The sequence below is a fragment of the Rhopalosiphum maidis genome, chromosome 2, assembly GCF_003676215.2.
Source record: "Rhopalosiphum maidis isolate BTI-1 chromosome 2, ASM367621v3, whole genome shotgun sequence".
NCBI lineage: Eukaryota > Metazoa > Arthropoda > Insecta > Hemiptera > Aphididae > Rhopalosiphum > Rhopalosiphum maidis.
Genome location: NC_040878.1, coordinates 6,695,379 through 6,936,525, shown reverse-complemented (window position 1 = coordinate 6,936,525; position 241,147 = coordinate 6,695,379). Strand labels below are relative to the sequence as shown.

The 241,147-nt window shown below is 27.7% G+C and overlaps 21 protein-coding genes across 33 annotated transcripts in view; 14 read left to right on the top strand and 7 right to left on the bottom strand.

The window, feature by feature from the left end:
* Positions 1-18,655: 18,655 nt before the first annotated feature.
* Positions 18,656-19,549, bottom strand: LOC113554398 (mitochondrial import receptor subunit TOM7 homolog). The gene is made up of 3 exons (XM_026958224.2): positions 19,332-19,549; positions 18,919-18,967; positions 18,656-18,821 (listed from the first exon to the last, which is right to left on the bottom strand). Exons 1-3 carry the CDS (start codon positions 19,432-19,434, stop codon positions 18,806-18,808), a joined length of 168 nt encoding a protein of 55 aa, XP_026814025.1. The 5' UTR covers positions 19,435-19,549; the 3' UTR covers positions 18,656-18,805.
* Positions 19,550-20,041: 492 nt separating this feature from the next.
* LOC113551916 (tuftelin-interacting protein 11) lies at positions 20,042-24,169 on the top strand. Its single transcript, XM_026954492.1, has 12 exons — positions 20,042-20,150; positions 20,695-20,914; positions 20,982-21,135; positions 21,208-21,301; positions 21,366-21,564; positions 21,726-21,915; positions 21,996-22,211; positions 22,275-22,525; positions 22,865-23,061; positions 23,140-23,361; positions 23,428-23,720; positions 23,818-24,169. The coding sequence occupies exons 1-12, from the start codon at positions 20,042-20,044 to the stop codon at positions 24,067-24,069; spliced, it is 2,397 nt and encodes a 798-aa protein (XP_026810293.1). The 3' UTR covers positions 24,070-24,169.
* Positions 24,170-25,116: 947 nt separating this feature from the next.
* LOC113552739 (clathrin light chain) lies at positions 25,117-29,008 on the top strand. Of its 5 annotated transcripts, XM_026955616.1 has the most exons (8): positions 25,126-25,368; positions 25,599-25,755; positions 25,883-25,945; positions 26,780-26,824; positions 27,808-27,906; positions 28,382-28,493; positions 28,581-28,592; positions 28,710-29,006. In XM_026955616.1, exons 2-8 carry the CDS (start codon positions 25,608-25,610, stop codon positions 28,897-28,899), a joined length of 669 nt encoding a protein of 222 aa, XP_026811417.1. In that variant the 5' UTR covers positions 25,126-25,368; positions 25,599-25,607; the 3' UTR covers positions 28,900-29,006. The 5 variants fall into 5 exon arrangements, with proteins under 5 accessions (XP_026811420.1, XP_026811419.1, XP_026811422.1 ...); XM_026955619.1 differs by lacking the exons at positions 25,883-25,945; positions 26,780-26,824 and adding an exon at positions 27,684-27,713 and having other exon boundaries at positions 25,117-25,368; positions 28,710-29,008; XM_026955618.1 differs by lacking the exon at positions 25,883-25,945 and having other exon boundaries at positions 25,119-25,368; positions 28,710-29,008.
* A 2,350-nt stretch (positions 29,009-31,358) lies between these two features.
* Positions 31,359-32,759, top strand: LOC113555261. The gene has a single exon (XM_026959666.1). The coding sequence runs from the start codon at positions 31,359-31,361 to the stop codon at positions 32,757-32,759; it is 1,401 nt and encodes a 466-aa protein (XP_026815467.1).
* Positions 32,760-34,971: 2,212 nt separating this feature from the next.
* On the bottom strand, positions 34,972-41,702 carry LOC113551289 (helicase POLQ-like). Of its 2 annotated transcripts, XM_026953450.1 has the most exons (15): positions 41,621-41,702; positions 41,207-41,339; positions 40,953-41,131; positions 40,592-40,883; positions 40,301-40,503; positions 40,093-40,241; positions 39,884-40,011; positions 39,709-39,821; positions 39,336-39,476; positions 38,647-39,102; positions 37,834-37,929; positions 36,774-36,947; positions 36,044-36,172; positions 35,826-35,960; positions 34,972-35,763 (listed from the first exon to the last, which is right to left on the bottom strand). In XM_026953450.1, the coding sequence occupies exons 2-15, from the start codon at positions 41,241-41,243 to the stop codon at positions 35,656-35,658; spliced, it is 2,340 nt and encodes a 779-aa protein (XP_026809251.1). In that variant the 5' UTR covers positions 41,244-41,339; positions 41,621-41,702; the 3' UTR covers positions 34,972-35,655. The 2 variants fall into 2 exon arrangements, with proteins under 2 accessions (XP_026809251.1, XP_026809250.1); XM_026953449.1 differs by lacking the exon at positions 41,621-41,702 and having other exon boundaries at positions 41,207-41,434.
* Positions 41,703-41,841: 139 nt separating this feature from the next.
* LOC113551290 (nuclear cap-binding protein subunit 2-like) lies at positions 41,842-42,582 on the top strand. Its single transcript, XM_026953451.1, has one exon. It carries the CDS (start codon positions 41,997-41,999, stop codon positions 42,474-42,476), a length of 480 nt encoding a protein of 159 aa, XP_026809252.1. The 5' UTR covers positions 41,842-41,996; the 3' UTR covers positions 42,477-42,582.
* A 1,330-nt stretch (positions 42,583-43,912) lies between these two features.
* LOC113552753 (nuclear pore complex protein Nup214) lies at positions 43,913-53,551 on the bottom strand. 2 transcript variants are annotated; one of them, XM_026955658.1, is made up of 19 exons: positions 53,296-53,551; positions 53,095-53,227; positions 52,125-52,333; positions 51,876-52,066; positions 51,598-51,809; positions 51,421-51,544; positions 51,157-51,338; positions 50,913-51,097; positions 49,978-50,045; positions 49,266-49,357; positions 48,941-49,167; positions 48,677-48,864; positions 48,462-48,614; positions 48,212-48,400; positions 45,588-48,134; positions 45,289-45,422; positions 45,124-45,210; positions 44,534-44,729; positions 43,913-44,344 (listed from the first exon to the last, which is right to left on the bottom strand). In XM_026955658.1, the coding sequence occupies exons 1-19, from the start codon at positions 53,332-53,334 to the stop codon at positions 44,317-44,319; spliced, it is 5,184 nt and encodes a 1,727-aa protein (XP_026811459.1). In that variant the 5' UTR covers positions 53,335-53,551; the 3' UTR covers positions 43,913-44,316. The 2 variants fall into 2 exon arrangements, with proteins under 2 accessions (XP_026811459.1, XP_026811457.1); XM_026955656.1 differs by having other exon boundaries at positions 43,914-44,344; positions 48,941-49,170.
* A 245-nt stretch (positions 53,552-53,796) lies between these two features.
* On the top strand, positions 53,797-55,977 carry LOC113553788 (dnaJ homolog subfamily C member 9-like). Its single transcript, XM_026957315.2, has 5 exons — positions 53,797-54,132; positions 54,237-54,389; positions 55,078-55,203; positions 55,273-55,484; positions 55,558-55,977. The coding sequence occupies exons 1-5, from the start codon at positions 54,039-54,041 to the stop codon at positions 55,744-55,746; spliced, it is 774 nt and encodes a 257-aa protein (XP_026813116.1). The 5' UTR covers positions 53,797-54,038; the 3' UTR covers positions 55,747-55,977.
* Positions 55,978-77,908: 21,931 nt separating this feature from the next.
* LOC113551806 (desert hedgehog protein) lies at positions 77,909-119,133 on the top strand. Its single transcript, XM_026954299.1, has 4 exons — positions 77,909-78,229; positions 80,617-81,013; positions 102,694-102,943; positions 117,268-119,133. The coding sequence occupies exons 2-4, from the start codon at positions 80,672-80,674 to the stop codon at positions 117,993-117,995; spliced, it is 1,320 nt and encodes a 439-aa protein (XP_026810100.1). The 5' UTR covers positions 77,909-78,229; positions 80,617-80,671; the 3' UTR covers positions 117,996-119,133.
* Positions 119,134-126,627: 7,494 nt separating this feature from the next.
* Positions 126,628-130,618, bottom strand: LOC113552002 (nedd8-activating enzyme E1 catalytic subunit). Its single transcript, XM_026954640.1, has 3 exons — positions 129,883-130,618; positions 127,302-127,479; positions 126,628-127,223 (listed from the first exon to the last, which is right to left on the bottom strand). Exons 1-3 carry the CDS (start codon positions 130,489-130,491, stop codon positions 126,685-126,687), a joined length of 1,326 nt encoding a protein of 441 aa, XP_026810441.1. The 5' UTR covers positions 130,492-130,618; the 3' UTR covers positions 126,628-126,684.
* On the top strand, positions 128,043-129,037 carry LOC113552003 (39S ribosomal protein L23, mitochondrial). Its single transcript, XM_026954641.1, has 4 exons — positions 128,043-128,202; positions 128,346-128,551; positions 128,629-128,708; positions 128,782-129,037. The coding sequence occupies exons 1-4, from the start codon at positions 128,189-128,191 to the stop codon at positions 128,944-128,946; spliced, it is 465 nt and encodes a 154-aa protein (XP_026810442.1). The 5' UTR covers positions 128,043-128,188; the 3' UTR covers positions 128,947-129,037.
* A 6,537-nt stretch (positions 130,619-137,155) lies between the features above and the next one.
* Positions 137,156-138,404, top strand: LOC113553196 (hydroxyacyl-coenzyme A dehydrogenase, mitochondrial-like). Its single transcript, XM_026956392.1, has one exon. The coding sequence runs from the start codon at positions 137,297-137,299 to the stop codon at positions 138,221-138,223; it is 927 nt and encodes a 308-aa protein (XP_026812193.1). The 5' UTR covers positions 137,156-137,296; the 3' UTR covers positions 138,224-138,404.
* Positions 138,405-142,345: 3,941 nt separating this feature from the next.
* On the bottom strand, positions 142,346-147,931 carry LOC113554151 (acidic leucine-rich nuclear phosphoprotein 32 family member A-like). The gene is made up of 7 exons (XM_026957866.1): positions 147,359-147,931; positions 144,578-144,721; positions 144,393-144,512; positions 144,192-144,307; positions 144,052-144,128; positions 143,676-143,990; positions 142,346-142,740 (listed from the first exon to the last, which is right to left on the bottom strand). The coding sequence occupies exons 1-7, from the start codon at positions 147,404-147,406 to the stop codon at positions 142,697-142,699; spliced, it is 864 nt and encodes a 287-aa protein (XP_026813667.1). The 5' UTR covers positions 147,407-147,931; the 3' UTR covers positions 142,346-142,696.
* Positions 147,932-148,224: 293 nt separating this feature from the next.
* Positions 148,225-149,754, top strand: LOC113554153. Of its 2 annotated transcripts, none has more exons than XM_026957867.1 (3): positions 148,225-148,365; positions 149,009-149,472; positions 149,556-149,753. In XM_026957867.1, the coding sequence occupies exons 2-3, from the start codon at positions 149,012-149,014 to the stop codon at positions 149,671-149,673; spliced, it is 579 nt and encodes a 192-aa protein (XP_026813668.1). In that variant the 5' UTR covers positions 148,225-148,365; positions 149,009-149,011; the 3' UTR covers positions 149,674-149,753. The 2 variants fall into 2 exon arrangements, with proteins under 2 accessions (XP_026813668.1, XP_026813669.1); XM_026957868.1 differs by lacking the exon at positions 148,225-148,365 and adding an exon at positions 148,398-148,603 and having other exon boundaries at positions 149,556-149,754.
* Positions 149,755-152,385: 2,631 nt separating this feature from the next.
* On the bottom strand, positions 152,386-154,455 carry LOC113553638 (TGF-beta-activated kinase 1 and MAP3K7-binding protein 1-like). 3 transcript variants are annotated; one of them, XM_026957074.1, is made up of 8 exons: positions 154,238-154,455; positions 153,927-154,170; positions 153,725-153,857; positions 153,406-153,649; positions 153,187-153,346; positions 153,021-153,120; positions 152,734-152,938; positions 152,386-152,676 (listed from the first exon to the last, which is right to left on the bottom strand). In XM_026957074.1, exons 1-8 carry the CDS (start codon positions 154,332-154,334, stop codon positions 152,507-152,509), a joined length of 1,353 nt encoding a protein of 450 aa, XP_026812875.1. In that variant the 5' UTR covers positions 154,335-154,455; the 3' UTR covers positions 152,386-152,506. The 3 variants fall into 3 exon arrangements, with proteins under 3 accessions (XP_026812875.1, XP_026812876.1, XP_026812878.1); XM_026957075.1 differs by having other exon boundaries at positions 153,725-153,851; XM_026957077.1 differs by having other exon boundaries at positions 153,927-154,180; positions 154,238-154,413.
* A 970-nt stretch (positions 154,456-155,425) lies between these two features.
* On the top strand, positions 155,426-157,997 carry LOC113555258 (girdin-like). Its single transcript, XM_026959663.1, has 8 exons — positions 155,426-155,557; positions 155,854-155,982; positions 156,248-156,398; positions 156,474-156,705; positions 156,773-156,962; positions 157,049-157,182; positions 157,240-157,619; positions 157,895-157,997. The coding sequence occupies exons 1-8, from the start codon at positions 155,446-155,448 to the stop codon at positions 157,995-157,997; spliced, it is 1,431 nt and encodes a 476-aa protein (XP_026815464.1). The 5' UTR covers positions 155,426-155,445.
* Positions 157,998-159,310: 1,313 nt separating this feature from the next.
* On the top strand, positions 159,311-168,200 carry LOC113551468 (serine/threonine-protein kinase PAK 2). Of its 3 annotated transcripts, none has more exons than XM_026953723.1 (11): positions 159,311-159,507; positions 159,645-159,752; positions 159,810-160,032; positions 162,644-162,655; positions 163,153-163,312; positions 163,383-163,839; positions 163,933-164,119; positions 165,498-165,675; positions 166,056-166,252; positions 166,325-166,462; positions 167,837-168,200. In XM_026953723.1, exons 2-11 carry the CDS (start codon positions 159,697-159,699, stop codon positions 167,918-167,920), a joined length of 1,692 nt encoding a protein of 563 aa, XP_026809524.1. In that variant the 5' UTR covers positions 159,311-159,507; positions 159,645-159,696; the 3' UTR covers positions 167,921-168,200. The 3 variants fall into 3 exon arrangements, with proteins under 3 accessions (XP_026809524.1, XP_026809522.1, XP_026809523.1); XM_026953721.1 differs by having other exon boundaries at positions 165,498-165,690; positions 167,837-168,187; XM_026953722.1 differs by lacking the exon at positions 162,644-162,655 and having other exon boundaries at positions 165,498-165,690; positions 167,837-168,182.
* Positions 168,201-173,496: 5,296 nt separating this feature from the next.
* Positions 173,497-193,705, top strand: LOC113551888 (collagen alpha-1(I) chain-like). The gene is made up of 55 exons (XM_026954441.1): positions 173,497-174,019; positions 175,237-176,037; positions 176,114-176,154; positions 176,425-176,506; positions 176,648-176,850; positions 176,942-177,031; positions 177,190-177,288; positions 177,605-177,650; positions 178,256-178,317; positions 179,282-179,345; positions 179,857-179,933; positions 180,152-180,190; positions 180,344-180,407; positions 180,606-180,659; positions 180,855-180,952; positions 181,085-181,139; positions 181,278-181,340; positions 181,484-181,537; positions 181,630-181,674; positions 181,863-181,907; positions 181,973-182,008; positions 182,087-182,181; positions 182,383-182,457; positions 183,379-183,424; positions 184,184-184,228; positions 184,523-184,593; positions 184,696-184,750; positions 186,856-186,918; positions 187,135-187,214; positions 187,313-187,366; positions 187,454-187,508; positions 187,589-187,624; positions 187,935-188,051; positions 188,164-188,235; positions 188,305-188,340; positions 188,418-188,507; positions 188,975-189,054; positions 189,153-189,189; positions 189,292-189,381; positions 189,532-189,610; positions 189,742-189,805; positions 190,206-190,250; positions 190,310-190,355; positions 190,485-190,556; positions 191,579-191,631; positions 191,710-191,799; positions 191,877-191,958; positions 192,153-192,215; positions 192,316-192,369; positions 192,440-192,502; positions 192,568-192,701; positions 192,753-192,942; positions 192,999-193,177; positions 193,233-193,454; positions 193,532-193,705. The coding sequence occupies exons 1-55, from the start codon at positions 173,695-173,697 to the stop codon at positions 193,676-193,678; spliced, it is 5,223 nt and encodes a 1,740-aa protein (XP_026810242.1). The 5' UTR covers positions 173,497-173,694; the 3' UTR covers positions 193,679-193,705.
* Positions 193,706-195,600: 1,895 nt separating this feature from the next.
* On the bottom strand, positions 195,601-202,192 carry LOC113551419 (disintegrin and metalloproteinase domain-containing protein 10). 2 transcript variants are annotated; one of them, XM_026953656.1, is made up of 16 exons: positions 201,940-202,192; positions 201,610-201,882; positions 199,864-200,064; positions 199,542-199,795; positions 199,329-199,475; positions 198,979-199,174; positions 198,676-198,860; positions 198,440-198,614; positions 198,205-198,382; positions 197,956-198,133; positions 197,651-197,884; positions 197,468-197,584; positions 197,111-197,275; positions 196,987-197,050; positions 196,816-196,897; positions 195,601-196,046 (listed from the first exon to the last, which is right to left on the bottom strand). In XM_026953656.1, the coding sequence occupies exons 1-15, from the start codon at positions 201,995-201,997 to the stop codon at positions 196,818-196,820; spliced, it is 2,505 nt and encodes an 834-aa protein (XP_026809457.1). In that variant the 5' UTR covers positions 201,998-202,192; the 3' UTR covers positions 195,601-196,046; positions 196,816-196,817. The 2 variants fall into 2 exon arrangements, with proteins under 2 accessions (XP_026809457.1, XP_026809455.1); XM_026953654.1 differs by having other exon boundaries at positions 195,602-196,046; positions 196,954-197,050.
* A 322-nt stretch (positions 202,193-202,514) lies between these two features.
* On the top strand, positions 202,515-206,154 carry LOC113551774 (eukaryotic translation initiation factor 2 subunit 2). Its single transcript, XM_026954249.1, has 7 exons — positions 202,515-202,668; positions 203,149-203,299; positions 203,723-203,865; positions 203,927-204,044; positions 204,615-204,822; positions 204,890-205,163; positions 205,965-206,154. Exons 1-7 carry the CDS (start codon positions 202,651-202,653, stop codon positions 206,007-206,009), a joined length of 957 nt encoding a protein of 318 aa, XP_026810050.1. The 5' UTR covers positions 202,515-202,650; the 3' UTR covers positions 206,010-206,154.
* A 28,841-nt stretch (positions 206,155-234,995) lies between these two features.
* The window catches only part of LOC113552969 (GILT-like protein 1), a 16,732-nt gene continuing 10,580 nt past the window's right edge, over positions 234,996-241,147 (top strand). Inside the window, exon 1 of the mRNA XM_026956035.1 lies at positions 234,996-235,468. Within this exon, the coding sequence (XP_026811836.1) occupies positions 235,229-235,468 (240 nt within the window). The 5' untranslated portion in view covers positions 234,996-235,228. The remainder of the gene's footprint in view (positions 235,469-241,147) is intronic.

Genomic DNA, 241,147 nt, shown 5'->3' with positions numbered 1-241,147 from the left:
CGGGCGGGCGGGCTGCCGGTCCGGTGTGCGGAGCGGGGGGAGGATGCGGCGGTCACTCGCGTGCGTTCTGAGCGTGTTCGCGCGCCGGACGGTAGCGAACGAGTGACGGGCCACGGGCGCCGACGACTGCCGTTACACTGTTGCGGAGCGTACACGCACTATCCGCACGGCGGTATTACGCGGCGGTGTACGTGTAAATACGGCGGCGGCGACGGCGGCGAGATAAACCTACGCGGCGCAGCGGTTTCGACGGTTCCGGGCTGCGCTCGTGGGCATCGCGCGTACCTGCCTGTTTACGTGCTGTGCCGGTGCGCGCGAGCGTGTACGCGCAGAGTTCAACGCCGTAGTGTGACGCGGCGCCGTGGCCACCGGGTTCGTGGCCATCGTGGTGGCGGCGATCCCCTACCGGCAAGGCGCGGGGGTGGAGGAGGGGGGGGGGGCCGAACGTGTGTCGACGGTGGTGTGGCGGCCACGACGCGCGCGCAATTATTATATCCGCGCGCGCCGCCGCCGCCACCGCCGCCGCACTGCCACGGCTGCGGCAGCAAACAAGTGGTTCGCGCGCAACAGTGTGCGCGACGCGCGATCGCCGCCACCCGTACCTTGCCCCGAGCCTTGAGGTGTGTTGTGTGTTTATGAGCGATATATAACTATATTATCGTGATTATTATTCTGCCGCCGTGTTTTGCGTCGCTCGGGGTCGCAAACAGCGGGTCAAATTATTATTACTATTATTATTATTATTATTATTATAATATATTTCATGATATATTGTCTCGCGATGGTATTATTAATATTATCGATACATCGCTTATCATTCGTACACCGCCGCTGTGGAACTTCCCCCGACGGAGTTCCGGTCGCCGCGTTCACAAACCGGAACTTTATTTTTTATTTTCTCAGGTCAGGTTTTTTTGTACTGCCGTCATATGTATGATGCTTGTGTGCGTTTCGAAACCAATTTCGTTGACGAAATAAAGATTAAAATGTTCATCAAATATTTAAACTTATTTTAAGCTTTATAAATAACCAACCAATAATGTTAACACCGTTTTATGACAGAGTACCTCTGCACTCGTATATTCAACTATTATAATTATTTGCAATATTTTTAGTACAAATAAGTTGAACTTGCAGAGTTAATAAAATATCAGCAACAATGTAAACGTAAAAATATAACGTTAATATCTCCTTCATTCTGAATAATTTTTCGTATACAATGATTTATTATTGGATTCAAATTTAACACATCTATTGACTATTACAAATTCACAACTTACAGTAACCGAAATACCTACTCAATAATAACACAATCGAAATAAATTAAATTTATTTTATTTTTTAATCAACATTTAACAAATTAACACAACTGGTTCTACTCATATATTTGGTATATTTTTTTTTCTTGGTTATTGCGAAAAATGTTCTAAAAATAATTTATTCAACATTTTTTGTTATAAAATTATAAAAACAATTATTTTAATGAACATTACATAAAATCATGTAGACGTACCATTAATGTATATTTTTTAAATTATACTTGTTTCGTTTCAATCAAGTTTGAAAAACAATAGTGATTATGTACGTGTTCATTGTTTTGGGTTGTACCTACTCCTATCGCTGTGTAATGCGTTAAACCCAAAAACAATTAATCATCACATTTTAAGAATTATTCCACGTGGAATATATACAGTGATGATGATGAATTAACAATATGGTCATATAACACGCAACCATGAACGGTAAAACCAACTCTCCAACTCTTTTATTCCAAGTCTTTCTAAAAGCCCTACCACTCGTCATACTTGCCAATATATTCCATATTTCTACTACTTATTATGTAGATAATGAACTTCTTCGTACTTGTATATTAATGATTCGTTTTGATCAATCATACCTTAGCTTATAAATTATTACACACGAATTATTCTTGTTATTAATTTTAAGTATAATTAACTTGGTCGCATATCCTATGAATTATATTATTTTTAGGGATCCTTCTTGTAAGTTTGTAATTTTTGTATCAATTAGTTATTTATAATAAATTAAACACTTAATAATATTATATAAAACAAATAATCACTGCCTTAAGTACCACTGAGTGAGCGCTCATCAAGTGATAAAAAATACCTATTGTATATTATTACATTTAAAAAAAATTTCTAAATACAATTTAGATTTAATTACAATAGTATACAAACAGTCAGAACAACTCTTCATAACTATCAAGTTATAGTAGCTCTACCTTATTTAATTATTTGAATAACTTATACATTGATGTTTTTTCACTACCTACTTATTACATTAAAAATACAATAATTAAAATTTAACATTAAAAATAGGAATACAAAGATTATTCTTTAAAAAAAATTGTAGCGTACCGTATAATCATTAATAACAACCCTAAACATAATAAAATATTTTTAATTACCTAAGACCTTTAGTATAATTAAATTTTTATGTATAGAAATATTTTAAGTTAAAAAAAACAACAAATAAAAAATGTCCAAGTGGATTAAAGTGGCAGTAATTTCGAAACGGGTCACAGGTGGTCACTCTTTCTAGGAAGAGTGACTTAACTAGAGAAAAATATTACAATCCCTCCACCCTTGAGCCTTGGCAAGATGAATACATATACTCGTATTATGAAGCATCTAAAATTGCTGTTACTAAAAGACTGTACTGATAGTGGCTAACCTTATTGTCAGCCAATAGCGCAATATGAACAATAAAAATAACTTGATACTACAAAATTAGTAAAAAAAAAATAAAAAACAAATAAATTGTATTATGATTATACTAGGTTATTTATTAATATTATTTAAAGTAAATTAATTATTAATTAAATTGAATACCTATAGTCTAATGTAGCGGTTCCCAACCTTTTTAGTTATACGGACAAACAATTGTTATTCTTTGAAGCCTACTAATAACTAATAGCACGCCTATATGCGTAAGTACTACGTATATAATAAAAATATATAATAATATTATTTTAAATATACGTTTAATATGTTTGTAATGTTAATATATGATCCACAAGCCCATGAATTTCGATCCCCTGGTCTAATGTTTCAGTGCAACCAGTTCAAACTTTTACTTTTACTCGTAACTATAAATATGGAATAAGTAACTTACAGTAATCTACTCATATATTAAAGTATATATTAAGTTATATTAAAGTATTAAGCTCTTAAATAATAAAATATTATAATTAATATGGTTTTTATTTAAAAAAATTAATTTAAAAAAATATATTCATAATTATCATTCAATTTTAAAATAATAAAATATGTTAGTAAAATATATTAGTATAAATACAGAAAAAAAAACAAATTGTAAAATGTGTTTACCTATTTTTATAAAAAGTTTAATGTGAGCTCTAAATTTAAGTATTACTTACACTTAGTAGTTTATTTTTTTATGAACATTACAAAATTTTTCCAAGTTATTTACACCTAGTAATAGAAAACTACACAAAGAATATTGAATTCAGCCTTACTAAAAATACTCTTAGAAGAATTTCTGAACAATCTACGATGAATGGCTTTGACTTGACTCTTTTATTTTTTAGTCTTTTCACAAAATAACAATTTTGTCTTATTTTTTTTTACCAACCAATATATTACATTAATTTCTATACAGGAAAAACCTTCAAAAATGTTGTAAAAGATACTTTGCAAAATAAAATTAAACATACATTTTTATGTACTTATAAAGTAATTATGAAGATTTGGTTAAAACCTATACTTGAATTCGGATAAAACAAAAAAATAAGCATTATAAACTTAGTGCATAGAAAAAGCACATGTATTTATTTACAGTTAAACAAACCCTTTTATTGTGTCAGAAAGAAAAATGAATTAAGGATTATGTTTTTATTATTTATATGACAGATAGCAGATATAACACTCTCTTTGATATTAAAAACTGTTTTATAATAATTAAATAAAGTTATAAATAACTTCATGTACCGTACATTATGAAAAATTACATTGTTTTGTTATTTTAATTTTATAACACTTATATTTTATTATTTATTTATTTTATCACATTTGCAATAGATAAATTCAAATGCATTTAAATGTAAGCTTCTTTTTAAAATTTAATTAACACTTTTTTAATTCCATTGATTAAAATCAACATTTTTAGTTTTAATTATCTATTTATTTATCAATAGGTACATTTTTTTCAGTTTGTTTAGAAATAACAATAAATGACAATTTATTTAAAAATGTATTATCAAAATACATTTAATTACTGGATTATTAAGTTTAATAAAAATTTAAAAAATGTATATCACAGGTTAGGTTAGGTAAGTTTAACCTTGGTTAAAATTGTAAGTTGTATTCAATTATAAATATACAGCAATATTTGTCATTATATGAATACAATTATATATTTTTTGTATTTAAAAACTTTTAAGATGTGTTAAATGTTAACTTAGTTATTTATTTCAGCAGAGTGCTACAGTGTATCTAAATTATTTATGAGTTCATCTTTGAAAATCCTCATGAATTTTACTAAGTGTATTATAAAAAACTCAGTGAGTGAGTGGGTTAAATCTAAAAAGGCATACCAAGTTGATGGGTTTTCTTTACCAATTCTGGTGTTAGTAGAAATTTTCTGCATAATGTTTTACGTTTGATAAATGTGCCTATTCTGGCGATTCTTTTATATAATATTATATAGTTTTAAGCGTACTATTCCAGATTTATTCTAAAAATTCTTTATAGAATAAATAAAAGGTGTTAGATATTTCAATATACTACATTAATACTTAAAATTACACAGTAACATAAAAGTTTAAGAAGTCTAACGACTTAAGAAATTACAAGAGTTATAATACTATGTAAAGCTTAGTACATATATAGGTTCAATGGTGTAAAGTACACGAATATTCTAATAAAAAAGAAACGAAATTTAAATTGTTTCTCCGCCAAAATTATAAAATAATAGTACTTACATTTTACAATTAAACATAAACAAAAGTTTAAAGTGACTATTAACACAAACTTAAATTTTCAAACTTTAAATATAAAAATGTTAAGACTGTTTTTCAATACATTTATTTCAAGGTTTTTTTTTTTAATGTATTGACAACATTTATAAAGACATGATTATAAATTAAATTATTAGTCATTTCAACAAGTTTATAAAATAATTTGAGTATGAAATGTAAACAAGAAATAGTGTTTACACGGTGTTTGAAGACTGAAATCGAATTTAAAATATAAAATATATTTCTCTCAAAATATTTAAACTATATATATAAAAAAGAAATTAAAAAAACACGATACTCTGGTTGCATGTTTCCGTGTTGAGTACTCGTTTTAGTTGTACCACTTCTTTTTCATCGGCGTAACATGGTGTTATATTGTAATATTAAATTTGAATACAATGTTGAATCCTCGAATTCAGAACAATTGTGAGTAAAGCTCGGTTAAACACATACGTTGCTGATATTTGTCAAACATTTACGATAACGTTCTTCAGTAGTTTCCTTCGTGCTAAGAAAAACTATTGAAATTTGTTTTAAATAATCTATTTAAAGTATGATCTAACACAGTGGTTCCCACCAGGGCAATCATTCTATGCCCCCCTTGTAAATTTACTAAAATCTCATTCCCCCTTCTCTTTAAATTAGAGTTTAGGTGATTTTTTTTTGTGAGTGGTACAAATGAATCATTCAAAATAACTATATATTATACAGTATACAACTACTTACTTTTATTATTTTCATAATTTTAAAAATGTATTATAAATCAACTTACCTATGAAGTAATAATATTAAGTATAAGAAAAAATTATTGAATATAAAAACATTGTTAAATAACATAATTATTTTCGTAATTCCATCATCACTATATTTCCCCACTCACGGGTTGGGAACCGCTGATCTAACACAATACTATTGTATAATTTGCATAATTCATAAAACTTTTGGATCACGCCTTTTACTTGAAGGCTGAAATAATAATTAAAAAAAATTATAATAAATATCTTAAAATATATTATTAATATATTTATTATTTACCGCATCAATACCATGATTCTTAATTTTGAAGCTAAGAATAAAAATTTAAAAGGCATTATTTCGATTTTTAAAAACACTTAATTAAAATCTAAAATATTAGAAATAGAATATCGCATACAATTTGACGTAACAAAAAAGTTCTGTAGCGTGATTTTATAACTCTGATTATACCTTGGTCGAGAGGTTGAAGTACAGCTGTGCAGTTAAGAAGAATTTCCCTCTTCTTCTTTTCCATTTCTCTATCAAAGTCTATCGACAATAAATTTAATGGCTTAATAATTTCGTAAAATTGTATGCTATTGTTACATTTAGATTAAATTAAGAAAGAAAAATACATATATTTTAACCTGTACAAATAGTTCGTTGTATTAGGATTTTTTAAAATCAATAATTTCGTTATATTGAGATTCAGAGATTCATTTAACATTGTTTTAATAGCTTTTCAGCGGGGGACTTCTATGACTTTTGTTATAACAAGGTTTTTTTGTTGTAACGAGAACTTACTGTATATTAGATCATGTACAGACAAACGATCATTATTCTTAATTGATTAATTTATCTGCTTGAAATCTAAAAATGACTCAATTAAAGCTAGATAACATTAAATGTGGAATAAAGATTCAACATCGTGGTATTTTTTTTTTTTTTTGAAGGACCGTCCAACTCAACAAATTTTCTTTAGCTTAAATCATAGTACATACTATAACGAAAAAAATGATACCATTAAAATTCGTTTAAGTCTATCCGTTTGCTAGTCACGGCGATTTTTAACATTGTGCGGGATGTCATGGATTTGTTCACCGTGGCGGCGGTCATATTTAATACAAGGTAATATTTATCCTTTTTTGAATTAACATAAAGTAATTGCTAATAAACTTTTTTTTTCAAATAACCTAATCAAATGTATTTAAGAGTACCTCATAATCTTTCTATTTATATAATTATTTCACATTTTGATTTAATATTAATAAAATAATAACAAGTGTATTATAAATTATAATACATCGTTGTCATAAGAGTACTGCTATGATTCATATAGCCTATGAACTTATATTTAATTTTATATCGATGATTATTTTTCATAACAATATAGTCTTATCGTCTTATTAAAGTATTATCTTAATGATTTTAATAATAATATCCTTTATATATACCTAGTACATTTGTAGTATAATTTCCCCTTTCTGTATTATTTTTTTCTATAAGATTAAACCAAAATGTGATAAAATTATACGAAATTTGTAATTTAATGGAAAGAATATGAGGTAATTTTAAATACATTAATTCGTTCGAAAAATAATAAGTTCATTAGCAGTTATTTTACGTTAAGTGAAAAACGGATAAATATTACAAATGTGACCGCCGCTGCGGCGAACGAATCTATGACATCCCGCACAAAGTTAAAAATCACCGTGACTAGTGAACGGATAATCACAAACAAATTTTAATTGTATCGTTATACTAATTAGAATGTATTCTATTTATTATGGTAATACAAAAATTATTGATTTTTTAATTTAATGATCCTTTAAATTAATAATTAATTAATTAACGTAATTAATTTGATATGATGTTAATTTATACAGCAGAAAACTGATGTATTTTAATCCACAAACTTAGTAAATTTTTTATAATAATATATACATTTTTATTGAACTTGTTAAATACACATTTTTAATTTTTATTTAATTAATAAGTACTTAATATACTTTTATTACATTATGATATACTTAAGACTTACCTATCTATACAAAAAAAAATAATACAATTGTATTTTTTACACTATTATTTCCTATTTTATGATCTAAAAATCTATTTTATTTTTATGAAATCTCAAAATCGTATCATTTTTTAAACGATAAAATTGTTAATTCGGAATACATTCACGGTTAAATTTCACTTAAATAAAGCAAAACTGTTTATTTTAAAATACTTGAATGTCATTATAACTATACTATAATTTCACGAAAAAAAAAATAACAAAGAATAGTCTAAACAAGAAAGAGTACTGGTTTATTTTTAAATCGCATTTGAAAATAAATTGATATGTTTAAAAAAAAAGTATGAAATATCGTTAACAATAAACTACAATAATAAGTAAAAATATTCTATAATATAAACAATTTTTTTATTGTTTTTTGTAAGGTGCAATATACAATCTACTGAATATAATATGAACATTTTTTTAACAAAAGCGTCGCCATCATTTCAGAAACTAAAAAGTGTCCAGTTCAGACGTTAGTATTCTAGATTCTTAGAAGTTACTATTCTTATAAATTTTTATATGCTAGAAAAAGTGTTAAAACATTTTTGTGTAAAATATAAATAAATAATAACACAAGTTATGGTTGAGCAAGTATAATATAATAGTATATTCATATGAAATAATCTGCAACTATTAACCACTAAGCAGTGTAAGGTTTTCCGTTTAGAAAGCAAATTATAGTAGTTTTAATAATATTATTATTAATAAATGTTTGTAATTTATTTATATTCGGTGGTCGGCGTAGTGAATAGGCAATTTAGGTACATCAACATGTAGTTGGCTTTTAAATCCAGCAGTATTTTAAATTAAAAATTTATAAGTACTGTTACGAATCTTGCAATAATTAATAATTATTCAAACATAAACAATGCATTCATTATAAATTCAATAAAATTAAAATTAATAAACCGTATCCCTTATGAATCACTTTAAAACGTTTATGGTTTTTTCGAAAAAATTATTTCTTTGTAAAAAAATATAAATTAAAATCAGGAATCACTTTAAAATCGATAAATTTAACAGACTTTTTATGATTTAAAATTTGAACTATAAACAAAATTATTTAATGTAAAAATATTAAGAACTGAATTTTATTACATATGTCTGAAATGATTATGGCCGACACAAAAATTTTACTAATAATTTATACTTACGAAACTAAAACTATTAATAACAGTAAATTGTACTCTACTATTATAGTTGATATATATATGCATTATTTTTGACAACTATATAAGAAAAACCATCGTAAGAAAATCAACTGAAACATATTATGTTTGAATTGATTGAATTCAATTTTTACACTTGAATTTTAAATATTTATTTTCTAATTGAGATATGTAGTATATATGTGCAATATTACAAAAAGGTATTTAGTATTGGCCATTAGGTCATGAAACTATTAGTGTAAATATTCTAAAATAAATATTTTCAAATAAAATATAATATCGTTTTATATTTATCTACGTATTTTAATTTACTAAATTTGTCTGATTTTAAAATATTCAATTTGTATACATTACATAAATTATTATTTTAAGAACCACTAGTATAATATTTGTATCTACATATGTTTTTCACTTTTTCATTATTAAATATTTTATCGTTTATGCTACATTGGTATGTTTGAAAAATTAACTTACTCAAAATGTATAAATAAACTTAATAGATTTGATTTATTACTTATTATTAGTAGGGCTCAGATTTGAAGACAAAAGCCTTTTTTTTACCCAATAATAATAGAAAAATAATTTTTATGTAAAAATGTGTTTCATTTAATTTCTAAGATAATAAATGAATATAGTTTTTTGCTTTTTTTGATTATAAACGCCTTTTTACTTTTTTTTCTATTTTTCAATTTATCTACTAGTTATACGTATTAATGATTCAAATCGATAAGAACTTATAAACAAGACGCATTTACAATCTTATATTTAAAATTTTTTCTAATGGATCTTATTTTCGGCGGTATTTATTGATATCGTTAAACACTTTATCGAGTATTTGGTATGGCAAGTTAATTTAATGTTTATGAATATACCCATACCATCTATCCATAGACTAAAATATGTACCTAATGTGTACATTTAAGATAGTTTGTCAGTTCGCATTCGTCGATTCTCGTTTTGTCGTTTTTCCACATTTATTTTATACAATTTTTTCAATATTTAAAAAGTTTAACAAAGTGACATTTTTAAGTTAAAAAACTACATACCAGATTTCAATAAAAAATACATGGTAAAAATATATTTTCAATCGATGGATTAATTTTATACTGTGAAATTTGTGACGTCAAAATATCAAGTGAAAAAAAAATTCATACACTGCAACACTTCGGAAGAGTTAAACATAAAAATGCATTAGCGAAAATTTTAAATAATAAAAAATGCAATCTTTTATTCATAAAAATACCATTAAATCAAATTTCAATTATGATCTATATAACGCTTTGGCGACGGAAAATATCCGTATGAATAAATTAAGCGACTGCGTTTTTAGATTTTTTTTTATAAAAATATTGCAACAAATATATTCCATACATGCAACGTTACGAAAAGTATGCTTCGATAAATGCTACGAAGAGGTTTTGTCGAAAATTCGTGATGTTGTAGTTGAACATAAAATATGGGTTTGTATTGACGAAACCACAGATTCAAGACGCCGCAATGTGGCTAACGTAATAGTTGGAATTCTCCAAGCAGATAGTGCTGGGAATTTGTATATTCTCCACACAGACTATATATAAATATATATGTAGGTACATATAGGTATAATAATAGCACAATTACACAGCTATTTGACAAAGCAATGTATATATTTCTGTGACCGAATAATGTAAAATACGACAATATTTTACTTTTATAATATCTAATGCGGCTCCTTTTATAAAGTAAATGGGTCGTTCAATTCAAACTTTGTACCTGAATGCTATACATTTACCTTTTTTGGCTCCTGAATGTCATGACGTCTGTGAAGAAGTACGAGCACATTGTAAAAATATAGACCAATTCATTTCTAAAATGAAAAATACATTTTTAAAATGTTCTAAGAGAACTGCAATTGTGAAATAAAAATATCCAGGGTTATCAAATCTACCAAGTCTGGTAGCTACGCGCTAGGATACATGGATAAATTCCGTAAAATATATTTTTGTGTTTACCTATAATATATTAAAATATAATGTTTATTGTTTATGTTTAATGTGTATTATTGTTTAAAAGTGTAAATATTGTGATTATAATGGCAAAATGGCTAAATTGATTTTAGATAAATTCAACAAAGTAATATTGAAAACAAAGGATGGGAAAACGTCAAAAAAATCAACGAAATATTAAATGGAGAAACAACAAACGATAACGATTTAAAAAGCAGTAATTTTAATTTAGATGATTATTTATGTATGAAATACACTAATAACTTCGATGAATATAAAAGATCATGTATAAAAATATTTTAAGCCCAAACCGTTAAAGTTTTATAGAAAAATTTATGTAAATAAATAGAAATTAATTTTTTTATATACAAACGAGTAAAATTTGATATAAATCTATTACATTTTTTAATTGCCTTTTATGTAAGTTAAATATTTTTTCACATTTCGAGTGCTTATTTTATTGTTTAACCTTCAAATCCGAATCCTACTTATTAGGTACTTTCCCATATTTCAATTGTACTTATTGACCGTCACCAATACCGTCATTACAAAACACACACTCTTAATAGTACAATATTAGTTTTAACAATGCAATAACACTAACATAAATAAAATTATAGGGACATTTTATTTTTAAACTATATTTATTATACCTATTACCTACATATATATTTATAAACGTATATGTAATAAATAATACTTATTATTTATAAAATATGACGTGACACTAAATGTCATACTATTTAAACATTTGTACTCATGCTTAAATTTTAATTTATGGTTTAGAAACAATAAAAATTATTTTATTATTAACCTAATGCCCAAAACACTTACTAAAAATAGTTAACTTTTTGAAATTTTTTTTTGTTAATATAAAGAACACAATTTGTATGAAAATACAAGGTTACTTTTGAAATTCATATGACAGTTTTTCTTTTACTAAAACAAATTACACGAAGCGACAAGAAATATATATTACACGCCATTCTTTGAATAAGTAACCTAAGTTTTAAAATGTACACGATACTTCTTCCTTTGTAATATCAAAATTACACGAAATTACTAGAAATGCGTATTTCCAATACTAATATAGTAAAAGTTTTCCAAATTAGAAGTGGGTTAAACTTAAAATATGACCTTGAACCAAAATTCTTGATCACATGTCGAACCAACAAAAACCGAACAATTTCAAACTTGAACCGAACATTTCTGTGATGTGGATGTCGAACTCGAACCAAACTTATACCAAACATTATGTTTAATACTGAATCAAACTTTTTAGTTTTATGTCAAACCAAAATAACCAATTTGATACTATTCAAATTTTTAATTAATATAACTTTTTGATTCATTAACTTAGTTTAGGTATAGGTATTATTGTTTTTAATTTTACAATTTATGTAATTATTAAATTATAAACACAATCATTTAAGTTATAGTTGCAGACCAAAGAACGTGTTGTTGGTGTCTCCGCTTACCACTAGGAAATTGCACACTAGATACCTAAAAGTCCACAACTGTTGGTGAAATATTTAAAAACAAATAATTTTATCACATAAAACTTTTGATTATTCAAATAATTATCAGTTGTATTCATTTTATGATACGATTAAAGATTCAAAATTCCCGTACCCAAGTTATATAAAATCCAGTATATTCTTAAAATAATGATCATTTTTCAAAAAATACAGAAAAAAGTGTAACGGTGCCTGCCCGCCTATTAACATCTCGTTTACTGAAGACATACCATAATTCTAAATAAAAATAAAACGGTGATAATAATAAACATTACATTCAACCAAAGACACATGCACGTTCTTAGTATTTTACCAATTTTCTAACTAATTGAAATAACATTCACAGACACACAACGGCTTAGTCCCGGATTTTCAACCACCCGTGTTACGTGTTTTGTAGATATAATAGATCTAATGCGTTGGACTGTTTTAAAAAAAACATATAAATCAATTAACTTTAAAACCATTAAATGAAACTAAATGGAAGAGTAGAATAAACGCAATTAGACCATTCAGATATCAAACTAGTGACTTACATGATTCGTTATACGAAATAAGTAAAAAAATATCAATATCTTTTGATCGAAATACTCAATTAGAAGCTGAAAAAATAAAAATTGTAATTTTATGTATTGTATTATAGTTTTACACTCAGTTTTAAATCAAATAAAGTTTTATTAATGAAAGTCATACTAAATTTTGATATATGTAGTACAGAAAATATTTTATCTAAAACGACTAATTCTTAAAAAAAATTTGAAATGATATAATTTTTTAATTTATATCATATAAATAAAAGTTTTAATACGTTTTTTAAAAATGCCAAAAATGGCGGAAATATAGTCACTGAATCGATATCAAATTTTTTTTCACACAACAAACTTCTATTTGCCTACGAAAAAAACTGTATTATTTTCTTATGAACAATCTGATTTTTGACTGGTTTTGGTTTCTACAACATTTTAGTAATAGATGTTTTATAATAAATTAATTGTATTAAATAAAAAAAAATTGTTGAGAAAAAAAACATCATGTTATGCATATAATATTAACATAAATTAATATATTTTTTAAGTATTTGAACAAGCAGTGTATGAGATGCAAAGCCCTCCACGCGGGTCTGTTTCATTTACATATGTAAAGCTCCTCCAAGTAAAAGACTGAAATTGCAATGTTTTTAATGAGAAATTGAGAAGTCATGAAATATCTTGAGTTTAAAAATGTACTCACTGACTTTGCACAAAAAAAATCTCACAAAATACATTTTAATTGATAATTTTGAATATCGTAACTATAAATACATATTTTTCAATGCATAATATAATTATTTAATGTTTTTTTGTTTTAATGAATGATTGTATACCTAATTAGTGTATAATACTGGTTAAAAATATGAATTATACTTTTTTCATTACATTTATTTTTATATTTTATAAACAAAACTAAAGTCGCTTAGATTGTTTTTTTTCAATAAAAACAAGGATTTATCGTCAAAAAATGAATATGCTTTAATTTATATACCTACCTCTTCTAGTCATCCTCAACAAATTATAATTATTAAATAAGATCAATAAATTAGATTTACCTAGGGCAACGAAAAATCCAAAGCTCAACCTTGTATCTAGGTAAAGTTCAGAGTAATATCTAATATCAATAAATATGAATCACATGTTCAGTGGAGCCCATTATCTTCTTGAAGAATAAATAAAAATAAAAATAATAATAATAATAATAAGTCATAGGCTCATTATAAGATACAGGACGACTATATTTTTCTTATAATCGACATACACTAAATAAAGTAAAAAATAATTTTTATATTTACACTTAAACTAAAAATAAAGCGGAATCAGAGAATTTTCACTTTTCAAATATAATTTAAAAATTATTAACATTAACTATTATAATTAATTTAATAACATTCAATTTTAATTATACTATAAATATATTGTTTATTTTTATTTTTTAGAACTTACGAGTAAAAAACGTATCATTTCACGATATTTTAATGAAATTTTTAATTTACTACAATTTTTTTTTTTTTTTGCAATGGCCCGAAGAGACCATTACATTCATAATACTCAGCTGAAATAAACATCCACTATACCCGGTCTAATTTCCCTATTCAGCTTATACCCATACAACAATATGATAGTAAATATTGCATATTAGAAATTAATTAAAATTAAGGCACCTTTACAAACTTATTATTATATATGTATAAAAACATACAAATTAGATAATATTACTATTACGTTTTAAATAAAAATACTTATTCATAATTTTTTACTTTTGTAGACAATTATATAATTATATGATAAATATTAAATTTTGCTCGAATAAATCATACATTTATGTTGATTTTTTTTTAGTTTTATGTTTACGCCGACAATCGGTATAATCAATTGCCAATTTATAATATTTGTTGTCCTTAAAATAATATACAAAAACCGAATAAACACGAACAATAATTCAATATTAACCATAACTGATTTGTAAATAGATGTCACTAATATTGAACAATAGCGCCAAGTAAAATATGTTTTGAGAAACAATAATAATATTGGTATTTAATTAATGGTCCAATGTGTTGTAGAAAAAAATAATAACCGGGAATTGTTTGTTCATCTCCCATTCTCCCCACAAACCCCGAGTATTATTATTATGTCAATATAGAATATTAAAAACTATATAACATGCCGAATGCACCCATGCATATTACAACCCGGGAGGTGGGGATGCTTCCTCGCCACCACTGGTCCATAAATGTGGCTTGGTTGTATTATATACTCGCATTATACGTAAAACATTAATCTTTTACCTACACAGTATGATTCTTTTATTAGTATAACCACTATTATTGTCTGTAAAAGTATTAACATTTTTGGAAATACTTTTTTTATATGCTTTGAACTTTGAAGTCATTATAAAACAAAATTTTTAAAAACACATTATTTTTACTATTTTTTATGTTATTTTTACTTTTTCAATAACAAATTAAATCTACACTTAAAATACTTATCATTTACAATTAATTTGCTGTTGTTTTAAAATTTACTTTTTAAACATTGACATTTTGAGATAAATTTTCTACTTTGAAGTATAACTTTAAACGCATATATATTAATATGCTGTTGTCATTCACAAAAGTAATAACTTTAGTTTTTTCTATAACGACAATAAATACAATTTTCTTCAAAAATGTTGATTTATAATGACTTTCAATTATGTAAAAAAAATAATTTACCAAAAATGCAATTATAATTATTCATAAAAAAAACTACAAAAATAAAACAATAATTTTTCCACGAACATAATATTATAATAATTATACTAAATAAATACTTTTAGCAAATAGATTTCAAAATACACTCAATTTTAAGTGTCTAAGACCCAAGTACAGACCGGCCATCATAATATTATATTTGTACCAATTGTATACTGCACATTATCCATTACACTTCTGCGCTGACGATGGTCGTGAAACTTCTCGTGAATTATATTCGGTCAATGCTTACGAACGATAATAATGACAACGCCTTCTACCGTCGTTATTTTGACAATCCAACTCGTGTGCAAAGAACTTACCACGACTACCGCTATTTTATTCACTAGACTGCGCATCGTTAAAGATTTTTATTTTTAAATTAATTTTTAGATTTCAATTCCTAACCAACAGACGCTGTTTGCCACCGTACAGTGATCTATTTGTCCCTATGTACTATTTTTATTTTATTTTATAAATATATGACAAACGGCTTTTTACATAGGAATAAACAAAAATAACAATGTATACATAATTAGTTATAACAATAAGGTAATACAAGGGTTAGGTACCTAATAAGAGTGACAGAAAAAACATGTTTTATTAAGGCCAAAGATCAATATTATTATTATTTGACGAACGCATGGCTCTGACTAAGGGATCGTTCATCAGAGAGTTGGACCTTGAAGTGGGTAGGAGGAATGGTTCTTGTGATCTGGTATGAACACTTATTGGTACACGTAAATTAATGCGCTCCAGGATTCGAGATGCGTCCACCTTCCCGTGAAGCAAGTTGAACAAAAATAGTTGATCAGCTATTTCTCATCTATTTTTAAGTGAACAGAGTTTTAATGTGTTCATGACTGGCGCATGATTGCGTCGGGGTGATCAATTTTTAGTAGGAATCCAGCAAGGCCAAAGAAGCGAGATTGGACTCTAGGGCAGTAAGGTCTAAGTCAGAGTATACTAGTGTGCTGTAATAGCATGGCGGCTCAGGTCATGTCGGTCAAGTGGTCGATGGACATTTGACAATATTAAGCCTATTTCTTACTACTATAAGTTTATCATTGTATAATTGATATTGAGCAATGTGTCACATAAGCCATGACCGCATAACTCACTTCCTGGTCAGAGTCTTACAAGTTACAAGAGAGGACCTATTTAAAACTCAACTTCAACCATCATTACTCCGTGGATTAGATTTGACTTAATTCAAAAATAGCCACTAAATACTATATAAGTTGTGAGGATAAAATAGCTAATAAGTGATTGGATGTGAGCACCTCCGAAGATTAAATACAAATAATATTATATATTGGTGCGCAACCAATTAATCAATATTTGACAGTATTAAGTTAAGAAAATAGTTAATGGATTACAAAATAAATATGATATACCTACCTACTATTGTAAAATTATTATTATATATTGTAAATGAAACACAATAATTAATAACAATTTATATACAATAATGTAAAACATTTTAAGTTATTAAATTAATGTGTCTTAAATTAGTCGGAGGTGAAAATACTTGGGACTTGAATACTTGATGACTAATAAATAGGTATACATCTAAATTTATAGTTTGTTTCGTATTCACTAATTCACATATAAATCACTAATCTTGCTTTTTTGTATAAAACAACTTGCGTTATTTGTTCACGTATTTTTTCACTTTTGGATATACCTAGGTTTTAAACAAAATTATTTCATCATTGTTGCAAATGTTGCTGTTGCATATCTAATAAATAGAAAACCAATTATTCTGACAGTAATACAGTATCATAAAATTCTATACAATTTATAAACACTTCCAATTTTTCAGAAAATTAGACCGCAACTTACTCATCGTCTTAAATATATCTTACATATCTCGAGTTCCAAAGAGTTATTAGATTTTCTGATTTTAATAAGACCCAAATTCAAATTTTTTTTCAGTATAACTAATAAATAATACCTATAAACTTTGCGTATATAAATATTAGCGCATTTATGCAAAATCAAAAATGTTTTTAAGTATTACATAATGCATCAATGCATCATAATATAATATATATATGGTGATTTTTCTGAAAAATCAGATATTGTTCTTCCAAACAATATTAATATTGTGTTTTCGATAAAATCAAAATATACTTTAAAGTATATTATAATAATCTTACCTTAACATTTTATAATAGGTCAATTCACTCTAATATCAAGTCTTGATTCAAAACTAACAACACACTATTGAAACTGATGAACAAAACTTTCCATGTCGTAGATATGTAAGACAGAGACAACTCTTAAATTAAAAAGCAAATACTTTTCTTAAAAACATGATATTTAGGTAAAAATATAATATTTATAAAAAATGTATTTAATTTAATTTTTCTTTAAATAAAATAAAATTAATTCTGACTTTTTCTGTTTTATGTTAAATTATCTATTTATTACAATAATCATTAAAGTATTTAAATTTACAGTAGACACAAATCTTGCTAAGAATCTAAAATGATACATTACCAATGTTATCCAATAGAAAATACTCAATGTTACATCATCACTGATGGATGTACAAATAAAAAAATTGTCACTGCTAGTTTATAAATCATTAATCAAAATACCAATAATATTATTAATCTATAGAACCTTCCTATTTTTAATAAAAATATTATACAACAATTCACCGTCAAGTAAAATTTGTTTTAAATAACTGTTGGGAACAATAAAATTTAAAAAAAAATAAGAGACATTTTCATTGTTTTATTTTAAATCAAATATGTCTTTTTTCACAGCAAAAGTCCTTTTTTATTATGTATACTATCTCAAAATCTATACCCTATTAATGAATAATATTGTAGTATGTAGACAATTAATTAAATAGGATAAAAATATTACAATTAATAAAACAAACACTTAATAAATAATACACTAATCACATTTTAACAAATTTATTTCAGAACATTAAGGTAAAGGCAGCATGACATTTAACTAGTTTATATAAAACACAAATAATGTATAAACCATTGTTCTTCTAAAATTATACATAAATGTGTCTTGACGGATTTGAAGAATTTTTTCTCAATTACTGCCACAGGAGGCTAAAAATTAATAATTTATTTAAACCATTAATGTAAGTTAACATAAAAACATGATATTTTTTGTATCAATAAAATAAAATACAAACTAAAATACTACCTTAAAAGTCCAAATGCTGGGCCACCAACCTCTGGTCCTTTTTTGAAACCTTTAAAAAATCAAAATAAGTAAACTTAATATTTATTTCAATAACATGTATTTACTTCTGCATTTCTACAATTTGTAAATGTAAGAGTAACAATAACAAACATATTGTATTAATGAAAACATAGTAATACATTAATATTTAAGAATGGCCATAAGTTATTCATCTATACATAAACTTAGTTTGTTACAGTTTTTTATGAAATTCATTATGTTTTTAACCTTTATATTAAATTCAATTTTTTTTCTATCAAACAATATAGCCATAAGGAAAAATATAAAATTTAATGAATCATCATAACAATTTACAATAATTGAATAGTTCATCATTTAATGATTTGTACTAATGTACTATAAAAACAACATACCCATATATATAACAAATGGAATAAAGGCGACATGGTAAGAAGTTTTGACAAACTCGGTGACTGACTCCATTCGAGATTTTATTCCTGGTTTTAATAATCCCATTTTCGTTTATTTTGAACTTTTTTTGGATTTTTGGACTTAAAAATGAATACGATGCTGTATATTGTATAAATGTGTAATTTGTAAAATTATAAGCATTAAGCACCAATGTAAATTGTAAAATGTTGATAGTAGATAAGAGATAAAAGTTAGGTTAAATTTGAGGTAATAGTTTAACCACAAATCGCGATTATAGATTATGATAAAATTATCTATAAAATATTATTTTAATATTATAAAATATAATAATTATTCAAATACTTATTATTATTATTATTATTATTATCTATGGTAATCCATAATTATTATTAATTATTAATATTTTTAAGAATATCTATAATATTTCAACTATGGTTAATGTGATAAAACTACAGACCATAGATTAAAATAATCTACCAACGCATGAATGATAAACAATTGATTATATACAAATTTAGTAATATTTACTATGAGAAAACGGCGAAAACAAGAAGTTTAAGACTAAATTCAAATTATTAAATATAAAATTATATTCAATATTGTAAATTAATACAACTCGAAATAGCAATAGTAATTGTTGTTTATTCAATTTAAGCTAAAAAGTAAGAAGTTATTCTAAAAATTTCTAAAAATGTCTGACGATGAAATGGAAAAATTTGAAATCACTGATTTTGATTTGGACAATGAATTTAATATGAACAGACCCCAAAGACGACTGACAAAAAATCAAGCTATTTACGGTATTATATTCAATTAATTATCTATATTAATAAGTTAAATAAATATATGGTGTATAGTGAAGTAATGGCTATAAATATTTCTTTAATACAATTTACATTTGTTGAATATATATTATTTCACTAACTATGTAATTCATTTTATACATAAATTACCATACAAGGTTGTGTACTATTTATCAATTAATCATTTTCATTGCAATCTAAATTTAGATTATAAAATCTTAAATTCTTACTAAAAAAAATATATATTTTTTTAATATTTTGTCCATGGTTAATTTTTTAGTTTACAAAATGAGTTTTATAGGTTTACTAATTTTTTATTAATTATGAATAAACATTTGTTCATTTCAGTAATGTTTAAGATAATATGCAATATATTATGTATACTTTTTACCTTGTTTCCAATATTATATCACTCACCAGATATAATATTTTTAAGAATAAAAAATTAAATTTTTCAATTATAGTAGCTTACATATTATATGGTTATCATATAAGTCCATGAAAATTATTTTTGTATTAATGTAATATATTTATAATTTAGGAATTTGGGCTGATGAAGAAGGTAATGATAGTGACGATGAACCTTCAGGTTTTGGGGGCCGTAGAAAAAAAGATAAGAAATATAAACAAAACTATACTGCTCCCGTTTCATTTGTGGCTGGAGGAGTACAGCAGGCTGGCAAAGAAAAAAAAGAAGTTAAAACTGAAGAAAAAAAAGGCAATGAAACATATAATTTGGAAGATAATATCTCTGCGTCTAGGTTTGAAAGATGAAACTTAAATTTAATTTCCTGTATATTTAATATTTGTATTAATATATTATTACAGTGATGAAGAAAAACCAACATTTAGTTTTGATATTGATCAAGAATTGGCAGGATTACGAAAGAAACGATCTCAAGTAAATTCAAGTCTAATAAACAAAGGATTAGGAGATTGGGAAAAACATACAAAAGGAATTGGTGCAAAATTATTGCTCGGAGTAATTTATAAATATTTTATTTATATATTATAAATTATAATTAATAAAAATGTAACTAATAATGTTTAATAGATGGGTTACCAACCAGGTCATGGTTTAGGAAAAAAACTTCAAGGTATTCTGGCTCCAATTGAAGCAAATTTAAGAAAAGGAAGAGGAGCGATTGGTAATAGATTATTATAAATTAATATATATGTAATTTATGTTAAAAATTATTCATCTTATTTTAGGTGCATATGGTCCTGAGTCTAAAACAAAACCAATGAAAGTAGATAGTGAAAAAACAGCAGATAAATCAAAAGATAATAAAGTTGTAGTTAGTGGTTGGAGAAAAGCTCTTAAAGCTGAAAAAACTCAATATATTTATAAAACAGCTGAAGAAGTGATTGAAGAAAGTAAACAACCAGGGCAAAGAAAACGAGAATTCAAGTATAATTACTATTATACACTATTTATCTTTTATTTGTTTATACTTATACCAAAAAAATGTTTATGATCAAGTCAATTTAATTATATTTATTGATTGATAATAAACCATAATACATCATAAATTATATAAAATTATTTTACAATTTATTTTTATTTTTCAGTGAACTAAGTAGAGTAAAAGTAATTGATATGACTGGTCCTGAACAGAGAATTTTATCTGGATATCATGCTATATCGGGTGTTAAAAAACCAACAGATCAGTGGGAAATACGAAAAGATAAAAAATACTCAAATTTTGATCTACCTGAGTTATTACACAATCTCAACTTATTAGTTGAAATAGCTGAACAAGTATACAAATACCTATACCTACTTATTTAATTTTGATATAAAATAAAAAAATAAAACATTTAGTTTTGGTTTTATTCCAGAACATAATTACTAACAATCAAGAACTTTGTAATTCAGAAGATCGACTTATTGTCATTGAACAAGAAACTAAAAGATTAGGAGAAAGTATTAATGAAAAAAATAAATCAATTGAATCTCTTGAAAAAATGATAATTGTCATGGAATCTTTAAATGATGCATTAAAAAAAAACATGTTAGATAGTAGTCAAGCTATAAAACGTTTAACAGAAATGAAAGTGAGTTAATTAGTAAAAATATTTTCTTTAACATGATGCTTAATTGAGTCTTAAACTGTTTAGGAAAATTACTACCCAGATTATCGGCTAAATGGTGGATCAGTTTTAGCTTTATCAATTTCTCAAATATTGATTAAAGAAATGCTATCTACGTGGGACCCATTACAAGATCCTACAATGCCTTTCGAAGAACTTAAAAAATGGAAAGAACTATTAACTTTAAATGAGCCATGTGCTGTTGGTTATCAATCAAGTGATGAATTTCAAACATTAATTTGGCAAGAATGGGTACCTCAAGTTCAAAAAGCTTGCGGGTGATTAGAATTTAGTTAGAAGAATAAAATATTTTTTTTTAATTTGTTTGTCGTTGTGTCAGGGTTCACATTATAACAGTCCTCCATACACGCTAGACAAACTTTATCTGGCCCACAGTCAAAGAATTTTTTTTTTTTAATTATTATTTTTCATGATAAATTTTAACAAACTTTTACATATTTTATGCTTTAATAATCCCCAAAAATGTTCAGCATTTTTAAAGTGGCCCTCTAAAAATTTTAATTGGTGATCTCTATGTTAAATCATAGCTAAAATTATCTTCTATGATTTATATTGTGTGGTATTTTCATCATTTTATTTATTCATTTTTTATTTAGACAATGGAAATGTCGAGATTATAACAGTATGTTGAAACTTGTTGAACAATCAGCTGAATTAATACCAACTGACATAATAACTAAAGTTCTTGAAAATATGATTTTACCTCAAATACAGTCTGAAGTGGAACAATGGGATCCATTGACTGATCTTGTACCAATCCATTTGTGGATTCACCCATGGTTGCCATATTTAAGTAAGTCAAGTTCAATATTAATTAATACTAGAATGATAATTTCAAATAAAATCATTATTTTATTGTTAATATAAATAGGTAAACATTTCGAAACAATTGTTTATCCTACACTAAGACAAAAATTAAGTGTAGCATTAAATGCCTGGCATCCATCTGACAGTTCTGCTAAGCTGATGCTCCAACCGTGGATAAATGTTTTTCAACAAGGCTACATGGAAGCTTTTCTAATAAAAAATATTGTTCCTAAATTACAAGCAGCTCTGCATGCTTTTGTTATCAACCCACATCATCAACAATTGGGTAACTTTTATATGTTTAAAAACTATTATTGATATATTAAAATCTAAAAAAAAAATGTTTGTTTAGACAATTGGAATTGGGTTAATGCATGGTCAGATGTATTACCATTGCCTACATTGGTAGAATTGTTAGACCAACACTTCTTTCCTAAGTGGCTTAAAACACTTACTATGTGGATCAATATGAACCCCAATCACGAACAAATAAGTAATTGGTATACGGGATGGAAATCTTTAATGCCTGCTGTTATTGTTGAACACCCAACCATTAAAGGGAGATTTCATTCAGCTTTGGATATAATGAGCCGAGCAGTTGGAGGACCTTCTATGCCACAACCACCTCCACCACCAACAATTCATGTAAATAATTTTTAATTATAAAATGGACAAATAATTGTTTTGTTATAATGATTATAATGTTAAAGATTTTTATACGTCTTACTTTATATATTTTTAGGGTGGTTTAGCTGAAGCTGTACGTACTGCATCACAAATGCCACATGGCTTTAAAGAATTAGTGCAAAAGCGTTGTGAGGAACGAGGTATTTTATGGATGCCTATTTCTGGTCGTTTTAGAGAAGCTAAACAAGTATATAGATGTGGAGCAAGGCTTCAAGCATTTATCGACCGTGGAGTTTTATTTGTTAGTCAAGATGGAACAAATTTTGCTCCAATGTCTGTACAATCCATGTTAGAATTATGTGAATAAAATGTTATTAATATTATTGTTTATTATAACAAATTATTGGAAATATTATGTATAATTAACGTTAAGTATAAAATATGAAATATAAGCACTATTTTTATAATTGGTTTTCAATTTTTATATATTTACTAATATCAATGAATATAAAATATATTTATTAGATTACTATAGTAAATATTGGCCTAAGTATTTTTAGGATTTACTTAAACTAGTCATAAATAAATTATTAATGATTTAAATATCCTGAAATTAACAACACTAGTTGTCTGAAATTGAACTGATTAAAACCAAACTTGGTTACATCATGAAATCTGTTTAAAACCAGCTTATTGCAATAAGCACCTGACTTTACTTGCAAATTCCAAAAATTAAATTTCGAATAACTGCATTATTAAAGAAAAAAGGGATGCTTAGTGAATCACCTTAATATAGCGTAATGTTTTTCAAAAAGTACATTTTGACAATTGTCAATTTCACTTATACATTACAAAAAATGTTTGCGCGTTAATATATTTAAATACTATTTGGAAGTAGGTATAGATTTAGGTATTTTGAATCCTATTTCCGCGGCCAAATTTAAGAAACCTTTAGCGCTAAGAGTGTTATCTAATTTTTCTTTCACAAATACGTTTGTTTCTAAATAATAGTTGTCCCAATAACTAAAACTCCCGATGTAATTTATTCCGAAAATACGTTTTCTTCCAATATCAAATGATATTATAACTCAATTAGAAATTGACCAAAATATAAACATTTACCAACGTTAGTTTCTGAAAAATAACAATATTGTCCCCATAAATCACTGTATAATAATTACAGCGCATCATAATTTATAATGATTTTATCCCAACAATTTGCCAACATTAAAACAATGTTTATTGAGACTTTTAAGAAGACATGAAAAAATATATTTTTCGAGATAAATGATATTGAGATTATTAATAATTAGGATAAAAAAAGTTTGGGTAATTTAGCATTTGGTAGTAATCCATATCATTTCATATTTTTTGGTAATATCAATTATCAGCTACTTGTCTAATCACTGTAATCGCTCTAATCGTGTAGATTTGTGCTGCACTCCTGCCCACTACCCAGTGCTCTTGGCTGACAGTGCCCCTGTGCCACCCGACACTCGCGTTCAATTTAATCAGTAGTATTTAGTACTCTGTAAGTTCCGTCCTTACGGTCGTTTAACCCGTTTTCAATTTTATTTTTCCTGTTGTTTGTTAAAAAAACTTCATACGAACCGACTTCAAACGGTCTTTCAAGGCTAATATTTCAATCGAAGGACAGTATCTAATCGTAAGTCTGCAACTATTTTTACACGTCATCGTCGAGTCGCAGGGGAATTCAATATCGAAATACGCCTTTATTGGCAATTTTATTTCGATTCATTTGTCGTCGTTATTCGTTATCTTATCTCTAAATATTATTACAGTTCAGTCTGTTCGGCCCTTATATCATTTTTGTATCGACCATTTATTGTTATAAGGCTATTACCTACCTAACTAATATTATTTTTTTTCGAACAGTTAAAAGTGATGGATAACTTTGGTGACAATTTCGATGACAGCGATGTCGATCCAGCCGCAGAGTTTTTAGCTCGCGAACAGACTCAATTGGCTGGTTTAGAAGACGATCTCAACACACCCAATGTACCGATCGGCGTCACCCAAACATTATCAAACGGTAATCACTAATAATCTCGACTAGCAGAATATAATAGTCATCACTTGCCTGCTTTGTGAAGCTTTTTATTCATATCTTAATTTTATACATATTTTTTCTGCATGCTATGAATTGTATGTACTATTAGGTTCAGGAAGCAGTTTTGAAATAATTGATAGTGCAGACAACCAGTTAACTAACTCTGTGAATGGTGAGTTGTCAGATTTAAAATTCATTCAAACAAAACATATCAAAGTTTAAACAAATATTGTCTTCAATATTATTTATTTAAACCATTCAATTATTGGCATTTCAAAGGTTGTAGTAGGTTTCTTTGTTTTTATGAAATTTAATTATAATATAAAAAAATAAAACACTTAAAACTAATTGTCTGCTTTAATGTGACTATTATCTCATAAAATTATATAACATATTTTAAGTCGTATTTAATCATTTAAAGGATTAATAACATAAAAACCTAAAAAAAAATATATTTATTATTTTGATTTAGATAATTGGTTTTTATTAATTTATTATTTAATAATACAAAATAATATCATTTTTGAATAGTAGTAAAACATAAATAGTTTAATATTAATACAGTATAATCTTGATAAAATGGAATCACTTAAGACCATGAAATTTTTTCGTATTACCAGGGGTATTTCTGTTTTACCGAGGTTTTACTGTAATTGGTTCTTAACTTCTTGCTATTCAAATCTTTGAATTTTTTGTTAATATTTAAAATAATAAGTATAGAACATATTTTACTTATTGGAACATTTCTTAATTAAATAAAAATAAAAAATTAGGAATATATACCTAATAGTAATTTATTTTTATTCATAAAATTGTTGACAAAACTAGGTAGCTTTAGGTTATTAGAATACCATGTTTCTAAATTATCATTTATTTTGATTTAATAAAACCCTAAAGTCTTATTTAAGTAGAAATCTAGTTACGCCAATTTCTGTAATGCTTTTCTTTCTATATTATTTGCAAGTGTTGTTTTATTATTGTTTTGTTTTTTTTTCCTTTGACCTAGAAAATGGATTAACAAATGGTTTTACTGCTACAAATAGTGATGATGGTAAGTAAAAATCTGCAAATGTACCATACACTTAATCTTTAGATAAAAATTTATTTTTGGTTTATTGCATTAAGTTAAGATTATTATTTTGAATATTTACAATTTGGTTTTAAGAAAGCCTATTATTTTAATGAATATATTTATATAATTTTGTAATTTAAAATAAAACATTACTGAGTAGCTTCAATCTTATTAAAAATAAATAAATCAAAAATTAATTGGAAACAATTTATGTTGAGAATATATTAGAGATTTATTTTATAAAACTGTTGCAATAGTAAATTTTTTTTAGTTAATATAAGTTAATTTAAAGTAGATAAATTCAAAGTCTTCTTATTTTTAATTATCAGTTTACTTTTTATTAACAAATAACAATTAATTCTTTTTTGAAATATAGTTATTACGGTTAAGCATGTTTAGTCAATTTTGGTACATAAATTCATATTTTTAATAACATTTTCTTGTGACTTTTTAGTTAATTTCTTAAAGACTTCTTATTATTTTTGATCATATATTTATTATCCAAAAACATTTTAATAGTTAAATTAAAAAAAGTTAACATGTAGATGATTGCTCTGCTATACATTATATATTGAGTATACTTTCTCACTGTAATGGATATAATAAATTTAAATTTAATGATATCCCTATCATCATGTACAAAAAAACGATTCTGAATGGAGACAATCTAAATGTTTTACTTGTGGCCCATCATAGTACAAATTAGATCACATTTTTTACTAGAAAAAGTGTCTTCACACAAAACCAAAAAAATACATCAATTTAAAATCAATAACATGCATCACTCCTATCAGAATCTAAAAAATAGTTTTTGTATATTTTGTACATGTCTGTGCAGTAAAAAAATTGGTTTCACCTAAAAAAATTTGTGAGTAAATTATTATTTTTAGGATATGATAATAAATATTAAAAATATAAAACACTTTAATAATTTGTATGACTTAACTACTTTTTTTTTTTAGATACATCATCACCGATTATTGCTCCAAAAATTGAAAGAGAAGAACCAGAAAAAATTAAGAAATGGCGAGAAGAACAAAAAACTCGATTAGAAGAAAAAGGTATTATAATGAGGATGTCTCGCTCGTGTGTGTTGTCTCCGTCTTACACATATACGACATAGTAAATTTTTGTTCACCAATTTTAATAGTGTGCTTTTAGTTTTAATATTCAAGTGAATTAACCTATTATCAAACTTTTAGCTAAGAACATTATCTGTGTTCTCTCGTCGGTTTTTTACGACATTTTAATTTTTAGGTGAGTTGTGAGTATGGAAAATATTAAATATTTGAAAATGCTCATACTTCACTTGAAAATTAAAATATCAAAAAAACCAACGAGAGAACACAGATAATATTCTTACCTAAAAGTTTGATGATATGTAAATTCACTCTAATAAATGGTAATGAAACTGGTGAACAAAAATGTACTATGTGTTATGTGTGTAAAACAGAGACAACACCACGCGAGTGCGATGTTCTTTTAAGAGTTCTGTGATTTTTTTACTTAATTTATTTTCTGAATATATATGATTAGATGCTGATGAAGAAAAAAAGAAAGAAGAATTACGATTGGTCGCTAAAAATGAATTGGAAGAATGGTACAAGATTCACAAGGAACAAATCGCAAAAACTAAAGATGTTAATAGGTAATATAAACAAATATTTTAAATACTATTATGTTTAAACTATATTTTATCATAAATATATTTTCCTTAAATGCTTCATCGGAATAGAGAATCTGCAATGTGAGTAATAAAATCAAGCCTAATAGATTGATGATGACTATTTTAAATTAGAAAATGTAATGACTATTTTTTTTTTTTATTGTTTATAATATCATTGGTTCTCTTATTTTTATCTAGAAATGCAGAGAAACAATTTGTTGCTGAATCGGATGAAATTGAGCCAGGCACTGAATGGGACCGCATCTCAAAACTGTGTGATTTTAACCCAAAATCCAGTCGTGCTAGTAAAGATGTAACACGTATGAGATCTATCATTCTTCAACTTAAACAGACTCCGTTGAAAAAATCTGTTTCACCCGCAAAATAATTTGTAATTATAATTTCCTTTCTGTCATTCCTATACAGTAAAATATTTATTCTATTGAGTTTTTTTATTTTATAACATTGCTACATAGTAAATATAATATTAAATTCAGAAATAATAGATATATAATAACTTTTGTTGCATGTTTATGCTCATTATATTGTATTATTTATTTGTTATTTATAAAGTATTAATCATAAAATTCAGTTACTTGTAATATATCATAACCTATTGCAATAAATATCAAATATTTATACATACTAGGTTTTCATTTATTAGTTATCTGGTTCTCTTATATTATTATAATTTGTAAATATGTGAAGTTCAATTTATTATAATATATTTGTGTAATTTATAATTAACTTATATATATATATATTTATAGGATATATACATTCTATTGATAATTTTTTTTTCTGTAATATGTGTATGAGTTGACAGGGTAGGTTGAGAGAAGTTAGCTATAAGAGAAGCTACCCTTCATTGAATTATGGAGATGATTAGAACTGTAAAAGAAGAAACACCTTAGTAGGCTGTAAGTCGTAAGTGTACTGTGCAGATGGTATTAGAATGCGTTAAGTTTGACTCTTCACTTAGTGTACTAAATGAATAATAGGTTAAGGCGATTTTTTTAAGTTTAAGAGACTATGGTTGGGTTAGTAAAAATGGTTAAAATAGTTTTGTTATATTAATTTCTAGTATAGATGTCTTAAGAGTAATTGGTTTGTTAGCTGAAAAATTGTTAAATAGAACCAAAGATATATTAATATGTTCCTTGAGAAATTTTAACAAAGGTTGGAGATAATGCTTCAGAAGATGAAATATCAGCTATTGCGGCAATATCTATTCCGTTTATCAAAAGGTTCATCAGGTGTCTGGCAGAGAAAAAGTTTAGGAAACGCTGCTATATTGTATTACAATTATATTCTGTGATTATACTATTGAATAAGTAGAAGGTACCTATAGTGGCTATAGTAGTATAACCTATATTTTTATGTTATCTACTACAGTATGAGCATATGCGCACATTCAGTCTTAAACTAGAGAGTGCTATAATGTTTTATCCTAAAGTGACCTCGTAGGTATCTTCGCCCCACACCCCCTAACAGTTATACATACCCACAGATAAGTATAATAACAGATATGTTATTATACATATCTGTGTACATACTAGACATACATTAATTTTTTTTCAATTAAAATTATAAATTACTAAATTAAAAAAATACCTAGTGAATCTGATTTTTAATAAACAATCTTTTTTGTCCAGTATATTGTAAACGACATTGAATACTTTTCTTTAAAATATAAAATCAATGAATAACAAATTTTTTGTTACATAAATGTATAACAAGGTTATTGCAACTTGAATAAATTTGTAAAGGTTCGGACATACTTCCGGATTACTTGCACACATGAGAACTTTTAACAAATAATTTTTTCACACTATCATCTATACTATTAAGCTGCTAAGACATCATAAGACATCAGTACATCACTATTAAAAGACCTTTTTTATAGACTGAATTGTGTGGGATTTATTTACTTAATATTTAATTAGAAAAAACCAAATTGTAAAATAAAATTATAAATTAAATATTGACAAGCTAATAGCTTAGGATATTAAAGTCTCATTTCCAAATTACGTTATAATTTATAAATAAGTAACATACTAACATCACAAACCCAAATCCGTATTTTGCAAATATGGATACATTTAGAATCGGGGGTTGCTCTGATTGGCCCAATTTGAATTCCCGCTATTTATTATCACAATTTTGTATTAATTATATATTTTTACCATAACACAAGTTTCACTTTTAAAATAATATTATATATAAAAAAAATTAACAAAGGTATGATTTATAATATTATAATGTAATTCGATTTATGTAATGTATTATATTAAATTATATTAAATTATAGTTATATTTATAATAAATAGCGGGAATTCAAATTGAACCAATCAGAGCAACCCCCCGGTTCTGAGTGTACCCATATCATTGATCAATACCCACATTTGCAGAGTACGGAACCAAGGTGGATATATATATTATATCCAACAAAATGCCTTTAAATCGCTTGGGGAAATTATCACATGGCGCGCTGTGATCACCCGGCACATTCCCGTTTTCGTGAGATGTTACGCTTACGCAAGTAGTGAGTACTCGATTGGTACTGTACTGCTGTAGTAGTAGTAGTAGTACTGTCTAGTGTGTAGTGTGTAGTGTGTAGTGTACTATAATATACTGTACTGTTTATGCTATTGTAGTGTGTAGCGTGCTAAGTATACTATACTGTCTATACTATTGTAGTGTACAGTCACTGTTTACGTTGCTCTGCGCTTTGTGTGTCTCATCATATAAATTGTTTGTGTTCGTATTACGTTATTGTGTGTGTGTGTGTGTTATTTTTAAATAATCAATAAACGTTGACTAGTTTGGTGATTTGCTTTTGCTAAGATGAATCGTTATTTGTATGACAGTGGAATGCCGTCGACAAGTACAGCTGGTCTTCCAGTTACGCCGGCTGAGAAGAAGGTAAAAACATCCGATAACACTCGAGAAACTAAAAAAATTATTCAAAATGTTTATAACTTTTTATCAAACTGCCGTTATGAACAAGTTAATTTTAACAAAACCAAAACTTTGACGGCAGAAGCATGTGGTGTATCACTAAAAACTGTACAAAATGTATTGAAAGAATACAAAAAAAATGGTAAAATTTTATCGCCACGAAAAAAATTTGTAGAAAAATCTTCGAAAAAACCAAAATCTTACATGGACGATTTTAATCAGGATATTGTTCGTCGTGCAATTTTAGAATTTTACGACAGATCTGATTATCCGACAGCTAAAAAAGTTCAGAAAAAATTAATCGAAAGAATTAATTATAATGGTTCGGTGAGGTCAGTTGAACGTCTTATTTATAATTTAGGCTTTCGATTTAGGAAATGCGAAGACGGGCGGAAGTTTTTAACCGAAAAGGGCAAAATAGTTGTAAACAGATTGGAATTTCTTAGAAAAATGAGAGACGTCAGAAGTAAAACTCCTAATAAACCAATTTTTTATTTGGATGAGACTTGGCTCAATCAGTACCACTCGCCGACAAATTATTCATGGCAATACAGTAATGTTGATGGAGGGTTAAAAATACCAACAGAGGAAGACGTTACACTTATTCTTCTTCATATCGGTTCGGCTAAAACAGGTTTTATACCACAATGTAAATTATTATTTAAAAGTACTAAAAGCGCTTCCTCGGGTGACTACACAGGAATGAACGATGAAATTTTCAGAGAATGGTTTATGAACATGATAAATTTATTAGACGAACCGAGTGTTATAGTAATGGATAACGCAAGTTACCATTCTATGGAATCACATAAAGCACCAACAATTAACTCAAAAAAACAAGTTATTCAAGACTGGTTGAATGATAAAAATATTTCATATTCATCATTAGAAGCCAAAGCGGAGCTTTTTGAAAAAGTTAGAATAAATAAAAAAAATAGACGAGTGTACCAACTAGACGTTGCGGCTCGCAATGCGGGTCATGAAGTGGTTCGTCTTCCTCCATATTATCATTATCAATACAACCCTATGGAGATGATTTTTGGCAGAATAAAGACCGAAATAGCATATATGAACAGAACTTTTGATATTACTGACGTAGAAAGATTAACCCATGAAGCTATTGACAATGTTACTGTGCAACATTGGAAGAGTTGTGTTGAACATGCGGAGAAAATGCAAAAAGAAGACTTAGAAAAAGAATTAATTAGAGAAAGTCAAATGGAATCTGTTATTTCAACAATAATGCCGGAAGATGATGATTATTCCGATGTTTCAGATAGTGAATGAAGACGAAGACAGTTATGATAAGTTTTTAACTCGGTTTTTAATTTGATTACACTAAATTACCTATCTAAATTTAACGTTGTATAATTAATAATTATTTACTTAAATAATTTTATATATACAGGGTGGTTATTTTATCATGAACCACTCATTATTTCGAAAAGTATTCATGTTTTTGAAAATATTTTTTTATATTGTTTCAAGTTGTTAAAAAAAATCATCGTTTTTTCTAAAAAATTATATTTTTTATCCTTAATTTTTTTTAAGTTTTTTCCTTTTTTGAATGACAACATAGTTTTAATTTTATATTTATATAAAAGACAAGCAGAGTAGTGGACAAACATTTTGCGGGATAACCCCGTACCACTCCACTCCGCTTGTCAAAACTTTAAATACGTATAACTCATTAACTACTCGCTCTAAATTCGATTTTTATGTATCAAAATACTCAAAAAATTATTTTGCTTTGAAATATAAAATTAAAACTATGTTGTCATTCAAAAAAGGAAAAAACTTAAAAAAAATTAATGATAAAAAATATTTAAAAATATAATTTTTTAGAAAAAACGATGATTTTTTTTAACAACTTGAAACAATATAAAAAAATATTTTCAAAAACATGAATACTTTTCGAAATAATGAGTGGTTCATGATAAAAGAATCACTGTACTTTAAAAAAAAAAAATTAATTAAAATTGTATGTAAAAATAATAAAATGTGTTATAACTTTCTGTGATTGTTGTTTGGTTAAATTAATAAAATTCAATTATCTATAGGCTTGTGATAAAATACATTTTTTAAAATGATAATAAAAAATAATAAATGTATTTATTTTCAAATATCCCGCCAACAGAGCTGTTCGTGTTTGAACATATTTATATATCTTTATATGGTTTGAACACTATCTCGTGTAACACAAGGTGGATACGGTGATGCATCATAGAGTACTCTATCTCTATGGGACACGGGTGAATATTACCTCTTGGTAGGTGGAGCCACCAACCGTATATTAATTTGTCCCCGATATGGCTAATTTTTGCATGGCTGGGTCCAGTTATCGATTTTTTTTTAAATCGTTAAGTTATCTTAAAAATAATAAAGTTAAATTTAGTTAAAATTTTCTCATATTTTTTTCGTTAACTCGTTAAGTTAAAAGTTAATTTTAAAAAAAAAGTAACTTCACTTAGTTTAAAGTCAACATTTTCTAATTTGCAAAAATAAAAATTCTTGACACAAAATATTGTTTATTAGATAGTTTTTCTTTATGCTCAAGAAAATTACCAGGGAAATTTAAAATCAAAATACCAACTAGCTATCAAATAAACCTTATTTTCTAAAATAAATCCTAAAATTTTTAATTATTTTTTAGACGAAAATTATTTAATTTAGATACTTTTGAATAAAATTAACTTGAAGTTAACACATTAATCTTAAAAAAGAAAGTAACTTATTAAGTAAAAATTAATTTGAAAAAAAAGTAACGAGTTAATTAACTTAATTAAAATTAACCTAACGTTTTAACTTAATTTTAACTTTTAATTTGTTAATGCCCAGCCTTGAATTTATGTGATTAGGAGACTATATTTTGTAGAATGAAATAAGATAATTGAACTGATAAATAATTAAAGAGACTAAATGGTTACAAGTTCTTAAATAAATCATTATATGACATTTTGAGACATTAAAATAAAGACTTACCTGTCCATAATACCATTATCATAGAAGTTAAATCTTCCTAAGATGAAGGGATTCATCTACATAAAAGGGGAACTAACAATATAATAAATAATAATAACCAAACAACAAATCACAAACAGAAGAGGCAAGGCTGGGCAAGTTATCAATTTTTTTTAACTAGTGAAGTTATTTTTAAGTAATAAAGTTAAATTAAGTTAAAAGTTACTCATTATTTTTTGTTAACTCGTTAGTCATTAAGTTTAAAGTAAACTTTTAAAAAAAAGTAACTTAACTCAGTTTAATGTTAATATTTTCTAATTTGCAAAAATAAATAATTCCAGGCACAAAATATTGTTTATTAGATAGTTTTTTTTTTATGCTCAAGAAAATTACTAGTGAAATTTAAAATAATACATCAAAGTACTAACTAGCAATCTAAAAATCTAATTTTCTAAAAAAAAATTTTTAATTATTCTTGCATTATTCATTGGACCAAAATTAACTTAATATAAATACTTTTGAATAAAATTAACTGGAAGTTAACACATTAATCTTAAAAAAAAAGTAACTTATTAAGTTAAAAGTTAATTTGAAAAAAAAGTAACGAGTTAATTAACTTCATTTTAACTTTTAATTTGTTAATGCCCATTCTTGAGAAGAGGTTATAAATAACACCATTTGGAATTTCAGAAGTAACATGGAAATAATCAGATTATGCATACTATTTTCTTCAATTTAGTTGTAAAAAAAACTAAAAAAACATGATGGTAGATGTTGGATGACTATTATAATGTACAAGTATATGATGTAAAAATCTAAATTTTGTATATAAAAATAAACTTCAAGCCCTAAGGCTTTAGTAATGTAACTAATAACTAGAACCTGGATTTCAATGCCCTAAAAAATAGATTTTACTGTAAAAATGAGTAATTAGTAATAACTATGGGTGCGATTTGGAATAGTTTATGTAATTCATGAATATAACTCATTTAAATAACTGAAAAAATAGTTTTTTAATTAATAGAAAGGTACATCTTGTAAGGTAAAAAATCATTAATAAATACTTTACTTACACAATAAATATGGAAATAATTTAAAAGAGATATTATCTCTTCGAATAAATAAATAATTGTTAAATCTGATAACTAAAAATAAACATACAAAAATAAGTTTTCTTTAAAATCCATTATCACTTGATCAAATTTATTAGCAACATTGTGGTTTAGAACCATAAAGAATTTTCTTTGCTTTTTGACATAGATTGGTTTAGATCTGCGCGCAAACTTTCAGCTAATTCTTCTAGTGATTCTGCTTCCGACAACAGCATAAGCTATGTAAGAAAAAATAGATATAGAAAAGTTGATAAAATAAAATTATAGATAAAAAATTCACTTTAGCAGAAGCAATCATCTCACGAGCTACTTTTAATGGTAAATGATTAATAACATTGCATAATTCTTTTTTATTTGCTTTAGCTACATCATTTAATGTTTTATAGCCTGCTTTATATAGTTGAGTCGCTCTACCCTGAAATAAAAATTTGTACGTTAGTTTGATTTAATAATAATAATTTATATAGTAATAAAAGAATTTAAAAACTATGTACTTACAAATCTCACAGATGGTAAACTCATTAAAGATTCAAGATCAGAAGAACTTCCTAATATTCCTATATTGAGTTTAGGAACAATATTTTGAAATAACATTGGGAAATGATCCAATTTTTTATCATTTAATGCCTAAAATTTAAAACTGATTTAACTTCAATCACATTAAATATTCTAATTATATTATTTTGGTATTTTAATTTAGTGGCCCCCAACCCTATTTTCAGCTTCTAGGATGAAATAACGAAAAAAGTATTAATAATAAAATCTATTCTACTTTTTCAAATGACAGATTATAATATCTGATGCAAATAAATTCTAAACACGATTTCAATATTGATTTTTATAATTTCATAAACATGTTATCAATATATTTTTTATTCTTAAATCTTAAATTTTAACTTTATTATATTTATTGTATTTTCTATAAATTGTATACTATTTATGAAAATGTCATTAAATTAGCTGATTACTATAATAGTAATTTATAATTGATTTATCATATTAAGTAAGTGTAACTAATTTGATAATATATGTTATTGAGCAAAAGCAGACTTAAATATAATTTAATTTAGTTTATATAATTATATTTGATTCTTATACAATTTAAATATTGATACAATAAAATAAACTACAAAAGGCCAGATTTTGAGAATGAGAGAGTAAAATCATATTTTGTTAAGCCTGAAAATAATGACTTGGGCACCACTGTTATGATTTAACGTAATTTTACCTCAGTAAATCTTAATATGGATGAAGCATGTGATGCAGTTCTTGATAAGAATGAATGTATTGTTCCCCTTGGTAAGTTATATGTTTTAGAGACTGTCCAGATAGATTCTTTATTCCACAAATCGTTCAAAATCAAACTCATGAGAAACTTATTCCAAATACTTTCAGATACATTCTATTAGTTTTAAATTGGAAAAAATTTAACATAATAAAAAATAATAATATATAACTACAGTAAAACTTCTGTTAACGGTCACCTCTATGTAACAGTCATTTTTTTTGGTCCTGTCATTAGTTATGGGAAAAATACATTAATACCTCTATATAGTGGGCACTCTAAATAACGATCAAATTATAAGATAAAATAAAATAAAATATGTACAAGTGTATGGTTTTTGCCCAAATTATTAATAGAAGTTTATACCTTATCAAACTAGAAAAAAACTATCAATATTTTCAACTTTAGTATACATACATATGTACATGTTCATAATATATACAACTTTTAAATTTTAAATTATATTATTTTATATTATAAGTAAATAACTCTAATCACAACACATTTTTTAGTACCTCCATATTATTGCGTATGTATTTAATTTTTTTTAAGCACTCTATATAACAGGGGTTACTAACTGTCAGATCACGAACACTTTTTATACGGATCCTTATTCGCAGAGTAGATTTTAAATTTTTTATAATATTAATAAATAAAAATTATAAGTGTGTCATACAAAATTTATATTATGACAAAAAAGTTAAATCAATCTGCATTGAACAAATCAACATAAATACTAATTTAAAAAAAATGTATTTATAACATGAGTAAATTATTAACTGTTAGGGATCGCGACCAGCATGGTAAATTTCAAAACAAACCTCCTTAAAAATTAGTTGGTGACCCCTGCTATATATCGTTCATCTGGAAGTATAGCACTTCTATTAACGTTCACCTCTAAATAGCAGTCCTTTCGGTAACCATTACATGGAAGTTTTACTGTAATATATTAACAGTTAAAATATTTACTAAAGAAATTTCTTAATAAAAAAAAAATTCTTACTTTAATTTTTCCATAACTATAAAATTGTGATATACATAATTCATTTAATCCTAATCGATTGGCTAATGCTTGTTGATCTCCTTGTAAATTTGTCATCTATGAAAAAATATAATTTAAAAAATCTGCATAATATATATATTGGCTGTCATATACAGTATGCAGTCTACTGGTGAATTTACGAGTATAATATGCAGTCTACCAGCGATTTACAAATAGATGTTAATCAATTGTGTCTAAATTGTTGTCAAAAATATAGAATATTGTATTGTTTTATGTTAATTTGTATAGCAATCACTCTAAGTACACATTATTCCATAACAACTTCCACTATATCTCTCAAAAGACAAAAATTCATAAGTAAAAGCTCTCCTTTTTTACCTTTTTTTGATAAAAGTACGTACAAATTCATATTACTTCCATATGAAGTCTAAGACCATACTTTTACAAAATTTCAAAGCATTTTTATTAAAAGTCGTAAAGTACAAGACTATAAAGATAAAGCATTAACCAAACAAAAATAGATTAAACCGTATCCATTAAAGATAGTCAAACCATCCTGCTGCAGCTAGACCACATAATATATGACAACCATTATATTCAAGTTAAGAAATAAGTGGCAGATATAATATATCTATGTCTATATCTATATGTATAACATATTATGTTCAAGAATATTTTTTTCTTTAAGTCTTAGGCATACAAATGATAGACTCAGTAAGGGTAATGGAAGACCAAACCTGACTGTTGTCCACCACTGAATATATTTCTTAACTTGAATAGAGTATATAATATATAATCTATTGATATACCTACAATATCTAAAACATTTTGACGGTCTATTGTGATACATTCTGTATAAGGAACAGCTAAGTATAATAAATGAAGTTTATTAGTCAATATTAATGCACTTGAGGCTTCCAATAACTCGGTATATAATTTTTGTGCTTCTAATATATCCAAGTTGGCAGCAACTGCCGCTTTAGCAATTGTGGTTAATTTTAATTTATCTTCAACTGACTTATCAAATGCATTTATTGATCTTAATTTATCTAAACATGATTCAATTAAATCTGATGCAACTGTACATTCAACATTACGTTTCTCGGCTTGTTGAACAAAAAGTGTACGCTTCATCAGGTCTACTAGCTGTTGTTGACTAGATGTACACCCGGTACTTATAGAGCTTAATATCATTGAAAAAACTACATTTTCTTCTGTGCCAAGACAGCTGTCAATATGTTCAATACCACTTTCTAATAACACTTTTATCTAAAAATCAAAATATTATACGATAAAAAAAATGTATTATAAATTATAATAAGTATTTATTTAAAATTGATATCCTTATTAATTATGTATACTAATACACTTTGATTTTATCATCAATATCATGAAAAATATGTACTGATATGCCATTGAATTTGTCAACTAGACTTATTATTAAAAAAAAATCACATAATAAAAATAATCTGTATATAAAAATATAATGTATTCATAATAACCTTTTCCTTGTCATTTTCTTGACATAATAGAACACTGTCACCACTTTCTGTCAAACCTGCTCTACCAGCACGTCCTACCATTTGTCTGTATGTGCTGCGTTTCATAAAATCTCGTCCAACATATGGTGATGTTATTATAACCTAATAAATTAAAATTGTAATTTAATAACGTTTACAGTATTGCATGTTGGATGGGCCATAGGAACTGGAATATACACCTATATCAAAAACAACTATTATTGAATCTAAAAATAAAATCTGGAAGCTACTAGCACAAATAGGATTTAGAAAAAAAAATGTACATATTACTGTAAACCTAACAGATTTTTCAGTTGTGGTCAAAAGTTCTAAAATATAAATTGTTTAATTTTACTCGTTGTGCTGGAAGATTCACACCAGCTGCTAATGTTGATGTACAACAAATACATTTGAGAATACCATCTAGAAAAGCTTCTTCTAACAGTTTCCTTTCAGCGTTTGTCAACCCTAAAAATGTATTATTTAAAGCATATTTTATGAATAATATTATAATGTAGTTAGGCCTTTACCTGAATTATGATATGCCACTCCAAAGAGGATACTTCTAGATAACAAAGGACATACTTTACCATCACCTTCTTCTTTGAGTGCTTTATACAGTTCTTCTTTTTCTTTAAGTTTAACTTGTGTTTCTTCGCTATTAGATTTATAAAATTGTACTACTTTAAACTAAGCAATTTTTCAATCATAAAAATATCTTACTGTGAATAATGCTTACCGTCCAATAGTTTTATAAATTATTTTGGCAATACTCTGACAACTGCTTTTGGTAGGACAAAAAATCAAACAGCTACCACTGGGTAATACTTCACGGACAAGAAGCCCAATACCACTGGGGTCTAATTGTTTCATATCAGCTGAATAAAGCTAATTAAAAGAAATTATTATTTTTAATCAAAAATATATTTTTAAGGCTTGAAACTTACGTCAAAATGTAATTTTCTATCAAGTTTAGTTTTTAAAGAACCATCAATATCTTTATTTATCACAAATATGTCTTCATTAAATTTTATAGTTTCAGTTAGTTTTACAGGTCTAAAATCTCTTGTATATACATAGGCATTTAAAAAGCTACCTATTTCTTGCATATTTCCAATTGTAGCTGACATTCCAATTATTTGAATATTATCTATAGTTAATGGCCAAAGTAAATAATTAAAATAGTAAATATTTAAAAAATAATAATAATACCATGTTATAGTTTATGTATTACTTACACTTAGACTGGTTATAGTCTAAAACTTTTGTAAGAGTTGCTTCTAACAAAGCTCCCCTTTTTTGTTCGCCAAGAAGATGCAGTTCATCAACTACAATCATTCCAACACTTCGTCCACCTAATTGACCATTATCAGCTAACATACAATCAACTAATCCAGCTCCTCTCTCCAGAGTGCACACATATAATGATGATTTACGTTTACGTTGTAATGGAGGATGTTTTCCTTTACCGCCAACATATTCTTCGACATTAAATTCCAAGTTAAGGCCAAATGGACATAAGGATTGCACCTTTTCATTAATATTAAAAATTGTATTTAAAAAAATTATTTTTAGATTTTATCATCATTTACAACATACCTTTTCTTGAACTAGTGCAACATATGGCAAAATAAATATAACATTACGTTCATGAACTATGAGTTCTTTAAGCATAAGAATTTCTGCTACAAGTGTTTTTCCACCACTCGTAGGCAATGCATAAACCAAATTTTTTCTTGTTTTTATCGCTTCTAAATTCAAACATTCAATTTGCCAATCTATATGTAAAATGTAATATTAAGACAAACAGACAACTATACGTCAAAAATGTTAATAAATAAAAATATTCAAACCATAAAGCTGTGTAATCCTTTTGTGCTTTTTGAACATATGTTTTACTTTGTACGGTAAACCAAAGAATTCACTATCATCGATATGAAGGCGTTTTTGAGAGTTTCCATCGAACGTCGTTTCTAATTGACGTTTCTGCGTTGAAACATCCGAAATTAAACTAATATTTTTCATTTTAAAATTGTAATTACATATTACTACTCTTTTATCGGATGTCGTTAATTATGATTATTGAATTTTATATGAAAACTATATCATTCTATATATAATAATAATATGAAGTGATCGGCGTAATACGTTTTATTTTTAATACAAAAATTGTTAACGAGTTAAGAACTCATCGGAGAAGACTGGTGCTCGAAGTCTGAAGCCACCGGGCACCAACTGAAAATATAATATTTAAAAATATACTTAACAGATAACAACGTGACAGTGATAACATAAGCCAATAAGCAAATGGTATGATTGCAAAAATCTGGATTTGGGTAGAGTTCGCTCAAACGTCATACTTTTAGAGCACCGTTCATATACCTATATAATATATACAATAGATTTATAAATCGGACTTAGCGTACAGCTCCAAGGAAATACCCGATACTATAATCTATGTTACTTCGCACTGGTTAGTGTTTACCACGAACTAAGATAGGTGTTTACTGATTAGTGATTACAGCTACAGCTTACCGTTCTTTCGGAAAACGCGTTTTGAATAAAGTCCAGTAAGCAAATTATTTATTTATTTGACGTTTGAAAAAAGTACTCGCCGATTTCTGAAAACAAACGTAATGCGCCATGGCTGATATAAGCTCGTACAGAGACCAACATTTTAAAGGCTCTAGAGGTGAGCTCGACAAATTATTGCGTTTGTCAACAACTATGTACGTTGGAAACTTGGCGTTTTATACGACGGAAGGACAGATATACGAACTGTTCTCCAAGTGTGGTGATATTAAGCGCATCGTCATGGGCTTGGACAAATTCAAGAAAACACCCTGTGGCTTCTGCTTCATTGAGTATTATACAAGGGAAGATGCAGAGAATTGTATGCGTTATGTCAACGGCACTCGATTGGACGACCGAATCATTCGTACAGACTGGGATGCTGGATTTGTGGAGGGCAGACAATATGGTCGTGGAAAAACAGGCGGTCAAGTTCGAGACGAGTATAGAACTGATTATGATATTGGCAGAGGTGGATATGGTAAGAACGCTCAACCCAAAGCAGACATGATAATATTCGGCAGAAACAAAGACGCTCTTCCAATGGATTAATGCACAATTTTAGTTAACCAAATTATATTTTTTCAGATATACAATTTTTTTTTTTTCATTGTGTAATTCCTACTGCTTGATTTTGTAAATAAATAAATATTTTATATGTTGTAGAAGTGTATTCAATTCTAACTCAAATGATCATTTTATGATCATATTTTATTACGTTGGAATGAGACATTTTTAAATTGCTACACACAAATATATAATAATCGATCAGATACTTTACATTGCTGTGAATATATTAATAAGAACAAAGAAAAGTCTACTATAATATCAGACTTTTGTATTTGTTTGCCATTTTGAAACTGCTTTTCAAAGTAAATATACTGATCACTTATCATATTATTGAATACTTACACTAGTTTGCTAGTTTTGTTTATTTTTTAATAATTTGTGGCAATTATTTTATAACTAGTAATGATGGATAATAATCTTATGTAAAATTATTGCTACAAATTAAATATTTAATAAATAAAACTATTTGTAAATTAACAAATTGCTTCTTATCAACTAGTAGTTTGAAAATGTTTTTTTTCCTGAACTAAGTCAGTTGTAAAAAAAAAAAATTCTGAACACCTACAAATTAATTATTTTGATATTTTGATACCAGTCGACAAAATTTTTGAGTGAATGATTAAAATAAATTGATGATAAATTTAGAATTATAGGTGAACTAAATTAAATAATATCATTAATAAAAATATATTAATTGTATTTTAAATACGAGAGTACTTTTTAGTATTTTAAATGTTTCCATGAAAGAAAAAATTAAAAATCTATATTATGTTACTAGCAACTAATGGCCAATGCTGATTGAAAATGAATACTACAGTGATAGCCTTTTGTGAAAATCTATTAATGGGAATTTATAGTACATTCAAATAAAAACTGTTATGAAGTAGAAAAAGTCTTGGAAATTATAATTTTATTTGTTATTATGTGTAGCATTTATGTACATGCAAGATTTAATAAATTAATTATTAAACAATAAATATATTTAGGATAGATATAAACACTTTTCAAATGTGATTAAATATATTATTATAATAATTGTTAAAAGTTAATGTAAAACTTTATACTTTGCTTAATCAAACTTGACACTACTCACAACAAAATTTTAACCCAAATTAATATATTGGCTAAACAAAACCCATATTCTGAGAAAGACCTGAAACCACAACCTTTATTTTCTTTGAAGCCTTCAAAATCCCGAAATCATAACCCAAATAAATTATTTGGGTGCAAAGCCTTGGTCCCAATTACTTGGGTTGATGTCAAACGCTCATTCTCATCTGTATTTAAAACATCACAGCTTCACTGAAGAAAAATTAGAAATACACATGTTTATGAATTTTAATAATAAATAAAATATATTAATTTTTAAATTTATAATACTTTTCTACAATATTTAATTATAAGTATCAGTATCAATATTAAAATTAGTGCTCCTAGTCTATTAGTTGCACTCAAATCTAAGCTACAACGCCTAAAAGACACCCATAGATAATATTAAATACATGTATTATGCAGAAACCTATTATCAATTGAAAAGACAGGCTCCAGTCGGTTAGGGTCACAGCTATAGACTATAGTATCTATAGCCGTGGTCAGGGTCCATCCTCTGGATCCACAATTGTTTAACATAATATAATACTAATAATACAACAACAATTTAATAATGTATTATATAAATAAACATGACATTTTATTTTTCAACAATTGTGTACGCAATAATTACAATTTTGGATATAATGAATTGTTGTAACATATACATTTTATTAGAATATATAAAATAATTGAATAGTTAGGATATTGAGTTGATGTTAGATTTTTGTTCTTAACGCCAAGAACTAAATGAAGTTCCCCTAAAAACAAATTAAACATACATTAAATTTATGTATTTTTTTTTTCGTAACGGATAAATTACTGTCTAAAATTTATTTTGGACCCTCCATGGTTGAAATATAATAAAAAATATCATTAAAAAAGTTAATATTATTTTATTAATTAAATGTGATCTTTTAAGGTATGAAGATAAGAAAAAAATTATTTACCCAAATGTAGCTCCTTGAGGTTTAAATGGACTTGTTTGTTGTTGTGGTTGACCAAATCCAGGAGTGGTTGGAGATGCAAAACCAGTGTTTTGGTTTTGTGCTATATTTCCAAAACTCGGTGAAGTGTTTTGAGTTGCAAGAGAAGCAAAGGCAGTTGATGGTTGTTGAGCAGCTGAACCAAATCCAAAATTTCCCGCTATAATAACAATCAATTACAAAAATGATGAAATGAAAGATCTTCAATAAACTAAAATAAACCAAATAAATAAATAAATAAATATTAATTGTTTTAAAAGAATCTTAACAAAACCATTTAATTTATTTTAATTTGTATTTTTAGTAGCTCGAAACTAAAAGTTAAACCATAACTAGTTTTTAGTTAAACTACAACTAAAAACTTTAAAGTTAATTTAATACTATTTAACATTAATTTTATACAATTGATACGAAGATTGAGTAAATGATCACTCACTTTATACATTTATACAAGATGATTATTTAAATAGTATTATCTTTAAAAGTACTAATAGTAAAAAAAATTTAATTGGTATTTTAGTACACTAAAATGCTACGAATTTAAGTTATAGTACCGTTTTGTCCAAATGTTGGAGCTGTTGATCCAAAAGTGGCTGCTCCTCCAAACACAGGTGTTTGATTAAAACCAGACGTGGTAGTTCCTAAAAATGAATTTAAAATAATAATTGAATAGGGCAATAAATTAATAAAATATTGAAAAATCAATATTATAAACATACCCATACTGCCAAACATTGGGGGGGATCCAAAACCTAAATTATTTGATTGACCAACCATAGCAGGACTACCAAATCCGGTACTAGCAGTAGCACCAAATCCTGAATTTGGTACTCCAAAGCCTGTATTGGGTGTACTAAAACATAAAATATTATAATGATAATGTGTTAACAGGTAATATTAACATTTAAAGCCAATTTGAGTATACAATATATAATAATGTATTGAACTGAATTTTAAGTAAAAATAAAAATCAGAATTTAATAAATGTATCAGTACTTCCTGCAACTAGTATATTTACCTAGACGGTGGTTGACCAAATACAGATTTTTGACCAGAAAACAATGATGGTGTACTTGAAGGAGTTTTGTTAACAGCAAAAGGATTAGCAGCTGGAGAAAAACTATTTGCTGGTTGAGATGGACTACATGCTGATTGGCCAAAAAGAGACATATTGCCAAATGCTGATCCAGGAGAACTAAATCCTAATGTAGGTTGACCAAATGATGATTGGTTAGCTGCAGCAGCTACTGATCCAAATAATCCACTAGATGCAGCTGTTGTTGAAGGAGACCCAAAAATAGAAGATGTTGTACTAGTTGTAACCGGTGCTCCAAAAACAGATGAAGTGTTTGAGGATGCTGAACCAAATATTGAACCAGATGATGTAGGAGCACCTGGATTACCAAATATTGATGAACTTGTTGTAGCAGGAGCAGCTGGATTACCAAATATTGAAGAACTTGTTGTAACAGGAGCAGCTGGATTACCAAAAATTGAAGAACTTGTTGTAGCAGGAGCAGTTGGATTACCAAATATTGAAGAACTTGTTGTAGCAGGAGCACCAAAAGTTGTTGTCTGAGCTGTGGATCCAAAACCACTTGTAGTATTTGTTGTTGTAACTGATCCAAACATAGAAGATACCGTAGTTGTAGATGGCGTACCAAATATAGATGGAGTGCTTTTAATTGAATTTCCAAAGATTGATGATGAGGTTGTAGTAGATGGGGTACCAAATATTGAAGGTGCCATACTTGTATTGGTTGGTGATCCAAATATTGAAGAAACATTAGTTGTGCTTGTAGTAGCACCAAAAATGGATGGGGCAACAGTTGTACTCGTAGGAGTACTAAAAATTGAAGGCGCACAAGTTGTATTTGTGGGTGTACTAAAAATTGATGGAGCACTTGTAGTTGTAGGTGTACTGAACATTGAAGAGGCATTAATTTGGTTTTTAGAAGTGCTGAAAATTGTTGTTTGGCTTGTTGTTGTTGTTGAATTTCCAAAAATACTTGTAGTGCTGGTTGATTTAACAGGTGCCCCAAAAATTGAAATGTTTGTTGTTGATGGAATTTCAAAAATCTGCGCATTGCTGGCAGTAACTGGAAATTTAGGAGACTCTTCATTTTCTGGAGTGATTGGTTCAGATATTATTGGAGTCGGACTTTCAGAGACTTGGGGAGTAGTTTCAGTAACACTGCTCTCTACAGTTGATACAGTAGAAAAATCAAGTGCAGTTTTGGCAATTCCAAAGTTAGACGATACTGTGGAGGACTCTACAGGCTCACTAACTACTATAGGATTTGTTTTGGGTGGTAGTGAAAAATTCAATGATGCAGTCACTGTGGTAGTTGGTACAGAAATAAAAGATTTAGTATCAGATTCTGTAGATTTTGAAATATTATCTTTAGATGTGGTAAAACTAAATGATGAAAATGATGGTGTATCTGGTTTTGAATTAAACTTGAATGCAGTTGTATCTTTTTCTGGAGCCGTTTCTTGGTTATTCTTAGTTTTGTTTTCAGCACTAAATCCAGAAAAAATACTCGAAGTTTCTGAAGGTTTTGATGCTTCAAAATTTAATGTAGATAATGGCATATCTTTTAGATTATCCATTTTATTTTTAATAGAATCAGCAAAATTAAAGGTAGAAGTGCCATTAGATTTTTGTACAGTTTTTTCTGATTTTGCTGTAGACACATTAGAAAAATTAAATGTTAGTGGTTTTTCTTTTGTTTCTGTCGTTCCAGAAATAATATCTAAAGTAGTTTTGGTAGAAACAATATTACTGGGATTACTGAAATTTAAAGGTGTAGCTGTTAATGATTTTAAACTAAAGTCTACAGGATCTTTATTAGAAACAGCAGTACAAGTCACATTATTAGAAAATAATGGAGCAGTATTAGCAGTGCTAAAAATAATTGGGTCTTTAGTGAAACCCTTAAAATCAAATTTATTTGATAAATCTTTTGATGCTACTGGTTTAGGAGTCGATGAATTATCCATTGGGTTCCAGACAGTATTTGTTTGCAAAGATTTAGATCCTAATGTAAATCCTGGAGTACAAGGAGCTACAGTTATTGGGGTTACTACATTTATTTGTTGTGTGGTTGGTATTAACAAAGGTTTTTGGAATTGTGTCAAACCAAGCTGTGATGTTGATTGTAAATTAATATCTGTAGTATTCCGTTCATTAGTATTAAAATTTTCACTCAATAAAGTAGACGGTTGTGGTACAGTAGACATAAAATTATCTTTTGTTACAAAAGGCACAAAATCAATTTTTTCGTGGATTTTTGATTTTGACGTTGGCTTTAAAGGAGTACTACACATTGGTCTGCTGAGATCTATATTTGCATATTGGGATCGAGTTATTTTTGTGCGCCTTGTTTTAAAATCTTTTAACCATTCTTGAAGTTTATTAACTTTAGAATCTGAAAGTGCTCTTTGATTTGCTGACAATACAGAGTATTTTTTAGCAACATTATATGAATTAATAGCAGACACACCATCTTTGTCTAAAGTAATTTTTAACAATTGTTCTGAAAGTTTTGATAAGCCAACATCACTATGGAATAAATGTATAAAATAAAAATATTATATTATGTTGAATTATGGAAAATATAAAAGTAAACATTCACTAACCGAGACTCATGTAATTTAGAAGTATTTTGCACAACATCAGGTGCTAACGACAATTTTTTAAATGTTCTATACTTCATTTCTTCTACTGTACTATACAAATAATTAATCCTTTCCTTTAGTTTATTTACTATATTTGTATTTACGACCAATGATTTATAAATAGTTTCCAAACAAGGTATTTTCAATTCCCTAAAATAACAAAATAACAAAATAATCTTGAATGTTGACGTTAATAAAAGCCAAAACTTACTTATTGTTTGGATTATAACTATCATATCTAGCTTTCAATTGATCATCAACATGTGTTAATTGGGTTTCAATGTAGTATAATGTACGTTCTATATTGTCAAACAGTGTTTTACTAAATGGCTCATCACTATCATTTCTCAATAGACATTTAAATCTTAACAGAAAATGATAAATATTAATTAAATTTAATAAGCAATAATTTTTTTTTTTCATTACTTTGGGTTTTTTAAAAAGAATAAACGGGACTTAGAGTCCTCCACCCAAGCAATAGAGTCTAACACTGCTTTTTGAAGAGCTTTACTTTCTGCCCACTGTGAGCGATTTGTTTCATTTAATTCTTTGAAAAATGAGTCTAATGATGTCCATTTTTTCATGAGTATTTCTTTATCTTTTTCATCGCCAATCTAAATATATGATTGAAAAAATGGATATAACACTTCAATAAATATAATATAATATTAAATATGAAATTATTCTCACCTTAAGTTTACTAGTATTTAATGATAATTTCAAGATATCTTCTAATTGTAATTGAAATATTTGTACATCTTCAAATACTTCTTTTAACATTACTTGACTTACAGTTTCATCTATTGATGTATTTTTATCAGGAAGATTTGTTTGACTTGGAATATTTTTTACAGGTGCAACAGTGTTAGTAGACACCTCAGGAATATTCGGTTTAACTACTGAAATTGTCGGTGTATCTACTAATATTAATAAATAAAATTGATAATTACAATTTATCATATATATATACTAATATACTATATAACCATGCTAGAAGGATAGTAAGAAAACTTACATATTTGTGGTTGTTCAACTTCAGAGGTAGCTGATGTTTCTAAATAGCTGGCGAGAACTGATTCATTATGATCTCCTTTAGCTTTTTCATCACTACAAAAAATGTGAAATTACAGGAGAAAAATTGAAATTGTATTAAAAATAATTCTATTAAAAAAATATTCATATAATGATACACAAGTTGAAGTAAAAAAATAAAAATAAAAAAAACTGTGATCCGTGAAGATGTTTGTTATATAATAGTAAGTTTTGAAAGTATATGTATCTCATCATTGATTAATGATTAGGTCAATATATTGAATGTATTAAAATTGGATTCAATGATAAATCATTGCATAAAAAAAAACTTATACTACTATTGGTAATATACAGCTATTTTTCTAATAAAATTTCATATATTATAGTTGTTATCACTAACATATCATTATAACAGTATGAATAAGTTCACAATATAAATCAGTGGTTAAACTTTTGTGAAACATAGGCCCTTGAAAGACTTTTAGAAATCGCAAACATTACCTTTCCAACATTCTTCCAAATACCTTATTTTTACAAATATCTTATATTATATGTCCAGGTGAGACACATCAAAAAAACCCCCCTAGACCATTGTTTAAGAATCGATAGTAGTATAACTTTTATACCCTTATAATTAAACTATTTTATAAAATAAATCTTTACATTAAAACTACATAATTTCATTATTTACTTACACAGTGCTTATTTCTTCTCCTTGTTCTACTATTTCAGTGACACTAGTTTGTTCAATTACTTGATTTATCTATACATAAAAAAAAAATTATAATAACAGATGAAACAAAAAATTAATTCCTAACATTTTAAGACTACTTATACCACTGCTAGAGTTCATATGATGAACATAGTGTAACAAATTAATACTTAATCCATATTTTGTTTTAATTGTGTTTTATTTATAAAACAATTTACATACTAAAAATAATAATAATAAAAAAACTTCTATCAATTATAAAATATTCCTATAAACCAAACCATAATAAATATAAAATTTTAGTACTCAAATATTTATGGGGCAATAAGAAAGATGAAAGAAAAAAGTGTAAGTTAATAACTTTCTTGATGAAAAATTGTAATTATGAAGGATAAGAATAGAATTAACTTTATTATTTGAACCAAGTGGAGAGATGTCAATGCTGTATTTGCTTTTTAAAATAAACAATTAATATAAACAAAAAAAATACGCATTCACCAAAAATCATTTTTTTATGATTTTAAAATTTTTGACATATTGAATGATTAATAAATTGGTTTAAGGCATTATTTAGACAAATTAATATTAAAACTTGAAATCCTAAATAAAATCATAAAAAATGATTTTATGTAAATGTTGTGTGTATACCAAAGAAAGAAAACAAACATATTCTCTTTCTTAGAGTAAACATGTCAAAATAATTATGCATAGATAACAAAGGACAAATATTTAATTAATTTACATTCTTAAACATATCCATCAATTGTTTAAGGGATGATTAAGATATCATTTAATTCAAGAATAAAAGTAATTATAACTATACTTAATAGCTAGTTTAAAAATAAATATTTTTTCAACTGTATATTTAAAAAAAAATGATAACTTATTAAATTATTTGATAATTATAATGTTACTTACTATTTTAGAATTTGTAGTAAATAGCTGAGATATTATATTATCCGAAATTTCTGTTGGTGATACACATATATTTTTGTAATCAGTTAACTGATTTTCAATATGATACATAAATAATATACCATCACTTGATAAAACACACAATACTGGCATTGGGTCAAGAAATATTTCTTCATTTGATTTAGATACTATAATAGTTATCATTTTAATAAAATCATTAAAAATAAAATAACAAAAATATAGTTACATTGTTTTATTTTCATTTGAGAAGAAAGATCTAATGACATTCCAATAGGATACATTTGTTTATCAAGTCTGTATGGTAACTCTGGTCTTGTTTCTAACATCCAACATTGCCATTGGTTTGTATTATTTATTCCCATTACACCAATTTCTGTACAATTTGAAGAAGCAACAAACAAAAGATTCCTAACAAACAAGCAAAAAAACAAATTAATAAATAATATTGAGTTATAAAACAACTACATTACACATTATATAATATACCAACCAATTTTGTTGAAAAATTGTATAATATTGATTTAATCTATACTGTTCAGAATTCATTACAACATATTGTTCAAAGTTAATAAATTCCGGTGGCGCATTTTTCGGAGTATTGAGAATGTAAAGATCTATGTAAAATAAATAAAGATTAAAATGTTTTTAACAAGATATATTAACTTACTTAGTTGATTATCTATGTTATCCACAAAATCATAGACAACTGCAAATTGAAAATTTGATATCCATTTTATTTTAATAGGTTTTACATTGCCCGTTACATCAGTTGGCGGTAAATACTGCTTCATAGCTTTGAGTTCAGGTTTATACTGTGTCAAAGACCCATTTGAACTACCTATTATTATTTGTTTTCCTTTAGGGCTCCAGCTCAAACATCTAAAAATTATATTTAGATAATTAAATGCATAAAACACACTTAATACCATCAGATAATTTACATACAGTGTACTTGATTGGGGTGGTAAACTGACAACACTATAAGTTCCACCATCTTTCAAGTCTATAATATGTAAAGATCCGTCAGACAAACAACAGGCCAAAGAATTTTTTACACCAGGATTCCATGACAAGTCTATCACATGCGATTCCTGAGTAGCTGTAAGCTCAATTAATACTAATGGAGATGGATAACTCTGAAATTAAGTATTGATTAAGATGATGATAAAAATAACAACTATTATTATATTTTACTTTTGAAATTAAATCCTCAACATTGTAAATAGTAATAGAGGTTTTTGAATTCAAAATCCCTGCAACTGCTATGTATTCTTCATCACAGCTAAGATCCAAAAAGTTTGGGGTATAATCTAATTCAATTTCACGTCTTAAAAAATCTGTTAATGTTTCTTTTTCAACACCAAAATCACCAACTAGATGACGTACATGTTTCATTGAAATCACTAAATAAAATTTAAACTTTCAATAAAGTAACAAATCAGAGTTAAAATTCAGAGTTGCATAACCTAAAATATTTATTGAAACAACAGAGTTAATGATCTCTTAAATATAATTGGTTCATTACATTTTAGTAACTAGTAACTATGCAACTAGTCATTAATATTAAGATTAAATGGATGCATTTTGACTATTGAAAAATGTAACCCAAATGAGCAATTATCAAAATTAACTATAATAGAAAAAGCTAGATGGTTTAATTTGTCAAATAAAAAGAAAAAAAAGAAATTGTTTATTAATAGTTATTATAACTTAATTCACTTATTAACAATTTTAAAATGTATTGAATAAAATAACATTAGTAAAATTCAATTCAAATTTGAATGCAAAAAAAGTTGGCAATACTTTATTAAAAATGTATAATTCCCATTTCATAATGAATACTAATAAGTTTTAAATTAGCTATTAAATACTATAATATTTCATAAATATCAATATTATTACAGTCAATTATTAGACTTGAGTAAAGATATTTTTATACCTAGTTTAAAAACTAAAATCCTAAAAAGTTGAATTTTAATATAAATTTACAGATTACAATCAAATATTATTTATAATTAATACTTAAATAATTATACTATAAATTTAACAATTAGGATTTCTATTAATAGATAAATCACAAGATTTAAACTTAAAACTTTGAAGTATTCAACCAAAATGTTAAATTAAATTAAAATTATTATAAAAAATAAAATATTTATCATACAACAAAGCTGATTGGGAGAAGCAACAATTGTTATCCCAAATCGGTTAGAACTGATGATCATGGCAGCATATTTGTCAAATTGATGTCCTTCATTGAAAACCCGAAGATTGCAAAATGCCGAACACTTAAAATCCTATAAAAAATTACAATAACATAAAAATATAAGAATTTTATTTTTACATTTAATTTTATTGTTCATACCAAAACATCAACACATGATCCTTTAACATGTGTACTCATTTTGATGTTGCTTTTATACTTAGACTAAACTAAAGAACAAATTGAAAATCAAGCGAATGTCATATCATACAGGTAATTAAATAATGGAAATATATCTAAACATCAGTTGGAGCATAGACAATAACTTAAAAATCACATTAGACACTGACACTAATCAATTAAAATTCGAAGTGCACACATATAAGTATTAAAAATTAAATCTTAACGACAACAACCATCAACATCACGGCCGGTTATTATCAATATTCAAGATATTTCAGAATATTTCCAATTTAGTACACTATGGTAACCAAACCCGGTAGTCGGTATACATATCTGCTTGGGGAAATAAAAAGCATCATTCGTCAAGCCGTCATCATGGAAGAGAGTAAGAGATCGTGAAACGCTTAAACACATGTTTCTTTAACTGTTTTACCCGCCATTTCAATCAATTTGATCATCATTATTTATCAAATCATCATCCACTATCCAGTTCCAGTATCTAACTTTATTGTTCAATATTCATTCTTCCACATTCATTATTCTTTGTGACTGTTCATTTTTGACTTAACGTTAAGTTAAGTTGAAACTACAAATCATTTGCTCCATCCTTACGTCGGTTAATTCGCTCATAATATTATCTTAGCAAATTTACTCGAGTTCAGTACAAGTAATAGATATCACTTGTAATTCTATTTTTTTTAAATTGTGTGCGCGATTTCAACATGACCACGTTATTGGAACTTTGCCGTAAATATTTCGGTACTGACAATCTATATGAAGTGTTGAATACAAGCAAGAATGCTACAGACAAAGAAGGTTAGATATTGAGCTCTTATGTTATTTGTGTTTACAAATTTACATTTAATCATACGAAAATTTTTTTATTTTACCTATTTATTAATTGTTGCGGTTTGATGAAGTTCGCAAAGCGTATTATGTGCTGTCGATGAAATACCATCCTGATAAAGTAACTGAGAAGGAAAAATCTGAAGCTACTGAAAAATTTAAAGTCATAAGTCGAATACATGCCTTATTAAATGATACTGATAAAAGGAAACTTTATGATGACACAGGTAAGTTTAGGATTGTAATATTAAAATTTTAAATTATTCTTAGTTTTATTTGTTTATTATTTATTAATTTTTAATTATAAGTTAAAATATTAGGTAGGTAGTATGTATTTACATTTTTCATTATCCTCATTATTATTGTAATACCTAAACTAATAAATAATTCAACTATAAGCATTCATAATTATAAATAATTTCCCAAACAAATAATGTTTTGCCTACTTAAATTGTAAGTAAGTGTTCTTCCCATCTTTCGAATATATAATATGAACTATTATATAGTTCTAACTTAATAGAAACATTAATTAGTTGATACTAAAGAATGGATTTATATATATGAAAAAGATCAAAATTATAGGGGAGTACAATAATATTACGACTGGAAAACTTAAATGTTGGGTAATTTTTAGTCAAATAATGTGTTTCATTAAATAATTATAATTCTTTTAAATGTAAAATATCTATTATGTCTCAAAATATTTTTGTATTAGATGACGACTGTTCCACATCAACTGTTGTAATAATTGGTGCATATTTAAAGCATATCATATTATATGAAGGCAACAATCTATATATTTACATAATTATGTCTGACAATAAATAAAACCTGGACTTTTTCTAAATAGTAGATGTAGAATGAAGTTATTCACGTTACAAAAATTTACATGAAAAATTTTATTTGTTTATTTAGGATGTGTTGGTGATGATATTGACCCCAACTCAGCTACAGAAGATTTCCCTTGGGAAACCTATTGGAGTTCAATATTCAGAAAAATTACTGATAATGAAATCAGAGATTATGAATTAAAGTATAAAGGTATAATATATTGAATTATAGGTATAATATGTTCGTTGTTTTTTTTAAATATTATTAAATTTATTTTAGGTTCTGATGATGAAAAGAGAGACCTTAAAAAAGGATATTTAGCAGGGAAAGGAGATATGGAATTTATCATAAACATGGTTCCATTTAGTTCTGTGTATGAAGAAGATCGTCTTCGAGAGATTTTAGTAAAAATAATTGAAGAAGAAGATTTACCAAAGTTTAAAGCATTTAGCGATGAACCTCCTTCAAAAAAAAGAAAAAGATTAGCAAAAGTAGATCAACTGGCTTACATATATATTTTAAAAAAAATTTTCTAATTTAAATATTATGTTTATTTAATTTTAGGCTAAAAGAGAAGAAGCTCAATGCGAAATAGATATGAAAAATGAGGAAAAAAACAATTCTAATGATTTAATGGTTGCAATTAAAAAGCGATCAGCTGAACGCGAAGAACAAATGAACAATTTCTTTGCTAGAATGGAAGCTAAATATTGTAAACCAAAAAAAACTAAAAAAAATGTCAAAAAAACATAATATTGTAAATTATTTTATAGTTTATTTTCTATGTAATCTTGTATATATATTTGCCCACAAAATATCTCATGATATTCTATATTGACTATATTAGACCTGTGAAGGAATTGTAAAAATTTAAAACACAATTTTTAAATAATATTATTGTAAATACTAATATAAACAAACTTTGAATGTTCCAAGATTGTAATATATTTTTAAATCATTATTTATCCATAGTATCACAACCAAATCACCAAAAAATATATATATAAGTTCTAATTTTTATATAAATATTGAAAATGATTCTTGTTTGTATCAAGTTAGAGAAAAATATTGAAAAAATACAAAGTTGTTTATTTTTTAAATTATTTTAATCTTGTGTATTCTTAATCATTAAATAAAAAAAGAAAAACATAACAATTTAATGTCATTCTGTATATCGACGTAAAAATTTAAATATTTAAAAGTATATGTTAGTAATTTTAAATTCTGAGGAGCAATAATGTAGGTAGGTATTGATTTTACAATTATATATATTTTTTTTTTTTGTCAGTGTATCACTTTAGTTGTTAATCTTGTTGTGTTATTGCTAACTTATAAACTACACTATATTGATATGATACATATTTATTTTAAATTAAATATTACAAGAGTAAATTTAGAAATGTGCAAATTTTAAGATCAAAGTAAAAAAAAAACAGTTAGCACTTTTTGGTATACACCTTTTTTTTTAGTTCTATTAATAAATGATATTGATACCCAAATGCTGTATGACCTTTTAAACAGCCGATGCACAAACGATGTATAACCCAAAAATCGAATGATACGCAACTGTTTACAAAAAAGGTCAAAATAAACAATAGTGTAGTGCAAACGACAACTGGCGTCTGATAAAGTGTTCGTTTCCCAAAAATGACAAATCTTAAAATTAGAAATTAAATTGTGGTTACTAGTTAGAAATTCATAAAAATAATTTTGTTTTAACCTAAGATTTTAAAATTTAATACAGTGAATTCCCGTTTCAACGAATGCCAATACAACAAAAATTCCGTTATAACGAAAGTCATAGAAGTCCCCTGCCAAAAATGGAAATATGATTTATAGTTAGAAAAAAATTGTTTTGATTAGGTTAGGTAGTTAATAGGTATTTCAATAAAAATGTAACATTTGAATATTTAAAGGGAAATTGTGGGTTTATTTTATATTATACAGGATATTGTATTCTAAATTTCTAAATATTGTTTTTGTTTCCATAATTTTTTCTATTACAATTATTTTTATTTTATGGTTAATCTAAGAACCAAAGTAAATTTTATGATAAAGTTTATGTTTTATTAAAATGTATGCTACCATTTATTATAAAAATATTGAAATTAGTCATTTAGAATAAAAATACTAAAACTTGAATAAATCAAATTATAATATGGGAGGGGTAAAACCATTCTGAACTTAACTTTTGTGGCCCATTCTCAAAAAAAGTTCTGGACACGCCACGTTACGTGCTAGATTATTATATAATATTATTATTAATTTTTAATTTATAAGTCGACATTGGTGTAGTGATGTACTATATACAGAAAATAATAATTTACGTAATTTTGTCGAAATTTTAACTTAAAATCCCTATAAAAATCTCAAGTATAAAATTGGTCTTGATACTTAATACTTAATTATGTGGTATAGGTATATAGCATATGGGCTCCGGCAGGCCCTAGAAGAGGATATCCCGAACGCGACGTCAAGGGCGGCGGACTCCGATCGGCCCACCAAGACCATGATGGGGTTGAACATATCACATAATAATATAATGTAATTTTTTCTGTAAGAGGTTTAGATGGGGGATTGTCCCATCAACCCCTATAATTCGATTATTATTTGTATCTTATTATTTAACTTGATGTCAAATAAACGATGGCGGCGTCGTGGAAGTAATGCGGAAGCGGTCCCTACGACGTCGTCGATTCAAACAGAATAATAATAAAAAAAAAAGATATATTATACTATAATATAACGTATATACGTAGTTATAACTATTTTTTTTTTTTTTTTTGTTAGATAAACCAACTCTAAATTGATATAATATGATTATAAATTATAATATTACCTATATATTGTCAATATTGATCATAACAAGAGATTTACTTAAATAATTAGCATATATTACATATATAGTTAAGTGAAGTAAATGGAATTATATTATGTGTTTTAAAATAATAATCAGCACCATAGATTATAAAATACTAATTACTATAATATAGTATTTATAATCAATGTCAGCACTTACTTAAATGTGTAAAAGCAGATAATATAATAAGCATTTAAGTAGTAATATAGTATTCTAGCAAATCCAAAGGCGTCTGATAATATATAGGTATTACAAAATACATATTACATTATCATTGGTATGAACTATGAATATAAATTTTAATATACAACTATGTATAATAGATAATTCTGTTTTTATATTATAATGCTATCAGCTATCATAATTCATAATATATTATCAATCATATAATATTAACCTTCTAGTAGGTTATTGCTGTGGCGGGGTGCATATATCGCACCGGCGCTTATATGCTATTACCATTGCTTATTATTTTATTGGTAAATGGTGATACGTATTGACGAATTGTGCCCAAATCCGGGACTTAATCAAAAAATTCAAATATTTCAATTCCAAAACAAAACCTTAAGCCTAATTAGTAATTACAACCGCTCCCTTCTATGTTTCGAATCAAAACAGCTAGTCCACGCTAACCTAAAACTAAATCAATTCATGAAACCGCCCTAGATCCTATAAATGATACTACAAAGAAGAGAGTCTTCCTGATCATCCAAACTTACTAGCAAAAAACCCAATGCCCGGAAATCTCCAAAGATAAAAAGAAAATAGTAATACTAACCTCTTAAACTAATCCAATCGTCAGAGTGTTGCCCCAGTGGGTGACTTCTTCACCCAAATAGTAAATTGTATATCTTTTATACCTAATTCTGTACCATCACTTATGCTTGTTGTATTGAAATTGTATAGATTGAACGAATCAAATAAAAATAAGAAAAAAGAGATGTTAAAAGAACCCATATAATAATAATTGACATAAATTTAATATCTAAATTTCAAAGAATATGTTGAAATTTTAAATTAACTACATAGGTATCATGTGAAAAATAATATAGATCAACATTCAACACTATATATAACACTATAATAAAATAACTTGAAATATTTGTTATACATTTAAGTCATTTAACTAATCTGAATTTTAAATATTGTTTGAGTTTAAATACAAGTAATCTTAGGTTAAAAGAATAATATTAATACACTCGTAACTGGTAACTAAATTGTACAACAAAATGATTACAATTTACACGATTGACGGGCACGGATGAATGATGGCTGAATATTGAATATTTACAGATGTTCAATTTATACCGATTGTCATTATAGTAATTTGTCAGTTTATCGCTGTATATCATTACGTACGTTCTTCGAAGTTCGAACTGCCGAATGCTATTATTATCACCAAGCACCAAATACCAATAATAGATATCGCAAACGTCGTCATTTCGGAGAAGATATAATTATTTAAATAGCCGTAACAAAAATTTAAATATATGGACATATATCTAGTATCTACGATTGAAATCATGAAATGTATGTGTAAGCGTATTCCGCGTTTAAATATTGTAATACTCGTAACAGTCAAAACAGCTAGTGAGCTAGTCAAAACCCGAGCGTCCCGAGCGAATAATATATCATAGCCTAACACTTGATCCGGAGGGGAGGTCTAGACTCTAGACCCCACTGCAAACGTGGATTCTCATACAGGGAACGGTACTTATGGACGTAAGTTCTTCCTACTATAGTATATGTAAAAACTAGATGTTAAAAAGGAAACATTTGCTTATATGTTAGCAAAAATCACGTTAATCTACGAACCGACTTTGATTAGGGTTTCACTGTTATTTAAAGGACCTATTAAGTAAAGGTTATACGTTATATTATAAACGTTATAGGTTATTTTTTATCCACCATACATTAATTCTTGAATGTTGATACATTACACATGCTTGTTTACATACGAATTTTTTCTTGAAAATACGAAATATGAATTTTTTTATTTCTAATTTCCGTTGATAACATGAAAAATAACAATAACTATACATATATATATATATAATATACATAATAATATAACCGGTAAGATTCCTTTAAAAAAATTAAATTTGGCTTGTTATTTATTATTGTTGATATATGCATATTTAATCTATAACATAAACAGTGCTTAACTTCCAAGCTAACAAGGCAAACTAGGCAGCTAGCTAGAGGTCCTTAACTTTTCGAAGCCCAAACCCCCGGCCAAGTACCAAAAAAAAGACACAAAATGGATCAACGTGAAGAAATACGATATTTATATATATTTATTCCTATTTCGTGTATAAAATATGATTTATTTATTTTAAGGCTTAGATAGAAATAGACTTTTAAGAATATTATTATGAGGTAGGTAAAGTAACTTGGAAATTAATATTTTGTTATCAGTGGCGGATTTAAGGGTGCCGAGGGGCCCGAAGGTCCCGAGCCCCGCTTAACAGTCATATTATGTATGTAAGGCCTAAAATCAAATCCCAAATATTGTGTTTACAAAATTATATCTGATATGAAGATAATAATATGATAAATTGTGCACTTCTTCCCCAAGGTTAGGTATTTTACATCAGCCACTGTATGTTACTCTTTATTGTTAAGGATGTATAAAGTGATAATGTGCATCGGAACCGTACTTTATACATTTTGAAAAGCAGTTTTTATTAATATATTTCTAAAGGACCCTTAAGTCCGACACTGAACATATATATAGATAATTATAATCTATACAATATATTCTATAGCCTATATGGCTATATAGATACTCTATATAGGTAATCCTATGGCCCTATAATAGGACTATATACCACTTGGTTACTTTTCTTTTTGTGAGAGTCGAAAGAAGTATATCAACGCGGACACGTGGTGCAGTATCACTTAAACTAAACATAAGATTGTATTTACAGGCGGCGTAATATGTCTGTAATGCGGTGTGTTAACTCATGTAAGAACGATCGGCTGCAAAGAAAAGAAAATTCGCACAATTATTATTCCTTTAAAATAACTTTTACCGCGGAATTCCACCACGGATAGGTATGATTACATTATATGTAATAAGAGTCCATAAAATCTTATAATAATTTCTACCGAACATATCGGACGAACAATGTGCCAAATCAAGCCTACAGATAATTCGGGTCAGCGTCAATAGAATTATTACTATAATACACGTTGTTATTATGTGGGTACATTCGATCAATTTAAAAGAAAAAAAAGTTAAATCGCCTACACAAACACGGGAGATCAATATATTATAAATCTTCCGCCGCGCGTATTATTCGCGTTTCATTGTATTCTAGATATCGGCGGTATTTAGCTCAGGGCGGTTGGTCTGGTCCACGGTTTGTCTCGGATCATTGATTGGTGGCGTTTTCCTATATATATATCCATATGGTATTATATATATATTTATATATTGATCTATACATAGTACGTACGTCACACAACCTAACATATAATATAGAAAGATAGGATATTACTACTACTACTACTAATAATAATAATAATAATAATATATGTGTCCGAGCCCTGCGGTTTCCCCTCAGCCTCCGAAGCCTACTGTAATAACAACAACAATCAACAATGTGCAGTGCGTATATAACAATCACAATGGCTCTGTGACTCGTGGTATTATATTCATCGTACCTATACATTATATTCGTACATGTATACACAGGTCAGTGCCCAATGCCCATACACATCGTATACCTATGTATTAAATATATTTATATATATATATATACGTTATTATGTGCGTGTGTCGTGTGTATACATGCATTGATGAGTTATTATTGAATATAGTGCGTAAAAGGGACACAACAACGCCGCTACGTGGAGGGTCTGACAGGTCATCGCGAGTGTTTTGCAAAAACGAAAGAAAAATCGTACACAAAACGTCAAAACGGGCGTAAACGTGTGTATTTTTATACCAGTTACATTGTTGTTTACAGCCAAAATTCCAAAAACGTATTGTGCACCCATATACAAACGGACTTGTCGGTTCGGCGGCGGAGCAGAAGCTGCAGCAGTATCCGCGGGCCGCGGCGCGAATCCGACATCCGCCACGGTTATTTGAATATTTCACACGTACTGTTATACGCTATTACACATCATATAGATTAAGATTTAGGACTCAATACGACTAGTTGACATCCGACGACTTACTTGTGGTTGAGTCTTTAAACCGGAGGTATTTAATATTTTTAGGCAGTGGGCTTCCTATTATATTTTTTAAATCTCTTAAAATATGTTCGCTGGTCTCAAATTATAAGGACAAAGGGGACATAACTTGAAAACCCTTGTTCTAGACCAAAGGTGATAGTGAATTCGATTGATATAGGTACATTATATAAATAGGGTGCTTCTAAATAGTGAACGTTTTTTTTAGAAACGGGAACATATTTTTATTCCTTAAATACGTGTCACTGTAATACAACAAATACTTTTATATTTTAATTTTTGATTTTGATAATTTTTTCGTTACCGAATAATGTAATATTGTGTTTTGAGTGAATAAAAGTTTACAACAACTTTCCAATCAATAAGTATTGGAACAAAAAGGTTATGATAATAACCGAAAATTTCAGCGCCGGAGAGTGGAGGGTATTTTATATTTATAGAGATTAGTGATTATGATATTTATAAAAAATAATAAAATTAAAAAGTACTTGATACATATTATATCGTAGTACCAAATAGTCAAACGGTTCCATGCGATACCAAGCGACTAAGTCTCCGAATAGTCCGAATCCTATAATAATAGTTGTCAGTTTAGACGGAAAAATTTCGTTAAATACTAAACCAGTGTAGAAAAGTAATAAACTCTGCCAAGGCGAACCATGACTAACATACTTTATATTATAAACCACGAAATTGGGAAGCTAATAACCGTGACAGTTTCTTTTGGTCAGCCTTAGGAAACTTCCATTATCAACATTCAGCATACAATGTTTGATTTATCCATATCTGTCAACCTACTGCACTCTGCAGTTAGATTCTCGATCAAACAATTATCGTGTCGGCGTATACAAGTGCGAATTACGAATACTCACTTTCCAACAAAATTTTTCTTGATCATTTTTGGTCTAATGAAATATAACAACCATTTCCCAAAAATTACGCCCCGGACAATGCGTTAAGATAAGATATATCAGTCATTTCATAAGTTAAAGGTTTTATCATTCATAGCTTCATATTATGTTCTTTTGTAGAAATAGACGGTGTAGTTATGGCATCTAGAGAGCTTTAACCTCTCTAGAAATTTCAAAAAAATTTAAAAATACTTAAAACGTTTTGCATGTGGACGTATAGCATGAGAGTAGTGAGACACGCGTAACCATCATGTATTAATGTTATAATTTTATGAAGGTATCTATAAATTGCAGTCAGCTATAATCATGTCGTCAACATAGAAAACATATAAAAACACAGAAGGATCCTAGTTAAGCTTCTCCTTAAGTCTCCTAAATAACAAATTATTAACTTTCCTCTCCGTAAGCAAAAGTACGTACTATACACATTCTACATTATCACCGCTTTGCAATGTTCTCCGCTTCTCCATAGATAGAATTTATACGAGGTGATTCTTTTATCATAAAACACTCATTATTTCAAAAAGTATTCATATTTTTGAAAATATTTTTTTACTTAGTTTCAAGTTGTTAAAAAAACAACGTTTTTATTGAAAAATTATATTTTAAATATTTTTATCCTTATATTTTTTAAGTTTTTTACTTTTTTGAATGAAAACATAGAATTTTAATTTCATATTCCAAAGCAGAATAATTTTCTGAGTATTTTGATACATAAAATTCGAATTTAGGGCGAGTAGCTTATTAATTATAAGTATTTGAAGTTTAGTTGCGTGAAGTGGATTGGTACGAGGTTACCCCGTAAAATGTTTGTCCACTACTCCGCTTGTCTAAACTTTAAATAAATATAACTCATGATCACTCGCCTTAAATTCGAATTTTTTGTACCAGAATACTCAAAAAATCATCATTAAATTTAGATTATTTCTGGTTTCAATTCATGCTTTTTAATGTGTGTATTTACAACAAATTTTATCGCATTTCACATTTTTTGCAATTATTATTATTGTAATATGAGTACGAGAAATATATTTTCGAAACATGAATACTCAAAACAAACCAAAATTACAATTTTTTTTCATAAATAATAAATACATCATACATCTTTTATATTTTTTTATTAATATATAATAATTTTTATAGTATGTATATATATTAAAATTTTAATTTTTTTATCAGAATTATTAAATTTATTCAATAATAGATATGTAATATGTAATATTATATGTATTAAAGTAAATTAAAATTAAAGCAAAATATTATTTAATAAAATTCATAAATATGTAATTCAATTTTTTTTTCCCACTTGGCCTATAAAATTCATTTGATTATAAGAGTCGCTTTGTGCTAGTCCCAAAATGAGTCTTATAAGCGGCGTCCACTGTATTATCTTCAATACGTGTTAACTAATAAATAACCAACTAATAATTACCAACTAAAAAGAAAACCTACTAAATACGCATTACTATAACTACATATGTACTTTAAAATCATTAATTTATAATACAATAAATATTTTATTATTTTAGTATAATAAACCTATTTTAATTAGAAAATATATTAATAACATTCTCAATACTGATATTTATATCTTTTTTCAATGTATAATATTGAAGAGTTATTTTATTTTTCAATTTGTCGCGACGGTCGCCCGGTACAGCGCCGATGATACTTTATATGTTGTAATAATTATTATATTAACTAAATTTCGGGAAAAAAAATTATTTTGCAAAGTTCCAAGATTTTGGAAATTTTTGTAAAATAAGTCCGACGTACGGCTGGGCACATGACTTTGAAAAATGTTTAATAATTTTGGGGGCTTTCTATTTTTGGGGGGGGGGGCTAAGCCCCTAAGCCTCCCATCGCCACCTATGCAGATGCGCATCATCGTTCTTGTCGTAAACTCGTAATAGTTCGCATTTAAACTTCGATACATTGAAATGTTAACTATATATTCCTGCAAGATCACCTCATTTTAATCTGATTTTGATTGATAGGTTTTAAAAAATAAAAATAAAATTAGATTTTGCTTTATAATTTTGAATCGGTATGTTTATACAAATATTTAAAAAAATTGATATTTTTCAATTATTTATAATAATTAAAATTTATTAACTTAAATAAATAGTGTTAATTTTTTTTATGTACCAATAGTTTTTAATTTTTTAATATTTTTATTGAAACATTATATTTTATTTTCGATAAAAATTAATATGCGACGAACTACATAGTTCAACAGTACTATTACCTGCTATATTATAATTAATAACATGTTTATAATATAAAAGCCCCACCCCCTTAATAAATACGTTAGATTTACGCATGGTTCAATGATATTCATGAATTTTAATATTTTAAATTATGTATTGGTTATTTGAATATTAAAAAAAAATAACTTAACAGAAGTTAATTAATTTTAGGTTTCTAACCTACTTTTAACTAAGTTAAAAAATAATAATAATCAATAGGTAACTATATAAACTTAAATATTTTTAAAATTGTTTCTTTCAACCCAACTTAATTCAACTCAATAAAAAAATATCATTAAATTGCCCAGACTTGCCTGTTATTAATCACCTAATACCAAGGCGGCAATACGGTTTGTCTATTAATGCGCTTATTCATACTATATACTACGTTAAACAAATACTATACGTCAGTGGCTTACGCAGGAGGGGGTGTCAGGGAGATATGACACTCTATATAAGTATCTGTTCAAATTATGAAACAAGGACTAGAAAAAAAGGGCCAATTCGTGCATATAATTATGATGTGACACTTCCCTAAAAAAAATCCTGCGTACGCCACTGCTATACGTCATACTTTATACATAATATATGTATCCTGCAGGTTATCGTTTTATATTGATGATAAATATTATTCAATAGTATGTAGTTGTACAGTAAGTTGACAACATAATGATTTTAAAGAATTTATTGTGTGATGTGGTTTTAGGGCACTACATTTTACACAATAAAAAGTTGAGAATATTCTTATATTGTCTATAATGTATATTAAAATATTATTGTTATATGTGTGATATGAGATCCTTGATTTATATGATCTTAATTTTAAGTATAAAAATATATAGTTAAGTACCTATTTATCGTTCAAAACCAAAAGTTACATACTAACTAAATTAAACATAATGATACATAATATACAATATTTATTATAGGTACCTAATACCTATAGCCTAATATGAAAATGTTAAATGTTATATTACTGTCGTTTTACATTTTTATTTATGACATTATAATATTATATATTTATATTATATCTGTATATAAATAGGCTGGGAAATTCAACTAAACATAAATTCAATTGAGTGTCTGTGGCATTTATTGTGATAAATAACTAATCGTAGTAATATCATCAGTTATTTATGAGTGTGGCAGATTTGAACATTAATTATTATACAGGTGTTTGTCCTGTTGAGCTATTTTGTTGAACCGAATCGCCTACATACATTTTGCAACTGCAGACAATATAAAAGCGAACACGACCCAGAGACAATATTATGACTCCACATAATAAATCATAGTAATAGCAATAAAAGTAATAATAATAAAAAGGGAAGACGACTCATCCGTGTATACCTACGTCTGAGACCAGTGCGCGCGCGCGGACACACACACACACACACACACACACACACACACACACTCAACGTAATGGGGAATACTGGTAATGTGATTTGTGAATGTTGTCAAACATACTCCGACGATCACCAAGTGGAAGGGAAAAAAATCATTTACAGACTCTGCGAGCGGTCCATTTATTATTGACCCTTTAAAATTATTATTTGCCATGTTGAACCTGCGGGTTTTTGAAATTGGGTTTGTTGTGTAAAGAAAGACGGTGTGGGATGGAGAAACAGATAAGTATCGCGGCATCCCCTTGTACACGCCGCGTGTTTCACAAAAAATAATAATAATAAAAAGAAATATAAGAATAATATTGTTTAAACGGTTTTCATCTCTTTCTTCGTTTTATTTTTTCTTACCGAAACCGCACACACGACGCCGCACCGCCTTTTTGGCTTCTTCTTTCACAAAAACTCTCCATATCCACATATCACCCCTCCCCCGTTACATAGCCAATGGGAAATTAAAGCCAAATACATACAACGTCTTCCAAAGTAGCTCTACTAACGCCATTAATTGTTGCATTTAAACGGCGCGATGAGAAAGGGCGAGTGATCGAGAGGAAGCCGCGTTCAATGAGATCAATGAGAGTCGGCGGCGGAATGTTATATCGCGGTATAACAATATGTTTATGACTGATGGGAAGGGGCGAAGGAAGGGCCGATCATTTTCACCACATCCGTAACGTATACGCATATTTTAGAATTCACATAATATGAATTTACGATATACGTATCATATTATTGTGACCATAACCCAAACTGAATTCTTAAACAAAATTTTTCATTTTAATAAAAATACGTAATATATACCGTTTATACCAATATATTACAACTTATTAATATATAGAACTTAATTTTTTATAGATTGTATTCTTTAAATTATTGTTTAACTAATTATAAATAATATTTGTGTAAAATTGTCAATACCACGTAATATAGTATTATAATAAATACAATGGTAAAATTCGAAACAAGAATTAATCAATAACCACTTAGGTAAGCGGCGCATAATTAATATATTTTAATGTAGGAACTAGGAAGTAGGTATATCTATGATCTATCAATAATGACAATCATTTTCAACCGTAAAACAAATAAATTAATGTAATCATTAAAATTGATTCGTGGTTTTTTCAAAGTATTCAATATTACAGTTTATTCTAGCATAAATACACTTATAAGTTACAAGTGTTATAGCCATACGTTACATGGAAATATTCAATTATTCAAGAAATAGTTATATATACTTATAAATAATATTATTATTAATACTGTAAAAATAATTTTAAAAATATATTTTAGATAGAATGTATAGTTCACCATTACGGCGATATATTATCACAAAAATGTACTCGGAAAACTTAACAGACAACAATTCAGACGAAGAAAATAATACAAGAGAAAAATTCCTAACTAAGATAAATGATGGCGAGGAAACTTACATAATAAGAACAAAATATTTTTGATGGAAAAACAAATGGCTCAACGCATTGAACTAATATAACTACGTAAATTATTTTTATTTTTTACCACACGGCCAAGAGTAATAATATTGACAATTTGAGAATCGTATTATATAAACAAAATAAAGATATCTGTTTACAAAAAATAAATATTCTTAGTTTGATATTATCATATTTCATTACAATATTTTAAAATTTGATTAAACTCTATTGGATATTCACACGGTTTCATATTTTTTTAAACTTAAACTTAACGTTTAAGTGTGTTGAGGGCTAAATCGTGTCAAAAAGGAAAAAACGTTATCGTGTTATTTTCATTTTATTATATACTGTTTTAAGTAAACAACATACAACACTTGACTAACAAATCACATTATCTTATATTCTATATAATTTCACGGCTTACGGACTTATGGCTTATTATTTTAATTGTTATTTTCCCTTTTTTGCTTGGTATATACACGTTCCACGATATCTAAACGAGTTGTAATTGCAAGTGCTGGAGTCGCGTATAGACCAAACAATTGACAAAGTAGCTATATTATGTTCCAGCAACCAGTTATAAGTTATAACTTATAACTGTTATAAGCTGTAGTTGACAGCTTATCGGACAACTGAACATAGTATTTATACGCAACACGTTATATTATATACTATAAACATTAATCATACCTAATATTAAATCTATAATGATAACAGTTTTACATATCAGTAAATTTATTCACAGCACTTCAAAACAGACACAAACAATAGAAATAATTATAAGCAAATTATATATAAGCTTTTGTCAAGATGCTAAAAATAAAATTTAGATACATATCACAGAATATCGCAGAATACCCATATATATATATATATATATATATATATATATTATAATATACATAAACATTTGTTGAAATATAAATTATGTTAATTATGTTAATACTATGTGAGCAGTTTTAAAATTGTTCAACTTAGACTTAAATTTAAAAAAATCAAAACAATGTTCCCGAGCATTTTTATGTTGTTCTAATATAAAAAAATTGTAATTGTCGTATATGCCTAAGTTTAGAAAATGTTGTTAGGAAAACTTTAAAAATAATAAAAAAAATGTTTTTAATTTAATTTATAAAGAGCCTATTTTATTTTAAAATCCTACCCTTGAATATTTTCCTGAAAAAAGACAGTGGATATAATAATAATGGAAGAGACTACATATAAGAAAAACAGAACTCGCATTTATGTTTTTTTATGATTAGTGTATACTTTTTAAGAAACTTAAATGTATGTATATTTTTATTTATATAGAATATATAGATAATACTTAATAATATTATATGATTATGTCATAAAATAAAAAATATATTAAGCTAGATGTCTTTCAAGTTTTCCAAGTTTTAATAATTTAAAAACTAATAATTGGATATACAGTTTGACACCATACGCGTAACATAGAGTAAAGTTAAGAATTTGAGGGGCTAAAGACGAACACATTTTTAATGAAGAACTTGGTTTTACTGGAATATACAAATTTTTTGAAGTCATTTATTGTTTTTGAAAGTTTATCACCTGCCTAATAAAGTTTTAAACTAATGATTAAATTTCTTTAAATTAACTACACTTTTTACTGACTGTTAATTAATAATAATGAAAGTATTTACAATTTAGATGGCAGACATATTCATTTTACAAAATATAAATTGTTAACTTTATAAAATTATTTGTAAATTTAACCAAACAAAATTATTTTTGATGACTGAAAAATTGACAGGTAAATATTATTGAATTATACAATATTTTCAACAAATAACAATTTGTTAGCTTTATATTGACAATAATTTTATGTTAAATTGTTATTTTTGTAAACTGTAATGAGATTTTTCATTCTGTGTGGTTTATTCCCTGATTTTAGTTTAGACTGTTCAGAGGCACTTGACACTGTGACAATAGAGGAAAAGTAACACATATATTGTCTATATAAAGTTGTATAACATGTAAACAAAGTATTTAATGAATAGCAATAATTATATGTTATGTAGTTGAACATAATATTTAAAAGTGATAACATTGATTTTCAAGTTGGAAGTTTTAGAAACCATGAGTCAATGTAATGAATTCAATTTCCGACGTCACTATAATACTTACAGCCTATTCATTGAAGAAATAATAAAAGTGTGATAAAAATGTTCATTTGACTTATGAATACCCTTTATTGCCAAGTGGGGTACTATAGGCCTATACATTTACCGTCGTAATTCTCATGTAAAACTCTGCAGGTTGTAAAGGTGTATAAAAAGAAAATAACTAAAAATACATAAAAATCAAAGACGGCGTTAGTCAACAAAAGATGAGTAGAGTAAAATCAATAATACTTGTTTGGAAATTGAAAAGAAAAGATGTTTTTCACCAGCTCACCACTGTTTACTTGTATATTTACAGGACCGCTGTCGGTTTGATTAAACAACGATGAAATACATGGTAGGTACCGACATTTTTACCTTGATCTCAAGAATGTTAAAGGCTACTTATATAAATTCCCAAGGACTGGAAGTCTGAAACTTAAAAAGACTCTTTATATAACACTTCTATTGGATACAATTTTACTGGACAACACTTTAATTTATTATAATTTAATACGTGCGTAGGTACATAAATAAACAGGTGTGTGTAATGTATATATAACTACGAAGAATTAATATATTATTATTTTTTTTTTTTTTTTTACTTGTAATCAAACAAATATTCTGTATTTTATTTTTGTTTTTCAATAAAAAAGTATTCTAACTCATGCATATATTAATTGGAAAACGTTTTAGTTGGGAGATGGGGTGCACATATTATACGAGTGGGTGGATTACATTAAATTATATAACTGGTTTTTATCACGCTTTATAAACTACTTACTTGATATATTTTTTTTACAAAATGTATTTAAATTTTATAATAATAAAAAAAAAAATTATAAATAGCTATAACAACTTAAAACGATGAAATTAAATGTATTTACAAAATACCTTATTCATTATATACTTAACTTAAAATACCAACTATCAGCTGCAAACTGCCATAGTCAACTTGTTTTCCGCTGAAAATGTACTAAGTACAGCTTATAAATATTTTGAATTTCGTCTTTTTTTTAATTATCTCTAGACTTAATATTTGAACTGCAGTAAGTAGTGTAAACACTAAAATCCATAAGTTTATAATCAAAATGTTTATAACAAAATAATCTATATTACTTTTAAAACTAAATAGTAAGTTAGTAAGTATAATCATTAATCACCAAATTCTGATTGTTCGTCGTTTTTAATATCTATGAATAAAAACTAAGTACTTATAAGATTGAATTAAATGTTTTTTTTAAAAAAAGGTGACCTGTAATAAATAGAAAAATACAATTTGGTTATTGTTGTTTATGAAATATTGACTTATCTACTAAAAAGAATATAACCTTTAATTTATTAATATTTTTTAGGTATAATATGTTATTTCTCGAAAACAAAAATTTTATAATTTAATTTATAACATAAAAATATTACGTAGGGCCTATATCATTGAGTAACCAATTGATAAAATGCTTTAATGTTTTCCATATAGAATTAAGGTTTTTAATTTTTCTTTTCGGTACATATACTGAATTTCACATTTTCACGTAAAACATTAGAACCTGAAAGCAAGAAGAAAAAAAGATTTTTTACCAACAGATTATTTAACAGTTGAGTAAATAGTAGATACATAATTTAGTTAATAACATGCTCAGTATAATATAATTTAGCTTTTAGTTGTAAACATGTATACGTATATTAAAAATCGTACACACTATATGCATATTTAGAAAAATGTATTTATCCAGTTTACATTTGATTAAAGTATACACTGATAACTAATGAAGAACATATAAATAATTTAAAGTTGGCCATTGGTTTTTACATGTTTATAAGCACCTACTCATTATGGTAGCATATTCAAAAGTTTAGACTTATCTGTATTCATTATAGAACACCTATAAGAATCGTACACGACTTAAACTTATCTATTAGTCGGTACCTTTTGATGTTATGAATAACATAAGCAAATTTTGCAATAACTTACATTTTGACTGTGGTATGTAAACAGTTCGGAACTCCAATATCAACATAGGGATGTAGTTATGGTTTATTTTTTCGTTTTTTTTTTTTTTTATCTTTTTCTTTTGAAATATATTTCTGTATACGATTCCGGACCGAAATTAGTTACGCAGTATGGAAGCCAAACATACACAAATTGTATTTTGTCCCACATTACACCTGCTGCATTCCTCAATGGTCTATTATATGTATACGTATTATTATGCATGCCGACTATCACAGTGATAATTGAATCTCAACATTATTGTGTAATAGAGGATATATATTATGTATAAATATATATACGCATGCATAATATATATACACTGTACAATCATATTTGGGCCGTCGAATCAAGCTGTACAACGGGTTCAACCGAAAGCAGCGCAAGCCCTTTATGATTTTGACATTATGGAAACCATATTAGATATTATGTTGATATATAGAACTTAATTTTTAAAAATAATCCTGAGTTCCTTGATCAATTTTTACAGACTCACAGGCTATACAGAATGAAATTTCATTATCATTATTATTATTTATTAAATCTTCGTATAAAGATAAATTATTTTTAATAATGTATATTACACGTTTAAACTCGTACTCATATGCGTTTTTATATTACAATGTACCTAAATATAATATTATACAGTATAAAAACTATTCTTATATTGTATATACATACGTTGAAATATCTAAAATGTTATATTATACATAACCGTAGAGTAATTTTTAATTCAATACTCAATTTATAATACTTTTTTTATATTTTTATTATTTTTTGAGTTCTTATCTATGTTACATTATATAAGTATTATTACTTATAATAATCACTAAATGTTTTAAAAAATAAAAACAATTTTTATATTTTATATCATTATGATTTCTAGGGTTCTTAATTTTTAATCGTCATCCTTATTTTAACTCCATACCTGTTGTATGCCTAAACATGATCTATTCAAAGGTTTAAATAATGAATGTTAAAACAAATATATTAAATTATATTTTAATATTTTATCTAAAACTTTATAAACATTTAAAGTTTAGAAAATAGGAATTGTTTATGATACAGGAAAATGTATAGGAATTCATATTATTAATTTCAAACTGGCAAACGATTAGTAGTATACGTATAGGTATATCGGCGGGAACTAATTTGTTATTTTTGAGTTAACCTGCGTACCTGATACCCTCGTACGTAGTATATACGTATATGGTATATATCAACGGAAGTTCTCGGTGAAGTGTAAAAATAATGCAACAACTACGATCTGAATCCCATAACTTATCCGTGTGGATAAAAACGTTATTTGTTTTCTTGTTCGTTTGTTTTAAATATATATATATATATATATATATATTAGTGTAGTTTTATTTTGAATGAGTGTATAAATTGTATAATATATTTGTGGAAGAGACCCTCTGCAGGCCGTTATTACGCAGTGGTGGCGGCAGAGTTGACGATGATGATCATGAAAATGACGGTGACGAAGATGATTATGATAATGATGATGATGCCGATTATGATTATGATGATGATGATTATGATGAGCAACTTTTGGACCACGCCCAGCTTCCAATGGGCAAGTGGTATGATACCGGGCGGCACACCTGTACCGCCCGGAGGAGGAAGGAGAGCGCGAGAGCGCGCTGTAAAAAAGACGACGGCTATATGCAGCTATACATAGCGACGACGACGACGACGACGACGAAGACCCAGACCCAGCTGCCGTCGACGGGTAATATATAAGAACATCAGTGAGAAACCGACGTTTCTTGTGCACGTTAGTACCTACCGTGTGTACGTGCGTGTATACAGTATAATATATACTACACACTATATAATATATTACACGTATATACATAATATTATGTATCTATGTGCATACAGGTAAAATGTAGAGGGGGTGCAGTAACCATAGACCTCATACTTAGTCATATTAAGGTAGTATATGTATAAGGTCTATGGTAGAAACATTATATAGCGAGCACCTGTGCGTGTACATCGGCGGTCACGGTATCCCACGGGTACGATCTCTGTTCTCACAGACATCACCGTGTGCGTACATCTCGTATAATATGTGTGTGTGTGTGTGTGTGTGTGTGTGTGTGTGTGTGTGTGTGTGTGTGTGTGTCTGCGAGCCTACAAATACCGCTATACCACTGCAGTGTGCAAGTGCTTGTACTATGTACTACTAGTGTTTACGTATGCCAGACACGTAGATACATCAACTGTAATATATTATTAGAACAACAAAATTTGTTAATATTTAATATTTCGGAGACAATCTCATCGGAGTTTTGTTATATTCTGATTATACGTGTCATTATAAAAGGCACAATAAATATTTGTTTATTTTAATACTTGATGTTTCAAAAAACTACGACGAAGTTTATCTATAAATATTATGCGTATTGCGTATATATCTATAAATTTCATTATAAATGTTCTAAGTTCTTATTACTTTAAAACCCACTTTTAATACTGCCTTGTTTGTCTTGCGTGGATATGTTTTCACTTCTGAAAATGATAGGTTAAACATATTTTTAATATGTATAATATATGCAGGACCTTGCAGGGAATAATAAGAGTTTATTTTATGTATTATGTATTTGAATCAAAGCACTCGAAGCAACAATTCTACAGCGTTTAATGTTATATATTTGTGTGGCAATGTTATTAGAAATTTGGTATTAATAATTTATACATAGCACCTATGGAGTGTGATTCGTTTACTGATTTTATTAAATGCCCATGCGCGAACGATAATACGATACAACTATACGAGTGATTAACGCTATGATAATAAATTAATGTGTAAGGGTAGACCTTTTTAAAATTGAATTGAAAAAATATTATATAGATAATAATATTTTATACAGGTATTATTTTGACAAAATATTTAATCATACTGCCTCTTTTAAGACTTTGTAGCCATCATAATATGGTGTAAATATGACTTATTAGGACTTTTATGAGTTATATTATATGGATAGTGCCTACATTTTTATATTATATTTTTATATATTACTGGTTTATTTTTATATTGCTCATTTAACACGCGAGGTGATGAGAAAATACTATAAATAATATTGTTTAACTGGACAAATCTTGAAATAGCAGTAAATTTAATATTGCGGAAGTTACCTGTCATCATAAATAACATACAACTTGTTTTGAATGGAATACAGTAAGATCGAAATTTTGCCATTTTTTATTATTATATTTTTTATTTTCATGTATAAAAAATACACCCTTTGTATATGCACATGTTTTGATGCAAAAATCCAGTATGGCTTCCAATATATTATAAACGCCTTCTTATTTGTTTCCATTATTTTTGCCTTTTATACATCCATTTATTATCCGTCATCTTTGTTTGAATTTCAATGTTTTTATAATACAATAGCTATTATTAAAATATAATAAAGGAAATAAAGCCTATGAATAAATTATACATTATATAATTTTAGATATCTATTGGTTTTAATGATGTGATAGTATTTTTATTTTTGCGTCTATACTCTATATCATATAACGTTTTGATATAAAGAATTTACTTCTGAAATTGGTGATTTTTAGTAGAATATTTTTGATTCTTGGTCAAAAGATCTTTTCTAATCAATTAAGTTATTTTGTTGTAATCTATGACATATTAATCCTGAAAACTTAAAACTTTTTACTGTTACTTAAGTATAAAATTCGTTTCTATTTGTAGGTACCCCTTGATATTATAAATTATTCATTGCACTCATTACTGCAATAGCCTACTCAATATAGCCTATTAGCTTAGGTTCATTCAAAGGTTTATTTCCGAGTTTTTTTTTTTTTGTAATTGACAATTAAAAATTGCAAGTTCATAAAATTAAACCCCTGAGTTCTCTGTAGTATGCACTTATCAAGAGTACTCGCTGCACCACTATATCCACATTTAAATTAATATACATTATATTTAGAAAAGCAAAAATTTTTTTTTATTTTTACATTTCCTTACGATTTTGTGTATTTTAATCTATAACGTTAATTCATAACTTCTTAAGTGAATTTTGGTTTTAATGCCAAAGTTAAAAGATTAAAATGATTTATCAATTCAGAGAATATGTTGCTATTAAAAAATATGCAAGTTGTATGTACATCGTGCATGCTTACAATAAAAAAGCTAAAGGCCAAACATAAGTCGTTGAGAAATTTGTAGTTCAGTTCTCCCTGTGTAGGGCCTTCCTATCTCGCAAGGAAACCTCATTTCAATTTTATGTCATTAGATAGAAATAATTTATGTTAGTAATAAATAAACATTAAACTGGTATACCTCTTATAAGTTAAACGTTTTTGAAGTTGTTTTAATCGTTCAGATAGTACTGTCATATTACTTATTAAATATTAATTTTATATTAATTATTTATAACGGTTTATGTATTATTATTTTAATAAATATAAAAAAAAAATAGGTACAGTTAATATATTATGATGATGTGCTGTTATACGTTGATAGTCATAATATCTGTTTAATAATTTAATATCAATGATCAATTTAAAATTAATTTTTTTTTAATAATTAATTTTACAATTTAGATGACAAACTATATGCTAATATATATATATATTTTATAACGATTTATTATTAGGTACATATATATCTATATATCATGAATTAACAATCATATAATTTTTAAGTATATTTCACAACCGTATTATACATATAATCCACTTTATGATATAACTTAATTAATATTAAAAATAATAATATTCATGACTTATCAATGATAAATTTCTATCTATAAGGTATTTAAATGCTTATATTTTTCGTTTTACATAAATAATGTTGAGCAACCAATATAACATTATTTTCTTGCTGTATACTTTGCTATGTGATAGTGTGATACGTTACATTTACCCTATTAATCCTCCTAACATACTTTGGCAGGTAGGTACCCGCAAATATACCTACAGTAGGTATCATATAGGTAATTCATATCTGTCAATATTGTAAGTAAGGATTATAGCATACTGAGTAGTGAGTATTAACAAGTATAATAGTTTTGCAAAGACGCCATAAGAGGAAACGTCAGAAATCAATTTCAAGCGACAAGAATAAAAAGAAGATAAAAGGGACAAACCCAGTTTTCTACATCTAAGATATACATAGGTTATATATAGGTATATTTTCTAGAATAATGTAACTGACGAAGCAGTGTTATTTTTTTTTACTGCATGGTTTTATTATACAATGAAATAAATCAAAAAGTTATTGTAAACATTTCTGTCTACAGATTTTTCGCGAAATATAAACTTATAATAGGTATTGTTATTTTTATTTAGGTACCTATACGAAAAAAGGCCATATATGTGTATCACATACAATATCATGCAGTTACCACACCTTTACCTTTATATTAAGATGACCAAAAAGGATTTTGACACAACAAAATTGGTGACTTGATCCGGAAGCGATCGGTGTCTCGAGAACAATTCACGGGATCACCATGCAAGGCGATCGACGAACGTTGCACCTTTGTCTATTGAAGTGCACAAAAGGCTCCGCAAGACCGCAAGAGCGCCAGTCGGATTTGTTGGACTATTCGGCGTACGTCGGCGGTCGGGTACCGGCGGCACACGCGACGCAGTCCTCGTGTACATGGAGGCGGCCACGAAATGGGCGGAGCTTCGTATACTGGGGTGGGAGAACAGTCGTGGCTCACACCCACAACAACATCACTGAGTCTGGTTCAAATTCGTTGACCTTGTTACCAGGATCGGTTCGGCGCGACTTCGGTGTACCGAATTCGAAGTTTTCCATCATTTTTATTCCGAGATCGGTTTTGAAAAGTACCATTTTGAAAAAAATGTCTTAACATTTTCAGTTTGATATCGTGCATTGAGTTTCGTTAATAGTTTTTATAAATTAAAAATTACTACCTCGTATTTTTTTCGTTATTTTGAATTGTGTAACGTGCGGTAACGGCTAGTTGCCAAACGCGCATTTATAGTGCGGCATACCACTAGGACTAATTTATTTTTTTCCAACTTGATTTACAAAATATCACTAATCGGCATTCACAAGGTAAGTCAATTATTAAAATATAATAGTATTATACACCAAAATGATAGAATAGATTAAATATCCTACGTAATTAATGAAAAAAAACTTCAAGTACAACCAAAAAAAGTATTCAAATTGTAAATTATTATTATTTCTCTAACAACTGTAAATAATTATTATTTTAAAAGTTAATCGAAAAAAGTATAACGAGTTTTTAATATTGAAAAAAATATAATTAATAAATTAGTCATAAACTAAATTACTTCGAATTAAAAGATATGTGATTCATAAAATATGTTATCATTTTTGTAATTAATTTGATAAAATTAATATACTCAACAGTAGTTTAATATACTATATTATAGTAGTGATTATAATATTATTTTTCATCATCAATTTCCATTAAACAAGATTAATTATTTTTTTTCGTATAATTATCAGTTTATAATATCATTCGTTAATTTTATGACAGATCACAGTAATTAATAATAATGATACAATAATAATAATCTTCTGATTTCTTAATGATCCAATTGATTCAGTGCTATTTTCAGTACAGCGGAATTCTTATGAATACTTAGATACTTAGCATAATGTCACTGTGTGTCTGTGTCTAGACATAAAAAAAAGATTTAAAATCACAAAATCATATATAATGTATATACCTAACCTAACAGATGCTTACTGCAAACGGTTCTATATAGGTACCTATTTGCAGGTCTGCATATCCGTAAAATAGATTATATAAAAAACCTTTCTCAGCGCTCAGCGGGAACAGTCTTTTTTATTGTGGATACAGTTCTTGGTAAAATCCCGTTACAGATTCTTTTATTTAATCTTTTACATATGATATTATGATATAGCCTAAATTATTTAGGTATTCTGGGTCGAAATGTTACTATTTATCTTATCTTATAGTTGGAATATTTAAATAGTAAAAACATGATCTATAACTGTTATTATTGGTAGGTTCATTAATATTATTTCATACATATGTTGGTTAGGTATACTATTTACCAGGTACATAAAGTAATATTGAATATAACATAAAATACTATAATATACACGTACAGCAATTAGTTATATATATTTATAGATATGTGTGTGTGTGTGTTTATTTGGCTATATCTGGTATAGGTTATAGATAATTCAAAGATTAGACACATTTTTTTTAAATAAAATAAAATAATGTTCAATTTTAATCATGGTATTATAAATAATAATGCACTATACAATTACTTAGGTACGGTTGTATAGACTAAAATAATTTATAGTACGAGTATGACGGTGATATCGATTTATTATTAAACAAAATAAACCTAAATATAAATAATATATCTTCATAATTTTTTCTCAAAGAAATAGTAAATTTCTGATCTGTTTGTAATTTTTAAACTGTAATAAGTACCATTAATGCAATAAATACCCTATAAATTCTTGTCTGTTTCAATAAAAAATTAGTATTTTGGTAAATTAAAAGTATTGTTATACATTTTTCATATTTTATTACATATAATTGCATCAATTTTAAAAACGACCACAAATCTGTTTCATTTTTCATTTTTTCGCCTTTTTAATTTTAACTTTATAAACCTATAGATTTATAGTAAACGTTTACTTTTAATATCTGTAACATCACATAATTTCCTTCAGAAATATTAAAAATATATATTGTAACACTATACATACTGCAATGATAGGCAAGTATAAAATATATTAAACAGGACAACAGATAATTCAATATTTTGATTACCATATTATATAATTATAAACTATTATTTTATATTACACTACAAAATTATTTTATACTTCCTTCAAGTATATACATATACAATGGTGCTAGAATATTTTTTAATAACTTCAAATTCAAAATATAAAATGCAGCACGATCAGTTATTTCTATATTACGCACTCGTATTAGCGCCATTCACCTTAGCCCAAATTAATATAGCAATAATTATAGAAGTATTTCTTGATATTATTTTTTTTCGTATGTGGACTATTTAGACATAATTGACGGAGATCGGAGTAGATCCTCCAAAAATCTTATCTAATATCTTATTGATGTTAGTATATTTCTCTTAGAAGATCCAGTTCTCTCACAATAGTTTAAATTATATTAAAAACTACAAACTTAAGATTAATCACATTGATAGGTGCACGGAAGTGATGCGTGGTTTAAAATTTACCTACATTTTTTTTTTTAATTTGATGATTTACTATTACTTATACAAATTTAATGATATGAAAACATCACCTGTAAGTTTTTGAATCCTCTCTGATTTCTCTATTTAAAAAAAAAAAATTTAAACTCAAGTAGTTGCAATAATAATACGGTGTTCATGTAATCATAAAAACCTTTCGTTGTTTGTTTATTGTTTACGCATGAATCTCTACATGACGTGTAGCAACCGATTGCTGTATGAGTAAAGGCCGCGGTAATGCGGTGTCTGGCAGCCGGATATGAGGAACGGCGGCGACGGCGGTGGCGTTGTTGCGGTGGCGTCCAGATACCGGTGGAGGTGTACGTTGACGTTGATTGTGTGCATGATGGTGGCTGTCAGCGTGGAGGGCTGCGGCCCGTTGCGCGGCCCGTCCAAGTTCCGGAACCCGCGAAAGATGAAGCCGCTGGTGTTTCAGCAACACGAGCCCAACGTCAGCGAGTACTCAATCACCGCCAGCGGACCACCAGAGGGTCGAGTCCAGCGCAACGACTCCAGGTTCATGGAGCTAGTACCCAACTACAACGCGGACATCGAGTTCAAAGACGACGAGGGCACAGGTGCCGATCGACTGATGACGCAGGTAAGGTTTACGCTTTATTATCACTTCGTTATTATACATTTTACACGTAATACGACGATTATTGTCATATATTATAATTTACACATACTTGGTAGTTACCGCTACCCTCATCCCCTTAACGATCTATTACTTCGTCCGCAAAGTTTTGTTTCAACGGTGATAAAATATACTCGTACAACGTTTAAAACTGTCGTGTATAGGTATAGGTTGGTAGGTCGATTCAATACGATATCGCCGTGATATTAATGATATTATGTGTACAGGTAAGTACTCCATAAAGTCCATTATATATATTCGACGTGTGCCGCGTGCGTGTTTTGTGTTCAAACACTTCCGGTCGACGCGGACTTAGTGTTATTTCACACTCATAAAATATAACACATAACATAATATATGACTGTACATAGGTAGGGTATACTGTATGTAGCATTCTTCATATGGTCATCTCTTCGGTCGCCCGTTAATCGATAGAATTCGTTTTCGTCCATCACTTCGGGCGTTTGTTTTCTTTATTTTTCACGACAATCCTATAATCCGCGCCGCGACCTTCTATAAATAATGTATATTTAGGTGACTCTATAGGTACGAGCCACCCGCCTGCGCCGAGCGTTAACTATTACCTTGACCCAAATTTGTCAGCTGGGATCGCACCCCCGTGTTCCCGGTGACAACTCGTCGCCTCATCGGGGGTTCTTCGCGTAATAATATTAGCCATTATGGGGTTCATCGATGCACACGTCTCGCTGTTCTCGGTAAGAGATTTACGCATGATATATTATTATATAATGTGTATGTAACGCGCTATTATCATAACGACGGAATGACACATTATCGGCCCCGGACGATAACGCCGTCGAGTGCACGACCATAAAGAAATAACACGAGTAACGAAATCCTTCGTTTATTCATATGCATATACATACACGTAAATATTTTACGATAAACTTAGAGAAATTCTATATGCCTAGATATTGAATAATACGCAATATAAGTATATAAAAGGTACACTATCGTATATCCGTATAATATTATTATAATGATAATATTCCTGTATAATATATATATATATATTATAAGCACTGTGTATATAATTTTAATACGTGCGGCGCAACGTGAATGTATATATCTATCGTTATACGTTGTTAGATTTTTTTTACTATCGGCAGAAAGTTAAGAATTAAATCTTTTCTACGCGAACTATTTGACCGCATAATGTCATTAATACGATTATTCATTTTCACTAAAACGTTTTCAGCGTCGCGTAAAGCGAAATATATCGTAACAAACACTCGCACACATTATGCGCTTCGAGACCTGCGCATTATTATTCACGCGTTGTTATGTCATTCGTATGCACAGATCGACTCCGCGCAGCATCAGCAGCAGTACGCAATAATACTACGCATTATATGCACCGAACGCGAGTGTTTTTTTTTTCTTTCTCGTCGTCATCGTCGACGACTATCGCGACGCCCGTCCGTCTAGCCGTCGTCTACTGCGCGCACCGCGTAGGTATTACTAAATACACGGCACGACGTAGTTATGCGCACATATAGTTTATACTGTAAATAATATCAATTCGGACGTTATAGAAAACGAATGCGTACAATGTGTGTGTGTGCCAGTCGCCGTCGTACACGCTAAAGCGTTGTAATGTTTTCAATTAATATCACATTTTTTTTTTTTTCCTATCGACACACGATTTTCGGCAGCTCTCGTCGGACGTGGGCGACCGGGAGAAAGGTATATTATAACGATATCGTCGTATAGATGTATAATTATTGTAATACGCGTGTAATTCGATCTTTGGAGATGTCGTCGACGAGGAGGTGGTGGTGGCGGTGGTGGTCGTATACCGGCCGGGGGGGGGGAGGGGAGGGCACGCCGGCCGCATTGTTTTCGAAACGATTTAGCAGAAGCACACGAACGCGGACGAATAAAATTACCGTAGGGTGATAACTATAATAACAGTATCGTAATATTATTATTTCATTACAATATAATATAATATGATATTATTTCATGAGCGTTGCGTACCGCGTACGGCGCGTTGTCAAACGCGTGACGGTCGTTACGAAAGCGAAAGATAAGCGCGCTATTGTTCGTTTAAATTTGGGTGAAAAAAAATATCGCGTAATTCGCAACGGACAGCAGAAAAACCGTCCCCTCGCCGCCCCTCGTCCGGATTTAATTGGATAATATTTTTTTCGTCGCGTACACCGCTCACAATAATAATAATAATAATAATGATAATAATGATAATATATATATATATACAATATAGGTACGTACACGATATCATTACGGTATACGTATTATTATATACGTATGTGGTATTCGTAAAATAATAATATTATAATATTATGTTTTACACACACGGGCGCGCGCGCGTACACATTATTATATACGTACGATAAAATATTCGGGCTCGTGCCCATGTTTGTGTCTAGTCAACAATGCGAACCGACAAGCCGATAACATTGTTATTACGCGTTGTTTGTTCATTTGTCTGTGCCTGCGTACACGTTATTCGCTCCGTCTCTGTCCGCCGCACGCTGCACGTCGGCGTCGCATCGCGTTATAATATTATATCGTATGCCCCGCCGCCGCCCGACGCCGGTGCGGGTACGTTTAAATATTATTATTGTTATATGAGCATATAGTATAATAATATTATAATAATATACCTACGCGACGCGTACACACGTAATATTAATATAATATGATATTTTCGTTGGTCGTCGCCCGGCCGCCGGCGCGTTCACGGCTGTCCGGTCTCGTTATTTCGCCATCGCGTATTTGGCGTTTATGCGTCACCAACGCGCCGCGCACCTGTGCCGCCCGGCTAGCGCGGCGGCGGCGGCGGCGGCAGCAGGGGACGCGGTCTAGACACGCGGGGATCCGCGTGTCATCTCTCCTGTCCGGTCGCCGTGCGTGTGTGTTATACGCATGTAACGTACACGCGTATAATATACCCACACACGCGTTACGCATGCACAAGTGCACACGGGGTTGCACGGTGCAGCAACCGCGGCGGCGATGCAGCGCAGATACGGATCTCCTGGCAATATAATATAATCGCGTCCGTGAATACAATACATAACACAATATCCATCTCGTTTCGTGCGTGCCACGGACATTTGGTATTTTTTTTTTTCGTTATTTTTCCACCCGATAATCAATAATAATAACATGTATACCTATACCATCACTAGCTGCAACTACCACTTATATTGAGTTGAGACTGAATAATTTGAAAAAACAAATAAACCGCAATCGTCGTGCTCAAATTTACCGCCGTTCCCGCGATCGTTTGACGCTAAAACGTTTCAGAAAGCTTATGAGTTTGTGACTCTTGCGGTATGTCTGTACGACATATATTTATAATATGTAGATATTCGCCAAGTACATGTACGTACTATGCGTTATTGCGTTTACGCGTTGCTGCTGCGTAGACGTGAAATGAAATTCAAACTCTATCATAATAAGACGAAATAGAGTGGTGTCGAGTTTCATTGAGAAAAAAATGTTTCGTTAATTTTTTTTTTTTTATTATATCTATATACACGTAATAAACACTATATATATATATATATATATATACCCATAGTATGCAATAACGACATACCATTCACACTGAATAGTTACATATAGGTATTAGGTACATATTAATTTTCATTGGTATCTATTATCTAATATAATATATACATTATTTGTGTATGTTCTGCTAAGATATCGAATATTGTCAAAATTTAAAAAGAAGCCGATGTTAACAATATAGGTATTTAAATAAATATAATATTGTATTTAAACATCGGTGAGTATATATTATATAGTCTATATGTATGTATAATATTGGTAAGCACTAAACATAGATAACTGCAGTTTATTACTAATTATACAGTAATGAGTAGTAATGACTATAACGACTAATATGAAATAGCGATAGTGAAAATTTAATTATTTATATTATAATAAATTGCTTAAAATATTTCATTTTTCATTTATAAGTATTATATATATATATATATATATATATATATATATATATATAAATGGGTAAATGGGTTATATAATTATGGGTATCATCGAGTTTTTAGAAAGGAAAGGATGTCTATAAAGATTAATGGATTAAATATATTTATAAAGGAAAAATAACGTAAAAAAAGAAAACATTCAATGAAAAATGGATATAAATGTATAGGTATAGGTACCTCGTTTGATTTCATATAGGACGCATTGTAATTGAGTCCACGGGAACAGAGTTTTATATCCTATATAGGTATGTATTAATAAAATGTATTATTTAATGAATTCGAATACCACATATAGCTCAATAGCTGACAAGAATCCATAAATAGCATTAAGTGATTGACTTGTTTCTCACGGTTCTTAAATTCAACAATATACCTACAATATTTTTTTCGGTACATGAATGTTTAACACTTTTTTACATTTTATGGCTACAACAGTCAACAACTATAAATTAATACACAATTCTTTTTAAAAAAAGTCTATGTATAACACAAATCGATGTATGTATTTCTTACAAACCAAAATTTTTATTTTTATTAAAAATATATAATAATATAAGTACCCACATTATTTTATGTATTTTAAAAAAACATTTTAAAGTTTAAACGCCATAATAATATGCATGTGTAGCCTGTTGAGGTATACATACAATAGTTATACTGTTATACGTTAAAAAAATATATAAATACATAAAGGTTTTAAAATTTAAAAAATTAAATACATCAGGTTTATTATTTATAGATAATATATATATATATATATATACTATTTTGAACATTAAGTTTCGATTTTTTTTTCTTTTATGTACATTTTTAATGAAGTAAAAATACGAGTATATATGGTCGTCGACTGAATAAAAAGACATAACACTCATAAAGAATACGTTTAAATCTAGGAAAATACCAAATTTGCATATTAATTAATATAGATATAGGACGATAATATAATACTATGAAATATTTATTATATGTAAGTATTACGTAATTCTGCAATAAATAGGTATAGCTGAATATCCTTATAAAATTATGAATAGTCTTGTATGATATAGGCATATAGCGTATCGTAAATTATTATAACGTATATGACTGTATATGCATTTATGTGTTAATGTTCAAAATTTTAAATTCGTTTCATATGACTCATAATTCATTTATATATATATGACCGAAATCTCTTCGGCCATTAATTTTAAGATATAAGAATTTTAACCTATGGACTCTTAATGGCATATAATGTAGTTTTGTTTCCAATAAAAAAAAATTGTAAATTGATACATATATATACGTTTTTATGATTTATTTTATATTTTCCCGTTTTCTAGGGAACACCCTATGTACATAGAAATCTAGCCCATCATGTTTTCCGGATTTTTCGTAAATAGCATAACCTGCATAACGCCAAGTAACGGGAAATCAAAGATACCTATATGGCTATATACTATATAGTATAGATATTAAATACCCGCACTATTATGTAAACGCAAAATTCTACCATGACATTTGACAATAAATATATAGCTTTTGCAATTTAATTAATGGTTGCTAAATATTATTATCATATGGGCAAGTAAAGATCGAAACTTTTGACACGCTTATGCCCTTCGTGATGTCATCGCCAAGCCGCCGTGCGCTTCTCAGTCGGTTCACAAACGCAGTCGCAGCACGCCTGCACGCGTACCCATACGCCTCGGTAGTCTGGACGCTCGTCCTCTCGACTGTCGCGGATACTTTCACCGGCCATATTGGACGGCGTCGGCGGCAACGGTCGTGGTTCGGATGGGCATATTATATAGTACGTGAACACGCGGGCGTGGGCGTGGGAACGACTGCACGATAAATCGTGGACGCGCACGCACGCACGAGGATCGATGATCGTCGTCGTCGTCTTAGTCGTCGTCGTCGTCGTCGTCGTCGTCGTCGGCGAAGTCGTAAAAATAAAAAAAAATAATATAATAAATAAATAAAAAACCACACCAGAGAACCGGTTGCCTCTTCTTTTTTCCCCCTTCCGAGATCGGTTGCTTTTTCTATTGCAACAGCTCCTCGTGTGTGTATATATATACACACACAGAAAGCGGGCCGTGTACGCGGTGCGTTTATTAGCGCGCCGCCGCCTTGAGACTCGTGTACCTTTTATTACATAGACCGATCGTACACCGCGAGTTTCCCTTCAGGGGGCATCGAACAGGGGCGGGGATGAAGTAAATCGATACCGCCATCTTGATGGTCACGAGTCAAACACCTCGTGCAGTCAAAATATTCAATCTACATATATATGGTCCACCACAGCTTTAAATACATACATAATATATACACATATAATATATATATATTATAATATACACATATTATAGAGTTATCTATATACATACGGTCAATAATAATATAATATGTCGGGAACACACATTTTTAATACACTCATCGCCATAATACTCGAAATCACAATACTTTATTAAGTGCGCCTCGTATTATCGAATACCCGCGTGAATTATTTAAGTATATAATGTATAATTATAATATATATATGTAAGCAAAGACTCATATTATGTATAAATACGTAAGTAGGTGTCCCTTGTGCGACTAATTTATATATCAATAATACAATATGTGTACAACTTAAGTATATTTTTCTCTGATTCGGGAAGCATAAATAGTCAGCCTTTAGGAATTTTTATTTTTAAACTGATACATCAATTGAAACGTGTACAAACTTATTCAAAATTTAACCATTTTGTATATGTACATAGTATTTATAATCGATATTAATATTATAGAAATGCGTGAAACGATATTATAAATATATTTAAATATTTATAAAAATATAATATACATATAAATGACATATAAGTCGTTATATGTACGGTTATGATGTGGGTATATAGTACCATAATATTACACATATTAATAAAATTAAAACTTAGATGCATTTTGCTAGCAAACTAAAATGTATTTATGATGATAATTCACATAATAATATTGATTTATATTTTGATATTTTCAATTGAATATAATTTTAATTTTTATAACTTATTTCACATAGGTAATTATATAATAATGAAGAATGACGAGGTTGGTTTTTGTTATAAGCGTATTAAGTATTGAGCGTGCTATACTACCACTTCAGACGTCAAGTCAATAGTCAATATCTATAAAAAAAAAAAGGCGTAGGGAATATTTTGAATGTTGGGTGAAGTGGGTGTTGAAAAGGTAAAATAATAAGCAATAATTCAAATAAAATTCTGTACATTTACCTATGTACATTTATGTACCGTTATGTATTGAACACAATTGAAGTATAGGTACCTACGTCCATAAATCGTGAAGACGTAGCACCCTGTCTTTTTGTATTGTCAGTTGGATATCGATAAAGAAAAACATATAGCTACTGAAAAGCTACTTTGTTACATTCATTGTCATACCTCTAATAGTATCTGCAGGAAATAGGTAAATAAACATTATATACACATATTGAAATCTAATTTTGTTTTCATTCAAAATGAAGGTCTTTTTTCATACTAAAACATTATTGAAATTGAAGTCCATTGTTAACAAAATATTTTAAAATATTGTATACATACCATTTATATTATTCTAAAGGACCAAACGTAGAATGAAATTTTCGTGGGGCAACTCAGGTGCAACGTCTCCCCCGCGGGTGCATCAATCGTGAAATCGAAATTCGATCCGTCACCCTGAGGGGGCTTAAGGAGAGGAGGAGCAAGTCAAAACGCTAACTGTGTACCCATTCGATTTATGTAATAGAAAATATAATATTATTGGAAAAAAAGGCGAAATAATAATATTTTTAAAACTTAGCGAACCGTATCAATTGGAATATGCCTTTGGTGCGCGCTTCTTTCGTTCCGGTACAACAGTGTGTGTCCGACCGGCCAGTGTAGGACAATGAAACGTTACATTGCCGTCCCACCCGCTGACCGACGCGATTCTTGCCAAAATGTTGTGACAATGCATTTTTAAGGTCAGCTCCGATTTCTTACGGAACATTAATAAAATTATACATGTCTTCTGCGACCTTCGAGCACATTATAAAAACGATACTACGACGGTTCTTAACTACCAAAATACGACTTCTCGTGTTCTTTATCCCCCTTTACATTCATACCTAACAAGAAGACGGGGTTGGAACACTCGGAACTGATATATTAGGCGTGTGATAGAATGAGTCCAAACATTGAGAATTATGAACGGTCTGGTTATACAATAGAACGTAAATAATATTTATTCTTCCATAGCGAAATTACTTCTGTATTATAAAAATTTTATTAGGGATGTTTTTGTAGAATTCACTTAAAAAGATTTAAAAATTAAACACTGATAAATTTTAATTTAATCACTTATACAAATTTAAATATTCCTAATATGACATGTATGTTTAAAAATATTTAATGTTAATATAATTATTATAAATTAAAAGTAAAACATGAATTTCTATTACATTAAAAATTAATTATTGAAAATAAAAGAATAAAATATTAATTTATTTCAAAACCCAAGAGAGCGATTTGATAAAATGTATCTACTATGCCAGTAATGTAAAAAATTATTTTGACAGAAAAATATCCCAATAGTCTTAATAAGTTGAGATTACTTTTTACTTACATAATATGATTAATATTAACCAACGGTTGGAAATACCACGTAGATTGGTTGGTATTATAATTATTAACTATTCATTTGTAAGATAATCAGATACAATTCTCTAAATACTGTATACTACATAATCATCATGTATGATGACAACATGTATATAGGCATAGTATTATAATATAGGCCTTTATATTTTAAAATATTGACACAAAACTTTTTTAAAACAAATGCTACTTTATACAATATTCTCGTCTATAACAGCTTACATATATTATAACGTCTTATTAATAAATTACTACCTATACGACTATAATATGACTTTATATATACAATATATATATATATACATATACATAAATACATTATTTATTATTTGATTAATGATTAGGTATAAACCGATTAATGTTTCATTGGCATAAATTTAGTAATTTTCAGTAAACGTGTGCTTACAGTGCACTTTTGATAGACGAATCATTTGCTTTTCTCTTAATTTTGTTTATAAATATAAATTAATCAATCTGTAAATAAACACTCAAAAAATCTTTTTTTTACGTCTTACTCTGCAGCACGTGTAGAAAAGATATAAACAATAATTGATATGTAAATCAATTTATGTTTTTATCAATAATTTACTTAAATAAATTGAATGTGATAATCGTTATGAATGATTTATGGTTAAGTATAAAATGTCTGTAGCTACCGCGTGGGCTCAATAATACGGGTCAACCATATCTATAACATTCGAGCCATTTGAGGGGCGCCCGTGCCAAATATTTCGAACAAGATTAATGACATTGAGTGTAGTTGAATAATAATAATAATGATAATGAAAAAATGTTTAAATCGTAAAGAAAAAACCGAAACAAAACGTTCTTAAGTATAACTATTGTTCTCCTAATGGACGGGTTATTATGGTAATGAGAAAGAGATCGTGGTCGCCGTGGTTGTGTTTTTTCTTTTTCTCTTTTCAACCTATTCTACGGTTGTGCTTGTTGTTCTCCCCTATCGACAGCATATTGGACGCACATTAGGGAGATGGCCATCTGAACAGTAAATAAATCAAAGCCGCGGTGAATGGGGCAGAGGCAGCGGCTGCAGCGGCAACAGCAACGGCAGCAGCATCGCGGCGGTGACTACGGCTGTGGACAAACATGCGCGAGTGGGCATTGCGGGGTAGTAGCAGCGGCGGGGGGTGGAGGAGAGGGCGGTAAAAAACCCACACAGGTCGACCATGTAACAACTTGTAAAAAACACACCAGCAGTTCATTTTGTCAGACTCGGAATTCTAATTGTCGTCGGACACACAGACAGCATAAGTTAAAACGCGCTATTAAATACGCATTCCGCCGGCTCTCTCGGGGGAGAGACCAGTTTACCGGTTACCATACACTGACAACATGACATTTAAACAGCCATAAAACACTTTTTATTAATTCCCCAACAGATCCGTCACAAGAGATCGTTGTTGTATGTTGTTGTTTTTTGGTTTTTTTCAATTCCTCCTCCTGCTCCTCGTCACCCTTACCCGTTCACCTAAACTTCATCATCCTTCCACCTTCTTCACCGTGCTCGCAGGCGCTCGCGCGCGTTCCATCGTGTGTAATGTCAACTGGATTCTCTATATTAGCTGTACACGCTCGTGTCAACACTATCAATTATATTATATTTATAAACATGCGTACGCTAGACGCCGCCGCCGCCGCCACCGCCGCCGGGAGTTTATTATTATATGTATACAACTGCAGTGATTCTTTTATAGTCTTCCGAGACCGCGAAGGTAATTAAAAATACACAGCCGTACGGCCGACCTGAGGATTTTAATTACATGTTACTCCGCGTTACCTTTTTTGTATATCATCATCAATAATTAAGTAAATCAAAACAGGTCTTTAAATACCAATACTTTTTTTATATTACTGTAATTTTGGAAAAACGTATATCATTTTTTATTTTTACTCGTCATATTTATTTATAAAATATATGCTTTACAGAATAGGGATTTCAGCATAGTAAAATACATGTTAAAGAAAGTAATCTATGTTTAATCTATAAAATATATGTATTATATCATTATATCAATAAACATTTGATAAAAAAAAATTTAAGTCAGCATTTTAAAATAATTAATAATTATTTGTTTGTACTTATGATGTACTAAACAATTTTTTTTATCAAAGAAATATTTCTAATTTACATGGCTTTAAGGAATAATAATCAATAAATATACGATAAATTAAATTAACACATACAACAACGAAAAAAGAACAATAATATCAAATATTTGAGGAGGAAGAGTGAAAGACCATCCAGTGATAGAACCTAATACAAATTACAAAGCAATAATAAGTGACATTTTAGGACATAGCATGATTGTAAATTGTAATCTTTAATAACTAAATTATTATTTTATCAATTAAAAGTAAACTATATTGCAATATATTAAATTGGATTTTATGTGATGATAGGGTATTTATATTATATTGACAAATGTTAACCGTATATTTTACAAATATTTTTATGGAAGGGTTACGCATATATATTTTAAATAGTAAAATGTGAAAAGTAAAAAGTAATAAAACTCATATTATTTAGTGATATACTAATATGAGTCGTTTTGTTGGTATTTTGAAGAGTTATATTTGCTTTTAAATTTTCACAGAAGTTTTCTCACATAAAAATAATTGCATACAAAATCTACAAATAAATTTTAATTTATTCAAGAAATTCAAAAATTTAAACAATCACAATTTTGATAGAGCTCCTTTCAGAATTTGTTCACCAATTAGATGATTTATTACGGCTTTGGAATTTAAAATTACGGCATACCTTAATGTGTTGAGATGAAAGCCCGGTCTTTGTATCCTGTCCAGCTTTTTTATAATGTAACATGTAATATTGTATATGACATTATGATAATATGATATACAATACTGTTTCATATTATTTGATTAAACAATAAATAACTATGTTTTTTTTTTATTATTTGATCTAGAACACTTCTGGATAAACGTGTTTTAACTACCTATATAATCTATATATTATTCGAAATTTGAGACGTTTTTACCCGTGTTGTAGTATATAAGACCACAAATTAAATATTATAATTTTTATGAATTATAGTGTTTTTGCAGAATACATTTTCTCACCTACTCAAATTTTTTCTTGGATTATACAAATTATACCCGAACTCGTATCAAAACATCACCTTTTGCATCAGCGAGCTAAATAGATGTTTGGTAGGTTTTTTCTCATTCTTGCTCCTCGTGTTTGTCTTAGAGTGACGTTAACTTGTTTTTCGTTGGTTTCTAATTACACATGAGTTTATGTTTATCGGATCCTAGGCTTATGTTAATCCCTACATCAGAATTTCATTAACGGATTTCTTCGCCACTATATAACCCAGTTTGACACGTCTCTTATTTACAATTTTTTTTTTATTAGATGCTCGTGTCCTCATCTCTTACTAATAGTTAAAATGTGTATACATGGTGATCGTAAAACAAACCCCTTTCTTGTGACGTAACTCATCCGTAGGCAAAAACGTAAATATGTCAAAAAAAATACTTTTCTCCAATTGAATGTCACATTGTTTTGTTAGACGTGAATAAACAAATAAAAACTAGGAATGAATAACCAATATTTATATGTAGCTATATGAATACTATTAATACTAATTTCATATTTTTAACTCTTAAAGTCATCAAACAACATTTTGATTCGTCTTATGTTTATTTGTTCATTTTCTACAAATATTTGCTTTTTACCTCAGAACGGTCCCCACGTGCTTGGTTCATGATTTCGTGACGATAACATGGTATCATTGGATTTAGTTAAGCGCCGGCGCCAGCGTCAACGGATTTGTCTGTCGGCTCATTCTTATTTTTTGCTCCTCGCAGTGCAGGTTTTCACACCTTTTTATTTGTTGGCCGTGAAAATCAATCCAAAGTCACGTACCGAGAACAATGCACGGTGTAAAACGGTGTAAACGATTCGGCCAAGAGAAACGATTTATAATGATTATCATTGTATTTTTGACATACGGACGAATAAGCCGATCAATATCGCTTAACATCGAACGAGATGAAATATACGTATCAATTTTCTATTATATAATTTAATAACTATAGTAATAATACTACAATTATTACAGTTGTTGACAATTATTTTATAAGTATCTATTGCAGTACCTACCTACTGTAGGTCAAAACGTTTACTTTTCTACGCAATATGATTTTATTTTTATTAGGAACAATTCTTATATTGCGGCATTGGTTCTGCATCCACCTACAATTATTTGTTTACGTACGAATGCGCGCGTGTTAATTCGTTTTTAAACATATTATATTATACCACAGTAACGCACGCGCGCGTATGTGTGTGAATATGATAACAATGCCGAAGAGGCAAAACGTGCCCAGACTGTGGGCAATAAAAAAATAAAAAAAAATAAATATGAAGGAAAAAGAGAGAAGAATGAGAGCTTGCCGACGACCTGTACGGGTCAAAGGCTGTCAAATTGCTCGAACGCGTACCATGAAACCGCTCATAACAATTAATTGCATTGTTTGGACTGCTGCACTATACTATTATATGTGTACAATATAATATTATACATACACACTGATACACACAATCGTATTATATACACACCACCACGTATCGACGTATGTATATATTATACCTCTTACCTCTATAATATTATGCATACGTATTATATGTAGTAATGTAGTATATAATATTATGTTTAATGCGTCCGTGTCTCTGTTCGACCGTCCCGCCACCGCCGTTGTCGGCGTTTGACACCCGAAACTGAACCGGAGCGGTCAACCAGAACGGTTATGGGTCCGGTAGTATTCTTGTACGTAATGGTAACATATATAATATATTAATATGTATATAAATATGATCGTTAAACACTATAAAATATACACCTGTAAACACGATTTAATGCTCTATAACGTTACACCACATTCGATAAAATATTAAAATAATTTTGGCTATTTTTTTCTAACATTTATGTAAAATGTAATACATAATATTGTATGGAGCTTAGATATGCAAATTTCACCATAAAAATTTACATTAACTAAATTTTTTTTTCGTATTACAAAGAGATATATCTATTATATTTTTCCCTTTGTTATCTTAAAATTTAAAACCATTATTTTGTACGTTTATAAAACAATTTGTGTGTATGAGTGATTTAAAGTGTGATGAAAGTTTTATTGAATAAAATAATGTCGATATATTAAATTACATCTATAGATGATAAAAGTATAATAGTGCACATTATCGTCTCTATTCTTGTATAATTTTATATGAGACGATTTTCGTTAAAATATTTATTATTATGAAAATGTAACTGCTTGTTTTTAGTCAGTGTAGACACAAACAAATAAGTGTCATTCTTATCAATATGATAAATTAATATTTAAAAAATCAAATTAAATAAATCATAATTAATTTAATCTCTTTATACAAGGAACCTATACAACCAATACATAATATTATTGTACAGCCAATTGGTTCCATATCTTAACTAATTTCTGTTTTTCAAAGACCGGTTTATTTAATATTGGTCGTTGTTACGTTTTTTATCACGTTCAAAAAATCAAACTTCACCTAGTCCGGGGCAAACGGACTTCGTTTGATTAACAATGCGGGCAACTAAGGAGAAGTCGTTCGGCAACTGGTTTGAGTTCATTGTTCTCAACTATGGTCATTGGCGAACGATCGATTTGTAAATGCAGAATTCAGTTGAACGATTACCATCGAGATTATCTATTGAAAGAGAAAAATAATCTCTTTTAAATATTACACCATATTTTTATTTCTTCTATAGTATAATTGGTCACTGAATACTGATGTTTAAAGTAAATATTTAACCATTAAAGTTATTTTAAAACGTTATAAAATCTATGATATATTATTTTGCTGGAATAAGTAAATTTCAAAATATTTGGCTTAATAATTTTAATTGGTTCTATCATAATGATTTTTGAAATGACGTAAAACCGGATTAAATTGAAACCACTATCAATACTTGAAATGTACATAATATTTACCACAAATCATTGATGACATTTATAATGGAAATAAATATAAACATTAACCATTTGTACACATTTTGATGATATTTTACCTAAAATTAAACTATCTATTTGTGAATTCTCACTTAGTCATCTTATATTAAACTGACAACCTGTTTGGGCGCATCTGCAATAAAAATATTATTTAATTGTTTCGGTAAAATATATTGACGTAGATACATAAAAAGATTATTACAAATTAAAATTCATAAACCAATAGTATTTGCTACGAAAATATTAAAAATGTTATTAAAAAAAATAGTTTCTGTGGATATATAATGTTTAACTCACTTATCTCTTCTAAGTTATTAGTTTCTTAATATTTTATATTTAGTTTCTTATTATTTATAGTAAGTATATACTATATTTGGTTTTCTTTAAATTAAAAATTATACTGCTATATTATTTCAAATAAACTGAAGCCAATATTATTATATATACGAGCCCCTCCAATTTAGTTGTCCTCAACAAATCAATTGTTATTCGATTTTTCAATAAATCACTTCAAGGTAATAGTATCATTAAAATTATTTCTATACTATAAAATGATTTTTAAGTGAACTTATTATATAACTGCTGTAAATAATAATTATTAATGTAAAACGTATAAGTGCTGCTTTTTTTTATACTTATAAAAACAAAAAAAAAGTATTTAATTATTTACCAAAATCTATTATCGTTTAAACATATTTTGTCATACCAAGAAAAATCGTTTTATTTGTTATTAAAAAACACGTAGAAATAACATTCCTTGACATAAATTATTTGTTTCAACTACAAAAATAATGTTTAGTGCGTAACGATGATATAATAAATAATAACATTGTATAATTTAAAGTATAGAATTTATGGTTAATGTGAATCATTAAATGTGAAATTAAACGTTAATCGATAAATCGTGGAAATTAAACGATATATTTTTTTATCACTTCGGAGAACTCGTACTCGAGAAGTTTTATTTTTTATGGGCCTTTATGACACGTCTTTGTGAACATCACCTATTACATGAATATTTTGTGTCGACTACCGCCCCCAATAATATGTAGTACACACAACAATATATTATACACGTAACACGTATATGATGCGGAGGACATATTATGTTATATGATGGTTATAATATATTATAGCTTATCCCTCATTGCCCTTGGGTGCTTAAACGTTTTGTTTTTTCATACTAAACTGTATATTTTATCAAAACAGTATAATAATAATGTATAGGATACTTACAGTTCTGTAATAATATTATAGTATATAGCGGGTACTGTGATGTATTAAACCATAACGATTAATGTAATATGCACCATTACGATAATATTATATACAGACTTGTGGTGTAAACGCTCGTGTATATAATGCACATTGCACACATCGTCGTATATCGTTATAACTTATAATAATATAATATATAAACTACATCAGGTTTCGCTGAACGGGCTGACGGATTGTTGTTGTACCCATGTCCCATACCTAATAATAATAATAATAATATAATATCCACCTCGGTATACCGGAGACGCGGAATTCGCCACGAAATGACCCACCGCGTTGTTACCGAAAGGGCATAAAGTAGCCGACTTCACACGCACTCTCTCTCTTGTACACTGCACACACACACACACATCCATAGACACACACGTACACACGCTTTAAGGTTACGGCGCGCACACGGGGTGCGTGTATAATGTATTATATTATGGACGCGGTGTCGTTTATGTGTACACGGGAGGCGTACGCTGCGCGGTCTTCATGGGACCGAATCTGACCGTAACAGCCAGTGGTATACACCTATTACTGACCTATACACGTAAAATATTATATTATACGAACAGTCGTATTATTATTATTATTATTATGCGTACACCGGTGCACCTAAATATAATATTAACTAAATACGATTGCAGTGGGGTCTTATCGATTCCGCCGAGCTTTTTTATTTATTAATTCCGCCGGCTATCAATTCGCTACTGACTGCATTTTTTTTAATCAATAGTATAGCCAGCATTACTCATATACCTACACTAACCTATATTATACACCTATACTAAGATACATCCAGTTTATCATAATTTACTTGTATACGGACTTCGGCGGCGGGTGTATAAAATATAATATAATATAATGTCATGACAAACGCCGCGCACCGGATAGATAACGTTCATCGATAACGCGACGATAACGACGTATCTAATTAATACTGCGGCGGCGGTGGTGCAGTATACCATCAGCAGCAGCAGTGCGCTGGTATGCGGAGGCTACGGCCCAGGTCGGAGGGCGAGTGGACGGCGGGGGTGGAGGCGCGTTGTCGTCGTCGTCGTCGTCGCGGTCGTACGGTTGTGTCTGCTGCTATCGGGTGCGTATCGTCGATGAAATCCGAGACGGCGGTCGGAGGCCAACCGGGTCCCGTTCGACACTCTTGCGCGGCGCACATTACACGCGCGCGCGCGCGCGAGCGCGAGACGACGGCGACGGCGGACACCCGGGAGGTGCCTGTATAATATTATCTCCTGTATGTATAATAGTAATAATAATATTATTCGATTATGACCCCCCTCGGGATCGTGTAAACGATAGGAACAAGGTATATATTTTTTTTATTATTATTTTATTTCTGGTTTTTTTTTCCGCATTTCACCCTGTATAATATGTTGTGTGTATAGTTTTTTGTTTTTTTTTTTTTTAGGAAATTGATTTTGACGGCACCACGCGCATACAACACTATAGATACCGCTATTATATTGTGTAGTTTACGACCGCGCGCCACACACTATAATATTTATTATATACACGGACAATTGAGTCTCCCGTTTCGCGCCACACGGTACTTTTTTTCGACCGTTTTTTTATTCTGTTTTTTGTTTTTTGCTCAACACTAGTAGACAGAGATCCCATCTCTGTTCGTTTTTTATGTACATAAATCCTAAATTCTGTGTAAGTACGCGTGAATTAAAAGGTCGACTGGGCATACTTGCTGGGTATATATTACCTATGTACCGTATTAATATGTATGTTTTGTTAAAGAAATATGCTGAGGTAAGGTAAAAAAAAGATACAAAAACGAGTTTCTTGGTGAAATCGATAGTGAATTTTGTTCGATGAATTCTAGAAGGAGAAAACGACCTTATTTTTTTTTTTACAGTACACATATTATGTGGCATGTCGGTACATTGTATACACTTCCTATATATATATACAATATATTATAACGAGATTTTTGACAAATTTTTATGATGTTCAAATAATGAATTCACTACCTACCTACTTGTTGTAATATGTGTGCTTTTTTTATTAGTTGGGTATGTAAAAAGAAAAAGACGCGTATTTTATATTCATAATAATTTAAAATTAATTTAATAGCTCAACGCGAGTTACACATATATTTCATTCTTAATGTTTACTGCGAAGTCACGACGACAAAAAATATTGCACCTCACCTCATATGTTTATACATAATTTATAAATTAATCATTCACAATAAATGTATTAATATTTTATCATTTAGCGTGTACATAAATTAAATTTAAAATGTGTGTAGGCTGCATTATTTGAAATACATATTTATAGGTTTAACTTTTTGATATAAAGTATATAGAAGTGTATAATATAGTATTATATAGTAGGCAGGTCAGGTAGAGTACATGTTTTATCTGCTGTATGCGTCGGACGAGAAGGAGGCCTAAAAAGTAGCAAAAAAATAGATTTAAAAGATACGTATTTTCAACTTGATCGTTGAAATTAGCGGTGTTCTTCCCGCAACACAACATATATAATACATATACTTATAACACATCAGCCACACACGGTCTTATACGGACAAAGGGATGTGCTAAATCATTGGTTTATTTTACGTCAAAATAATAATTTGACAAAAATACGTTTCTACAATAATAATAATATAATAACAACAACATAAAAGAAACCACCCTAGTAGAAAGTGTGTTTGCCGACACCGGCATCACCACCTGCCCGGCATCCAGGGACAAGGTGTAAAGTCAAAAGACTAACAAGCCCGACACGTTTACATCACTGCGGCTGCAGTGTGCAATAACACACACACACAAGTATATACCTACGCTGCAGCACACTGCAGCACGCAGCGGCGGCACACGGCGGATGGCGGTGCTGCAGCGCGAGTCGGCGACGGCGAACGATTCATTGTGTATAGCCACCGCTTTACACACGTCGAGTTTATACATAATATTATAATATAATACATATTATATAGACACGCTGCGCGCGTTTGTGTGCGACGATATACAGTGCGTTATTTGTATGAGCGGCCGCGAGCGCGCGGCGCGTTATTCAGAATGCCCATTATATCAAATTGCTTGTCAAAATAAACCGCGTGAGGCGCCTGCCGCCGTCCCCACAAAGGACACGCCAGCACCGGCCCCCCCGCCCGGGTGGCCCGCTCGGCAACCGCTCTTTTGGGGTCGTCCCGATGGTCGTCGTCGTCATCCGACGGATACGATATATGCGCCGCATCGTATAATAGTGTACATAATATTAAATATATTATTATTATATTATATTATGTATGATGTGTGTACGCGCTCATCGGGCAGATCATAATCTCGTGCCTACATATAATGTACAGTGTATATTATATATACCTACTCGTCCGCCGCCGCCGCTGCTCACCCCGCGGTGCGTACGTTCATTATTATTATTATTTAAGACAATGCCTTTCGGAATGCAGGCCGCACCGAACAAAATGGCCGCTTGTCGGGTCGGCAATTGGGTATATTAAGCGTGGGCGGGGAGGTGGAGGGGCCGGGCAGAGGGAAATACCAACGTGCACCGTAACGCATTCACCAAGTCAACTCAGCTGCGGCGGCGACGGCAAATTCGGTTTTTCCCCTTCCCCGACGTTTCCGCCGCGGCCGTCGTTGTATATTATTTTCATTCTCGTTTTCTTCACACACACACACACATATAATATTATATTATATTAATATAATAATATAATTGTATATACATATATAGGTACCTATAAAGTCTAATGCAATATATATCGCCGCGTGTACCTATATATAATAATAATAATACATAATACACAATGTTATTTATACACGCAGCCCCGTTCATTGCGCGCGCGCCCAACGTATACGCCGCGGCGGCGAGGCGGACACGACATTCTTGGTTTTCTCTGCCGCTTTTGACCTCGCCGCCGCCGCCGCGCCGCAGTACCAACACCACATACACGTTTCGCCCGCGGTGATCACCTGGCCCCGCCCAACGGTGCCACCTCGGCACCCCCGTGCAGCGCCGGTGTCTCATCTTTTGTTTTCCGCGCGTCTGTGCCGCGCGTGTTGGTTCCACCGCGCCGCCGGCTCGAGAGCTATATACGTCGTTATAGGTGCAAGCGCGCGCGTCTGCGAGAACCGCTGACGGAAAACGCGCTAGGGCGAAAGTCCGACGATGGCGTTTATGGCCACGGCGCGACGTTGTTGGACCTCGCGACGTCGAACCGTAGAAAGGTATATCAGGATCCTTCGACACCATATCGATTTCGGGTTTTCCAATAGGTTAGGTTATAACTTGCAGAGTGGTAGTCACTATATATCGGCACACTTAGTAATTATTTTTACATTCTAACATTCGCCCTCCGTATAGCTGTATCAATAGCTATACTTCTACGGTACGATTGTAAATTATAATGTCTGTGCACTCGGAAACAACGAAAATTAATACGAAAATCATTTTCATACATTTATCATTAAAAGATGTATCTATCTATACCTAATACCTATGTTAAATTTTGCAATAGGTATATAGATTTTACAAGTCTTTGTGATTCGCAATAATTTAAATCGAAAAACATATCGATATATATGATACAATATATACACCTATCATAATGTTATAGTTAATCGTTATCAGACGACATAAATCGATTAAAAAAATAACAATAATAAGCAAATTTAACGTAAACAAAATCATTGTTTAAGTGTTGTTGAAAAAAATATACTGATTCATGACTTGTACGTTTTTCGAATTTAGATCTGTTGTTAGTGTACCATAAATCTTGTCTATGTGGTACATTTCGGTGTAGGAAAAAAAAATATTAGTTTGTATAATGAAATTATAACGCGCGTATTTATAAACAATCCAATATAATAATATACACGTGGCAATTTCTCGGTAAACAGTTACGACTTACGAGCAAATAACGAGTGCAATTTTTCATGCGGCGCGAGGCTCGCTGGTGCTGGCGGGCTAATTTGTCGTTGGTTATCTTAAATTACGATTCCTAGAAGATCCGGCGGACGTGTATATAAGTTATATCGATGGCCTGGCGCGCGCGCCTTAATAACAGGCATAACCAGAATGCGATAGTCGTCCAATAACTAACTCGCGCGCATAATTCCATTTAACTGGTTGCTGGAAAGTAGCGACGAGTCGCCGCCGTCGTCGTCATTAACAACGAAAAAAACTATGGTCGTTGGTCATTGGCGATTGTTACGCCGCGGTGTGAAAATGGTGTATAATATATTATATTCTGTATAATATTATATACAGGTATATAATGTACACGGTACTTAGTCAAAAAACCTGCCTCTAGTCTCTACCTTGCATTCTTGTGGGAAATTTTACGACGACACGCGGCGCTGCATTTTCGGTTGTAACATATTATTATAATGCGGCCGTTATTGTTTTACTCATATTTATCGCGTTAACTTCTATATTTGAATATAGGTATATTTTGATTAAAGTCTAATTGACACTGAGACACATTTCGGAGAATTATGCATAGATACTCATCATATTATATTATGTGTACTTGTATAGTATAGGTAACTGCAGTCTGCACATTGCACATTGAGTTATTTATTATTAGTATATCATCTAACTTTTTAGAGATATATATTATAATATATTGTAGTATAATATGTAATGCACTATTTATCTTAGTATGTCATTCTTACAATCTTTTTTTTGTTTTCAGAGGTGTAAAGAGAAGCTGAACACCTTAGCCATCAGCGTTATGAACTTATGGCCGAACGTTCGACTGCGGGTGATTGACGGATGGGTGGACCGGGCCGGTAGCAGCCTGCACAACGAAGGGCGGGCGGTAGACATCACCACGTCAGACAGGGATAAGTCCAAGTATGGCATGTTAGCCCGACTGGCCGTAGAAGCAGGATTCGATTGGGTCAATTACAATCGTCGGTACATTCATTGCTCTTGTAAATCAGGTGAGTCCAGGATCACAATATACTTGAAATACTTATTAATGCCCCTATAGTATTTAGTATTTACGTTTTTAATTGGTTAATGTACTGTTGAAAACTGTATGTATATACTATGTCCCAGCAATATTATAGGTAATACGATATGTATATTAAATATTAATAGGTATATGTCAGGACTTCAGGTATACGTGTAGTACGTATTCGAAATGTAATCGCTATACAATAATTATTTTATATACTGACTTGCTATATGTATAATTTTTGAATTTCTAATTGATTCAACTGCTATTGCCTATATTAGATATTTAAAATGCGTTTATAGGTACGTATAAAAAAAACGCGCAAATGTGAACGCCTTAACCGTCCGTTTAATTAATAATAGCCAACAGGTATAACGTTTATCGGTTGAAAATATAGTTACCTAATATATTATAATAATTGCAACCTATAGTAACATATATATATATATAGGTTATCGTTTCGTATTAACTATACTGTAATATTTTATATTAAAATTATAAATTTAGTAATTATATAGACATATAGTATAATAAGTATACCATAGGTCCATAGAATAACAATAATATGTACATTTCATTCGTTTCAACACTTCTGACTTCATATCTCTACATTATAATGAACATACTTTAATTGATCATAATATTCAAATTTCAAAAGTTAACTTATATAGTGATAGCGATTGTCATAAATAATAAAGATAAAACATACGTATTATAAAATGTAATATGAGCCATGAGGCATGGGGGTTGTCCTGTTTTCCGAATTACGAGTTGTTTTTTACAAAGATTTATTATAAATTATATAAAAAAGTTATTATTGTCTATAATTTGCATGTACCTATATTTATTTTATATATTTTTTAAATAATTTAGCAATTTTGATTTTACACATTGATATAAGTATAAAATTAAAATTAAACGTTTTATACGAGTGGTCTATTGAACATTCCGTCATTCAGAAGAATACAATCATTCGTACTGGGGAAAAAAACACTCCAACATTATAATAAGATACTGTATTATATGTCTGTGATGAGAAAAACATAATGTACATATTTGAAATAATTTTTTTTTCCGCTCACTCGAACAGTCCATATAAATATTATTTACAAATAGATACATGCATATGGAGAGGTATCTCCGACGACTATATGTAGTCATTTAGCCGGGTAGTTTGTTTAGCCGAATTTCTAAACGAGCGTGTGAGAAAACCTAACGTCGTGTCGTAAACGCGGAACACGTATAATAATATATATGATGTATTGTATAGTATATACATAAGTACATATTATTATATATAATATCGGTATGCGTATACGAGTGCGCGCGCGCCGGGTGACCGTGTGAACGACACAACTGCCGCGATGATGACGGCGGTGCAGCATATAATAATAATAATAATACCTATATAAAATCCGTACAAACAAAAAATAAACCGGCCGCCGCGTCCGTCTGCGGCAAAGGGACTTTCCGGTAAAATCGTCTCGTTTAGGAGGTTCGAAAAGAGATAGAAAAATGTTTGCGCCGAGCAAACAGTAAATAAAACGTTTTGAGAACGACGACCGACGACGAGTATTTACGTATATATAATAATATATTAATACACATATACATATTATGTATACACAAGCGTTCGTGTTAAAATATTCGGAAATTATTGTTTCCGACCGTATACGATGTAATATACAACGTATATATAATACATACTCGTATATATCGTCATCGTCTATACCTATTATACCTGTATAGACATAATAATAATAATAATAATAATAATAATACCCATGTACGTATAATATATATTCACTCGTCTTGGTGGACGATCGGTCAACAAGTCTCGCCGTCCGTCCGTGTCCGTCTCTCATCACGCGTTGCATTATTTTCCGTTGGTCCGACAAAAGGGCCGCGTATCGTTTTCACGCCGCGGCGGCGCGGACGGGTCTCATTAATTATCGCTTGCCGCGCTTACGCCTCTGCTATCCATCATGCACATTGCACACGCACACTTGTCTCCGGCGGCGGCGTGACGGTGACGAGACGACGAAAAAGAGGACGTCCGGTATTCCGGTTCCCTATATTCTATTATTATTATTATTATTATTATACATAATAAGCTCGATGTCTACGAAATCGCCAGAAAAAAAATATATCAAGTAAACCTTTTGAAATTCATACTATACTACAATACAAGTAAATTATTTTAACATAATATTATAATGTATAGATGTAGCCCGAATTGAAAGAAAATTTTGAAGAAGACAGTATAATATTAAATAATATGTATACTATACAGTATACTGTACATACATTATGATGCTTGTAGGTTTTGTAAATTCAAATTTAAAAATGTGTATTCTTATAATATTTTAAAAACATTTTAAATGAGCTTTTAAATATTGGGGGAGATCAAACACGTCTATACTCCTTTTCCTAAAACCGCTGACTTGGATAGTGAAAATTATCAACGTTTGCATTTTGTGTATAGTATATAGTATATTATTATATATTACAAAATATATAATTGTTTATTTCGAGAAATGCATGTGATCGCGTTATTTTTCAATGTATGTATAATGTATATAGTTAAATACGTCGAAATTTAGTAAATCATAACATCTGATTTGTTATTGGCACCGTTGTTTTAAAACGATATCGCATTTCTTAATTACAAGGTCGTGTATAATAATGATGATGTCTGATAACGTGCGTACAAAAACTTATTTGCATATATATTTACAACACGATTTAAAAAATGGTTTATAGTTATAAAAACAATTAGTATACCTTTCTATACAAAACGAGTACTATATAAACGTATTACGATACATGGACGCATAGTACGTATATATATAATGTACCTATACGACTATTATAATATTATTTCCGTGTAACTGTGCAAGAACAGCAATGTGTCGGTAATAAATGTTATCGCAAATCGCATAAAGCGGTCCCCGCACACGATTTAATTATTTTTAAATTAAAAAAATTAGTAATTGAATAACAAAGTGCCGATAATTACAATAAACGGCGTGGTTTCGCGAACCCAATTATATAAACAAGAAGCTAGTTTATTGTCGCCTATTGCGTTTTACGTCATTGGCCTAACGGATCTGCTATAATTTAATTGAATATTTATTAAATTTAACCTCACAATAGAATTATTAATAAAAAACAATCCAATGTAAATTCGTCAAGTCGTATTCAGATTATATAGGTAAAATAATTAAAATTAACACATGACATTTCTTTTAGGAAATCCCACAAATTCTTAATCACATGTTTTAAATAAAACATTCTTTCAATTATTTTTATTAAAATACACTCAAATAGACATTGCTAAATCACCAAATTAAGAATAAATATTTATTTTTTATAATTAAGTATACATTCATTTAACAAAAATACAAAAAAATGATTACTAATATTTGAAGATTTTAAAATGGGTATGAGCGTATGGTAGACAGGTAGCATCACAACAATTCATTATTAAATAAATCATTCTGTATACATAATACATATTATTTCGTAGTTATTGTACAAGCGTATACTACTAATTTTTTAATTTTTGTGTTTGTATAAAAAATACACGCATAGACGCATATGAGAGAGTACATACATTCACTAGGTACGTGACACTAGTATTATACGTGTATATAGGTATGAAAGTATAGTAGGTACAGGAACCTACACTTAAATATACAATTATTTATATAATTATATATCTATTATCGTTTTACATGACAACAATGACATAATAGTAGCCACCCTTAATTTATAATGACAAACATGAAAAATGTTCGTCGAAAGGAGAAACCACCGAATTAATGTGATTGATGTCATGTTAAACAATAGAACTCGTACCGTGTGTTCGTGTCAATCCCATACATAAATGAACGTACAGTTAGCAGTCTACACATTTATAACAGTCCACACGTCATAATATATGTATTAAAAAAAAACCATAAGTCAGTAGTCACAACAAACTAGTTATTAAAATTAATTTTGTGACTAACATTAAATGTATAAATTATTGATATATTATACCCACTATAGAGATATTGCAAAAGATTTTTCTAGGAGATAATTTATATTCTAAGCGCTAAGGCTTAGGCTCTAAGCTGTGGTATACAGATTAAAAAGTAAAAACAAGTTTCCGTATTATTTATAACAAATTTATAGTTTAAACAAAAAAAAAAAATAAAATAACTAGGGAAATCGCCTTGCCGTATGTACATTTTGAATAATGTACTTCGGCATTGAGTACTTTGTAAGGAACTCTTCTGCAGTGATAGATATTATGTAAAATTAAACACTAAGATCATAATAAATATTTAAATCATAGCATACAAAAACGATTCTAATCGGAGACTGTATTTAAAGATATTTTTAATTTATTTATATTAATCTCTAGTATGGATTAAACTAATTTTTAATTATATTAACTATTTTTTTTAACTTATAAGCTATAAGTTAATAGGTACCATTAAATAATGTGAATTGATTGATGATAAAGTTACTTAAAGTTAATTTTTAAATTATTGGAAATATTATTATAGAAAATAATTTAATATACTTCATGATAGCAAAAAGTTTTTATTTTCTACAAAGTACATATTTTTATTACAATAAATTACTGAACTCGTTATTATCAGTTTAAACATCATATTAGTTGAAAATATTAACTACAATATTTATAAAAAGAACTATGCTTGTGTATTTTCATGAATCACTTACAAGGAACTTTGTATTACATACATTTTTAAAGTTTTTGACAAAAATAAATATATTTTATCATATTTAATTTTATCAACTAAAGTAAAAAAAAATTAAAACAATACGGTATCGTCAAATTCCTATTATAGCTTAGAATTAATTTAAATATTTTAAAAACTATATTACGTAACTAACCCATGTAAAATAAAAATTCAGTAATATTGGTATGTTTCAAGTTTTTACAATTAATTTAATTGAATTATTACAAAATAATAAAAATAGTTAGAGAATTTATTTGAGAAATAGTTATTTTACGTTTAAATGACTAATTTCGTAAAAATTTGAATTTCAAACTCTAATAAAACATTAGTAGCTTAACAATCGATTTTTTTTAATTCTAGTAAGAATGACTCGTAAGGAATCTTGTATTACATTTTAAAGCCTTAGATTAAAATTAAAAATTATACTAGTTTTTATGTATTACATTAAAAATCAATTTGTTTGATAATTATTCAATTTTAGTTTGATTTGTACAATATAAAATGTATACAATTATACATAATATAATATAAAGTTGTAACAATTATAACTTGCAAGACAATGTTTAATGTCATAATATATATATTTTATAATGTAGCTATAGATAATGGACTATCGTAAACTCAACATTTAATAATAATAGTATAGATATGCCTATATTTCAACATATTCAGTCATGATTAAAATATTTTAATGTGTGCAAAAAATGATACAAAGATAAAAAACATGGCTAATTTTAATTACATTTTATCAATAATAATTAATAACTAGTAATAACTATTAATTATAACCATTATTTAGAAATAATGTATAAGATATATAATATATAGGCATTAGAATTTGCTATAATTTATTATTATTTTTTATTTATTCGTTTAGAAGATAATTTAATTTCAATTATAATCTAATAATATTGTCATCATAATCTTCTTACGTAAAGATTTATTTTTATTATAATTTCTACTATAATCTTATTATAGACTATAGTATATAATATTATGTATATTACTCATAATATATTAAGTAGTAAATGATTTAATATCTATACCGTATACACATAATTATTCACAAACGAAGCATTCAACCGAAATCGTTAAATATAGTTTAATTTTTAATGCCATAATGTATTTACCATAAAATCAGTTAAATTGGTAGGTAGTCAAAACCAGTACCAAAACAGTCATAACTAGATCACAGGATTTTTCAATGCCCTTAAAACATTTCATAAATATGTATAAATTTAAATACTAAAAATAAATCTAATGTAGGTATATAATATAAGATATACTATGACGTATCTTTATCACGTTATACGCCCATTTATTGACCTTATTGCTTTTTATACCTATAAATATAACATGTATTTATAAAATATTTGTTATTCTTTTTACTAACAAGCATAAAAAAATATTCTAAAAACTAATTTAACAGAATTAATACGTTTATGTAAAACAATTTTCAAGCTTATTAAAGCTTGGAAATTGTATTAACCATTTCCCCTAAAAAACACAACATCCACGGCAAGCACACGATATTATAATTTTTAAATAGACACGTGCAAATTAACACAGTTCGAAGTGCTCGGACATGATTGCAATGCATTGAAAAATTTAATTTAAAATAATTATGTTGAATAATGAACATGCTATTAGAAAAACTATAAATAATAGATATACTATGTTATAATCGTATAATTCGTGTTATCATGGTGACAGCGCCAGACTATTTTTAGTAAAGGAGGGCAATATTTTTTTAATAGTAATTGAGGAGGGAGGTACGATGTATTTATATTATCGTTATCCTTCCACTTAATACACATATTTTACATACTACATATTTTCTCATTCAACAAAACATAAAAAATATAATTTATAGTAGATTAATAAAAAAAATAGGTAATTACCTTCTAATTACCTTGATTATATAACACGATTTAACATAATAATAAACAATATAATAAGTTATTTTATACTTAACAAATATGTATTATATTATTATGTATAATGTATATAATGTAATAATAACAAATTAAATTATCAATATTTTAATTTAGTTTAAATTTTTCAATATATAGGGCAAAGATATATGGGACAAAAAAATATAATGCCTATAAAAAACACCTCCTGGCTTGGCTGTCCCTGTGTGTAATGTATTAGTACTATATAAACTTATGTAAATATGTAAAGAAACACATATATTATAATGAGCAGATAAAACAATATAATCATACCAATTACGAATTTATTAAAGCACACATATTTATCCGTGGATATAGAGTAGTAGAACACATTTACAAACTTTGTATGATCCACGATAAAATAAAATCATATAATTATATTAAAAAATATTAAAATCGAAAAATACCTATATATATGTTATTTAAGGTTATTTTTTGAATAAATATAGATGTTCCATCTTTTGGCTTTTTTGATTTCATTTTATATTTTCCAAATAAATTATTATTGCATTATATAATGCTAATTAATATCATAGGCTGACGGATATTTTCAAAACGAATACATTTCCCTTTTTAAAATCTTAGCGATGACTGCTGTAGGTATTATACAGAGCGAAGGACAATAAAATAATATTATTTGTTACGCAATTTGAATGCTATAATTCATCGACAAACAAAACATTAATGTATTTTCAGTTTTCACAGTCCTGTATACATACATAATATAGAATGATAATATTTATGTCTTAGGATTAAATCGATGGTAATGAGATGAAAAAAATAAAAATAATAATAATAAAAACAGAAGAAATCGGGTTGTGGGTTAATCCGAGAATTACCTTAAGTACCTATACGGCTATAATATGTCATTCGTGTATAATATGATATAATATTGTCACACGCGTTGTATACCTACATATTAATATATTATAATAATATGTTATATTATATAAATTAAAAGTCACCGGACGAGTCTGCGCGAAATCGATATGCTCCGAGCACGTTTTCTCACACGCCTGCGACCCGCCAGCCACGCTGTGTCGTACACCAGTAGATACCTGTTGCCGAACAGCCGGCGCAGAGTCGACGACTACGAGCGACGCGCGTAGACGTTTTCTGCGTTCAAGGTACGCACACCCGAGTCGCGTCGTCGCGCAGGTTTTGCATTTCGAAATACATATCAATACGTTATTGGGTATTCTCGAACTCAAAATAAAAAAATATTTCTGATATTGTAATTCATCAAATTATATCTCAAGCTTATTCAAATTATTCAATGAAAAACAAAATATAAATAAAAATAATTAACTAAATTTAATTTTTGCTAATCCGTCAATACTCATAAAGTCATAATTTATCCATTAGTACGTATGTAGGTATTTCTTTGTTTTAGTATCAAACATCCAATAGCGTTAGCATTAATCCATATAAGTATTGTTAGACCATTATTGAACAATCTATTATCGTTTTAAATCTATAGCATAAATCAAAAATCAAATTTAAATAGTAAATAAATAAATTGATTAAAATACAATATTCGGTTTGTTTGTTTTAAAAAAATAGTGAAAATTATTTGTATTTTAACTATATGAAAATAAACCAATCATGTATAGATATTTAGGTTAAAATTAAAACAAAAATCATTTCAAATTATAGTTTTTAAATTGTTTAGTAATTTTAAATTATAATACGATAAATGTATACCATTTGGTATTTACCATAGTACGCCATTATTTATAATATATATAACTTATTATCACAATATTACACAAGTAATTTATAGTGAAAAAATGTGTTATACATTATGTATACGGTCTATGGGGGTGGGGGGACGAACTACTCCGCCAACACTCTTGCTGCTATAAGACTATATAACTATATACATTTTATATATAATATATTCTGTAAAAAGTATCCCTCCCGTGTGTGTGCGTGTGTTCATCTGTTTCGGCCACAACTATGCGGATCGATGTCCGGCTTTCGTTTGTGTGTCACGCCAAGATCCGATTACACGCACAACACATACACGACCACAAGACCATCTCTCTGCGGGGCCGTCTGGTATGACACGATCAGTGATGTACATTCAATTTCTTATGGGGGGAGGGGATTAAATTATAAATTAAAATAATATTTTGATGCCGGTATGCCGCTACAAAATGAGACACACACACACAAACATACCCACAATTCTCAACATAAAGAAAATTGACAAACAACGATAATTAATATTTAATATTTACACAAAAATAAGTTTCTACGCCAATAAAAAACGTCTATTTGTATACTTCTTCACATGAAAAATTTTATGTTTTATGTTACGATTCCATCATAATTGATAAATACTAAATTTTAAAAATAGGTACGTTGAAATTTTCATAACTTATATATTTTTCATTTTAACCGTTTCTGCAAAATTGAATTTTTTTTTCGTACTTGGGGAGGGATTTATCCTGAGCCCCCTCCATATGTACGCCACTGGACATAGTGACTGTGGTGTATAGGTCTCTATATTATGCGTATGGGGGGGAGACACAAAAACAAAATCACTTTTTCCCAAAACCTTCTATCCCCCTCTCACCGGCCATCACTTATTATTTTACTAGAGAACAAACAATTTAAACGTGTATATATGACTCGTATACGAGTGTATATAATATTATGTACCTAAATATAAAATAATAATAATATACGTGTATACTAATATATATATACACGCTGCGCGCGTGTGTACTTACTCGGGCTATTATATAAATACACGCGGGGTATACGCGCGCGGACGGCGACGTTAGTAGAGAGAAGCGTACTATATGTTTATGTAAACACGACTCGTGCGGTGAGTGTAAAGCAAACTTCGAACAAACTCGTACAAGGGATGATGATGCATAATTTGTTGTTCTTTTTTATCCTTTATTTTTTTCCAAACATCAAATAATAGGCGATCGTGACCTGTCCAAAACTAGAATCCCACAACTCGTTAAACCGACCGTATACACCGGTGTATATATAGTATACATATACATGTATATGTGAGTGTGTGTACCTACTACCTATACATATACACATATAAAATATGTATTTATATATATGCAGTGCATACGATTAACCTTTTCGTTTTATTCCGTGTTTACCCATATAGCAAGCGCGTAGTATACTGCATGCACGCGCGCGCATTGGTGGATAAGTATAACTGCAGCTACATATATATATATATATATATACATACGTAGGTTCTCGCGTAATAATAATAATAAGAACATAGAGGTATATGCACTATTACCGAACATACGATATATATATAACACACATATATACATAAACCGTCATCGCGGTGTACCTGTGCAGTCCTGTGTATATACAATATACATATACTTTTGAATGTATTATTATTCGCCGGCCTCCGCGTACGTTATTATAACTACGATATAGGCAACTACCTACCTATCTACCTTTAGCTAATACCTGCCTACAGTCTGACTGCCTACCTCGCTTGTATATATATATATACACAAATACACAATGCCATCGCATTTTATATACATAATACTTATATATATAATATACCTATATTCCAACATGCGTACATAATAATAGCGTTTTGAATGGACATCAATATTGTGTATATTATATATACCTTCGCGCATTGTATATTTGTAAGCTTATTTTATAATATACAGCATCATATATGGTGCTTATTTATATACCAATACGCGCCTCCCTGCCGTTTGTCGTCACGTATATTATTACCCTTTATATATATTATAATAATATAATAACAATCTGATGCATCCTTTCGCGGATTTCCACAGCCGCGTATACCGTGTGCATGATTACACACACACACACACACACACTTATACAGTCACTTGTACACATGTCCACGCATGCTTTTACCCAATATAATATTCCAGTCCAGAATTCCGCACTGCTGCAGTACGCGTTTCCATTATGTTATGTATAATATTGTTATTATATTTATTATTATTATTATTATTATATTATGATGTTTCACGTGTTTCGATCGCCGTACAAAAGATAAATATTTACACGATTTTCAATTTTACAGAGAAAAAAAAATAATAGGTATGTAGGTACTAAATATTATAATCTCGACAAGAATTCCAAAAGAAATATTTAAATTGGATTTTCTCTTCGCATAATGACTATTGCTACAACACTTATATATTAGGTACAATGTAGGTAGGTATATATTTCTAGGTAGGTAAGGTAATATACACTAATATAGGTACTATATATACAAGCGTTTCGGCCGACAAGCTGTGTGGTTAATTTATTGTTTCATCTGTTAAGTATTCTCCGACAAACTGAAAAAAAAAAACAAATAAAAATTATTACTTATTTTGTAAATACTCATTATAATCATTCATATTCGTTTATCAGCTCCATAGTTGCTTTTACTAATGATATGTATTATTCCAGATAACTAAAACAACTGTTTATGCTTTATTAGATATACAACACGTTATATTCTTAGTTTTACAGTAATATTGAAACAGCTATTACAATAATGCCTAAATGTTCATGAGTTCTTTTCATATAATATTATGTGTTATGTCATAATATGTGCATTCAATATATTTTTGTAGGTGTCTTGTGTCTGAAGGAAAATCAGCATTAAGTACAATAAAAAAAAAAAAAAAAACATAATTATCTCTAACAAGTTGCAAACCGTATAATTACACCTTTATAGAACACGACGCGTATAATACATCATAAATTCATAAGAAAAATAAAATATGATTGTTGGTTCACAGAATTTAAGATTTTGAAAAAATGAATTACTGTTGCTCAGTTTCAACACTGAAAATTGAAAACGTTTAATGCGTATTAGTTATGGGGTAGGGGTACTCATCACTAATACTACAGAATAAGTATTAAACTGTAATATTACAAAGTTATCACACTAGTCACAATATAGGCAACTAGCCATGTAATTAATAACTAATTGTTTTTATTTATGAAAAACAATTATATAATATAATTACTAGTTTTTACCTATACCATAGCCCATAGATACATTATAATATAATAACAGCTGTATAGTTTCTGTAATAATAAATAATAATAATAATAATATACGTGCCTATGCCCTATGTATTATATAAATACAATATTTGAACATTTATACATTTGTATTTAAACTCGCAACCCTCTCATTCCATGATATATATTATATTATATTTAAATATACTTCCAGAAAACTCGTGATCTATAGACATTAAACACAAGAAATTGTCAATATTTTCAATCAATCATAATAACGTTACCACGGATGTACATATACATATAATATACATTATGTACAATTTACATACAATTTATAAACTTTTAACAAAAGCTATCTTAACTATCAATACATGCACTGATTAAAGGGGCAAGTCTTATCACAATAATATAATATTCTGAATATTAAGGCCTCGTAACTCGTAAGGTAACGATTGGTGTTCAAATCTGGAATTCAATACATAATTACAATTTACATTCAACTATTCAAGAACGTCTAATGCATTACGTAGTACCTAGTACCTATACTACTTATTTATATAATAACACATGATGGACAGTGGGCACAACTTTTTAATGTGATGTGTCTCGTCGTCTTCAACAGTTGAGGTTTTAAGGAATACATCATATATTATACAGATCCCATACAGGCATTATAATGGTGATATAGGACGTTTAAAATTTCGCCTTCGTATACGTCTAATATATGGTGTATGTCGATTATCGGTATATCTCACGAGTACACAACTGCACGCTATGAAGCATGTAATATACATTATCTAATAACAACGTATCGGTTTCAAAGACCTTTATATATGTACCTATTGCTTATTAAATTGGGGAGCGGTGGATACAATATATTATGTACACCGAGGGGTTCAGAAGGTCAACTGACCCAAATAAGTTCGTATTTTATATTCGAATACTCATGGCCTGTTTGTAATTTGTACTGATAGAGAATCCTTTGAATTACTTGATCGAATAAAATTTAAAAAAATGATACTATACATTCGTTGAACGAACGAACGTACATCCCTGCAGTTTATTCGGCTTGTAAATACAAATCGTGCAAAAACATTAACGGATAGACGGAGAGTAGTGCGGAAACGTTGAAATGCGTTGTTTTTGTTTTACTAACAATGCGCGTAAATATATCATATATCAATATATGAAAGCATAGGTATTGTAATGTTTACGTATAATATTATACATGAGTATATATAATAATGTATCGTTTTATTAATATGATTTGAACGGGCGTCGGTCGGCGGAGAGAAAAAAAAAACTCGTAAAATATAAGACTTAAATGCCTCCTCTCAACAGCGTCGTATCATCAAGCGCGCGCGCGACCAGTTGCTGCAAGTGTGTACCTATACGTTCATTACGTTCTATCTTCTAAATCCGTCGCTCTCGTCGCGTCGCGCAAGTGTCCGTTTTATGTTTATTGCCTCGACCCCCAAGGCACCCGTGAACTATCCGTCGTAGCATACTATAATATTCTAATAACACGCATTTAACGTCGTATAAACTCGATGTCCCTCTTCAAACCACTACTCCGAACGCCGTATTTACGGCCACGGCGACAATCCGGTTTTTCGGAAACTCAGGAGTGAATATCGTTATACTATATTATCACTATTATTACTACTATAATACTACTACTATTATTATTATTATTATTATTAATATTATTAGTATCGGTATACTTCTTCACCCGCAGCGGCAGGTCCCGAGGGCGATTAGATCACAGATGTTGGTGTGTGATGGCCATACGTTGTGGAAGGTGAACGTGGTCGTGGTCGTCACGTATACATATAATACATATTATACATACCTACACGGAGGTATATTTATATATACACCTAAATGTTAAATGTATAATATAATAGTGAGTGCACGCCGCACGGACGGAAAAGAATTATTGCCCTTTTTATCTCATTAACTAATTTATCGTGGTCGCACGACGGCTGCAGTGAGAAACGGAGATGTTTAAAAAAAAAAACAAACAGAGCACCATTACTACCACTCCAAATCATTAATTTTTTTTTTTTTATTATTATTATTAGTGTTTTTTAATGGCGTTTAAAAACCAGACAAATCAGTGGCTACGATCTCTTCTCGTTCCCGCGAGCGCGCGTGTGTGTGTACAGCGATTAATATACACCGGACGGGCAAACAATATATTATATATCATATATAAGCGCAGTTATTTTTCACTCGTTTGAATCGCTAATTTACCGCGCGATTACCGCCAAGCTCAAACAGATCACGTGTTACACACACAGCTAAACCCGATAACGCTCTTTTTGTACGTAATCGTCGTAACATTTTAGGCTGATAATTATTTACACGTTAGTTCTCGCGATTTACGAGGTTTTGACGACGGCGTACTCACCTATTCGCCTACAATGCACAACTACATGCGTGAACTGACATCTCTTACCTATATAATATGATATACATAGTCTATTATACCTATACTTATACCCAAGAATACCCAAACCTAACCCCTACAATACAATGTACTATATATAGTAATCGATAACATAATAATTATTCTGTGCGTTTTGCAGAGACGAAAATCAACACGAGGACGATGGGCTGTTTCCCTGGCGACAGCGTCGTGACGACGGGCGCGGGCGTGAAGAAACGGATGAAGGACCTCCGGGTCGGCGAGTCGGTGCTGGCGCTGTCCGACGACGGAAAGCTCCGACCTAGCGAGGTCCTGTTGTTCCTGGACCGGAGCGAGACGGCCCGGACCGAGTACGTGACGCTGGTGACGGACGCGGGCAAGTCGATAACGGCGACGCCCACGCACCTGGTGCTCCGGTGGGAGAAACCGGAACGGTCACAGATCCGGCACGCGCATCCGGTGTACGCGAAAAGCGTGCGCGTCAACGACACGCTGCTGACGGTGATCGACGGCAACGGCGGCAAGATGCGATTGCGCACGGAGCGCGTGGTCGCCGTCAGCCGCACCGAGAAGGTCGGACTTTACGCGCCGCTCACGGTGGACGGCACCGTGGTCGTGGACGACGTCGTGGCGTCGTGTTACGCCGTCATCGACAGCCAGTGGCTGGCGCACCTGGCGTTCCTGCCCGTCCGCGCGGTGGCCGCGGCCCGGGCGTCGCTGTACGGCCTCGTCTGGCGGCTGGGCCATCCGCTGCACGACGCGCCGTCGCAGCCGCCGTCACGGGCGGTCGACGCGGTACAACCCGCCGACGGCATACACTGGTACCCGCGGATGCTGTACGCCATATCCGACTACGCAATACCCGCCAGTTGGATGGACACGCACTGATCGATCGTCCTCGCACTTCACATAACAATAATACATTATATAATATGTTTTTTTAGCTGTTGTGATTATCATTTTTATTATTAATATTTATTTTATACATATTATTATTGATGTATATATATATATGTAATATTCTACTACGTTAGACGTTGTCGTACCATACCCGCGGTGTGGAGGTGGGATTTAGGTCTTTTTTCCGTTTTCGCGTCCATTGTCGTTGCGTCGTGTACTTAACAACGGTCAGTCGCGACGTTCCGAGGCCCGCGACACGATTTTATTAATATATGTTGTGTATAACCCTAAAAGTGCCTTCAACTGAATTGTATGCCAAAAATTATTGAACTTTTATATTTTTTTTCGCCTTTGTACATGTTACTGTGTGTGTGTGTGTGTATATATGTATATAGTTTATCGTAGGTATTTTAAAATTATTTATTAACGGTGTAGTGTTTCTCACACGTAGGTAATCGCGGGAAACACGCGCACAATTTAGCACAATGTCATATTATTATGCGGACATCATAGAGATCGTATATAGTACTTATATATTGTTTAAGTATATTCGTATTGCTATTATCACTAGCTGTGCGCTGTGCGCCGTCCAGTACAGTTTGTTCAAACGCGCCTATATGTACTGACGGGTTCGAACATATAATATTGTAACGGAACATGTTTGAGAAAGTTCCCAACCCATCAAAACTTCTTTGAACGTGCGTTATGTATAACTTGTAAAACGGCGTAGACTTTAATTCCTCAATAATGTTATTTAGCGACATACGTACCTATGTTTATAAGACGTGTCTGGAATGTAATCGAATATCACACACCGGGTTTTTAGTCCTTTTTTTTATTTTGTTCTAGTGATTTTTTTTTTTTTATCGAATCCAATTGGAAACTATGATAAAAATGTAATTTCTACAAATAAACAGTACTAGTTAATAATTATATTTATTGTAAAATTGTTTTATTTTTACCTTTTGTACGTGGCATTCACTATATATTGTCGTATAAACGGACGCATTGTTATTTATATTACACATTGTATGTATACGTGTAAATTGTTTTGTATTATATGAATATTTATTTTTATAGCTCCTTCAAAATCGTAGGTTCGTTTACAAAATATTATAATTTTTAATGTGAAAAATATGTGCCTCTATATGGCTATATAGACAAATAAAATTATATGAAATTGACGATTTGTACTTTTATATTATCCTACAACAAATTCACCATTGTCATTCCATTCCATCAATAAAAAAATCATCTTCGAATTTTTTCCATATACTGTACAATAATATTATTATTTTTATTATAGTACCAAAGAATATAAAATATAACAATAGTATAGTCGTCAGGTCTGGATTAATATAACCGTAGGCCTCAGGTAAAGCCGTAATGGGGGGGAGGATACAGGCACAGGGGTCTGGACTCCCCCGAGAATAATTTTTTAAAAATGGAAACATTTTAGTGGTATAAATAAAGTTTATTGACTAAATTTAAAAAATATGTTGGACCACCGAATTTTTTTTCAGTTACAGCCTTGACAATAGGTACAGTGCCTATAGTACCTAAGCGCTAGTATGACTCTGACTGCTCTGAGTATAGCATACTAACCTACAAAGTAAGTTCGTTAATATCAGTATATTTCCAGCAGTATTTAGAAAAAACGAAACCATTGACGCGTTTTAGTACTGTAGCCTTGATTTTTTTTCGAGGGGCGCTTATTTTTGATGGCCAATAATAACAACAAATTAATTTTGCACTGTATTTCTGAATTCATATAATTATAAATATTATAAAATCAAAATCAAGTAAGTGTGATAAGAGCGCCGTTGCTTTCTCATAACACGGTTAATGATTTTTTAAAGCTATTCTCCGTATTCGGGGCGCCGGGATATCACGCATATAAAATTGTATTTTCAATTCAAATAATACAATTATTGTCGTTTGTGAGATTTCGGTGGGGGGTGAGGCTTGAGCCCCCCCCCCCCCCTGGCTACGGCACTGAACAGGAAGTTACTTTGTATGTCTATATTTCTATAACAATTAACAACTGAATATATTCTAAAATTAAATTAGTTATATTTCATGGATCCTGGTATACAATTATTATTTATTTAAATAATGAATCTATAAATTACAATATAATATATATTATTCATTTAGAACTTGTGATTATTAGTTGACAATATCTAGGAAAATAATATAAAAAATAAAATTATTTTAGTAATTAAAACTTAGAATTATAATAAACAAATATATATTATTATTAATTATTATCTAGTTATATTATATTATTAGACAATAAACAGAATAGACTAAAGAGGATTTAGGTTAGTGTTCTATTATTTTTTTCCCTTACTTTTTGTTAATGATGCGAAAATTTTTGTCTGATACTAAGGACCTCCAGAGTGATTTAATAAGCTTTAACAACTAGTGCTTATACAAATCGGCTTTTCCTTAAATATTAATTAATTTCTAACTATTACATTTTCTAAGAAACCCACAAACTTGGGTTTTAATTATAATTTAAATGTTATTACTCTTATTCGTGCCTTGATATGTATATGTATTTCTTATGATGGCTAATGGGGTCATTCTATAAATGTGTACTATATATTGAGGCCGAGAGCGTTACCATGTCGTCATAAACCACCTGCCGGTTATAGTTTTAGTTTTAAACTAGTTAAGTACAAAAAAAAAATACAAAATTATTATCTACAATATATTATTCACAATTTTCACAAGCCGTACATAAACTAATTTTACAAAAAAAAAAAAAATTAAAGAATTAAATAACTTAACAAAAAGTTTATTCACGTCAAACATAATTTTTAGTACACAGAGTGTAGCTGTATAAACTATGTACTAAAATAGGTACAAATATAACATTTTATGCTACGCCGTATATTTATTAAGCGCAGCAGCACATCAAACGTCGGAAAAACCTTTTTGTCCGTTTCCAAAAAGATCTCCGTCTATTTTTAACGATTATTGATGCTGCGTTATACGAATCGTCGGCCGAAATTTGCATTTATATTTCGATAGGCGTCACGCTTATCGAAATATTCGGCAACGAAACAGATCGCCTCGCTGGCGGACCAGTGACTTCGCGGGGGCTCATCACATCCGACGGGCCTTCGTTATGCGTATTATCATCGAAATGCTGGCGTAACTACGGTGATTTAGCTTCTACGGCTGGTGCCATCACAACAGCGTTTACGATCGCGATAATTCGCCGCATCTGCGGTCCTGCGTAATTGGCCAACAGGATAGGCGATGGATGATATTCGAGTTGCGCATCAGGATTCTGTTGTATAGTTCATCGAAATTGCCATCGCCGCCAGATGTTATTATTTTTGTGTTCGGCATCGATCTAAAGTATGGTTTAGCGATCAAACCCGAGAATTCCTCCGAGCTTCTCGAAATCTTCGTGGTCTGAACGTTTTGTGATTTTTTCACAGTGGTTCCCATCGAGGCCGGTGTGATTTTGCAATCGATCGTAATATCATTATGATCTTGCATGATGTATAATATTAATGAAAGATTAACGTCAAGAGAAGCGAGTTCACTCTCTAAAGAATTATTCGATGTGTGCTCTTTGAAAAAATACTGAAAATCAACTGCAGTCTGACAGATATTAGGTATACGACGAATATTTTATATTTCAACACTATGGTTGACAATAGCAATAAGCCAATAACAACATATTTTTAATTATTTATTTAGTCGATTGGCTATTGGCCATTCGGGCAAAGAAAGTACATAAAATAATACATAATACAATGAAAAAAATAATAATACAGAAAAGAACATTTATTATATAGAATTTTAAAATTGAGTCTTACCATTGTAGTTATTATTTATTCAAAGCATATACACAAACAGTGAAGTTTAAATTCGTTATAAAAATAAAAGTTAAAAGCAAGGCTGTTTATTTTTTTTTTGCTGATCACTGATTAGTATAATAAGTGGTTTAGATTCAATAATAACTATGATGGTTTTGATTATTTTCTATGCTAGCAGCTTTGAGTGCATCAAATTTAACACACGATACTGTTTAGGTAATAATAATAAAAGTCGCGTTTACGTTCATACTTTACACATGAACGTTATACTACTTTAATGGTATTCTTGATGCACATGATGTGGTCTATATTCTCATGATGAGTATCTATGGTCATTTTCAACAATTCGACACTTAATGTAAATAGTAAAAATATTATTAATTTTAATATTTTTAAATTGTTTATACAAGTTGATATATATTGGAAAATATTGTAGTATACATGTCTGGAAGACGTAGACCACATACGACATGTAAAAATTTGCGGTAGACTGCATACGATAGGAATACTGTAATAATTTTATTAGGTATGTCGAAAAATTGATATTATTATATTATTTATACCTATTTTAAGATTTTTTAATAAATGTTTAGACTATTTTAAAAAGTAAATTACTGCTGTAGTCTGTAACTTGTAAGTACAGTAGGTGTCGGCTGTAGAGTGTAACTCGTCATCGAGGAGTAAGTAATTGTAATGTATAGATTTATGTAATATAGTCTATACTGTATATAGTGTATATAGTATGAAATAATTATAAGAAATCTTGTATTACATTTTCAATTCTTAGTTATAAAAATTGAAGATTTCATTATCTTTAATTACCTATTATTGAACTATTTGTAAAGTTTTGTAATTTTGACAAATTTTATCAACATTTGAACTTCAAATGTTTAAAAAAAACATTGCGCCTAAATGCATTTTTAAATAGCTTATGTTGACAATTCACCTTAGGTAAGTTACCTAAGCTTTTTGTGGCTTTATAAATAATTTATAACAAACATTTTTTAAAAATTCAAATCTACTGATTTCGTTATTTTTATATTTGTCCATTTCTGTTTTTATGAATATTTCCTTATTTTTAGACTTACGTTTTTAGGTTTTGTAGTTTGTTCGAACTTCGCAATTTTATATAATTTTCAATTTGAACTTCTTTTAATACATAAATTGAAATATGTTCAGATGTGCAGAATAAAAAAAAACTGTTGATTTGCTGTGAAATGATTCACAGCAATTAGTAGTTCGTTCTATTCGTATTTTGCTTTTTCGTAAGTCTTTATCGGGAACCAATTCGGACGTGTGTCGCTTACCTAGAATATCGGGAACGAATTCGGACGTGTGTCGCTTACCTAGAATATCGGGAACCAATTCGGATGTGTGTTGCCTGGAATGTTGGGAATCAATTCGGATGCCAATTTTCAGGTATGGGAACCAATTCGGATACAGCCGGTTATAAGTGGCTTACTGTAATGAAAAGTATTAAATTTGAATTCAACGATCTAATTTTAATATCAATATATGATATTGTACACTTAAAGCGATTCTAAGCCATCTGAGGAAAGATAGTTTGTCAGCCTAGGGCGTATTTACTAATTAGGTTTGTGATAGGTATGTATATCTAAGATAAAATTTGAAAAAGTCATTGAGTTGTAGAATAATAATATATGCAAGAACTATAAAAGTTTCAACCAATAATTTTTAAGTATAAATAGTAGTATAAGTCTAAATTTGAAATTAAATGATAGATATATTTATTTTAAAAAAAAGCTGTGTTAATATATTTTTTAAAGCTTTGATCTTATGAAAAAAAATCATGGCATGTATCTTTAATATTTTTTAACCGCAATTATATAACAACTTATGAAGAACCTTGTTTTAATTTTATCAACAATAATTTAAAAAAAAGTCGAAACTTTCTGTAAATAGTTCAAAACACGTCCAAATATTTTGAAAACGTTATGGTGTATACTGTTTAGATAATGTCAATATAATTTCGTGAAAATTGTATGAATCTATGGTTATTAACGTTGTTATTATTAGCAGGGCCTAATTTAATAAAATTAGAGCCAAGTGCACAATTTTTTTGGGTGCCCTCAAGTCAAAATAATGTTCTAGAAAAAATCTACATAGAGTGGGGGAATGTTGATAATAAAAAAAAATATTTATATTTAAAAAGCATAGAGTATACTCTGTATGGTTAAAAGGGTTAAATGCTAAAATACCTATCTCAAAACTCATAAAATATTTTTACGTTATTTCATGTTCTATAAATACAATTTAGTTACTTGGTAGTTGGTCTAGTAAATTAAGGACAATGAAAAGACAATACTAATTAAATAACATAACAAAATTATACAATATTAAAATATTAAAAATACTGAAGGATTTTATTATATGAATTTAAATTAAAATAATTCATTTTTAGTCTTCCATAAAATTATAAAAATATATAATTAAAATGAAATAAAAAATGACCAATTTTTATAATATTTTATCATAAAAAAGTTTAAATTAGTAATTAGGTATCAAATATTTCTGATGTTCAAACAATTTTCTATTATTATTATTTTAATATTTTGTGATGGTAATTGATTAGCACTGGTGTGTGGAATGACAAAAATAACCAAAATTCAACTGACAATTTAGTGATAAGAATATACTAAACTTTGAACATTGACAGTTGGTATTACATTTTAAAAACACATTTTTGTGGAATTAATTTAAAAAAAAAACAATTTTCTACAACTTACAGAGCCCGGGGGCCCCCAGAAATTGGGGGCCAAGTGCAAGCCCTCCATCTACACTTGCATAAATCTGGGCCTGATTATTAGAGTAACATCAAAATACAAAATTTAAATCGTTATTCATTGCATTGCAATGATAAATCATTGAATTCAAATTTAACACATACATTATAATGACTTACTCAATGACTAGATATACTTTATACCTATTCTCTGTACAGCAATGAGCAAAGCCTATTTGGCTATATCTAATTTCCCTATTTAAAAATGATGTGTACCTTTCTCAACATTTTTAAAATAACGATTTAAATGAACGACCATATATACGTGAAAATAAACATATTTTTTTAGAAAAAGTAAACTTGAACTTTTTTTACCTACATTAAAATATCCGTGAATGAATTGAATTTTAAAGTGAACTTTTTGAACTTTGATTTTTTCAGCCACAAAAAATTAGTAGATAACAGATAGTATGCTATAAGAAGATGAACATTCTTTCCCCACTTGACCATACCACCAACAGCACCAATTGATTTTTACAGCCTCTGACATTTACCCACAGACCGCTATAGAAACATAGAGTATATAGTTTCCATCTTTGAAATTAAAATCTTCAAATTCAGCAAATGTGTTTGAATATTTCTATTCAAATCATTTAGGTAAATACTAAATGGAGAATATAGGTAAAACATTTAGACATATCATATTATCTACATCTCGTAAGAACTTCACCCATATTTAATTCATGTACCTATCTATATTATAATATGGAATATGTGTTTCCGAAACAATTGGATTTTATAATAAATTATTCTATAAATATTATTAATTTTTAACAATTTAATGTAAATTTTAAGATGGATTAATTTATAAATTTAGACAAACCAAACACTTGGAAGACACATTCATCGAAGTTCTTCAAAACAACAACACTACCTATTTTAAATATGATATTATATAATCATACACATGAATACAAACATATTGAGAAAATACCAGATAAGATTAATAATAATTAACATTTAATATCAATGGCCAACACGCCTTATCAATGTCTATAAATCAATACTTAATTCAACAAGCTCAATTCGCTACAACCACCATAGTCCATATTATATCCATCACTTCAACATTTAAACCACGGCCGCCCACATGACCTCATTAGTTAAATTCCATTGGTATATCCTTATAACACATCTAAAATTTATACTTAATTTTATTATTTGTTAAATAATGTATGTATAATTAGTTGGCTTGTATTTATACCGTTACTTGCTAGTATACTAAATTATCTTGTTAAAATAGTCACAAACTTTATTTTGTAATATCCAAATATAGATAGTCATAGGCTAGAAATGTCTTATTTTATAAATAATAAATGTATACATATATCAATGGTTAAGACAAAATAAATTGTTAATAAATAATAATAAACTTAAATTTTTATACTTTATTTGATGATTGTATCAAAAAATCAGAAGAAAAATATAATAATTTTATTGAAATAAAATACTGAAATTAGTTTCATAATTTTTATATGTATAAAAATAAATAATATTATTTATAATATTATTATTATTATATTTATTATAATATTTTATTTTTATTATATTATTATTTATATATTTTTTTATTATTATTATAGAAAATGTCCTAATATAATGCAATCATACTATTCATAATATTAGTGCAGTAAAATGTAATGATTAGTTAAAAACTCTGGTAATACTATTTTTTTTATACATAAATTGATGTGTAACTCATATGTATATTACATTATTACAATATAATATATTTTGAATTGAATGTAACGAGACATCGTTTGATTTTTGATATTCATAAAATAATTAGAAGAAATCTTAAGTATAAGTTTCATCTACTTTCCATTTTTCCAATATAAAACATATCTTTTAAAATAATGAAATACATTATTTTATTTTAAAAAACAATTAGGTTGCTTAATTAACAATGTATATTATTTAAATAAATATGAAATAATGACTAACACATATGATATAAAAAAAGTTTAATGTTTATAATTTTAATCAAATATATATATTGCAGAATTGTATAAAAATAAATATTTAAAAAAGTATTCTATTCCATACTAACACAGTTATTCTTAATTTTAAGAATAATTTCAAAAGCTCTAGGGTTTGTGATATCTGCAACTAATAATTTACATCCGTCAGAAATACCTAATTGTTCAAGTGTCATTTTTAGATTTGGCCTAGTTTTTAATTCAATAGAAGGCACATTTGGCATGTACAGTGTTTTCCTTTTTCCATCTAATTCTATAGTGAGTGCAGGATTTTTCATTTGATATTGTTGGTGTTCACCAAGAATTTCAATTATTTTTTCCAGTCTTATATTTGTATCATCAATATCGAGATATTTGGCTTTATATGGACTACAAGTAATACAATCAGATTTACGTTCAGCTTCATACGTATAGGTGTATATACCATCAGCATCATTGAATACAGCATAGTTATTTAATAACGGACAACAGCTAGTAGCAACTTTGAATGCTTCAGTAACACAAGCTGCAGCTATCACAGCATTTGTTGATGCTACTGCTGGTATTATATTTTTTATAACACCTTGGACCAATCTATAGTTAACTCCATTTATTCCTAATGTACAAATAAATACTGGATGATTAATAAAAAATTACTTAAATAATATAATCAATTTAAAATTTAAATTCATACCAAATTTATCAGAGCGTTCAAGTGATTTCTCATAAATCCAACTAATGTGAACTGGATCGTCTGTATCAATGTTGGAATCAAATGGGTTTTCTTTTGGCCATTGTATTAATTTCACATACTCTATGCAATGTTCAGGTAAACGAGGTGTACTTGCTATAGTACATAACGGATAAGTCACCTATAAACAAAATTATAATTAATATGATTGCTTTTTTTACACGTCTGTTCATTAATAAATAATTAATCTTGTAATACAACCATTGTACAATAAAAAGATAAATACTTTTTTATAGAATAAGTTTATTGACAGCACAATAATTAATTGAGATAAATTTTAATACAAAGATAGAAGAAATTTACAATGATATTACACTAGATATGAAGAGGCCAAGGAGAGGACATTCATAACCCAAATTAATTAATTAATTGATTATAAATCTAACATAGGTGACATATCTTTATTAAACTGAACTAAATAATTTTGTCTATAAAATCTTGTCAATATTTTATTATTATATGAAAAAGAGAAATAAAAAATTGCATTTAAAATTGCCGCATTTGGCGAGAAAGAAAACAGCATTGTTCAAGGAGGTTATACATACAATTAGAAACAGATAACCTAACCATCATAGGAAGACATCTTAAACCACGGTCACACACATAGAAAAATATATGTCTGTGGTATCAGTTCACAAATTTAATATAATAATATTATCACATAATCACAATAATCACATCCACATTAGTACATTACAAAAAATACGATATTTTTGATGAAGGATGGCTGATGAATAATATACATTTTAATAATAACTACTTATTACATTTTAAATAAAATTAAAAAAGTAGTTTTTTTATTTAAAAAGAAGCATTTAAATAGCAATATCATGTCTACCAGATGGTATGTATACAATGTAATTCATTACCCATAAGTAAATTGATTATCAAAAAAGTAAAGTTGTTTGATTAAAATATCAACTTTAGTATTTTTATACTAGTTTAGATATATAAAAATTTAATTTAATAGTAAAAAATTTTTTATAGGTATCCAATTTATCAGAGAGGCAATCCTCAACTACGTATATTTTTGCCTAATTTTTGGATGAAATTAGTACGACCAGAAGAAAAACAACCAAAAAATGTGGTTCAATTTAAGGTACCCACTGGAATGACAAACTATGATATAGAAAATTATTTAACAAAAATTTATAAAATCAAAGTTATTAAAGTTGAATCAAGTATTGAAAATGGTAATATCTTAATAAAATATTTATTAATATAGGATTCTACTCAAACACATACATGTTTATTATAAAATATTTTACAGGTAAACTGAAAAGATCAATTTTTAATAAATATGGACCTATTGTAAAAGAAGATGACTTCCGACGAGCATTTGTAACAATGGCAAGTAACCTTTTTTAAATAAAATTAATAAACAGTTAATTTATTACTATTTATATAAAATTAATTTTTTTAGCCTAGAGATCAAGAATTTGAATTTCCTGATATATGTACTACAGAAGACTTTAAAAAACGTACTACTGAAGATGAAAAATCAAGCAAAATTAGTCAAGACATGTATAAAGACTATTTAAAGAAACAAGGTAACCGTCCTGGTTTACCTGGCTGGTTTTCTTTTTAAATATCAAATATATTTTTAAGTGTGTACATAAAAAGCAGAATATGTTTATTTTACAAAAATTAGAATTAGCAATTTTATAAATAGTTTAAATTCATAGAATAAATAAATATATTCAGAATTCAGATTAATGATCTATTTAATAATATCAATATTAATTTTTTACTCCTGCAGTAATCTCCTTATACACTTCAATTTCAATATTGTAACAATAATAAATGTTTATAATTTATATTTTATATTTTCGAATAGAAAATTTAATAAAAAGTTTTACTAATTTAATACAGATAGTAATACTTCAATTTCAATAACATATTATTATTATAAAAGAATAGCACAACAGAGCATCAATTAAGATAATGTAATGTTTGAAATGCATCAAAAGTTAAATTATTGGTATCATTTGTATACAAATACTTATAATAATAAAGGCTAACTACGGTTAACACTATAAATAGGTTTTTTGTATCGACTGATACCTACACATTTTAAGCCACGGAGGAATAGTTGGAATTGGTGCTATATGCAGTATACAAAAATAATTGTTGTTTATATTCATTTATTTTAAACTGCAAAATTGTTTTTTTTTTATTCAAAAAATCTTTTAAAAATGAACAAGTATTTTTTAATTTGTATTCAGTTATATGAATAAAATTAGTTCCTACATCTTATTTTACTATTTGAAAAATATTTTCAAGATTAATAGACACAATTTTGATACTAAACTTTCTGTTAAAGTTTGTATGAGGAATGAAAGGACTTAGATTGTGTAATCAGAAAAAATCATTAAAAATTATTAAGATATTAAGAAAAAGATTAGTTGAAAATCAACTGCATTCTGCTTATATAAATATAGTAAATAACTAGTGATACATTTTCAATAATAATCAAAATAAAACAAGATTATGATAAGTAAAACTATATTATAAAACATATTACCTGTGGCGGAAATAAGTCGAGAGTGCAATCAATGCATGGTGTAATTCCAGGTAGTATTACACGGACATTGCCTTTGAAACCTTCAGTACCACCATCGATCAATGGTATGACAGTGGAATTGTCAAGTTGCTGATTGTCATCATAAGATAACAAAGATACAAGCATTCCATTAATCCATCGACGAGCAACTACAGAATCAAGACCACAAACTACTAAATGAAAACCCCTGTAAAAATCTTCACTTTTATCTTGTATTTTACAATGATGAGGTGTAACATGACAGGTAGGCACGCGTTCGTTAATAAATTTTGCTGCAACTTCAGCTTTTGAACTATTTACATCCTTCTTACGGAACAAAAACTGACGGTTCAAATTGGACAAATCTATAGTATCCATATCTATGACATGTACATCACCAAATCCCATCATAGCAAGATCCTTAAGTAATTCACAGCCCAATCCACCAGCACCAACCACGAGTAGTTTACAGGAATTTTGTAGAAATTCTAATATGCCTGTACCAGGTTCAAAATCAGGATGACAAAATGGACTAGAACGTTCCAAGATCTTCTTCAAATGACTCCATCTTTTATGATCATTGTCAGACATTGTGATGTTTTTAAATTAAACTGCCAGATTTTTTTCAAACAATTAAAATTAACAAATAATTTGAGTACTTTATAAATATATGAAAGTGAAGGAAATTGGTTTAAAAAAATATTTTATAAATTTATAATATCACGAAATACAAAATATCGAAACTTCAGTCTATATGATTCTTTATTTATTTTCTATATAATATTAATCTGTGATATGATAATTCAAAACCAGTATTTACCACCGGTAAATTTACAACCATGGTTGTTAATAATAACAATGATAAGGAATGATCGAGTTAGTTGTGATGGCGGGAAGAATAGTGAGTACTGTAGTGATGGTGAAATGCTATTTATTTACATAGCAATAGCAGTGATAAATAGCAGCTATTGCTATTTTGTATTTTTATTGTAATCCGATCATTCCGACCCGCTATTTACTTTTAATTTGATATTTTTATTTTTTATACCATTACTGACAATATTCTGAATCTTAATAAAAATTATGTGTTACTGTGTTAGGTATACACATTAACAGTCTGTGGATAAATGTATCCAATTAGGAATTTTATAACTTATACTTAACCCAAGCCTATCTATTTGTGTACTAGATGCTACACTAAGATAGTAAGATAGTCCCCCTTCCTTGATGAAAACTATATAGCTTTTCTGCTTAAAAAAAAACCCAATTAATTTGATATTTAACTTGGAATATTACTACAATGTAGGTATAGATTGAGATAAATTATATATACTATCTATTGTGGTCTTTGTGTCTATTGTGCCACCTAACATTGACGATATTAAGATAAGATATATATGACATATTAAGTTACTAAGTAATATCATTGATTATACATATCAATGGTAATATGTAACTTAATTATATTATAGTACTATAGTAAATGAAAAATATAACTCACTGAGTAGGTATGCTATTATAGTCTGAGCTTCGAGGGGCTGTTGGGCTACGGGTTATAAATTTGAACCACGGACTATCTTAGTAGTTAGTTCGTGATTTGAACCTATACATTTTCATACAACCCATTGGGCATTGATTATAAATACTTTATTATATTATTATAATCAATGAAACTGCTCAATTAGAACTCATATATAGTCATGTATATAAAATTGAACAAATGTTTAGTTAATTGGTCAAGTTTGTTTAGTTTTGTACAGAAATCAAACCTTAAAACAATTTACCAATTATATAATCATCAATATATTATATAAAAAGAAATATATCATTAAAATTTTAAAAATATAAATAAATTCATAAATTCGTTTGAAAACAGATAACTGATCACGGTAAACGGCCATGCGTCTCGTCTCAATATTAAAATATCAAAAAATGTTAAAAAATTCTACGACCCTATCAGACTATACTAAATACATATTTAGTTAAACAAATACAAATACAAGTTACTTAACTATTTTGCTTATTCAGTTCAATAAAAATAACATATAGACAACAAAGACGGACATCATATATGTTTGATATATAACTTTAATGTCAAAAATCGAGTATTGAAATATTATAGGTATCTGTGATCAGTAGCGCCAACATATATATTTACCTATGATATTGTCATAGGATAGACGTAGGAAACCTTTTGAGACAGCAGTTACATTTTACATAATTTCCCAGTTTTTAAAGAGCCACAAACATTTTAATTCAATATTTTAGTATTTGCTTATATGTATATAATTTATGTTCAATTTAAAATAAACAAATGTATACATATAATAATATTTTAATATTTATTTATATAAATGTATAACATGGTTATTGCAACTTAAATAAATTTAATACATTTTAAGTTACATTTAAATTACTAATTTTAAATTGTTATCTTAGTACAAAACTACAAACCTTATAAAAAAATCCATACATACATATTCAGTTCAACAATTTATCATTGCTAAATTGACCAATTAAATAATTTCCTAAATGTTAAAGTAATTTTTTATTTATTTTTATAGTAGGATTCATATTACACTACTTGTTAAACTTTAAAATTTTACAAATTAATTATTAATACTAAATTTTAATATATAAATATATAATATATTACAATTCTTACTAAAAAAAAAAAAATTATACATTTTTAAAAAGTTATAAAATACCTAAACGGAAAACTGTTATGAGCTTTATTCAGTTTACTCGAAAAATGGCTAAGATTTCGTTAAAAATGAGAACTCTAACCGTTTTTATTTTTTTGCAATCATTTTTGCAAAAATATATGCGTAGCAATGACAAATCCAAAAATGATTTGTCCGTGGAATACATACTATATTTATTCACTAAATTCTGAATCTCAAATGTACGGTCAACTTTTTTAGTCGATATTTATTACTTTTTATTTATTTAAAAATAATAATATATTATAATTATATATTATAATATTTATCAATTTAAAAATTATTCGTATCAGTGTAATAATGAGTAAAAGTTATATTGAACTATCAAAAAATCTGAGTTTCTTAGTATAACTAAATACTGTACATTATTTACTACTAGTTATACAGATTTTAACAAATAACGATATGTCTCTATGTTTATTGGCTATATTGATTTATTATAATATAATATACAATAATAATGATTGAAAACTTCACAAATTTACAAGGTGATTCATCAAGTATACGCTCATTATTCCTATTTTTTCTTTAAATACCTATGCACTTTTTCAATTTCTGATTTTGAAATTTTGAAATATACTGAAAGATCATATTTTGATAAATAAACATCAACACCACCCACACCGCCGAAAACAGCCGTCGCCGCACCACCACCAAAGTTGAATAAACGCAATGATGAAAAACAAATGAACTGGACAAGGATGACGAGTCACCAAGTCGTGAAGACATCCCATGCCCACCGCAGCGGAAAGATTTGGGACCGTTCCGAAACGAAGGCATGGTACTGCAGGAAGCATCAGACACTCCCGAAAAATCAGTTACCCCGGATCAACAGGCTGTTATCCCTCTCCCCGCCGGAGGATTTCTAACTGGAAGTACCAAATACTACTGCAATAGTAAATTTTTATCCCCTTTTCTGAAGGGTATAAACTATCTGTTATACTGTGTTTGCGCTGTGTATCACTCATTCCCCGTCTTTCCGACTTTTTGGTAAGACCCACCCTGGCAGACTTACACGAATATAGGAAAAGCGGCCTCCTATAGCGCACAATTATCGGACGGTTTGTGAATCAGTTGAATGGTGCAATAGTCGGAGTAATTCTGGCAATTGCATTGCAGGTCGAAAAACAGTTCGATAAATTCCCTTCCCCTTCATTTCGCCATTGTACCATATAGAAAACATTTGTAAAATTTGTGTAAGATTAAACTAAAGTTGTTTCACTATTTTAAATAAACTTAATATACTAAAAAGTCTTAATCGTCTATTTATTTATCGTTTCGTCAACATGCTGTAACAAGCGATTTTTACCTCCAGATATTTATATCCCTGGTAAAAATAATTACACTAAATGTATCGTATTCCACAAGTTTATTTCTATAAGTGTTTATAGGAAATAATAAAATATGCCAATAAGATACAAAAATGATATCCAGATGATATTGAAAAAGCATTTTCAAAAGAATGTATACATTTTATATCTTATTTGGAATCTTCAAATAAACAAATGAATTGCATTTCTACTCTACAGATGTGTTAATTATTACGAGAAGATTCTTTTACGGATGCGTATCCTTGTATAGATATAGCACTTAGAATATATGTTTGTACTTCAATTTCTAACTGTACTACTGAGCGTTCTTTTTCGTGTCTTAAACGAATTAAAAATTATTTAAGATTGACGATGGGTACTGAAAAACTCAATAGATTGGCAATATTGAATATCGAAGCGGATTTACTGTGAATTTTAAATTGTAATTATTTTAATTGATGCATTTGCTGACGAAAAATTTTAAGGTTTGGTTAATTTGTTAAGTGCAAAAAAAGATACTACGTACAATTTAATTTTCATTAATAATATATCTTTTTTTATTTAATATTATAATATAACAAGTTGTATATTCAAATATGTTTTATAAATAATTTTAGGAAAGATGGGGGGAGCGGCGGCAAATTGAAAAGTGCCTATAGGCGAAAAACTTTAAATACGCCACTGTATATCGTATATCTATATTGGAATTGTATTGAACCTGGGCCCATAAAATAATCAGCATATGAATCTCTAACCTCTATTCTATGAGCTCTTGCTGATGCTTCTTGAACCTCTAAGGCTTACAAAAGAGCAAGGCCGCCCGCAGTCATTTTTCTCGGGGGGGGGGGGGGAGGCGGCGAAAAAACAATACACTTATCATGATTTCTGTTTTTTGTTAAATCGTAAAAAAAAAAAAATGTAAAATTACAATAAATTAGGGTATAATATTATTTTGTTTTAAATGTATATAATAAAAAATGAAAAAAAAATATTGATCAAATATTTATAAAAAAAATCTTCATCATTAATCTACGATCATAAAACCGAATACCGAATAATGATATTAAAAACTGATGAACAATTTCGTATCACCTTATCAGTCCTTCTTATCGCCCTCCATAAATGCTATATATTGTATAAAATGCCTATATACTTCCTCAATCCTTAATATTATACATGTATAACGTATAATGTTCCACTCCACATGATTATATTAAATTAGGGAGTAAGTATAAGAAACCATCGAAATTTTAAAACAAATTATCCTAAAGAGCAGGGGCGTGGCCCCACCTGCACCCCCTTGCAGGCGGCCTTGCAAAAGAGGCGAACAAAATTATGCAATATGCAGTACGCTTTTATAATTTTATCGAAAAAATCTGGTTCCACTAATAAAGGAGTGTGTAATACTCTCCACTTATTAGATAATAGGTACTCCAATGCACACTCAACTGTTCTTCGTGCACTTGAAAGCCTGTAGTTTATTACACGTCGTTTATTAGAAACCTCGTCCAGGATATGGTCTCAACAAATATTTGTATGCGACCCAAAAGCCTCATTAGTTAAAAACACATATTATTGTGGGGAGTTCTCCGTGTTAGGCAAGCATGCCGGTTTTTAATATAAGGTCTATGATTTTATTTTATCTATGATCACGATTAAAGATATTTTATAGATAGATATTTATTTATATCTTTAATCGTGTCTATACATGGACTATTGCAAACGACAGGGGTTAAGTTAGAGACGATTAATAATTGAAATAATTTCAATGAAAAAAATAATAAGCCAACAAAAACGTTGTTCCGTTCGTGTTATTTTTATAAAAAATCTCAATACTTTTAGTTCAAAACGTTGTTAAGAAAGCTATTCTTTCATTAGTGGTAGGTACATAGCATGTCTGAACACTATAGGTAAGCACAGCTTGGTTTCATCGAAAGAGTAGATTTTTACGTACATTAGTTTTCCTATTATTTTGGGGCTTAAATTTACTTAATAGATTAAAAATAAATATTTATTGTTATGTAAAATATGCTACGTGAATGAGTCAAATAACATAGATGCTTATTTTATTCTTGAGCGTACAACGCTTACAATATTGTATAATGCGTTATCTTTTGCAGATTTGTGTAGCAATCATTCAAAGCACATTTTTCCATAAAAACTTTAACCATACGTACAACTTTGCTTTCTTTACCCTTCTTCTTACGTACGTATAAATTCATATCACTTCCACACTTATAAATATAAACTGTATAATGTCACACAATAAGACGTGATGTACTGAGCGATCAGCGACTGAGTCCATACTTATTACTTTTACAAAATTTCAAAGAATATTTATTGAAAGTCACAAAGCATAAGAATAAAGATAGTGTCAAATTGAAAAATTTAATTTTTTTATATCGTAGTTGTCTCCGTTAATTCTATTTCGTCTGATTTACGCTTTTGTTCTATTTGTATAAAGTATTTGTGGCACTTGCGGTGACATATCTTACAATTTGTACATTTATAAATTTGTTTGAAAATCTATATTTTCTTGTAATGCAAACATTTCCTTACTTCCTTAGATGAAAAAAGTTAAACGTCTTCACAAAATTATGGCTTGTATACATTTTTTAAAGACTGTGCGCACAAATTCTTTATAAGTCAATCAACAAAAACTTTTTTATAATATAATATTAACTGAATACTTGAAGAACACGGTGTTATTAATAGTTTTATACAAATAGGTGACCTAATTAATTATTCTTAATTAAGCCACAATATATTTTTTAAAAGATTGTTTACATTAAACATTCTTGTTTTATTAAATAGAAATAGAAATGCCAAACAATTATACTATATATTATAGTTGGTTTAGTTATTTTTTCAAACTCTATAGATGCATGGATGTAATATAATTTACTAATGTAGTATTAATAGTGTCATGTATAAAACGTGCATACAATTATGTGTTATGAATTATGTAGTTAGAAATTCATAAAAACTTATCTTTTTTTATCGAAGTTTTGAAAATTTGAAATCAAAAAATCTAAAAATTCTAATAATATAGACAATTCTTTTAATATCCCTTTATAAGTAATAAGTAGGCAATTCAATATATATAACAGTATTGTGGTTATCAATTTATCATCTGTTCAGAAGGCTAAACGTGATCAGTAGAAATCTATAGAAGGAGAAACTTGTAATTACAGCTGTAGTATATTGATATGACATTATGACATAGTATATTATTATTATTGAACTTTGTTCACGTCGGTGACGAAGGCAAAGTACATTTCATTTTATATTTACTTTTTCCGGGTTCATTTATATTTAATTTCTCTTAGTATAATAACAAAGTGTGCTACTAAAGTTATAAAAATGTCGTGTTTTAGTGTAATTTCTCGTAATTTTTCAACTTCTGTAACCCGTGCAGCGATTAAAAATATTACCGTTGTCGGAGGTGGTTTAATGGGCTCAGGTATTGCTCAAGTTTCTGCTCAAAGTGGTCATAATGTAACAATTGTAGAGCTTAACCAGGAAGTTTTAGATAAAACTCACAAGAGTATTCAACAGAGTTTACAAAGAGTAGCCAAAAAGGTTTATAAGGAAAAACCTCAAGAAGGTGAGAATTTTGTTTCAGAAACGTTATCAAGAATTAGTACTTCCACAAAAATAGTTGATGTAGTACAAGATTCAGATTTAGTGTTAGAAGCCATCGTTGAAAACTTGTCTATCAAGCACAAACTTTTCAAGTCTATTGATGAAATAGCACCCGCAAAGACTATATTTGCTTCCAATACATCATCATTGTCTATCGGTGAAATTGCAGCTGTCTGTAAAAGGAAGGACAGATTTGCAGGGTTACATTTTTTCAATCCTGTACCAGTGATGAAATTATTAGAAGTTGTTAGAACTCCGGAAACATCTGATGAAACTTATGAACAATTAATGGCTTGGGCAAAAGCTATTGGTAAAACAGCTATTACTTGTAAAGACACTCCTGGGTTCGTAGTCAACAGACTTCTTATTCCATTGTTGGCTGAAGCAATTAGAATGTTGGAGAGAGGTGATGCTTCTCCTAGGGATATTGACATCGCTATGAAGTTAGGCGCTGGACATCCAATGGGACCTATTGAGTTGGCAGATTATGTCGGACTTGATACTACTAATTCAGTTTTGAATGGATGGCATGAAAATTTCCCAGAGAATCCATTGTTTAAACCATTACCATCATTACAGAAATTAGTTAGTGAGAAAAAATTGGGTATCAAGACTGGTGAAGGGTATTACAGCTATAAGAAATAATATTCTTATTTATCAATATTTTTTGGGGGCAGTAATATGATATTATTTTAATTTTATTTGTATACTACTTTTTAAAATTGTAGTAATTATTGAAAAATCAAAGTATTTGTATATTCTATTGTTTTATTAACAAAATTTATATTTATCAGTGTTTCAAATAAACTTATCTATTTTAAATAAATAATTTTCATTGTTTTTTTTTTTTAAACATACCTTACAATAACACAGTACTAAAATTATTTATATAATAATAAAAATACTAATACATATTAGTAATTAAATGGAATACTAAAATGAATATTTAAAATTTCAATATCGAACTTCTAGAGTAGTAGAGTGATCACATATTTAATTTTTATCATTGATTAATTTATACATAATATGAATTAACCAGACAATTATATTTTTAATTGATAATTTAAATACTTTTCAGTATTCACCTTTGTTTTATGAGTTATGTTTTAGAATTAGTAACTGACAACATGTTATATAATACCAGTTACCACTGGAAAATACAATTTAACGGATTTCAGAAAATGTCAATTTTTAATTTCAATAAAAAATTAACATGATCAATGTAATTATGAGAAACTAATGTATATATCAGGGATGGCCAACCAGTTGATCCCGAGATGAATTTGAGTCAATATCACTACACCCTTTCGCATTTTCTTGAATTTTTGAATTTTTCAGAAAACAAAATTATATTTAGAAAAAAGTAATAAATAAGTATGAAAAACGAGATTATACTACACAGATATCGAATAAAAGACGTGTAACACGAATGTACATATTATAATATATTTTTGTTTTTGACCTTTTTGGTTGATTGCGACAACCTAGAAAATCTTGGAGGTCGATTGCAAGTCTATTTAAGTTGGCCACGTCTGGTATATATTATACTAAATTTTAATTTAATTTTACTATTTTAAAACAACTTTTTTTATTATACTCGTATATATATATATATATATATATATTATGTTACAACCTACAAGTATAGATACATAGGTATAGGTAAAGTTAACTTATAATAGATTATAAATTAATCATATAGCTACTTTCAATTTGTTATTTAGTAAATAGTAATTTATCTTAAAACATTCGATTTAAAAAAAAATATTTAGAAAAGTCAGGGGACAGGGGGGTGGAAAATACCCCAGATTGCTACCCCTAGGGTGCCTATGTATGTGTAGTTCCATATTTATTTTAGAAGAAGTAATCATTTTGTATAATTTTTATAAAATTTATTGAAAATGATTACTGTGACAAAAAAAAAATCAACTGACATGAGATTGGAACTCATATGTCCATATCACCAATTACTTTGATATTAATGAAAAGGAGGTACTCACAGCATTTTCAATTGGGAATATGGTTATTGGTTTGGTGAAATTACTATTTAAAAAATTATTATTATGAACACTAGACAAATGAATTTTAAAGATTTTCATTAAACCTTCGGTATTAAAAAACTAAAAAAGAATTAAAATATTTGCAAAATCAAATTTTAACTTCCTTTGATATGTATCTTATTAGAACATAACGTGTAAATCTAAATATTTAGTTTACACCATAGACTAGCCCTGCAGGGCCGACGATACCTTTGTGAGGCCCTGGGCCAAACTTATTTAACCAATAACTATGTTCACTTATAGCCTGCCCTATAAGACATATGTGTAATTAAAGGCTCGAGGCGCTGGACAAATGCACTGCTTAGCCTCTCCCTAATGCTGGACTCTGCAGTCCTGTTATATTACCATCTTGTACATCATATCACGAGTCGAGTTATATAATGACTGATGAGACTAATTAAACAATGCACACCCAACTAGTCAACTATATTTATATTTTATTACAGTTATAGTTAATACCACCACCACTGCTTTCTATCATAGATCATATTTTAATTCACAGAACTGATGAGACATTTTTTTTTAAAAACAAATTTTATTGAAAAAAAAAAAATTAAATTAATACAGCATTTTTTTTTTAATGCTATAAGACCAGCATTTTTATATATAATATTTATATTTAACAATTTTGAAGCAAAGTTAAACAGAAATAACATAAATAAGAAGTTTAACAATGATATATAATAAACATTGTCTTAAAAACATAATTTTAATAATATACTTAACACATATACAACTGAAGATTGCAATTGAATGCATTAAAAAATAGTGTTATAAATATATATATATTTTAATCTAATATAAACAGTTGATTTTACTTCATTTCTACTAAAATAAATTAACTAAAACCTTTATAACAACAATAACAAAACAGTCCAGCCATAATACCAAGTAGTAAGTGATAAATTCTAATAGTTAAAAATAAATTATAATATGATGTACTGTTAAGGCTTATAACTTTATAAGTTATGACACATTGAATCTCATAAGAGTTGAATTCTGCAATATTGTTTTTAATTTAAATTATGTCTTTTATGAATACAGATAGATCAAAAGAAATAAATATATTACTAGACGTAATTATTTGGATAACTACTTTCTTTAAAATGCCAGCGTTTCCCAACTTTTTTAATTGGTCACCTACTATTAGAACATTTTACTGAAAAATAAATTATAGTATGTTTGAGACCCATAAAAAAAAGTTGTTACCCAAATCTGGTTGGGAAACACTGATATACGGTTTACGATTTATGCAAATAGTAATAATTATACCAAATATTGATCAATATACTTCTTCTAAAAATTAATTACATCCAATTTTCACATTATAGTATTTCATTAGACATTTTAATTTAATTGTTTATGTTTGAAAACAACATTATCAAAAACTTCAAATAACAGTAAATTGAGAATATTATACATGAAACACACATTTATAATAAAATCAACATTATTACAATATCCAAATCATTAAGGAACATTTTGCACCATACATCATTATTTGAATATTTCAAGAAAGTATAAACAACTATACTATACTAATTTACTATTTGTGATGAACATGTTAGAATTGGTCCTTTGTTAATATGTTATTGTAGAGTTAACAAAAGGTGAATTCACTAAAATATAATTGTATCATTGAGCTTTTTATACAAATTATATTTAATACATTTTTTTATGTTATTCAAATGTTAGAATTTATGATAAGATTTTATTAAATATTTCATCTAATATATTATAAAAATATTTATGTACACTCGAGGACACTCTCATTTCTTCAATATTATAATTTGTTTGATTTTAATACACAATAATATGCAAATAATTCATACATAGGGTGCAAGAAAAAAAAGAGCATAAAAAAATAATAAAATAGTATAAACTGGGATGGTGGAATACTATGCATTTAACAAATATTGTTTTAAATGATTAATCCTTATTGCAAAAGTTTAGATTTACTAGTTATATTAAGATGTTCAGTTAATGGAATGCAAATATTGAGGTGTAAATATTAGTAATAATAAATTAAATAAACAATTATTATTAGGTACCAAAAATTATTAACAATTATTTATGTTGCAACAGTCTTACAAATAAAATACTCTATTCATATATTAATAAAAAATGAAAAATATTTAAAACTATTATTGAATGTTATGTTTTATAATTTTTAATATTCCAAACTTTTTAACATTTCAAATAAAAACAATTATTATGGATATAAATTATATATTAAAATAGTTATAAAAAAATCTATAACATCAATTTTAAATTTAACTAAATATGTGTACCATTTTTAAATACTATTTGCAGTAAAAATTATTACAAATATAATTCATAATCACATATCAGAATGAATGATAATTTATAATAATAATAATAATAAAAAGGGCATGGATATTTATCAACAATTAAAACATTTCATAAATGAATTATATAATTATTCCACCAACCAGCAACTATTAACTTTTAAATACTCAATAGTTCTTATACCCTGTACAACACTACCTATATTAGCTTATTACTTTGAGAATTTTAATTTTTAAATTCAGACCAACAACAAAAATCAGTCACACAGAGTTAAATATAACATAATAATAATAGTAATAGTTAATAACTTAATTGTGACAAATAAAAATATATATATATTTATAAACACACAAATAACTTATTATTTGGTATTCAAATACAATTTAAATTACAACAGGGACATCAAGTTGTATAAACATATTCCACGGATGTTCAAAAATACGATTAAAATATATTCTTTAAACAATTTTGAAGTAAAAAATGCCAACCCAAGTAATTAAAAAAAAAACTTTCACTTGGTAAGTCCAAAGTCATAGTCGAAAAAAAAATAGAATGGTATAATAACATTATTAAGTTCAAAAAAAATTAAATGATTTGCATGGTACAACATGAAAATATGTCTATTAAAACAATCAATTTACAAATAAAATAATAAAAAGGTTTTAAGTTGATACTTAAAAATAAGTGTGGGACATTTACATACAATTTGTTCCACTTTACGTAACAGTAATTAAAAACTTTTAATAAGTTAATCATCGAGTTTTCGTTTTTTCCCTCTGGTATCTTGTGAATCTGCAAACATTAATTTTTATTATAAGTATTGAGCTTTTACAATCATTTAATAATGAGTTCAAATATAAAACATGATACATAATATAGGACAATAACATAATATATTTGCTAAATGTTCCTAAATGAACAGCATTAAATTACGTTAATGAAATATTTAAGTATTATTTTTATTTGATTGTATTAACACTATAATATTGTTAAGAATAGGTTGCTGCATTTGGTGTAGATTTTATTATTATACATACCTAAAGTGAAAAGCTTATGAGAGTAAGTGCTATTTAAATAATTGAAATGTTTAATGGTAAATACCTTATTGTTAAATATATATTTTTAATTAGTTAAACACTGTGTTATGTAATCCACATTATGGGGATGGGATATTTTAGAACACCAGGATTAAATAATAGAGGTTGTAACTATATTATTTTAAAATTCAATAAGTTAATAATAAATTAAATAATATATATAGAATTGTTCTTAGTCTCCAATATTTTATTTTCTGTAGCCATTGATATTACAATATAATTATTATAAAATCAATGTTATAGTTACAACTTTAACATGTACTTTCAATTTGATGGAACAAATATTTAAAATAAGTAATATAAAAATGTTAAATACATTCTACACAATAACAATGAAGTATTATATGAATACAGAATTCAACAAAATACAATATTTGAAAACAATAATAATACAACTAGCTTATCTAGTAAACTAAAAATTGATTATTGGGGAAATTAATATAGTCCTATTGTGCAACAAAGTGAGATCAATATCAAAAAGAAACAAATATCACCATATTCATAAAAAATATATATATATTGATTTAATTTCTGTCCATCTATCATCTTGTTTGAAAACATTTGTTCATGCCTATACAAATATTTGATAAGACAAACTTAAGTTAGCTAATAAAAAAAGTAAATACGCACCATTGGCAGAAGTATCATCAGCTTCAACTGCGTCATCATCACTTTCATCAGTAGAATCTTGATCTACACCATCTTCCTCATCTAATACATAATCATTTCCTTCGCTTTCTTCATCAATATTGTCTTTTAGCAAGTCTTCCAAGCCTCCTTCACCATTCTCATATTCTTCATCAGATGATTGATCATCACTATAAGCATTTCCTTTTTCAACTTCATCATTATCAGCATCATCTTCATCGTCGTCATCATCATCATCATCATCATCATCATCATCATCGTCATCATCGTCGTCATCACCTTCACCTTCTTCTTCAGCTAAAATAATTAATAAATACAATATTAATGGATACTTATTATACACTTTGTAAAATTATACCTTCTGATTCTGAACCATCTTCTCCATCTTCATCACTGTCATTGGCAGATTCATGTTTGCCATTGAAAAATGCATCTCTAAAATTTTAAATATTTAAAATTAACATGATAAAAACTGTGGTTAAAATAACTGAATCATACCCATCTAATAATTTGATGGTCTTGGAAAAATATTCTATTACATATTCTTTGTACCCTTCTTCTTTAGTTACTTCATTATTAGATAAATCCAAATACTTAAGACGTTCTAGAGATTTCTGTATAAAAAAAAATATATATACATAGATGTATTTTATTTAACATTTAAAATATTGAGGTAAATTTATTGTTTTTTAATATTACCAATGGATCAATTGATTCAATATCTTTCAACTTATTTTGACTGAGATTCAATGATTTGAGATTAGTACAACCACTGAGGTTCTGAAGACTATTAGAAATTCTATTTTCACTGAGATCCAGCTAAAAATAATTAAAACAATAAAACAAAGGGCTAATATAAAACTTTAATTCAATAGCCAACTCACAAAGACGAGTGAAGGCAATGCTGGAAAACCTTTTAAGCTTGTTAAACCAACATTGATTATGCTAAGACTGCGTAAACCAACATATTCATCTGTAAGACCAACTATTGCAGTGCTACGACAATCATCCAAGATTAATTGATCTATCTAAACAAATTAAAAAAGATACAATTTAATAAAAGTAAAATCTAAGTATAGGTAAACATATTATATATTTAGAACAATTTAAACAAAAAGTAATCATAATCCAGCAAAGATTATATGGTACATATATATTTTAGTGAGACTTAAACAACATAAATTGTTTCTTTAGGCCCTCTTTAGAATGGAAATTTAAGGAAATTGCTTGTAAAATTTTGTGTCCTTTTTGTGAAGAAAAACAAAAATTGATTAAATTATATAATAGACACACATAGTCACAAAAATAAAATGATTTATTCAATTATTACACATCACCAATTCATACCTAGACTATTGGATCATCAAATAAAAATTATCAATTTGTTTCAAAAAGTTTAGGTTAGGTTTAAGTTAAAGATTAAAATTCAATTAAATCTTACTTTAAAGTACCATCCAGAGGTGTGGTGGAGGGTATACGTGGGTATACCCAAAACGCTAAAATTCTTAAATGCGTATAGGAAAGAAAATAAAACAAATACGCCATAGGTATAACATACATATAATTTGAACATTTCTAATTACTTTTTTTTTATTCTCATAACTCTAAGAGAATTGGTGTATCAGAATAATTAATTATGATTAATTATAAAATGATAAGAAATAGGAAAAATTTTAAATTGTCCAAACATCAAAACAAATATTTAAAATTAAATTAATATTATGAGTTATGACGATAGCAATATGGTATATCTAAGACATGAGGATGAGGAAAATGAAATACAACAATTGGGTTGTAGATTTTTATTAAATACATCCATACTAGTACATACAATGAGAAATTGTATTCATAATAATTGCAATGAATGAAGAAATACAGGAAATAAATATACTTATAAAAACATTGCTAGTCACTACAGCAGAATGTGAATGGGGATTTAGTTATGTTTAATGAACAAAATATGTTCAAATCTATAAGATCTAAATTGAAAATAAAAAATATAACAAATCTTATGTTTATCAATATAAATGGGCCACCTCTTAGTATATGGGACCCAACCAAATATGTTGGAAGCTGGCTGTTGCAGCACAGATCGGCCGATGATAACCGTTCAAGGAAAGTGGAGCCATTAGAAAAACAAAGTGGAAAATTTTATAAATTATAAATAACAAATAAATACATTTGCTATAATGAAATTATATATTATTATGTATTTAAATATATTTATAATAATAGATAAATTTAGGTTAATTAATATACGGGGGGTGTGGAGGGCAGAGCCCCTACAAACCTAACCTAACCATTTCACGTATAACATATTTTTCAGTTTAGGTGTATACCCAAAAAAATATTTACGACTACACCACTGGTTGGTACCATCTAGAGAAGATGTTTTGGAAAACTTTTTAACTTAACTAAAAATGTTCAAATAACTTAATTTAGAACCAATAAATAAAAATAACCAAAATATATTATAAAGTTTATTCAAAGCAACCGAATTGAAATAAGTAATAACAATTTGAAAAGGATAAGTATCTTACGTAAGTAATACCTATTTTTCTTATAGGCTTTGTTCTTCAGACATTGTTTGACAACTCAGGTGAGTTTATAATTAATAATTTATTTAAATTATAATTGGACAATAAAACAGAATACGACACACAATGGTATTCACGAAAATATTATGTCCAACAACAGTCAGTAAAAACTGAATAGGCATAACGTGTAGAGGTTAAGAATATAATATTGTTGTTATTATTTCAACATGTCTTATGTATGGTTAATTCGTGTAAGGTGTAATACACCAAATTATAATGCATATATGAAAAAATAGTGGTATATTTTTTTATTTAGCAATAGTTCTAAGTATTAGATCAATTTAAAAACGCATTCGAAGTGAAAAAACACTGCGAGTAGCGACTAAGTATTTAAAATTTAAACATGGCTGCCGGCCAAATTACCCCCCTTACCGCTCACCAGTAAAATCATGCGAGCACACGCGCCGACGCGCACGTAGTAAGTACACGGTCACCCGCGAGTCGCGACTCGTTGCTCGAATACTCGATGGCGTTTGCGCGCCCGCGCACGGCGCACACGCACACACACAGACACCTGTCCGTCCAATCACTTTCGTCGTTATATCGATAGCATAATTAAAACCGTCGAGGCGGAGGCGCATCGTCGATTTATATTTTACAATAAAAATATAATATATATATTACAAAAACAGAGGTTATAGTGTTATACATTACACAGTACACAAAAGTACCTACGCGACCACACGTTAGCGACGACTTTCAAACAGCGTAGAATTCATCTCTTTTGATTAGAAACATCTGGAAATGCCTAAATAACGACCAAACCACTAATAATTTCAAAAACAAAATGATTAATATAAAGCCGTAATAATTTTAGTATCCCAATCTTAATATTACGTTGTTTTTAAATTATTATTTAAGCGGGATAAATTATATTGTTATTAAAAGTATTTTCGTGGATACCATCTCATTTCAATCGATTGCGCGCGATTCAAGTTCAACACGCTGCCAACAGTGAGCACGCACACACACACACACAAGCACGCCGGACGGCGGCAAGAGATCGCGCGCGTTGTATGAATTTGAAAAACATTTATTTGACGAACATTTTTCGTCGTTTATTTTTACCTCTTCGGGGTTTCGGCCGCGTTTCTCCAGTTCAATTCTCTTCTCCATGCCGGTGTCAGTGTCCGTCGTGGCGATTATTATACTATGTCGACACACGCGAGCCGGCGAACCACGTACTGGACGACGGCTGTTAGAGGGATGATGGGTATATAAAGCACGCGTCCAAGAGTGAGACGACGGCGGGAGAACGAGTGTGCGCGACACTAAGAAGTTGATGGATCAAAAGGCTCAATGACAGATTCACACTTCACACGGGTAGACGGGCGCTTTTCTGATCTCGGGAAGCGGGCGATTTGAAAAAAAATAAATAACGTTTCTTGTGACCGTCGTAAATAAAACGCGAACTCTTTTTGGCGATCTTAAACGGTGATCGGAGAACAAGCAACACAACACAAGTCACAACACTGAACACACGTACACATACACTCACACTAGCATACAAACACACACGGACGAGGGATAATAATAATAATAATAATAACGCGGTACCTACTACTGTCACAGTGCAAGTGCGAATGCGTAAAACACGACGTTCACTCGCGTAGTCGCGTCACACGCACACACATCAACAACAAATACACGCTACGGCCACTAGCGCCTGTGGGTACCTACGACTACGACGACGCTACCAGCAGCAAACAAGTCGGGGCGCAGGCGTACGCACTCTGTAACACACGCACCACTGTTAGTATGAGGCACGAAAGATACATAGTACGTACACGTTGTATGTGTGTGTGTGTGTGTGTGTACGCTCCGGAAACCCGTCGTGAGTGAGTCGTGTCTCGTGATACAGGCACAGCAGCCGCCTGCCTGCATTGCTGCCGCCGACGAACACGAGTTGCGGTTGTGGTTACGTTCTGTACGGCTAACCGCGGAAACCGACGGACGGCGATAAGCGACGAGTTGTGAATATTCTTATCAGATTATGTCATTTATATCAAAACAGTTGTACTAATAATTAATATTAAAATACACTACAAAAAGTACAAAAAGTACATAAAAAAAAGGTTAGTAAATAAATGCTATAAACAAAATACAAGTAGTATATAGTTGTACCATTACTTTAGAAAAACACATAAAGTCGTACGCGTTTCGTTTCTGAGGTTTCCGACGTTTCCGTAGTGCAGAAAACCGCAGTAGATTTGTAGATGCAGCTGTAGTGGTTGTGAATACTCCTAGTACTGTTTGATCTCTTTCGCGGAATGTCGACATTTCCAATTTACATAGTTGATAGAGCATAGAAAAGTAAATAAAAATTATTATTATTGTTAAACGACGGTCTATATAATAATTAATAATTTATCTTTAGCCAGTGGTCGACTGTCCAGATTTGAGTACTTCTCTATTTGTGGATTCACGGGTGGCTTAAAATTTTATGAGTATAAATAATAAGTCCATTGTTGATTAATATCAACATTGTAAATAGTATCTACTGCATTTATTCGATTATCTATACTATCTCAATATGCCCATTACCTATGCCTTTAACAATATTGCTGAGCATTGGTTTTAATAATTTAAATAAACACATTAAAATGATAAATAAGCTAGTTATTAACTTATATAATTATAAGTTTACATTCGTTTGATTATATTTGAAAAAAATTGTTGCTTATAATTATATAATATAAAATTTTTTTTAAATTTCAGAATATGGAAGCTGACAAAATTTCAATTTTAGAAAAATTGGTTTCTGCTTTAGAATTAAAAGTATATGGTACAAATAAAGAGGTACCAACTTCTCTGCCAAGTGGTAGCCTTCTTGATGAAGTTAAACAAGTTGACAATAACATTGGTAATGCATGTATTGGTCACCCATATGCTACTGCATTACTCAGTCATGTAAAACTTTTGGACAAGTTGATGGATCCTTTTTATGAAGACTATCAAACTGAATTATCTAAAAGAGAAGTTATACTTTCTGCTGAATCTGAAATAGTTAAATATGCTCAACAACTTCAACAGCTTAATGAAAAATGGCCTGCTCTAAATGATAAGTATTACAGTGAAATAGACAAGCATACTGAAGAAATTGAAAAATTGGTTGAGAATGAACGAAAACAACATGAATTAATTAAAGAACAAACCGAGCACATAAATACGTTATTATTCAGGTGAAATGAAAAATATTTATCATAACTACCTAAAAGTTTTGACTAAATGTAATTGTATGTTTATTTTTGTGTGATTAATATAGGTACGAACAAGTTATGTTAAAATTTTCAATGGCGTTTGATACGTTAGAAAAAGAAATTACAGTATTAGAGTATAAAACTTCAAAAAAAACAGAAGAAGATAATGAGGATGATAAATAATTCAAATGCTATACATTGTTTACATTAAAATTATAATTATTTATCTCCAGTAACATATTTGTATATATTATAACTTGTTAATAATAAACCTAAAACATTCTTAAAATAAATAAAAATAATGTATTAAAATATTTTTTATATAGTATTCATTATTTTAAGGAATCAAACCTTATTTCTGCTGCATAATTGTGCTATTTATAACTTGGATTAATTTATTATTGATACCGTATCTGGGTCTTTTCACTAATAAAAAAACCACTTGTTTTTAACTTAAGAACAAAAGCTTTTCACTTATTTCTAAAAAAAAAAACTCAAAGCTTAATATCAAGTCCCAGTGGAATAATTAAGACTAGTTTGGAGATGTCCCCTTAGATTTATATAAAATATTTTCAAAAATGTATACTACAAATACAGTTATGTATAGGTACATGGAAAGGATGCATTATAGTCATTATAATATATTATTATCTAACAATGTGTTACATACTACACAACTTAATTTAATAAATTATTATACTTGTAAATAATTTTCACATTAAGTATATATCTCTTTATTAAACAAAAAATTTCAATAGAATAAAAATAAAAATATTGGGCAAGTGGATATCGCTCTGCTGTATAGTAGTGATGGAGAGTAGGTCACTATAATGGATGTGTTTAATTTGAATGCGATGACAGGTATCATTGTATACGAAAAACGATTCTGAACGGAGATGATTTGTCAGTTTAGAATAATTAGTAGGATATATTATACTATCACCTATATTTAAATTGTAATATATCGTTATTTTACCCGATTTCGTAAAAAAATAAATTTCCTATGCTCATAAATTTTTTTCTATATTGAAGCTGGAATTTTTTTTTGCCGTTATTTGAAGAAAAAGTTATGGAGAACTTGGCGTGGGGTTTTTTAACCTTCGATATAAATTACAAAATTTTTATGAATTTTCAACTTCAATATTCCTTGCAAATTTTCGTGATTTTGACATATTTTGTAAACATTTAAACTTTTAATGTTTACAAACAAAAATTGTGACTAACGATTTTTATTTTTTTTTTACTACAATAAGAACAACTTATATTAAAATTTGTATTAAATTTTAAAGATTTTTCGGAAAGCCAAATTTTTTTATCGGCATTTCAAGAAAATAAAATCAAAAATTTCAATGGTCTATAAATTATTATTCAAAATTCTAAATATTTTGAATAATAATTTAATCGTAAATAGATAACTCTAATATAAACATTAGGTGAAAATTTCAAGTATTTACAATGATTCGTTCTTGAGTTACTGCAAAATCAAAAAATCGATTTTGTTGAAAAATGGTTATGCGTAAAAATTCCCGTTTATCAGTTACTTTTTCAAAGTTTCCTGACGCTTTTGAAAACTACTGGAAATTTTTTCTTTTGATCCCCTCCCCTCAAAGAACCAACAGATTCAATTTCCTTATTAAAAGAGGGGCTGAAGTAAAAGCACTATTACTATTCCAAAACGTGATAGCAGACACAAAAATAAAAAAAAGACACACATCATTGTAAAATCAATACATTCATTACTCCGTTCAGAATCTAAAAATATTTTGATGATATAGTATGATATAATATTAAATGATTAATCAATTCTTTATGATCTTACCTTAATAAATAATAATATATACTCAAATTTTCAGTTTCTTCATGAGAACAATTTTTTTTTTGAAAAAAGTTAAAAAAAAAATGATAACAAAGGTAAATGAACTAATAAATATGGAGGTGGAGTCATTAATAATTAGCATGAAACAAGAATCACAGCAATATAGCATAGATAAGTTGTAATGTACAGGTATTTCCCTACCCACCCACTCATATTCAAAATATTGTAATATTTTTATTTGTACAAAACCATAAGAATACTATTTATTTAGTTCTATCCAGGGGGTGCTAGGGGCTCAGCCCACCCCAGACATATTATTTCTTACTATTAAAATCTAAACTTTTTTTATCATATTGTTGCTTTATATATTAAATTATTGCCTATATCTATTTTTGTGACAAAATGTTTAAATTATGAATAAAGTACCTATATTATATTATAATTGTATTTGTGTTATGAAAATATTGTTGGGGTCTCCCAGATCTTTGTTCTAGATCCGTGCGATAGTATTCTAGCATCATCATCTCATGTCACATAAAAAACAGAAAGTAGTTTTTATAATAGATTATAGCATTAGCATAATCTATGTAGGTATATAATATATAAATGTGAAAATGGGAATTTTTGTCTCAAAAATGTTTTCTGAAATGACTAAAACTATTCATCCGAACTTTTTTCTTCATCTTGATTGTTTTTTTTTAGGTGAAAAAAAAATATGAGTTGGTTTTTTTGTCCAAGATGAAAAAGAAAAAAAAAATTTTAAAAAGGGATGCTGGGTGCGACAGTTGATATAAGTTGATATATGGAAATATTATTTATACATATATAATGTAAATTGTACATGTAAATTAAACTAAAAATAATCTAGCTGAAAAGGCCTGCCTCCTATGTTAAACATTAACTATTTAAATATGTTTGTTATATATTATTATTTTTTACAGATTGAATATACTTTTAATAAATTAAAATTTATAAATAAAATTGGGTGCTTAAATAAACATTTATTTTCAGCAGTTAAATAAAATTCCATTTTTGTTTTCAGTTAATGCAAATAAATAAAAAAGTAAAAAAGAAATACATTAATTCAAGTATTTGTTTATGTTAGGAACGGCATACAAAAATAAAATTTAACTATAGAATAACAATAATATGTTGCAATTTAGATACTGAACTAAAAAATAAATTTTAATAATATTTTATCTATTCGTAGAAAAAGTTGATATTTGAAGGAAGAGTGCCTTGAGCTTTAGCTTTATCAACATTTGAATTAAATTCACTGAAGTCAACATATGGCAATATAGCTTTGATTGAACCGCTAGATGGATCGGTTGAAGTTGATGTTGTAGTTTCAGTCAAGTTAATAGCTGTATCTGAAGAAAAAAAGTTTCATGCAAACAATTTTTATAACATATATATTTAATATCAACCTTGATCATATGAGCCATTCCAGCTATGTTGTTGTTCGGTAATTGCATTAGGCATTGCAAAATTGAAATTACGTATCATTAACATAATATTTGGACGTGTAGCTCCAGTAGCATTATCTTGTGCTTCATAAGTATCATGATATATTCTAGCTATATGATCTACAACAGCTTGAGCAACGCCAGTTAATGTAGACTGTACTCTTAACTTATAGAGATAAAAAAAAATTTAAGTAAATATATTTTATATAATAATTATATTAGACACTGAATCACATTAATGTATTTACTTGTTCAACTACTAATAATGCTAATTCCTTGTTCACTTGATTGGTGCCTGTGGCTTCTTCTAAAGTTTTCAGGAGACCCGGAGAAGCAATCATCATAAATCTGTTATAATAATTTTTTTTTAATTCACTTATTTTTAAATCATTTGAAATAATTTTACAATTTTACCTGTATGATGAATCAATAGAAATACCCCCAACAATATGAGGCTCAGCTATAATTGGTTCAGCTGAAGCTGCACTAAGTTCTTCATAGTCTTTGTAAGCACCTTTTATCATGTAATTACATAAACATCTTGTTGATGATTGATTTCCAATAGTTCTATTACCTAAACAGTTTTATCAATTTGTGCATATTATTCTTAGCTATTCATTTTAATGATCCAACCATTAATCTTTCCATCAGCTATTTTGAGTCCAAGATTTGTTAGCCTCATTACTTCATCTAAATTTGTCAAGTTATGGTCAACTGTTGGTTGTATCACTCTCAATACGTCATTTTTATCAGTTTTACATAACAATACACGACTTTCTCCAACATTTGCAACATACAAACGATTATTTTTAAGTATTGCTATAGATGCTCCAGTACCACACGATAATTCTTCTTCTAGTTCCTTTAATTTTTCTATCTAAAAAATAATCTGTATTTACTATTTTGAATTTTTACAATGAATAATATTGAATATTATCAAGATAAAATTTACAATTTGAGGATATTGTTGATAAGCATCATAATGTGATATGCCTTCAGGAAGTTGAAGTAATAGACTCGCTCTTTGAAGTAATTTATTATCAATAGTTTCAAGATAAGTTCCCTCAACAGAAAGAAAACTTTGTCTATAATTTTATAATTTTTTTTACAAAGTATTTAATCAAATGTTAATTATATTAATATTAATTGCTTACTGAATTATTTCTTTAGCAGCTTGGTCCATTTCAGTAGTAGGCAATTGACCTAATAAAATTTCTGCAGCAATACGATCTCGAGCAAACCGAGCTGTTTCTGCCCCATTATGGCCATTAAAAAGTCCATATAACCATACAGCACCTGCGTCATCATAACAACATCGAAGACTAATATCTTCAGATTCCAGTTCATCTCTGCGTTGACCTAATTCATCATATCTTTGACGGGTTAAGTATCCTACACCTAAAACATACTTGTACAGTTGTACATTTAATTTTTGTAGAAAATATTGTATTCATTTACTCCATACCTGATACTTTACAAACTGGTAAATCATCAGTCCAACTACGATCGTAATTAAATATAAGTTTATTGTATTCAGGACCGCCTTCAAGTATAGTGGGCATTTTTAAAATAAAAACTAATAACCCACAAATATTTATAATAATGATATACTATACTCTAAATATCTAAATTATAGAAAGATTGAAAAGTTTAATATTTAAACTAAAATTGTAGGTATTCATACTAAATAAATAGATGAATAATGATTAATCAATACTATTATTACTATTGAATAGAATCAGTAATCACGAATATATTTATTATTTATGCTTTATCAATTATCATTGCTTTTAAAAGTTTGATTACAGAAGAGATAAAGTAAATATTGGTAAATACCACGATTAAAGATACTAATAGCCGTTATCATTTCAAAAATAAAATATCTATTCTACAAACTTATTTTTTAATTTTTTCCTTGATTTTGAATATTTATGATTAATAATATTCAATAATTGGTATTTGTTAAAACATTAAATTTTCGCTTTATAGTACCATAGTGTATATTTTATATATAATTATAAACTATTCAAAAATATTCTTTAACTTATCTTTGAACTTCAATTTGTATGATCTATAAATATTATAACACATATTATTTATTATGGATATAGGTATTTGCAATATTTATCAAACATTATGTTTAAAAAACAAAATAACACCTAACAAATTTATTGTATCATGTTTATACAATGCAAGGTAATTTTAATAGTAATAACAAAATGATTGTTTATTTTAACAATTTTGATTTTAGCGTTTATGGTGAATTAAATTTGAAGAGTACAACAATAACAGAACATTCTTGTTCACTGATAGCTGAAACTTTAAAATATGAATCCACTATTAATATTTTAAATTTGTCTGATTGTCTACTACCAGTTAATGGGTTGAAGGACATTTTAAATTCAGTGAATTATTTAACAAATTTGAAGATATTGAATTTAAAAGGAAATCAAATTGGAAATAATCTAACTACATATATTTCTAAAATATTATTAAATAATAATAATATTACAGAGTATGTTACTTGTTAAATTTTAGTTTTATTAACTTCATTCATTGCACACAATTACAATATATATATATGCATTATTTATAAATATTTTAAGACTACGATTGGATTGGAATAATATTGGTGACTCAGTTGATACATTTTCCCAGTTGTGTCATAGTTTAATGTCAAATACAGTTTTAAATATTTTAATTTTGGCAAATAATAACTTGTGTCAAACATGTGGTTTTCATTTAGCTAAAATGTTAAACATAAATAAAAGTTTAAAGAATATCGGTAAATATGATCACATTTCTTGAATAAACATATATATTATATATAAATATAATAAATTATAATATCTTTTAATCTTTGAAGTGTATTAATATATTTAAAAAAAGTTAATACAATGTAAAAATATGAATTGTATTTTAATAATATTATATCTAATTTTTATAATGTATTAATATACAGCTAACTATTCTTATTTTAAAATTTTCATATAACTAATAGCCTATACAATTATTAAGTAAATGAGGCATATAATCTATTTAATTTTTTTTTAATTTTAATGCTAGGTTTAATAATTTCAGATTTAAGTTGGAATTGTGTAGGTGAAACGGGAGCAGAATTAATAATGAAATCTTTAAAAAACAATGAAATTCTTTTAGAACTAAATATTCAAGGAAATTCTGTATCTATGGAATTGTCTTCTATGATAGGTTTGTCAAAAATAAAAGTAATGATTATATTATGTTTAATATTTAAAATAAATTGTTGAAAACTTTATTATCGTTTCTAGTTTGTAGATAGTTTTACCTTAAACTTAAAATAATTATAGAGAAAATATAGAAATACCTTAGATAAATTTTCAATTACCTATATGGCTATGTTTAATTTATTTTTTATTTTTAACATTTAATTGATCATGAGTTAGTTATAAATTACTTTTAAACTTAATTATGATTATAATTATTTTATTTATAGCTGAACAACTAAAACAGAATAAATCAAATGAAATAAATCAAAAAGAAGTTCAAGTCAGAAACTTAAGTCTCCTTGAACATGTAGCATCAGTTGATAAAAATTATCAAACACAATTGAACATTCTTAACAATCAATATCATAACCGTGTCGAGTAAAATGTTTATTTAATTATATATTTGTCATTAAAATTAGCTTAATTCATTAAAGCAATATAAAATGTTTAAAGTGAACTACAATCAAACCTACAACTTCTCCAATTAAAAAATCAAGAACAAAAACAAGAACTTGAAGAATTAAAAAAAAAAAGTTTAAAAGACCAAGAAGATTATATACTTATTTCAAACCAAATCAAAAAGATAAAATCAGAAGCATCTTTTAATAAACAAAGTTTAAAATCACTTATAACAAAAATAAGCAATGAAATTCCAAATTCTCATATGGAAAACATGAATTTAGAGGTTTTTAAACTTTTGATATCACAAAAAAAAATTAATGCTATTAATACAATTATTTTTTTTTATATAGGACTTAGATAAAATATTTTATATTATTTCAAAAATTAAAAAAAACTGTGACATTAAAGTTTTACAAGAAAAAAAAGAATGCCAACGATTAGTAGAAGCTTTACCAAAATTGACAAATGAACTAAAGACATTAAAAGAAGAATGGGAAAATTTTAAATCTTCAACAGAACTAAACATAAAAGATTATTCTGGTTACAAATTACAATAGTTATCTTTTTACATAAAAAGAAATTAAAAATTATAACTATTAACTGCTATTTAATATTTTTGTTTTTAGACGAACTAATAGCTATTAAAAAGTTACTTCTTACAAATATGTATCATCGTAAAATTTCAAATATAATTAGTAATGAAATAAATAAGAACAATTTAATTAGACAACGAGAAGAAATACAAATTTATGATAAACAGGTTTTATACATTGGTATTTATTTATTTTAAACCATGTTTAACTTTTATTTATTCTAGACAAATGTATTACTTTTGTTAAATACAAAGATAAAAACACTACATAAAGAAAAGTCAGATTTAGAAATTAAATTAGCAGAAGCTGAAATAAAGTCTGTTGAAGCTAATGAGACAATGAAAGTACTTCAAAACGATTTGATATTGGCTAAAGATGAATTGATAAAGTTAAATAAAACAGAAATATATAATATAGCTGCTCAAACAACAAGTGATACATTAGCCAAGGAAATAGATATTTTAAAAACTAATCTTGCTGAAAAAGATAATCAACTAAGACTCTCTAAAATGGAAATAGATAAAATTAATATCAATCATGAAACTGAATTAATAAATCTTGAGAAAAAATTTCAATCAGAATTCCAAGCATTTAAAGAAAAAAGGTAGGCAACTACTAATTGTATTAGATTATTTTTAATTTTTTTTCATAGATCATACTAGTAAAATATGTGTTAAAAATGCAATTTAATTTTATTGTATCAATAAATTGAAGAATACTAACTCAGAATGAAGTAAAAACCTATAGTTAACAGATGATTAGGTATATTTTAAAAATATTTAGAAAATTTGTCCTTTGAAAAATATTTATATTAATTTTCTTAAAATCTAATATTATATGTTAAAAGTATAGTTTTTTTTTAATAATAATATTTAATAGGAAAGAAGATTTAAACCAAAGTGAGAAGATGTGTTTAATGTTTCAAAAATATGTTGCTAAATTGAAAAAAGATAACTTGCAATACATGAATAATGACCAGTGAATACATATTAAAGGAATATTCTAAATAATATTATATTTTTATGTAAAAATATTAATATTGTATTCATTTAATTTCTTTGTAAAAATTAATTACCAAAAACATTTAAAGGATAAATTGTATTTTCTATTTATAAAAAAAAAAAAACAATAATTTAAGTACGTAAAGATTAAATTTATATTTATACATGTATTTTATCAATATTTTTGTTATTTTTAATTAAATAGACATGTTTTATGTGAAGATGATTATAAGATCGTGCTAATTAGTATGTGATATGTATATACTTATATAATATGTTATACAAACATTATATAGACATTTAAAATTTAAGTATTCTGGAATTATTATCATATCAATTATCTACTTGGTGTTTATCAACTTGCTTTAACATAATTGACTTTAACAAATAAGACAATAGATATTGAAATATTCTAATTTACAATATGTAAAAATATATTATAGTTAATGGTTATGGTACAACTAAAATATATTTTGAGTTGAATAGTAGTTTCTAGTTTTGTTTAACATTCTCAGCTGATTTGTAATAAAATATGAGATCAAGTAAACATTTTCTTTATATAATATTATGAAAACTTTTTTATAGATTACTATTAAAAATTAGTACCTGTATCTACATATCTATTCTATGTAATAAATATTAAATTATTTAAATTAATAAAATGTTAGTAATTCTAAAAGTCAATATATAATAATAATAATTGACAACAAAACTTGAACCTTGTGTAATTTTCTCTGATACAGAATGCACAGTAAACATAAGAATATAAAAACATTAGGTAAACTTACATAGTCACATTGTGGTGTCTCTTAGCCCTTAGGCTTTGAATGCAAAAGTAATCTCCATATTCAATTTTCTAAAAATCATTAATATTTTGAATACAGCTGATGTGTGTATTGTTTATAGATATATAAAAAAAAATATGGGTAATATTTTATACATTATACACAATTTTTACTACCTACCTTTAAAAAATGTTTAATTTTAGCAACATCTAAAAATATCTGTATATTTCATCTTTAGTTGAACTAATGAGTATATTATTATTTATAATTTGAGTATTTTACTATTTTATAATAATAAATACATTTCGATTTTAATTGTAATATTAATATGTATTTACAATTTTATTTTGTAGACATCCTTAGAGGTAAAAATCAAATTTGGCGCCCAGTTATAAGACGTCTTTGCATCTACCACAGTTCAGTGTAACCAACGAAACACAAGAATTATGATATGATTTTTTTGCGATAATGAATCTTGGGTATTAGGATCACTCATCTGCAATCTTTACAGGATGTAATATTTATTTCATTTTTATATTGCTTCCTATTATTTATTTTAACTAGATAATAACTTTTTATTTTAATTTTTATTAAATTTAAATAGTTTTCAACATACACTTACTACAGAACATGGTTGATTATGTGTCATTAAATGATTATTTTACATTTTTACACACCTATGGGCCCAAGAATTTTCATGTTTAAGGTAATCTAAAAATAGTGAATAGTTAATGTTTATTTAGGTGGAGTCAAAACAATAAATATTTAAAAAATATATATAAGTGGAGACTAATTATGTCTTTCAACAAAATTTTTTGTAATTTTTGTTGTTAATTGTTTTAGAACAATCTAATGCCAATCAGTTAGTAGTCATTTTTTTAAATAATTTATAAAAATGTCAGATGATGATGACAAGCCACCAGCTCCTCCGGTCCGTCTAACTAGTAATAGGTAATAATAATGATAAAGTTTTTTATTTTAAGTTATATATTTTACAATGTACAACAGTTTTAGAGTTGCCCGCGGGGATTCGGTACCAAATTTGGATATTATGCGGCCCTTACCTAAAGAACCAGATTCAGACCACAAAAAGAAAACTTCTAAAAGCCGTGTTACTGGTAAACTGAAAACACGAGGTACTGGATCTGAAGATAAACCAGAAATATCTTATCCGACCAATTTTGAACATACCATGCATGTAGGCTTTGATGCCCATACTGGCGAGTTTACTGTAAGTATCATTATTTTGTAATGTAAATAGGTATATGGTTATATGGATACAGAAAATGAGCTAATGTATAGTTTAATTTGCACATATTATTTAACATTTTGCTGAGATATGCTTTGCTATGTAGTCAAATTGAAAAAAAAATAAACATAACCAGAATTAATCAAACATTTAAAATTCATATTTGATATGATTCTTAATATATAGACATCCCCAAAATAAATGTATAGTTAAATTGTTTCTGTAATGCTAAATCAGATTTTACTTAAAAACTAATTGTATAAAGACAAATTAATCACAGTTGAATATTTATTAATAGATTTCAAACTTAAGTATTATTGAAAAATAAAAAATTTTGTCATAATATTTTACTTGTTCTTTTTTCTTAGAAGGCTTCAAATTTTAAGTTATGTAGGACTTCATAAATGGGTGTAAATAACAAATATTTTGATTACAATTTTCTAAAATCTTTTTATTTTTTTGTTATCATTGGTATCTAACATATTTTTATGGACACTATGTAAATTGTTGTTACATTGTAATAATTAGGGAGTTCGACTTTAAAATTTAAAGTGCTAAAAGTATTTTAATACATGTTATATTGTGCCTTCTGAAAATAGAAAATAGTATCAATATTTAAGTTAAAATATCGAGGTCACATATTAGTCTGTCTTAGGCTAATATAAGTATTATGATTATAATGAAAACAATAGTAAATGAACTATATTCTGTTCACTCATTTTATTTTCTAACATTTTTAAAATATGTAATATAATTTTATATTTAGAATCTTTGATATATTAAACTAATGTATTGCTTACTCTGCTACCTGTATCATATAATAATTACTAAACACAATATTATATTATCTAATCCTTGGTAATGACATAGTTTTTCCATTTTCTTTTACATATTAACTAAAAAGTAATAATGCTATTATTACTATTATACTATATATACTTATATATTATTATTATACTATTATTTACAATTACTAGAATCCTGTTCAAACAATTTTCTATTCTAAAATTACTTTAATCAAGATATATAAAGTGTGTACTGATAATTCAAATGGCCTTAGCAAATGATTAATCTTCATAATAAAAATAAAATTGTATGTTCAGTGCAACATAAGTCAAAGACAAAAAACTTGTATGAGTTATAAGAAAACAATTTATAACTAAAATAAAATTAAAAAATATTATTTTAAATCTTATTGTTAGTCAATGATCAATATTAAAAATAATAAAACTGTATGAATCATTATATATTTAAAATTGATTATTATAATATATGCATGACAATAGTTAAAAATATCAAACTTGAATTCAAATTAATATTAATATTTTTATATATATTTGAGTGCTTATATTTAAAAGAAATGGGCCCATAAATTTACTTATTGTAATGCATCTTATGGTATAAGTTTTTAGTTAAATATTTATTTTAAACAAATAAAATCCTCTTAGTGGATATATTTGATGATATAATTCTCATCACTTATTGCTAGATATGTCATTATGAAAAGTTGTTTAATTATCATATATATATATAATCAATTTAAAATTAACACTAATAAAGTATAATGTATTGTGCTTGTATAATGAACCAGGTTGTGTTTAGAGTCATTGCTGTTTTAGTAACATCACAATATAATAATTAAAAATACTAAATAAGTACAAAATTATTCACAAAAATATATCAAGATCATATTTATAATTTCAAATTTTAAATATATTATTTAAGACCCATAGAAATGCCGTTTTCCTGATTATAACTTATTTAACAAGCTGAAAACTCATTTTCAAATTTCTTGTCATAAACTCTGTTATGCGTTGTTAAAATAGTTACAATTGTAGATAGGTGTCTATAGATGATATGTCTTGGTTAAAAAAATAAATAATAATACATTTAATAATAGTTATAAATTCTACTAAAAAATATTGTACTAATTTATTTTATTTGTTTAGTACAATCAAGTATTTCTATATTTCTATGATTTGTTATGTTTTTTATATAGCTACTATGTAACATAGAACTCAAAATGTTTGAAAATTTAAAATGCAACACTTTTCATTCTTGATTTTTTTTATAGATATTAGGTATATTCCACTTATATAATACAATTTTAATTAGCATAATTAAGTTCAGTAAGTTATTAGTTATGTTTATGTATCAATATTCATAATTTATTTCAATAAAAATATTTTATGTTCAAGAAATAACCATACAATTAAATATATTGTTAGTCTAATTGATTTTAATACTTTGATGTACTTATAATGTATATAGTACATACTATCAAAAATTGAAATATAATCATAATAACACATTTAATATTTTTATGGGTTCCTTTATACAATAGGTTTCTTAATTTTCTGTTTACTTCTTGAATATATAAAACTAATATAATGACATGTATAAAATATTCAAATAAGTGTTTTTTTGTACATTTTTTAATAAATTATGTGTTAAAAACTAGTTTTATATCAATATTTTGCATATTTGGATAATTGATAAAATTTCTAGCATGCATTAATTTAAATCACTGAACTAATACTGATAAATAGACAAATGTCTCTAGAATTCTGTGTTTGTTTTTTCTTGTTTCAAGCTGCCATATAAAGTGAGTAACATCAACAGCTTTGTGAGTAGCATAGATGGACATACAATGAGTTTGGTGTTTTAGTAGTTACAGCACATAATCACATTGCTTATTATTAATAAATTTAGTAATATAATTATTATTTTTGAAAAAATCAAATTTATTTATTATTAACTATTTGAACTATACCTATACATTTTACATGTTTAAGTCTAAGTCAATAAATAATAATTTAAAAAATATAAACTAATAAATAATTTTGTATAAATTAAAAAAATAAATCAATGATATTTACAATCTTTATTTTTCATGATTATTTAATAACATTATATATTATTTATAATGTGTAATTGATTTACTTTATTTTAAAATAGAGTATATTACTTGAGATACATTCATTATTAATTTTTCATTACTTAACAGTGGAAAATATTTATGTAAATTGTTTTGCAAATTTATACGTTTTATTTATTAAAATGTATTGAATTGTTTTATAAAAAATATTGTTATTAATGTAGGGTATGCCAGAAGCATGGGCACGACTTTTAATAACATCCAATATAAGCAAACAAGAACAAAAAAAGAATCCTCAAGCAGTTCTTGATGTTCTGAATTGGTTTGATAACTCCAGTAAACAATCAAAAACTTCCAAATATATGACCACAGCCACAAATATTGGTATTTAATGAATTGTATTTTGATATTATTTAAGAATACTAATTTTATATTTTATACAATTGTTATCCAGTACAAAATAGTACTCCTCCTACTGAAGTATTAGTGCGTGGTGCACATAGTGGAGGTAGTTCATCATATTCTGGTGTCAGTAGCAGCCAGCCTTCTTCATCAACAGGTAGCACTAGTCCTTCACTGACCACAACTCCCACAACAGATGAACAAACATCTCCTCCACCACCTGTATCTGTACGTCCTGAACGTACAAAATCTGTGTATACTAAACCAATAGAAGAAGATGAGCCTAGGTCCATCACCCAAGAAGAACCTAAAGTAGTTTCACCGGTTCCACTTCACCGGCCTAGTCAAACAAATGGAACTGTACCAGTATTGGATAAAAATAAAAATAATACTACTGCTACTAGCCGTAAAAAAGTTGCTGATAATGAAATATTAGAACAACTTAAAACAATAGTAACAGTTGGTGATCCAAATAGAAAATATACCAAGATGGAAAAAATTGGACAGGGGTAAGTCAAAGTTTTCTTAACCTATCTTGTAGTTTATATCACCTGCACAATATAGTGTAATGATAAGTTGACTAATCATTATTACTGTTACAGAGCATCTGGTACAGTGTACACAGCTATTGAAACGTCAACTGGTATGGAAGTGGCTATAAAACAAATGAATTTAGGTCAACAACCAAAGAAAGAGCTTATTATTAATGAGATACTAGTTATGCGAGAAAATAAACATGCAAATGTTGTGAACTATTTAGATAGTTATTTAGTACAAGATGAACTCTGGGTAATAATTAAAATAATTAAATATATTTTAGATATATTATAGAGCAGTGATTCCCAACTTTTTTGTAATGGCGATCCTCAAATTTACCCTTTGTTGGTTACGCAACCCACCTCCACAATAAAAAAAAAATTATGATTGTATAGTATGTTAATATACTTATTTATGGGTAAGTTTAGCCAGATGTGACCCATAAAAAAAATTTTGTGACCCATAGATTGGGAAACACTGTTATAGACTATAGAGTGCAAAAGAACTTAGAGTGTTACTAATTCAACAATAAAATACAATTTTTGGTTTTGAGCTGTGTTAATGTATTGGTGTTGTGTATTTTTTTTTTTCGTCACTTCTTGAAGAAATGAAAATACTTTAATTTTTAAGGTGATTTATTATAAAAAAAATTACTATTAATATGTGGGTTCAACAATACAAAATAAATGTACATTACTTTTAAAAATAATTGTGATACCAAAATAAAATTAGCAAAAACACCAATATTTATACAAAACCAGTTTTTCATTAAATTGATTTGATTTTTGTTATAATTCAAAAAGTAAGAACTATAAGTACCTATTTTTCATGAAATATTTATGTTGTCATTTTCTAGAAGTAATATAATTATTTAAAATTTTTTTAGTTGTTCTATTCCATTACTAAAAATTGTGCTTATATATTTTTAAATAGTTATAGATTTAAGAAAAAATTACTTATTTGTATCAAATTTTTAATTTTTAATTACAAAATTCTTTGCAAATTTTGAAAATTAATAGGAATTGTTTACTTTTACTGCCCCAAAATACATTGAAATGCACAGAAATAAAAAAAAGAAACATCATTGTAAAATCATTATATTTATCATTCTGCTCAAAATCTAAAATATAAATTTTTAAAAAGAATGCACGAAAACAATAAAAATTACTTATCTTAAATAATTTTACAACAAGTGATTACTTTATATTTTTTTCAATATACATATTTAGGGTTATTTTTTCATTATTTTTTTTTTTATAGAAAATATTGATTGCATACAATAATTTTTATTTAATTATTTTTATTACTTTATTTTTATTTTATTCTTATGTCTGTGAAAAAAACAATCATTCAAATTTAATATTATTTCAACTCAATGGCAAATTATATTTTTCATTTCATAATCCAAAGTTATTTTACTAAAAATATTAATGTATAAAATATATTAAACGATTAATAAAAATTCAGGGCTTAGGTTAGTGGAATAGTACATTAAAAATGTTATCCTTGATATCACTCATTTTGTCTAAACATTAGTATTTAAATGGCTGTAAATTGAAATGTATTTTATAAAAAATTATTGGGTGTACTATAAATATTATCAAATTATATATTTGTCATATTTTTTTAGGTTGTAATGGAATATTTACCAGGCGGTAGTTTAACAGATGTTGTCACAGAAACTTGTATGGATGAAGGTCAAATAGCTTCAGTATGCCGAGAAGTACTTCAAGCACTTCAATTTTTACATTTCAATCAAGTTATACATAGAGACATCAAGTCTGATAACATTTTACTTGGACTAGATGGTAATGTTAAGCTAAGTAAGTATTTATTAAATGTATGACTGTTTATTGTTAAAATTATAAATGATGATTTGAAGATGGTCAAACACAAATCTTTAATTTTTACATTTTGAATTCAATAATTTATTTAATAATGTAATTTTAATAATTTTAATTTTCATTGGCAAAAATATATTTCAATTTTTTTAAAATTTTATTATTCTAGTAATTGTGACTCAACTATATATTAAAAATGACTTAAAACTTGAAAGTTTTGGATTAACATATTATTTCTTGAAATTTTATTGATGTCCAAAAAAAAAAAAAAAAATATGAATTAGATACAATTAGATAATTTTAAATTAATTTATGAAAAAATTTTAATTTTATAATTTTGATATTAGCTGATTTTGGATTTTGTGCTCAAATTTCACCTGAGCAATCTAAACGTACTACAATGGTTGGTACACCATATTGGATGGCGCCAGAAGTAGTTACACGTAAACAATATGGTCCTAAGGTAGACATATGGTCATTAGGTATAATGGCTATTGAAATGATTGAAGGTGAACCGCCATATTTAAATGAAAATCCTTTAAGGGTATGAAAAAAAATTATTAGTTAACTAATTATTTATATAATGTATTTTAATTTAATATAAATGTTTATTTAGGCATTGTATTTAATTGCAACCAATGGAAAACCAGAGATAAAAGAAAAAGAAAAATTGTCACCAATATTTCAAGACTTTTTAGATCAGTGCCTTGAAGTTGAGGTTGAAGATCGTGCATCAGCCTCTGAACTTCTAAAAGTAAGATAGTGAAATTTATTTTTTATTTGAGATCATTAGGTGTTTATATTTTATAAGACAAACATAATTGTCATGTATTTCTACAACATTTATTTAAATTTATGTTGATTTTACATTTATATTTATGTTATCTGTAGTGCCACTATTACATGTTTGGTGGCTCGTGTGTAAAAATATAACAGGGGTTCTTTAACCAATTATCATCAACTGATTATAATTTATGAATTAACTTTTTAACTATACATGTATCTGTTTTGCAGTTTTGCTCTTTTTATTTATCACATTATGATAATAATATTCAATTTGATAAATGCAGGGAGTTTATATTTAATTGATTAGTGGATAAGTCATAACAGTACCATAATATTGAAAGTAATTGCAGATTGTAGTAATTTATATTCAAAATGATACAATTTTATCATTTAAAATACTTTTGTTTCTTTGAAAAACTTATTACTATGGATACTATGGATAATAATATCCCTTTCTCTGATTAATAATTTAATTTAAAAAAGGGAGACTCGTGAGTGGTTTACACCTTGCTGAATCGGTTGTTGTAGTACTAATTGTCTGCAATAATAAAATTCAGGTGTTTATGTTAAAATATTTTATTTATGTTTTGATAAACCTTAATAATTTGATTGACCAAAAAACTTTTTGTATTAAAATAGTCTTGATAAAGTTTTATAGGCAAAGCTGGCAAAAGCATTTTGAAAAAATCTTTTACTTTATTATCATCAAATAAAAAAAACTTTTACAAAATTAAACCATCATATAATATTGACAAATATTTTTAAACTGTAGTTATGACTTATGATTTTTTAGGCATTGATAATAAAAATGTTAATTTGTAGTTTTAAATTAAGAATATTAATTAATTATAGTACGTTATTATTATCCAAAAGTAATAACATTTTTATTTTTAAATAAAAAATTTAAAGACTTATAATAAATTAATATGTTGAAATAATTTTTACTTTTTCTCTCTAGATGATATACTAAAATAGTAAAATTTATCATTTGATGAGAACTGGTAGGTCAATAATTTAGAACAGCATTCAGAGGTATTAATGTATTATTATCAATTAAAATCATTTTACAGTTTTTACACATGTTTTTTAATATTTAGTTGATAGCAAAAATGTGTTTAAGATTAACTTTTACCAATATTTGATAACATTTAACCTTTTTTCATATTCTTGAGAATCTATTTAATAAAAAACAATATTTGTTAATTGATAAAACTATGGCTGAAATACCTAATGCAATTAAAAGCAAAAATTGGTTACCATTAATTATTTAAATATTGCATATATCTAAGAACTTAATATTTAAAATTATTTATGCAATGTATGTTTTATAAATTGTTTACAGCACCCATTTTTGAAGCTTTCCAGACCTTTAGCCAGTCTAACTCCTTTGATAATGGCAGCTAAACAAGCCGCCAAGGGTCATTGATATTTATGGTTAAATATAAACGGTCTTTCTTTGGTTCAAATCCAGCCATATTATATTTTATAAAACAATGTCAACTATCAATTGTATTAATTGTTTTATTATTTTATACTTATGTAACATTAATTAACAATTATTATTAGTTATGATCAGAAATAATGTTTGAATATATTCTATTTTTTACATATCTTCAGCCTGTGGTGCTTTATCTTCTTCTTCTCTATCTAAAAACATTTTAAACATGTATTATTGTACAGTAATTTTTTGTTATTTGGTAATTTAATTAACATTTCAGATTATGTGTTAAATCACCATTATTTCTGACATAATAAATAATATGTACTAAAGTGTTAACAATACACTTTAGTTCATAAACATTTTATTTATTTTATTTTTAGGTATTGTTTGTGAATTTTATTTATTTATAATTTTAATTGTTAAATTAATAGTATTTTTATTATTTATTCTCATCTAATCAAAGCTTTATTATATATTCCGTACTGAATTACATTTACATAATATATATATATATATTTTAGATTTATTCAATTTTTAAAACTTAGTTTTATTTTATTGAATCCTTAGTTTTTTTTTATACAAACATGTATAATAATATCTATATTACATATATTTATAGAAATAGATAATTTTTAATGTTAAATAAATACCGGACGTTCGATAACAGCGGGACATTAAAGTGAAATAATCACAAACACAGATGTCTGAACTTTGTGTATTTCTTAAATATACCCAAAGCCTTAGGACTCATTAACACACAATATTGCTCAACAGGTCAAAAGGGAACTGATATTTAGATTAATATAATTTTTTATAACTAATATTTTAGACAACTGGAAACGATTGTTGTTTTGATATTATTTTAGTCCTAGTAAAATTCTGAACAAAAATATTTCGCAATATTATTCACTTACGTTATAATATTATAATGATATAAAATACAGCAAATTCATAAACAATAATGTAATAAAAAACAAAGATTGTTACTATGGCTGAGATTTGACTGATATTTTTCTTGTATTATCTCGTTACACTATGTTCGTTTGTTACATATCTATTTTGTATTTTGTTGAATAGCTATAATTCAAAATTTAATTTTAAATTTTTGTAGATTTTTAGGCATTTTATTTGTAAATTTATTATCTTGCACAAAAAAAATATGATTGTTAATTGGACAACTATATCCTCTACACTTTAGGTATCAAAAATATATAAAATTTATCACAATTTGTCAGATGTTATATTACCTGCTATCTATTGATCAATACATCTCGCAAAATTAGTGCCGGTCTTTATAAGCTGTAGCTTACAGACGCATAGTACCTGGTTACTTATTGTGACGCTATCACTGTATGGACCATGAGTTAGCTACTTAGCAACTTATGGTTAATTATCACAGTTGATAATAACTGTCCCACTACCTATAGAATTCAACAAATTTAACTAAAACATTTTGATTTAAAGGTTCTAATAAATTTTAAATGTATTTTATTATCAATGTAAATAAATTTAATAAATTTAATATTGCATTTTAATTCCATATAACTAGCCACTAGATGTTAAAATTGACATAAGCAAAACATTATCAGTATTTCTACTGAGTATTAAACAATATTTCTTACCTTCTCAAATTAAAATTTGATTTTGAAAATTATTAGATGTTTAGATTTCAGTACGAGTTACTTATGAGAAACTTTGTATCTATTATAGATTTTCAAGCCTTGGCCATTATAAATTAACATTTTATTAATTTTTAACTAAAAAATAATTTTTAAATTTTGATGAATTTCGTAAAAATTTAAACTTTAAAAATTTATAAAAATATTGTGACTATGTATAGGTGTGTAATATTGATATTTTTTATGTGGTGTATAAAAAAATTATAAGGAACTTTGTATTAACCATTTACCTATATCCGAAAATAAGAATTGTGTCACACATAGGTAAATTGAAAACAAAACTAAATTTAGGTAGGACTTACTTATATAGTTTTAGGTTTTATATTGAAACTTGAAATTTTTAATTGAATCAGTCTATAATAACTTTTATTCGTGTTGAGTAAAATCATAAACACTAACAAATTATGAAAAAAATGCTATACATTAAACATTTTTTCGTAATCTATTGGAAATTGAAACCATTAATTATAAATAATTATGCTATTATGTACTTATTAATTATTACACTAGTGTTTTGATCAAACGTTCTCGATAAAAATAATATTCCATTGATTATTTTAAATTCAAATAATCAATGAATTATTATTATCATTACATATATTTTATTTTAGATTATAAGACTGTACTATTTATCAACAGTAAATATTTTATGTTAATATTTAATTTTAAATAGGTATTTCAAAAGTACTTATTTTACTTATATTTTAGTTAGGGCAGTTGTTTCTAGGCATTACTAACGTTTAGACTAAGAGCAAATATTATGCGAATTGTGCAGTCATGTCGATATAACGACTCACATGTTCGCAAATGGCCATTAGTATGTAATATTAAAGAGAAGTCATTGAACTAGAGATATAAACGATCTGAAGGAAGGATGTTCATGACTTATGAAGAGGCTTATAAATCTGTTTTTTTACTATATCGATTCATAGCATATATATTATATATATACTCCAATCTCTTACATTAAGTATATATGCGTAGTATGTCATCATGATTGTCATCATCAGTAAATTTTATCTTTTAATTGATAACTAAAGTTTAGTCGGAAGGTTCAAAGTTCGAACTCATTAAAATTAATTCAATTGGAAGAGGAGTTATGACTGATATATATTCATTTTAAGATACACTGGAAAAGTGAGAACACATAGGTACTGTCGGTACTGACAATATTTGGGATTATAGATAAGGTTTAGAATAATTTCATATAATGTTATTCATTTGAAATGGAAACACAAATCAGCATTATGAAACGTATAAAGTATTCAATTTGGGATTGAGAAGCATGTATTGGACTTTGAACTTATACACGAATTTAACGATTGTGTAATTAACTAACAACTCGTGAACGTACAATAATTGATTAAAATATATTAGTGATCAATAAATCAACTACTGAATAGTGAATCCTATGACTTTAGAATGCTATAGTATCTATATATTTATATAAAGTTATTATTTAATTATTCGCTGTATTATGAAACACAAACGCAGCTAAATATATACAATAATATGTATTACATAAACACGCACGTACCTATATGGTGTATCAATTATGGTTAAAATGACCGTGTTTCGTAATTATACTTTCGCCGTATTTTTTTTTTTTTGTTTTTGTTTATTAGAAAACGAATACTTACAATTTGCATAAAATTAATATACAGTATTAGATACATAAATACAAAAAAAAGGACTTGAGTTAAGGAGTTGTTTGAAGAAGGGGGAATAAAGGATTTTTTAATAGAAAACTGTAAACTTTATTAAGAAAACCATTATATTTATAATATTATAGTTGATTACTATTAAATTATAAATATAACAAAATATTAATAAAATAAGGCTCTGGGAGGATCTATCCTACTTAATGGTACTAGTAGGAAAAACTTGTAAAGGGAACTTGCTTGCATTTATTTTAACTTTTTAAAGACTACCGCTTTGATGGAAAAAACTAGTGCCTCTATTGGCTTTATTCTATAAAAATATTCAGTTTTCCGGAAGAGCCCTTTTTAACAGTTGTAAACCAACAGAATGACTCTCTGGATATTAAGGTGTTATTGAAACACATTACTTCATTCCCTTACTTAAGCTCTAGTTGAGTATTTGTATATAGCTTCTTTAGCGAGTTTGAATTGACTCCCGAGACTCAAATTAGGTTGAAATTAGACTTCGTTGAGTTATTGTTTTAGTATCATCAGCAAATGTAGCCAAAATAGCATAATATAACTATAAGTAGCAGAGACGAATAAGTTGTACTCTTTTACCTTTTTACATAAAGAAAAACACAACATAATTGTGTTTCATGAAATATAGGCGACGTCTTTTTAACAATTTTGTATATTTATATAAATTACGTATACAGGGATATATGTAGTTTTTTATATATTAATATTTTTTAAATAGTGTATTTAGTGTGTAGTAATGTCATGTATGAAATAATTTTCAAAACATCAAACTTTTCACTTTTGTTGTCAGTCCTAAGTCTGTAAAATTGGAAACGGAAAATTGTTAAAAAGGACTAACACCTATATATTTCAAGGGGCGCTAAAACATCATTTTAAACCAAATTCATGTGTTACAAACTTACAAATAATATTATTATTATTTTTATTAAATTAATATAATCATATTGCTAATATAATATATAACCTTATTCATTTATTTAGGCTCGGAGAAAGTATATATATTGAAATTTTACCTATTTACTAAATAAGTAAATTGTTTAGGTAAGTACTGTAAGCTGAGTTGATATTTAGGGTATATATTAGATTATTCATTTTGCACGGCTCTTAAGCATACCTACTCATCAAAGCCCAATGCAGTTAGTTGGCATTCAAACTGTAGTAAGGTACACAGTCAGGCCCGGATTAATATAATCGTAGGCCCTAGACAAGACCGTAACTGGTGAGAGGAGGGTTCAGGGGTCCGGACCCCCAACAACTTTTTAAAAATAGAAATATTTTAGTTGTAAAAAAGTTAATGACTAATTGACTATAAATTCTCAGTATTTATATTTAAAAAAAATGTTGCACTTCCGAAATTTATTTTCAGTTACAGCCTTGGCTTTACGCACAGCGCCTTTAATACCTATAATGCGTTAAAACAAATTATTTTACACTAATTTAAATGTTTATTTATCACTCGTGGTTAAGTATAAAACAAAAATTGTAACAAAAAAAAAAAAAAATAGTAGCCACATATTTAATTTTTGGACCCAAAAATGTTTATAAGCCCTAGGCACAGTGCTTATAGTGCCTAGCGCTAATTCGCACCTGCACACTCGCACAGATACGGTTTTGATTTTGGCGATCATACGATTTTGCGTCTCCTCTCATCTCTCCGACAGTTTTTTACTCGATCACGTCACTGATCGCATACGCAATATGCACAGGGTGAGTATGTTCGATATATAGTATTAAATGTACATCGTCTCGTCGATCGCGCGCATTATAATTACGATCGCAACGAGTGCTTGCACAAAATATTATATATTTCATCACCGACGCAGCAGCTGCAGCGGTCCGCGAGTCTACCGGAAGCCGCGGCGAATCGGTCCGTTTACCGAGGTTTGGACGCGCGCGAGACGGCGGCCGAGTGGGGTCATTGGTACCCGTCGGGCTCCGTGTGTGGGCACGATCCGCGATTGGGACGCGCACACCAGTTTAATAGATTATAAAAAAAAAAAAAAAAAATGTTTGTGTATACGATGATTACGACAACGGCGGAATACAATAATAATAATAATAATCGAGATGATGTATTACTCTGATGAAACGAAATGTACGATAAATAGATGTAAATTGATTGCGTCGGTGCGCGCACACATACGGTTTTTCGTGTCGACCGCGCGCCGGCGATTTTTATTTTTCACATTGGCGCGGACCGCCGAACCGATTGCACGTGTCGCCTCGCGCGCTTTATTGTATACCGCAACGCCGTCGTCGTCGCCACCGCCGCCGCATACGCGCGCACTTTCGTCCCGCACAATAGGTCCACCGCAGCCGCTTGTCCTGCTGCAGCAAGCCGCGGCACGCGTGTCATATCACATCTGTTTCACGGCGTGTGTTTGCGCGTCGCCGCCTCATGCACGGCCCGAGTGCCGCCGTGGCCTGCGCGCTGCTGTTGCTGGCCTGCGCGGCGCTGCTGCCGGTGGCCGACGCGGCCGCTCCGGGGGCCCGCCGTCACGATAGACGCGTCCGGCCCGGGTCGACGGTGGCCGCGGACAGGGCCACCGTCAACGCAGCGGACGCCGCCACCAACGCCGCTGCGACAGACGCCGACGACTACGGCGCGTACGACGAAGAGTACGAGGACACCGGAGATTCACAAAAGCGACCGGCACCGCCACCGCCGCCGCCGCCGCCGACGTCGACTACGAGATCGTCCCAGTCAGTCGTTCCCGACCGCCGTACGATACTCATATTTCCGTCGTATTATATAATATAATATAAAAAATATTTAAAAAAATGTCGCGGTCGTTCCCCGAAAAGTCAAAAAAAAATCACGTCGTTTTCCGTTTAAAACTGTTTTATTATTATTTTATGGTCGGATATCAATATCCAAAAAATCGTCTTACGATTTCCAAAAATATAATACATTATTTATAGTGCGAGAGAATGAGAGATTATTATTTTGATCTCCTGTATAATTAAGAAAAAGCGACTTTGTGACTTGATGATGTCTCGAAATAGAGTGCCCGTGACATATTATACTATACATCACGTGCGTTTTACATAGTAAAGACGGTATGTCTACGGAAGTGTAGCGGTGAAATAACCAGACGGGCACTACAGGTTTCCACGAAATTTCAGGAATATTTAAAAATGCTTTCAGTGTTCTGTGAACGTAGAATGCAACCGATATTATTATTTCCTTTCCCATTAAATATTAAATAAGATTTATAATAAAAAAGCGAGAAAGTTTTCGATTTTTATCAATGACATAATATTTATTCTAATATAAACATTTAAATTGTCATTTGAATAAAATCGTTATTAATGCTAAAAATAGATCAACGTTTTTACACCTATTTAATATTGTACATTGAAGTGTGAAACATCTTATTCTAAATTTAGTATTTTTAAGCTTAAAATCTACTATTTTAGACTATTGTATAATAGATATCATTATAACTACTTACTAAAATAAAAATATTTAAACTTATTTGCATATTTAAAAAAATCAAAAAACCGTTACTATATAAAATTACGATCATTAGATTACAATAAGAAACATATTCAATGTTCACTGTAAAGTTTGTTTATTAAATATTGTGTAAAATTATCAACAATATGAGACTTGTAACAATAAATAATACATCTATAATTTATATAAGACATTTAAAAAATTATTATTGTTTTTAGTTTAAAATTGATGGATAGAATAAGATAACAGGAAAAAGATTTTCCTATGTTTTTTTTAATTTTCCTCTATAAAATCTTTTATTTGAATTAAAATATTACCTAATTTTAATATTTATAAAATAATTACTATTTATTGAATCGTTTATTATGTATTTTCTTGAGTAATACCTCCTAATATTTAATGAATAATGAAAAAAACAATTTAGTAAATAATTAGGTAGGCAGAATTTTAATATTGTATATTAAAATAACGTTATTTTAGACGAATCAATGAACAAATCTTCGTTGGACTCATATCCCCAAACTTCATTACCACCTATACAGCCAGCTTACAATAGTCAACCCACAGAACCTGATCAAGAAGAACAGTATTCGGATTGGAGCATAACGACTCAACGATCTGATCAAGAGTCAGGGAGACCAATTGATCCAACAGAAATACCGGACAACTCTCAAGAAAGACCAATAGATACACCGGACGAACCTCTAGAAAGGTCGGAAAACCCGTCAGAAAGACAAGAAGAATTTACAGAAAGAACAGAAGAAACTACAGAAGGACACGAGGAAACAACTGAAAGGCTAGAAGAAGCCACAGAAAGGCCAGATGAACCAGTTGGAAGACCAGATGAACCTGTTGAAAGGCCAGAAGAGCCAATAGAAGTACCAGAAGAACCCGTTGAAAGGCCAGAAGAGCCAATGGAAGTACCAAAAGAAACCGTTGAAATACCTGAAGAACGCACTGAAATCCTTGAAAAACAAGCAGAAAACCCTGAAAACCCCACCCTAAAATTAGAAAAACCTGCAGAAATACCCGAAGAATCCCAAAGATTTGATTTCACTGAAATGCCGTATACAACTAGACCACCCGAATATAGTACAATAATTAGGAAACCATATATTTCACCACGACCTGTTGAAGAATTTACTAGTGAACCACCATTTAAACAACCAATGAAAATTACACCATATAGGTCGTTATCAAATAAAACCGTCACGAACAAAAAGCAAGAATTTATCAAAGAATCTCATATTTCCATAGATAGTAATTTCCAACAAGTATCAAGTAAGTTCAATAAAACAACAATAATCTATATAAACATATAAGTATATTATTTTACACTCTTATTTCTTATGTATAGCTACAATGATACCACCGTTTTATTCAGTTCCAGTTATTCGAGTAAGTACCTACTTTCGTGATATAATATAAAAGTGCTATACTTACTAAAAATATAAATAGCCCATCCACTGTCTTAGGTTTTAAAAATATTAAAACGAAATAAGTGGTTTAAGGCGATAATTAAAAAATTAAATATGTTTTACATTATAATAATCAATTAGTTATATTTTTGCGTTGTTAATTTAAAATGCATATTCGTTTTTTATAACTAATTTCATTACGAAACGAGCAAATACTATCTAACTATATTCGTATGATATAATTGTGTAGGGAGAACCAGGTCTTCAAGGCGAACCAGGAAAACCTGGACAATATGGTGAACGAGGTGTCCCGGGTGCACCGGGAGTTCCAGGTTAATAATTAATACATACATAACATTCCTAAATATTTATCATTGATTTACAATTTATTTTCATGTTAAAATCATTTTATATATGTTAGTAAATTATAATATAGAAGAATACCTTCAACTAAAAGTAAACATATGTTAAAGGTATGCCCGGACTTCCCGGACCTATTCCGGATGTTAGTACATATTATCAGCAATTAGCTCAAGTTCACGGAAATCAAGATAAAGGTCCTATCAATAGTGGTTATCCACCTGAAGCATTTCATACTATGCAAGCGCAAGTTGGTCCGGTTGGAATGAGAGGACCTCCCGGTCCTCCAGGACCTCCTGGACCCCAAGGTTTTCAAGTATGTAGTTTTTAGTTTTTAATTTTATTATAATATTCATAAAAAACGTATTTAAAATTTTCTTATTTAAAAATTATTTATATTTTATAAGGGATCTCGCGGAGAAACTGGTGATATTGGTGCTCCAGGTCCTGCTGGCCCAGTTGGGCCTAGAGGTATTCCTGGACTACCCGGTAGGGATGTAAGTGTATAATGTTTATTTACCAAGTACATACTCAATTCATAATAAAAATATATTTTATTAAAATTGAAAACATTTAAATATTATTATTATATGTTATGATTTTTCACACTATAAAAGTCTTAAAATAGTATATATAAATATAATTATTATCTTAGGGCGAGCGAGGCCATGATGCAGAACCAGGACAACCAGGCACTATTGGTCCTGCTGGACCAAGAGGTTTACCTGGAATGCCAGGTATACCAGGAATGAAGGTATTTGAAACACACGCTCATTTATATATATCAATCATTAATATATTACTTATAAAATTTTATTAAAATTTATTTTTTATTTTATCTTTTTACTACCTTCATAAAGAAACTTCTTTAACCCTACCCTGAAAACCTATCTATACTTAAATTATTATTTGAATATATTTACTCAATCGTCTAGATATAATGTAAATTTATTTACAGGGAAAAACATTTCGAAAACGGCAAACACTCTTTATATAATAATTTAAAAATAATTATGAAACCGAAAGTTAAAGAACTGTACTTATGATATATTCATATTTTTAATTTATAGGGTCATATTGGTTACCCCGGTGTCGACGGAGCAAAAGGCGAACAAGGTAATATATATGAGTATCTTAAAATTATTGTTCGTGTTATAATTGCTATTTTTAAGGAGATTTTATATTTACCTACAACCTACATTACTATTGTTACTACATTAGTTTATATGAAAACGCTATTATATAATAAGTATATCATATAGCCATATAAGTATGCTATATTGTTTTAATATCATAATAACATCCAAATATACAATGATATTGTATATTTAAACTATTATTAATATACAATAATTTAATTATAATATAGGTATAATATGTCTATTGTCTATTTGTCTATATATATAATGACTTGTTGAACCAATAAACTTAATTTAAAATAGCTTATGTTTCCTTATATATATTATGATTATCAAGTTCCAAACTATTATAAAAATACTTTTTTTACTGAAATTAAAATTAAAATTATATCCATTTTAAAAGTTTAAGTGGAGTGCAATGAGTGCATATTGCGTATGATATTATAACATTTTCATATTTTAAGATGATAAATAATAATATCTGTAATGAGTATATTCCGTTATAAACAAAAATAATATTTATTTTCGGTTTAACTCTTGTTTAAATAAATTTGGTAATTTTGTTTGTATTTAATATTGCAGGATCAACTGGTGAAAAAGGATCCATAGGGTCTCCTGGTCAACCCGGCATTACTGGATCAGTAGTAAGTGTTATTATCTAAATCTAATACTTAGGTTTATAGATATTAATAACCAAAAATTGTAGATAACATGTAATTATAGGTACCTAATAAATTATTAGTAATAATCCATAAATTTGTTAGATATTTAATAACAATAAACTATTTTCATTTAAGATCAACAATTTAAACTATTATTAATAGAAATTATAGGATATAGGTATAACTTAAGTCATAATAATTTTATAATGTAAACAATAATAGCCATAAGCTTTCCGTAAGGTGGTGCATAAAAAATTTTTTGATAGGTATGTAAACACAATTTTTTTTGCATATACTAAAAATAATGTGCATAGATTTTTTTAAAAAATTTTAATTGATAAATTAACAATAAATTGAAAAAATTATTATAACATGCAATAAGGTGTGCTGTTTTGGCAATTATTGTTATGGCGTGCCATAATAAAATTAAATCTAGTGCATAAATTTACTGCGATCTGGAATACCGTGCATCAACGCCTTATCGATCTACGTGTCCGTGTATGTAAATAATATTAGTACGACTAATCGGTCGGTGCATAATGCATTTGTGCTCCACGAAAGTATAGTTTATGTCAAAGTTACAAAAAATGTTTTCCTTTTTAATTTAGAGTTTTGTAAATTTTGATTTTCATTGTCATTGATACCTCGCTAACTATATATATTGAATTTAAATTCAATGATAAATAATTTCACCCATATCTTCGTAAAATGATTCTGAGTTAGCTTTGTGCTTTACTAAGTACTAAGGATATTTTTCAATACACTATACTATGTAGTCATTATACTACTATATTATCGGTTCCTAATTTATTTTTCTATTAGAAATATAGATGGTTGAAACTTGAACTAATTGTTAAAATTTTGTGTGTCAAATACAAAAAAAAACTCACATTATTATAAAACCATTTGGCAGTAATTAATATATTACATTCATATTTTGTTTTAGGGTCCTATTGGCGCACGAGGAGAAAGAGGCAGAGAAGGACCTCCTGGACCACCAGGCATTCGAGGTTTGCTTACATATAAATATAATATATAATTAATTAATGAAATACAAACGTTTTTGCAATATGTATGATGTTTTAATACAAATGATATAAGGAAAACTGTTTTAAATAATTTTTTTCAAGACATGCTGCATTATAAAAGAATGCTATTTTAGTAAAACAAGTATATTTCCACAGTAGTTCAATACGTTAAATATCTTAATTATTGTTTACCATTATTAAATGTAATTTTTATAATAATTATAAACAATTATTAAAATTATTTTTATATTGGTTATAAATATTATTAAATTCAGATTTTTACTAATCATTTACCTTATTAAAATATATATTAATCGAATGATATTAATATTGCATACAAATTGATAAATAAATATATATAAAATAGAAATGAAAATAATACATACACTAAATGTATTTATTATTATATCATCAATCTCAATGAAATAAATGTTTATATTATGTATACAATGGTAAATTATAATTTATATGAGTATTGAATTTAAAAATTTAGGTGCTGATGGTTTACCAGGGGCTATTGGTCCTCCAGGAAATATTGGTAAAGCTGGTCCACCAGGATTTCCGGGTTCAGTATGTCATTGTATTTTTATTACAATAAATATTTTCATATTAACTATCACAAATATTATATACCTTTTATTTTTAAACTTTTAAAAGATCTAATATTTTTATCATATTTTATTTTATACTTTTATATTTCTATAAATATAAATATGTAAAGTATTATTAAACATTTTTTAAAGTTAAAAATGGACTTATATTTTTAATTTAATGATATTTAACTATAGGTTGGTGCAAAAGGAGATATAGGATTACCAGGACCGAAGGTATGTTCATGGTTGAATTTTTATTTAAATTCATTTAAATTATTATTATTATAATTAAAAAAATAAAACAATAATAATAATACGTACAATAATTAATATTACTGTTACCAACGTAAAAGTAATTAAAAAATATATGTCTTCTAATTATTACAGGGGGGTTTCGGTTTGCAAGGACCAAGAGGTGAATCTGGAAAATCTGGCGAATCAGGCGAACCAGGTATGTAGACAATTAAATATTTATTTTTTATTGTCATACGTTATATGTATATCGTTAGCAATAAATAATATGTATTAAAATTGTTTTAATACTTAAATTTTAAACCTGTACGTATATTATTGTACAATGAAATGATTAAAAAAATTATACAAATAATAAACTTGAAATAAATTGATTAATATAAAATAAAATATGTAGGTGTCCCGGGAACACCAGGAAAAGATGGTAATCCAGGAGAAAAGGGCAGTCCAGGTATTATACATGATTATTTAGATAAAGTATCAAAATTAGTAATACGTATTTTAAATATTTAAAAAAAAAACTTTATTTAGTAAACATTATGTTTTATTGAAAACAGATTTTAATATTAGTTTTTAATAAATTAAGTTTATTAAGTTAAAAGTAATAGTTCAATACAAACTTAATTTTGAAAAATATATATTTTAGGAGCTAGTGGGCCCATTGGTCCATCTGGTTTACCAGGACCTCGAGGCGCTCCAGGAGAACCGGGTAGTGTTGGACCACCTGGTATAAAAGGAGCTGACGTAAGTTCAATAATCTAATTACTCAAAAAATTCTCTTAAATGTTTTCTTTATTATTAATAAATGTATTAAAAATAAAATTTAATTCTAAAAAAATTATTATTATTTATTATATTATTTATTTTTCCTCAAAGGGGTTAAATGGCGAGCGTGGTTATAAAGGAGAAGCAGGAATAAAGGGTGAAACTGGTAAGATACATTATTGTTTTAGTATTATAATTAAATTCTTTAAGCTTATATATTTTAATATAACAATTATCGATTACATAACTGTTTTTAGTATACAATAAAATTTAAAATAATATATTTTAATTAATTTATGATTAGGAGCTCCTGGCCCAAGAGGATTACCTGGTATTGATGGGCCGGAAGGTAAACGAGGCAGAAAAGGTACATATAATAAATATTTTTTATTTAAAATTATAGTAATAAAATATATATGGTATTTTAATAAATTAAGAAGTTTATTTTTAATTTTAGAACACTTCAGATATTCGTAATATATGTATGAAAATAGTATTTTATTTTTTTAGGTTCTGAAGGACCTCGTGGATTAACCGGAATTCAAGGCGAGCGTGGTTTGCCAGGTAATTAAAAAACTTAACTAATTAAATTCTATTATTCTAAAAAAATATATTTCTGCCTATTGGAAATATGTACCTTTATATTTTATTTTTAGGTGAACGTGGATTACCTGGTCCAGATGGATTGCCGGGCACCAAAGGTATTGACTTAGATTTTATAAGATACTATAATATTAACTAATATTAAATGTACAAATGATAATACTAATATTATACTGTACTTATGTATACATTATATTTATTTAATTTCAGCATTATACAATATTTTTATAATTAGTAAAAGTTTTGAAAAAACACGTAAAAACAATTTTCTGTTAATAATTTTTAGGATCAATGGGCGATCGAGGATCAGAAGGGCCTCCTGGTCCAAAAGGTATTATTTATCGGTTATAAGATTTCTATGAATAAAAAAGTTCAAACAAATTGTACATTTTGTAGGTGCTGTTGGTGATACTGGAAGACCGGGCATGGCAGGTTTGAAGTTTTATAATTTATTACTATTTATAAATACATCTAAAATAACTAACATATATTAAATACAATTATTCTTAGGTCTTCAGGGTTTGAGTGGATCCATAGGTAAACCAGGACCTCCAGGGAAGTCTGGACCACCAGGGGAACGTGGTATACCTGGTGCAGATGGGAAGGTAAAACTTTTAAATTATCACATATTTAAGCATTTTAAATAACTATAATATAAATAACTACTGATAGCCGGTAAGTAATAACGTATACATATAAATTATAAAAATGTATGTTAGATTAAATTGTAATATACTAATAGATATTTACAAAATTAATATACCATGTAATGAGTGATTTAATAAATTAAAACATTGTATTAATAGGTCGGAGAACCAGGATCACCAGGTCTGCAAGGTTTACCAGGACCAATAGGGCCACCAGGTGATAAAGGTTTAACTGTAAGTATTCGTGTTTCATAAATATTGTTTAAAAATTGCTATTGTCAAAATGGTAAATTCTGACATTGATAACTAATCCAATAATATAATATTACACTGAAAACGTTAGTCATTCAATTTATTGAAAACATTTATTTATAAATTGTACATAACCATATTCGTAAATCAGAAAATGTTATACTTTGAAGCATTGAATAATTATTTAAACATTTCTGATTGTGTTTAAGATAATGATATCTGTTTTTAAGTTTAAATTTCAAATAAACTCGTAGATTATTTTATTTTAAAAAGACGACAAGTGTTAATTTACATGATTAAGGCAAAAAACGAATTACTGGTCAATTACAAAAAATATTACAAATATTATTAATAATAAACCATTCGATAAATCAGCTACCTAATAATATTAGTAATTAATACCTCCTATGAAAAACAGTCGGAGTTATCAAACATTATACTTACGACTTAGCTATTTTTAATAATATTTTAGTATTCTTATTAACGTTAATAAGTATATTACATATATATATATATATATATATACAAAGTGGTTTTTCATTTTTTAAACTTTTAAAGAGTTATATTGTCTCTGTAAATTATTAACGTATTATTTTAAAATATTAATTTTTCACAAAATTTGAAGACATATCAACACAACTATCTTATTATTTGATATTTAGAAATAAAAAAATAAAATTTTTCAAAAAATGTGTAGAAATTATTTAAAACTGTGTTATGTTATGTTATAAAATTGGTTTTAAAAAACATATAAGTTTTATATTAAAATAATCAATACGGTTTGTATGTATATATTATAAAATATATAGTAAATTGCATACGATAGAATATATAACATATATATATATATAAACCATAATTACATTATATAATTCATGGAAAAAATTAATTGTATTAAAACAGGGAGAACCAGGAGCAGCTGGTGAAATCGGACCTCCAGGAGCACCAGGTTTGTGTAAATTCGTTTGTATAATAAACTATGAAAATTGAGTTAAACAATATTATGTCTTAAGCCTTAATAACAACATTTTTTTTATTATCATAATTTTAATTTGTACCTAATACAGTAATACCTATACATACATACCGTTAAAACACCTTTACCGCAATGTAGCTAAAATGCCTATTCTTAGCGCCGTCTAATGATTTTTAATAATCATATTTCATATAATACCGTTGTCAGATAACTTAGTGGACCATTCTAATTTCTTATAGTGTCAATGAATCATTGGTTTATTAAACTCGATAATTGCCCATCAACTAATAACTGATATAAAAACAAACCACTTGTACATAAACAAAAATATTTATTAAAAATAATAAATATGGTAGCACACGTCCTTTAAAATTTACGTCGTAGTAGTTAATATGCATTGACCGTGTTAGATACATACATCATACTTATATGATTATAGGGGTTCAATTTATGAGTAGCATAATATTTTGAGAATCGTTGTTGAGTTTTGGTGCGTCGAAAAATCATTAAACGTTGGCTGTACTATTCTTTTATTACACAGTATAAGCTCATCTAATCCGTAGGAAACAATATTTAATCACACGAATTTAATTAAACATAATATATGCGGTTAGAAAGTTGGAATAAAATTTCTACAATTATATGCTAAAAAATATGTCGTTGGATTAATTATATTATTATGCAGCTAGTTAAAAATAAAATTATATTATACAAATCCATTTTATTTTAAAGGACCCAGAGGTGATTCAGGAAAAGAAGGACCTCCAGGAAATGCTGGTTAGTATTGTACCATAATTCTACTAAGTCGTGTATAGGCTGTAAACTCTAAAAAATACATATATACGTAGTTTTATTCTTAATAGTACATAATTTTTATTTTATTTTTAAATAAGTAATATAGTTTATTAGATAATATAATTATTCAACTTAGCCATAATTATGGCTATAAATTACTAGTAAGTATAATATTCATATCACATATTTTGACTTTATATTTTAATTTTATACATATCAACGTTATGTTATATTATTACTTAAATGCATGATATAATACATATTTGTTATTTGAAGGTGTACCTGGTAAGCCAGGGTTGGACGGGGAAAGAGGAGCAGTTGGCCCACCCGGATCCATTGGTTCACAAGTTAGTACTACTTAAAATACTTAAATAATTACTATAACTTTATTTAAATCAATAATGTCCATAATGTATTCAATATTGAAGTTATAAATTTATTTGATTTAGGGTGTACCGGGAGTACCTGGTAATCCTGGCCAACCTGGTAAAGACGGGGAACAAGGTAAATTGTTTGAACAATTAATTTTATTTCGAATTTAATAATGAACTAGAATGTATACAATTCATACATATTAAGTAAATAACACATACGATGCTAGTATGCTACAATATTTTCACCATTTGATAATGATCTTCGAACATTCCATTTGATGTCAGTTACTCGTTAGTATTCTGATAACCTTTTATAAATATTTTCGATATATTCTGAAAGTTACTCTTAACTATCTTCTTAATGTAAATTTTATTCACAGAAACAATTTCATAGCAATAACAATACACAATTTATTATATAAATTTCAATATACAACAATTAAAACACAACTATTGTAAGGCGTTCCAAGTTGGGTGATCTTGTAAAAATTTCTCTACTTCTTCGACCCAATCGAACTGTAATGTTGTCGGATCTGGCTCTAAGTCCACTGGTCCACACGTTTTTTCAGTTCTGGCTTGTAATGGTTGAATTTCCAATAGGTCCAAAACCACTGAAGCCTCCGGGTCCAAAATCGGCTCAAGCGGCATGGCTAACTGGCATTGCTGCTCGTTAGCCAATTGCCGCTTCGCCTTTTTTTTTTCCTTCAGCTTCAGGAAATTTTTCCGTATCCTCGCCCGCTGCGCGTCTGTCCGGACCTTCACCGCTGGTGATGGTTCGGAGTGTTCCAATGAACAGGTAGTTCGATCCGAGTTCACAGTCTTATCAAAATTTTGGTCATGTCGTCCCAGCTTCTGTGAATGCTGGAAGTTCACCGACCTATCTGACCAGCCCCGGCGGTATATGGCTGCCCACACCGGGTTTTGCAGTATTAGATCGGTGGACATCCGGTCCACATAATCTTCTTCTTTCTGCACCGGTTTGGAATCGCCTTCTTGGATTGTTGTGTCTAGAAGGACGGTTAGTAGGTACAATACAATTATATGCTGAGGGCAGAAACTTGAGTGGTGTGTTTACAGGGTAGGCCGACTAGGCCCGGGCCTTTCCAATTTTTATTTGACTGTTTGGTTCCATGTGATAGGAACAATTTTCCTTAATAGTTATAAGCACACTTACACACTACAGAACAAAACTGGGCTACCCACTTATTTTGTGCTGGACACGCCACTGAGAAACTTACATATATTAAAAATATGTTTGCATTACTTTATAAACCATTACATTTTTTTATAAACTATTCGAATTAAACCCCAATATGGCTAATATTCTTAGATAAATTATTTACCTGCAGAAATTTCATTATTTTTTTCATCCTCGCTAGATGAGGTATTGTGCATACTCCACATTTTCTTTATGAACGGTAATGCGAAAAAACTCAGCGTGAGCATATCTGATTTTTATTCGAAAGCTAGGTTTAGAAAAGTATACGATATGTTTCAAGCAAATGTAGTAACATCGAATAATAATATAATATTATGAAATAGGTTATTATATATTTTTGTCAACAATATTTGCCTAGCTATTTATAAACAACACGTACGATGTCAATAATTAATGGCCAGTAGTTAAGTGGGTAATACGTGATGACAGCCAGATAGTGTTTTTATTATATAAAATATAATATATTAAGTACGTTTTATATGAGGGCGGCAATATAGGGCAATTGTAGGCTCTACAAGATAGATTAGGTATTATTCAATAATGCATAATAAAGGAATATATTAAGTATGCAACTATTACAAAATTCTTGCGATATTAAATGTATAAGTATATAGCTATCCTACCCGGTGTTGCCTGGGAAAAAGTCACCTCAGGTTAGGTACGACTGTTATCGACGTTGTGGCGGCGCGTGTATATATATATTTTTTCGTGGTACGGCAGCGGCTCATATATCTAGCCGCCCAAACTTCCACTTCCATGTCATCGCCGACACCGACGTTGAGGGCAACGCCGTGCGGGTACGGTGTTATAATATTTATCATCCCCTATTTTAATCCTTTACAGCCATTTTTTAGTATTAAAAAGTAGCCTATGTCCTGTCTCAGTGTCTTTACTATCTACCGAATTTCATTTAAATCGGTTCAGTAGTTTCGGAGCCTATTCAATACAAACAAACAATCAAATCTTTCTTCTTTATATAATAGTATGGATTATTTTTTTTTGTATTTATCATATAGGTCAACAAGGACCAGCAGGAAAGCCGGGTGAACCAGGAACTAGAGGCGAACGTGGATTTCCTGGTTAGTAAATGATATTTATAATGATAATTCTAAAAATATTTGCTTAGCTGTATAGATATACTGTAAACTTGCATTATATTTTTGTGTTAACAACAATTAAATTAATAAAATAATGTTTGAATGTGTACCTAATAATAAAAATAAGTAGTGATTATTTTTTATGTTATAATATTTCGATACAATTTATTACTAAAATGTGATAAAAATATCTGTTAGGTGAGAGAGGACCTATCGGTCATCCAGGACTACAAGGAGTTAAAGGAGAACCAGGAGTAGCTGGTCCGGATGGGCCAACTGTAAGTCTTTATTTAAACACGTATCTACTTAATACCAAATATAAACAATATAATAGGTAAGCTATTTAAATTTAATTATCATATTTTATACATTAAAGGGACTGCAAGGCATTAAAGGTGACAAAGGACATTCGGGCTCGCCAGGATTAATGGTAAATTTAAATACATTTGTTATTTTCCAAAAAATAATAAGAAGAAATATATAAGACACAAATATATTTAACATAATATATATTTAGGGTTTACCTGGATTGAGAGGTGATCAAGGACCATCTGGTTTGAAGGGGGAGCGAGGTGTGTAATTTATTTTAACTGTTTTATTTTAATACTGTACATAAAATTTAAGTTCTAAAATTGTTTATCTATTATTTTAGGTTCTACTGGAGCACAAGGACCATCAGGATCACCAGGTAAATGTTTTAATTATTTGTTAATGTCTAGTACTATAATAATTAATAGATTTAAGTAATGTAGAGTAAACAATATTTGTTCGGAAATATTACTCATTATTTATTAAGTAAAATTTACAAATTTGGCAAACATATAATAACTTCTATAAGGAAATAATTTAATAATTATTTCTATATTATTACTCAATACGTATCATAATATATTATGTTATAATTATTTAATTTGTCTCAGTTAAATTACATTTGGTTTTTAAATTAAAATGTAACAACAACAATTAATAACTAACAACTTACAAATTAATTAATGAAGGTCTTGCTGGGGAAAGAGGGCCTCAAGGATTTGTTGGTCCAATTGGTCCACCTGGTGAACCAGCTGAACGAGGTGAGCCCGGATCTACAGGACCTCCAGGAGAGCCCGGCGCACCAGGTTGGTGTTACATGAATCAAAATGATAAATTATGAAATAGCTTTTATTAAAAAATTTGGTATCTACAGTGAAAATTTAAAAATATTTTTATCCTCGTCGAATATTTTTTCAGGTACACCTGGCGAGAGAGGGCCATTTGGACCTCAAGGTGTTCAAGGTTTCCCTGGATCACCAGGATCAGTAGGTATGGATATATTATAACATATAAAAAGAAACAATTATTAAAAATTTATTATTTTAAAATACTACACAGGTATGCCAGGTCTAAAAGGTGATAGAGGAGACACAGGTTAGTATCTTGGTTAATTATAATTACAAATCATAACTAAAATTTTATTCAGTGTTTAAAAGATATATTGAATACAGGAATGAAAGGCGAGCAAGGAAATCCCGGACCAATTGGAAAAATGGGAGAACCTGGTCTTACTGGTGCCATGGGTTTAATTGGTCCAAAAGGTGATTGTTTCGATTAAATAAGAACATCAATGTTTTTTTAAAACTTCTCTATTTATTTCATTTCAGACGTATAATTGTACATAATATAATATTATAATCGTAGGTTATTTTTATTTTAATTATTTATTTTCAGGTCATTCTAGTTTTCTAGCATTGAAGTACTTTAATAAACTATAATAGACTATAATAGTAAATAAAAATGGTATACACGTTCCATCCAATTTGTACATCATTTTTTTATAATAAAGTAGAAATCCTATTGATTCATGATATCCACTATCCACACACGCACCCACATACATACACATATATTTATATGAGTAACGAAAAACTATTTTCTTGACAAAAACCACTTAACATCTACCTACTTCATAAAAATAATTGACATTATGCGGATACGACTTTTAAGAATACAAAAAATATAATTTTCCCAATCTATGATTATTTAAATTTGTTTTAAATTTTAGGTAGTCGCGGAGATCAAGGTATTAAAGGTGATATAGGGTTAATGGGAATACCAGGCAGAGTTGGAGAACGAGGACCATTGGTAAAAATAATTATCCATCTATAAATTGATATGTTCTTTATTTATAAATTTATCAACATCATATATAGATTAAATTATTATTATATTAATGATTTTAGGGATATCCTGGGCCAGCTGGACCTCCAGGACCACCAGGTATAACATCGAAATGTAGCATAATATAATAAATATAAAGATTGTTAAATTCCTTATAAAGAAAAAAAAACAGATACCTATTATATATTATTTTCAATATAGGTTTGGTTGGAGCAAAAGGATGGCAAGGTGAACCGGGTAAACAGGGTACGCCAGGAAATGTTGGGGCACCAGGTTTACGTGGATTAGATGGTAATATGCGAATTCAACTAATAATTAATAAACGTACTAAAAATATTAATACAATTGATAATAATAGTACGCATTTTATAATTATTTATCAACTATACTTAATCTATTAAAATAAATACATATTATTAATATTAAATTCAATAATTGTAGGCCCTAAAGGTGAAACTGGTGCAGATGGAGCTCCAGGACCCACAGGACCAATTGGTCCCCAAGGAGCCATAGGAGAAAGGTAAATATAGTATATTTATTTTATATTTTTTATTTCATATAAAATGTATCTTTTACAAGGTTCAAAAAACAAAATTGGTTTTAAGTATAATATTTTATTTTTTTAAACATATTTGTATTATATTATTTTAGAGGATTAACAGGAGTTCCAGGCAGCCAAGGACCAATAGGAATGCGAGGAACACAAGGGCTACCAGTAAGTACAATAATTATGTTTTGTTATCCTGCTCCGTAAATGATAACATTTTAACTGTATTTATTTAAAATGTCTTTTAAAATATATTTTAATATTATTATTTTCATTTAATATTTAAAAAAAATTTAGATTTACATTATTATAATATCGCAGTTATCTAGATTACCGAAATTATAATTATATTATATAATTTTAATTTCAACTTTTTAATACAAATATTGAACAGTTAGGTTTATAATTTTATAAATACATAAATATATTTTCTATGTATTTATTTTTGATGAAAATTTAAAAGTAATAATAATATATAAATGTTACTTTAATATTCATTCATCGTGTTATCACCTATCACCATATATTATTTATTATTTTTAAAAAATATAATTCAATTTATTAAAAGGGCGAAAAAGGATCTCCAGGAAAACCAGGATCAGATGGTTCACAGGTATTATATCAACTAAATATATTTGAATTTAAATTAACAAAGTGTATAATATTATTTAGGGTATTCAAGGTTTAGCCGGTCCTCCAGGTCCACCGGGACCTCAAGGTTCGTAATTTATAAACTTTTTATTTAATACTTATATCAATAAAATAGTACCTATGTTGTTATACTGTTATATAATAATTCAATATCCATAACTAAAATTTGTACCTAATTACTTTATACACTTTGTAGGTGAAAGAGGTCAAGATGGAGCAACTGGTTTACATGGAGCGCCAGGAATCAGTGGAAGACCAGGAGACAAAGGTTAGGATCTTAATTAAATTTGGAAATAGAAATAGGAAATTTATTACTTAAAAATCAACCTGACATGGTCTAAAAACTCAATAAAAAAAAAATAACAACTTTATATTATATATCATACAAAATAATTATATTATGGTAGAATTACCAATTACTGCTATTATAATACATATTAATTATTATTATAATGTTCATTGTTATTATATCAATGTTATTTTAGTCAATATAATATGCACTATATAGTAGAATAGCGTAAGTAGGTTTCTGATACCTATAAATAGCTTTAAAAAAATATATTTTGTAAAGAAAATAATAATATACGAGACTATAGACAATGTCGAACAATCTCAAGTTTCTACTGTTTATATTTTTTGAACTATAATAACATTAATAACTGAAATCATTAGAGGAAAAATCATTCTTATTTGTTCAAATATATAATGATCTAAAAATAAGATCTTCCACTAACTATAAAAACTTAATGTTACACGTTTATTTTTTTATTTTAGTAAAAACACTAAAGAAAAATCTTGTATTATATTTTAAAGTCTTCGGTATCAAAATAAACATTTTATTAATTGTCAACTATAATTTTAATACATTTAAAAAATATATTTTTACTGGATTTTCAATATTTTCTTTACTTGTAAGAAAACTAAAAAAGTTGAAAATTTTAATGAAAAAAAAAACATAAATTATAACATACATTTATTTTTCCGATTAGAACCTAAAATACCTATATTACAATTTCGAAATTTCAAAAATTAACGTAATAAATGTTTAAATGTATAATTTATACATAAAATATTACGTGAAAAGTACACAGGAATACGAAAAATGTAAAATAAAGATTACGTATTTTTAATCGTTGAATAATAAAACAAAATACTTATTTGCTTGGTCAGCATTATATTTTTATATCACTTAGGTTTGAAAAAATATGTAAAGTTCATCAAAATTCTTTTTTTCTTAGTTATTTATTTATCTAACAAATTAATTTCTGTGTAAAATGAATACTATTTCAGGTCCACCTGGATCACCTGGTAATCTAGGTAGTCCAGGATCACCAGGAATGATTGTAAGTTATATATTATTATTTATTATTAAAAAATATATACAAAAATTACTTACCTATTATAATTATATAAAAATGTAGGGTCCACAAGGATTACCGGGTCCAATCGGAAACCCAGGCGAACGAGGTTTACGTGGTGAAAATGGTCCACAAGGTGTAGAAGGACCTCCCGTAAGTTAAAGTTGTTAATTTAGTTAGTTTCCACATCCACAAATGTAAGATCTTATTGTGGTATGCTTTAATTATAGGGCCAAAGAGGTAAAGCAGGACCTCCTGGAATTCAAGGAGAAAAGGGAGATAAAGGAGAAATAGGTCCTGAAGGAATGAAAGGTAATGTATTATAACATTAAAATACTATATATCTATTACACATCATAGTATCAACAGTACTAGTATCAACTATTTTATTTCTAAAACAATATATTCAAGACATTCGCTTATCATCATTGTACACAGTTAAATAATATATTTTGCTTAAAGTATATAGATAATGTATTATGACTCATGATTTATAATGTATACAGGTCATAAGGGCCTAATGGGCTTGCAAGGACTACCAGGTGCCCCGGGAGCTGATGGTCAAAAAGGTAAGATTTTTAACAGTTAAACATTATTTAAAAAACAGTCATAGCTAGATCAGCATTGTTGTATATAATTTAAAACAAAACATATTGTATTACTTATTAGGTAATATTGGGTATCCTGGACCTCCTGGACCTGTTGGTGAACCAGGATCAAAAGGTAATAATAGCTAATTTTTTTTTTTTTTTATGAGTATTAGAATAATAAAATAATTCGTAATTTTTTTTAGGACCTCCGGGACAAGATGGAAATCCTGGGTTACCAGGCTTAGCGGGACAACCTGGCCCTAGAGGTTAGTACATCATTGTTGGAAGGTTTTTTAAATGTAAAAAAAATAAATCATGATAAATATTTAAGGACTAACTGGTGAACGAGGTCCTGATGGAATACCAGGAGCACCTGGTTTGCCTGGACCGCCTGGACCTCCAGGTGAAGCATTGGCTTATGATATGGCTGCGCTTACGGCATTATTAACACAAGGACATAGCAAGGTAAAATTTAAATAAATTATTTTAAAAAAGATAAACATTTAATTGGAATAGGGACCGAGTGATGGTACGCATCAAGATCAACCCGATGAAATGACAGAAACGGAGAGACGCGAATTAATATTCAAAGCATATAACAAATTGAAAACGTCATTTGAGAAGTTTAAGAAACCAAACGGTGAAAAAGATAGCCCAGCTAAGACATGTAAAGATTTATATGCAGCTTATCCTGATCTTGAAAGCGGTAGGAAAACGTTTTAAATAATTTTAATACGATTGATAAAATACAAATGCTTTCAGGAGAATATTGGGTGGATCCCAATGAAGGAGATGTCCGTGACGCGGTACTCGTACGATGTGATCGCGTTACAAAGAGTACATGTGTAAAACCTCAACCAGATCATATAGGTCCAATAGATTATGCAAATAGAAATCCTCAATCAGAAGTTTGGTTATCTGAATTTGGATATACTGGACAGGTTGTAAATAGTGTAAAAAAAATACACCCAAATCTAATTCAATATTTTCTTCTAGATATCATATAAAGCAGATAGCAATCAAATCACATTTTTACAACTATTATCGGAATCGGCTACTCAAAATTTAACATATCACTGTAAAAAATCAATTGGTTATTTTGATGCGGAAACCAAATCATACAAAAAAGGATTGAAATTGGTTGGATTTAATGATGCCGATATTACTCCAAGAGGGAATCCAAAAATGAAATACTCTGCAATTGAAGATGAATGCAAGGTAATTATATCTTTTGTAAATAATAGTTACACTAAACACCTTCTTTAACTAATATTTCATAATTTTTATTTTTGCAGACTCGGTCAGATGAATGGAAAAAAACTACAATTTCATATACAACTGATCGCCCATCTCGCCTACCGATTGTAGATGTTGTTCTGCGAGACTTTAATGAAATTGGTCAAAGTTTTAGTATACATTTGAGTTCAGTATGTTTTGTATAAATAAAAAATAAAACGATAAATTGGTCAGATTTCTTTAAATACTTTGCACATCAAACTAATTAACACAATAATTTTTGTTAAATTATTAAAAAACAAAATAAATTTAGAACAAAAATAGTTAGGTAAGTAAAAATAATATGAAACTAAAATGGTAGAAGTTTAAAATGTGATGTCTAGGTGTAATATTTGGACAATTTGAGCCTTCATAGTAAATTTTTATTTTTACTCAAAAGCTTTTAGGACAGTGGCAGGGCCATGGCCTTACCTAGCACCACCACTGTTTTAGGTTTCTCTTTTACATTTATTGCTCATGAATCATGACTAACAGTTTACAGACATATATGTCGTATGTTAAAAAATCAGAACAAACATTTCATGAATTGATATGTTTGAATTTATTATTATATTATAAAATATAAATTCCTTGGTAAAAGTAATGTATAAGTTAAGTATGCACCATTATCAAAAAGTACACATATTCCCAAAAATACAGCAGAGTATCAACTACTTTCTATTTTACTATTGTCAACAAACAAATCTTAATTTTTTACGACTCATTTGTCAGAATTTCAATTTTCATAATAGTGCTGCTGAAGGTGACAGGTACTCAGTTACAGTGACTGTGCAAACTGTTTAGTCAAAGAAAAGTTTAACTGTACTACCACTCACATATCATATTCACTTAAAAAATCTTGGTTGTAACATGGATTTGCTTTTTATCCCTACCACAAACCATGTATTATAGTTGCAAGGCAAATACATTCTACCACCAATGATACTTCAATACAAATTCATAAGGTTAAATTTAATGATAAATATATGATATTATTCCAAGAGGAAATGAAAATTGAAATATTTGAGATTGATGCAAGATAAGAGTAATCATAAATTATTAAAATTTATAGTGAATTGAATCAAACAAAACATTTATAAATCAAAAACTGATCCAAACACATTCAATTTCATTTACCAATTATAGATGTTATTTTATGAGAACACAAGATTAGTCAAGGTTTTAGACTTTAGTACATATTCAAGTTCAGTATTTTTTGTATAAATAAATAAAAAAACATTAATCATTTGGCCAATTTTCTTTAAATAGCACAACAAACCAGTTAAACACAATAATTTTTGTCATAAAATTATTAAAAAAAAAAAAATTAATTTATAATATAAAATAGTAAAAATAAAGTAAAACTAAAATGGTAGGGCAGTTAACATTTTTTAAAATTTGGTCAATGAAACAATAGAAGCTTAAAATTATATATAAGCTTATTAATGTAGGAAAACAAAATGTTGTAAGAGTAACTTAATTAAACTATGGTCAAATTATTAAGGCGTCCATAAAAAAAGAATTTTAAATAACTAAATTGAGTAAATTCTATAGTTTTTAACTAAAGTATTAGAAATAACTTAATAAATAAATTACTTGATAAACAACCATAATATTTTAAGGACGCCCCATATTATTATTATTTTATACATTACACATTTAATTCATAATTATATATATATATATGTGTATGTAAATATTAAATATTAAAAAATGTCTTTTTTTAATAAAACATATATTTGTCATACATTTAGACTAATTTATTATGATAAAATAATGAGTAGTTGTGAAACAAATTTTTAAGTAGGTAATATTTTGTTCAAGTGTTACATAAATATTAGGAAGATATTTAATAATTATATAAATATTTTTCTGTTCTATATAAATAAAATATTTGGTGGGAAAAATATCATGCAAACAAAGGCAGATGGTATAAAAAAATATACATGATATATAATAATAATAATAATACTAATAAAATAATGAGCAAAAATTATACTAAGAAAATCATGTCAAATAAAAAAATTAAAATTGTATTAATTTTTTCAATTTCTTTTTACTCATATATTGTAGAATATAAATTATTATTAAAAGAAAGAAAAAAACTCAACCTAAAAAAAATCTGGTAAGTGTCATTAAATTAATTTACTTGATTCTAGATTCATAATTAAGGAACTTTATAAAGAAAGAGGTATCATATAATATGTGCAATATTGATATAACATGAGATACATAAGTCATAGAAATTTGTTTAAAAAAATGCTTATAGTATGGAATGAAAAAAATATTATATATAAATGTCAAATTATATTCTGCCTTTGTCTGTGATCAGCACCTCACATAGGGTGATTGTACAACTATAAAGTTTTATAAATATTCAATCACTTTGGTTCCATTCGGCTATGTACAAAAATTAAAAATAATAATAATACATAAATAAATTTAATAGTTTCTAACCACGATGATAAGAATACCGAATATTTCGGATTGACGTTATCAACTTTTTGGTTTAGGGCTGCCAAATTTACTTGACAACTGAAAAAAAAAATGTATATATTTATATTAATTGATTAAGTATTTTATTTATAGTATAATATATATTTACAGTAGACATTGTAAAATACCCCAATTTCGTTAAATCTTGTATTTAGTATTAAACATTCTAATCATATTTTAGTTAAGGAAATTATTATTAATTATTATTATTATTATCAGAGTGAACTCTGTCCAGCATGAGAACATGCCATGGCTAAACAAAAATTAGTTTTGCTGCGCATTCCCATGTGATACCCTGCCATAATGGAACTGACCTCGATCGCAGGGTGTTATGTGTGAATGGCATAATTGACATATTCTCTTGTCATACAAAGTATAGATTCTAACCCACCACTTTTCTCACAAATGTCATAACAGTTTGTCCTAAATAGTAATTACGTTTACGTTTATAAATAAGAAACAAAAGTGATTAACTGATAACATATAGTTCCAAGTACCTTAAGAATATTTTATTCAATTTCATATTTTCATAATTAAAAATTAACATAGATAGTTGTTAGAGAATAAGCAAATTATGCAAGCCCAATAATACAACAAATACAGTATAAAGAAAAAATGATAATAGATGATGGAGAATTATACACTAACAACCTAAAGACTTACTATGTTCAAAAATATATAAGAAAATCAAGTTAACTACATTTTGATTTTTAAAATTTGTTTAAGTCCAGATCAATTTTCTTACTAAAATTTGATCAAACGATCTCTAAATATGACTTAAAAATAGGTATGATTTGTAATAACTTACTATCACACTTTATGCTGTGGTTGATGCCTCATTGGAAATGCATTACGGCGATCTGAATGACCGTGTGCAGGGGGTGCAGAAGCTGTAAAATAAAAAAATAAAAAACAGGTATACAAAATTATTCCAATTATGTACTACCTCTTGGTGCATAATAATGACCTCTACCCTCACCATATCCATGGGCTGGAACTCTACTTGATCTGGGTTGTGACACATATGTTTGAGGATTGTGCCGCTGTATAAAAACATAATTTTAGTTTCAAGTACAATATTAGTTACAATATCAATAAATCACCATTCTACGTAAGGTGGTAATGGGCCGCCTTAATGTTTCACTAAATCTTCGAGCAGGAGTTTTCTTAGGATTTGATGATGGTGTGTGTACTGCACAACATTTTATGAATACTCCCATTATAATTACAAATGTAACACCCATAAGCATACAAGCCCACCAATTTTCCTATAAAGAAAAATTAAAAATATAGTATGTTATAACTAGAGTTTTTAGATAATATTGATATATTATTATTATACTTCAAAAGTTCAAATCCAAAAACACAAATTTTCAAACACATATCAATAGAAAACACTTTATGGATTTGGTTTTTTTATTTAAATTAATTTGATATGATTTCTATAAATTAAAACTTACTAAAGCCCATTGTTGAAGAGTTTGAAGTGTTTGTTTGTTAAGGAGCATATTTTTTAATCTTGCTAATGGGCCTTCGGCATCAACTGCTCTACATTTGTAAAATACATCACAGTAACCCTAAAGAAATTATATTATTAAATAATTTCATAATTATAAAGTAATTCACAATAATTGATAATTTACTTGAAAATTATCACAAGGTGATCCAGGTCTTAGACTTATGCCACCAAGAGGTAAATTAACTGCAGAAGCAAATTCACTAGTTGACCTGCATGTTTGTAAATCAGTACCATTCATACAAGCCAACTCGCATAACTTGCGTTTGTCAATATTGGGTATAATTTGTGATGTCAAAAAACATTCATTTAGACCCCACTCTAAACAAATAGATCCAGTGCAATCACCATTGATGCAAAGCTTAAATAAAAAAAAAATTTTAATTAAATTTTAAATTTTACTTCAGTTTATAATCAATTTTATTTACTAACTTGTGTTCCCTCGTTACAACGAGTTTTATTAGGTTTAGGGGGTGGAACCGGACATTCTGGTGTAGTACCATCACAATAAGAACTATAACTACAAACGTCTTCACCACGACACATAACTAAACGATTAGATGGAATAAAACGGCAGGTATCAGCATAACAGCATGGTCCTTGAGAAGGACTAAAAATTAAATAATATTAAAAGTTAAATCAATTATTAATTAATAATTTATAGACTATAATGATACATACCTGCATTCAGTTTGTGCTCGGCGAGCACAACCTCTAGCTGAGATATTACGGAATCTATCTCGATCAGCGACTTGCCTGGGATAGCAACATTTATCATCACATTCATCATCATCATATCCACAATCACATTCTTCACCATTTTCAACAATTTTATTACCACAAAATGCACCTTCACTGGCTGTATAAATATTTAAAATTAATATTTAATTATTATAAATAAAGTGTTTATACAAACCTTTAAAGCAATTCCTTTTTTTATTATCTTGTATAGCATCTAATACACTACTGATATTAGCTATACTACATGAAGAAAATTTACTGTTGTTTGGACGGTCACCACTAGTTGCAGAAGCAAACATGATATAATTACCACTCAAACCACCTGGTCGACAATCTGAAGGATAGTCATGCTGTAAATGAAAACATTTTTAAAAATATGAGACATTTTTTTTATTTATATGTAATACAAACCGGCGATCCAAAATTGTGACCAATTTCATGGGCTAAGGTCAACTGTGAAACTTTGGGTGGAACTCTACTATTGTAGTTAACAAATGTAATGATACCAGTGTTTAAACTACGTTTAGTTGATTGATATAAACCACCAATAGTTTCTGTATATGTTTTATACTTTTCACAAATACCACCAGATGCACCTGACAAAAAATAAAATAAATATTTCACAATCATAACTCTAAATTCTTTTTAAAATCGGAAAAAAACTTTTTTGTCATTGATTTAATAACTATTCTACTAATAAATAAATGTAATTACCAGATGCGCTGGCAACCCAAGCTAAACCTAAGGTTCCTCCAGTGAAATCTCTGTAGGTAAAAACATATGCTAGGCAAAAATCTTCGTGGTTCCCCAAAGAATGTAAATTTAAAAAATTACTAACATCAATATTTTCCATGCAGAATGGATTTTGTTCTCCAGACCATTTGTGATCACAAGGTTCATCATCATCAATCTAAATAAAAAAAGTAATATAATATTTACTCATATATTAGTTTATTAATTTCAGAAACATTATCAAATAAAAAAATTATAAATATTTGATTTCTTGTCAAAATATTTTAAGTTTTAAAAAAATTTTCTAACTATATATAAATACAAATATTTACTTTAATTCTTTGAACTTCAAATTTAATATTTCTATGTTCAATGCGTCCATCAAATTTGGTATCTCTGTAGATATAGTTCACTGCAGTTACATGGTGCGCTATTAATGATAATATCTCTTCTCTTGTCTTTGTTTTATCATAACCAACCTAAAAAAAAATTATTTATTTAAAAAATATATATAAAAATAAACAATATCATGTTTAATTAAATACTTGTTCTTTAATGTGCTTCCATAATAAAGGGTCAGTTTGGATAAATAATGAACAAGTATTGCGTTCTTCTTTAGGTTTAGTAGCACGTTTTGTTCTAACAGGTCCATTGTGGTGCTTGTCAGCTGCTTGTCTTGTATATTTATACGCAGGCCTTTCTTCATCTTGTTGTTGAATATTCCAAGGACTACCAGAATACTGGATACTTTCCATATTTTGTTTTGTGGATCCTGTAACTCCACATCCACTAAAATGACCTGAAATATTTTAGAAGTAAAGGTTATATTCATATTCAAATTTAGTAAGATTAATTTGAAAAAATTACTAGAAGAGTTATGATATGGATTATCAACATCATTTTCTTTATAGATCACCGAATGAAAATCATCACTATTTTTAAGATGACCATGCGGATGAGTATATTTTCTAGATTTTTCTACATAATAGTTTCCTTTTTTTGGTGATATGATTTTTCCTTCAAAAACTCCATCAATGATTGAACCAAATACTATACTGTTGGCTTCATCTGTTAAGAAATAAAAAAAAATAATTGTAGAAAATTGTATTAAAAATCTACTATAATGTACTATTGTTTTTTTCATTTTAAGATTTATTAATTAAAAAATAACAGTTTAGTTAAATTATTGCAACTTATCTGTTTGTAGAACTTGAGAATTGAAAAAAATAAATAATCAGTACTCAAAGATTAAACATTTTTTATACCTAGATTCTTAACAAGAATCATATCCATATTAAGTAATTACATTTTATAATTATACCCATTGATATTGCACAAGTATAATATAACCTTAATATTTATCAAAATATTAAAATTATGTATAACTTCCAAAGACATATGCCCACACGTATTATTTACAAATAAGGTTAAGCATAAACAATTTATATTAAACAGAATAAATTTTGTTTTGTTAACTTTAATCTTACAATGAGCCGACTTATTATGAACTTAAATATAAGAATATTAATAATATTTGTATTTCAGTTTTTAAAATGTTTAATATTTAAGCAAGCTACTTTATAGATATTTTTAAACCGCCAAACTTAACTCATAATTCACTTAGAAATTGTAACAACATAAAAACACAGACAATGTCCTTACGTTTATAAATTTTATAATAGATTGATTCACTCCAATATTAAAGCTAATAACGCAAAATTTGTTCTGCTAAATATAAATTTGCTTATGTTGTATGTTTGTAAGACAGAGACAACACATTTTGATGTGATATCCTCTTAAGTTACAAAATTATAATTTATGAAACATCAAAACATAATTACTTATATGTATATTATTGTATTTATATATAATTATTTACATTGCTGACTGTAAACATTTTGAATGTTTAAAAATATTCAGGTCTAATGTTTTAAGGTATTGTTTTTTTTATTTATTATTTTTAAATGTTTCAGCACATTATGTGCTATAACAATTTCAATTAATTATTACATTTGTATTAATAATTAATAATAAGGTATTTTTTATTTATAAATACAAAGTATATAGATAAATATAATCAATATATATTTATCAATAAGTAATAAGCATTACTTAATTAATAAAATATACATAATTTCGCTCTAAAAATACATAATTACAAGTGACACAAATCTACAATAATTAACAAAAGGTTGGTATATTTATCTTTTATCTTTCCGATAAAACAACATTCTCAACAGATTAATTATAATATGACTAATATTTTTAGTAGGTACTTTTTATTTTAAGGGACATTATGAATACATGATAATTGAATAACTAAAATTAATTTTTTTTTTAAGAAATAACTCATAATAACAGAATAATTTTAGTTAAAGATGAATGTTTAAATTATAACCCCATAATTTTGAGCCAAATATATTATAACTGTTCTTAAAAATAATATTAAAATGCATTTATGTAAATATATGTATGTAGGTATGCTTGTAGCTAATCATTATCAACCAATTTTGGTTATTGTAAAGAAAAATTCACTAGACATTTTGAAAATAAGTTACATTATTGTGGGACAAATAATAATTTTAAATAGTAACAAACAAAAAACTAACTTACCAACAATATGTCCATGGTATATATGTGAAGTATCTACATTATTAGGATGTATCAGATTGCCAGAACTATCTAACACTTCCATGGCATTAGAAAATGTTTCTGTATCTCGACGAAGTCTGAGACGAAAGTGATGGCCATGGGCTTTAAATGTTACATGCACATTACTATCACTATTAGTCACTGATCGTTTGGCCCTATCATGACTTTGGGCCAAGTGTTGATGATCATATGTAACAGGCTCATAATGTGACACGTATTGGCTGAGACGCTTGCCTAACATAAAGAAAAATTTAATCAAAATATAAGTAGAAACAGACATGAGCAGCTTACCTTGAATATTACTGGTGATTATCAAGAGCACAACGGCCGTATAGCTGAGTGTATACATGCTATTAGAATTATAAAATATTTGATCACAGGCATAAAATTTGGCTTTTTTTACATTTAATAAGTAGTTAAAATTTTTGGGGTAGCTATCAAATGGTTGATTTTTTTTTTTTTGCTAAGTTGTTAATAAAATTAAAATTATCAAGAAAATGACAATTTCCGGATTTCCATTTTGACAGGCCTCCAGTAAAAATATTCTTTTGTTTTATTGTTATTCTTTTTTTGCGATAATAACAAAAAAAAAAAATAGATAAAAATGCACAGTATAGCCACTATAATAACAATGTTATCCCGTTACATTTCCATTTAGTTAATATTATGAAACTTATAATAATATTTAAGTTTAAATAAAATGTTTTTCACCTTTAAACTTCATTAATTATCATTCAATTAATTTGTGTTGGAATAATTTCAGTCTAAAGTTTATATAATAAATATTTTTTTATCATTACCTCAAAAGTTGTATCGATAAAACATATCGTACGATTTCCGTCCATTGGCCACATTGGCTAGTTGGGGCTGATGCAACATTTTTCTTCACACATCAGTATTTAGTTGCCACATTTTTCTCTTTAACTCTTCCAATATTTTACAAATCTCAATTTTATATTATATTAAATAGTAATAAAGAAGTAAAGAATATTAAATTTAAAAATGACTGAAGAAGAAGCTGTAAGTGTACCTAAGTAAAATTTTTATTTAAATTTTTTTTGGTTCTCTATGTTAAATGTTGTCATTAATATAATCATTTGCAAATCTAAACCATCAAAATATGAATCACCACACATTTTTTATGTATCTAATGTAATATTTATATATTAATCATTCTATCATTATTGTCTTCATAATAGTAATTAAAAAAAATATTTTTTAAATAGATACAGACAAAAAATCTATTTTTATTTTACCTACAATTAAATTTTTATTTATGTTAAATGTATGCTTTTGAAAATTATCTTAGAATGCATACTCATATTAACATTTTATCGACCCCTAGAACATAGTGTATATTATTTACAATTTAAATGTTGAAAAATACTACTTTATAGAGAAATATGTTCCTATATTGTGTCCATTATTGTATTACAATTATTTGATTATCATTAAAATGTATTACATTTGACTGTCATTAATTATATTTATAATTTTTAGTTATTTGATCCTTCCATTAAGAAGAAGAAGAAGAAGAAGAAGTTTGACTTAGACAGTGCTTTAGCTTCTGAAGCTGGTCTTGATGGCTTAAACGAACAAACATTAGATAAAGAAAACCAGGAACCTGGACCCGATCCTGATGAATTTGATGGTAATTATGTATAATATGTTATATAATAAAATAGATGTATTATTATTTGTTATTGAGAACTACTATATGTTTTCTTGTGAGATTTCATGAATAACAAACATTTATAACTTTTAAGTGTTAGTTATGCATTAAAATATACCTTAACTCTAGAGAAAGATTAAGTCAAATATTATAATGTTAATTTATTAATTATTCAGTTTATCCTTCCATTTAATTTGAAATTGTATTTATGGATATATACCCATACATTAGCCTTAATATTTTTAGTTTGTCTCATAATCTGATAATCTTTATTAATTAATTTATAATCTAGCAATTATGTCAATTATAATTGCTAAAATGCATACATTTATTCTGTGCTAATAAGTAATAGGTAATGGTATTTATATTTTTTTAAAAGTTTTATGTTATTTGTATTCATAGATGGAAACCTGGATCTTGATAATTTCGGTAAGAAGAAAAAAAAGAAAAAAAAGGTCACAATAAATTTAGATGATTTAGAAAGTGCATTACCTGATACATCATCTGCGATGGAAAATGGCGATGGCCAAGGAGAGGCTATGGATGTTAGTTTTTTCTTTTTCCTTTTATAAATATTTTATTAATTTATTATTGTTGGGATTTCAGGATGATTTTGACTTAAATATGGACTTTTCAAAAACAAAAAAGAAAAAGAAAAAGAAGAAAGATATAGATGAATTAGTTGCTGAAGAAATGGATAAGAAAGGTGACAAATTCGATGACAGTAAGTGTTTTCCACTTTTCTTAAAATAAGGTTGACAATCCTTTATATGATTTTATTCAAATTTACATGCTTTAACGGTGGCCAGTGGAATTTTGAGTCTGGTAAGGGTTTTGATAAGGTTAAAGTTATTGTGTAGAGAACTTTTTAATTTAATCCGAAACAACTACCTATTAGTATTTCTATAATAATTAACATATTCAATTCAAATTTTGTTCCTCATTTGGAAACTAGATGTATTCTCAATTGATTTTCGAAAATTATGATATGCATAATAAATATTAAATAGATTAGATAACTATTAATTAGTAGGTGGGTTTACTCTACACTTAATTTAAAAACCTTTAAAGACCAATTGGGCTCAAAAACCCATAAGTTGTAATAAATTACAATAGTAATTTAATGATAATTTCTTATATTTTGTTGAATAATAATTATTATAGCTTATTTTTATGTATTAATAATGTTAACTAAAACATAATTTATAAATTAAATGAATTAATGTTATATAGCATGTCTATTATATATTTTTATTGTTTTTTTAATTCAACAATATATTTATTTTTTTTCTAGCAACTGATGGTGAAAGCCACACGTGGTTTGGTTCTGATCGTGATTATACATATGATGAACTTTTAACTAGAGTATTTGAGATAATGCGAGAAAAAAATCCTGATATGGTTGCGGGTAAAAAACAAAAATTTGTTATGCGCCCTCCACAAGTAGTTCGGATAGGTACCAAAAAAACATCTTTTGCAAACTTTACAGAAATATGCAAAACGTAAGGATATATTTTTAAACAATTAATTTTTAAATGATAAGTTTTTAATAATTTATTTATTGTTTAGGTTACATCGTCAGCCTAAACATTTGTTAGATTTCTTGTTAGCTGAATTAGGTACTAGTGGTTCAGTGGACGGTAATAGCCAGCTTATAATCAAAGGTCGTTTTCAGCAAAAACAAATAGAAAATGTACTCAGGAGATATATAAAAGAATATGTTACCTGTCATACATGTCGTTCACCTGAAACTATCTTGCAGAAAGACACCCGTTTGTTTTTCTTGCAATGTGAAACTTGTGGTTCACGTTGTTCTGTTGCCAGTATTAAATCTGGTTTCCAGGTAAGAATTAAACATATCATTTTTGTTAGTTTATTTTTTTTAGTAATTAATCTAACTAGGGATTGTATTATTAAATACTTGAAACTTACTTCATAAAATGTAAATGAAAATGAAAAGGTTTAGCTCTGTTTTATATCAAACTAACAAATCACAAATACAATGAGATATTTTTATTATAGAAGAATAAGTCGTGTTGAGTTAAATATTTTTTTTTGGTATTTATTTAGTGTGACATTATGGGAAAAATAAAATTTAAATTTTTATAACAGAACTAAATCATTTTCCAAAAAATATATTAGTAACGTTAGCCAGTTACGTTTTTAAAACTTAACAGTACTAATATTTAGCTTAATGAGGCATGTTCATAGAATTTCATTCTATTAATTTTTGTTAAGATTTTGAATTTTAATATTGAGGCATAAACATTATATTGTTTTTTATTAGTCCCATTTATAAGAATTACAAAATTATTTGAATGATTGAAAGTTAAATAAATATATTATGTAGCCAATATCTTTCAGGCTTTGAGTTTCAATCATTCTTTAGCGTACGCCTGGTAAAACTTCAATTTATCTCAGTTTTTTTTTTGTATAAAAATACAGTAAATTATAGTAGTGATCCAGTAGGTTACGTCATACTAGAAGAATTTCAACAATTTCATTACAAAATATCTATCAATTAAAATTATTCAAATTTTTTAAATTTTAAATTGGAACATGAAGTTTTTTTTGGTTTTAGAAGATTTTATTAAAATATCCCATGTATATAATATTTGTTCTAATTCATTAATTTTGTTTACAGGCCGTCACTGGAAAGCGTGCAGCTATCAGAGCAAAAACTGCATAAATACTATAATATATTTTCTCTTGCGTGCTATACTAGTTCAGCAAAATATAATAAAATAAACAACACATTTTTACAAACTTCAATATGTTCTTATTATTATTATGATATATATTCATTATAATAAACCTTGCAGATATTAAAACCATTCTAAATTTTGTTTTCCAAATGTCAACATTACCCAGTTCCATTTGTTTATTGAAAAATTTTTAAAGCAGAATTAAAAAATTATTTTGAAATTATATTATATAAAAAATTTAAACATAGTTGAATGCTTTTTTAGGTTATGTCTTTCAAACAAATTACTTTTATATTTAATATTTATGTACATTACATTATTATTAAAAGTTATGTAAATGGGACTGAATTAATAACAGAGAAATAATTAAAATTTGTATTATGAGTGAAAATTATAGTAGATCATTTTGAAATAATTTTTGTTTTTGTATTTATTGGAATTTAATAACTTAAAAAACATTCCTTCATGTGTGTCTGCATCTTATAAATGTACAACAGACTGCTTAGCAAATTTGTGATTAACAATTCCAATTTTGTGTAGTAAACTTAAATAATAGTGCCTTGACTTATTACCAAAATATTAAAGGTAATAAAATTATCTATGTATTATTTTTATTCATTTCTGTGTTTTTTCAATACTTTAATTTTAAGCAATTTATTAGTATGATATTAAAATTTTTAAAGTTTTATAACCAGTTTAAAAATTAAAATATAAAAAAAAATCTTCACAAGAAAGAATAATAGTCTTGCCTCTAAGCTTGGTAATAATACAATATTGGAACGGCTGATCAAATGTGTTGTACATTTTATAAAATAGACTCAACATAAACGAATATGGCATTCTATTAAGACTCGAAGAGACTTAAGCTATAAACAATTGTTTTAGGGAAGTATAGATTATTTGTTTTTTCTTTTATAAGAATTTATTACTATTATGTTAAGTGTAGTAGTAAAATGGTTTTCACATTTTTAATCATAATTGTATTTTTGTCCAGGCTAATTACACCCAATGTTAGACAATATTAATTGTCTATAGCAAATTAATTAGCATTTATAAAGTAACTCTAATATTTGTACATAAATATATATATAGAGTATATCTCGACTGAAAGAAAAAAATTAAATTGCATTAATTTATATACTCGTGAAAAAAAGTTTACCAAGAATTATGTATTAAGTATAATCTTAGACGATTTTTCTACCTGATTTCAGTCTACCCTACTTAAAAATCATTAATTTATCCACGTTCAGTATGTAATAATAGTCATTATGCTGAATATTTAATTTTCTCAATATATGCTATAGCATTAGATTTTTAATTATGTAAAGCTTTTTAATAAACCATGTAACTATTATATTTTTTGATAATTCAATGTTATTAATTTTGAAAAACTCCTTAGTTTTTCATGTTCCTTTGTTGAAATTTTTAATAGAAGAATATTTCAAAAGTAAAATTTGTCAAATAAAACCAAATTCGTATGTAATTGATACTATAATATACTATACTATATTATAGAAGATTTGATAATATTATGAGTTTATAACTGTTATTCATACTAAAGGCATATTTTAATTCCAACATACTAATGCATGTAACATTCAAATTTTTTTTATTAAGTTAATAATTTTATATTTTGACAAAATCACGAAAATTTGAAAGTTTTTTGTAGTTAACAAATAATATAATTTATAAAATGCCTAATTGGTATACTCAAGACTTGAAATTGTATTACAAAGTTAGTAGGTAGTTACTTATAAATAGTCAATATAGTAAATATACTTATTGATTAGGTTTACAGACCAGATAGATCCTCTATCTTAAATCGTGGTTATTATATTAATATTTTTTATATCATTGAATTCAAATTTAATACGTTACACCTTAGTACCTTACCCATTCATTAGAGTGACCCACTCAGTAGACACTGGACAGTATCCATTGGACAGTATTCATTGCTCAACAGTAAACACTTACTGTACTGCAATCTGCAGAACGGTACTTGCCTATCTTTTTAAAATGTTATTCTACTTAACAGATGGCGCTACTGATGTTCATATTCTATTTATCACTCAATATTCTGTGAACAGGAATAATTGTTGGTCTATAGAACTATGCATAGGTATAACTTGATCCATAGTGTGACCATTGTGCTCTTTAAAAAAATTCCCCGTTCGAAAGTTTACGAGATTATCCTGGATATAAAAATAAAATACTTTGGCTTATGTTTATAAAAATATTTAAATTATTTATTAAAAAAAGTTATAATAACTTTTAGAAAATCAATTGTTATTTGATTGCGCAAGATTTAAGGACCTAAGCATTGATTTTGAAATATTAAGTATATTTTAAAATCAATGCTATTACATAACATATATTTATTGTTTGTTTAATGAGTGACGACATAAAATGTTTTTGATTAAATGTACAATGCAGATACATTATTTTCTGACAAAGGCGTCTCAAAAATCCTTGTCCTGCTGACAATGAAAATTAAACAATAACAACTTTATGTAACTACATTAAAACCTCTAAATACTAGACACTCTCAGTTGCCTAAATTTTTTCTGTTATTTGAAGGTGTTTGCTGTTTAGATTAGGGGGGAAATAAATGAAAAAATGAACGATATCAAAAAAAATTATTAAATAATGTGTAAAATGCAAGTATGCATTGTAGTAAAATATACTTAGATAATAATTACAATAAAAATCTAGGCATTAGTGTTCGTTATTTAGAGTGTCCCGTATTTAGAGGTTTTTCTATAGATAAGTAATGAAAAGCTCCCATTTCCGGAAAAAATGTCCACTTTATATAGAGAGTTCATTGAGAAGGGATGTTTCTCTGTATAAACTTGTTATATTTAAATTTAGAATAGGTACAACATACATTGAAGTAAATTATTCGTTACACAAATTAAATTGGGTTCTACTAAACCTAACCTAACCTTATGCAAAAATATAAATATAATGCTATTGATTTTAAAATAAATGATAATATTAAAATTGGCTAAATTATTTTTTTGTATTAAAATTATTTTTTTTATAAATAATTTAAACCAAATATTAATAATTTATTTCAATACCTAAAATCCAATTATCGTATAATTTTTAAACAAAAGAAATGTACCTATATCAATTATTAAGTAATGTTAATTATGTTAATATGTATTAGTTAATTATGTACTTAAATTAATCTAATATTGTACATAACTTGGTTGTTATTATTTTTAATCATTGTTAAATAAACTTAATATATGAATATATTATATTATTATTATATACTAAATATAATAAAATTATGATTTTCAGCTTTTATCGAGTAGGTACGATTAATACATTCTAGTATTCTAGTAGGTAATAACACTAATAACTATTTACTATTATCTATCAAAACCTATATCTTTACTTAATAAACGGGATTTGATGGTAACCTACTAACAAGTACTATTACTATAATACTATAATATTATATATACAATACTCAATTTTAGGTTATTGTGTTTTCGATAGTAAAGTGATGCACATATTAAAATCACGCAACGGGGGGATCTCTTTTTAAATATAAGTATTCGTTTTGTTGGAAGCGGTGGGGGGTTCAAGACATCTTAGCTGAAAAAAAATCCAATAATTTTAATTTATTCTGCATATTGCAGGTAAACTATTAAAGCTGTATGCACTATACTTGTGTATGCAACTATAAGCAAACAATTGATGTTGGTTATGGAATATTTCTTTCTTGATATTTTTCAGTCTTCACCTTTTGTCAATTCTAAACGGAATTATATTGATTATAGGCGATATAGCTTCCTGCAAATCAATACGTCGCGGTAGAAATGGTAGTAGATACGCGTATATCACTATAGAATTTGGTTTTGTGATGCATCATATTGTAATTCTTAATTTATTTGTGAATTCGTAATTTATTTATTTCTGCCTATATAGGCATACGATTATATAAGTATACAAAATGTCAATAAAATATTTATATTTTCCACGTTTTCATTATACGTGACACATCAGATATGAATTGCAGAAATGAAAAACATATATTTAATTCCTCAATTTAATTTTGATACCTTAATTAGACTTTAACACTGATTGTGTAAAATATTGATTAATTTAATACCTACCTAGTTCACGGTTCAAAAATTGAATGGACTAATCATGGGTTACTACAACATGAAATTATGTATAAGAGACTAATACTTCACTATTAAATGTTTTGTTGAGGCTGGATAGTTTTGTTTAAGTCTTTAAGTTAATATATAGAAAAATGTGAGTTAAATTTAAAGTTACAAGTTACAAGTTAATTAAAAAAAATTTGACTTAATTTAGTTGAAAATCAGAAACTTTTTTCATATATGAAAATAAAGTATACGGTTGTATACCTGAAACTTATACTCACATACTTAAATTTATATTTTGTAAAACACATTTAAATTGTTCCTTTTTTTAAAACTTAACAAAAAGATTATATAGTAAAATGTATTAATGTAATATGCCTACCAATTTACAATGTTGATTAACTTAACCTACCTTATCAATCCCATAGGAATGTCTAATTATTATATAAACACTTGTAAATATAGGTTTTATAATTTGAAAAAAAAATGTATATATTAAAATATTAATTGCTACGTGTACTTTCATACTTAATGATTCAGTTAAGTGACCTTAACGCATGATATTATGTTGTCTACAATCACAACTCACAATATCATTAGTGAAATCAACTCAATCAACAGTCAACTGTATTATAAATGATGTTTTAATATAATATGTCATTTTATTTTAATAAGAAACAATTCATAAATTATTAAGTGTACCTATTATTATTAATGTACCTACTAGGCAGCACTTATAACTTATAATGGCTCGTAGATTTAAACCCCTTTTAAATTATATTGAATGCAAATTGCACAAATTTATAACTTGTTTAACATGTCTTGTATAACAGACATTTGGGTTGTTTTGATAAAATATAAGATATAGGTCTAAAATTAGAAATATCCAATCATTTAACAACTATTTTCTTTTCTTTAACCAATGAAAATAATATATAAATAAAAAAAATGATTGTTTGCAGTGAGTTCCCTAATTCCCTATATTCAACACGTATGAGTTTGAAAATAAAAAGTAAGTAATAAAAAGCAGCCTAGGTACTAGTGGTACTACACTCAGGAGCGTCTAATCAATTATTATTACTTGGTGTCAAAAATTTAAAAACTATATCCTCTCTTATTGTAATGGAATACAATTTTTTTAAATTAATTTTATTTTTGTCAATAAGTATGAATAAAATAATCATTTTTAATAAGATTATCATGAAAAAAAAAATACAATAAATATGTATGTCGTATGAATTATTATATTTTTATAATTATTTTCCGTGACCTAAATGTAAATTAGGTGCACAAATTTTTAACTGTTATTTTGATGGTTTCGACCAAATATAAAATACAAGTCTAATAAATAATGTACGAAATTATAATACTCAACTATTCTATTTTATGGAATCAATGGTTATCATATACAAACAAAAAATATATTAATTTTTCTTGAACTAACGAACGCTCATGTTAGCCCTTCTTTAAAATATATAATTTAAAAATTGGCTTCGGGGTGATCATCCTCGTCCCACGGGTATATACGCATAGTCATAAAAGATGACCTATGTGGCTATGTATCAAACTCTTCAAAACAATCAAAACACACACACACACACACACACACACAGCAATATTGCTTTTATTAATATCGATCATAGATGTATTAATAAATATGACGTGTATATCACATAAATAGGTGTATCCGTGTCACTGCAATCTGATAAAAATTTATACCTTTGCGTATTTATGACGGTTTTAGTAATCACTTTATTAGTCACCAACGTCACCAAACGTCATCGTCAAAACTATTATTTAAATTAATTTTGTTTTATTTGATTCATACTTTTTTATTGACCATAATTAAATATTTAAATAAAAATAAATATAGGTGTACTTCCTAATATATAGTTATTTAAAGTTTTTGATTTATAAATTTAATAACTCATCTTTTGCATCTTCGACTTGAATAGTTTTTTAAAATATCATTACATACATTTTCCGTCGTATGGATGATAAATATTTGGTATCATAAAATTCGTTTTATTGAATTTTTTCATGATAATTGGTGTTAAAGTACCTACCTCTTTCGGCTTATAAGACGTTTCGGAAATATTAAACATGATAATTCTGCTGACTTTTTCGCTTGTATTTTCATACTAGAAATTTTTATTTTTTTCAGCGGTTATTATTTGGATTATTTATTTGGAAAATTACTATGGTTATGAATTAATTTAGGAAGGACTATAATACTATTGAATCCAAACTTGGTACTTAAATTCAAGAATCATTTATGTAACGATACTTTGGAATCAAAACATTTAAGTAGGTACATTGTTTTTAGTTCTAGCTGGTTTTGTTTTCATTTATAAAAAAATATTTATATGTTATTTTCATATTGCCTTTTTATGGACTTTTTCTTTTCTTGAAACTTTTTTCCGTTTTCCTAAACATCAATACTAGTTCTGGCTTAGGTTCCAAAGCAAATCGAAAAAAGTCCTGGTTCTAATATTTTCGAAAGGTTCAAGTATCGATATTTTTAATTTCAGTACCATTGATTTATAGCCATGCGCGATGCGCCCTATTTAAAATAAATGCAACTTGAGGTAAAAGTTAAAATATACTTAAAACTGCACTTTAGTGCAGTAACAATAACTAACAAATATATTAAAATATTAATATAGAGATGGCCACTGGACAGTGGATTAGGGTTGCCATGCGTCCCATTTTGGCCGAGATTTTACTGGATTATATACCACCCTACTATCCTAGTGGCACGATAAAGTATTTCGGGAGATAAACTTCAATATAATGTGTGTTAAAATGTTTGGTATTAAATATTTCTAATAGACAAAAAATATTATTTTGATAAGTGATAGCTAGTTGAAACTTGATTGATTAATGTCTAAAATTATTTTCCTGGTTTGGCAGCGTAAATTGTTTTCGAATACATTCATTATTTTTCTGTTCCCTCACGACAATTTTGATTATCACTTATCGCTAATTGATAATTTTGTCGGTTACTCATTCTGAGGTTCGATTTGTCACATTGCGTTAGTTTATATCTTGTAAACGTATGTCGCGGAGTGCTGACATTGTGTATGTGTGTGTGTAATATTTCAGTTATGAAAAAATAGAATGTTTTAACAACTGGTAGACTGCGAAGGAGTGATACGATATTTCTCATAAAAATTATACCAAAAATGTTTGTTCTGGCTCAATTAAAATAAAATATGGCAACCCTACTAAAAATGTTTCCTTAATAGTTAAGTTTTAAATTACTATTTTATTTCTGAAAAATTATTAACTGTACTTAATAACCAATAACTATATTATTATCCGTACTATAATACAGGAATTTATAATACATTTTGAAATTATTATAATAATATATAAAATAATACATTTTTATTAATAAAAAAAATACATAAATCAAGAAATATTATTAATAAATTATAAATTAAAAAAATGGTTTTTGATATTTTAGTATAATTATTTATGTTTTTACTAATTCATGTAGGTTATAAGTACTAAACAAGTATTAATAACTATAACAGCATAATGCATAGTGCCCTATAACTGTACCTAACCTAACTTAAACTTACACACAATATCATATATACCAGGTATTATACCTGCATATAATAATTAATAAATATACAATTATTGTATTATCAATTATTATACTATAATAATCGCGTTATGTTTATGTACTTAAATATAATTTAATACTAAAATATAAAAGCTATTATTTAGTAAATAATATTATTTGTCAAAATAATATTTTTCTAATAATACTGGGTGGGGCACTTGGTCTTCCACGGGCTATGACTTAGGTTAACAAACATGTAATGGTGGATTGGTGGGTATTTGTTTATTTTTTTGCCACTCCTAAAAAATTCAGTTCAGTGCCGCTGACTTCATTATCTATACATAATATATATTATATGCGTTAAAAGAATATAGTATTTTAATGACAACGACAACGCGACTTCATGAAACGAGTAATGTTCTGTCTATCATATAAATCATCCAGAATAACATGCAAATATATATAAATCAGAGCTTTATTACTTATAAGATAAGACTGTAACTGTACCTACCAATATATTATATTCTATGTATATACTATTCATTGACATTATTTTTGTTTTTTCCATTGCCCACACGCCATTCTTGATTTTATTTAATATTTATTACTTAAATTAAATAGTTGGTTTTAAATGATATAAAGATTTATTGGAAATATACCCATACTATTTTTATTTTTATTATTTATACTAGCCATAGCCCATAGGTATACGTAACGATTGCATTAGTGATTCACTCTTTTGGTATTTGAATTGATATTGTATTTATACATTTTATCTCAAACCCTTAAGGGATTAGCCTACCAGTTTTTAAATAAATATAATAAACACCCTAATGATTCTTAAGATTATTATTTTTCCATTTATAAATTACAGTTAATAATTTTATCACCATACCTATTGGTGGTAACTGTGCAGTCTCCCTCTCTACAAAAATATAACAAAATATTTAGGTAATGACACGAGGACTATTTAACACGTCAATACGTTTAAGTATATTGTGTGTACGTGAACTTTGTGATTATGAACACTATTATATAGGTATTTTAGGTATTTACTTTTAGATTAGATGTTAGAACACTAATATTATAGTAAAGTATTGATTTTAAATAAAAATAATATTAGTTCTTTTAAAGTTTATTTAATGTATTAATAAAAATGGTTTAGATAAAAATAGGTATAATGTTTTTGCTTGAAAAAATTAACAATATTATATTTTTATTGGGAATAACTGTGAGGTCTGAATGGCGATAAATAATAATACCTTGTAGGCAGGGCTGTATTACTAATTACTATGTTACTAGAGCTGTAACTATTTCAGCACCTCTTCCTTTACCTCTATTTTCAGATTGATTTGTCTAAAAACAATTTCGCACCTAACCTAACTTATAATTCTTTATCACTAAGACTCATTTCAAAATAAATTTTTCTTACTACAACAAAAAAATCTATATTTTTCTTCCTTTAATTGCATTTACAAACTTTAAAAAGTGCTAAATGTTTGTATTAATATAATTAAAAAAATATATATATTATACTATAAGTTTATTTAAATATAAATGTTAAAAACAAAATTATAAATGTTTTCTTCTTTCTTGTTGAATGGAAAATGGATGGATAGCGTCTGCATTGTCAACTTGAGTTAACTCGCATTCAATATATAACTAGGCACATGGTGAACGAGTAGTGATAATAACTTAGTAATTTTTGTAAACAAGAGATTATTTTTAAATGTTTGTATATTAGTATATTATTATATAGATTATAACAATATAACCGCCGTCAAAATATTCCCGGAACGAACAGATATCTTTTATTATATTTCAGTTTTAATTGTAAATGTAGTCATGTAGAATAACAAATATACTGTGATAAAAAACGAGTGCAATACGTATAAAAAATTATTTTAAAAATACCCGACATGGCATGAAAAATGATAATAATCATTATGCTCTATTATTTTATTTTACTTTACAATTTTTACGGCGCCCCTAAAAAGTATAAGTATCCCGTGCAATATCCCACCCAAGCCACTCCCTAAACACAGGTCTGCTTGTAGGAAGCCAACGATAGACTGATGGACAACAATTTAACAATAAGTTAGGAAGTTTTTTTTATTATAGAAGAGGTCTACTTGTATTTTGATTTTTAGCACTAACTTTGTGGCGTTGTGATTAATTTCAGAAAATAATGATTATTCGCATATTCAAGTAATCTCATAAAGCTGATTTAAATAAATATAATTCAAATAAAAAAAATGTATAGGTATTTATTTTTTTAAAAACTATTTTATGTACACGTTATACACATATTAGGTACCTCATGGTATGTATTTCACAAAGTCTCGGTCCCATCTCTGGGGCTATTATTATTTTGGGATCCACGTGGTATGAGATGGAGAACTTGTCATAAAATTCTATAAAAACACGTTCCATATAAAATGGGAACCTCATTGTATCATATCATATTGTTTGCATCATTGGAACAACACTGCAGCCCATATAATAACACAGACGCGGTACGCACAATGGCCTCAGTTTGGCCCCCGAGGAGTTCTAGTGCTTGCTATTATATTTAGTTAGGATTAATTTCATTTACAGACATACAGCGGAATGTTTAGAAACTGAGAAAGGTTTAGAAAAAACTTCTGAGAAAAAAAATGATACGGAAAAGAGACAATACAAAAATGATATAAAACTTATAATTATTATGTGAACAACCAATTTCCAGCACTTTTGTTGATAATTGATAAAAACAAAAAATTAAGGATAAATGGGAATATTTACGTATAACTAGTTTTCGGAAAAATCGAATACTGCAACTCAAAAACGAATAATCGTATCCGTTATTTAAACGAAGACTATCGATTTTAATTATTTTGTAGTAATTTAAAAATATTTTTAATGAACGATTTATAATTTTTAAGTAGGTATATTTTAATATTTTTAACGCTTATATTATGATAAATGACATTTTCAAAACATTTAAATTAATTGTATGTTATTGCCTAATTATAATTTATATCGCATTACTATTAGTAAAATAAATTAATATAATAATTTATTTATTTATACCAATATATTTATGCATAATAATAGGCTGACAGATGACAGTTTCCACTCAGAATCATTTTTGTATGCAATTATTTAGCATTGAATTTAAATTTAATTCATCCCTAATGGAAGTTCACAAATAATAGTGACTTACTCAATGAAGAGTTACACTCGACTACTATATAATACTGTTCTGCAAAACTCTTAACAATTATACCTACTTGACAGTATTATTTGTGTGTTTTGTAATGTAGTTTTTTCTAATATAGTATACAAAATTACTGTGATAATAAGCAAAATTGAAACGTTTAATACTAAAATATAGGTATATTTAGACATGGCGATACAAACATATATTAGTGATTTATCTAAATAGTGAATACGTTTACTTGTCAATTGGCAGTTATCTTTACTAAGTCAAAACTATTAGATCTCATTATAGAGTATTAGTTGTAAACGATTTATAGAATTTTCCAAAAAAAATAATAACTACAATTTTATTTTATTGTATGGCCACATTTACTAATTAGATAATATATTATATAATGATATACTATATGTGAATATACAGTCTGAATCGCTGCCACAATATACCACAGTCATAAATTATGAGGTATTAAATAAAATATGCCAAGATAAAATATTATTAGGTATGTTATTTTGTATTTTATTAAAATATTACTGACAAATATGATTTTTACCTGCAGTTTATAGTTTAGATTATTCTATTTCACAGTTGTTTTTTTACTTTATACTATTATTTAATTAATTTTCAAAGTGTACGTAAAGAATCAATTTTTAAATTTATCTCAGCTTTGTTATCAATATAGATTTGTAATTTAGTTTCAACAAAGTTTTCTACTATAAAAGTATAAATTAAGATAATATGTTAATATTATAGTCATCATTGTTAATATTTTGATAAAATCTGTTTTTTTTCGCTTAAAATCTAAAACTACCTATTATTATATATCAATTTTAATAATGTTTCTTGTGGTTCTACCTTTGAAAATGTATCAAATAATCGATTTTTATTTACTTCAAAATTATTTTTAATAGAATTTTGAATCGTAATAATTTTTAATATATAGTATAGGTATCACTATATGTGCCTATAGGCTATTTCTTTGTAATATGTAAAGTAAAATTATCACCTTGCATGTTACCTATTATTATCTACAGACTAAGTGACTACTTGAAGTATTATGTATTATTAATTATTTGCTAATATTGTTACAATGTTATTAATAACAATAATTTTGTATAAAATTGAATTATTATAATATGCTATTTGTTATTATAAAAACAGTTATTACAATTATTATAGACAATCGATCTATAAGCATTATATATAGAATAAAACTCATAAAAGATATAGGTATATTATTTTAATAACGTTATATCAATGTAAATGAAATTTTTTTAAGAATAATAAATAATAATATAATTTATAAAGCATTTTAATTGTTTAATTGATAATAAAATTACTATGACTTGTGATAATATATACATAGGTTCTATTGGTTCTAATAGTTATTAATCAAGCACCTGTAACATTTTGAGTTATTGAAAAAAAAAATAATTGCTAATTAATAATATATAGGTACGTTATATTATGTAAAAATTAAGTTTGCTCTCTTCTTTTTTTTAAACATATATTTTTATTATAAGATAGCTATCTTAAATTTGCTACACACGTTGAAAAAAAGATCAATTGATTTATATTATTAGATACAATACTGATAAGAAGTATTGAGTCCAAGAGCCCTCCAAGTGAAGCTATTTTATCATGAAATATTTATACATGCTTAATGCTTATTAATATTATTAAGTATATATCTTATACTAATAATATAATCATAATGAAGATTTTTACCTATTAAAAATAATAATTTTCAATATTAATAATAAATTATTCGTTGTTAATATATAAACAACTATAATTGTGTAGTCATAATATTTTTTTCTTGATCTCGTTATAATAAAGTTATAATATCATCTATTTTAATAGTTCCCAATAACGGCAATAACATTTTCACGTATGCATACTGCATAGGTATATTGTAAGGTATAAGTATGTATCGTTCTTTGATTGTGCAACTGGTATAATGCGCAATGTTTGTATACCTATGTTGAAACCTTAGTCGAACCTCAAGTATATTTAAACAAATGTCTGTTCTAGTTTTCGTGTAGAAAAAAATTAACTTCTTAAAGGTATTGGAAACAAACATTTTTAATAAAATTATATAACCTACTATCAATTTTGGAGTACTTTCATTCAGGGTTGTATACAACATATACAAGGTGGGCTTAGAACAGAGTGAAAAAATGAATGTTTGATTTTGTGTCTATTACATGCACTTCTTAAAACAGTCAAAATACTTCAATTTTAAACTCTGAGAACGAATTTTAGTAGTAAATTGAATCTAATTATTAAATATTTTGAAAGTGTCAAAAGTAAAAAAATTATCAGGAGATTTCAAAATAGTCGTGAAACAATAAAAAAATTGATTTTATTGTTGTTCAAAGATGAATTAACTACCTTAGAAATAATTTCATCAAATATTTATATACCTATATTTGGCATTTTCTGTGTATGATATAATATTTTAAAAATAATTTGACTCTTTTTATGCTATTTATAGATATTTTTAAAGGTTTCACTATTAATTCGTTTTTGAATTTTATATAACTTTATCGTTTTATTTATTTTATAATTTTTGTTTGTGAATTGTAAATAAAAAACTCGGTATTTTAAAAAAACGTTCTTAAGCGTATCTTTTGACTTTCGAGTGGAGTAATTAATTTTATAATGATATAAAGGTTCTAAGGTTCTTTCTTTTTATAAACATTTGTGTGTCTGTGTCTTTCATTAATTTAGATTTTAGAGTCTAGAGCTAAAATTCTTCAATTTTGAACATTGATGGTGGTTTCTGGTAACTAATTACATTTAGAATACATTTTTTAAAGTGCGTAAAATTTTAAAGAATACCTATTATCTACCTATAATAATCATATATTTTATATTGTTATAATTATAAATCATTGAAATTTGAACTAAAATCATTTGTTTTGTACTATAAAAAAATATACTTTATTAGCAGTTGTTTTATAAAGAATACAATTAATAGCCGTTTAATTATTAATAAAATTAATTAATTAATTTAGTATAATAATATTTTTATAAGAATTATTATTTTATCTTTCCTTTTAGAATTATTACTAATATTATTATATTATTATAACAATTATTTATGAATTGAAGCGAAATTATTTGTTTGTAGTAATATAGATATGTATTATGTATGGTTTATGGTTTTTTTTACATAGGTCACAATTTGAGTAAGTAAACAAATAAATAGCTTTTAATTTTTTTGTTATAAATATACTCACAACACGACATGAACTAGTAAAAATAAAGATAAATTGTACTTTAAAGATTATTAACTATGATATTTATTTATTTGTTTTTATTATTAATTTAATGAATCATCATTATTTTTTTTCTTTCTAAGATAATTTCTGAACTAATTTTTATTATTACAAAACATGCATATCTATACATTATTAGCTGCAGTGTTTTACTAGTTTAATCTTTAAAGCCATTTAGGAATAATTCTTTATTTTTATATTAATTCATTAGGGTAAGTATAGGGATTATTTGTCGCTCATATACATTTATAATAAATGGCACTCATAACACAAAACACAAAAGTCTTATTGGTGTAAAATAATAAAACAATAAACGAGTAAACACAAAACAAGTAATTTTTTTCTACTTTATCTAAAATATTTCATCGATTATTAGTCATTATTATTACACCTGTTAATAACTCTAACTCAATATAAGTTTTAGGTATAGTCATAAATTATGAATTATAATTATGTGTATAAATGGTCAATAAATTAATGGTAAAAATTAAAGATTTAAATTGCAAAAAAAAGTTAATATAGCCAAATTATTGGTAATATTTAAGTTAGGTTAAATTAGGTTAAACTAGGTTAGGTTATCTAACAAATTAATATTGGTCTAATGCCCAAATACCTAATTGTATTGACTGTAAAAATAAGTTAATCATTAATAATATTGTATTATTGTAATGTACTATCTTATTAGTAAGAAAACCATTTTACGAATTATAAATTAAAATATAGATAACATATCAAAATTGCAAATGCATCACATATACTATTATTATAATATTGTGTAGGTAACTACTTAAATTAAATTATGAAATACCTAGTATAGTTTAAAGTAAATCATTTTCTATGCACCATAGGTAATGTTTTTAATGTGAGTCGTGCTTTTAAAAACGTATTCATTTATAATATTCTTTATATTGTTTTTTTATTGATTCAACTGTGTTTGATTAACAATATATCATTTGTTAGTAAGTGTTTATAGGAACAGCAAAAAGCGTAAAACTTTGAACATAGTCAAACGGGTACGGGTTCATTCAGTTCATTATTGAAATGTAGACGAATTTTATAGTGTAGATAGATATAGTGTCACTGCCTATAGGTTATGACTAATTGTTAATTTTTTTTTTTTTAATTTTAGGATTTAAAATACTTATAGACAGTTATAGTGTAGGAATAATTTGAATAAATATTATAAGTTTAAACAAGATTTAAGAAAATTATATTGTTTAGAAATAGGATATTGTCATATTGATCTCCTAAAAATAAAACACGAAAATTGTTTACAAAAATAATTTTATTGTTTTGTTGTAATTAAAAAGTAAATAACCGTTGGTACTTTTAATTTTCACAAAATAATACCTATATGGCTATATTTATATTTATTAAAATGGCGTAATTTAAAAAAAATATTTTGGCTCTTTTGAGGTATTTAATTTTTTTTATATTTTCGATTAAATACAATGATATTAAGTTTAGGTAAGATTGTTACCCAAATTATTCTTACAGGTAATTAAAAATAATAAAAATACAAATGAATTTTTTTTTAAGATATTTTAATTTAAAATTTAATGAAATTGGATACTTCAATGAAAAATGTTTAACTATAGTTATTTTGTTTTTATTCATAAAATCCTATATTCATATTGTTATTCTACAATACGTCGGTATTGACTTTTTAAGTTAAATAAGTTACTTCCCCAGTTTTATTAAACTTAAATGTACAAATTAATATAACATACGTACAAAAATTGTTGAGGGAAAAACATCTTAAATAAAAAACGTATAAGAATATAATATGATATAAAATACATATAGGTATTATGATTTTTTGTACAATGAAACAAAACAATTCCATTTCTAATATAGGTATTTTGAAAATATGTGTTAATTATTTGTTTGATTTAAATTTATTTTAATTTTAGGCTAACAATGACTACTTAAAAATTTAAATTTTATATACAAATACAATAAACTATACGTTGAGTGTGTTACACCTACATTTTTATAAAAATAACTTTTAGTGTAGTTATTTGTTATATTTTATTACCTAGCATATAAATTACAATAAATAGTTTAAAGGATTATAATTTTTTATAATTATTTTGTAATAGAAATGCAATCAAATTAAGATAATTTAATATTTTTATGATTATTTCAAAAAAACAAAACACACATAATCTGTACTAATAATGACAAAAAATTAGCATTATTTTATAAATATATTATTATAGCTGATCAAGCAATGTTTTGCTATTGCTAGATTTTGTTATATTTATCAAGCTAAATTACCTACTTCACGTTATCCGGGTTAAGGGAAGTTTATTTTAATTATAAACATATTAAATATTTTATTTTTTTGTAGCTGTACCCTGCACGCGTGTTGTTAGACTCCCTTTTCTCCCTCCTTCATACTCACCATCGTAATGTTTTAAACTGTTAACGTTAATAAATGTATTTTATTATAGTGCCGTAACATATAAAAAATATTTTAGACTGTCTGTCCTATTCGCATACGTGAAACATTTAACTATCCTGGTCATGTGAAAAGCATGGATTTACTAGATTTAACCAGCACACTTAAAATGATTAGTCTTGTGTCCAATTTATGGTCATTGAAAAACTAAAACAAATAGGAAACTGCAATCATTTTAAATCAAATAACATACCAATGGCGATGATAGGAATGCATGATATCACCGCATACTCTCCTTAAGGTACGGTTTCCCTGTAGCGTCAAAGAGTGGAACAGCACGGCGTCATGACACCATACCCACGTGTGTTGTCTCTGTCTTACTAACGTACATCATAACACATTTTCGTTCAGCAGAATACATTTTATGATGTTAGCTTTAATATTAGAGTAAATTTACCTATTATTAAATTTAGAAATACATAGACTTTAGAATAGAATAGAATTACTCTAATATTAAAGCTAACATTACAAAATGTATTCTGCTGAACGAAAATGTGTTATGATGTACGTTAGTAAGACAGACAACACATATGGGTATGGCGTCCTCTTAAGATTTTTCATTTAGCATTGTTTGTTGTTTCTATGCAATTTGGCAGTTGGCTATAATTTCTTAACAGCAAGTCAGTTCTATTTCACAAACGTAGAGGATTAATGTTACGCAAAAAAATGATTAGGCGCTCCGATTTTAAGTACCGATGTGTGTGGTGGCACTCCGGAAAGATCTATTGAATTTAAAAATTAATTTACATAATTCACGGTTTTTTCATAATTAATGACACTATTTTAATCGATTTGTGCATGACAGACTCGCTTATTATTTGTTCTTGAATTACTTAATTAATTTCACGGGAGGTCAGTGTTTTTGCTGTCGTTCGAAAAGTCGTTGGTGATTTTTATAATCGGCAACAATTAGCGGAAAATTTTCTGAATTAATTATTCAACGGATGAAATTATAACACAAAAATGTAATGGAAATGAAATAAAATCTGTTGCTGAATCAACTGATACTTTTACATTAACAAAGTTAATTTGGTAGTTAATTTGAAACTGTGGCTGCTTATGTGTAAATGAAAAAAAAAAAAACTTCAAACGAATAAAACTAAACGGTTCCATACATAGAACACATATCATTACACACAAATATATAATAATATTACTACACGTTACAGACTATGAAGTTGAGTTATTTCACCGATGATGCGGTAAAATCGTGTCAGTGGAAACTTAAAGAGGTATGGCGAATATAACAAGAAAGACTCGAGGTTGAACATTTGTATTTTATTTGAATTTAAGATTATTTTTAACTCCATAAATAAAAAAATAATTTCTTCGTCAATTCATACTTATTCATTGAACAATCTTTATCTTTTATTTTATTTTATTTAGTAGTGTGATAATTTTATAAATGTAATAATGCTGATTCTGAAAAATTGGTACATACCTATAGAAAAAAATTATATGTCTATTTATTATTAATTATGCTGACTTTAAAACTATTGATAATAGTAGGTTTCAAAAAAAATTATATTATATTACAAATTTTTCTTGATTATCAATAATTAATAAATGTATGTAAATATTTTAAATTCTGAGTTGAGTGATAAATGTAGTGGTTTTATAACGATATGTTTTTATGATTATATTATATACCTACACAATTTTTTTATGTGTATTTCGTCACTTATCAACTTATTGTCTCTATAGGCGTTTAAAACTATAAAAATGCTTCAATACTTTTTGAACTATTTATTGATGTTTAGAATTTTCGATTAAATACAAGTTCTTCTTTAAAAGTTGTTCGTACAGAAACCTAAATAAATTAAAAATGTATACTATATTTTTTAATAGACTTTACAATTACCAATAATAAATATAATATACTTAATAGATACTTATTTTAATTAATTATTTCTATAAAACAAATTTCATATTTAAGTATGATATAGGTATCGTACATCGTATTAATACGACAATAGCTTCCCAAATACGATATTTTACATTTTTTTTTTTGAGACAGAATTATAATTTTATCATTTTTGGCGCCAGCTAATTGTTATAAATAATCTTTATACCTACTCAGTAATTAGTAAATACGTTTATTGATTAAGTCGCAGTGTTTTCAACAACTAAAATATATCTTTACAAGGATCACTAATAAAATAGTATTATACTTATATGATTTTGTGGATATAAAGCCATCTTTAAATTGATGAACAACATTCTTAAATTAAAAACAAATTTTAATTTTATGAATTATCGATGAATAAAATATTAATTGTGTTTATTACTTTAAAATGAATGACGATAATTTATTTACGATAATATTATAATAGATTTTACCACGATGATCTATCTTTTAATATATGATAGCGTAGTAAATAAAAAAAACTATCCATTTGCTTATCGTGTTTTTTTAACTCATTTTATCATTTTTCATTACATTATACTATTCGACTGACGACTATCGTAATCATGTACTACCGTATGTTCATTGTCCATATATCTAATATTTACCGGCACATGGATAAACCGGAGGTACATAGTACACACATATTATTATATAAATAATTTTAATTATAATAAAAGTAAGAAATTTATTATATTTTTACAATTATTTATTATTTATTTTTATTAAAAGAGTATTCCAAAAAAGCATCTATAAATTAGAACTTTTATTTAGTTATCACTTTTAATAGTCATGTAGTTATTCGATATTCGCATTAAGAGGACGTCATACTCGTATGTGTTGTCTTTGTCTTACGTTCGTAAGACGTAGCAAATTTGCGTTCAGCAGATTCAATTTTATGCTGTTAGCTTTAATATTAGAGTCAATTTACTTATTAGCAAACTTAAAGGTAATAATATTATCTAAGGCATCTAACATGCTTTTATTGATGTCTTAATTTTTAATTGAGTAATAGTTATGTAAAATATTAAAACTTTAAAATGATCGAAACTCGCTTAAAAATTAAAATATCAATAAAAGCCTACAAGATGACCTAGTTAATATAATTAGCTTTAAGTTTGATAATAGGTAAATTGGCTCTAATATTAAAGCTAACTGCATAAAATTGAATCTGCTGAACGCAAATTTGCTATTGTCTTACATTTGTAAGACAGAAAGAATGCATGCCGGTATGACGTCCTCTTAAAATTTCCATACAGAAAATTTTAAAGTTAATTTTTAAAAAGGTAAAAAGTATGTATACAATCATAGGTACAATTTCAATAAAAAAAACTGAGGGTGTTTAATAAGCTCTTCATTTTCCAGTCATAGCGTTGAATTACTGCTGTATGTGATATTATAAAAAAATATTTGAGGTTGCTAATTTTAAAATTTGGGGTGCTAATACACCCTAAACGTCACCCTAATTGTGTCTATGAGTGTACCTAATCATTCTGCTGTAAAGTAGGTGTTAAATTTTTATATAAATAGATTTTATTAATTTTTTCTAAACCTGGTGTTGGGTAAAAAATTCCCATTTTTTTGATATTTTGTTTGTCTCATTCAATTATTATTTTGGAAAGTCCAGATATTTTTACTTTTGACTCTTCAAAGTACTAACTAGATTCAATTTGTTAACAGAAACCAACTCTAAAGTAGAAAATCGAAGACATTTTTTGCTTTAAAAGTGTCTCTGGACACACAGAACACACAGATCATTTTTATTATCAACTATCACTATACTCGAAATCTAAAATGAAATTTTATGTACTTAGGTAAAATTAGTAAATAACATTATAAAATAATAGTACATAATCCATTGGCATTTGTATTGAATAAACATTAAAATACTTCAGTAGTTTTTTTTATTTCTTACACTAGAAATTATCTTTTCATAATAACATGGGTCTGGGTACATATTTACGTACCTACTTATACCGATAACTAATAAAGTAATAAGTTATCAATAATTAATTTTTTAAATGTATTTTGTATTATTGTAAATTTATAATTTTAAATGAATTATCTGCTTTTTCAAGTTAACTTTAGGCTCCCGGCTTTCAGAAACCTTTTCCCCGTGTTCTATTATTAATTTTAGCAATTGTAATTATTTGACCAATCAACCTAACCTAACCTAAACTAACCTATAGAGTGTTTCTATATTGTTATAATGGCGGGGAATTGAACAATAAGGAGTAAAAACTCATCATTCCTTAGTATTTTATGTAATTAATAAAGTTTTTATCTTTTTCAACATGTTAATTGTATGTTATATATTCTATATGGCGCTAATAATTTATTAAAACTTTATATATTTCATATATATGTTTATATTTCATGCGTAATTGTATGGTATTGTTTCGTAATCAATTAAAAATAAATAATAATAACTAGGCTTTTTTTTATGGAACATTATAATACAATTCAATTTTTTTTTTAATTTCTTCAAATGGTTTTTTAAAATAATTATTCGTATTTTTACACAGTTAAGGTTTAAAAATTAATAAAATGCTTTTATTTATATAATTAAAATAAAATATGGGCACATTTTTAAAATTATTTAAAATTTCATCATGGTTCATATTAAAAATATAGTTTTTAGTTTCACTGATGAAATATTTATATTATATTTTGTAGTACCTTATTAAGATAAACATATTGAAGTGCACCTAATTTTATAGTGGCTTAGAGTTATCTAACCTACATATATAGTGGATTATTTACAGATTATTTTACACGATACTTATTAACTTCCATTTCAATCGAATTATAAATTTTTTTATAATATTATTGAATAGAAATCTTTTACTACTAGATATAACTATTTTAATATACTTATATGTTATGAATAAATTTTATTGAAAAATTGATATTCAATTCTAACATATTATTATTTATAAATTTAAACTTTAAAACAGTTTAGACCTGGGAACCTTATTTGATGCATTTCCATCATGTCATTAAAACCCTTTTGATACGTAATAAAATAATTAGCGTATATCTATAGGCTTTTCCTTAACAACTCAACAGTAATACATACATCAAGTTACAACGGTTACGTTACATTATCTGGTTATTTATACTATGAAAAAAATATACTTTTTATGTATAAAATGTATATGTTCATTAAGTAATTCTTAGGTATGTGCTTATATATTTATATGAAATACTATAATAATGTGTTAATATATATGACAAGGAAAATAACGTTATTCGCTGGTGATTGGCGTTATTTACTTATACATGTGGGGAGTATAGTTATTATAGTTATTTATTTATTTGTGTGTAATCAAATAAACGAGTAATTGTTGTTGCATAAATTCACGTGAATCTCAAATAATATTAATTGAAAAATGATGTAGGTATTTAAAAAATAATAACAATATATTATTATTACTATATATTTACTATTTTTTACAAGTTGTACTTCCGTGACATATAACTTATTATTGTAACCAGTTTTGTATTGGCAACGGTAGAACACTTGAGAGCTTACTGCCTGCAATCCGCAACAAAACTATTAGCTACCAGCTGATTCCCTAAGTGTCAACTGTTTAATTTGATCATATTGTATATGTCTAACTGATTATTTTCGCAAGCAGTTATTTTCGGCTTGTGTAATTGTACATAAGAAAACCATGTTCCTCTTCTTGGATGAGGTGTTTTTCTCTGGCATTGAATACACAACTTTAAGTAATCTAAAAATGTTTTATTAGTTATATTGCAATATTTATTTTTTAGTTCAATAATCATACCATTTCGTCTTCCATGGCTTAGGGCAGAATGTGTTTCGTGAAGAATATCAAACAATTCGTCAATCTTAACGCAATGCAATACGATATTTTTTCGTTGACTGGTCTAATAAGGGGTTCTTTCTTATTTATTATTAGAATATTGTACTTATGTACTTCACGATAGTCTTTTATTCTTTATTTTTTAACTTGTCTAATGAGATCATTATAATCCTTAACAGACAAAAAAGAGTTATTATCATCCCACTTGTTCATAAGGATATATTTTATTTTTTACTAAAAATTGCAATACAAATAGTGTGTACCTACCAGTGTATCTATATCAATAGTCATTTTAAAGCGGTACATACAATCACAATAAATAATAATTATATACATACTCAAGTATTATCAACTATATATTTTTTTCATATTGTTGAACCACCACCTTATCTGTGCCCGATTAAGTCTTATTAGTTTACCCACGAATTACACATTTTTGACAATTAGTTTAGCGGTGACCTTATCATTGCTCGTTGGACATCTATGTTATAATCAACATTCAACATTTCCCATTCTATTAGATATTTACTAGAAAATAACGATAATTTCCATATTTATAGAAAATATAACGTTCAAATAACCAGTGAATAACGTAATGTACTGTAACATTATATATAACACGCATTGCACAAATAGAAGTTGAAATGGCTTGTATAATATAATAAAAAATTATTTTTCTTATTGGCTAATACAATATAGGTACATATTACATAAGCATGTTATTAATTATTATTCACTACAACTTTGCAAGTTCAACTGTTTTTAGTACAAATAATCAATATAATATTTATTATTTTTACCTATACCCACACAAGTTATATTATTGTTTCACTACTCTATTGTTCAAAATCAAGAAAATTAAAAGAAACAAATGTACTATTATGTCACTGTATTATATGTAACAAATATTATGTTAATGTTATAATATTATAATTAGTGTAAATTAAAAATATACACTGAATCAAAAATAAATCTACTTCGTCTATAAAATGTAATTAATTTCAATTCAAAATTCATTTATTCTCATAAATCTTAATCCGTAAATATTTTTTCTATAAGTTCTTTTATTTTTTTTATTTTTATGACCGATGACATTGTGGGATTAGCTTTTGCTACGTTATCCTGAGTATACAACTTTCAAACATTTTAATAAACGTACCTATCACATATTTACGTATGTCATTTTAACATACACAACATAATAAATAGACAAATAGATTATAAATAGAGTTAAATTTTTAGATAATAGCCAATAGGTTAGTTACTTACTTGATTTCTTAAATCAATCCAATCACTAACGACCTATTCAACGGCGTTTGTTATGAATTTGCTCTGGCTAGGGATGAACAATTCAATTAACAAACCTTGGAAGTATCAATGCATCCGGCGACACAAATTGTAATTCATTATATTGTTCTTGTTTTCTACTTATTAGTTATTTGCTTATTTAAATAAACGTATTATTTACTATCCGCAAATGACGCAAGATTGTAATTTATAAATACATTTCAGAAATTACTTATTAATATATTATTGTAATTTACCTATACATAGATCAATCATAGCAAAATTATTCGAGGGCCCTGCTCCAAAAACTACATCCAACTAAAAAAAATTATATATAAGAAATCAAATAAGATGTGATATTATTGATATTATTTCGGTCAAAACCGAATGCTATCCAAAATTCCAAATTTAATAATTTTATTGTTTCTAACAATTTTAAAATTTAAACAAATACAATGATATATCCTCACAATTATCTTCTTTCATGTTTGAACTAAAATCAATCGGCCAATCAGTGTAAATCAGCCGACTGCCGAGTAAACAATAGGTAATTGAAAAACATAGTAAGTATATAAATACTAATAATAATAATTGAAATAAATAATCTTTATACGTAACGTATAATACATATTACAATTTACAAGGAAAATAATATAAATTGATGCAACGATGATTACAAGTAAGTAATAACTCACAAGACGACAAGAGCATAAGGTACCTAGATGGCTTGATATATCTAACTAATTTACAGTTAACATTATAGTCTATGGTTGGGTAAGGTTAACCTTAGTTATTCATGTAACAGTAACACTAATAATATTAATAAAGTTGTATTTATCAACAGTGAATTAAAATCAAATTGAGAAATACTAGTATAGGTAATTTACCTATTAATAAGTATAATATAGATACACAATAATATTATGTTAAATGCAGTTTAACACTATTACAGATTATTTACCTCATAAATAAACTCGTAAGTAATTTCAATATACGACAATAGTCAATAACCGTCATTCGTAGTAGTTAATAAAACGATATAACCCTGTTGTTTGTGTGATAAAACACTCTAAACACAAAAAGTGTAATTATATTATAAATAATAATAAAAAAAAAAATAATAATAATAATAATAATAATAATAATTATACCTAATGTCTAGTCCTAATGTAATATCCTAAGTATTTTGTACAATGAAATTGTTACAAAAATCATAATTAAAAATTGTCCTGCCTTATTATTATAAAAACAACACTATGTTTATATCTTACATGCACGAATAGCATTTTTATTTTATATTCTATACATAGGTAGTTAATCATATTTTAATATTTACCTTTATGGTTATAAGATGACAATATAAAAATTAATAAGGATGCATTTTTATATAGGCACATCTTTTATACTAATACTTATAGATATTTTAAACGCATTACATTTCTATTAGAAAAAAATGTACAGATTTATATATTTTAAATTAATTTATTGCCCTAACATTTATTGTTTTTGCTGATTACATTAAAATATTAAACGAATGTCGAATATTGAAAAATATTCAAAACGAATAACATTTAAAAACCCATTAGTACTGCCAGATTCTATAAAATTCAAGCCGGGCAAGGCCAGACTTTTTTTTTAGAAATATTATGAGCCAGAAACTATAGTCCTAAATTCAAATTTGGTTGGACCTTTTATTTGGTAAGCAGATTTTGGACGGATTGAATTTCTATGGAGTTAAGACCAAGCTGGACGTCTACATAAAAAATTCAAAATAATTTTCCATATTTGTTTAGTTTACGTACATGTGTATTTTAGTAATTTAGTGTACCTATTTTTTTTTTTATACTAAAAATCAGTATTTAAATTTTTTTGCTTTACAAGTCTTTCAGACTCTTAGAATTTTCAACTTAACTTCTACAGCTCTCTTAATTTTATGAGTTTTTCAATCTCTTGGATTCATCAATCGCTCTAATATTTTTCATTACCCTGTCCAGCCACGGTTCCGGGGCCTTCCGCACGTGACCGTTCTCCGTTCTCCGCATATGGTCCTTATCACCACGTTTTCTGTAATTTTTCCATCTGCTCGCCACATGTGTGACCGACCCATTCAAACCTTTTGGCATATAGTATATTTTTGATACTTGGTTTATTATAAGTTTTTTCTAATTCTACGTTATTCCTTCTTTCCTACTATATCCTGTTATTAAATTCCTCGTTGGTCCATAAATCTTACTTAATACCTTTCTTCAAAATATAATAACTAATTTTTTTACCTAACACTCTTAGTTGATGTCCGTATATCGCAAGCATACATGAAAATATTAGTCTTACTTAGAAAATGTTGTTCTTTCGTAATTCAAGACAACAATCAATATTTAAATACTAATGTAAAACTAAAAGTATTTTAATAATAATTTTAACAAAAAAAATACTGAGTCAGGTCAGATTACTCCTAAAAAAAAACAAAAAATGAGGCTATCGGAGTCAGGTCAGACTGTTTAAAAAAATTTTAAATTTATACAGGCCGGTTCCGGCTGTCAAAAAAAAAAAAAAATACTGAACCGGATTAGCAAAACCGAACATGCTTTAAATTTTTATCCCGAGTAGACTATACCTATATTGAATAAAAAAAATAATAGTGTTGATATATACATATATATAATAAATGAAATAAAAATAATCTACTAAATTATGTCATCTAACTAAATTATGATGTAATAATGTAATATGCAATATTCGTTATTATTATTAATTCTTTTTTAACATTTATAACACCCACTATCTTGTAGGTTAAGAAATATTGACTAATAACTATATTAAGTGTAAAGACAATGGTAAATCTAGAAACGAGAAAAAGATAGGAAATGTGTGAATTGCAAAAATTGCAACATCACACACAATTATTTTGCTAATTTGTACAGTTTGTGTACATCAATAAAAAAATGTTATTTTTTCTCCCGATAAACAGATAACAGTGATTATATTTATTTATATGATTTTTATAAAAATTAAATACGAGATAGACTTATGTCTTATATTGTTTTATTTGAATATAAACGTTTTTACCAGTTTATTATAATTTATTTTGCTAAACAAAGCACTTCTTTAAACTTCAAAGTTCAAGGTTCAAATCTTAAATGCACGTATAAAAATCGATTAGTGTCTAAAATCCAAATATATTCATATATTTTTTAATATGAAATATTATAATAAAAAGTGAAGACTATAGCGAATCAAAATAAAACATTTAATAAAATGATTCCACTGTTAATATAATAATACAAACTAAATATTACGACAATTTGTCAATATTAAATTGTTATGAATTAAAGTAACAATATTTAATTTTAATTAATTTAAGGTGATTTCTGATACCTAATTAGATAAATTTAGTATTTCCCATTTTTTCTTAATAGTCAAGAAAAACTAATTAAAATACGGAGAAATAAAAATATAATCGTTTTTATACAATTTAAATTAAAAATAAGTTGAGCTTTAATCCACATGATCACATTTATTCAGTTTATCTGTTTTACTCGCCATGTGTACTTCTGGCAATTATATTATTCTCCATTTTATTAAAAAAAGTCAAAAGTATTAATAATTAACCAGATTTTTTCATAATATTCTGTATCATAAAATAAATATCAGTTATTCTCTGCTGTTAATATTAATGAAATCCTATTCTCAATAGAAGACGGATTTTAAAATTCCAAAATTTAAATAATTTTAATTGAAATCGAAGTTCATTATAGCCAAACAAAACTGCGGCCCTCTTCTATATCTAACCTTCAGGTCAAGATAAGGAGTATACAATTAATCAATTCGATATGAATGGTAAAAATAACAATCGTGTATAACTAATTATAATAATCAACCGTCTAAGCTATAATTAAATTCAACACATTTATAATATCAATGATAACGAAGACGAAATATTCGATACAAATTATTGGCACACGGTAAAATCTCTCCGAGACGAGATAAATACACGCACTTGTCAAGTCTAAGTTAGTATCTTTAAATTGTGTCGTCCATTTATTAGCAAACGACAACAGTGAACAGACACGACATAGAAATAAATAACACAGATGAATGCAACGGTAAAATGCCAATTACTATACTACCAATTTTTATAAAATCAGTAATTAACAAGTTGTAATTTATTATAACTTATCTGTTGATGAAAAACATATAAAACCATTTAACCATAAAGAATTGAATTCAAAATAAGTGCAAAAGTACGAACAATCTAAAAATAAATACCTATGCGTAAATTCATATAGATCTGAAATTGCAATAAAATTTGATTTCTACTCCTATCTCCTATCAACTCTAACAGAAAAGTCTTTTATCGGGTGTTTATTAGAAATTTAAACCCAACCACATCAATCGAATAAACGAAAAAGCTAAGTGATGGTAAAATGAATTTTTAGCTCGAAATATCACAAGCGCTCTGCATAGACTTACTAACGTTCGGACGTTCATACTACAACAAATCCCGTTGTGTTAAATATGGTGAGAACCACAGTAATTCAGTTCTGAATCTTGTACAAAAAATTCTGAATATGTGCTTAATACGGAAACAACCGTACAGCCAATAACTACCGTGGATGTAAAATTTTTAAAAAGTTACACCAATTAAGAAAACAATAACATCCTCAACACAAACACTGAAAAAATTACCAGTTAAGCATTTCTAAAATGAGTAACAAAAATCACCCTACATCGAATGTTATCCAAAATTCCAAATCTAATAATATTATTGTTTCTAAAAATTTTCAAGTTTAAACAAATACAAACGACAAATCCTCACAATTATCTTCCTTCATATTTGAACTACAATAATTGCAATATACGACAGTATTCGTGATAAATATAAGTTATAACGACATAACCCTGTCGTTATTGTAATTAGTATTATTAAACATAATATATAATATTAATATCCACACGGCATAATGCACGTAAAGGTGTGATGGAAGGTATTTTAAAATCGGCAAACACTCGGAAAACTCGGTGAAATAATTAATAATATTATATCGTCATTAATAATATTGTGATCTGAATGGAAACGTAACGCCATTGTTGTACAACATATGTATAAAATCTAAATTCGAAATAGCAGGTACCTACGTCGGTATTTACGGTACCCGAGTTTTGGACCCGACCACCGGTGGTGGTTCGTACCGGTTTTGGTCACCAGACGTCGCGTCGTCGCGGCGGCGGCGGTTTACGTTTCCCCCCACCGGCCAATACAAACCGAAAAGCGCGGCGCACCACCGACCGCCGCCGCATGATAATATGCCCGTGGCCGGCTTTCACATTTTGCAGACAGACGCCGGTTTTCGAAGCACGCATGAACGCAGAGCGGTTACACACCAACATCATCGTTATTTTGTCGCCGTTTGTTTTACCGACAAGTCGATTTCTTCTTCGGACGCTTCACGTCGACCTGCTGTTTGGTAAATAAATATTCACACGTTCGTTAATTTTGAACTGCACAGGACGTTTTGCGTGATTAATCGGAAGAAAATGGAAAACCGGGCAAGGAACACGTTCGTACTCCTGACAATTGTACTTGGCATAGCGTTGCAATGCATTTCGGCGGAAGACGCGAAAACCACCGATGCTCTTCCAACTGGATCACCTGCATCCGTCACCCCTGCGGCGGTCAACCCTGCACACGTTGATTTGTCGGCGGCCCACGCTGAAAACGCCGCCAAAACCGTACCGCAAAATTCAGAGACGCCGATGACAAATAACAACTCTTCGGTAAGTAAACGTAACGATTTCGGAAAAATAAATAAGTGCACAAAACAGAATAGATTGTTTATAATTAAAATTATCGTTTTTATTGGCTACTGTGGATTTTATCGTTGTATCAATAAATTGTATGCTATCGGTTGTAGTAGGTTAAAAAATGGTAGTAGGTAAAAAATGTATAGGTTGTTTAAAATATTCGATGTTGGTGTTTCCGATAATTTGTACTTTGGTCTTTATTTTTGCATTGACGGGCCTTTTGAATAGTACATTGAGACTCGAGTTCAGTGCGATAAATGAATTTTCTCCGTGCATTCAGTTGATATATAATATAATATATTATAATAATAACAATAATGATGTCGTAAGACATTAACTAAGGTTATTGAATAACAATAATTAAGAATCAGGGAAACTGGACCGGTTTTGAATTTCGATAAATCACCTGGGAATACACGAGCGAAACGAACGGTTTCATAAAAGAAATATTTAAACCGAAATTCCATGGTTATATTAAAACACTGGTTGTTTTAGAGATTATAATATTAAATATTGATTAAATTAATAATACTTAAATTATAAAACTTAAACCCTGTGTAATTTTTAATTAAGTACTAACTTTTGGTACTAAAGTCTAAAATTTCTAAGTATTGTTCTAATTATTAAAACTATATTAATTTTTAAAGATAATTCGTAATATCAGACTAGGTACTTGAATGTTTCTAGATCAAATTTCTGAATAAATAATAGGTAAATATTTGTATTATTTCCAAATTTTAATGCCTAAGTTTTCGACCATATGTTTATTCATATGTGTAAACTAACTTGGTAAATAATTTATATTGTTCCTATAGCGAATGGTTTTTTAAAGTACCAAAAACGGCGTCGGTAATCGTTTTATAATTTTAAAAACATTTAACAATTAAAATATATTAATAACTATTTTAGTTTCAAACATGTACATTGAACGATTATAATCTGCGGCTATAGGAATTTTATACTTCTTCATATTTGTATTTAATACCAATACCTTTATATTAAACATGCATGCTTGAATGGAATATTACACTAATATATAATTTAACCTTTTGCAGATGTATTAAAATTAACGTTAGTTTATAAATTAATATTTTCATAGGTATTTTATTTGTTGTTAGAATAATTTAAATTATAAACATTATATTTGTTTGCCGTTCGGCAAATTATTGTGAACCAGTCTTATCGCTTACAGACAACACGAAACATAGTAATAGCATTATAATTTATATAACTGAAGTAGGCGGAGATCGAAGTCATATTTTTTAAGTAAAATTTTAATAAATTAACTTTTTAATTTATTTAACTAAATATTAACTTAAATTTCGCATCTATGTGTTGAACTGATATAAGTACTATATTATTTTTTCTTTGATAATTGAAATGAGTTAACTGTTGTCTGTAACGCACGTCGCTCACCATTTTGTTTTAAGTTCAATTGATTTAATATAAAATATGAGATAAATAAATGCATCTCATATTAATTGTCACACGCCCTTAGTCATTATTTTTATCACTTTATGTATACGTCATGTCAATAAATAATATGATTATTATTAATATATATATTAACCAAATATATACCTTATACCTATATGTATACAATATGTCAATATACATTTCGTATTGATATAGTTGACCAATTAAACTTATATAGTTTTAACATGTTTTCATATCTAAAGTCGTTAAATTCTTTACTGACATTTTGTATTAGTTTGGTTTTAAGTAATTATAATTAAAATTCTATGGAAAGACTGACGTAAAATAACCTTTAAATAATTAAATAATATATTATCATGTTCGTATACACATTTGATTATCAGACTATCAGAGCTTATATTATGCTCTACTATGTAGAAATATTAGATTCGTTCAGTTGATGATTCACTGAATGTAAATACATGGTAACAAACTAACACATCTGTTTACACTGTTTATAAATTTTTATTTTATGAATCTGTGTCTGATTGATCAAATAACGAACAAAATTCAAAATTCTTATCGTAGTATCTTATTCAACCTATTTTTTGTACTTAGGTATTATTTTACTATATTTTTTTTTATATTCTGAAATAATAGTGTCTTAGAGGTTTTAAAACCAATCGTTTTACTTGTAGTCAGGTACTCAGGTATATTGTATATTACTTTAGAATTAGATGTACTTACCATACATAATAAAAATTATTTAACATGTTATAAATACCGAGATAAGGGTTTACACGTTCTATAGGTAAAATAAATATTAAGGCAATTTTAATGAAACCTATTTTAATATATTGTTGGATATACTTTTGGCTTATAAATTGCTATATATTTTTTAGGTCGTACTTTTTTTTAACCTAACGTTATTTCTTAATTAAATAAAGACAGGTACTTTAATACACTTAGAATACATTATACATTACAGGTATATCATAGACCGTAGTAGTATAATTATTTTTACCTCAATGTAATAGGTCATATACTTACAATTATTTACTAAATATTTTTATCGTGACACTTAATCTTTATGATTAAATGAATGGGTATTAATTATGGAATTTACAATAGTGAAGTATTGAAGTTTATACTTATTTTTTGAATGTTACTATGAACTTAAACAGTTGTCTGTTAACCATTAAACTTGTTTTAGAGAAACATTTTTTGTATTATTGACAGTTAAGTCTATCAGGATAAACTACTTTTTAGTAATATAATTAATAATTGTATTTACCTCAAATGTAAGTTTATTTATTTTATGTTAGTCACGAGTCATAAAGTTCATGACTCATACGTACTCGTACTCGTTATTGTTTTCTTTATTACATTTACCTAATAATTAATAACGTTATAAAATATTTATTTTAAAAGTAAAACTAAATTTATTTTAAGTTATTTTAGGCTTAATCATAAGCGCAATTAGATCTCTAAAACATGGTGCTAAAACTGTTGATACTTTACCAATTGATGGCATTTCACTAAAATAATAATCGTCAGGTATAAAAAAAATAAGAGGTGCTAAATTTGAACTTGGGAGTGCTAAAGACTTTTTGCACACCCCCTTAGTTGCGCCACTGGGTTTAATTTTCTATTAAGTGTGAAGCTTATTCCATTTGAATTGGGAATTTAATAAAATCTATCACGTTATGTAGAATTTCTATGTTATAACTTTTAAATATATATTATTATATATGACCAATGTGTTTAGCTGTGTAAAGAATACCTAATAATTTATTGTTGTCATAATTTGATTTAAAGTTGAATTTTAATATTTATTCGCAGCGAGTTATCGAAAAACTTCTTTTTGACCCATTTTTTGATAATAATCATACATTTATAAATTGTATAAGTTATTTTAATCAGAATTATACTTTGTATTTCGTCATTTGATTAATGACAATCAGACAATATTTTTAACATTTTAACTTATTTATTCTTTTCAAAAACATTTTAGTTAAAAGCCTGAATGTATTTAAAATTATGTTTTAGAGTATTATATGAGTGTTAGGTACACTAGTTACAGTTTGTTTATTAAAAGCCAATACACTTAAGCACTTTAAAATTAGTTCAACGGGTAATATGAAGTTATGTACATAATATACATATATGTACATTGTACATAGTTCAACAATAAAAATCCACCTAAATTATTTAAATGTTTGAAAATATTTACTGATTTTTGTTAAAATATTCACTCGGTGTAATAAGTAAAATACATCGATTTGATCGATACGGTAATAACAGTGTTTTGTAGCATTCAACGAGAATGAGTACGTCAGTGTTAAATTTAAAATAAACGCAAATGCACAGGTGTTAAAGAATGGCATCGCAGTTGTCATAGGTACTTATAATATTAATACTTGGCAAAATAATTATTATACGTACGTATTCAATACATATTATATTGTTTATATACCTGTGTTTAAGCTAAAACCCAGGTAAAAAATCATAACTGTTATTTTCTCCACTACGAATTTTCCTATTGAACAATTTATTATTTTTCTTGTACTTCAAAACTCACAATTATGTCTAAATAAAAATTTTAAATATCGTTAACTTGGTACTCTTTGACAAATTGTCCTTATTGATTTTTCTAGTGTTTTATTTTATTAATGAATATTCTAAAAATTAATAAATTTATTTTCTTAACAATATAATTAGTAGTGATAGGATTTTGTCGTAAATTTTACTTTGGTCGGGAGTGTGATAAAAAGATAACCTACATATAAATACGTTTTGAATCTATTAAAATAATTAGAAATCAACTTAGTTAGTTTAACTAACATTTTATTATGTTTCGTAAATAGACAAAACTTTTTATATACGTTTTAACATTTGACCCAATAGCCTAATAAATTTAACTTTACATTTTACGAATAGAAATACCTTTTTAATAATTTCATACATATCAGTACATTACTATATACGTAATCGATATCTTTTGTCACCTGTCAACTTTTGTGATGACATTTGAAACTCCGCATAAAAGACATACATGCTAACAATGAATGGTCATAGGTATGTATATTATGTACCCATACATATTTATATATAATATTTATTACATACGTGTGTAGTAAACATAAACTTCAACTTTAATAGCATTTTTATTTTATTAGGTCATAAAGTTTTGAAAGTAGATTGGTAAACAATCTAAGAAATAATTTGGCAAACAAGCACATGTCGTAACTGACCATCGTTATTTCCGAAAGAAAACTATCGCGCAATTCGTTTCAAAAGTTTTGATATCCAATACTCGTCAATTTTTGACACACTTGTTTATGTAAAATAATCTCTTTAAACATCGTTATTTGTAGTACCTTTCTTGGTCAAGGTTATTTTTTATTAAAAAAGTTCAAAACAAATCATTATTTTTAAAGTTCACTACAAATAGAATGTACATTTACGTATTTTTATACTTCACTTCGTACATTTTCTTGTCATTATTGTATCTAGTATTAATTTTTTTTCTTTTTAATTAATTAATCCGTGGCAACAAAGGCCATTGGATGGTTTTTATTCATTTTTTGGGAGAGAAACGATAGGTTAAAACACGTTTGTTTGTATGTGTGGCAAGTATTTGTCATTAAAATCCCGGGTGGTCACCCATCCGGGAGCTAGCAACACCGGCCGACACGTACGCTCAGAGCGTTTCCGCAGTTAAGTGTACGATCGCATCACACCAAACCACAATCTAGAATTAATTATTGATTAAGCTTACTATTATTCGATATATTATGTAACTAATAGCCTAAATTAAACTATATAAAAAAAAAAAAAACAATTATTTTTATTCAACAACACCTACATAATAATAATAATTTACAATATATTTTTATTTACAAAAAATAAAAACTCGAATATTAATTTTAAAAAAAAAATAGTCTCCTGATATTTTAAATATTAAATGCTAAAGTTTTATTTCCTGATTGATATGTAAGTATATTGGTATCATTTACAATACATAGTAGTATAGTACCTATGGTTATTGTTTATTGTAAAAAAATACATCGTAATATTTAGTAAAATTATAGCTTAAAATAATTTTATTACCTAGTCGAAATTAAAAAATGACATCTTCGATTCTCTATGCATTTAAATAGTTGGTACAAAGTTGTATATTATAAATAGTCTATATTATAGAGCTTATATGTAATAAAACAAAATATCCATTAA

Bases quoted from the DNA above. Each gene is read 5' to 3' on its own strand.
- LOC113554398 (XM_026958224.2), bottom strand. From the start codon at position 19,434: ATGGGATTATTAAAACCAGGAATAAAATCTCGAATGGAGTCAGTCACC. The intron at 18,968-19,331 runs GTATGTTGTTTT...GATTTTTTAAAG, and splicing joins TCCATTTGTTATATATATGG to GTTTCAAAAAAGGACCAGAG.
- LOC113551916 (XM_026954492.1), top strand. From the start codon at position 20,042: ATGTCTGACGATGAAATGGAAAAATTTGAAATCACTGATTTTGATTTG. The intron at 21,302-21,365 runs GTAATAGATTAT...ATCTTATTTTAG, and splicing joins AAAAGGAAGAGGAGCGATTG to GTGCATATGGTCCTGAGTCT. The intron at 23,062-23,139 runs GTAAGTCAAGTT...TAATATAAATAG, and splicing joins CCCATGGTTGCCATATTTAA to GTAAACATTTCGAAACAATT.
- LOC113552739 (XM_026955616.1), top strand. From the start codon at position 25,608: ATGGATAACTTTGGTGACAATTTCGATGACAGCGATGTCGATCCAGCC. The intron at 25,946-26,779 runs GTGAGTTGTCAG...CCTTTGACCTAG, and splicing joins GTTAACTAACTCTGTGAATG to AAAATGGATTAACAAATGGT. The intron at 26,825-27,807 runs GTAAGTAAAAAT...TTTTTTTTTTAG, and splicing joins TGCTACAAATAGTGATGATG to ATACATCATCACCGATTATT.
- LOC113555261 (XM_026959666.1), top strand. From the start codon at position 31,359: ATGAATCGTTATTTGTATGACAGTGGAATGCCGTCGACAAGTACAGCT.
- LOC113551289 (XM_026953449.1), bottom strand. From the start codon at position 41,378: ATGAAAAATATTAGTTTAATTTCGGATGTTTCAACGCAGAAACGTCAA. The intron at 40,242-40,300 runs GTAAGTTTCAAG...TCTTTTAATTAG, and splicing joins ATAGAAAATTACATTTTGAC to CTTTATTCAGCTGATATGAA. The intron at 37,930-38,646 runs GTAGGTATATCA...ATTTTTTCATAG, and splicing joins GTCAAAATGTTTTAGATATT to ATGACAAATTTACAAGGAGA.
- LOC113551290 (XM_026953451.1), top strand. From the start codon at position 41,997: ATGGCTGATATAAGCTCGTACAGAGACCAACATTTTAAAGGCTCTAGA.
- LOC113552753 (XM_026955656.1), bottom strand. From the start codon at position 53,334: ATGAGTACACATGTTAAAGGATCATGTGTTGATGTTTTG. The intron at 49,358-49,977 runs GTAAGTAAATAA...CATTTTTTGTAG, and splicing joins GGAGAAGAAATAAGCACTGT to TGATGAAAAAGCTAAAGGAG. The intron at 48,865-48,940 runs GTGAGAATAATT...TCATATATTTAG, and splicing joins TAAATACTAGTAAACTTAAG to ATTGGCGATGAAAAAGATAA.
- LOC113553788 (XM_026957315.2), top strand. From the start codon at position 54,039: ATGACCACGTTATTGGAACTTTGCCGTAAATATTTCGGTACTGACAAT. The intron at 54,390-55,077 runs GTAAGTTTAGGA...TTGTTTATTTAG, and splicing joins GAAACTTTATGATGACACAG to GATGTGTTGGTGATGATATT. The intron at 55,485-55,557 runs GTAGATCAACTG...ATTTAATTTTAG, and splicing joins AAAGAAAAAGATTAGCAAAA to GCTAAAAGAGAAGAAGCTCA.
- LOC113551806 (XM_026954299.1), top strand. From the start codon at position 80,672: ATGAGGAACGGCGGCGACGGCGGTGGCGTTGTTGCGGTGGCGTCCAGA. The intron at 81,014-102,693 runs GTAAGGTTTACG...TTTTGTTTTCAG, and splicing joins CCGATCGACTGATGACGCAG to AGGTGTAAAGAGAAGCTGAA. The intron at 102,944-117,267 runs GTGAGTCCAGGA...TGCGTTTTGCAG, and splicing joins TCATTGCTCTTGTAAATCAG to AGACGAAAATCAACACGAGG.
- LOC113552003 (XM_026954641.1), top strand. The intron at 128,552-128,628 runs GTAATATCTTAA...AATATTTTACAG, and splicing joins TGAATCAAGTATTGAAAATG to GTAAACTGAAAAGATCAATT. The intron at 128,709-128,781 runs GCAAGTAACCTT...TAATTTTTTTAG, and splicing joins GACGAGCATTTGTAACAATG to CCTAGAGATCAAGAATTTGA.
- LOC113552002 (XM_026954640.1), bottom strand. From the start codon at position 130,491: ATGTCTGACAATGATCATAAAAGATGGAGTCATTTGAAGAAGATCTTG. The intron at 127,480-129,882 runs GTAATATGTTTT...TTTTGTTTATAG, and splicing joins TCGACTTATTTCCGCCACAG to GTGACTTATCCGTTATGTAC. The intron at 127,224-127,301 runs GTATGAATTTAA...TTTGTACATTAG, and splicing joins TGAACGCTCTGATAAATTTG to GAATAAATGGAGTTAACTAT.
- LOC113553196 (XM_026956392.1), top strand. From the start codon at position 137,297: ATGTCGTGTTTTAGTGTAATTTCTCGTAATTTTTCAACTTCTGTAACC.
- LOC113554151 (XM_026957866.1), bottom strand. From the start codon at position 147,406: ATGGAGAAGAGAATTGAACTGGAGAAACGCGGCCGAAACCCCGAAGAG. The intron at 144,308-144,392 runs GTAATATTAAAA...TTTTTTATACAG, and splicing joins TTGAATCAATTGATCCATTG to AAATCTCTAGAACGTCTTAA. The intron at 143,991-144,051 runs GTATAATTTTAC...TAATTATTTTAG, and splicing joins AGATGGTTCAGAATCAGAAG to CTGAAGAAGAAGGTGAAGGT.
- LOC113554153 (XM_026957868.1), top strand. From the start codon at position 149,012: ATGGAAGCTGACAAAATTTCAATTTTAGAAAAATTGGTTTCTGCTTTA. The intron at 149,473-149,555 runs GTGAAATGAAAA...TGATTAATATAG, and splicing joins ATAAATACGTTATTATTCAG to GTACGAACAAGTTATGTTAA.
- LOC113553638 (XM_026957074.1), bottom strand. From the start codon at position 154,334: ATGCCCACTATACTTGAAGGCGGTCCTGAATACAATAAACTTATATTT. The intron at 153,858-153,926 runs GTAAGCAATTAA...ATAAAATTATAG, and splicing joins GCTGCTAAAGAAATAATTCA to ACAAAGTTTTCTTTCTGTTG. The intron at 152,939-153,020 runs GTAAATACATTA...TATCTCTATAAG, and splicing joins CATTATTAGTAGTTGAACAA to TTAAGAGTACAGTCTACATT.
- LOC113555258 (XM_026959663.1), top strand. From the start codon at position 155,446: ATGTCAAATACAGTTTTAAATATTTTAATTTTGGCAAATAATAACTTG. The intron at 156,706-156,772 runs GTTTTTAAACTT...TTTTTTATATAG, and splicing joins TGGAAAACATGAATTTAGAG to GACTTAGATAAAATATTTTA. The intron at 157,620-157,894 runs GTAGGCAACTAC...AATATTTAATAG, and splicing joins CAAGCATTTAAAGAAAAAAG to GAAAGAAGATTTAAACCAAA.
- LOC113551468 (XM_026953721.1), top strand. From the start codon at position 159,697: ATGTCAGATGATGATGACAAGCCACCAGCTCCTCCGGTCCGTCTAACT. The intron at 159,753-159,809 runs GTAATAATAATG...AATGTACAACAG, and splicing joins GTCCGTCTAACTAGTAATAG to TTTTAGAGTTGCCCGCGGGG. The intron at 163,840-163,932 runs GTAAGTCAAAGT...TTACTGTTACAG, and splicing joins ATGGAAAAAATTGGACAGGG to AGCATCTGGTACAGTGTACA.
- LOC113551888 (XM_026954441.1), top strand. From the start codon at position 173,695: ATGCACGGCCCGAGTGCCGCCGTGGCCTGCGCGCTGCTGTTGCTGGCC. The intron at 192,370-192,439 runs GTAATAATAGCT...AATTTTTTTTAG, and splicing joins TGGTGAACCAGGATCAAAAG to GACCTCCGGGACAAGATGGA. The intron at 192,503-192,567 runs GTTAGTACATCA...TAAATATTTAAG, and splicing joins GGGACAACCTGGCCCTAGAG to GACTAACTGGTGAACGAGGT.
- LOC113551419 (XM_026953654.1), bottom strand. From the start codon at position 201,997: ATGTATACACTCAGCTATACGGCCGTTGTGCTCTTGATAATCACCAGT. The intron at 198,861-198,978 runs GTAATTACATTT...ATTTTTTGTCAG, and splicing joins TTGGGTTGCCAGCGCATCTG to GTGCATCTGGTGGTATTTGT. The intron at 196,898-196,953 runs GTAGTACATAAT...TTTATTTTACAG, and splicing joins TCATTATTATGCACCAAGAG to CTTCTGCACCCCCTGCACAC.
- LOC113551774 (XM_026954249.1), top strand. The intron at 204,045-204,614 runs GTAAGTGTTTTC...TTTTTTTTCTAG, and splicing joins AGGTGACAAATTCGATGACA to CAACTGATGGTGAAAGCCAC. The intron at 205,164-205,964 runs GTAAGAATTAAA...TTTTGTTTACAG, and splicing joins GTATTAAATCTGGTTTCCAG to GCCGTCACTGGAAAGCGTGC.